Source organism: Elephas maximus, chromosome 19 (genome assembly GCF_024166365.1).
Source record: "Elephas maximus indicus isolate mEleMax1 chromosome 19, mEleMax1 primary haplotype, whole genome shotgun sequence".
Classification (NCBI taxonomy): domain Eukaryota; kingdom Metazoa; phylum Chordata; class Mammalia; order Proboscidea; family Elephantidae; genus Elephas; species Elephas maximus.
The window spans coordinates 26,552,013-26,781,916 of record NC_064837.1 but is presented as its reverse complement, the minus strand read 5'-3'; the positions used below and the strand labels follow the sequence as shown (position 1 = coordinate 26,781,916).

Here is a 229,904-nt window from a genome sequence, read left to right as displayed (position 1 = left end):
CAACTGACCTGTCCATATCCCCAGTTCAACACACACACAGCAGCATAGCATCATAGAATGAATATAGGAACTGGCTTTGAATTTTGGCTCCATCACATCTAGCTGTGTGGCCTTGGGAAAGTTCCTTCACTTCTCTGAGCCCTAGCCTCCTCATTTGTGAAATGTAGATTGCAAGACCCACTTAATACGGTCATTGAGATGTGACAGGCACAGTATCTGGCGCAAAAACACCTCAAAAAAGGTGGCTCTCTCATGCATTGATGGTGGGTAAAATGGTGTAGCCACAGTTTGGCGGTTCCTCAAAAAGTTAAACATAGAATTACCATATGATCCAGCAATTCCATTCTGTGGTATATACCCAAGAGACTTGGATACAGGAACTCAAACAGATAAAAAAAACAAAAACCCAGTGCTGGTTTTTTTTTTTTTATCTGTTTGAGTTCCTGTATCCAAGTGTGTACCCCAATTCACAGCAGCCAAAAGGTGGAAACAACCCAACTGTCCATCGGCAGATGAAAGGATAAACAAAATGTGGTATATACCTAGAACATTATTCAGCCATAAAAAGGAATGAAATTCTGATATATGCTACAACACGGATGAACTTTGAAAATGTGATGCTGAGTGAAATCAGCCAGACACAGAAGGACAAATATTGTATGACCCCATTTATATGAATATTTAGAACAAGTCAATACCTAGACAAAGAGTTTATCAGTGGTTACCAGGGCAGAAGGGCAGCGGGAGAGAGGGAGTTATCGTTGATAGGGTACTGAATTTCTGTTTGCGGTGGGGAATGTAAAACTTCTGAAAATGGTTAGTGGCGATGGTAGCACAACACAGGGATTATAATTTATGTCACTAAATGGTTTTAAAACATTTAAATTTTAAAATTTAAATTAACATCCAAAAATGGTTAGAATGCAAACTTTTTGTATTTTACCGTAAGAAAATGAAAACAAACACACACACAAAACGCAGTAACTTCCTTGCTTCTCCAGCCTCTCTGATCAGCTTCGTGGGACCATCATTTGGAATGGTGTGTGTCACTTCCCATCTTCTCCAGGGTGGAGGAGGTCAAGCTGCCAGGCCTGGGGCAGGGGGACATTACCAAGAATAACTAGCCATGAGGGGTCTTGACTGTGGGGGGTGAGTGAGGCCTAGCCTGGGAGCAGCCGCAGAGGAAGCAGAGAGAGAGAGCCCAGCAGGGGTCAGAGGGCTGTTTACTAAACAGGCTGAAAGATAATTCGTTTCCGCTGCTTTAGATGAAAGAGGAGACAGAAATAAATCTCCCAGGAGAAAGATGGGAAAGGCAACCTAAGGCATGATGGGAGTGAGGTAGGAAAGAAGAGGGGACAGGACACGGACATACTTTCTCCTCTGCCCAGTGTGGGGAAAATTGTGATAATGGAGGTAGTTGTTGGCCCATCCTTCCCCAGTCTATGCTCCTTGGTTCCTTGAGCGGCTCTCCTTGGGCACCCAGAGACTCACTCTCAGCTCCCTGGAGGTCCCACAGGGAAACATAGCATCTCACTCACTCTAGGGAGCCAGAGCGTGAGAGTTTTCCTTACTTTCTCCTCTTCTCTCCCTTCCTTCTGGAGGTTTCCATTTCAACAGGGATTCAAGTCTTAAGGTGCAATTTTACACAACCTTAGGGAGGAAAATGGTGTCACGGTATTTCGTTTGTGCTGTTTTTTTTCTTTCTTTTCCTTTTGGGGGGTTATCTAATGGCTTGTACATTGTTGTTGTTAGGTGCCATTGATTCCATTCCCACTCACAGTGACCCTATGTACAACAGAACAAAACACTGCCTGGTCCTGTGCCATGCTCATAATCGTTGCTATGTTTGAGCCCATTGTTGCAGACACTGTGTCAGTTCATCTTGCCAAGGTTCTTCCTCCTTTTCACTGACCCTCTACTTTATCAAGTATGATATCCTTATCCAGGGACTGGTTCCTCCTGATAACATGTCCAAAGTACGTGAGACAAAGTCTCACCATCCTCATTTCAAAGCAGCATTCTGGCTATACTTCTTCCAAGACAGGTTTGTTCATTCTTCGGGAAGTCCATAGTATATTCAATACTCTTCACCAACACCATAATTCAAATGCATCAGTTCTTCAGTCTTCCTTATTCATTGTCCAGCTTTCTTATGCATAGGAGGCGATTGAAAACACCATGGCTTAGGTCGGGCGCACCTCAGTCTTCAGGGTGACATCTTTGCTTTTCAACACTTTAAAGATGTCTTTTGCAGCAGATTTGCCCAATGTAATGCATCTTTTGATTTCTTAACTCCGTGGATGTTGATTGCGGATCCAAATAAGATGAAATCCTTGACACCTTCAGTCTTTTCTCCGTTTGTCATGATGTTGTTTATTGGTCCAGTTGTGAGGATTTTGGTTTTCTTTATGTTGAGGTGTAATTCATACTGAAGGCTGTGGCCTTCGATCTTCCTCAGTAAGTGCTTCAAGTCCTCTTCACTTTCAGCAAGCAAGGTTGTGTCATCTGCATGTCACTAGTTGTTAAAGAGTCTTCCTCCAATCTTGATGCCTTGTTCTTCATATAGTCCAGCTTCTCAGGTTATTTGCTCAGCATACAGATTGAGTAAGTATGGTGAAAAGATACAACCCTGATGTACATCTTTCCTGATTTTAAACCACGAAGTATCCCCTTGTTCTGTTCAAATGACTGCCTCTTGGTCTATGTACAGGTTCCACATGACCACAATTAAGTGTTCTGGAATTCCCATTCTTTGCAATGTTATCCATAATTTCTTATGATCCACACAGTCAAATGCCTTTGCATAGGTAACCATCTTTCTGGTATTCTCTGCTTTCAGCCAGGATCCATCTGACATCAGCAATGATATCCCTGGTTCCACGTCCTCTTCTGAAATCTGGCTTGAACTTCTGGCAGTTCTCTTTCAACGTACTGCTGCAACCATTTTTGAATGATCTTCAGCAAAATTTTACTTGCATGTGATATTAGTGATATTGTTCCATAATTTCTGCATTCTGTTGGATCACCTTTCTTTGAAATGGGCACTAATATAGATCTCTTCCAGTCGGTTGGCCAGGTAGCTGTCTTCCAAATTTCTTGGCATAGACGAGTGAGTGCTTCTGCATTGCATCTGTTTGTTGAAACATCTTTATTCGTATTCTGTCAATTCCTGGAGCCTTGTTTTTTGCCAATGCCTTCAGTGTAGCTTGGGCTTCTTCATTCAATACCATCAGTTCTTGATCATATGCTACTTCCTGAAGTGGTTGAATGTACCAATCCTTTTTGGTACAGTGACTGTGTATTCCTGGCATCTTCTTTTGATGATTTCCTTTGAGTTCAATATTTTGCCCACAGAATCCTTCAAAATTGCACATCGAGGTGTGATTTTTTTTTCAGTTCTTTCAGCTTGAGAAATGTGGAGCATGTTCTTCTCTTTTGGTTTTCTAACTTCAAGTCTTTGCACATTTCATTATAATACTTCGTCTTCTAGAGCCACCCTTTGAAATCTTCTATTCAACTCTTTTACTTCATCATTTCTTCTGTAAGCTTTAGATAGTCTGTATTTAAGAGGAAGTTTCAGAGTCTCTTGTGACATCCATTTTGGTCTTTTCTTTCTTTCCTATCTTTTTATGGCCTTTTGCTTCCTTCAGGTATGATGTCCTTGATGTCATCCTACAACTCATCTTGTCTTCAGTCATTGGTGTTCAGTGGGTCAAATCTACTTTTGAGATGGTCTCTAAACTCAGGTGGGATATACTCATGGTTGTACTTTGGTTCTCGTGGACTTGTTTTAATTTTCTGCAGCTTCAACTTGATCTTGTAGATGAGCAATTGATGATCTATTCTGCAACTGGCCCCCGGTCTTGTTCTGACTTACTCAGTTTCAGACTGCAGAACTTGGTAAACATCTTCAGTTTCTTCATCATTGGCATCAGTAATTGGTGCATAAATTTGAGTAAGAGTCATATTAACTGGTCTTCCTTGTAGGAGTATGGATGTTATACTATGACTGACAGCATTGTACTTCAGGACAGATACTGAAATGTTCTTTTTGAGGATGAATATGATGCCATTCCTCTTCAAATTGTCATTCCCAGAACAGTAGACCATATGATTTTCCAACTCAAAATGGCCAATACCAGTCTATTTCAGCTCACCAATGCCTAGGATATTGATATTTATGCATTCCATTTCATTTTTTACAATCTCTAATCCCCTAGATTCATACTTGGTACATTTCACAGTCTGATTATTAATGGGTGTTCCCATCTGTTTCTTCTCATTTTGAGTTGTGCCACATCAGCAAATCAAGGTCCCAAAAGCTTTACTCCATCCGTATCATTAAGGTCCATTCTACTTTGAGGAGGCAGTTCTTCCCCAGTCATATTTTGAGTGCCTTCCAACCTGAGGGGCTTATCTTCCTCCACTATACCAGACAATTTTCCACTGTTATTCATAAAGTTTTCACTGGTCAGTTTTTTCAGAAGTACATCACCAGGTCCTTCTTCCTCATCTATCTTAGTGTGGAGGCTCCACTGAAACCTGTCCACCATGGGTGACCCTGCTGGTATTTGAGAAATGCCAGTGGCATAGCTTCTAGCATCACGGCAACATGCGAGCCACCACAGTGAAACAAACTGACAGATGAGTGGGGGAATGGGTTAAATAATGTCTCCTAGAGAATTCATGTCTACCTGGAACCTCAGACTGTGATCTTATTTGGAAATATGGTCTTTGCAGATGTAATTAAGACAAGGATTGAGATGAGATTATGCTGGATTTCAGTGAGCCCTAAATCTAATGTCAGTGTCTTTATGAGAGACAGATAACGACACACAGAGTCACAGAGAAGACAATGATGTGACGATGGAGGCAGATATTGGAGTTATGCTGCCACAAATCTATGAATGCCTGGGGCCACCAGAAGCCTGAAGAGGCAAAGCAGGATTCTCCTCTAGAGCCTGTGGCGGGAACATGGCCCTGTTGACAGGCCTCTTGCCTTCAGAACTGTGAGACAATAAATTTCTGTTGTTTTAAGCCACCCAGTTTGTGGTACTGTGTTATGGCAGCCCTTGGGAACCAATACAGGGACTAATAATTATTTAGTGGTTTTATGGAGGGCTTTCACACATTTGATGTCAGCCGTCTGAGGGCTGTATCTTATCATGCCATTTTTTTGTGTATATGAATATTTGTAACAGCAAAAAACTGTGAATAACCCAAATATCCATTAACAATTGAGTAGGTAAACAAAAAGGAATGAAGGGTGGGTTTAACTTTAGAAACCCACCATATTAATGTAATGTGTATGTAATTCACCATATTAATGATTAAGAGGGAAAAAAATTATCATCATGAATTAATGCAGGAAAAGCATCTATTAAAATTCAGCATCAATCTAAGCATTTTTTAAAAAAGTAACAAACTAGGGAAGAGAAAGACACTACCTCAATCTGACAAATGGTATCTTCAAACAAAAACCTACAGCAAACAGAACTTAAGAATGAGAAGTCAGAGTGTTATCCTTTCAAGTCAGAAATAAGCCAAGACTGCCAACCACTACTTCTATTGGACATTGAACTAAAAGGCTAGCCAATTCAATAAAAAATAAAATGTATTTTTAGTTAGCAGCTGAGAACTTTAACCACCGTGCCGCCGGGGCTCCTATTGGGAAGGAAAAAATAATTTTTATTATTCATGTTGTTGTGTGCCGTGAAATCAATTCTGACTCATAGTGACCTTATATGACAGGTTAGAACTGCCCCATAGGGTTTCCTAGGCTGTAATCTTCAGGGAAGCAGCTTGCCAGGTCTGTTTTCCCCTATCATGCCATTTTGCAGTACAGAAAACTGAGCCTCAGAGGAGTTAAATTACCCAAGGTCATGGAACCAAAGAGGGAGCAGAGCAAGGGCCTAAATCCAGGTCTCCTATCATGGTGTCAGGCAGTCCCAGGCTATTTCATGGGACCCTACAGGACAGTGTTACCTCCAGACACAGGTCAGGCCTGCTCTCCTTTAGTCCTCTCAGGCAGTCCCAGGCTATTTCACGGGACCCCCACAGGACGGTGTTACCTCCAGACACAGGTCAGGCCTGCTCTCCTTTAGTCCTCTCAGGTAGTCCCAGGCTATTTCACGGGACCCCACAGGATGGTACGGGACCCCACGGGACGGTGTCACCTCCAGACACAGGTCAGGCCTGCTCTCCTTTAGTCCTCTCATTCTTGGGTATTTGAGATGACAAACGTTGAGCTCACCTTCCGTGCTTGGGAACCAGAAACTTCTCCTAGAGGAAAAGTGCTATGTCAAAGGCTGTCGTGACTGAGGCGGATGCTGAGCACTGTTTTCAGGGCGACGGGGGTCTGAGAGGTAGCCCATACAGCAGCTGCTGGGGTGAGAGATATAAAATTGTATGAAAAATATAGTCCCAATCATACTACAATATGCATAAAAGACCAGAAGGAAATTCACGAAGATGTTAATGACGGTTGGTGGTGGAATTATTAAAAGCATAGTACTAGACTGAACTCACAACATGGCTTTTTTTTAAATCATCAGCTTCATATGGTTCAGTGTAATATCCTGGGGAAAGGGGCCCAAGATAAACCTGCATTTGAATCCCAGCTACAGTACTAAGTATGCATCATTTCAATTGTCAATTCTTGGACAAGTTTACTTAACCTTTCTCTGGGCCCTGGGACAATCTGGGCCCTGGGATAGAGCGTCCTCTGTAAATAAAGTTCCCAGGATCCTTCAGAATGCAAACATTCAGTGGTGCTCTCAGGAACACCATCTCTTGCCAGCTGGCTAAGTCACTGCAGGGCTGGAAGGAAGCCTCTAACCACATTCCCAGGGACAGGATCAAGGTCCCCAGGGAATAGACTACAACCCTTTAAAAAATGTAATTAATTATGTTTATTAGTTTCAGGATAGAAAAAAAAAAGGCAATTATAGGACATTTGGAAAAGTATAGTAAAGAAGGAAGAAACAATCACCCACAATTATGGCCACCATGTATCATGGATTCCTGTGTGTCAGATTCCTCACATGCATTATTTCATTTAATGGTCACCACAACCCTGAAGTACAGACTGAAGAAACTGAGGTCCAGAGAGAGGTTAAGTAAACTTGTCCAAGATTTGACAACACAGATGATGCATACTTAGTATCAGAGCTGGGATTCAGACTCAAATCTAAGTTTATCTTGAGCCCCATTACATTAAACCATATGAAGTTGATTGAAAAAAAAAATAAGCCATGTTGTACAGTTCAACCAAGTACTATGCTTTTAAAAGTCCCACTACCAATCATCATTAATATATTTGTGGATTTTCTCCTGATCTTTTATTTATATTGTAATATGATTGGGACTATATTTCTCATACAATTTTACATCTCTTTTTTATTTTCTTTACCTAAGCCTTTTAACATATTATTATAGATGCTTCGTGACATCATTTTAATGATTATGTAATATTTCACAGAATATGCAGATTTCCTTGTTGTTGGACATATAAATTGTGGCTGATTTTTGCTGTTGTATATAATGCTGTAACGAGTATCTACGGTGTACTGAATTGCCTGAATACAGCCCTTCTAGCCATCGTCTTGTGACTACCAGGAAACGATTGGGTGGGACTATGGAAATAGAAGCCCTAGTGGCACAGTGATTAAGCACTCAGTTGCTAACTGAAAGACTGGCGGTTCAAACTTACCAGTCACTCCACCAGAAAAAAATGTGGTGGTCTGCTTCTGTAAGGATTTACAGGCTCGGAAATTCTGTTGGCCAGTTCTATTCCCTCCTGAGGGTTGCTATGAGTTGGAATCGACTCCACGGCAATGAGTATGCAAATAAGGTGCTTGTGGCTCACCAAGGGGATTGGACAGCTTGCTAATAATGCAAATAAAGTGCACCCCTTTTGGGGGTGTGGTTATGCAAATACAGTACATGGAATCCTTGTAGGGGATTGGTCAGTTTTGCCAGAAAGCTTCTTGCTTAAGGGAACTTACTACCATCAAGAAGAGCCTGGAGTGGAGTGTATCCTCTGGATCCAGGGTCCCTGTGCTGAGAACCTCCTAGACTCAGGAGAGAGACAGCAGTACTGGTGTAGGCAGCAGCGGTGTGAGACAGCAGGAACCAGGTGGCAGCTGCCAGATGGCACGGTGGGCTTCCCAGCCCACAGAGCAAGAAAGCTGAGTACCTTCAGGCAGGAGGCTTCCTGGAGGAGTGAGGTGCTTCCAGGCACTTATCTGAGGAGCTAAACAACTTTGAAACACTTGCCTGAGCAGGGCAAAAGCCAGGGCTGAGAGAAGCCTTTACTAAGGGGGCGTGCACAGCAGAGAGAAGGGTCTGCTTGCTTGCATAGCCAGGAGTAGCTGTGAGAGCTGTCCTGCACTGAAGAAGGCAGGGATGTGCTCTCCATGTCAAGGGAGGCTTCCAGACTTTGCATGCTTCCTGATTCTGACCCTGACTTGTAGCCTGTTGATCCCGATCCCGAGTTATATCTGTTACTTCCCTAATAAGCCTCATAACTGTGGGTATAGTCTGTGAGTTCTGTGTGGCCATTGCAACAATAACTCAGCAAAGAAGCAGAGAATGCCGTGGGAGGGACAGCTAATGTCATAATTGGTAAAAGAGTTCGAGAGAAGAGGTACATCTGACCTCCATCTCATAGGAGCCAGCTATGGGCTGATGCTGACCTTGACTCTCCTTTCCCCTCCTGAATTTAGAGGAGGTCGGATGCCACACCATTTTTATAGTATGTATCTTTGTGCCTAAAGCTTTGTCCATCTTTGAAACTGCATTTTCAAGCATCACACCCATTGCCGTTGAGTCGATTCTGACTCATAGTGGTACTATAGTCAGGGTAGAACTGTCCCACAGGGTTTCCAAGGCTGCAAATCTTTACGAAAGCAGACTACCACGTCTTTCTCCTATGGAGTGGCTGGTGAGTTTGAACTGCCGACCTTTGGGTTAGCAGTGAGCACTTAACCACTGCACCGCCAGGGTCTGGTCAGTGTGTTCACCAGCTCCTCACCTAGTACCTACCATGTAGTGGGGATTCAGTACATATTTGTTAAGTAAATGAAGAAATGTCAGTAAAAAATAATCAACAAAGTGGGACGACTTGGGGGAAAGAAATAACAGGTAGGCATGTGAAATAGCTGAAAATCAAGAAGAATCTGATCAGGTTTACTCTCTGTATTTCTATATTCAGTATCACTTTGCCTTCAACAGCAGGAACCAGCTCAGAGCCCACAGGGACTGCCCATTACAATACTGTCAAAGTATTCATTCATTAAGTATTAATAGGCCCCATTACGTGCCAAGAAGTTCCTGGGTGGTGCAAATTGTTAAGCACTTGGCTACTAACTGAAAGGTTGGCAGTTCTAACCCACCCAGAGGCACCTTCGAAGAAAACCCTGACAATATACTGCGGAAAGGTCACAGCCTTGAAAACCCTATGGAATGCAGTTCAACTCTGCACACATGGGGTTGCCATGAGTCAGAACGGACTTGATGGCAACTGGTTTTGTTTTATATCATTTTGCTATGTGCCAGGCGCTCTTACAGTCACTGGGAATATGGCTATACACAAAAGTTTCTGCCTTCATGGAGCTTACTTCAATGGCTAGAGAGATACTATAAACAGAGAAGCAAATATACATACATATGGTATGGTGCCAGACAGTGGTCAGTGCCGTAAAGAAAAATAAACAGAGTAAAGGGATACAGAGGGATGGAAGATACTATTTTAGACAGAGAGAGAAGGCAAGAAAGCTCTCTCTGAAGAGATGACATTTAAGCAAGGATCTGAATGAAGCTTCGAGTCACCCTTCGCTTATCTGAGAGCAGGGTGTCCCGGGGAATAGAACAGAGAGCACAAAGTGGCCCTGGAAGGGTAACGTGCTTGCTATGGGCTTTGTCCACCACCTTTGAGCACAGAGCCATCCAACTCCATGCCTTCATGCCTTGTCATGCAGCTCCCTTTGCTACTCCAACTCCCCTTCTCTATCTTGCCCACCTGCTTAGCCCCCAGGAGCCTAGCCAACTCCTGCTTCTATGCCTAAATTCAGATCTCACTTCTTCTAGCTAGCTCTCACTGCTCTCATCTATGTTCCCACAAAGCTCATGTTTCTATTACAATAATGATCACATTGTACTAGAGTCGTTTTTTGACCTGTGTTTGTCCTAGGCGACAGTGAGCTCATTACGAACAAATTGTCTTAATCATCTTTGAACCCTTGGTGCCTAGCAAGCGCTGGCTCAGACACACAGTAGGTGCTCGGAAAATGTTGGTTGATCTACTTACATGAAATACCCAGAACAGGCGAATCCATACGGACAGAACACAGATTAGTGGTCACCAGGGGCTGGAGGGATGGGGAAAGAGAAAATGACTGCTTCCTGGGTACAGAGTTTCCTTTGGGGTGATGAAAGTGTTCTGCAACTAGATGGTGGTGATGGTTTCACAACACTGTGAGTGTCCTAAATGGTACTGAATTGTACACTTTAAAATGGTGAATGGAAGGTAAATTTTACCACACACACAAAAAGTTGGTTGAATCGAACAGAGTTGAAAGCTTATGGGAGCTTGCGTTCCAAATAAACTATGACAGCCCAACAGAGATTCAGACCAGTTGTGAAATCCGAAGAGCCACAAAATAAATTCTGAATAGACACAGGATAATTGAGACTGTTTCCATCTTATATCATTGCCTGGAGCAAGGAGAAGTTAGTCACTGAAGCTGAGTCACAGCTACAAGTGAAGGGATTAGGGTGACATCTATTGGAAATTTGATTTGAAGACTGGGGCTCTTCCCTATTGGACAGTTTTAAAATCCCGAACTTCTTTCAGACTAAGATTAGTAGGACCAGTTATCTTTCCTCCACAAAATATCACCGAGGGTGGGAGGCGGGGCAGTCAAAGAGATGTCAGTGTGCTCCCTGCCCTGAATGGTCTACCTAGGAATCAGTAGCCCTTTCTTGAGAATCCTGGCTGCATTGAGGAAGTGAATCATCTTAGGGACTAAATTAAGTAGATTATATCACTAAATAAGCATTTGAACCTTATAGGATGCATATCTAATTTACTCAAAAATAATTTGGAGAATTAAACATTTAAATAAACTTTTATTGAAGTTTAATACCATACATACAGAAACATGCACAGATCCCAAGAGCATAGCTCGATGAATTTTTACAAAGTGAACACAAGTGTTTACCTAGCATCCAGATGTTAAAAATAAATAGATAAATAAATAAAGCATAACTAGCATCCCCAGAGGCCTCCCATCTGTCCTCCGGTTACTCACTCCCAGAAAGAACCGCTATCTGGTTTCTTATCGCTACAGATTAGTTCTGTCTGTTTTTGTACTTTATAAAAGTGTCTGGCTTCTTTCACTCGACATTATGCTTTGCGATTCATCCACATTGCTATGTGTAGTTAAAGCTTTGTTTAACAAACATAACCACAACCCTTTTGAGAGACATTTAAGATATTCCAGGCTTTGGCTAATGCAAACAGTGCTGCTATGAATATGCTTATATTAGGTTGAACCATATGAAAATGCCATTTTTGTAAATCAGCACCAGTCAATATTAATTTTATATAAATAGTTCAGTGAACATAAGTTTGCAGGAGTGGGACTGCTGGGTAATAAGTATACATACGATCAGCTTTAGCAGATACTGCCTGTGATAGTTAAGGTTGTGGGTCAACTTGGCTGGGCCATGATTCCTAAAGGTTTGGCAGTTATGTAATGATGTAGTTTGGCAATTATATGATGATGTAGTTTGGCACTTATATGATGATGTAGTTATCCTCCATTTTGTGATATCCTCCACGATGTGATCCGATGTGATCAGACAATCAGTTTGTAAGGAGTGTTTCCTCCGTAGTGTGGCCTGCATCCAATATACATGGACTTTTTGGCAAAGTTCCATGGCTTTTGCTTGCTCTGGATCCTGCATCCAGCTTGTCATCATCTGACCTCTGGTTCTTGAGACTTGAGCCAGCAGCCAGCTGTATTGCCTGCCGATCTTGGGATCTGTTGGCCTCAGCAGCCTGTGAGCCAGCAAGCTGCTGTCTGACCTGCCAAACTTGGGTTCATCAGCCCCTGCTGCTATGTGAGTTGCCAGCCTCTAAAACCACATGAGCCATTTCCTTGAGATTAATCTGTCTGTCTATTAATATATATATGTGTGTGTATATATTTATACATATATATATAGAGAGAGAGAGAGAGAGAGAGAGCCCTGATGGTGCAGTGGTTGACAGCTCGGCCGCTAACCAAAAGACCAGCAGTTTGAATCCACTAGCTGCTCCTTGGGAACCCTATGAGGCATTCTACTCTGTTTTATAGGGTTGCTATGAGTTGGAATCAACTGGATGGCAGTGGGGTTTATATACATTGTTGTTGTTGTTAGGTGCTGTCGAGCCGGTTCCGACTCATAGCGACCCTATGCACAACAGAACGAAACACGGGCCAGTCCTATGCCACCCTTACAATCGTTAGGCTTGAGCTCATTGTTGCAGCCACTGTGTCAATCCACCTCGTTGAGGGTCTTCCTCTTCTCCGCTGACCCTGTACTCTGCCAAGCATGATGTCCTTCTCCAGGGACTGATCCCTCCTGACAACGTGTCCAAAGTATGTAAGACACAGTCTCGCCATCCTTGCCTCTAAGGAGCATTCTGGTTGTACTTCTTCCAAGACAGATTTGTTCCTTCTTTTGGCAGTCCATGGTATATTCAATATTCTTCGCCAACACCACAATTCAAAGGCGTCAACTCTTCTTCGGTCTTCCTTATTCATTGTCCAGCTTTCACATGCATATGATGTGATTGAAAATAGCATGGCTTGGGTCAGGCGCACCTTAGTCTTCAGGGTGACATCTTTGCTCTTCAACACTTTAAAGAGGTCCTCTGCAGCAGTTTTGCCCAATGCAATGCGTCTTTTGATTTCTTGACTGCTGCTTCCATGGCTGTTGATTGCGTGTCCAAGTAAAATGAAATCCTGGACAACTTTAATCTTTTCTCCATTGATCACGTTGTTGCTCATTGGTCCAGTTGTGAGGATTTTTGTTTTCTTTATGTTGAGGTGTAATCCGTACTGAAGGCTGTGGTCTTTGAACTTCATTAGTAAGTGCTTCAAGTCCTCTTCACTTTCAGCAAGCAAGGTTGTGTCATCTGCATAGCGCAGGTTGTTAATGTGTCTTCCTCCAATCCTGATGCCCCATTCTTCTTCATATAGTCCAGCTTCTTGGGTTATTTGTTCAGCATATAGATTAAATAGGTATGGTGAAAGAATACAACCCTGACGTACACCTTTCCTGACTTTAAACCAATCAGTATCCCCTTGTTCTGTCTGAAAAACTGCCTCTTGATCTATGTAAAGGTTCCTTATGAGCACGATTAAGTGTTCTGGAATTCCCATTCTTCGCAGTGTTATCCATAGTTTGTTATGATCCACACAGTCGAATGCCTTTGCATAGTCAATGAAACCCAGGTAAACATCCTTCTGGTATTCTCTGCTTTCAGCCAGGATCCATCTGACATCAGCAATGATATCCCTGGTTCCACGTTCTCTTCTGAAACCAGCCTGAATTTCTGGCAGTTCCCTGTCCATATACTGCTACAGCTGTTTTTGCATGATCTTCAGCAAAATTTTGCTTGCGTGTGATATTAATGATATTGTTCTATAATTTCCACGTTCGGTTGGATCATCTTTCTTGGGAATAGGCATAAATATGGATCTCTTCCAGTCAGTTGGCCAGGAAGCTGTCCTCCATATTTCTTGGCATAGACGAGTGAGCACCTCTAGCGTTGCATCTGTTTGTTGAAACACCTCAACTGATATTCCATCAATTCCTGGAGCCTTGTTTTTCGCCAATGCCTTCAGAGCAGCTTGGACTTCTTCCTTCAGTACCATCGGTTCCTGATCATATGCCACCTCTTGAAATGGTTGAATATCGACTAATTCTTTCTGGTATAATGACTCTGTGTATTTCTTCCATCTTCTTTTGATGCTTCCTGGGTCGTTTAATATTTTCCCCATGGAATCCTTCACTATTGCAACTCGAGGCTTGAATTTTTTCTTCAGTTCTTTCAGCTTGAGAAACACCGAGCGTGTTGTTTCCTTTTGGTTTTCCATCTCCAGCTCTTTGCACGTGTCATTATAATACTTTACTTTGGTTCTCGAGAGGCCCTTTGAAATCTTCTGTTCAGTTCTTTTACTTCATCAATTATGTTTTCCCAGACATAATGAACTTTTTAGATGTTTTATGTGATCATTTTTTTTCAACAAACACTTAATGAATCCTGATATGTGTCAGGCATTTTGCTGGGGATTGTAGGGAATGTAATTATGGTCTGGGTTCTGCTTCCACTCTAGAGGGATCTGAAGAGGCTCAGAGAGGTGAAAATAGCTTGGCCCAGTTCACACTGTTAGTAAACCAGGATTGGAACACAGGTTTGAAACACAGGATTGACTGACCCTTGAGCTCCAGGAGGCATGTTGAGACATGCAGAGTGGATTTTTATATAGTCTGGTTGGTAGCTTCCAGATCACCTTGGGAAAATAGAATCAAATAAAGAGGAAGAGACATGGTAATCAGAAGCAAAACAAAACAAAACAAAACCCCTACATTTAAGACAGTGCTTGAAATGAGAGAGAGGATACTTCTGGCTTGGAAGACAGGGAAGCTTCCCGGGCTTTTAAAAGGTGTCAGCCCTTAAAAGGTGAGCAGAATTCAGTCCATTTGGGAGAAACAGCACTCCAGAGAAAGGGACCAGCACATGAAAGGCACAGAGGCGAGACAGCATAGAATGTGTGTGGGGACATCAAATCCCTAGATTGTCTCCTGACTGTGTATATTAATTAGCAAGTTATCAGCAACAAGTTCCAGAATACTGAGCTAAAAGTGGCTTAAACAATAACGACGGTTATTCTCTCACTAAACCGAAAAAAAAAAAAAAAAAGTTCAGAGAGATTGAAAAAGAACTAGAATAGAGACTCTCAGGGTACATCACATGTAAAAACACAAGTATTGTTTTATGAAGCTGTTGCCTCACATATACATACGTCACATCAAGTGACCACGGGTCACAGTCAGAAAAGTTTTAAAGAGAGGGAAACTAGGTGAGAGGCTAGACATAGTGAAGCAAGGAACTGAAGGAACCTGGGACATCTACATCTGGGTGACAAAAATAGGGAAGTCAAAATGGGCTAGTTTCTGGGGGGAAGACAACAACTTTCATTTTGAACACAGCATCTGGTTTACAGTGAGTCATGCATCATGATTGCCTCTGGTCAAAGTATAATTCTGAATGAATGCTCCGGGGGCTGTGAGTTTCCCCACAAGGTCGTTAATAATTAGCTCCCAAGAAGAGGTGAAGCTTTAATGGGGGAACTGATATTTATTGGGACCTGGGGGGTGCAAATTGAGCCCTGGTGACATAGTGGTTAAGAGCTACGGCTGCTAACCAAAGGGTTGGCAGTTCGAATCCACCAGCCGCTCCTTGGAAATCCTATGGAGCAGTTCTACTCTGTCCTATAGGGTCACTATAAGTTGGAATCGAGTCCACAGGAACCAGTTTTGGGTGGTACAAATGGTTACTGTGCTTGGCTGCTAACTAAAAGGTTGGAGGTTCAAGTCCACTCAGGGGCATCTTGGAAAAAAGGCCTGGTGATCCACTTCCGAAAAAATCAGCCATTGAAAACCCTATGGAGCACAATCCTGCTTTGACACATATGGCGTCACTTGAGTCAGAATCAACCTGATGGCAACTGATTTTTGAAGGCAAGGTGAGATCAGATGTTTCTGCCTCCATTCACTCTGGCCTTTCAGAGGTTGGCTGAGCTCTGAGCAGTGGCGCCACCTGTCTGTTGATGGCTTTGGGTGGGAACATTTATCGACCCCTTATTGTGTAACAAAAAAAAAAGAAAAAAAATTTTTTTGTTTGTTATTGTGTGCCCTAGTGGCACAGTGGTTAAGAGCTCGGCTGCTAATCAAAAGGTCAGCAGTCTGAATTCACCAGCTGCTCCTTGGAAACTCTATGGGACAGTTCTGCTCTGTCCTGTATGGTCGCTGAGTCCGAATCCACTCAACGGCAACTTTTTTTTTTTTTTTTAAATATTGTGCCAAAGGAGCCCTGATGGCGCAATGGTTAAAGCAATGGACTGCCAAGCAAAAGGTCGAAACCACCAGCGGCTCCGCGGGAGAAAGACGCGGCAGTCTCCTTCCATAGAGATTTACAGCCTTGGAAACCCTATGGGGTTGCTATGAGTCGGAATCCAGTCCAGGCCGTGGGTTTGGTTTGAGTATTATGTGCTGAGCTCTCTGCATCCAGTTTCTCATTAACCCTGCCAGCAGTTCTGCGAAGCAGGTATCATTATGTCCCTTTCACAAATGAGGAAGAGGACATTCAGAGAGGATGAGTAACTCCCCAAGGTTGCGCAGTTAGTAAGTGATAAGTTGCGTTTCTTGCCAGCTAACCACATCTCTGACAGCACCGTCAGGGCTCCGTATGGCCTCATTAAATTGAATAAGCTTTGGCTTTAAAAGGAAATTATTTCCTCCGCATTTTGAGGATTTTGCACAAAAAGTTGACTTAATTTCGGGTTTGGTTCCTAAGTTTCCCAGAAACTGCCAAGATTCCTAGAATTCCCAAGAGTAACTTATGATTCCCCACTCTGGCTCTTCCTCGTGGACAACACCTGCTCCGACGATCCACCCACTCCCGTCTCATATAAACCCAAACTCATCACCTTTCCTTTCCAAAGCCACTCTCTCCTGAGTCCCCTGATTCTCACAAAGCCAGATAAAGCCTCTGCGTTTTTCAGAACGAATCCCTTTCTTTCCACTCTCCTTCCACCTTCCAGGTTCATTTCTTCACCACTGCCTCTCCCTTGGAACAGGACGCTAGCTTTCCTCTCCTCTCCTTGCTCCCAGGCTCTTCACCTCCAACCCAGCCTTATATTGCTTTATGGCTACTTTCTAGAAGCACACCTTCAGTCTTACCCTCTAACTCGAAAGTCTCGGTGGCTTCGGGCTACCTGGTGAAGTTATTCAACTGCTCCAAATTTGGATTACCCAAAGCTCCACCCAAATTTGGTGCCAGCCTCATCTCCCTTCATCCCTTCCAAATGAAGTGCTGCTCCGACCTTCCAGGCCCAGCGCCAAAGCCACATCTTCCTACGCTGGCCTGCCTGGCCTGCACGCTGTTTCCCTGCTGAGCTCCTGAAACACTTCGCACCCTTCCCACCTATTCCATCCTACCCAGTGATAGGATTATTTGTGTACTTGTCTCCGCTCTTCCACCAGACCCCACTCTTTGCGCCCCAGCCCGGGCCCCAAAAGGAGCTCATCAATCTGTGTGCCTGTTATAAACCCAGAGTATCCCCAAGGAGCCGAGCCTTGCGAACTACGTTCCCAAAGACTCGGGCGAAGCGCTCCCACCCCCACCCCCACCCGCCCAGCTACTGTCAGGGGCCGGTCGGGGCGAGCATTTTTCTCGATGCAGGGGAACAAGCCCGGGGTTCGGGACCCGAGGCGGCTAGTGGAGCCACGGCAGACCCGCTTCCAACCGGCCCGGGAACGCGATTTCCGCCGGAACCTTTCCGCCGGTTCCCGCCCGAGCCCTTTTGAGCGGCTCCCAGGGACCGGAAGTCAGCGCGGAGCAAGGTCCGCGGGATCTTCCTGGTTTAACTCGGAAGATGCCGTTTCCTAGTCTTCTCTTGGCGGGAGGTAGGGTTCCGTGAATGCCGGTTCGTTCTCCGTCTGCCCTTGGCCCCTGGTTCTAGGCTGCTTTCCCCCTGCGGACCCCCGGCCCACGTTGCCCTCCTGAAGGCCTAGCTGAGCTGACCGGGCGGCTTCGGTCCCCGAGCCTCGCAGAGGTGCGCTCGCCTGGGCAGTGGCTCCGCGGACGGCTGCCTCCCGGGCGGCCGGGCGGGCGGACGGAGGCTTCGGATCCTCCCCGCCGTTTGCTTACCTCGCGCTGCGCTGCCTTCCTGTGACTGAGGTGTCGGAGCGACTTCTCCTTAGTTTGAGAAAATAACTGCTTCTATGGCTTCTCTTTTTGCAAAAAACATATGCACGGTAGAAATTTTGAAAAGTGTTCCGAAGAAATTAAGGACCGCCCTTAAATATACCACGCATTAACATTCTAGACATTCCTTAAGAAGGGGGTAGAACTGCCCCGTAAGGTTCCCAAGGCTGTGCGTCTGTAAAGGAAGCAGACGGCCACATCTTTCTCCCGCGGAGTGGGCTGGTGAGTTTGAACCGCCAACCTTCCAGTTAGCAGCTGAGCGCTGTAACCACTGCGCCACCAGGGCCGCGTTTTATAAATGAATAAACTTTAATTGTATTTGGTCCCACCAGATGAGGGAAAAGCTATAGTGAGAAATGAAGTGAAGATAAATACTCTTAACGAGAGAGTAATTACAAAAAGATCCCTCTAAAGTCAAAAATGTTATAAAAAATGCTAAGCTGTTGAAATCATTTTTTTTTTTAAACGACATGCTTCTAAATGGTCATAAGATACAATTTCTAGGTAGTAAGATTTAGGACTGATCCATAAAAATCAGAAAACACCTCTAGCGACTGAACAAAAAACCCCTATTTTAAAGATACAGTTTTAAAACTAAACCTATTTCCAGAATTTAATATAGCCTGCTAATTCTTAAACTATGGGACAGTCTATGTCACCTTGCAAAGTCTACAACTAATACCAAAAGGAATTAGGATGTCTGAACTTGTATTTTGCTACATTCTTCTTTTAGTGAGGTGGAGATGCTGTCCAGTTCCATCGAGGTCATCCCTATTCCAGGCCCTACGTAATTCCTGCTGTCGGGAAAAATCAGCTGCTCCTATGAAAATTATTCCCAACGTTGCTTTTTGTGGTGAAACTACAAAGGAGTCTGGAAATGCACTTGACAAGCTCTTTTCTTTGGAACAGCAGGCTTCCGTCTTGCATGTGCTGAACACAGCATCGAATAAAGAACTTGAAGCTTTCAAATTGCTTCGTGGAAGAAAGTCCACCAATATTATAGAGCACAGAGAAAAATTTGGGCCATTTCAGAATGTGGAGAGTTTAATGAATGTGCCCTTGTTCCAGTATAAAACTGTCATTCAAGTTTGTTATTCCATTCTTTGTCCAGAGACTAAAAAGAAAAAAAAAAAATTAAAGGACAACGGGCTCTTGGGAAAGCTCATCAAACCCGATGTAGGAAGAGAAAGACTTAAGGTATACTGTTTTTCTTAATATCTGTTACATTGGCTAAATATTTGAGAACTTACTCAGCAAAGGACTATTCTGGGCATTGGGTTGGGGAGTTACCAAGATAGGGTTCTTCTGGCAGCTTATAGTTTAGTTGGTGGGTCCAGACATGCACGTATAAATAAGGAACCTATTATACATCTATCATATTAGCTAAATACCAAAAAAAAACCCCAAACCGGTTGCTGTTGAGTCTATTCCAACTCATAATGACACAGTAGAACTGCCCCGTAGGGTTTCCAAGGAGCAGCTGGTAGATTTAAACTCTGGCTTTTTGACTAGCAGCCTAGCTCCTTAACTACTGTGCCACCAGGGCTCCATTAGGTAAATAAGCTATATAACCTATGGAGTCTTGGTGGTGTAGTGGTTAAGAACTTAGCTGCTAACCAAAAGGTTGGCAGTCTGAATCCGCCAGCCATTCCTTGGAAATCCTATGGGGCAGCTCTGCTCTGATCAATATGAGTCAGAATCATCTCGAAGGCAACAGGTATATAACCTGTGATCACTACTAATAATGAGATGTAAGAGCAGTAAATTATCTTAGAGGATAGAGGACTGCGGGCTATGATGGTTAGAAAGGCATACTGGAAGAAGTTAACTTGAATGTTGAAGAAGAGAATTAGGCTAATTGGAAGAGGACATTCTAGGTAGAAAGAACAGTTGGTATCCAGAAGTAGGTCTGTGCAAAAGGTTTATTTAAGAGGAATGTTGAGGAGATGCCTGGCTGTATTTGAGGGTTATGTTGGGGAGAAATGAGACATTAAGAAATTATAGCCAAGAAGTTTGGATTTTATCTATGAATAGACAATATGTTAAATCATAAATGATTATGAACAATTTATAACAACTCAAAAAAATTTTTTAAGAGTCTTAAAACATTATAAACCTTTCCAGCAGGATTTAAAATTATTTTATGACATCCCTTCCTCCTTTCAAAAAAAGTTATAAAAACAAATCTTTTTTTCAGTGTTGTCTGAAAAAACTAAATATTAAAATTAGTGGGCTCATCAGTCAAGCATTAAACCTTGCAGGAACTTAAGTCCTGTGTAGCATTACTTGATAAAATATTCTCTTATACTAAGCGCCATTTTTGAAGGGTAAGACAGTACACAGTACTGGGGAAGCCAGCACAACTTGACCAAGGCAAGGTCATAGAAGCTTTGTAGACACCTCCAAACTCCCTGATGGACCAAATTACTGGGCTGAGGGCCGCGGGGACCATGGTCTCCAGAATCATCTAGCTCAATTGGCATAACATAGTTTATAAAGAAAATGTTCTCTATCCTAATTTGGTGAGTAGCGTCTGGGATCTTAAAAGCTTATGAGCAGCCATCTAAGATACTCCGCTGGCCCCACCCTGTCTGGAGCAGGGGAGAATGAAGAAAACCAAAGGCACAAGGGAAAGATCAGTCCAAAGGACTCAGGGACCACAACTACCACAGCCTCCACCAGACTGAGTCCAGCACAACTACGTGGTACCCAGCTACCACCACTGACTGCTCTGACAGGGATCACAATAGAGGGTCCCAGACAGAGTTAGACAAAAATTCCAACCCACAAAAAAAGACCAGACTTAGTGATGTCACAGAGACTGGAGAAACCCTGAGAGTATGGCCCCTGGACATCCTTTTAGCTCAGTAATGAAGTCACTCCTGGGGTTCACCCAAAGATTCAGCCTAAGATTAGACAGGCCCACTGAACAAAATGAGATTAAATGGGCACACCAACTCAGGGGCAAGGACAAGAAGGCAGGAGGGGACATGAAAACTGGTAACGAGGAACCCAAGGTCGAGAAGGGGAGTGTTGACATGTCATAAGGTTGGCAACCAATGTCACAAAACAATACGTGTATAATTGTTTAATGAGACACTCATTTGCTCTGTAAAGCTTCCTCTAACGCACATTAAAATAATGATAAGCACCATTTTTTTTCTGGACCAGTGATTTTCTGGATTAGTAGCTTTTGGAAAATACAGATATTTTTAAGAACCTTATGAAAGCTATGGATGCTCTTCCCAGAAAAAAAGATTTGTAGCACATACGCAGAATTTTGCGTGTACTTTCAGAGGACTCATGTATTTCTTTACATCCATCCATGGACTCTGGATGGGACTCCTGCTGTAGTTGATCTGGGACATACTTGAACCAAAATTTCCAGGAATGATTTTCATCCCAACTCATGGCTAACATCAGTACTTACACTCAGAGTATAGTAAAGCTGCATCTTATTTAGGGGGTTAGGTTCTAAAATCCGTCTATTGCCCACGAGGTACTGGGTACATGGTTTTGTGGACAACCTGTTACAGTAATTCCGATGCACACTAAAGCTTGAGAATCATTAAGCTAAAGAAAGGAACCAAAAGGCTTGTATTTCGTAGATGTCTGGGCATCCAAACTATTCTGCCTTTAAGATACTTATCCAATCCTTAGCAGCGAAAGGGATATGCGTATACAATTATAAAATGTTTGTTTCACTCTGTATCTACAGAACATATTAGTACTTTATTTGTTGATGTAACTAAGTGAGCCATGTGGGAATGAGTTGATGCCACTGTACTATGCCTCCATCCCTGAGTTCCCACTGAGATGGAGCCACATACCTGGTTATCTGTTACACATCTTCCTTTAGTCCTATAAAACCAACAACCAAACCCATTGCTGTGGAGTTAATTCTGACTCATGGCAACTGCATGTGTTAGAGTGGAACTGCCCTTAGGGTTTTCTTGGCTGTAATCTTTATAGAAGCAGATTGCCAGGCCTTTCTTCCGTGGTGCCACCGGCTGGGTTCAAACCACAAACCTGTTGATTTATAGTTGAGCACAAACTGCTTGCACCATCCAGGGACCTAGGAGCCCTATAGGCGACCTGAACCCAACACATTTAAAAACAGCTTATCTCCCCCCACCTTCCCAAGTTGACCTACCTCTTATCATCTTAATTATGCCATCCCATCATGGAAATCAAACTAGTTATCCTAGGTGCCTCCTTCACCCCCCGATACCACTTCTGCTTCCATTATCTGTTTCTTTCCTTCATCGCTGTCACTGTCTTAGGTTTTTAATACTTTGTCATATGTTACAGCAGGTGTCTAACACAGATGCCCAGCTCTAGTTGAGCTCCTTCCACACAGAGCTGTCAGTGATCTTTCTGAAATGTAAATCTTCTTACTACCCAATGTTACATGCCTTGTAGGTCTGAGGATAAAGAAAGTTACTTAACTTGGCAGAAATCTGCCTACCTCTCTGCCGTTTCCCAGTTGCAGCTTTTAGTGCCTGTGAGGTGTCAATCAGCCTATATCTTTGCCGACATCTGGGTAAAATAACCTGTTTACCATTTTACTCATTCTCCTAATCCTCCAGTGAGTCTTGCCTGACCTCCCCCTCTCTACAGTAACTATTGTATGATAGCATTTCTTGTATGGTTATGTTTCTTGTTTCCCATTATCTAGGCAACACTTGAATATTTGAATGCCTGCTTTGGGCTAGGTGCTGACAATGAGTAAGGGTTCTTTGTCCATAAACTGGATTCTCCTGGTTACCTTTTAGTAATAATTACTCCTGCATTTGTAAAAAAAACAATTCTCAGTTCAATCATAAATGGCAAATCTGTTTATATTACATAAATTAGGCATTCTTAGATTGTGGCTTAAACTTTGTTAAAATGTTTACACTCCTAATTAAACCAGCCTTTTTGTTTTAGGCAGTTAATAGTATCGTATCTATTGTTTATGGTACTCGAAGAATTGCCTGGGCTCACCTTGATCGTAAAATGACAGTGCTGGACTGGCAGCAAGATGAAAGCTGCAGAATGATGAAAGGGACATACCTGTCATCTGTCTATTTAGAAGAGGTAAGGCCCTTGCACCTCCAAGTTCCTGTCTTCTAGAGCTCCTTGTGTAGTTTAATCTTCTAGTCCCAAAAGGAATGTAGACAGGTAGTAAGGATGGATTTTCTCTTGGTACTTACTACTCACCGGTCACTTGTCATCTTTTTAAATCGGGTCTTTCTTCCCTTCGTTCTGTGGTGAAGAATACTATTCTGAATGTTTTAGGATATCATCACTACCTTATATTTATAAAAGCTTAATTTTTCAAAATGCTGTCATGTTTATTCTCATTTGAGTCTTCAGAACCTTAGGAAACGGGCAGGAGTTACCATCCTGATTATACATGTGCAAACTGTGGTTCAGTCAGACTGTGGACATGATCGATCAGTGGTTCAGTCAGACTGCGGACATGATCGATCAGTGGTTCAGTCAGACTGCGGACATGATCGATCAGTGGTTCAGTCAGCCCTGCGGACATGATCGATCAGTGGTTCAGTCAGCCCTGCGGACGTGATCGATCAGTGGTTCAGTCAGCCCTGCGGACGTGATCGATCAGTGGTTCAGTCAGCCCTGCGGACGTGATCGATCAGTGGTTCAGTCAGCCCTGCGGACGTGATCGATCAGTGGTTCAGTCAGCCTTGCGGACGTGATCGATCAGTGGTTCAGTCAGACTGCGGACGTGATCGATCAGTGGTTCAGTCAGCCCTGCGGACATGATCGATCAGTGGTTCAGTCAGACTGCGGACATGATCGATCAGTGGTTCAGTCAGACTGCGGACGTGATCGATCAGTGGTTCAGTCAGCCCTGCGGACGTGATCGATCAGTGGTTCAGTCAGCCCTGCGGACGTGATCGATCAGTGGTTCAGTCAGCCCTGCGGACGTGATCGATCAGTGGTTCAGTCAGCCTTGCGGACGTGATCGATCAGCGGTTCAGTCAGACTGCGGACGTGATCGATCAGCGGTTCAGTCAGCCCTGCGGACGTGATCGATCAGCGGTTCAGTCAGACTGCGGACGTGATCGATCAGCGGTTCAGTCAGACTGCGGACGTGATCGATCAGCGGTTCAGTCAGACTGCGGACGTGATCGATCAGCGGTTCAGTCAGACTGCGGACATGATCGATCAGCGGTTCAGTCAGCCCTGCGGACATGATCGATCAGCGGTTCAGTCAGCCCTGCGGACATGATCGATCAGCGGTTCAGTCAGACTGCGGACATGATCGATCAGCGGTTCAGTCAGACTGCGGACATGATCGATCAGCGGTTCAGTCAGACTGCGGACATGATCGATCAGCGGTTCAGTCAGACTGCGGACATGATCGATCAGCGGTTCAGTCAGACTGCGGACAAGATCGATCAGCGGTTCAGTCAGACTGCGGACATGATCGATCAGCGGTTCAGTCAGACTGCGGACATGATCGATCAGCGGTTCAGTCAGCCCTGCGGACATGATCGATCAGTGGTTCAGTCAGACTGCAGACATGATCGATCAGCTGTAGGGATGATTGACTCTATGCTAGTTATTCTAACCCTATGCTAAGAATTCTTAAAAGACTAATGAATAAGTTTTAAGTTATCTAATCCCAAAGCCAAATGGGTTTTAGAAATTATTAAGCCTGTTTTACAGGTGAAGACATGTTGCTTAGGGGGACTGAACGGCTTACCTGAGCTCAGCTTGTTTCTGATAGAACCATGACCAGAAGTTGGTCTCCTGACTCCTCCATACAGTGTTTTTTCAGTTATTCCAATACAGTCAATAGCAATATAAATCACATAATTTATAATATTTCTAAATAGAGGGGGACCCCAACATTAAAACTTCATGAATTATTTCTGCTCATTTATTTCCTTTTTTTTTCCGCTAAAGATGTCTTCAGTCGTTTCAAAGATGCCTACAGCCGATTTCTATATCCTGGAGAAAACAGGACTTCCACTTCAGAACCCCTCGCTGTTTCCGATACTGCTGCATTTTCATATGGTGGAAGCCATGCTGTATACCTTGTTAAACACAACATTCGCCCAGGACCGCCGGCACCAGGTGCTGAGCGTGAACAGAAACGCAGTCGGGAAGCACTTTAAACTAATGGTCGGCGACACGAGGACTAGCGGAAAAGAACTGGTGGAGCAGTTTCTCTCAGAATCTGTACTGAAGGCAGAGCCTCGAGTATTCTTCCCGTTGGATAAAGTAGTCCAGTACAGACAGATGTTTTCATCTACTGAACAAAACAGAGTCGAAGAGTTATATGATTCATTATTACAAGCTGTCGCCTTCTATGAATTAGCAGTTTTTGACACTGAGCCTTAAAATTCTGAGGTTAATGTATCATCTGCTTTAATGTTAGTTTCTATTTCTTACCTCTAAAGCTGTAAAAACAGATTGTTTTTGAACATCTATGTTAATGCATGAGAAAACAAGTTTGAGTGTATTTTAGATGTTTAAAGTCAGACTTTAGGCTACTGAATGGCATATACAATAATTCTAAGTCAAGGCCAAGTCAATAAAATAACTATTTTTCGAGATTCTATGCCTTTTAGGTTTAAGTGTTAAACAATAAAATGCTCCCCAAACAGCCAAAACAAGAAACAAAGTTCTCACCTCTTAAAAGCAAATACCATCTATACTGAAGAGTTACATCATTAATAATATATTGTTAAAATAGGGAATAGTGACTTTTCTAGGTGGCACTCCTTATAGGAATAAACACTAAAGGTAATTGGTAACCTGACTTGTGGAATCATCTTCAAAAGATGATTTTCATCAGCTCAGTCTATCAATGAAGAAGTTGTTGCTCTTGCAGAATTCTGTCATGCTATCTCCGGCATCGTTTCTGTCACCAAGGCCTTATTTTCTAACCACTGATCCTTCTTTGTTTCCATCTTTTGCATTCCAATCACCAGTAATTATCAATGCATCCTGATTGTGTGTTTGATCAATTTCAGACTGCAGAAGTTGGTAAAAAGCTTCAGTTTCTTCATCTTTGGCCTTAGTGGTTGGTGCTTAAATTTAAATAATGGCTGTGTTAACTGGTCTTCCTCATAGGCATATGGATATTATCCTATCACTGACAGCGTTGTACTTGAGGACAGATCTTGAAATGTTCTTTTTGATGGTGAATGCAATGCCATTCCTCTTCCAGTTCTTATTACTAGTGTAGCAGACCTTAGAATGACCAATACTAGTCCATTTCAGCTCACTAATGCCTAGGGTATCGATGTTTATGCATTCCATTTCATTTTTGAGGCTTTCCAATTTTCCTAGATTCATACATCATACATTCCAGGTTCCAATTATTAACGGATGTTTGCAGCTGTTTCTTCTTCTTTTGAGTCATGCCATATCAGCAAATGAAGGTCCCAAAAGCTTGACTTCACCCACATCATTAAGGTCAACTCTACTTCAAGGAGGCAGCTCTTCCCCAGTTGTATTTTGAGTGTCTTCCAACCTGAGGGGCTCATCTTCCAGCACTATATCAAATAATGTTATGCTGCTGTTCATAAAGTTTTTCCTGCCTAATTCTTTTCAGATGTAGACTGCCAGGTCCTTCTTCCTAGTCTGTCTTAGTATTGCACTGGGCAAATCTGCTGCAAAAGACCTCTTTAAAGTATTAAAGATTTCACCTTGAAGACTATGGTACACCTGACCTAAGCAATGGTATTTTCAATTGCCTCATATGCATGTGAAAGCCGGATGATGAATAAGGAAGACCCAAGAAGAACCAACGCCTTTGAGTTATGGTATCGGCTAAGAATATTGAATATACCATGGCCTGCCAAAAGAACGAACAAATCTGTCTTAGAAGAAGTACAGCCAGAATGCTCTTTATAAGCAAGGATGGCGGGACTACATCTTTACATACTTTGGACGTGTTATCAGGAGGGATCAGTCCCTGGAGAAGAACATCACACTTGGTAAAGCAGAGGGTCAGTGAAAAAGAGGAAAACCCTCAGTGACACAGTGGCTGCAACAGTGGTCTCAAGCATAATCATTGTGAGGATGGCGCAGGACTGGGCAGTGTTTCATTCTGTTGTACACATGGCTGCTATGAGTTGGAACTGACTCGATGGCACCTAACAACAACAAGTCTATGAAACCCAGAAAAAAGTTTGTCTAATTGGTTCATTTTTTACTTTGAAATATCTTATTTGACAGACGATCGTTTGACAAAAGTAGCACTTAATTTTTTTCCACACTTCTCCATTTTCCACTATGTCTGCCTTAGTTCAGGCCCTTATTTTCTCTCATGTGTTCTGTTGGGGTATTCTCCTAAGTGGTCTCCCAGCATCCATTTTCACTCCTTCAGCCAATATACAGTTACAAAAGTAAAAATCTGGTATCAGTCCACTGTTAAAACCCTTCTAGGGCTTAGAACATTATGTTACACTATGCTGTAAGGATGGGACCAGGTTATTTCCTCTCATGATAGCAATGGTAATATAACAATAACAATTAATATAGCTAATTACATGCCAAGTACTTCCATGTATTATGACATCACCTCTTTTTTATATATGAGGTTTCACAGCAGTTTAGAGATTGCAGCTGAAAAGCAACAGAGCTAGAAATGGAGCCCAAATCTCTTTAATTGCCAAAGCATCAAAATTTTTTTTTTTTAGTTCAAAAGTAAAATATGCTTGTTAGGAGTAATTCAAATAATCAGAAGTATATAAAGTAAGAATTGGAGTTCTGGTGGCACAGTGATTTAAGAGATCGACTGCTAACCAAAAGGTTGACAGTTCAAATCCACCAGGCACTCCTTGGAAACCCTATGGGGCAGTTCTACTCTGTCCTGCGGGGTCGCTGTGAGTCGGAATCAATTTGACAGCAGTGGGTATAAGGTAAGAAGTAGAGTTCCTCCTTTCACTAGCACCTCTATCCCCTGGGAGTTTGACAGAACTTGAGAGTCGTGCTCATGTAAATCTGTACAATGCACATACATAAACATCTTCACTTGAATATGTATGTCTGAAAAGGAAATCATCTTCTCTCCCTCCAAAACCACCTCCCTTGCCATTATTTTCTATTGTGGTAAAGAGGTTCACCAACCATCCAGTTGTCCATGCTAGAAATGTGGCATTCTATCTCCCATATATTTCTGGAAAGAGCTGTAAATGAAAATTGGTCAGCTGTAGGCATTTACAGGATAAAATATGAAATACTAGGGCATCAAGATTTGGTTACTTTTATCATAAAAGTGAATTTAAATCTTACAGGAATTTGTCACCTTTAAGAATGATACCCCCCCCATTATACTAAACCTAAAAAATAATTAAGTGTGTCCCGTTAGTGAGGAAAATACCTCCATTATTTCTTGATTTTTGATAGTTTAGATATTAATTCTATAGAGTTACTTTACTTTGGCTCCTCCGTTACTGAGGATAATCAGAAATTTCTAATAATAAAAGACCAAGTTACCAGTTAAGTGGTCTACAGGTGGAGGAACTCTTACATTCAGTAGAAAAAGACGAGTCAGTATACTTGAAAAAACAGGCTTCAAAAGATCTTACTTCTCCTGTACAGGAATGAAGCCTATGAGCTAGAGCCCATATTCAGACCTAAAAAGTACACACATTTACCCAGATGACTACAGCAGAGCTCCTATTTAAATACTGTGTAAAGCCTTTTTAGCTTTTACCATTAATTAGATCAATATACTAACTAATTCAAAAGGTAGGGTGAACAAATAAGATAAAAACATCTTCAAACATTTGAAAACAGGTAAGACTGTATTTTTCAAAAGTATACAAAATTAGGATCCTTACCTTTTGAGTTAAATATATAATTCACCAGATAACATATCTGAATATTAAGCTAATATATAATATAGACACTTGAAATCGGGAATTATTTTAACATATCCTGATCATCTGACTGTAAAATAATTTTAAGTGAAAAGTGACATTTTAAAATCTTGTAATTAAAAACATATTTTTCAAAAACAGTCTTAAGTGGAAATGGCAGTTATGTAGAAATCCTATAGTAGAATCCTCTTTTTTTTAGTTTTAATGAATAGCAGTTTGAACACGATAGATATATTAACATCATTAATATCTTAAGTGAAATAAAATATTGGTGATATGAAAATACAAGAAAATGTACAAGGCAAATTATTTGAGTTGGCGAAATACACAAGATATCACATGTATGGTTGCTAAAAAAATTTATGAAAATTATAATTTCATAATCTTGATTTCACTTTGTCAACATTCAGTGATTCAATGGTATATGCTAGAGGAGTACACCTCAAAAATTTATCAGGAAGATCTTTTTGAAAAACGAGCATGATTTTCTTCACAGAAGTTTCCTTATGTATTACGTACGTAATTTTGGATTTTGTAAACTTAAGGTCGTCATCTAGGTGATTCATATTTACAATTCAACACAGCACCAATACTTGGAGAGGAATATGTAAAAGAAAATTAGTTTAGCACTGAAATATCTTAGTGAACTCTAACTTCTAGAAACAGCTCATTCACATATAAAAATACTCCAAAAAAGTTAAATCAAATAATACAAAAAATTCCAAAAAGAAAATACCACCACAATCATACATGCAATAAGTAACTCAATTTTTTTCATTTTAAATGTTTGCACACTAATAAAGAAATATACAAAATAGTCTGTTATAAATGTACATTACAGAGACACGGCTCTTCCACAAAAATCAACGTAATATAAAAATGTATATTAAGGACCACATAATAATCTGTACAAGGCATCATTAACATGGAATATTAAGGGAAGTCGGCTGCCAAAGTGTTCATAGTCTTTTTAGGAATGTCAAGATGAATTCCTTCAAAATAATGCAGGAACCTATCAAAATAACAAGGAAAAATACAATTTAATTTTAATATTTTCATCTCATGACATTAATCTTGAAACAGCTCTCTAAAACATTTTTAATGGAAACTTTACCTTCTTTTACTTTTTCCTTGTTCTTTTAGCTTCTCAGTCCTACAAATGTTTCGAAGAGTTGGCAAGTATTCAATTATACTAGCTTGTCTATTACCCAGGTTCAGAAGAGATCGACTAGAGAATACGCTTTTAATGACTGCTATCCTCTTCCGCGCATCACTGTAAATTAAGAAAAATCCAATACTTTATTTTAAAACGTGAAATCCTAAAAAACAACCAGTCTCCCTGCCTCTGGTCTAGACTGGACAGCACTTCCAGATTAATCTCTTTTATCATTTTTAACACATCACTCACTCTCATACTAAAAAATCTTCAATGACTACCCACTGTCTGCCACAGCAAGTCCAAACCTCCCTCCCTATCATTCAACAGTCTCCAAAATCTAGCCCACCCTGATCTCATTATTTCTCTTCCCAGCTGCCAGGCTAGTCTCCTTGCTGTCTCACTAGAAGTTACATTATTAATACTAAGGGCTTACCAAGATCAATAAAGGCCAGCATTTCAAAATTAGTAGAAATGAAAGAAACTCTAAATCATTTCCCTGTTACTATTTATTATTGAAAAATAATAAAGAGGAGACTTACTCTAAATTAGCCACTGATTGACTAAAGTATACGTTGTTACGCTGTTGTGAAACATAAAAAGTAAGGTCTTTAGTTGGATCTCTTCCAAATTTCTTGCAAGAATTTAAAGAGGTTTCCAATGCTTTCGACATAGCAGAAGAGCACTTAGTAAAGCTAAGAGCTTCTACAACTGCCTTTAATTCTCCAGAGCGTTGAGAAGGCCAACCATCACTACTTTCAAGACTAAACTCATCACAAAGTCCATTTTTAACCTTTCCGTTTGTCCAAGTAAAGTCATTTTTACCAAATTCCTTTACATCAGTTAAAAGAGCATCTAAGAAGGACATGTTATCCATGAACTCAGTGAGGGAATTTAAACAGTGAGAAACAAGGCCAGAACATTTTTTTTCAGCTGGTGTTTTAGGAGGATGAGGAACAGAATCAATGTTAGATTCTAAGCATTTGTTTGGTTTCTTTGTCTCCGGTATGCTTTCTTCTTCTCTGGCTTTGCTTTCTTCTGAACTTGAAAAACAGGCAGAGGATTGGCTAATAAATTCATGAGAAAAGTCCAATTCGGTGTCAAATAAGTCACTATCATCTAGTGTGACTATCTTTTTCTTATATTTCTTTCTTTGTGACTTTTTTGATGGCTGCTCTCCTTCTGAATGGTTCCTAGCAAGATATCTCATACTTGTCATTGCTGGACTGGCACCCACAGTTACTGACAAGCCACAGAGATTTTTTGTTTCTGGAATGGTATCAACTGGTAATGGTAGAATAAACTCAAGATTACTATATAAAAAATCCACATTTCGTGTTTGGAATTCTGTAAGAAGCTGGATGAGTTTATGCCATTCTTCCTTTGTTGTGATTTTGTGCTGAAAAATAATTTTGAGTAAAAATGTTATAATAGTACATAAGACTGATCATTTTTCTGTCAATATGAATAAGGATCCTTATTCTATCTTCAAAATAGTTGGTCACTTCCCCTCATAATTTTATTAACATATACTCCTTTACACATCAAAGTAGTAAAGCTTATCTTTAAAAATTAATTTATACTGTTAGTTTGAAGAATTAAAATTCCCTAAGACTTAAGATGGCACGGGACTGGGCAACTGGGTGATGAGTCAGAGCCAACTCAGTGGCCTTGAACGACAACATTCAGCATAGGATGACATCCAATAATGAGAAGCTCATTTTTTTTTTTAATTATTTTTCTGAAATTGTCTTTTTTATCTGAAATGTTCCTAAATTCTATTCTAAATCCAGTAACATGCATTTAGAGCAATGTCTATGCATCATTTCTCAAAGTAGTAGAATATGTTAAAATTAGAAATTTAAAGCCTATAAAAATTATAGGCAAATTTAAGCTAACCTTATGATCTAAAAGACAGAAGTGAGTGTTGAGAAGCCAAAAAAAGAACATAAATTTAACATTCCAAACAGGACATTAAAAATACCTTTAAAAAAGAAAATACGTCTTCAGATGGGGAAAAAATGTTCTTGAGGCCAAACAAAGTCTCAGCACAGCCAGTATCACATTTGGGAAGATCTGTAGGATTCTTTTTAGTATTTTTAGGCTTCTTCTTAGACTCAGGGCCATTTTCAGAGCAAACTAGTTGAACATTCCTGCTATTTCCTCCTATAAAATTAACAAAGGAAAATCTTAGCTATACATACTTTAACAAATCACAGAAAACAATTATAGATAATCCCTGACTTACGACATGGTTCCGTTCCAAAGGCGCCATTCTAAGTCGGTTCTGCCGGAAGTTGAATACCTCATTTTTTTTTTTTTTTTTTTGGTTTTAATTATTATTGCCTTTCATTATCATTATCTTTATAAATCTGATCTTTATTTGTCTTTGGGTGTTGGCATGAGAATGATAACATCAGCAAATTACACACTGCAACACTGTATTAATACATATTACTAATGATAAGATGCACACACACAAAAAGGACAGTCTTAAGTGCAGGTTCGTCGTAACTCAAATATGTCATAAATCGGGGACTACTTGTATTTAAAATATGAGATCCTTTGACATCTTTTTGACCTATATCCCCCCTTTTGTTCTTTTCCATATATGTATTAAATTCATGAAGAGTACAATAAAGGCATTATTCCTAAAGTACATAAAAAATTGTCTAAATAAACTAAGTAAACTCATAAAAAATGTGCAATTTCACTAGTGATCATGGAAATGCAAATAAGATACTGTTCATTTTTCACTTTTAAATTGGTAAAATAAAAAAAACCTGACAATCCAGTTGTCAAAGGTACACAGAAGAGAGCCATCATATACTATTAGCGGAAGCATAAATTATTATAATTGTCTTTGGGATACTATCTGGCAATGCCTATCAAAATGTATAGTGTATATGGCCTCTGAATCAACAACCACACTTCCAGAACTCTCTCTGACACAACAACTCACAGCCATGTTCGAAGATATAAGTATAAAGATACGTACTGCACTTTTCTTTACTAGACAGAAAAACTAAAGATAATTTAAATGGCCATAAATAAATGGCTAATTAAATCATGGTACATACATTCTATATTCTGGGATAGCACGTAGCTGTTGAAAAAATATGGTAGATCTGTACATGGTGCCAATAGAAAAAAAAAATTGTCAGACAACTTATATGAGTTAATTTTTATAAATAACTATGGAGCATTATTTGTATGTACATAAAAAAAGGACTAACAGTAGCTTCCTTTAATGAGTAGGGGAAGATCTTTCACTTTATGTACTTCTATATTGTTTGAATATTCAACAAGTGTGTACTCTATATTTCTTAAAAAGACAAGACTGTAACGCCTATAAAATTATAAGACCTTCAAGAAGAGAAACTATACAGTAAATTTAGTTTGTTTTGTAACATCTTGGTTTAGCACCCAATAATATGGCAATAAATAGCTATTAACTCATTTGTTTTTATAAAAAAAAATCAGGACATTTTCTACATCTCATTTATCATATTTACATCTCAAAAACAGTTAAAGCCACCAGCTTACGCTGCATTAAATATATGTCTACTTGAACTCTGACTATGGGACATGGAGACCACAAATTACAACTTCTTCAGAGACGGAATCATGTCTCCCTCATATAAACACAAAGCCTGACATGGAGAAAGTGCTCAATAAATTGTCTGCGGCTCGAATATGGTAACGATGACTGGGGATCAGTAAGAAAAAAAATAAAGCACTTCTGAAATTATAAAGTTCTTAGAAAAAGAATTATAGGCTACTGAAGAAGCTAAAGGGACCTTAATTACTATACAGTCATATTAAAAGAATGAGATACAGCTAAATATACTGACATGGAAAAATGACCAATATGTTTTTAGTAAGTGCAAAAGGAAGTTGCTGAATAATATATACAGTTCTATTTGTTTTCTAAGAAACTAAATGCTTATAAGTGTATAAGTAACAGCTTGGAAATTTTTAACAGCCATACCTTTGCGGAGGAAAGGCAAGGAGGTAAGAGGTTCATTTTTTACAATGCGGTCGTGCTACTTTTATAAGTTTAAAAGAACAACTACAAAACGAAAGGTAATTTACAGATTATTTAGTTCAACCCTTTCATTTTTGAGATGAAGAAATAGGCTCAAATAAACTAAATTTTAGAGGTTGCATGTTAAAAAGCAGCACAGACAGAAGAACGTTTCTAGGCTCAGTTCAACTAATTCTGTTTACCCGCTTTTAATGTTTAAAAAACTTTTCATGAAAATATCTCTATCCAATCCTACCCAAAGTGATCAACAAATATAATGCAATCCCTATCCAAATACCAAAAGCATTCTTTAACAAGATGGAAAAACTAATCATTAGCTTTATATGGAAAGGAATGATGAGGCCCCAGGTAAGTAAAGCATTACTGAAGAAGAACAAAGTAAGAGGCCTTGCACACTACCTGACCTCAGAACCTACTATACATCTACAGTAGTCAAAACAGCCTGGTGCTGGTACAACAGACACACTGATTAGTGGAACAGAATCGAGAACCCAGATGTAAATCCATCCACCTAGTGTCACCTGATCTTTGACAAATGCTCAAAGTCCATTAAGTAGAGAAAAGATAGTCTTTTTAACAAACGGTTCTGGCAAAACTAGATGTCCACCTGTAAAACAATGAAAATAGGGAACATACCTCACAACATACACAAAAACTAACTGAAAATGGATCAAAGACCTAAATATAAAACCAAAAACTATAAAGATCATGGAAGAAAAAATAGAGTCAAAGCTAGGGGCCCTAATATATGGCACAAATAGGATAAAAACCATAGGTAACAATACACAAACACCAGAAGATAAGCTAGACAACTGGGATCTTCTAAAAATCAAACACTTATGCTCATGAAAAGACTTCACCAAGAGTAAAAAGAGAACCTATGGACCAGGAAAAAATTTGGCTATGACACATCTGAGAAAGATCTAATCTCTAAAATCTATACGAAAATTTAACACTACTATAACAAAAAGACAATTCATTTAAAAAATGGACAAAAGATATGAATAGACACTTTACCAAAGATGACGTTCAGACAGCTAACAGACACATAAGGAAATGCTGGGGATCACTAGCCATTAGAGAAATGCAAATCGAAACTACAATGAGATAGCATCTCATCCTGACATTACTGGTACTAATCAGAAAAAAACAAAAAACACAGAAAATAACAAATGTTAGAGAGGTTGCGGGGAGAGATTGGAACTCTTAGGCACTGCTGGTAGGAATGTAAAATGGTAAAACCGTTTTGGAAAATAACATAATTCCTTAAATAATTGTAATAATGATTTATATAATTATTTAATTATATATAGTTATTATAATTATATATTTGCAATTATAATAATACCCACACCCAACCCAGTGCCGTCGAGTTGATTCCAACTCATAGTGACCCTATGGGAGAGAGTAGAACTGCCCCATAGAGTTTCCAAGGAGCACCTGGCTGATTCGAACTGCCGACCCTTTGGTTAGTAGCCGTAGCACTTAACCACTACGCCACCAGGGTCTCCAATTAAAATAAGATAATTAATAATATAATAATTACAATAATATAATTCCTTAAAAAGCTAGAAATAGAAATACCATATGATCCAGCAATCCCACTCCTAGGAATACATCCTAGAGAAATAAGAGCCGTCACACGAACAGACATACACACACCCATGTTCACTGCAGCACTATTCATAATAGCAAAAAGAAACAACCCAAGTGCCGATCATTAAGTGAATGGATAAACAAACTATGGTACCTACATACAATGGAGTACTCTGCAACAATAAAGAACAACGATAAATCTGTGAAATGCCTCACAACACAGATAAATCTGGAGAGGATTATGGCTGAGTGAAATAAGTCAATCACAGAAGGGCAAATACTGAATGAGACCACTATTACAAAAACTCAAGAAAAGGTGTCTACAAAAAGAAACAATCTTTGATAGTTACGAGTACGGAAGCAAAAACACTGATTAATTTTCTAATGTTGAACCATCCTTGCATACCTGGTATGAATCCTACTTGGTCATGATGTATTATTTTTTTGATATGATGCTGATTTCTATTAGCTAAAATTTTGTTGAGGATTTTTGCATCTATCTTCATGAATAGATACATGTTCACCCATGTTCACTGCAGCACTGTTCACAATAGCAAAAAGATGGAAACAACCTAGATGCCCATCAACAGATGAATGGATAAACAAACTGGTATGTATGCACAATGGAGTATTACACAACGATAAAGGACAATGATGAATCTGTGAAGCATCTCATGACATGGATGCATCTGGAAGATATTATGCTGAGTGAAATAACCAATCACAAAAGGACAAATACTGTACGAGACCACTACTGGAAAAACTCATGAAAAGGTTTACATACAAGAAGAAACAATATTTGATGGTTACAGGGGAGGGGAGGGGTGGGGATGGAAAAACACTTAATAGACAATAGACAAGTGGTAACTTCGGTGAAGGGTAAGACAGTACACAATACTGGGGAAGCCAGCACAACCTGTACAAGGCAAGGCCATGGTAGCCCCATAGACACATCCAAACTCTCTGACGGACCGAGTTGCTGGGCTGTGGGGACCACGGTCTCAGGGAACATCTAGCTCAATTGGCGTAACAGAGTTTATAAAGAAAATGGTCTACATTCTACTTCGGTGAGTAGTGTCTGGGGTCTTAAAAGCCTGTGAGTGGTGATCCAGGATACTCTACTGGTCTCACCCCTTAGGGAGCAAGGAAGAATGAAGAAAACTAAGGATACAAGGGAAAGATTGGTCTAAAGGACTAATGGACCACATCTACCACGGCCTCCGCCAGACTGAGTCCAATACAACTAGATGGTGCCCGGCTACCACCTCTGTCTACTCTGACAGAGATCACAACAGAGGGTCCTGGACAGAGCTGGAGAAAAATGTAGAACAAAAGTCTAACTCAAAAAGAAAGACCAAACTTGCTGGCCCGACAGAGACTGGAGAAACCCTGAGACTATGGCCCCTGGGAACCCTTTCAACCCAGTAATGAGGTCACTCCTGAGGTTCACCCTTCAGCTAAAGATTGAACAGGCCCATGGAACAAAACAAGACTAAATGGGTACACCAGCCCTGGTGTAGGGACTGGAAGGAAGGAGGGAACAGGAAAGCTGGTAATAGGGAACCCAGTATTGAGAAGCAAGAGTGTTGACATGTCACGGGGTTGGTTAACCAATGTCATACAACAATGTGTGTACTAACTGTCTGATGAGAAACTAGTTTGTTCTGTAAACCTTCACCTCAAGTTCAATTAAAAAACACAAAAAACAAAACACTGATTAGATAGTAGACAAGTGGTAACTTTGGTGAAGGGTAAGATAGTACATAATACTGGGGATGTTAGCACAACTTGACCAAAGCAGTCATACAAGCTTTACAGACACATCCAAACTCCCTGAGGGACCGAGTTACTGGACTGAGGGCTGGGGATCATGGTCTCAGGGGACATGCAGCTCAACTGGCATAACATAGTTTATTGTAAAAATGTCCTTCATCCAACTGTGGTGAGTAGTGTCTGGGGTCTTCAAAGCCTATGAGTGGCCATCTAGGATACATCTACTGGTCCCATCCTATCTGTAGCAAATGAGAATGAAAAAAACCAAGGATACAAGGGATGGTACCCAGAACAATTAGATGGTACCTGGCTACAACCACTGACTGCTCTGACAGGGATCACAATAGAGGGTCCCAGACATAGTGGGAGAAAAATATAGAACAAAATTCAAATTTACAAAAAAGGACCAGACTTACTGGTCTGACAGTGACTGGAGAAACTTCGAGAGTATGGCCCCCACACACCCTTTTAACTCAGTACTGTAGTCACTCCTGAAGTTTACCCTTCAGCCAAAGATTAGACAGGTCTATAAAACAAACACTAACACACGTGAGAAATGTACTTCATAGTTCAGTCATGTAGAGGAGACTAAATGGGCACACCAGGCCAAAAGCAAAGACAAGAAGGCAGGAAAGGACAGGAAAATTGGACAAATGGAAATGGGGAACTAGGGGTGAAGAAAGGCAGAGTGTTGACACATTGTGGGGTTGACAACCAAAGTCACGAAACAATTTGTGTATTAATTGTTGAATGAAAAACTAATTTGCCCTGTAAACCTTCACCTAAAGTACAAAAAAAAAAAAACCTATTCGAAGTTGACGTATGTACATTGATTTTGAATATTAATGTGACAAATGGATGCTTGAGTTTATGATTTCTCAAATATTTTGGTACAGCATAAATTTTAAGATAATGCCCCATTATCGAAATTTATTTTACAGCAGATTAACCTACCACAAAGGGATAACGGCCTTTCTTCTAAATATCCACCTCCACTTTTAATCCAGAACTGTAAATAAAGAATACTTTTTCTGATATCACAAGTATTTGCAGTTAGAAAGGTGGCAAAGTCTTTTATATCAGTTCTAAAATTCTCAGTCAAGCAGATCATCTGTAGGTAGCTGGCAACGTTAAGCTTTAAAAAAAGAGAGAAACGTGGTTAGCTGCAGAGTTAATGGAAACGCAGCAATAATGCACGTGAACAATATCTAAAACTGAAACAAATTTTGCTAAAATTCACAATATCTTACAGCTCTTCATGAGAAAGACACTGCTTTAAGGAAATATAACAAAATATGCCAACAAATTAAAAGCATTTATATAGATTTCTTTTACTAATTGTATATAGTCTAAAACAGCAAGAAATTTTTATAAAAGATTCTCCAACTTGAACATCAGAGGCAGTTTTATAAACCTTGAGAAAATTCCTTAAGATTAAGTTATGGTACAGTTTGATGGAATATTTTACAGTCATTAAAATTATAAATATGAGTATTATAATAAATATACTTATTATGGAGCCCTGGTGGCACACTGGTTAAGAGCTATGGCTGCTAACTAAAAGGCTGGCAGTTCAAATCAACCAGCTGCTCCTTGGAAACCGTACGGGGCAGTTCTACTCTGTCTTATATGGTTGCCATGAGTTGGAATTGACTTGACAGCAACAGGTTTGATTTTTATATGCTTTTAAAAAAAGCAGTTAAAACTATATCAATAAACCGCTGCTGTCAAGTTGATTCCAACTCATAGTGACCCTATATGACAGAATAGAACTGCCCCATATGGTTTCCAAGGAGCTGGTAGATTTGAACTGCCAACCTTTTGGTTAGCAGCTGTAGCCCTTAACCACTACACTACCAGGATTTCAATTATATCAATACATGCATAAAACTACATATGTATATAAATGAGAAATAGAAGGAAGAAAAAACATTTGATTTGATAAAGGTAACAGTGAATTTTTTTTTCATTTTATTTAGTGTTCCATTAATACTGCCATATTACCTATATACCAACAAGACATCTTTAGATCCCTAAGTAAATGGTAAATCTGCGTAATTATACAATTGCCTGCCCATTGTTGTTTACAGAAAGTTTTTTATCTTGAGAAAATAAAACTGTATTTACATTTCACAAGAGTACCAGGATTTCTATTTTATAGTAAACAAGGCAATAAAAATTTTCCCCTATGAAATGTCTGGTTTATTCTATAGGTAGATATACATTAGTCCTACGCACTTCTGTTCCAAACCAGAATTCTATTTCTGATAACATAGGAGTAGCTCCTATTGGACAAACCCTCCCAATGATAATTACTATGAGCTCTGTAATCAACCTAAAAAAAAATAACCACCTGAAGGCACCTAAAAAAAAATAACCACCTGAAGGCACCAGAGAGTGACCAAAAGCAGACTAAAACTGGAGGGAAATCAACACTGTGGAGAAAGGGAATGGCACTGGGTAAATACCACCTCCCTCTTTTTTTAAATTGCTTTTTGACTGAGGACAGGCTGCAGCAGAGGTAGCTAAAACTCAGAAACTCACAGCGTTACTGGCTTGAAGAACCAGAGGACAAGGGTTTGGGATGACTGCAGCAGCTGGAAAGTGAGAGGACAAATCCCAGAAAAGGAAGACAGAGATTCTATCAATAAAGGTATAACAATGACCCCTGAATTTTGCATGCATAGGCCTCTCTCTAAGCAGGCTAGCTAAAGCTAAAAGAACTGAGCAGAAATTTTAGCTGCTACCCATGGCAGGAGAACACTGTTTCAGAGAAACATAACAGAATTAAGAATCTCTACAATGCATCATTCACAATGCCCACAATAAAAATCTAAGCCATACAAAGAAAAAGGAAAAAGAAACAATACTTCAAAGACTGATCACAAGATGATGAAGATGGTGGAATTAGCAGACAAGGAGTTTAAAAGCAGCTTAAGGAAAACATGCTCATAATGAATGAACAAACAGAAAATCTCAGCAGAGAAACAGAAACTATAAAAAAGAACTAAACTACATACAGCTAATATCACACTCAATAATAAAATACTAGATGCTTTCCCTCTAAGATTAGGCACAAGCTAAGGACTCTTAGCACTCATACTGCTTCTATTTAACATTGTACTGGAGGTCCTAGACAACGAAAAAAAGGCAGGAAAATCAAAGGGAAAAAACAAAACTCTCTATTTGCAGTTCACATGATCGTGTAGGTAGAAAACTCTAAGACACCAACAAAGCAAAAACTAAAATAAGAGAATTTAGCAAGAATGAAAGAAACTTAGTCTATTGGCATAACAAAGATAATGTTCTATATCCTAGTTTGGTGAGGAGCGTCTGAGGTCGTACAAGCTTGTGAGTGGCCATCTAACATACAACTATTGGTATGGAGCAAAAGAGAATGAAGGAAATCAAAAGCTCAGAGAAGAAACTAGTCCGTGGGACTAATAACCCACACAAACCACACAACCTCTTCTAACCTGAGACAAGAAGAACCATATGGTTCCCAGCTACTACTACCAACCTTTCTGACCAGGGACACAACAGAAGGTCTCAGCTAGAATGGGAGAAAAATGTAGCACAAAACTCAAATTCCTAAAAAAGGCCAGACCTACTGGACTGACAGAGGCTAGAGAAATCCCCACGACTATCACCCTAAGATAACCTTTGAACTGAGAATTGAAGCTATTTCCTCAGGTCACCTTTCAGCCATATAAAAAATTGGCTTATAAAATAAACAATATTACCTGTGAATAATATGCTCCCTTAAATAGCTAACTATATGAGACCAAGCAGCATTCACCCAATGGCAAAGATGAGAAGGCAAGGAAGGAGAGGGAAGTTAGATCAATGGCAACAGACAAACAAAATGGAAATGAGAATGCTGACACACAGTAAAAATTGTACCAATGGCGTGGGACAATTTGTATAAAAATTGTTAAAGGGGAACTTAATTTGCTGTGTAAACTTTCACCTAAAACACAGTAAAATATTACTAAAAAAAAAAAAAGAATGAAGAAGATCTAGAGTCTAGGGCAGTGGTGTTTAATGAAAATAAAATACAAGCCAAAAATGCAAGCTGCGTATGTAATTCAATTTTTTTAGGAGCCATACTAAAAAATGAAAAGAAACAGATGAAATTAATTTTAATTAGGTTATTTAATCCAATAGATCCAAAATATTATTTTAAGATGTAATCAATATAAAACATTATCAGTGGGATATTTTAGTCTTTTTTTGTACTAAGTCTTCCATCTTGTGTTTATATTATACCTTAGCACAACTCAATCCAGACTAGTCATATTTTTAAAAAATATAATAGATGTGGAAACCTTGGTGGCATAGTGGTTAAGAGCTATGACTGCTGACCAAAAGGCTGACAGTTCGAATCCACCAGGTGCTCCTTGGAAATCCTATGGGGCAGTTCTACTCTATCTTACAGGATCACTAGGAGTCGGAATCAACTTGACAGCAACGAGTTTGATTTTGCTTTTTGGTTTATAATGGGTGTATTGAGATAAAATTTATATACTATACATTTTGCCAACTTAAAGTGCATATATCAATGGTTTTACAGTTGTGCAACCATTACCACTCTCGAATTCCAGAACATTTTCACCATTCCAAAAAAGAAACTCCATGCTGATAAGCAGTCACTCCCCATTTCTCCTTATTTCCTACAAACCTAGGTAACCACTGACAGAAAAGCATAGATAAAACTAAAAAACACTATGTGGATCAAAGAAGCCAGGCACACAAAAAAAGGGCACATAATATCTGTGTCCTATTATACGAAATTTCAGAAACAGATGAAGCTAATCTATGTGATACACATTGGAACAGTGGGGGGCGTTTGCTGACTGAAAAGGGGCCCAAGGGAGCTTTTGGAGGTGGTGGAAATGTACCGTATTTTCACCTGGGTGATGATTACATGGGTGTTTACATACGTTAGCACATAATGCACTAACTTAAGATTAGTGCACTTAATCTATAAGTCAATTTTACCTCAATAAAGTACGTTACTATGAAAACCCCTAATGAACACTGATTGGAGTCTAGTAAAAACTTAGTTTGATTTTGAAAAAAATCTTTTTTAAAGCAAAAAAGAAAATATAATAATCAAAAAGTTGCCCAAAGTAAAAAATATTAACATATCACTTAGTAGCTACATTTTAAAATTATAACTGAAAGCATAATAAACTATCTTTTATATTATTGTGATACGTAACTTATGATCATCAAAATTCAGAACTTACTAGGGAAGGTGTATTAAATTTGATTTCTTCAAAGCATCCATCAAACATTAAACTAAATGTTGGATCTATAGAAAAAAAAAAAACATTTTTTTTTTTTACATTAAAACCACTGAAATCACTTTTCCCAGTTATACTTTTTCTATGGGAATATTCTATATTTCATTGTTAATGAAAATTCAGTATCATGGAAATTATAAATACTTAAGAAATTGACTTTCAAACGAAAGTAGATGTTCACAAAAAGACTTCGACAAGAATGGTCATGACACCTCGGGACACCCTTTGAACTCAGTACTGACGTCACTCCTGAGGTTCAACCTTCAGCCAAATATTAGGCAGGCCCATAAAACAAACAATAATACACATAGCTCAACCATGTATATGAGACTAAATGGGCACACCAGCCCAGGGGCAAGGAAGAGAAGGCAGGAAGGGACAGGAAAGCTGGACAAATGGAAATGGGAAACCCAAGGTTGAGAAGGGGAGAGTACTGTCACCTTGCAGGATTGGTAACCAATATCACAAAAGAATATGTATATTAGTTGTTTAATGAGAAACTAATTTGCTCTGTAAACTTTCACCTAAAACCAAAAAAAAAAAGCACAATAAAAAAAAATTGACTTTCTACTTTAAAATAACTCTGATCTTTTAAATAAGCTACCACCAGACTTATAATTAGTAAGATTTTTATCACTATTTTAAAGTACAATCACTAAGTGTGAAATGGGCTATTAATGTGTAAGTAGAGTCTACTACAAACACATTTTTCTATAGAAACCCATAGCAGAGATATCCTATTGAATATCTGTAATGAAAAATATTTAGTGAACAATATTACAATATAATCTCTGTAATGAACAAAATTAAATTGTATGGGTTTTTGAAATTAAACACTGAATGCTAATTTTTGGGGAGGTGGACCAATTGTATTAGGCTGATGATGGTTTACTTTTAGCTAATACATGCAACAATCCATATGGAAGTGCTAACAGGAGCAAAGCAACAACTAAGGAGGAAGTTCAGTATTAAGGAACTATGGAAAGATTGTGCTCCATAAAAAATTTTGACCAAAACTGCAAATGGTGGCATAGTAGTAGAGAAGGTTTGGTCTAATTGTAGGTGTGAGGAAACAGCAAGGAGAAGAATCTGATACGTTATCTATGAAAATTGGCTAGTCCATAAATCTCCATCTGCATTCTAGGTCATTCTCAGCATCCTAAATCTCTTAACGCCCAACACAGTGAGCCACAGTAGTACTCATTTTTAAAACCATTTTGATACTAGCAAGATAATATATTAACTTTTTAAGTACTCAAAGATGAAAATCGAATGCAAATTTGAATTTTTAGTTTAAAAAATGATCTAGGAGTCTCCTAATTTTAAAAGGGCAAAGAAAATTTAATTACTGACTTCCAAATGAACATTTCTAATTGAAATGAAATATTTTTCCAAAATATTTTAATTAAAAGTAACTAAAATTAATTAAAAGTAAAAAAAAAAAGTAACTAATTGTATTAAAATCATTGTTACCTACCACTTGTAGTAAGGATTACAGGTCTTTTAGTTGTTGCCATGAATGTTTTGATTGCATTCAAAAACCCAGCATCTTCATCGAAAATTACATCAACCTACAAACCGTTTGTAAGAATATTAACGTACTGTGTTACAACAGACTTACTGGGTATCAGTTACGTACACATAGAAGATAGACTAACATGTCCGTTAGAGACAAAATTAATGAACAGTGTGAGTGTGAATTCAGCCCATGCTGAAAGCTCACCATGTCTAACACTATAAAAAAAAGTTAATAACCTATCAAACATTAAACCAAAGAAATGCACCCACCTTTAACTGGATATAAGGAGCCCTGGGGGCGCAGCGGTTAAGCACTTGGCTGCAAACTGAAAGGTTGGCAGTTTGAACCCACCAGCCACTCCACGGAAGAAAGATGTGGCAGTCTGCTTCCGTAAAGAAAGCCTTGGAAACCCTATGAGACAGTTCTACTTTGTCCTATAGTGTTGCTAAGAGTCAGAATTCAACTTGATGGCAAAGGGTTTAATGTGTTTAACTGGATAGGTATGGGCCAGAATAATTTACATAATCACTGAACAATAATAAAAACCTACCCACTGCTGTTGAGTCAATTCCGACTCATAGCGACCCTATAGGACAGAGTAGAACTGTCCCATAGTTTCCAAGGAGCGCCTGGTGAATGTGAACTACTGACCTTTTGGTTAGCAGCCATAGCACTTAACCACTATGCCACCAGGGTTTCCGAACAATAATTAACCCATTGCCGTCGAGTCAATTCTGACTCATAGTGACCCTATTAGTAAACTCAAATTGCATTTGTCTTCTTCCTGAAAAAAATTCTTCTACGGTTGTCAGTTTCAGTTGCTTTAATTTCAAATAGAAATATTCCTGACTTTCTTAACTATTTTATAATCCTTTGTAGGAAAACATTACTCGTAATCTTTAAAATAAGCTTTATCATGAAATATCTATAAGCTTACCTCCTCAAAAAGAATAAGAGAAGTTGCATTTTTCCTGTTGGATTCCTCCACTCCAAATTCTTTGTTTGAATTAACTGTATTTGCAGATTTAGGCTGAGTAATTTGTTTCTGTTCAAAAGAACTTTTGATTCCTACATAAACAGAATATTAATATTTTTGGTAAAATCAACTGTTAATAGAACACTGGATATTTTTACAGATTAAGCTCAAACTGAAATCACTTATCAAAACTGAAACAAAGTAGCAGGACTCCTCTGTAGCTAAGGTTTAATAAATAGCAAGAGGACTTCATGAAATATATTCATATTTTTATATATCAGGGTCACCAAAATAAAAAAACATATCAAATTCATTCTGTCAACGTAGTATCTTACCTTTATTATTTTCCTGAAGTGTTCCTATTTCTTCATTATTTTTTGGCTTAGAAGACACTTTAAAATAATTTGCCAAAGTTTTAGGAGGGAGTGCTCGCTTTGGTCCACTACTTTTTGGCGAGGGCGGAGGAATTTTTCCTGGTGATGTAACAACTTTCCTAGGGGAGCTTAATTTTTCTGCCAAAAACAAATTAAAGATAAATATTTAAAAAATTAAACAGATATCAAAATAGAGCTATCCACATTCTACATTTCTACTGTTACCAGTTAAAGATACAGAAATTTCTGTCATCCTTATACTCAAATGCTCTTAACATACTACTATATTGCTGTATTTATTCTACCAGTACAGAAGGGAAAACCACTCGTTTTGAAAAGACATTCTTTTCCAAAGCAATGCATGTTCTTGAAGCAAATAATGTTGACAGTCCTTCCATTGACTTTCTCTGCCTGAGGTCAAGAGAGGATGAAGGAAAATCAGTAACAGTGCAGACTGAGCACGTTACAGAACTTAGTTATTCAACTTAGCAGCACAGTAAATTGACATTGCAAATAAATGTTTTTCAAGAGATACTATGGAGAATGGATACAAAGTTGAAAAACAAATGGCTGATCTCTACCCTCCAGAAGCCCCATGGTCCAGGGCATATGCCTTTCTTTCCCCGCAGTCCCTGATTCAGTCCTAATGTCTTATTATTATCATATGGCCTCAGAAAAGGATCTTCCTCACATACCACCCTATGTATACAATTCCATGATTGTGTCCTAATCTTTTTCTGTATCTCCCATTCCCATAGATTCTATCATAACTCTTGGATATTATAGGTGCTCAACAGGTTTACTGAAAAATTTTCATCCCTGTGCCTCTGTTCCCACTGATCTCGTCTGTAACTCCGTATTTCCTTTACTTTTGCATCTTCCTGAAGTGCAAAACATTTTATTCTAATATGTATTTTTATCAAAGTAATATATGTAATTCTTATTATTTTAAAATAAGAGACACAGAATGAAAAACTGTAACCCCTTAATCTACTCATTTCTATACTCCACTTCCCAGAGACAACCACTATCAACTCAAAATATTTTTGAATGCCCAAAGCAAGTCCCAACCCCATGCTGCCTTCTTTGAAAACTTTAACCCTTTTCTGAAATCTGTAAAACGTATACTCAGTAGCATATAAATCAGTGCTTATTTTTCCTAGTTTCAAGTGTATTTATTATCTTAACTGTCAATTTATTGAAGGTAAAAGGCAAGTCATACTCAATACATTTACTCCTCATTTATCAACTATCCTGTTATCCAACATTTTGCATTTACGACAATAGTAAAAAACCTATTATCCAACTGTTTTGCGCATTAATGACCTATGTCCAGCAGTAATAAATGCCAAGGTTTGAGGCAAGAATAATGCTGGCTATGATGGTTAAGATTATATGTCAATGTGGCTGGGCCATGGCCTCAGTGGTTTTGGCAGTAACGTAATGATGTAATTTGGCAGTTATGTAATGATGTAATGATTTAGTCATCTTCCATTTCGTGATCATCTCCCACGTTCACCCAATGCCGATTTTCGCATAATGACCTGGTCTTTGGAACCTACCCATGTCAATATTTGAGGAGTGGGTGTGCATACATTAGGGTGACACTGTGCAAATTACAAAAGCCTTTTACTTTTCTTTTGGTTCTTAGACTTGCTAGAGCATTAGAATCTCTAAAAACATATTTGGGAAATGATGCAGGGTTGTCTATTTTGATAAAAGAATACCTTTTGAAAAAGTTATAATAGATATAACCATCATTTCATAAAAACAGGACATTTCAACACCACAAAGTAAAAGGGACATAATCTTAATACAAAAGGTATTTCTTTATATTTGATGAATTCCAATTTATGAAAAAAATCTCTATTTCGTCCTACTGACATAGACCAAGAATTGTTTAATCAGTGACTGGCATCAGTCAAAAGACTGGTTTTAGAAAAGACATGCCAAATTTTACTTTGAGATAGTAAGTACCTGGTTAAATTTTACTGAAATATTCTATTTAAAGAATTTTCCACCAAAAGAATCAGTTCGTTAGAGAAATCATTAACTGCAGATCTGAGGCAAGAAATGAATAAGATGGGTCTGGGACATCTTGACACACCAGGAAGAAAATATTAACAACTACTGGGGCTATATCCAAAGGACATGAGCCAATTAAATGGGACAATATGAAAACCACATATACACACAAAAAATGGATTTTGCTTCTGGCCAAGATACAGTAACTAGGACTGGATTTATCCTCCCATCTGAAATAACAAAAAAACCAAAACACAACCTCAACATAATACGTGAAACAATGCTGTTTTAGACTTTGGACATCATACAAAAAGGACAGGGATCCCTGACAGACAAGAAACTAACAAAGTGGACCCTAGGACACCCCAGCTTATTGCCTTGAGTTTCCAGGCCACAATGGGGAGGGGGAACATAGGAGGAGGCTGGAGGCTGGAGGTCTCCCTGAGTTGAGGAGACGAAACTAGGAGTCTGTGGAGACCAAGTCTGCTAGAATTCACAAACAGAGCACAGAAAAGAAGAGGGTTGCACGGAGAGAGCTCTGAAAATCTGCAAGAGGGTCTCCGCCAAGTCTTCAACTAAATACTGATCAGCAAAGAATTAGAAGAAACAATTTCTGGGGCTTACAGATAGCTGGGAATATTCTTCCCACCAGTCAGAGCGAAAAGCTTCATCATTCACGGGCACTGGATAGAGTAGTCGGAAGGGTTTTCCTCAGTACTGGCACAAAATTCGGTCTAGACTAAATACTGCTCTAGTCTTGCCTACCACAGCTTAAAAGCAATACCTGAAAAGAGCACACTGTTTCCAGTGTGATCCCAGAACAAAGCTCAAAAGCAATTACAGAAATATAGAGACATACAGGACCCAACAAGGTAAATTTCACAAAGTCTGACATCTAATAAAAAAATTATCTAAAGAAAGTATTTGACATTCAATCAAAAAAGGTATTCGAAGAAGCTGGAATATGTTAAATACCCTGAGGACACCATTAGCCAAAGGCAGGATGTGAGAAATTCTATGACAGATGACCCAAGTTCTTCAACAAATAAATGACATGAAAAGAAAGGGTAAGAGAATTTTTACAAAGATAAAAAGAAACTTAAGAAACATGAATCAAATATAAAACACAGATATTGTTTGGATCTTGATTTGAATAAGCCATTTGAAATAAGAGAAAACTGAAATCAGACTGAATATTAGATGATATTAAGGGATAGAGTTAATTTTGTTAGGTCTGATAATGATATTGTAGTTACGTTTTTAGAAAAGTCCTTAGCAGTTAGAGATAAATATTGAAGTATTTATGGGTAAAACGGTATGATGGTCTTGAGAGTTATTTTAAAATAGAAAAAAAAAAAAAGGGTATGTGTAGAAGATAAAATATGAATGGCAAAATACTGATAATTACAATTTTTTTATTAGACTTTTTTTCCCCAAAAAGTTATAGCTTAGGAAAATAGTTTACTTACTTGGTGACTTGCCTATGTTGTAGTTATTAAAAAAACAAGGTTTTTGTGAGTTCACACCTTGCTTATCTACTTGATGGGATTGAGTGGCTTCCTTTAGTTGAGATAAAATTTGTCTACCACTGCGCTGGGAAGAGGCATTCACTTCAAATATCTAAAAGAACAATATTTGAAAAAAGGGAGAATGGTTTATGTTTTATTTTAATTCATGAATACTCTCCACCGTAGCTATTACTAACCTTAAATCCAAGCTCCTGAGCACAGGCGTACACAGCAGCAGTTTTCCCCACTCCAGTTGGCCCTGTTATGAGAACAGTATTGCAAAGACGACTCTCTTCATCATCTGAACTTTCTTTAAAATCTATGTTGTCCGATGGATCTGAAAAATTATTCAAATGCACATAAAATGATAATTCTACCTCACAAAATCAAATCACACAAACTTCTTGCCAATAAATGATGGCAATTTTATTTACAAAAACCAGAAAACCAAATATGAAATACCAATTAGGAAAGTTTATAGAACTTCATCGCTAATCTAATTCTGAAAATATTTGGTGAAATGGAGGAAAAATGACTCAAAATACCTTCCTGTTTCTCATCCTTTCTTCCCTTCAAATTCTGTCTTTCTTCTACCTCAGCTCTTCTTTTCCAGTCTTTCAGCCAACTGTCATAAGAAAATGTGTGTTAATAAAAACAATTCACGGAACATAAATATCTCTTAGGCTATGTATCAAAATTATTGCTGTTGGAAGTTATGGCCTATCACTAGTTTTTAAGCTCTCCACAGTGCTTCTGAATCAACTAAATAAAATATTTTTCCATGGGCGTGAATATTTTAAAATGAAGTAATTTTTGCCTAAATATAAGATTATAAGTACAAAGATATTTACTGCACCATTGTTCATATTAGCTCCTAAAAGGAAAACCTAGAAGTACATCAGTAGGGGAAAAGATAAATCATTGAACACTTGTATTAGAAAGGAGTCCCTGGGTGGTGCCAACGGTTAATACACTTGACTGCTCATCAAAAGGTTGGAGGTTCAAGCCCACCCAGAGATGCCCTAGAAGAAAAACATGGCAACCTACTTCTGGAAAATCAGCCACTGACAACGCTATACGCAGCACAGCTCTACCCTGACACCCATGAGGTCGTGAGTCAGAGCTGACTCTACAGCAGCTAATGAGAAGCCAGGTTGAGCTTTAAAATTCAGACTTTTTCAGGTATTAGAAAGGCACACATACCACACATTGCATATGCCCACACTGGGGTCCGGGGCAGTACCTCCAAAATCACTTAATGGTTCTGTTTTAAAAAATATATGAATTCCTACGAAGTGGGATAGGTAAAGACCCTAACAAACTTTAAACTTCCAGTTTTCAGAACTTTTTGTATTTGGGAATTGTAGACGGGGGACTGTGGACTCTTATTAGTACTGACATGACCCCATTTGTCAAGAAGGAAGAAGCTAAAATATGCATAAAATTTCTTATAGAAGGTTTTGTGGGAAACTTTTAATAGCAGTTGCCTCTATTCACTTAGAATCCTTCTGTGTTTTTAAAGAAGATTTTACCACATAATGTAATGCTTCATAATTTTTAAATTTTAATGAAAATAAAAAAAACAAATAGTAAAGCTACTTCCATAAACTATTTCTCAATTCCTTTACAAATTTTACAAACCTATGTAACTTTTTTATGGCTGGCTCATTGCCTATGAGTTCACTGGAATTCTGAGGTTGATACTTTTCCGTCCAAAGCATGTCTTCAATTCCAGAATCTAAAGCAAAAAATATGTATTAAGATATCCTTTCCTTGACATAAACATATATTCATAATTTATATTTATAATATTATTACAATATAACCACAGGTATTTGTATGAATATTTATATCAACAAAACGCCAAGCAAATTAAAAACTTTACATTTAAAATCCTTCACACCAAAACACATCCCTCTTAAAAAAACTAAGCACCATAAAGGGGCATGAAAGTGAGGTTTAAAAGCAAACATTTAAATGTTTAATAACCACTCAAGAAATAAGAAACATGAAAAATAATTTGTAGCATAAGAAAAAATAGTCTAAAGAGCAAAGGCGCATAACCTTTAGTGGAGCTTACTTTTGACCACCGACAAGAAAACTGATTAAAACATCCTACGAAGTTAAGCTGGGTAAATGGAGGGACATGCTACCCTCCACACTGCGAAGACTGGATATTGTGAAGCTGCCAGTCCACTCCAAATGAATCTACAAGCTAACGCAAAATCAAAATCCCAACAGGATTTCGGGAGGTGGGCAAGTGTACCCGCTCATTTAGTAGAGTAAAGCATGAAAATAGTTTTTTTTTTTTTTTTTTAATGATTAAATAAGGATGTAAAAGGCTTATGGACTGAAAACTACAAAACGCTGCTAAAAGAAATTAAAGACGACCTAAATAAATGGAAAGACATCGTGCGTTTATAGATTTGAAGACTAATATCATCAAGATGTCAATACTACCCAGAGCAACCTACAGATTCAATGCAATTCCTATCGAAATTCCAACAGCCTTTTTTTCAGAAATGGAAAAGCCAATCCTCAAATTTATATGGAATTGCAAGTGGCTCTGAATAGCCAAAAATTCCTGAAAAAGCATGAGTTGGAGGACTCACACTTCCTGATCTCAAAATTTACTACAAAGCTACAGTAATCAAAATGGTATCGCATAAGGATAGAAATATGGACAACAAAATGGAATTGAGAGTCCTGAAATAAACCCATACATCTATGGCTAATTGATTTCAACAAGGATGCCAAGACTACTTAATGAGGAAAGAACAGTCTCTTTAACAAATGGTACTGAGACAAGAAGATTTCCACATGCAAAAGAATGGAGTCGGCCCCCTACCTCACATCGCTTATGTGAAATATCTAGAACAGACAAATTCACAGACAGAAAGCACGTTAGAGGTTACCCAGGGCTAGGGAAATGGGGGAATGAAGAGTTATTGTTTAATGGGTACAGAGTGCTATTTGGGGTGATGAAAAATTTTGGACACAATTATGATTGCAAAATATTGTGAATGTGATAAATTCCATTGTGTTGTACACTTAGAAATGCTTCAAATGGCAAGTTTTGTTATATATATTTTGCCACAATAAAATACATAATGATAGGAGATTTGCGTTACTAAATGTCAACACATACGAAAAAGCTACATAAATGGGTGAATTAATTCAATGCGAAAACTTCAGAAAAGGTATACAAACTAAATAGAAACATGTCAGAGTTAAGTAAAACAGGGTGTGGCATAATATGTATAGTATGTACCCAGGTTTAAAAAGTGTATACATATTTATAGAAACAGAGAAAAATCAAAGACTAAATACCAATCTGTTAACTGTGCTTATCTCTGACTAGCAAGGCTTTTATATCTTATGTTACACACATATTGTTAGAATATTGCAATGACCATATATATATTAAAAGAGAGAGGAAAAAATGAGAGGTTAAAAAATAGAAGAATTTTAGGTCCAAAGGGAGAAAATCTAATTTACCAGGAATAGAAGATACTGCTGGTGTAGATTCTTTGTCATCATCTATTATTAGAATATCAAAATCTTCTACTCCTTCTGTTTCCACTTTACATGTTATACTTAAAACGGTCTGTTTCTTCCTGGATGTTTTAGAAAATATACCTTTGGAAGAATCTAACTTTATCCCAGAGGAGTTGTTTCTTCTCTCAAGTTCTTCAAGTTTCCCATTTGTCTTTTTTGGACTTTCTGAATATTCATTTGGTTTCTTTCTTTTAGACTTATAATTTTCAGTTTCCACTCGTTTCCTTTTAGTTTCTTTTTGATTAACATCGGGTTCTAGTTGTGGGTTTTCTATTTTGAGAATTACAGATAGGCATGTACTTACTAATCAACAAAAAACAATTTTAATACCCTAGAATCTTAATAAAATGGTGCAGTGGTTAAATCACTTAGTTGCTAACCAAATGTTCGGCGGTTCAAAGCCACAGGCCACTCTGCGGGAGAAAGATGTGGTAGTCTGCCTCTGTAAAAATTACAGCCTTGGAAGCCCTGTGGGGCAGTTCTACTCTGTCCTATAGGGTCACTATGAGTCAGAATCGACTTTGATGGCAATGGATTTGGTTTTTTCGTATAATCTTAATATTAGAATCCCTGGATAAAGCAAATGGTTAAGCACTTGACTACCAGCTGAAAGGCTGGCGGTTCTAAACCACCCAGAGGGCCTCAGAAGACAGGCCTGGCAATCTGCTTTGAAAAGTCACGGCACTGAAAACCCTATGGAGCACTTCTACTTTGCAAACATGGAGCCCTCCTAGGATGGAATTGACTCAACGGTAACAACAATCTTAGTATCATTTCAAAACATCCAGTATAAAATATAAAGCCAACAATCAAATGTGACATACTGAAATCAAGCTGGCAATGTTATTTAGGCTGTTTTTTGTACAAGTTAAAGTTATAATTATCTCATCCAGGGCTTTCCTTAAATGAATTATTAATATTTTAATATAATTAAAGCTGTGTTTGGGTTGGCATCTCTGGAAGCTGGCAGAAGCCAGCACTGAATGGCACAAGATGCTTTTATTTTAGTTGTACAATTCTCCCTGCCAGCTGTAAGCAACGTTCTGTTCGTGGCAACTACTTCCAAGAATCAATGGCTAAGTCTTAATGTTTCCAAAACTGAAATGTTAACATAAACAATAATAATCACCACTAACCTTGGTTACCAAGACATTCAGTAAGTACCAGGTGCTCAGTTCGTTTTCTCAGAAGCAAAGGGAAATAATTTTTCAAAGAAAATTCAGGATTTGACCACCTAATCTCCTCCAGCAAAAGGTTCCTTACTTTTTCAGTAAAATCTTTCCTTGTTCCCATAAACTGCAATACAGATAAAATACTTAATAAAAGGCCCAGATCGTCTATTAATGTTAGTTACAATACAACCAGCCACTTGCTATTATAAGTCATTACTAATGTAGGAGTAGCTTTAGTCAGTAAATACAACCTTGATAGCAAAGCTGTATTTGCACAGCTTTTGAAGGACTGAATTCATATTTTTGTTGTTCTCTCTTTCAGCTTATTGTACTTTACACATTAGATTACAATGCTGACCATAAATGTGATATATAATATTCCTCTGAAACTGGCAACCATTAATTCTTAAAATGTTTTTAAAGCTCTATGGATATTTAAAAGCTATATATACTGTAATTTGTATTTATTCTTAAATTAGACTTGGAAAAATGAACTCTAGACTATAATAGTAGGTACCCATTTTCTTTTTCTGTGAAAGAAACACTACTACGATGGTTAAGCTCTCTAATACTTACCACAACAGCAGAATTGTTGCTTTTTGAATTTGAATTCAATGTTGAAAATTCACCAAGGGCAATAGCACGCTTTGAGACATCTATTACTTTAGTATTTGGTTCTTTAAATTTAGTTAAGAGAGGACAAGAGGGTAGTGTCAAATGCCACAAACGGCACCCTAAAGGAAAACAGAAAATTTATCTTAACTTCATTTACATACTATCCATTTAGTGAATGTTAAATATGTAAACATTAAAGGACCTGACAACAATTACATAAATTCAGAAAAGTACCAAAAGCCAAATGACAACACAGGGAACAAAATCCTCACTTTCAATAAATACAATTAATAAAAATTACCTAGTCCTCTCTCCCAGTTGTTAAAAGTAAGCAAATATTAGCAAATTTTCTTTTCTTTTTAGTTCAACCTTGATATTCAAGGTAAAAATTTTAGGGGCAGATAGCACCCTGGTTAAAGTTTGAACTTTGAAGTCAGGTGGACCTGGATTCAAATCCGGTCTCTGCCACTTACTGCCTGTGTAATCATGAACAAGATTCGAAACCTTCGTTTCCTCATCTGTAAAGTGGGGGTGACAATTAAAATACTCAACCGCCTGGAGTTGTTACGGGATTAAACTAGGCATGTACGTGAAGTGCTCAGCAGAGTTACAGACGATAGCAAGTGTTCAATAACTCTAAAGGCACTAAAAAAAAGTCTCCTCTGTGCTTCCATCATCTGCTCATATGTAAGTAGATATGCTAAGTTTTACAGTGACACTCCTATGAAAACGGGCTTATCAATTTTCTGGAAGAAAAGCATGACTAATTTCTGTAGTTGAATACACTATTAGAAAATGGTATATAAAACTGGGCTAGTAGAGACAGCAAGAAAGGATTAATCAACTGAATGGCCATTAGCTGAATGGGAAATAAAACAGAAGAGACTACTAGAAAGATTTGCTGAACAAAACTCAAAAGGAAAAGAACAGAGAACAGTACAGAATTTCATGGCCAGAGGGAGTGTACTGAACCAAACCGCAAAGCCAGCTGAGGCGAATATAACGGTTTCTGTACTGACAAGAATAGCTCTAGGTAGGAGCCATGACCAATTAAAGATACAGGCTTCGTACATTATCAGTGATGATATGCTATAACTAAGACTGCGGCTGCTATATTATTTGGATCCAAACAGAACTAGATTATGATCAGGCTAATACCACTGTACAGGAGACTTGTGCAAACAGCCCACTCTTGCATAGGATGCATGTCATGGATTGAATTGTGTCCCCCCAAAATATGTGTCAACTTGGCTGGGCCATGATTCCCAGTATTGTGTGGTTGTCCTCCATTTTGTGATTGTAATTTTATGTTAAAGAGGATTAGAGTAGGATTGTAACACCCTTACTAAGGTCACATTCCTGATCCAATGTAAAGGGAGTTCCCTGGAGCGTGGCCTGCACCACCTTATATCTTACAAGAGATAAAAGGAAAGGGAAGCAAGCAGAGAGGGCGGACCTCATACCACCAAGAAATCAGTGCCAGGAGCACAGCGAATGCTTTGGACCCAGGGTCCCTGCGTGGAGAAAATCCTATTCCAGGGGAAGACTGATGACAATGACCTTCCTCCAGAGCGGAAAGAAAAAGATTTCCTCTGGAGCTGACCCCCTGAATCTGGACTTCTAACCTCCTAAAAAATCATTTTTTTTTTTCCTAGACTGTGAGAATAAATTTCTCCTTCTTAAAGCTATCCACTTCCAGTATTTCTCTTACAACAGCGCTAGACGACTAAGACAGTGCATGTGAGAAAGGACTGAACGAGGGCAACGAAACACTGCTAACTTGTTGCCTGTGTATTCCAGAAAACATTATATGGTACTAAACAGCAAAAGCTCTTCTGAAAGGAAGGCAAACAGACTTCCTGTGACCACTTAACAGTAGACAGATCAAGGACTAGAGCTCCTCTGTGCTTGGTGATGGGTTCTGATTTCAGAAAGGAACCACTTCCTTTTAGAACACAGTGCCCCTCTGGTCCCCCACGTTTTCCTGTTATCTCTGGAAGAAAGGGTAAGGATTCCTTTGGTCTCATTACCCATCCCACCAGTAAAATGAGTCCTAGGTTGAAGAAGAGGATGAAACATACACTTGAAATGCCCACTAAAAGCACCATTATATTTCAACCTTAGCCTTCTCTTTAACCACCAACTCATGTAGTTTCATATTACCTCTAACATTTGAAGAATAAATATTCAAAAGCAATAAACAAGCTCACCATCATCTTTTTGTTGAATATGAACAACTCTCGGGAAACTGGTACTCGCTGCATTGTATGCATCCAGAGCAGCCGATTTCTTTGCAATCTGTCGTTTCAACAAATCTGGCAAACCACTCATTAGAAATTCACGCTTTGCTTTAAACTGCACGTCACAGTTCTGAGATCTTTCAGATGTATCTTGACTTTTAAGAAATGATTTGAAAAAGGGAAGCTAAGGTCACAAAATACTTAAAGGAATATACTATCAAGAAAATACATTTTAATTGGGAAAAATCCAGTCAATTTCCTGAATGTTAGCTGGCCAAATTCTTCTTGCTTATCACAAACATAAGTCTGTCAGTATTAAGAAATTAAATAAAAATAGATATATATAGAAAAAAAGACTGGAAGGTCATCCACCAAAATGTTAACTGTGGCTACCTTTAGGTGGTAGCTGAGTTTTTTTGCTCTTATCTTTTCTGCTTTTCAGTTTTTTAAAGTAAGTGCCACATTTAAAAAATATTTAATATAAGACTCTCTACTATAATATTGTTTCTAATATAAAGCAAGGAAATTAGAGCCCTTATTATTGATATGCTACTTCCACCTGACACGGTTTTATCTGGCTTATCATCCGACTGCCAATCATAGGAATCTTGACTACAGTGGCAGGTGGGAGAAAGGGGGAAGGGGACGCAGGGGGAGGGTGGGGAGTTGGAGTGGTAGAGGGTATAGCCTACCATATCAGTGTGAGAATTGTAATATTCTCTACAGACAGAAATTTCAGTTGGTAATTAAAGCAGCTACAAAAACTATGATTTCTGTTCTTCTTTCTTATTTGGGAGAAATGAAATCCAAGGCCAGATTGAAAGGATTCATTTTAGAAAAGAGAAGGCATTTTCCTACTGTTAATAGGAGGGAAGGAGGAAGGGTGGGTAAATAAAATTGTAGCTAAATCTGTATGAACATATAGCAGAAAGTAAACTTTAAGGAGATAGGTACAATTTACCAGAGCAGATGGTGAGGTATAACGGTTAAAAAAAAATCTTGAGAGACTGTCACATTGAGCAAATAAGCAAACTGATTGAACAAATTAAACATAATGGCAGTCAAGTTTCTCCCTGATAGAGAAAGTGAGGAAAGGAAAAGCTAGAAAGGATCCTGAGTTGCTGGACTGAAACTGGAAGTATAGGTATGAACTCATGGCTTCAAAACATATCACACATAGATAGAGAAATAGTTTAAGATGTGTGTGTGTGTGCATGTGTGCGTGTGCATATACATACATACATTTCCCAGCTTTATCTGCTGAGAAAGCCTAGAAGCAATGATACTTCAGGAGCAATGAGCTACTAGATCCTGGTTCCTAAATACCATCCTCCACTAAAAGGGCGCATAAGAGAAATAGCTGACTCCAGCACAGGGCAGGGCAAGTACAAGGTGAACTTGAACTACCTTACTGTTCCAGAAAGCAAGGAAATGTTCAGTGAATGATGGGGATGTGACAAAGGGATCTAGAAGTCAACCTGAGGGGCTCCCACTGCCCAAAGTAAAAATAATTTGAGCATCAAAATAAATAATCATAGTAACAGACTACAATTCACTGAATAAAACAGAAATCCATGAGTCTATACTAAGATAAGTAAATGAATCAGTAGTAAATGAAAGAAGTGAAAACCCTCTCTTAGAGCAGCTAACTAATGAATATAGAAGGAGTGACTGCAATAGAGAATCACCATTTGGCAACCACTGGAGGAAAAGTGGTCAATTCAGGTGGTAGGTCTTCACTGTTAAGGCTAATAACTGAAGGTTTGATGATGAACAGGACATTAGTGTTATCTCAGAATACCTTCCCACAAAACACTGCTCTATATCAAAAGGGAAAAGGTAAATTTACCGTGGAGAAATCAGGCAGATATCAACATGTCCAGGTGATCACAGTTAACATCACCAGTGGTGGGGTGGGTCAACATGGGCCTCCTTATGTGATGATGCACTTAGAAGAGCAGAGTATGGTTTCCGTGGGAATCCTGACAAGACTGGAAGACCTGAGTCTGGTTGTGAGGAAATAGAGGGTCATCCTCTAGCATGTAAAGTCTGCATTTTTAATAAAAATGGTCAAGGGCATGAAAGATAAGGAAAAACTGGGCAATCTGGGTGGAGAAAATACGGGAGTTCTTTGCAGTATTTTGGAAACATAAAATTAAAAAAAAAAAAAGATTTATTTTTTAAAAATCTTTCATGGAAAGGCAATTATAAAACTCCCCCCTCCCCCCCCAAAAAGCCCTGGCCCTGATGGCTTCACTGGAGAATTCTACCAAACTTTCAGAGAAGAGTTAAACCACTACTACTAAAGGTATTTCAGAGCATAGAAAAGGACGGAATACTCCCAAACTCATTCTATGGGGCCAGCATAACCCTGATACCAAAACCAGGTAAAAAACCAAACCCAGGTAAAGACACCATAAAAAAAGAAAATTACAGAACAATATCCCTCATCAACTTAGACGAGAAAATCCTCAACAAAATTCTAGCCAATAAAATTCAACAACATATCAAAAAAATAATTGACCATGACCCTGTGGGATTCATACCAGGTATGCAGGAATGCTTCAACATTAGAAAAACAATCAATGTAACCCACCACATAAACAAAACAAAAGATAAGAACCACAAAATCTTAACTGATACAGCAGCTCGAGAAAAACATAAAGTTACACATCGAGGACAAACAATAAGACTAAGCTCTGATTATTCGGCAGAAACCGTGCAGGCAAGAAGGTAATGGGATAACGTATATAAAACCTTGAAAGAAACAAATCGCCAACCAAGAATAATATATCCTGCAAACCTTTTATTCAAGTATGATGGTGAAATTAAGACATTTCCAGAAACATGGAAATTAAGGGAATATGTAAAAACCAAACCAAACTTACAAGAATTATTAAAGGGAGTAAGTCCTTCAGTCTGAGAACAAACAACAGCAGACCACAGCCTGAATCTAGGAGGCAAGATTGTACCAGCCAGATACCCACCTAGGAAATGAACTCGCAAGGACTATCCAAAAAGAAAACAGTTGCAACAAGGAACCTGTGAGGTGAATCTGTAATTGACAACGGTGTCAGAACAACAAAAGAGGGAATAAACGGTATAGGTATAGAACTTTCTAATGGAGAGGAAGGCAAGGCAATACCGAGTAATAATACACTGGTTCAAACCTAGGAAGGTAAGGGTAAATTTCAAGATAACCACAAAGAAAGTTAACAAACCTGCTCATCAAAATAAAGAAACTAAAAGAGACCTACATAACTGGAAAAACATACCTTGGTCATGGATACGAAGACTCAACATTGTGAAAATGTCCATTCTACCCAAAGTGATCTACAGATGCAATGCAATTCTGATCCAAATTCCAATGGCATTTTTTAATGAGATGGAAAAACAAATCACAAACTTCATATGCAAAGGGAAGAGGCCCTGGATAAGTAAAGCATTACTAAAATGAAGGATAAAGTAGGGGGCCTCACACTACCTGATTTTAGAAACTACTATACCGCCACAGTAGTCAGAACAGGCTGGTATTGGTACAACAGATACATAGACCAATGGAACAGAACTGAGAATCCAGACATAAATCCATCCACATATGAGCAGCTGATATTTGACAAAGGCCCAAAGTCTGTTAAATGGGGAAAGGACAGTCTCTTTAACAAGTGGCGCTGGCATAACTGGATATCCATTTGCAAAAAAAATGAAACAAGACCCATACCTCACACCATGCACAAAAACTAAGTGAAAATGGATCAAAGACCTAAATATAAAATCTAAAATGATAAAGCTTATGGAATAAAAAAATAGGGACAATGCTAGGAATCCTTATACATGGCATAAACCGTATACGAAGCATTACTAACAATGCAAAAACACCAGAAGACAAACTAGATAACTGGGAGCTCCTAAAAATCAAATACTTATGCTCATCCAAAGACTTCACCAAAAGAGTAAAAAGACAACCTACAGACTGGGAAAAAATTTTTGGCTACGACAAATCCTATCAGTGTCTAATCTCTAAAATCTACAAGATACTGCAAAACCTCAACAAAAAGACAACCCAGTTCAAAACTGGGAGAAGGATATGAATAGGTACTTCACCAAAGAAGACATTCAGGCAGATAACAGATACATGAGGAAATACTCAGGATCATTAGCCATTAGAGAAATGCAAATCAAAACTACAATGAGATACCATCTCACCCCAACAAGGCTGGCATTAATCCAAAAAACACAAACTAATAAACGTTGGAAAGGTTGTGGAGAGACTGGAACAGTTACACACTGCTGGTGGGAATATAAAATGGTACAACCACTTTGGAAATCGATTTGGCACTACCTTAAAAAGCTAGAAATAGAAGTACCATGCGATCCAGCAATCCCACTCCTTGGCATATATACTAGAAAAATAAGAACCTTCACACGAATAGATATATGCACACCCATGTTCACTGTGGCACTGTTTACAATAGCAAAAAGATGCAAACAACTAAGGTGTCCATTAATGGATGAATGGATAAACAAATTATGGTATACTCACACAATGGAATACTATGCAATGATAAACAACAACGATGAATTTGTGAAACATCTCATAATATGCAGGAATCTGGAGGGCATTATGCTGAGTGAAATTAGTCACAAAAAGGACATATATTAAATCCATCCACATATGAGCAGCTGATATTTCACAAAGGCCCAGTGTCAGTTAATTGGGGAAAAGATAGTCTTTTTAACAAATGGTGCTGGCATAACTGGATATCCATTTGCAAAAAAATGAAACAGGACTCATACCTCACACCATGCACAAAAACTAACTCCAAGTGGATCGAAAACCTAAACATAAAGACTAAAACGATAAAGATCATGGAAGAAAAAATAGGGACGACCTTAGGAGCCCTAATACAAGGCATAAACAGAATACAAAACACCACCAAAAATGACGAAGAGAAACCAGATAACTGGGAGCTCCCAAAAATCAAACACCTATGCTCATCTAAAGACTTCACCAAAAGAGTAAAAAGACCACCTACAGACTGGGAAAGAATTTTCAGCTATGACATCTCCGACCAGCGCCTGATCTCTAAAATCTATATGATTCTGTCAAAACTCAACCACAAAAAGACAAACAACCCAATCAAGAAGTGGGCAAAGGATATGAACACACTTCACTAAAGAAGATATTCAGGCAGCTCACAGACGCATGAGAAAATGCTCTCGATCATTAGCCATTGGAGAAATGCAAATTAAAACTACGATGAGATTCCATCTCACTCCAACAAGGCTGGCATTAATCCAAAAAACACAAAATAATAAATGTTGGAGAGGCTGCGGAGAGATTGGAACTCTTATACACTGCTGGTGGGAATGTAAAATGGTACAACCATTTTGGAAATCTATCTGGCATTATCTTAAACAGTTAGAAATAGAACTACCATACAACCCAGAAATCCCACTCCTCGGAATATACCCTAGAGAAACAAGAGCCTTCACACAAACAGATATATGCACACCCATGTTTACTGCAGCTCTGTTTACAATAGCAAAAAGCTGGAAGCAACCAAGGTGTCCATCAATGGACGAATGGTTAAATAAATTGTGGTACATTCACACAATGGAATACTACGCATCGATAAAGAACAGCGACGAATCTGTCAAACATTTCATAACATGGAGGAACCTGGAAGGCATTATGCTGAGCGAAATTAGTCAGAGGCAAAAGCACAAATATTGTATAAGACCACTATTATAAGATCTTGAGAAATAGTATAAACTGAGAAGAACACATACTTTTGTGGTTACGAGGGGGGAGGGAGGGAGGGTAGGAGAGGGTTTTTACTGATTAATTAGTAGATAAGAACTGCTTTAGGTGAAGGGAAGGACAATACTCAATAAATGGAAGGTCAGCTCAACTGGACTGGACCAAAAGCAAAGAAGTTTCCGGGATAAAATGAATGCTTCAAAGGTCAGCGGAGCAAGGGCAGGGGTTTGGGGACCATGGTTTAAGGGGACTTCTAAGTCAACTGGCAAAATAATTCTATTATGAAAACATTCTGCATCCCACTTTGAAATGTGGCGTCTGGGGTCTTAAATGCTAACAAGCGGCCATCTAAGATGCATCAATTGGTCTCAACCCACCTGGATCAAAGGAGAATGAAGAACACCAAGGTCACACGATAACTAAGAGCCCAAGAGACAGAAAGGGCCACATGAACCAGAGACCTACATCATCCTGAGAACAGAAGAACTAGTTGGTGCCCGGCCACAATCGATGACTGCCCTGACAGGGAGCACAACAGAGAACCCCTGAGGGAGCAGGAGACCATGGGATGCAGACCCCAAATTCTCACAAAAAGACCATACTTAATGGTCTGACTGAGACTAGAGGAATCCCGGCGGTCATGGTCCCCAAACCTTCTGTTGGCCCAGGACAGGAACCATTCCCAAAGACAACTCATCAGACATGAAAGGGACTGGACAGTGGGTAGGAGAGAGATGCTGATGAAGAGTGAGCTAATTATATCAGGTGGACACTTGAGAGTGTGTTGGCATCTCCTGTCTGGAGGGGGGATGGGAGGATAGAGAGAGTTGGAAGCTGGCAAAATTGTCACAAAAGGAGAGACTGGAAGGGCTGACTCATTAGGGGGAGAGCAAGTGGGAGTACGGAATAAGGTGTCTATAAACATATATGTGACAGTCTGACTTGATTTGTAAACGTTCACTTGAAGCTCAATAAAAGTTAAGTGAAAAAAAAAAAGGACATATATTATATAAGACCACTATTATAAAAACTCAAGAAAAGGTTTAAACGCAGAAGAAAACATTCTTTGATGGTAACAAGAGTGGGGAGGGAGGGAAGGAGAGGGGTATTCACGAATTATATAGTAGACGAGAATTATTTTAGGTGAAGGGAAGGATAACATACAACTCAGGGGAAGTCAGCACAACTGGACTAATCCAAAATCTAAGAAGTTTCCTGAGTACAACCAACCACTTCGAGGCACAGAGTAGCTGGGGTGGGGGTTGGGACCTGTGGTTTCAGGGGACATCTAGGTCAATTAGCATAACGAAGTATATTAAGAAAATGTTCTGTACCCCACTTTGGTGAGTGGCATCTGGGGTCTTAAAAGCTAGCAAGCTGCCATCTAAGATGCATCAATTGGTCTCAACCCACCTGGAGCAAAAGAGAATGAAAAACACCAAAGACACAAGGAAAATATGAACCCAGAAGAAGGAAAGGGAAACATAAACCAGAGATTCCATCAGCCTGAGACCAGAAGAACTAGATGGTACCTGGCTACCACCAATGACTGCCCTGACAGGGAACACAACAAAGAATCCCTGATGGAACAGGAGAAAAGTAGGATGGAGGTCTCAAATTCTAGTAAAAAGACCAGACTTAATGATCTGAGACTGGAGGAACCCCAGAGGTCATGGCCCCCAGACTCTGTTAGCCCCAAACTAAAACCATTCCCAAAGCCAACTCTTCAGACAAAGATTAAACTGGACTATAAGATATAAAGAAATGCTGGTGGTGTAGTGGTTAAGTACTATGGCTCTTAACCAAAGGGTTGGCAGTTCGAATCCGCCAGGCGCTCCTTGGAAACTCTATGGGGCAGCTCTACTCTGTCCTATACGGTCGCTATGAGTCGGAATCGACTCAACGGCACTGTGTTTGGTTTGGTTTTTTTTTGATAAGACATAAAATGATACTGGTGAGGAGTGGGCTTCTTCGCTGAAGTAGACACATGAGACTGTGGGCAGCTCCTGTCTGTGAAGGTGAGATGAGAAGGCAGAGGGGGACAGGAGTTGATTGAATAGACACGGGACATAGAGGTTGGAGAGAAAGAGTCTGCTGTCACATTGTAGGGAGAACAACTAGGGTCATATAACAATGTGTATATAAGTTTTTGTATGAGAAACTGACTTGAATTATAAACTTTCACTTAAAGCACAATAAAAATAAATAAATAAAATCTTTCATGGTACACAGATTTAGGAACCTAAGAACAATTCTAAGAATTATAAACATAAATCATAATTTAAGAATTACAATAGTTCAAAATTAGCAAATTTATTTCTTAAAACAATTCTGCTAGGTAAAGTAAACACAGATAACAGTGTAACCAAGCAGAACGTTCCCCATTTCAGGTTGGCATTCAGCAACATGAGTATTACAATGTTTTATTACTTTTTTTAAAGTATGGAATTCAAGCTACTAAGAAAGTAAAACAGGCTACAAAGGCTGATATGTAATTTTTCCACTGCCAAGGTCTTCAACCTCCTTAGGACTGCTAATCCTCTAATATCTCTATCTTCTTGTATCCATCAACACTTTCCTTTATTAACTTCCCTCCTTACTCAGCTTAGATTCTATACTCCATCATTAAATAACACTCTTGACAATCTACTTAACTATCTTGATTTGCTTTTTGTGGCACTTGCCTGTCAAAAATCATCAACATTCTAATTTCTTTGCACATGCACAAGAGCAGCTAAAGACAACTGGGCACATTGGTTCAGTATCAGTTCAAATGGACCCTCAACACTGTCAACAATCCTGCATTTTTCTGTTCAACTCACTCTTCTACTCTCAAGACTATTTCAAACCTCCTTCATTTTTTTCAAACTGCAGACCTTGCCCACTCCTGCCTCCTCACCTATAACAGATGACCTCAAATCTTACATTACAGAGAAAAGGCTATCAGATGGGAATTTCCTCAACTTTCTTACACAAAAATACACAAATCTATTACTTCACCATTCTGTCCTTCTTTCTTTCCTCTTAAGATAGAGAAGCTGCACTTTGTCCGATAAAGACTTGTTGTTGTTGTTGTAGGTTCTGTCAACTCAGCTCTGACTCATGGTGACCTTATGTATAACAGAACAAAATGCTGCCCAGTCCTGTGCCACCTTCATGATCATTGGTATGTTTGAGTCCATCTCTTTGAGGGTTTCCCTCGTTTTTGCTGACCTTCTACTTTACCAGACATAATGACCTTTTCTAGAGATTGGTCATTCCTGATGATGGGTCCAAAGTAAGGAGCTGAGGTCTTGACATTCTTGCTTCTAAGGAGCATTTTGGTTGTTTCTTCTAAGACTATTTGTTCGTTCTTCTGGCAGTTCAAGGTATATTTGATATTCTTTGCCAACAACACAATTTGAATGCATTAATCCTTCTGTCTTCCTTTTTTCATTGTCCAGCTTTCATGTGTATATGAGGCGATTGAAAAGACCATGGCTTGGATCAGACGCACCTTCGTCATCAAAGTAACATCTTTGCTTTTTTTTTTTTTTTTTTACAACTTTAAAGAGGTCTTTTGGAGCAGACTTGCCTAATGTAATACGTCATTTGATTTCTTGACTGCTGCTTCCATGGGTGTTGACCATAAAGACTAATTTCCCCAAAAATAATTTTGGAACTCAGCCCATGTAACCTTCCCACAAAGCTTGAAGCCATCAATCATTCTTTCTCTCATGTATTCAACTCCTCAGTCCTTCTCTGTGACTTTTAAACATGATCAAGTCTCTCTCATTAACTTAAAAAAATCCTGATTTGATGTTCACGTGTTTCTAGTGACCACTGTTTCTTCTCTTCAGAACTAACATTTTCAAAGACGTCTACTCTGACTTCTAGATATTTACCCAACAGAAATAAAAATATATATTTAGACAAAAACTTATACACGAATGCTCCTAACAGCTTTATTCATAATAGCTTAAAATTGGAAACAAACCAAATGTCTATCAACAGATTAATGTATAGACAAAATGTGGTATATCCATATAGTGAAATACTACTCGCCAAAAAAAAAAGAATGAACTACTGATACACTTGACAACATGAATAAGTCTCAAAATCATCATGCTGAGTGGTAGAAGCCAGACACAAAAGAGTAAATACTGTATATTCCATTCATGTGAAGTTCTAGAACAGAACTAACAAATCTAAAACAAAACTAAATCAGAATAGTGCTAGTCTCTTGGTGTGATGGTGGTGAAGGAGAGTAACAGAAAAGAAGCACAAGTAAACTTTCTGGGGTAAAATATTAATTTTATATCTTAATGTAAGCTCACTTGTCAAAACTGGACACTTAGGATCTACGCATTTAACAAAATATAATTGTATGCTCAATAAAGTGAAAACAGAAAAAAAAAAAAAAAACAACCTTGAACTCATGATGATGTCCCTATCTAGCCTTGTACTGTGCCATCCAGTTACATAAAGTAGAAATTCTGGTACTATCCTAATACCCTCCTCTTCCTCACCACCCCCTCACCCCATCTAATTAATCACCAAGAGTTTTTTAATTATCTCCTGAATATCTTTACCTTATCTCCAACACCCTACTCTACACCTCCATTGTCCCATGACTGGACTCCTACATCCATTTGAACCTCTCCTCCAATCCACTCTTTATACGACAACCAGACTCATCCAATGGCCAGATTAAATTTTCAAAATCCAAACCTGTTTATGTTCATACTCATGTTTAAAGCACTTTGACAGCTTCTCACTGCTCTTAGCTTAATGACAAAATTCTTTAAAAGGTCCTATGTTGTCTGACACCCACCTCTCCAGCTTAACCTCACATTCCATTCATCCTTGCTCTCTCCACTCAAGTCACACTGGCATTCTTTCAGTCTTTTGTATTTACTATGCTCCTCCTACCTATACAGGGTCTTTGCCCCCTCTAGCTGCAACACTTTCCTCCCCCGGTTAACTCCTGCTCATCCTACAGATTTTACTTCAAGTCTCAGGGAAGCTTTCCTTGATCAGACAAAATCTCCTTAATATAAACTCTTACAGATCTTTATACTTTTCTTTAGCAATTCTTCATTTGTTGGCCTGATTAATATTCATGTATTGTTGTCCCGCTCTAGACTATAAGCCCTATGAGGACAGGCAATACGTCTTATTTTGTTCTCCATAATATTCCCTATATAAAAAAACAGTGCTTTAGAGCATAGTAGGTGTTTAAATAATTATTGAGTGAATAAAATTCATAATCAGCTCTTTGAGTTTTGTTTGTTTTTTGGTTTGTTTACTATTCGGCTCTTTTGTCTAGAGATGGGCACAATTTTGCAGAAAAACAAGACCTTCAAATAGCAGTTGTAACATTGTCAACACTATCATCTTCTGAACTTATTAAAGCTTCAAATGGTAATTACCAGCTTGCTCATCAAAGTAAACAAATAAATACAAAATACACTCCAGGAAATATTTTGGTTATTTAAAATTTGTATTGGACTGACCTGCTTTCATCAAATCCAAGGACAGGATCAGCTGTTTTTTGAGGTTTTCTGGCAAGAAATAAAGGCGCGACTTTCATTTTTCCTTAGAAAGATGAATTCTTAGGTTAGTATCAATGTTTTAATGTCCACTTGCCTCCAGCTACTTTCAAAATTATCTCTCTCTCTCTCAGTTTTTTAAATTAATGTTCTCATTTTTTTTTTAACTAATTATTTTTTACATAACAATCTCGTTCTTCAATCCAGCAATATCAGAATCTCCTGAGGAATGTTTTTTTTTACAACTACAGAATCCCACAACACACCTCTGGAGATTCTTATTCAAGATGTCTGGGGAAGGACCTACAGATATAAAACCTTACAATTTACTCAGATGACTGTGGTGATCAGACACATTGGGAAACCACTAATTCAGTCATGCAAAATGGGAACATGGAAATGAAATGTTAGTTGCCCTTTTTAAGAAACTCTTCACTACACTACAACTTATTAAAACAGAAATACTGTGTAATATAATTAAAATTTTTTATTTTCTAAGGCAAGAGATTAAATTTCTATCACCAAAGCATCTAGAACAATATAATCTCCCCCCCCCCAAAACATTCACATTTCTGTCATAAATGTTATTAAATCTGATTACCAGGTACGTTTTTGGATGACTGGTTAAAGTTTTTTCCCAGCACATCATTCAAACACTTAAGCTTCTTCTGATTTTTCTCAGGCTGCTTTAAAGAAGTGGGGCTTGAATCTATTATTATTACAGAGTCCTAAGATAAAATAAGAGAAAAATTTAAAAAGTATGTTACACACTTAATGTCATAAGATATACAGTTATCATTAAATTAGCAACTCCACACATCTCCCCACGAGACATTATCTGATTGAAAGAGAAAACACACAATGCAAAAGGTAGTCTATACTTAAATCATACAAGTTTATGTGCTGTTGGTTTATTATAACTGTGAGCTTTCTTTTTCAAAGAATTAATTAGTAGACTATAGGGTCGCTATCAGTTGGAATCAACTCAACGGCAATGGGTTTGGTTTTTTGTTTATATTCCAGATAAAATTATTAACATAACCAAACTATAGAATTTCTATATAGAAACCTGTCTCAGGGAAGAAGTACAGCCAGAATGCTCCTTAGAAGCAAGGATGGTGAGACTTTGTCTCACGTACTTCAGACATGTTATCAGGTGGGATCAGTCCCTGGAGAAGGTCATCATGCTTGGTAGAGGGTCAGCGAAAAAAGAGGAAGACTGCCAATGAGATGGACTGACACAGTGGCTGCAACATGGGGTCAAGCATGACAATGATTGTGAGATTGGCGCAGGACCAGGCAGTGTTTCGTTCTGTTGTACACAGGGCTGCTATGAGTCAGAAGCGACTCAATGGCACTTGACAGCAACATAGAAATTCAGATTATCTTCCTTTTAGAACTAACTATAAAAAACAAAACTGGTTGCTGCCAAGTTGATTCCGACTCACAGCAACCCTACAGAACAGGGCAGAACTGCCCCATAGGGTTTCCAAAGAATGGCTGGTAGATTTGAATGGCTGACCTTTTGGTTAGCAGCTGAGCTCTTAGTCACTGTGCCACCAGGGCTCCAGAACTAACTAACTATACAGCCTAAAAATGGATTAGATGATGTCTGCTGTTTTCACATGGTCAGCATACATTTATTGAACACCTATCATGTATTACGCAATACAGCAGGTGCTGGGAATACACGGACAAGTAAAACTCGAGAGCTGGCTTCAAGGTTACTCCAGAATTTGGGGAACCCAGAAAGGGCTAGCTAGTCCATAAGTGGATGGTCTAACTAGTTATAACACAGTATGGTGAGAGCAGTTCTGACTAAAGGACAAAAAAACATTAAAGTACATATAGGGAAGGAAACTTTGGTCTAAAGGCATCAGCACAGCTTTCAAGAGGAGGGGATGGCACTTAAAAAAAACCAGTTGCCATCAAGACAATTCTGACTCATGGTGACCCCATGTGTGTCATCAGAGTAGAACTGTGCTCCACAGAGTTTTCAAAGGCCGATTTTTCAGAAATAGACCGCCAGGCCTTTCTTCCAAGATGCCTCTCACTATATTAACCATTTCCACTACCCAGGGACTTACTAGAATCTTAAAGGTTGGGGAGCAAATTCCTCAGGTAGAAGAAAGTACCCAGAATGGATATTTCAAACTGAGACTACAAAGCGAAAATCACATAATTTAGGGAGAAATGCATAATTTAGTGTGACTATAGCAAAGAGTGTGTGTATGGATAAGGGCACTGTTTCCAAGAGAGGGAAGGATTCAGCCCATGAAGAATCTTAAATGACTTGATAAGGATTTGAACTGTACTGCGCAGGCAATAAAGGAGCCAAAGGCTTTTAAGGCAGAACTATGACATTCTTTTCTACCACCTTAAGGCTACCTTACGTAACATTACAATGGTTTCCTTCTCTCTCTCCAAACAGGAGAATAGGAAAGAACTCAAACCAATAAATGTGTGTAATACTTACTTCTGCTTCTGACAATTTCTTCCTTTCAGTAAGCGCCTGACGTCTAGAGGAACGCCTTAAAGGTGTTGGTATTTCATCGGTAGCCTTTGACCTACTAATGTGTATAGCTTTTGCTTTTTCAATCAATCGTTTTGCTTTTGATATGTTTTTTGAAGCATTACTTGCCTAGACAAAAATTCAAAATATTAATTTAGATCATTGGTAAACACATAAATCACATTAAATAAAAGACAAAAAAATGATTATTTAAGACTTATCAGGGAAATTTAATTAAAATGTGTCCAGTTATACTTGGTTTGCTTTTATTTCTTAGTTGAAATTCATCCAGATAGATATAATTACACATGTGGAAAACACTTAGAAGTATGTCTGTAGAAGCACTATATTAAAATTTTTGGATATTTTTCTACCATCACCATGGCATCTAATCTTTGGTTTTAGTCACCAAATTTATGTAAAGTGCTTTCTAAATATGAATAAACAATCTACTATGTCCAAGACTCTGATTTAGACACTGTTAAAAAAAAAAAAAAAACCAACAATCTTATATATGTGGATCTTGACCTCAAGGACCTATATAAGGGAAGAAAGGCTAAGAGCAGATAGGTGTAGTAAAATTATATGGTATACATTATTATTGTGTGTATATATGTGAGATCACACCATAGAAATTTAGGCTAGAGAGAAAGTACCTTAGGCTGCATCTGTTGTCGGGAGGTTGACAAGGTAGTCTGTGTGGTATGGAAAAGAGCACTAGATAAGCATAAAAACGGCCTTGAGGCCTGGCTCTCACACTGATGTACCATGTGACCTAATGTATTTAAATATTAGTTTTCAGAGCTTCCATATTAAGTTCTACAGGTTTTCCTGATAGGATTAAAAACACACATACAAGCAAGTTGCAGAACAACTTACATTACATGGCCCCTTTTTAAAACATTGATAAAGAAGCCCTGAGTACTGTTTATGGCAATGGAAAACTTGGCAAAGGACACTGGTGATAGCTGCACAACGTGATTAATATAATTGAAGTACCTGAATCATTCATGTAAAAAATGCTGAACTACCAGATGTGTTATACACGTTATTTACAACAATAAAAATATCTATCTGTCTATCTAAGCATAGAAAACAGCCTGGAAGGATAAACTACTAAAAGTGGGTTACCCGGGCAGAATAGTGCTGAGCAGATGAAAACTTCTGTCATTTTTCATTTCACACACTTCTTCTGTTTGTTTTCCAAACAAATGTTTAATATTTTTAAAACCATTAAAAAGAAAAGGCATGGATACTCAAAGCATACCTAAGAAGGGTAAGAATGTCAAGGAGATGGTAGAGCGAGATTTTTTGTTGTTCTGGTAGCAAAACTTTCGGCAGGCTAATGAATCTAACACCAAGTTAGTATTCAAAAAGATCCACCTAAACTTAGACTAACAATTCAATCATTGAAACAAACTTATATAAGGAGATTTGTGTTTCCATCCTCACATTCATTGCTATACTTGAGTCCAATGCTTGTAAAAGAAAAAAAAAAAAAAAAAAGAATTTGGCAAGTAATTCTGCTATTAAAACCTGTTTTGTTTTTTTTTAATAGCCTTTTTTCTGATAAGTTTTTTGTAATTTCATTTTTATAGAAAGTCAGAACATAGAAAAATAAAGAAAATCAAAATCATCCATAACTCCACCACCTCTAAGGCAGTAATTTCCGACACCCTCCTTCCTGACCTACAGCCCATTCTCCCACCTCTTGCTTTGTGAATCCTGAAAACATCTGTTGACTTCACCAGAAACTTCAGTTCTGACAGCTCTCTACTTTCTCCCTACTTATCAGCCTCTGTCTTTCCCTACCCAACTTAAAGCCTACTGTCCATCACTTTAACCACTCTTAAAAACATTCTGAACTCCCTTGGCCCCATTCCCCTTCTGCCACACCTACCTGGGAAAACCCCAACTCTGGGTCAATCGAATTGTCCTCCTTGCCTAAACATAGGCAAACAATCTCACTTGTGCACCCACAACTCAACTGAAGTGCACTTGTCAAGGTGGCCAAAAATCAAGACACTTTTCAATTCTTATCTTACTGGGTCTCTCTGTATGAGGTCATCATTCGACTCCATGACAGCTATCAACAACGACAACATTGGCCGCTCCCTCCGTGAAATGCTGGCATGATACCACATTCTCTAAGGGTTCTATCAGTCCAGTCACTCTTCCCATGTCCTCTTTTTCTGCTCATACCTTAAAGGCTGTGGAGTTCCTCCAGGGTTATCCTTGAGTAGCTTCTCTTTTGACCAAACCACACTTTCTCTGCATGATTTCATTAATTCACGTAGCTTCAATTGCCATCAATATGCTGATGACCCTTCAGCTTTATCTCTGGCTCAAATTTGGCTGAAAGATTTAGGACCATGGCTCCACCTCTAATTAGATGGTTCCAACTGAATATCCCATAAAGAAATAAAAACCCAAACCCGTTGCTGTCAAGTCAATTCCAACAAACAGTGACCCTATAAAACAGAGAAGTGCCCCATAGGGTTCCAAAGAGCAACTGGTGGATTCGAACTGCCAACCTTTTGGTCAGCAGCCATAGCTCACCACAGCTCTTAACTACTGTACCACCAGGGCAGCCCACTGATACCTCAAATCCAACTTGTCCAAAACCAAATTCCTCATCTTTTCCCCAAACCAGCCTTCTTCCTATCTTAGTGAAAGGCACCATTCACACAAAAACCTAAGCCAGAAACCCAGGTATCATGCCTGACTTCTCTCCCTCACTTTCCCATCAAGTCTATCATCAAGGCTCCTCAATTCTACCTCCTAAATAACCACCGGCCACCTCTTACTACTCTCCTTCAGAACACAATCACATCTTACGTGAGTTACACTGAAAGCCTCCTAACTAGTCTCCTAGCCTCATAGTAATATTTCAAAAACTCGTGTCTAATCACGTTATGTCTCCTACTTAAAATGGCTTGTCCCTGCTCTTAGAATGAAGTCCAAAATCCTAACAATCTAGACTCTAAAAAAGACTTAACTAAAATGAAAATGCTCTCCATTGCTCTCAAGGCCTTTGCACACACTGTTCCCTCTGCTTGGGAGCTCTTTCTACCCTTTCAGTTCATAGCTTACCATCTTTGGGAAGTGAGGTATCCCGCTTACGTGCTCTCAGGAGTACTCAGTGCTTACTTTATTATAGGTTTTATTACATATATTATAATTGCCTGTTTATTTGCCTGCATTCTCTTTAAGAATATAAGCTCTAAGAGAATAGAGACCATGTGTATCTTGTTCACAGCTATATCCCCAATTCCTAGCACAAAGCATTGCACTTAATATTTATTGCATAAAAGAGTGAACTGAGAGCCATTCTGAAAACCATTCTATAAGTATCTCTGTTGCAAGAGCTGTTACAAATATGGGGCTCTTAAGAAAATTAGTCTACCCCCTCATTCTCATGGAAACATGAAAAACTCAGAAAATTACTAAGGTTCTCTGCTAGAGCTAGTAAACAAGCATAGATAAGGCTTCGAATAATAAGGGTGCCGTGGTAAGTGGTCCACAGACTAATAGTATGAGATAAACTAACTGATCTAAGTAAGTTTGGTTAAGGGTCCAATATGGATACGTTTAATTTTGAGATTTATCTTGCTGGGAAACTTATTACTGAGTTATAATTCTAAGGGCAAACCAAGGCATAATTTCTAAAATTAAAGTTGAAGAATACTTCAGAATTCAATTAAATAAAATATATGGGATAAAGTTCACCTCAGAGATTTTAACTTTTAGCTGTGGTACAACCAGCTGGATTCTGAGTGTTTTCCAACAGACTAAGAGTCATCTTTCCAACTGCTTACTCTTCTGTGACTCTGGGAAAGCCACTTCCCACAGTCAGACACAAACTGCATGCGTCCTCATACCACGAATTGCAGTTTCTACATCTGTAAAGCAGACTAAACAATCTACTTTATGAGATTAATGATGTAAGTACTAAGCACAGTATTTGGAACACAGTAAGCAGTTTAAAAAAAAAAAAAAAGATGGCTGTTAAATAAAAATGACAAGAGATATCAACTTTCTGTGGCCCTAGTTTTCATCCAAGGATTATATTACAATCGCCTAGGTAGCTTTTTCAAAACAGACATACCTGTACCTACCTGCCTACCCTAGAGAGAATCTGATCCTCCCATGGTGGTAACAAGTAGCTTACTTTGAAAAAGCATCTAAATTATTCTTATATATCACACCTCTTCCTCTAGAGAAGCAGGTTTCAACCAGAGGGGTTTTAGTTGGGGACATTTGGCAATGTCTGCAGATATTTTTGACTGTCATAACTGGGGGTAGAGGCCAGAGTTGCTAAACACCCTACAATGCGCAGAACAGCCCCAGCCCCTCACAACAAAGAATTATACAGCCCAAAATGTCAACAGTGCCAAGGCTGAACCTCTAATCTATAGAAATAAACCAAAAATCCGATCATGACCTGTAGGCAGCCTCAGGGAAAAACGACTGCAATGTAATTCTAAGAAAGCTTTTTCTAAGATTACATTCTGACCTTATCAATTGCTTTCATCTTACAATAACTTGACATTTTAATAAAAAAACTAACTAGAGGAATGGAATAATAGTGAAAAAATAATTTAAGACTGTGGTTAACATAATCAATGAAGTATGTGAATCTTTTGGCTTATTACTTCCAAACAGTAGCTTTTTGTTGATGCTATTTAAAGAAAATAAAATACTACTTATAGGACTAATATTTCAATTACCTTTCTGGTCTGAGAAGTGAAATCTCCATCAGTTGCTTCAGATTTCTGAGATCTTTTCTTACCTCTTTTCTTAGATTTTTTCTTAGATTTTTTGGGAGTAGTAATTCTGGTGAATTTCATTCTGAAAAAAGAAAAGGTATTCAGGAACATTTTCATGATTATAAAATATAAGAATCTCAAATACAGGAAAGAATCAACTAGATCTTCCATTTCAGGGCTGTTCTAAAACATTAAAAACTCCAGTTTCAAACACCAAACTTAATGTGAAACTCTTGGAAAATATAAAATGTTTCCTTTAAAATTAAGTTTTACATCCTTAATGGAGCAAGAGATAAAGCATGGTGCAGACTCAATGGTCTGAGACTAAAGGAACCCCAGAAGGCCTGGCCCCTGGATACTTTCTGTTAACCCAGAACTAAAGCCATTCCCAAAGCCAACTCTTCAGACAAGGATTAGACTGAACTATAAAACATAATACTCACGGAGAGCATGCTTCCTAGTTCAAGTGATACATGAGACTAAATGGGCGGCTCCTGTCCAGAGGCGGGATGAGAAAGCAGAAAAGGATAGGAGCTGGTTGAACAGACACGGGTGGAAAGGAGGGTGTGCATCATAGGGATGGCAACTAGGGTCAGAATATGTGTATAAATTTTTGTATGAGAAATTAACTTGAGCTGTAAACTTTTACCTAAAGCACAATAAAAAAAAGCAAAAAAAAAAAAAAAGCTTTACAGAAAATTAGCCCCCAAGATGACTCTTCTATTAGAGCCAGCAAGCAATAATACACCACATAGTGTTATGGGCCAGTTCACCCAAGAAATAAATTTCTGATTTATTTTCACACTCATGCGCATTATATACACAGAACTCATATCTGAAGGATATTTCTCCAGGAATTAGCAATTACATGAAGAGTTTACTAAAATATATCTAGAACGCTTCTGAAATTATGCCCGATGCAGAAAACAGCAGCATTTTTGAAACCCTGTTCTTTTTCTTACAAAATAAATCAGTTACGTTCTAGAAAAAATACTAGTCTCTGATGCTTGAAATATTTTCCTTCCCTGCTAATATTACATGCAACATACTAGAACTTACATAGAATCGTTGAATTTTAAAATAAAAACAAAACTTTACCTAATAGGACTCTCCGAATCAAAGGGTACTGTTATTAATTCCGCTGTATATAAATTACGCTTTCCTGAAAAGCTGGCTGCTTTTGGAGTGGAAGCCTTTATTGGACTATTATCTTCCGAATCTTCAAAATCAGAACCCCTGATGATTATTGCGGTAGGTGTGCTGCTCCTTCTCACAGACCTTCTGGTTGGTTTGGGTGTGGAAACATTTACCAAGCTGTCTTCAGGCTCAGCTTTAGAATGTCTAACTTGGACATCCTTAACTGGAAGACTGGTTTTTCTTGATGACTTACTGTTGTTATGTAGAGAGGAAATCTCTAAAGGGTCAGCCTTTGCTATATCGTCACAAACAAGACTTTTACTTTTAAATAATGTGCTGCTTTTGAAAACTTCTGTTTTCTTACGCCTTAAACTCATTGTAACTCTATTTTGACTTTGCTTATCTTTTAAAGAGGTTGTTTCTTTCTTTTGGGTATTTCCTTCTCTAGTCTCACCTAGTACAACCCCAGTATCTAATGTTTTCTTACTCTTTTGCTTTAGTTTCTTACTTTTCTCCTTAGGAAAACTTCCTTTATCAGTGTGTGACTGTGAAGTGTCGTTATTTGAAATCATTTGGATATTAGCATTTTCCAGGATGTTTTTAGAACTACTGTCTCTTTCTTCCTCAAGTAAAGCTTTTTCATTAAGGTCTTTGTGTTTATCAGAAGACTTCTTCACTCCGTTTTTAAGTGCATCTGATGCTGGCTGCCTAAATGCTTTCATAAACTGCTGTCTTTCTTCTAGAGTGCACTTTGGCTTCACAGCTTCAGAACTTCCAGCTTCCAACACTGCCAATTCTAGTTCTTCCTCCTGTATAACAACATTAGATTTTCTTTTCTGAACTGTCTGTTCACTTTCAGGATCAGAGAGACTATTTTCCATTTCAATTTGCTTTTGTTTCAAGAAAATTGAGGGTATTTTCCCTGCCTTTTTAGGGGGTACAGGGTGAACTTGTGCAAGAACAGTCATTGTCTTAAAGTGTACCTGCTGAGAATTTTCACAGGTTTCTGTATCACTTATATAACCACTTTTGACTATCTCTCCAACAGTTTCAGAGGGGACACAAATTGACACTGACGTTGTAGAGTCTGGTAGCTGTTCCACTTTGTTTTCCTTGTGACTTTTTAAAAATTCCTCATATGGAACAGTTATTGTGTTATCATTTAACTCAGCGATTTTAGATACATTATCTCCAGGGTTTGCATCATGCGCAGTACTCTCTATTTCATCAGTTAGGGAAGATATTATCTGTTGATTATCTTTACCATCTTTTTTAAGATTTAGTTCCTTTGCCAAGGATAAACTTTCGGAGAGATCTACTACATCTCTGTGCTTCCTTTTTCTTATTTTCTTGCAATCATTTTTTGTGGTGCCTTGTTTAGGGTTTACTTTCTTAGAATTCTGTTTGCGGGTCATATTGCTTGACTGGTTTTTGAAATCTTGAATACTTTCTGCAGGTACCTCTACATGTTTCTGGTGGAGTAAAACAGAAGGACTGCTTTCTTCAAAGTCATTATTTAAACTAGAGTCTTCTTTGCTATCATCACTACTTATTTCAATTGGAGATTCATGTCCAGTTTTAACATTATTTAGTTGACGTGATAAATTAACTCTCTTTCCTCTCTTCTTAAACTGTACATTTGAGAACGGTTCCAAAGGCGTTTTATAATCTTTGCCACTGTCCACAGGCAATGGTGCAGATGACTTTATCTTACACTCTTTCGTTGATTGAGTCCTCTCATTTGTAGGTGAAGTTTTTCTAAAATAATCCAGAATATTATTGGATTTTGGTGGAGAGAAAACTCTAACTCCAGTCTTCTCTATTGGTGATAAATATTTCGTAATTGTTTTAAAGGAAGATCCATCATCATCTTTCCTTCGCTTTTTGCATGGCTGTAGATTTAAAAGAAGGAAAAGAGGCACTTATTTCAAGAAAAATAATACAAAATATAAATTTAAGACACGGATCTAATATTTAAAGTAATCGGATAAAGAAAGGAAGGCTCCTTTATGTGACGAGCATGATATACTGGAAAGAATATGAACTTTAAAATTAAATCTATATTGAAATCTCAATGTCCCAATGATTTACCTTAAAACTTGTGTGCTTTACTGTATATATATAATTATAAACAAAAAACCAAGCAAGATACCATCAAGTTGATTCTGACTCACGAAGACTTCATGTGTTGCACAGTGGAAGTGTGCTCTATAGAGTTTCCAAGGCTATGACATTTTGGAAGCAGATCGCCAGGCCTCTCTTTCAAGCTGCCTCTGGGTGGGTTCGAAACTCCAATCTTTCAGTTAGTAGTCAAGCGCTTGGCCATTTGCACTGCCCAGGGACTCCTTATATATATTTGTTTACATTAAAAAATTGTTCACATTAAAAAAAATCCAAGCCTACTATACTTATGAGCAAATTCCTAATTCTTCTCAGTCTCTGTTTACTCTATAAACTTTAGATAGCACCTTCCACCTTAAAAATTGTACTGAACACATTACACAAAAATATGTAGTCTGACGATGGTAGGAACTCTACACATATTATATTCCCTTTTTATTATTTTTAGTTAAAAATAAGCACATTACCCTAACTATTGCTAAGAAACAGGGACATAGTCATCAAGCCTAGGATCCCAAAATTTACTAATCAAGTAGAAATTACAGTGCAAGTTCACCAAAAGAACACTTACAAGTCTAGTGTTTTAATTTGCTGTTAAAACCGTTGCTGCCTTTCTTTTACGTTAGTTATTACCTTTACAATATCAAGATGACTATAATGCTAGGCATGTTTAAATTTTTATTGGTTATAAGTCAGTAATTTACATAATAGAAAATAAATATTACCTTATTGGTTACAAAAAGCACCATCAGTCTTTCTTTTTTTTTAATTTTAACTTCCCTCAGTTCATTAGTTAGAATAAATTTAATAAAATAACAACGAAATCCTTTAAAAGGTAAGTAATGAATAGAGGAGTTAGGCTTCTAGAAAATTAAAATTATATAAAGCTATCATGATTTAAAGTGTAGTGCTGGAGCAGGAATAGGTAGGCAGGTCAATGGAATTGATTAGAACACCTGAAATAGACACAAGTATATATTTAAGAACTTAGAAAATAAAGTAGTGACAAAAGAAGGAGTATTTAATAAATGGTATTGAGACAACTTCTAACCATTTGGATAAATACGAGGCAAAATAAATTACGGAGGGATTAAATCTGTATATGTTAAAAAGAAATCATAAACATTTTAGAAGAAAATACTGATGAGTATTTACATAACCCTGAGATGGTATAAGAGGCACTATACTATATGCTCTGGAGTCAGGCAGATCTAAGTTTGAGTGCTGGCTCTGACATCTTCTAATGTGAGACCTTAAACAAACTAAACTTTTAAATCTTCTTCTCTCATCTGTAGAATAGAAATAATAATATTTCATTACAGGGTTGACGTTAAGCAAAATAATGTTTATAAAGCCTTTCCCTTTACCATACTTAACAGTGAATATCACTATTACGAAATAGGCTCTCTAAGCAGGCCACCAAGAGCAGAAACCATAACCCGAAGACTGATAAAAGTGACCACACAAAAAGCCAAGAACTGTGTAATTCAAGTATCAGAAGACCTTCTTCATACCTAGATAATCTGAGTAACTGCCTTGACCTAGCAAACAAGTATCCCCCTTAAATGAGTGTACATCTGGGTTCATTCAAGACACCAGAGCACATACTTCAGTTTGAATGCTAACACGAGATGAAAAGTTGTAAAGATGTAATGTCTGTCTTAAAATGCTGGCCTGCTACTTTCTGGTATTAGAATCTTCTTTCAAAATATGCTTGGAGCTCTGGTGCTGCATTGGTTAAGAGCTAGGCTGCTAATCAAAAGGTCGGCAGTTGGAATTCACCAGCGGCTTCTTGGAAACCCTATGGGGCAGTTCTACTCTGTCCTATAGGGTCACTATGAGTTGGGATCGACTAGACGGCAACAGGTTTGGTTTATAAAGAATGCTTAGAGTATTTCACTGAAACTTGACGAACAAACATCAGCACGGCACACTGGGTCTTCCAACTGCAGTATATTAAGATCTAGAGCCATGGGTAATAGATTTACCCTGCTTGATTCTGGCAGTGACACTGTAAGTGGCATTCCCAGAACAGGGAGGATAAAATAGGTGGACTTAAAGCTCTTTTTCAACTCAAATTCTAGGATTCCATATCATGAACCCAGAACCTGACCATGGGATCCTCCGTGACATCTCACAAGTCCAAAACATCACAGTCCACCAATATTTCAGAATCTGGGCACTGGCCATGGTATCTTAAGTCCTAACTTACTGCAATTCTCTAAACATCTCACAATACCAGGGTTTGTCGGAATTCATCACGACTCTAAGAACGACACACTCCAGCAACTGTTCCACACGATGTCATTCCTGGGGGGCCTCTCCGTGTTCCTCCTTTCCCCTCTGAGATGCAAAGTCGGGATTACCACCACCCGTTTTCCAACAGCCGGAGAACTCGACAGACACTCGATCTCACCTCAATCTCGTAGTCCTTGACTGGAGGGGGAGCAGCCGCCGCCGCCATGGCAAGGACCCCTACCATGTTCGCCGCTTCCCGGTGCCCCTGCTCCTAGGACCTTGCGCGGACCGGGTCGGCCAGCGTCTCGGCCATGGAGGCGGCCCGCTCCTGGAGGAGCGCGAAGTTGGGCCGCGGGGTCCGTCTCGGATTCCCCTGCGCCCACCGGCCCGGAGCGGGCTCGGAGGCCGGGCCCAGCTCAGCCAAGTCGAACGCGGGAAGGAGCGCTGAGAAAGCGCGGGCGGCGAGGCACTCGGGGCGCGGCCGGTAGGCGCGGGGTGACCCCTCCGGGCGGACGACCCAGGCCGAGTGCTCGGGACCGGAGCCGGGGCAGGGAAAGCAGACCGAACGCAGACCGGACCGGAGGGCTTCCCAAGAAGTTCTCGTCGATTGGGTTTTCGCGCCGTCCTGAGCGGAGGGGGCGGAGCTTAGGGTTGCTCTGGAAGCCTGCGCGGACGGTGAGCTGAATGGGCCAAAACACTGTCGTCGGCGAGTCGGCGGGAGGCAGGGTCATTGTATCACGGAATGTAAAGCCAGTGGGGAGTGTGCAAATTCTTCCTTCTGGTGTCCAGTAGCCCGGCTTCAGATGAGAATGTGGTTGAACGAAGGTACCTAGTCAGTTGGTGGCAGAATTAAAACCCTGAACTCTTGACCCGGACTAGCCCCTTCTTTAAATTGGAAATTTGAAAATTACAGAAAAAAAAAATTGATTATATTCCTACTACTCAGATAAAATGTTAATATTTTGGTATGCGTCCCACATCAGATATACTATTCTGGGCCCGACATTTCGACTTTATACCCCTAATTTGAAGAGGCGTTTCTTTCTGTGGATTTCGTCCTCGTGAGCAGTCCAGGAGCCCGAGCTCACCGCCTCAACTGGTTGACGTGTGTTCAGTGCTCGCAGGTACCAGTAGTTTGCTGGTTTGTAGTGATGGTAACCTAGTGCGTCATTTGCATTGTTTTCATGGACTTGTTTAGCCTTTACTTTTCTGTTATGTTAATGTTGAAGTGCCTACACATAGTGTATGTTCTACTCCGTCCTATGGGTCGCTATGAGTCGGAATGGACTCGAGGGCACTGGGTTGGGTTAGTGTATGTTTATTTCTTTTGAGAGGATAGTTTTAACTGCAAAATAAGTAAGAGCGGATACAAAGCAGGTAAAGGGACTTAACTAATAATGGGAAGCCACCTTGTTAGATCGGGTTATGCAAAGTGATTTTAAATACTGAAGTAATTGTACCCATCTTTATGGTTTTTGGTGCTGTCTTAGAGTGAGTTAGGAACCCTGGTGGCTGAGCCCACCAGTTGCTCAGCAGGAGAAAGATGTAGCACTCTGTTTCTGTAAAGATTTACAACCTTGGAAACCCTATGGGGGCGATTCTACTCTGTCTTGTAGGGTGGCTGTGAATTGAAATCCACTCCACAGCGGTGAGCTACAAACAAAGAAAACAAACTTGTTGCCCTCTACTCAATTCCGACTCATAGTGACCCTATAGGATGGAGTAGTATTGCCCCACAGTGTTTCCGAAGAGCAGCTGGTCGATTCAAACTACCATCCTTTTGGCTAGCATCCAGATGCTTAACCACTGCACCACCAGAGTTCCTACTTATAAGCACATATGCATTTTCCCCAATAAAATTAGTAAGAATTACTTTTCCCTTGAATATTAGTACCAAATAAGGTTTGTCAGGAGGGGAAGATTGTACTACTTTCAGTCTTCTGAGAATATACCGTTTTGTTGTTGTTTTTTTTTCTAATAACTCACGTAGTATAGATACATTGCCCTGAAAAAGGAGGAGGAGAAGAAGGAGAAAATGTGGAAGAGGAAGAAAAAGAAGACACACAAAAAAATTACAGAGCAAACTATAAATCTCTTTTGACTTGCACTCCCCAACTCGATCTCCTCCCCAGAGGTAATCACTCCTAGCTATTTGGTATGTAGCAATGTAATATTTTTTTTAATACTTACGTACAGGTATCCATAGGAAATCTTTAGCATGGTTTTTATTTATATAAATAGTATCACTGTAAATATTCCTCGGCAATTTGTTTTTTTCACACACCATTGTTTGAGAGCTATCTATGATGCATGTAGATCTAATTCATCTCCTTTCATTCGTAAGTATGCCATCCAATTATACACTACATTTTATCTGTTTCCTTAGTGATGAATATTTAGGTTGTGTCCAGTTTTCTGTTATTCAAACATTCTTGCCCATGTCTCCTTGAGTACGTGTAATGATTCTCTAGGATAGACATCTAGAAGTGAAGTTGGTGGGGTATAAAGTATGGGAATGGGAATTCCAGAACACTTAATTGTGCTCATGAGGAACCTTTACAGAGATCAAGAGGCAGTTGTTTGGACAGAACAAGGAGATACTGATTGGTTTAAAGTCAGGCAAGGTGTGCATCAGGGCTGTATTCTTTCACCATACCTATTCGATCTGTATGCTGAGCAAATAATACAAGAAACTGGACTATATGAAGAAGAATGGGGCATCAGGATTGGAGGAAGCCTCATTAACAACCTGCGTTATGCAGATGACACAATCTTCCTTGCTGAAAGTGAAGAGGACTTGAAGCACTTACTAATGAAGATCAAAGACCACAGCCTTCAGTATGGATTGCACCTCAACATAAAGAAAACAAAAATCCTCACAACTGGACCAATGAGCAACATCATGATAAACGGAGAAAAGATTGAAGTTGTCAGGGATTTCATTTTACTTGGATCTACAGTCAACAGCCATGGAAGCAGCAGTCAAGAAATCAAAAGACACATTGCATTGGGCAAATCTGCTGCAAAGGACCTCTGTAAAGTGTTGAAGAGCAAAGATGTCACCCTGAAGACTAAGGTGCGCCTGACCCAACCCATGGTATTTTCAATTGCATCATATGCATGTGAAAGCTGGACAGTGAATAAGGAAGACTGAAGAAGAGTTGACGCCTTTGAATTGTGGTGTTGGCAAAGAATATCGAATATATCAAGGACTGCCAAAAGAATGAACAAATCTGTCTTGGAAGAAGTACAACCAGAATGCTCATTAGAGGCAAGGATGGCGAGACTGTGTCTTCCATACTTTGGACATGTTGTCAGGAGGGATCAGTCCCTGGAGAATGACGTCATGCTTGGCAGAGTACAGGGTCAGCAGAAAACAGGAAGACCCTCAACGAGGTGGATTGACACAGTGGCTGCAACAATGAGCTCAAGCATAACAACAATTATAAGGATGGCTCAGGATGGGGCAGTGTTTTGTTCTGTTGTGCATAGGGTTGCTATGAGTCAGAACGAACTCGATGGCACCTAACAACAACAACAAGGTATGTCTCTAGTGCTTTTTTTTTTAATAATTTATTTTATTTTTGGTTCTTTGAGAATATTCATAGCAAAACATACACTTACTCAACAGTTTCTATATGTACAATTCAGTGACGTTGATTACATTCTTTCAGCTGTGCAACCGCTCTCATCCTCCTTTTCTGAGTTTTTCTTCCCCCATTAACACAAACTCATTGCCCCCTAATCTTCCTATCTGACCTTTCCAATTGCTGTTGTCAATTTGATCCCATATAGCTAGATCTGAAAAGAGCACAACGCTCAAGCAGACATTCTTTATTATTTAAGGTAAACTTCTGTTTGGTTTTTAGGGGCTAGTTTTGGTTTCGGTTTATGTTTCAAAGATTATCTCAGGACAATAGTTTCAGGGATTCATCCAGCCTCCGTGGCTCCAGAAAGTATGGATTCCATGAGAATTTGAAATTCTGTTCTACATTTCCCTCCTCTTGATCAGGAATCTTCTAAAGAACCTTTGATCAAGATGTTTAGTAATGGTAACCAGGCACCATCCAGTTCTTCTGGTTTCATGGCAGAGATGGCAGTTGTTCATTGAGGCAGTTAGCCACACATCCATTTCCTCCTTCTATTCCTGACTCTCCTTCTTCCTCTGTTGCTCCGTGCAAATAGAAAGCAACTGTGCCTTGGATCTCTGGCACTTTTTATTCTTCTGAATTATGAAGCATTTATACTGAGTTTATTTTTATAAATGTGGTTATTATTTTACATAACCCTTAATTAGGAGCTCCTGGCATTTATTAATTTTAAATTAAATGAATTGTCATGTTTCTATAGTCATTTAGAGTTTATAATATACTTAGAACATCTTCTCCATCCGGCTAACCCTTACTTTTTTCAATATTGCTTGTGTTTTTTATTAAAGTAATGCTTGCATTTGATTAAAAAGCATCACAATTTTTTATTATTAAAAAAAAAAGCAGCTCGGCTCTGTTTCATACCCTAGGTCTGTTTCCTGGAGGCAGCCCATTTTCAACTTTTTTTTAGCAGTATATCTCTTTATTTTTATACTGTAATGTTTGCATAGCTCTTAGTTAATGTAACACTTGTAAACAGTATTCATTAATGTCCTGTTATAGCGGTTGAGGATTTACTATAATACTACCCTCCACACTTCCTCTTCTTCCACCCTCCAATATTGTTATCTCACCATGTTTTGTTAAATTATTAATGTTACATTTTTATGACTGTGTAAATATTGTTTACTACTGAACCAATGGCTTACTTTCACTTCCAATTTTGTTGCTTTTCCTGGAATTAATGCTTGCTTCTTTTTTTCTTTTTTCTGTTTACTTCGTTTCTGTGTACCTCTTATCAATTGCCAAGGGTGAAAACAGTTGACAATAGGTAGGTCAGAGCACCAAAGAATCTGTGATCATTAAGGTTGTGTGTCAACTTAGGTGGGCCATGATTCTCAGTGGTTTGGATGTTATGATGTAGTTTGACAGCCATATAATGATGTGGTCACCTCCATGATGAGATCTGATATAATGTGATCACCTCCATGATGGGATCTGCTGTGAGTAGCCAATCAGTTGAAAGGGAGCTTCCTTTGGGGTGTGGCTTGATCCAGTACATGTGGACTTTCTGACAAGGCTTGTGGACTATTGCCCACTCTAGATCCTGCAACTGACTCCTGTTCATCTGACCTCTGGTTCTTGGGATTTGAACTAGAAGCTTGCCTGCCGTCTTGCCAGCTAATCTCGGGATTCTTTGGTCTTCGCAGCCTATGAGCCAGAGCCCTGCTGTCTGACTTGCCGATCTTGGTTTTTCCTGCTCCTGCAGCTACGTGAATCAAGAAAAGCCTCCAATCTGACCCATGGACTGAGGACATTTCAACCTCTATAACCACAGGAGCCATTTCCTTAATATAAATCTCTTTCTGAATGTATTTATACACATTACTGGTTTTACTTCCCTAAAGAACCCAGCATAAGAATCAAAATAAGTTCTGGCACTTAGGGCTAGAATAAGATCTAGAGGCCCCCTGCTATGACAGACATTAACCCAGTAGTTTCTGGATCCTGGGTAGGCTGTGGGTCTGGGAGAATGTGTCAGGGGGCTCAAATCATGACTACTTACCAACTAACCAGTATATCATACGTACTGAGTATCTACCCATCCTGTTATTAATTCTTTTTTTTAACAAATGTTTAAAGAAATTTGTCAGATGCCTAGCAAAAGTTTTCAGATGTTCAACACTCCACCCAACAGCAGCCAAGTATACTTTCTTTTCCAATGCACATGGAACATTCTCCAGAAAAGACCACATATTAGGGCATAAAGCAAGCATTAACAGGTTCCAAAACATTAAAATATTCCAAAGCATCTTTTCTACACATAAAGCAATAAAAGTAGAAATCAATAACAGAAAAAGCAAGGGAAAAAAGTCATGGAAACTGAACAACACCTCGCTCAAAAACTTTTGGGTTATAGAAGAAGTTAAGGACAGAATAAAGAAATTCATAGAATCAAATGAGAATGAAAACACTTCCTACCAGAACCTTTGGGACACAGCAAAAGCAGTGCTCAGAGGTCAATTTATAGTAATAAATGCACACATCCAAAAAGAAGAAAGGGCCAAAATAAAGAATTAACCCTACAACTTGAACAAATAGTAAGACAACATCAAAAGAAGGCCTTGGGCACCAGAAAATAGCAAATAATAAAAATTAGAGCAGAATTAAATGAAATAGAGAATAGAAAAACAGTCGAAACAGTTAAGACCAAAAGCTCGTTCTTTGAAAAGATCAATAAAATTGATAAACCATTGGCAAAACAATGGAGAGGAAGCAAATAAACTAAATAAGAAATGAAATGGGCAATATCACAACAGACCCAACTGAAATTAAAAGAATCATAACAGAATACTATGAAAAACTGTATTCTAACAAATTTGAAAACCTAGAGGAAATAGACAAATTTCTAGAAACACACTACCTACCTAACTGATACAAACAGAGGTAGAACAACTAAATAAACCTATAACAAAAGAAGAGATTGAAAAGGTAATTTAAAAACTCCCAACAAAAAAAGCCCTGGTGCTGACGGCTTCACTGGAGATTCCAAGCAAACTTTCAGAGAAGAGTTAATACCACTACGTCTAAAGGTATTTCAGAGCATAAAAGGGGATGGTGTACTCACAAACTCGTTCTATGAGGTCAGCACAACCCTGATACCAACACCAATAAAGACACAACAAAAAAAGAAAGTTACAGACCAGTATCCCTCATGAATGCAAAAATCCTCAACAAAATTCTAGGCCATAGAATTCAGCAACATATCAAGAAAATAATTCACTGTGACTAAGTGGGATTTATACTGGGTATGCAGGGATGGTTCAACATTAAAAAAACAATCAATGTAATCCACCATATAAATAAAACAGAAGACAAGAACCACATGATCTTATCAATTGATGCAGAAAAGGTATTTGACAAAGTCCAACACCCATTCATGATAAAAACTCTCAGCAAAATAGGAATAGAAGGGAAATTCCTCTACATGATAAAGGACATTTATAAAAAGCCAACAGCCAACATCATCCTAAATGGAGAGCCTCTGAAAGCATTCCCCTTGGCAACGGGAAGCAAACAAGGATGCCCTTTATCACCACTTTTATTCAACATTGTACTCAGGTCCTAGCCAGAGCAATTAGGCTAGAAAAAGAAATAAAGGGCACCCAAATTGGTAAGGAAGAAATAAAGGTATCTCTATTTGTAAATGATATGATCTTATACACAGAAAACCCTAAGGAATCCATGAGAAAACTACTGGAACTAATAGAAGATTTCAGCATATATCAGGATACAAGATAAACATACAAAAATCAGTTGGATTGCTCTACACCAACAAAGAGAATGTCGAGGAAATCACCAAATCAATACCATTACAATAGCCTCCAAGAAGATAAAATACTTGGGAATAAATCTAACCAGAGACATAAAAGATTTATACAAAGAAAACTAAAAGACACTACTGCAGGAAACCAAAAGACACCTACATAATTGGAAAAACATACCTTGCTCATAGATAGGAAGACTCAACATTGTGAAATTGTCTATTCTACCCAAAGCGATCTACAAATACAATGCTATCCCGATCCAAATTCCAATGGCATTTTTTAAGGAGATGGAGAAACAAATTACCAACTTTATATGGAAAGGGAAGAGGCGCCGAATAAGTAAAGCATTACTGAAAAAGAACAAAGTAGGAGTCCTCACACTACCTGATTTTAGAAACTATTATACCACCACAATAGTCAAAACTGCCTGGTACTTGTACAACAACAGATACATAGACCAGGGGAACAGCATTGAGAATCCAGACATAAATTCATCCACATATGAGCAGCTGATATTTGACAAAGGCCTAAAGTCTGATAAATGATAAAAAAAAAAAAAAAAAGACAGTTTCTTTAACAAATGGTGCTGGCATAACTGGATATTCATCTGCAAAAAAATGATACAAGACCCATACCTCACACCATGCACAAAAACTAACTCAAAATGGACCAAAGACCTGAATATAAAATCTAAAACGATAAAGATCATGGAGGAAAAAATAGGGACAATGCTAGGCGCCCTAATAAATGGCATAAACTGTATACAAAACATTACTAACAATACACAAATACCAGAAGACAAACTAGATAAAAATCAAACACTTATGCTCATCCAAAGACTTCACCAAAAGAGCAAAAAGACAACCTACAGACTGGGAAAATACTTTTGGCTACGACAAATCCCATCAGCATCTAATCTCTCAAATCTGCAAGATACTGCAAAACCTCAACAACAAAAAGACAAAATGACCCAATTGAAAAATGGGCAAAGGATATGAATAGGCACTTCACCAAAGAAGACATTCAGGCAGCTAACAGATACATGAGGAAATGCTCACGATCATTAGCCATTAGAGAAATGCAAACCAAAACTACAATGGGATGCCATCTCACCCCAACAAGGCTGGCATTAATCCAAAAAGCACAAAATAATACGTCTTGGAGAGGTTGTTAGTGCGACTGGAACACTTATACACTGCTGGTGGGAATGTAAAATGGTAGAACCACTTTGGAAATCAATTTGGCACTTTTTTTCTTTAAAAGCTAGATGTCTGCCATATAATCCAGCAGTCCCACTCCTTGGAATATATCTTAGAGAAATAAGAGCCCTCACACGAACAGATGTATGCACACCATGTTCATTGCAGGACTGTTTACAATAGCAAAAAGATGGAAACAGCCAAGGTGCCCATCAACGGATGAATGGATAAACAAATTATGGTATATTCACACAGTGGAATAGTATGCAATGATAAAGAACAACCATGAATCCGTGAGACATTTCATAACATGGAGGCCTCTGGAAGGCATTAGGCTGAGTACAACTAGTCAGTGGCAAAAGGACAAATATTGTATGAGACCACTATTATAAGAACCCAAGAAAAGGTTTAAACACAGAAGAAAACATTCTTTGATGGTTACGAGGGTGGGGAGGGAGGGAGGGAGAGAGGGAGAAGGGTATTCACTAATTAGATAGTAGACAAGAATTATTTTAAGGGAAGGACAAAACACAATGCAAGGGAAGTCAGCACAACCGGATTAATCCAAGAGCTAAGAAGTTCCCTGAATACAGCCAGACACTGCGAAGGACAGAATGGCAGGGGCAGGGGTCTGGGGACCCTGGTTTCAAGGGACGTCTAGATCAGTTGGCATAACAAAGTGTATTAAGAAAACGTTCAGTATCCCACTTTGATGAGTGGCATCTGGGGTCTTAAAAGCTAGCAAGCAGCCATTTAAGCTGCATCAATTGGTCTTAACCCACCTAGGAGCAAAGGAGAATGAAGAACGCCAAAGACACAAGGAAAAGATGTGCCCAGGAGAAAGAAAGGGCTACATAAACCAGAGACTCCATCAGTCTCAGACCAGGAGAACTAGAGGGTGCCTGGCTACCACCAATGGCTACCCTGACAGGGAACACAACAGAGACTCCCTGATGGAGCAGGAGAAAAGTGGGATGCAGAACTCAAATTCTAGTAAAAAGACCAAACTTAATGGTCTGACTGAGACTGGAGGGACCCCAGAGGTCATGGCCCCCGGGCTCTCTGTTAGCCCAAAACTAAAGCCATTCCCGAAGTCAACTCTTCAGACAAAGATTAGTCTGGACTATAAGATATAAAATGATTCTGGTTAGGAGTGTGCTTCTTAGCTCAAGTAGACATATGAGACTATGTGGACAACTTCTGTCTGGAGGCAAGATGAGAAGGCAGAGGAGGACAGGAGCTGGTTGATTGGACACAGGAAATACAGGATGGAGAGGAGTGTGCTGTCCCATTGTAGGGAGAGTAACTACGGTCACATGACAACGTGTATGTAAGTTTTTGTATGAGAAACTGACTTGAATTGTAAACTTTCATTTAAAGCAGAATAAAAAAAAAAAGTTTTCAGATGTTCAAATACATCAGATAATCCTTCACTTCTGTTTTTTCTTGGAGAATTTCATCTTTCTGCCTCCTCCTCTTCCAGTCTGGACTAGTTAATCTCTGCATTTGCAGCCAAGAGCTTATTCAGGAAACTTCACCTATATTTGCGTAGCTCATATCTTCTTTCTTCTTGATTTATTCCTTAATTTTGGTGAAGCTTTTCCTCCAGTAACTTTATAAGAAAGACTAAACCCATTGCCTTGGAGTTGATTCCGACTCATAGTGAGCGACCCTAAAGGTCCCATAGAGTTTCCAAGGCTGTAAATCTTTACAGAAGTAGTCTGCCACATCTTTCTCCCAAAGAGTGGCTGGTGGGTTTGAACTGCCAACCTTTCAGTTAGCAGATGAGCTGCTTAACCACTGCGCCACGAGGTCTCCTTAAGAAAGAAGAAGTGAAGGCAAAGTTTTGAGTCCTTGCATATCTGAGAATGTCTCTCCATTCTAGCTGGCTAGTTTGCTTAGGTGAATGTCTGCTCCACACTTCTCTTGTAACTGGTATTGGTCTTGACAAGTCGTAGTCCATTGCAACAGTCCATTCTTTGATGAAATCTTTACGATCTTCTCTCCATCCTTGGTGTTCTGAAAGTTCACTTTCCTGTGTTTTGTTATATGTCCTTTTTGACTAGAATGACCGAAGAATTCTGGACTGAATCCATTGTTACCAATGAACTCCCTTGATTTTCCAGCTGTTGTGATTTGCTCAGCAATTATATTCTTATTGTAAATGAATAAGTGGGCAAGTTGCATATACCTCTGTTTATTTGTGAGTGTTTTCATTTGTTTGTTTGCCTTTTCTTGACTTTTTATTTCAACGAGGTCATACAATATATGTCCTTTTGTGAATGACTTATTTCACTTAGCTAATGTCTTTAAGCTCCATCCATATTCTGGTATGTATCAAGACTTCATTTCTCTTACTGGCTGAGTTGTATTCCATTGTATGTATGTACCACATTTTGTTTATCCCTTCATCTGTTGATGGGCATGTAGATTGTTTCCACCTGTTGGCTATTGTGAATAGTGTTGCAGTGAACATTGATGTACAAGCCTCTGTTTGTGTCTCTGCTTTCAAGTCTTTTGGATGTATACTAGGAGAGGAACTGCTGGGTCATATAATAGTTCTGTTTTTAGTTTTTTGAGTAGCCACCATATTGTTTTCCACAGTGGCTGTACCATTTTGCATTCCTACCAGCAATGGATAAGGGTCCGTGAATCTGCCAACATCCTTGCCAACATTTGTTATTTTCTGTTCTTTGTGAGTGTTATTAGCATGAGTCTGCCCCCCTTCAATGCAGTGAACATGGGTGTGCATATATCTGTTCATGTAAAGGCTCTTATTTCTCTAAGATATATTCTGAGGAGTGGGATTGCTGGATCGTATGGTAGTTCTATTTCTAGCTTTTTAAGGAAGCGCCAAATCGATTTCCAAAGTGAATGTACCATTTGACATTCCCACCAGCAGTGTTTAAGTGTTCCAATCTCTCCACAGCCTCTCCAACATTTATTATTTTGTGTTTTTTGGATTAATGCGAGCTTTGTTGGAGTGAGATGAAATCTTATTGTAGTTTTGATCTGCATTTCTGTAATGGCTAATGATCGTGAACATTTCCTCATATATCTGTTAGCTACCTGCATGTCTTCTTTGGTGAAGTGTCTATTCATATCTTTTGCCCATTTTTTAATTGGGTTATTTGTCTTTTTGCAGTTGAGTTCTTGCAGTATCATGTAGATTTTAGAGATCAGGTACTGATCAGAAATGTCATAGCTAAAAACTTTTTCCCAGTCTGTAGGTAATCTTTTTACACTTTTGGTGAAGTCTTTGGATGAGCATAGGTGTTTGATTTTTAGGAGCTCCCAGTTATCCTGTTTTTCTTCTACATTCTTTATAATGTTTTGTATACTGTTTATGCCATGTATTAGGGCTCCTAACATTGTCCCTATTTTTTCTTCCATGATCTTTATCGTTTTAGATTTTATATTTTGAGTTAGTTTTTGTGCTTGGAGTGAGGTATGGGTCTTGTTTCATTTTTTGCAGATGGGTATCCAGTTATGCCAGCACCATTTGTTAAAAAGACTGCCTTTTCCCCATTTAACTGTTTTGGGGCCTTTGTCAAATATCAACTGCTCATATGTATATGGATTTATGTCTAGATTCTCAATTCTGTTCCATTGGTCCATGTATCTGTTGTTGTACCAGTACCAGGCTGTTTTGACTACTGTGGCGGTATAATAAGTTCTAAAATCAGGTAAAGAAAGGCTTCCCACTTTGTTCTTCTTTTTCGGTAATGCCTTATTTCTAAGGATAGTTTTTATGCAAGTTTTCCTTTTAATTTTTTTCCCCACATAGTATCACTTCTTGGCCCTTTGGCTAAGATCCAGTGTACTATCTCACATAGTCAGGCTCTCAGGGGTGGGGTCTAATTCTGTTCAATTAGCCTTATAGAGTACACAGAACATACTGTGTTCGAGAACATTCAATAAATTCTATTTTAAACTATTTTATTCATATTGTGCCTCTGCTCTCCTATTCCCTTGAACCATTTGGCTATCTTTTCTCCTTTTTTTACTGTCAAACCTCTGTAAGAAAGGCCACTGTCCTAATTCAAGCCTCCATCATATCACACCAGGACTAATGCCATATGATTTTTCCCTAACTGTCCCTCCTCCCACCCCCTAAAACATATCCTACATATATTCATTTCACTGAACAAATATTTTTTGAGGATTTACTATCTTCCAAGCTCTACCTTAAGACAAACCCAAGTCCTGCCTCTCCATCATTTATCTTCTTAAAACATTATTTTGCAAATAAGACTGCACATGCAAAAATCTTGGGTGATTTCCTCTTCGATATTCTATTCTCTTGTTGGTATAGATGAATCCAACTGATTTTTGTTTGTTTGTCTTATGTACTGATGCTTTGCTGTATTCTTCTATTAGTTCCAGCAGTTGTGTTGTAGATTCTTTAGGGTTTTCTGTGTATGAGATCATATCATTTACAAATAGAGATACTTTTACCTCTTCCTTACCAATTTGGATACCCTTTATTTCTTTTTCTAGCCTAATTGCTCTGGCTAGGATCTCCAGCAGGATATTGAATAAAAGTGGTGACAAAGGGCATCCTTGTCTGGTTCTCGTTCCCAAGGGGAATGCTTTCAGACTCTCTCCATTTAGGATGATGTTGGCTGTTGGCTTTGTATAAATGCCCTTTGTTATGTTGAGGAATTTCCCTTCTATTCCTATTTTGCTGAGAGGTTTTTTTTTTTTTTATCATGAATGGGTGTTGGACTCTGTCAAATGCTTTTTCTGCATCAATTGATAAGATCATGTGGTTTTTGTCTTTTGTTTTATTTATGTGATGGATCGTATTGATTGTTTTCCTAATGTTGAACCATCCCTGCCTACCTGGTATGAATCCCACTTGGTCATGGTGAATTATTTTTTGATATGTTATTGAATTCTATTGACTAGAATTTTGTTGGGGATTTTTGTGTTTAAGTTCATGAGGGATATTGGTCTGTAATTTTCTTTTTTTGTGGTGTTTTTTCATGGTTTTGGTATCAGGGTCATGCTGGCTTCATAGAATGAGTTTGGGAATATTCCATCCTTTTCTAAGCTCTGAAATACCTTTAGTAGTAGTGGTATTAACTCTTCTCTGAAAGTTTGCTAGAACTCTGCAGTGAGCCGTCTGGGCCAGGGCTTTTCTTTTTTGGGAGTTTTTTAATTACCTCTTCTTTTGTTATAGGTTTATTTAGTTGTTCTAAACAAAAATCTTTTAATGTCTACTCATTAAGGTTAAAAAATTTTAACCTGAACTCCATGGCCCTTCTCTCTTAAGTTCATCTCCTAGTTCAGTTCTCCCTTTCCAGCCAAACTGGTGCCCTCTGTCTTTCTCAAACTACTCATATTTCCATCTTCAGGTCCTTATACCCTTACTCAATTCATGTTTTCCTACCTGGGGTGCCTTTCCCCATTTTTACTAGTTATTAATACTTCAATTAATACCTACAGATACTTGTTGAGTACCTAAGTGCCAGGGTACCTTATCTTAAGGATAAAGCTAATGTCCACTTTCTCTAGAAACACTTCCCTGTCGAAAACTTTTCTATTTGCAAGTGTTGGGGTCATTTACTTAATAGAACCTTAGCCTGACCCAGAAAAACTGGAATCTAGCCTATAGTACAAATTCACTGAATAATCTTGAGCAAATCGAGTTTTGTCTCTGGTCCTGACTGAGGCAACTGTCAGTTCTGACATCTTAGTCCTGGGGTGGGCAAACTATGGCCCACAGGCAAATCCAGCCCACTACCTGTTTTTGTGCGGCCTGTGGACTAAGAATTTTTTTTTCTTTTTAAATAGTTGGAACAAAAATGAAAAGAGTATTTGCCATAGGTGAGGGTTACAGGAAATTCAGATTTCAGAGTTCATAAATCAAGTTTTGTTTACACATGGCCATGCCCATTTGTTCATTGTGGCTGCTTTCCTGCTACAACAGAGTTGAGTAGTTGCCACAGAGACCTTATGACCCTCAAAGTCCGAAATATTTATTGTCTAGCTCTTACAGAAAAAGTCTACAGACCAATGTCTTAGATTTATGCCAGTACTACTGTATTTTTGGTCTTCAGTTTGACTTGGCTTTCTCATTAGTCTGTGAGCTTCTGGGTGATGGGGTCCTTGTCTGGTGTGTGTCTGGTTCATAATAACCTCAGAAAATGCCTGCCTCTGGTAGGATGCTCATTTATTGTTAGTGGCTGTAGAGCAGTTCAGACTCACGGAGACCACATGTGTGCAGAGTGGAACCGCTTCATAGTGTTTTCCAGACTCTGACCTTTTGGAAGTAGATGGCCAGGTCTTACTTACCTCCCAGGCGCCTCTGGGTAGGTTTGCATCAGAGACCTTGACTTTAGTGGTCCAGTGCTTACCCATTTGCGCCAACCAGGGACTCCTGCTCATTTACTAGGGGGGTAGTATAATGACGAATTAAGAGCCAGGGCGCTGGAGTCAGATTTGAATTTAAATCCTGGGGACTTGGGAAAGTTGATTCACCTCTTTGTCCCTCAGCTTCTTTGCTGTGAAATGGAGATACAAATAGGATTGTTAGTGAGGCCAGACTGAGACTAGAGGAGGAAAGCACTCAGGCAGTGTTAGTTATTAATCTTCGCACGCCGCCACGTACTTCCCGAGGAAGCACAGCGCGCGGGGCTCTGCTGGGAGCCCGCTCGCGGCGGACGCCGACTCTGCCCGCGACGCCCCTGTGGCTGGAAGCCCTGCGCGCCGGGCGTCAATCAAGGCCGTCAATCAAGGCCGCCGCGGGGCGGGGCGTGGCGGCGCTTCCGCCTGCGAGAGGCCGCGCCGGGCGGCTCGGCAGCGGCCGGGACAGTCAGGAGCCCGCGCCCGGAGCCGCCGGCCGTGCGGCAGGACGAGGCGGGCCATGGAGCTGGAGCCCGAGCTGCTGCTGCAGGAGGCCCGTGAGAACGTGGAGGCGGCGCAGAGCTACCGGCGCGAGCTGGGCCAGAGGCTGCAGGGGCTGCGGGAGGCGCGGAGGCAGGTCGGCGGGCCGCGCCCCAAGGGGCGCTGCGGGCCCGGGCGAAGGCGTGGGGTGCGGAGAGGGTGGGCGAGGGAGTGAGGACCTCGAGGGGCGGGAGTGTCCAAAGACTCTGAGGGGTGCAGGAAAGGGGCCCTAAAGGTGAGAGGAGACCTGGTAGGTCTGGGAGCAGGGGTAGGTGGGTGCTGCGGGGGTCTTAGGGGAAGGGGCATGTTTGGGGGTCGAAGGGACGCGTGAGGGGCGTTCCCTATGCTGTGTGGAGCGATGATGGACGACACAGGGGTGGGGTCCGCGGTTGGGGAGAGCTAGGGGTGTGAGACCCGAGCAAAATCCTAGGAGCTCCCGGAGGGCAGTGATGAATGAAGAGAGTTGGGGGAGGTGGACCTTATTTAGGAAAACCTGCCTTGGGGATGGGAGTTGATTTTAGAGAGCCTGAGGAAAATGTGGGGCAGGCATGTGACTTAGGGAGAGCTAAAGCTGGAGACAGAATGGGTATTGGAAGGGGAAGTCTAAAGAGCGGGAGAGGTAGGGGTTGAGAAACAATGTTAACGCTAAATGAATGGGGTTAGTGTCTGAAAGTAGTACCTAGTAATATCTCACATGATCTTGAATGCATTGTTTGAAAAAAATTAGAATAATCCCATTCGAGATGATTTAGAATTCAAAGTGAAGGTGAAAACTGTGTTGGAAGAGCAGAAGAAGAAAAATGAAATGTTTGATGGAGCAAATACAGAGGTGCAGGAATACGGAAAAACAGATTGAAAGAGACCAGTGCTGAAAGGGGACGCTAAATATACTTTCAAGTGGCACAGTTATCTTTTCCAGTGGGGACAGGGTTATCAAAGATAAAGGAAAGCCACATGGTCTCTTGACGCCCTTAAACATTTACAGAAAAAGATTACAACCTACCGCCAGTGTGTGATAGGACAGGTTACTGTTGACATAGGTGCTTAATAAATACTTTCTGAGTAAGATTCCATCTGAATTTCTCTAGGTCACGTTTGATATTAATCGATACTGTCATCCTAGTAACTTCCATGTTACATTGAATTTGAAAAGTACAGTTGGTAGAATAGTGTTGTAATGATTGGCTTTGCATGCTCCCATTATTAGGGACACTCACCATGCTTTCTTTGGCTTTTATATATTTAAAAAAAAAAACAAAAACCTGTCATCCATCCTTGTAGAGCTGGTGTAGGCCATACATCATTCATATTGTAGTAGCAAAACTGGGGACAGAATCTAGGTATGGTTCTCCTGATTTGGTGAATGCTTTTCAGGCCTTAAAATGCACTCATATTGATTTTCATTTGAAAACATCTGCATTATTCCTTCTGCTATTACAGAAGAAAGGTTCTAAATCTAGGATGTTGTTCAAAAGAGAGAGCTTAAAATACGTCTTACTATATGACTAAGGTTTAAGCCAGTTAAGATATAGGAACCCTGGTGGTATAGTGGTTAAGAGCTTGGCTGCTAACCAAGAGGTGGGCAGTTCGAATCTACCAGCCAATCTTTGGAAATCCTATGGGGGCAGTTCTGCTCTGTCCTGTAGGGTCGCTATGAGTCAGAATCGACTCGATGGCAAAAGGTTTTTCTTATTTTTTATATGACTAATGTTTAAGCCAATTAAGTTATCTTATATATGAGCATGGCTGTTGTTTAAGTCTGCAGTTACACAGCAGTGGAGTTGACACCGAATGGATGAGGTTAATACCTGGGGGTAGTGCTTATTAATTTCTTGCGTGATATTGAAGGCATCTTTTAAAAAATTTAGTGTGATCTCTTCGTAGATGATGCAGCATTTGATTTCCATACCCATATTCTTTTAAATTTTATATCCAATAATTTAAATACAGGGTGTACTTTTCTGTAATTTAATGTAGTTTAGTATAGGTTATTTTTTGTTATTGTTTGTTTTTGAGGCCCGTTGTCTTCTTGGACTTGAGACAGAAAACACTAGGAGACCATCCATCACACTTAGGTTCGTGATGACATTGCCTTCTAACTAGACTGAATAATAAAAGTTCTTTTTTGTGAACTGAAATGTGTGCCGGTGCCAGTTACAACAGTGTCTCCTCAAAGCTAATTCTAGTGGATTGTACACTTCTGAGTTTGTAGAATAAGCCCTCTGTCAACTTGCATTTTAAGGAAGGTCTGTGTTACAAAAGTGTTATCAAAATAAGCAGCTGCTTTTGTCTAGTGGTTAGGATATTTTTAGAGTTCCAGTCCTTTTCAGAATAACTACATAAATGTTACGGCTTTTTGGTCAAAGATTTCGCCTGGGAGAAGAGTGAGAAGACCAGAGAGGGAGGGATGCTTCACATTTGTGCATATTTTTTCCTAGCTGATTTTATTTCCTTATGTCATTTTTTGTGTTGAGGTATGATTCACATAGCATAAAATTCATGCTTTAAAATACACAGTTCAGTGGGTTTTTGTGTATTTGTAAAGCTATGCAACCATTACCTCTATCTAATTCCAGAACAGTTTCATCATCCCAAAAAGAAACCCCTTCCCATTAGCAGTCACCCCTCCCAGCGACCACTAACCTGATTTTTGTCTCTATAATATATTTGCCTATTCTGGTCATTTCATGTAAATGGAATCATGTAGTATGTGGTTTTTTGTGTCTCACTCCTTTCATCTAGCATGATATTTCAAGGTTCATCCATGTCATAGCATGTATCAGTACTTCATTCCTTTTTATGTTTGAGTAGTATTCCGTTATATGGCTCTACCACATTTTATCGATCCATTCATCAGTTGATGGACGTTTGGATTGTTTATACTTTTTGGCCATTATGAATAATGCTGCCATGAACATTCATGTACAGGTTTTTGTGTAGACATCTGTTTGCAGTTCTCTTGGGGTACGTACAGGTAGTCCCTGACTTACAAGGTATTCAAATTATGATGAACCGTACTTATGACCATCTGTTTGTTTTTTTTGTACATCTTATTGTTAGTAATGTGTACTACATACAACGTTGCAGTGTGTAATTTGCTATGTTATCATTCTTAGATATTCAAAGACAAATAAAGATCGGATTTATAAAGCTACAGATTTTTAAAAAGGCAGTAATTATGAAAACTAAAAAAAAAAAAGGCATTTGACTTAACATCAGAACCAACTTATGTCAGAATAGAACCCCATCATAAGTCCGAAACTACCTGTACCAAGGCGAGGAATTGCTGGGTCATATGGTAACTCTGTATTTAGCCTTTTGGAGAACTCTCGGCGTGTTTTCTATCTTTACTTTTGTTTCTGACCGTTTAAAAAGCTCTCATGAGGTTTATTTTATGTTAAATTAGGTCTAGTGGTGATAGTTTGCCCAGCATGGTGAATATACTTAATGCCACTGAATTGTGCATGTAAAAATGTTTAAAATGGCAAATGTTTTGTGATATGTATTTTTACCACAATTAAAAAAAAGTCATGTCTATGAAAGTGTAAAAAGGAAGAAGAATACAAATTTTCTAAATTCTGTCAAAAACAACTACCAGCATGTAGCAGTTTCTAGTCTTGTGGTTAAGGCCCTACCCTCTGTTTTTAGAGAAAAGGAAGTTCTGTGTAGGAATGCAAGAGTAGACTGTAAACTCTGACTGTTTGAATAAGCTAAAGGCTGAGAGACATGTTCGTTGTCTTCAGGAAATCAAATGTTTACAGCCTGCCTGGCCTGACCAGTGTTGAAATCATAAAGAATAGTTTTCTATAGCTCTGTGGAATCCTTGATACTAAGATGTAAATACCAAAGAAATTAACTCCCACTCTCTGTCAGTACTCATTTGTTCATGCACTCAAATATTTACTGGGTGCCTGTGGGTCAGAGGTACTTCTGGGCCCTAGGGTGGGGCGCTAGGGTGCTGTGATCAGGAAAACAGACCACTACCCTCATGGATTTACCATGCTTTTGGTGGCTGATCATTAGGTTATTATCCCTAAGAACAAAACAAATAAAACCTAAGTTCTGGTATATTTATTTTGAGATTTCACTTCCCTTGTGTCTTATTATCTAGTGCTGCTAAACTTGTCTTTGTTATCTATTACTGCAATAGCAGAAATACCACAAATGGGGGGCTTTAACAAACAAATTTCTTTTCTCACAGTTTAGAAGGCCAGAAGTCTGAATTTAGGGTGCTGGCTCTAGGGGAACGCTTTTTCTCACTGTTGGCTCTGGAGGAAGGTCCTTGTTTCTTTTGAGCTTCTGCTCCTGGTTGATCTTCCTGTAGCTTGGCACCTCTCCCACCCCTTCCTAGCTTGCTTGTTTGATCTCTTTTATATCTCAAAACAGATTGACTCAAGATACACCCCACACTAATTCTGCCCATTTAGATAACAAAGACGACCCATTCCCAAGTGGGATTATAACCATAGGCATAGAAGTGAGGATTTACAACACATATTTTGGGGGGACACAGTTCAATCCGTAACACTTGTGTTTTTCAACACTTGCACTATTTCTACAGGGTTGACTTTCTGCTTGTTCTAAGTCGAGATAGCTGATCAAGATGTCACACACTTAGTGATGTCGGCTGGTCACTTAGTTTCACAGAGTGGCATTACCTTGATGGCACTGCCACAATCCAGGGTCTGGTCCCTAAGCTTTGCAAGCCCAGAATCTCCATCTTTGTACTGCATCAAAGGGGGGTTAGCTTAAGGTACTGGGGGTGAAATGCTACAAGGAGAAACGCTAGTGCCCTAGTCTATGGGCAGTTGTATTTCATTCTATAAAATGAATATGTTAGAGTGACTCAGTGTCTCTCGTGGTATTGACAAAAGCAAGTCTCTGCTCTTTCGTATTTAATGACCACATCCTGGTGCCTAATGAAGATGCCCTGCTCAGCTCTAGCCAGTGGTGTCCCTTCAATCCTTGCTACTGTAACTCTGGCCCATGACTCATGACACAGCAGTGGCATTACCTGGGAGCTTGTTAGGAATGTGGAATCTTAGGCCCCACCCCAGAGCAACTGAATAGGAATCTGTAGTTAACAAGATCGCCTGGTGAAATGTATGCACATGAAAGATTGAGGCTCACTGCCTTAGGGTACACCATTACCACTTCATCATCTGTCTGCCAATTTCTGTAGTTAAATCTGAACTAAATGTCTCTTCATAAAATATGGTGGTTTATCCTAAAGATTGAAGACTTGTTTGAAGTATAACACATTTGTTTGTTAGAGAACTATACAAAGATATAAAAATGAGTAATCCCGAGTTGTAAGCCCATGAGAAGATGTTTAATTATAGCTTGCCCTAGCATGTCCTAACATCTGTGATGTTTGATGAGCAAGTCTTTTATATTGTTTTGTTTCCATTTTTTAATAGCTGATTTCAGATAACTTTTTGAAGATTTAACTGGTAATGTTGATATTCCTACCAGGTTTTCTTTAGATTGTTACTCCTACAGGATTTGAAGTCACGTAGAATACTAGTTATAGGTTGGGACAGATACAGAGCTCATGAGGGGAGGAAGTAAATTATTTTCAGAAAACCAGGGCAGGAAGCCTCAGCAGCTCAGCAAAGAAAAGAACGCTACTATTGCTCCTTTTATCTTCCACTTCCCCTTCTGTTACCCGTTTTCAAAACAGTGCAAAAATCTGTTTGAATGTAATTTGTTACCACAGTAGTACTTAAAATGTCCCTATTATAGTATCCTAAAAAAAAAAAAAAAAAATTTTTTTTTTTATAGTATCCTAAGAAAAGGTTAAATGTAGAGCTAGGAAATATCAAGAACAGATGAAACAGTTTAAAAATAACCGGTGATTCTACCACTTAGGGATAATCATTATTAACATTTTCATGTATCTTTCTATACGTACTGTTTTACAAAGTTGACAGTATACTGCTATATATGCAACTTGATATCCTTTGTTTGATTGTTTTGGTTAGCATTATATCAGGTATTTATCATGAGCATTTTCCCACGGGCAGCCTAATTTTTAATGAAGAGGTGAACAGAGCCTGTTTTAGAAACACAGAGCATTTGTTGCTGGTAGGCTGAAAATGCATTGATTCAAGTACTCCAAAACACTGGAAACAAAGCTCTGGAAGCAAAACTAAATAATTAACTTACAGATTGAATTATGTCCCCCCCCAAAATACATGTTATTAATCCTAACATTTATACCCGTGGTTATAATCCCATTTGGGAATGGATGTCCTTGTTATGTTAATGAGGCGAAATTAGTGCAGGGTGTATCTTGAATCAGTTTCTTTTGAGATGTAAAAGAGATTAAACAATCAAGCTGAAAAGAGATGGGATAAGATGGATGTCAGGACACATGGAGATCTCCAAGGAACCAGGAGCTGAATAGACAAAGACCATCCTTCAGAGCCAACAGAGAGAGAAAGCCTTTGCATACAGCCAGCATGCTGAATTTGCACCTCTGGCCTCCTAAACTGTGAGAAAATAAATTTCTGTTTGTTAAACCCACCCGCTTGTGTTATTTCTGTTATAGTAGCACTAGATAACTAAGGCAGAATTTGGTACCAGGAGTGTAGGGCACTGCTGTAACAGATACCTAAAATGTGGAAGCTGTTTTGGAATTGGGTAATGGATAGAGGCTGGAAGAGTTGTTTTTTTGTTTTTTTTTTTCCGTAATATATGTATTTTTTAAATTGTGCTTTAAGTGAAAGTTTACAGTTCAAGTTAGTTTCTCATAAAGAAATTTATACACACATTGTTATGTGACCCTAGTTGCTCTCCTGATAATGTGACAGTACACTCCTCCTCTCTACCCTGGATTTCCCGTGTCCATTCAGCCAGCTCTTGTCCCTTTCTGCCTTTTCATCTCACCTCTGAACAGAAGCTGCCCATTCAGTCTCATGTGTCTACTTGAGCCAAGAAGCACGCTCTTCACGAGGCTGGAAGAGTTTTAAGTGCCTTATAGTAAAAGCCTACGTTGCCTTGAAGAGGCTGTTGGTGGAATTATAGATGTCAAAGGCAGTTCTGGTGAGGGCTCCGAAGGAAGTGAGGGGGGCTATAGAGAAAGTTTCTATCATCTTAGAGAATACGTATGGTGCCAGCAACAGAATTTTGCTAGAAATGTGGACATTAATGTGCTTCTGGTGAGACTTTAAAAGAACATGATAAACATGATTAGACAATGGAGGAAGGGAGATGTTTTTTATGCAGTGGCAAAGAACTTGTCTGAATTATGTTCAAATGTTTGGTAGAAGGTGAAACTTGTAAGTGGTGAACTTGGATATCTGGCTGATGAGATTTCTAAGCAGTATCTTAAAAGGGGCCACGTGGTTTCTCCTCGCCGCTTATACTAAACTACGAGATGAAAGTAATGGATTTAAAAATGAACTATGCAAAATGAAAACAGAACTTAAAGATTTGGAAAATTCTGTTGTATAAACTAAGGATATATGTCCTAGAATTTTCACCAAGGACATGGCTGCACAGTCTTTTGTTAAAGAGCTGAAGCCTGTGACTGATGAATCTAACCAACTACCACAGCAGGAAACCCATCAGCTTAGACTGAAGAGGACAGAGAAAGAATGAAAAGACAGAACACTTTCGGCCTCTTGGAATTCTACAGGTAAGAAGCAGGCAAAAGGAGGTACATCTATTGTCCTCTAAAGGACCATCACTGGAGCAGCTCAGAGATCAGCAAAACTGTTGGAAGAAGCACAGGAAGCAGGGCTACATCTGTTTTAACGGCTGGAGTCATGGCCTTTTAGGTTTAAAAGAGTCAGACCTTCGCTGACTCCAGAGTGTGGGGCTGCTGTTAACATGTGGCAGGGGGATGAGACTACCATGCCCAAGGAGCAGAAGAATGGGATCTGCCGGGGGCTGAGGAGCTGGGATTGCCACTGAGATGGACCAAGAGAATGGGGCCGCCAAAGCAGAGGGAGCAGAGTTGTCATCCAAGAGGGCCTGGAAGGTGGAGCTGAAGTCCAGCGCTGAGGGGCCTCCACCCAGATACTGGAGGGCAGGGCCATTGCCCAGGTGGTCTCAGAGAAGAGAGAATTATTTTTAAGCCTTGAGAAAACAAAAAAACCCAACCCATTGCCATCAAGTTGATTCCAACTCGTAGACACCCTACTGGACAAAGTAGAACTGTTCCATAGGTTTCCAAGGAGCAGTTGATGGATTCAAACTGCTGACCTTTTTGGTTAGTAGCCAAGCTCTTAACCATTGTACCACCAGGGCTCCCAAGCCTTGAGAGCTAATTTAGTTTGTTCTGCTGGGTTTTGGCCTTGCCTGGTGCCTATTATCCCTTCTTTCCCTCCAGTTTCTCCCATTTGCCATGGAAATGTCTGCCTTGTGCCTGGTCCACCATTGTACTTTGAAAACAGGTAACTTGTATTCAAGATTTCACAGGTTCACAGATGAAGAGGAATTTTTCCCTGGGGTAGAATGCTTAAAGCTTCACTCATATCTGATTTAGATGATTCAAAGATGAAATTTTGGACTTGAAGTTAAGACTTTTTGGATGATGTGCTGGGGAGAATGTGTTTTGCATGTGGCAAGAACATGAATTTGGGGGAGGCCAAAGGGTGGCATGTTATAGATTGAATTATGCCCCCCAAAAAATATGTGTTCTAAGTCCTAACCTCTGTGCCTGTCATTTATGATCAAGAACCAATGGTACTGAAGGACGAAGTCCAAGCTGCACTAAGGGCATTGGCAAAAAACAAGGCTCCGGGAATTAACCGAATACCAATTGAGATGTTTCAACAAATAGGTGCAGCACTGGAAGTGCTCACTCACCTATGCGAAGAAATTGAAAGACAGCTACCTGGCCAGCTGACTGAAAGAGATCCATATTTGTGCCCATTCCAAAGAAAGGTGATCCAGCAGAATGTGGAAATTATCGAATAATACCATTAATAATCACACACAAGCAAAATTCTGCTGAAGGTAATTCAAAAACAGTGGCAACAGTGCATCGACAGGGATCTGCCAGAAATTCAAGCCGGATTCAGAAGACGTGGAATGAGGGATATCACTGCTTATGTTAGATGGCTCTTGGCTGAAAAAAGAGAATACCAGAAAGATGTTTACCTGTGTTTTATTGACTATGCAAAGGCATTTGACTGTGTGGATCATAACAGATTATGGGTAGCTTTACAAAGAATGGGACTCCAGAACACTTAATTGTGCTCGCGTAGAACCTGTACATAGACTAAGAGGCAATCATGTGAACAGAGCAAGGGGGTACTGAGTCGTTTAAAATCAGGAAAGGTGTGAGGGTTGTATTCTCTTACCATATTTATTAAATCTGTATGCTGAGCAAATAATCCGAGAAGCTGGGCTGTATGAAGAAGAATGGGGCATAAGGATTGGAGGAAGACTCCTTAACCTGCAATATGCAGGTAACATAACCTTGCTTGTTGAAAGGGAAGAGGACTTGAAGCACTTAATGACGAAGGTCAAAGACCACGGCCTTCGGGATGAATTACATCTCAACAGAAAGAAAATAAAAATCCTCACAACTGGACCAATGAGCAACATCGTACAAACAGAGAAAAGATTGAAGTTGTCAAGGATTTTATTTTACTTGGATCCATAAACAACACCTGTGGAAGCAGCAGTCAGGAAATCAAATGATGTATTGCATTGGGCAGATCCGCTGCAAAAAACCTCTATAAACTGTTCAAAAACAAAGATGTCACTTTGAGGATTAAGATGCGTCTGACCCAAGCCATGGTATTTTCAGTCGCTTTGCATGCATACAAAAGCTGGACAGTGAATAAGGAAGACCAAAGAAGAATCGATGCCTGAATTATGGTGTTAGTGAAGAATATTGAATATACTGTGGACTGTCAGAAGAACAAAGAGGTCTGTCTTGGAAAAGTGCAACCAGAATGTCCTTTGGAAGCGAGGGTGGCGAGACTTTGTCTCACATACTTTGGACATGTCAAGGAGGGACCAGTTCCTGGAGAGGGACATCATGCTGGGTAAAGTAGAGGGTCAGGGAAAAAGAGGAAGACCCTCAATGAGAAGGGTTGACACAGTGGCTGCAACAGTGGACTCAAACATAGCAACAGTTGTGAGGATGGTGCAGGACCAGGCAGTGTTTCATTCAGTTGTACATAGGATTGCTGTGATTCAGAAGCCAACTTGATGGCACCTGACAACAGCAATGGACAGATAAAATGGTTTGTAATGACAAACAGGCGCTACTTTGCGCCACGCATCAAAATATTATTATTACTGTATTATTCTATTAAAGATGTTTTTAGTGTATCTGGATGTGTTTCTTTAATGTTTTTTAAGCATAGTAAGGTAAAGTACATATCATATACTAAAATAAACATTTGACTAGCTGACGTTAGGTACAAACCATACTGTGTTCCAGTTTATGTACAGATTCGACTTAAAGACAAATTTAGGAAGGAAACTCATTTGTAATTTGGGGATTGCCTGTAGTGGGCTTTACAGGGGTTGGTTCATAACTACAAGGCTGTAATCTTAAGGAGGAGCCCTGATGGTGTAGTGGTTAAGAGCTTGGCTGCTAACCAAAAGGTTGGCAGTTCCAATCCATCAGCTGCTCCTTGGAAACCGTGTGGGGCAGTTCTCCTCTGCCCCGTAGGGTCACCATGAGTTGAAATTGACTCGATGGCAATGGATTAATCTTAAGGAAGCAGATTCCCACGTATTTCTCTCACACAGCAGCTGGTGGGTTCGAACTGCCAACATTTCCATTAGCAGCCCAGTGCTTAACCACTTTGCCACCAGTGTTCCTATGCTAAAGCTTAGTGACTTAAAAAGCAACCATTTTATTAGCTTACAATTCTGGGGGTTGACTGGGGTTGGGTAGTTCATCTCTTAGTTTTGCTTGGCAACTCATGTGGTTGCATTCAGATGGCAGCTGAGGCTGGAATGTCCAAGAAAGCCTTGGTGGTGGCAAGACTGGAATGCTAGCACAGCTGGGTCATCTCTGTCCTTCTCTTCCATCTCCCCCTCTTCTCCCTTCACCCCTCCCTACTTCCACGTGGTATCTCCCACAGGATAGCTCAACTTCCAGGGTGGATGAGGACCCCCCAGAGCACAAAAGCAGAAGTTGCTGCAGCTAGCACAGCATCAGTTCCACTGCATTGGAATGGATTATAGCTAGTCACAGAGCCAGTCCAGATTCAAGGGAGAGGGCTACACAAGAGCATAAATACCAGGAGGTGTGGTTCAATCAGCTACCAAATGATACAGATTTTCTTTTTGGAGGTTTTCAAGTAAGCATAAAAAAAAAGTCTTAACTCTAAGAGACAAGAGGGACAGCATAGCAGTGCTTATGAGCGCCAACTTGAATCAGGCTGAACATGAATTCCAGCTCGGTCACTTCACTAGCTTTTACTAGACATGTTAATCGCCCTGAGCCCCCGTGTGTTAGTCACCGACAGATGCTTCCTTCATGGGATCATGGTGGAGTTTGAGAACATGGGTGAGTACCTGGTCTCATACCAGCAGGTACTTTGTAGATGATAGCTGCTGCAGTGTGGTTGTCCTTAGTGCCGTTATTTTATTAACTGCTGTCCTGGTGTCAGTGCAAAGACAAATAGCCAATGTAGTACATTTCATATGAACTGAGAAGAAATATTTTGGTTAGCTTCTTAAATTTCAGTTGATGTTTATATCTTTACCTTGACTTTTATGTTTTTGATCTATATATTCTTGTTGGGGAATGGTTTTTACAGTCAGTCTCTAATTTTAAATTAGTTTTAGTTTCCTATTAGCAAAGAAAGTGGGAAAATTAATTCTTAGATTAAATTTAGAGGATGAAATCCTTTTCTTCTTTGCTAAAGTCATAAAAATGCATGTTTTAGAGGAGTTAGTGGTATATACCAGTTACTTAATTTCCTGAAATACACAGAGTACTATGTTAATATTAAAAAAAAAAAAAAATGAAACCCATTGCCATCGAGTTCATCCCCACTCTTGGCAACCTTATAGGACAGAGTAGAACCGTCGCATAGGGTTTCCAAGGCTGTAAATCTTTACAGAAGCAGACTGCCACATCTTTCTCCTATGGAGCGGCTGGCTGGTAGGTTCAAACCACTATCTTTTGGTTCACAGCCAAGTGCTTAACCACTGTGCCACCAAACCAAACTCACTGCTGTCGAGTCGATTCCGACTCATAGCAACCCTATAGAACAGAGTAGGACTGCCGCATGAGATTACCAAAGAGCGGCTGGTAGATTTGAACCGTCGACCTTTTGGTTAGCAGCCAAATGCTTAACCCCTGCGCCACCACGGCCCCACTCTGCCACCAGGGCTCCTTAGTATAACAGCCAGTATGTTGCCATTTAAGACCAGAGGTGTCTTAAATCAGGTTCTGTGTCTTCATGGTAACTAAGCTCTGGAGGAAAATGTTATCAGTCACTGTCGTCTTGGGTGGCCATGAAGTGTATATATTCCTCAGGCTTTTGTGTGGTTTAGTATTGAAGTATAAACCTGATGACTTTGGCATTTTGTGAAGTCATACTCATGTTAAAACTTTTTTTTTTTAATTCTATTTGTGCTGGGATTAGATTAAGCTGCAGTGGAGATTTTGTAAATGAGTTTTAATGGTCTGTTACAGGAGAGATTTTGGGGAGAAATTGGTTCAGAACATTGTTAACCAACATAAACAATGTATATTACAGTTTCTTTCCTGAGACCTTAAGTTGTCTATTGGTTGTATACTTCTTTACTTTGTTAAAAGCCACTCCTGTTGTTTTTGACCCTAGATGGATAGATAGCATTTGGGGCTGATTGGTTTTCTTCTACACAATTCTTTATGCAGAAGCAAGACATATGTTAAGGAGCCCTGGTGGCTCAATGGTTAAGCGCTCAGCTGCTAACTGCAAGGGGGTTGAAACCTACCAGCGGCTTCGTGGAAGAAAAGACTTGGCAATCTGCTCCTGTAAAGATTACAGTCTAGAAAATCCTATGGGGCAGTTTTACTCTGTCCTGCAGGGTCACTACGAGTCAAAAATGACTTGATGACACACAACAAGAAGGTATATGTTATACAGCAGGAAGTGTTTTCAGCCTGATTCACTCAGCAGTGAAATCACATTTTTAAATGAGTTTTCATAAAGCCAAAGCAAATGAACTTGATTAGACACGTGACTGGATGAAAAGTGGCAGAGGCTTTAACTTATGAACTATTTCAGGGAGAAGAAAACAATTTCAAGATAGTATCAAATTTGAAACAGAAATGCTTGGGATTCTAGGGACCAGATATACTGCGAGAGCCCAGGAGGTGGGCTTAGAAATGGATTCCCCCTTCCCTAGCCCTCTCACTGCTTTGTGTTCATATACTTCCTTTTTTTTTTTTTTCTGAGATTCTGAAGCAAAAACAAAACATAGGTTCTGCAGCAGCTGAAGGAGCTTTTGAATTCTTTCTAAAGAGGAAACCGACTTTACCTAACCAGTCTACTTCTGCGTGTGCCGTATCCGTTAAAGAGCCAGTGGGGATGTTGTGCTCAGCTGCAGAATTTCCCCTTAGCGGTGGGGTGCTGAGTGCCTTACAGTGCCCTTATGTGAAGTCTTCATTCTTCTGAGCTCTTAAGTCAGTGCTTCTTACAGTTAGAGCCCAATTCTTGAGGGTGTAGAGAGAAGAACCAAATTAAGTACAACTGAGTTTACGCCTTTTTTGTTTGTTTTCATTTTCACTTGGGTTTATTTCACAGAAGTTTTCTAGTAATTTTACAGAGATAAATTAACAAATAAATTAGGGTTTCCCTTTTTCTTTATGATTTAAGGAATTATTTTATCTCTTGCACAAACACCATTGCAACTACACTAATGTCAAATGGAGAAAAAATTGTTTCTGTGATCCGTCCGTCCCAGCAAATCAAACTGTTTTTTGTTGTTGTTTTTCTTTTTTTCTGTGCTTCTTTGTAGTACTTGGCCATGGGCATCTTTTGTTGTTCCATGGTTGTGAACATTGCTGGAAAGCAATTTTATAGTCTGCTTTTAAATTTTAGTATTAGAGAGTATATAGAAAGCTTTCTCGGTTTCTCTATTAATTGAAAATTATTGAAGTATTTATCCCTTATCCATATTTTCTTTTTTTTTCATATTTTCATATGTTCTTCTTTCTTGGTGGACTTTTCTTGTACTCAAACTTTTGCTCAGATAAAGTTAGCGAAAGGGTTAGGTTGGTAAACATAATATTTCAGATGAAACTGTTACCTGTAAAGCAAAGCGTGTGTTTACTGTAATTCAGCTGAGGAGTTGGCTCATAGTTAGAATGTCCCTGTTAAGTGAGAGAAAATGAATTGTGTGTTACATGTGTTTTTTGTTTTTTAAATCTCGAGTCCACACAGATAGCCAAGTTGTTTTCAAAATATGTGTGAGATGTTAAGATTTTCCTATCATATCCCCTTGAATAAGAATTCTTAATCTGAAGGTCTGTGGACCCCGGGCAGTGTTTCTCAAAATACAGGCTACAGAATCACAGGTGTGCTTGGCAAAAACGAGAAACATCCATACACTCCTCCAGTCCCACCCACTTCCAAGATTCTGGCTTTGAAGGTCTGGAACGGAGCCCTGCAGTCTTCATTTTTAACAAGCAGCGGAGGTGATTTCTTTGCAAATCAAGTTTCAGAGCTATTGCTCTAGGTCAGCTATGGTTGGGATCTGAAGGAGTTTGTAAAGCCTCTGAAATTGAATAAATTTCTTTACGGTATGGATTATTCATTTTTCCAAGAAAAGGGTCTGTAAACCCTCATCAAGATTCTCAGAGAGAACCATGACTCAAAAAAGATTGTCATTGTCCCAGAGGTTTAGATTTCATGAACATTCTCTGCCTTCTTTGAGCCTCTTTGAATTTTAAATAAATTCTTAGTTTTCTTTTTAGCACAATGAGGGCATTTTATCTATGAAGGGTTTTTTTTTTTTTTCTTGTATTGTGGCTTTCTAACCTGTCATTTCTTCTTTGTAATAAAATGAATTTTAATCACCTCCTAATTTAAAATGTTTTGTAATGAAACATGTTCTTGCCAAGAGCTACTACTCTGTGCAAATAATAATAAGAATTTTTAACATTTATTTATTAAGAACAGTGTGCCAGACATTGTACCAAGTGCAGTACATAGATTATTTTACTTAATCTTCACAACTCCATGAGGTGAGCATTATTATGCCCATTTTACAAATAGGGAAACTGAGGCATGGAGTGCTTCATTAACTTGACTAAAGTGATACAGTTTGTGAATGATGGAACCAGGATTTGAGCTCTTTCTGTTTGACCTGAAGGCTAGTTCTGTACAATTCTGCCAGTTTGTACAAATAATCACAAATCGTTTATTGATGAATAAAGATGATGGTTCTGTAGTGTCTTAAGGTTATTATGGGTGATGCCTATAGATTAGCCTTTTCTAGAGATTCTGATCCTGAGCTTTTATGTTATTTCTTTTCAGATTAAAGAAAGTGCATCACAGACAAGGGATGTCCTCAAACAGCATTTTAATGATTTAAAAGGAACCCTTGAGAAGCTCCTGGATGAGCGATTGGTGACCCTTTTGCAGGAGGTGGACACCATTGAACAGGAGACCATTAAGCCGCTAGATGACTGTCAGAAGCTCATAGAGCATGGAGTTAACACTGCAGAGGACTTAGTCCGAGAAGGTGGGAGTCCAGGGAGCCTATTAAGTGTGGTTCTTTCAGATAACATGTTGGTGATTTCTCAGGATACCAGCAGGCCTCTTGCCATCTGTGGGGTGCTTGGGATGTTCTTATCTTGGGACAGTTTGTAATATGGGATGACAGATATACAGTGAGGTATCCCAGGGTAAGTGAAATTAAAGTGTTACTTACAATCGTTTACAAAGTATGGAGTAAATGATTTTTCTCAAATGGTTCTATAATAATAATCACCGTTACCACAGCTATTTTTAAGGTCATTGTGGGTCTGTTAGAATTTTTTTTCAGAGCGTTCACGCTTAATAGAATTTAATTCCCATGTTCTTTTTAGAAGGTTTGAAAACATGTGATTGGTGTTTACCCCTGAACTTGTAGTTGTTGTATTTCCTATCTTTAGCCAATTATTTTGATTAAGTCATGCCTAGATCTTGCCTTGCTGCCTTCTTTCCTTTATACCAGTTTCCTTACTTCAACATAGATCTTTTGTCAGGTAAATAACAATTCTGCCTTTAGGGGTTCATAGCCCAGAGGGAGAGACATACATGCAGAAAGATATCTAAGACCTTATGGGACACGAAACGGAAGTGCTTAACTGTCTGGAAGAGTCAAGGATAACTCCTCTAGGAGGAGTTCATCAAACAGTCAAAGGGAGAAGAGGAGGTGTCATCATGAACAGAAGACAATGGCATATTCACTTATTGAAGTATTTTCAGCAGCAGAGTTATACAGTCAGATGTGCTTTTGTTGTTGTTGTTGATAATGACATTGCCGGTGGTTTGGAGCCTATATTAAAGACTGGAGACAAAAGAGACAGATTAGAAAATTGTGGCATTAACCCAGGTGACAAATGGTAAAGGCAGTGACAGGTGAAAGTGAGGCAGGGCTGCTTTTAAGAAATTTTGGGAAGATAGAATTACTGATGATTTTATTGATCAGTGATCACTCATTTTTGATAATTGCATGGATATAGGAGGGAAGGAAGAGGGAAGGATTTAGGATGACTGGGTGAATGGTTGTGTTGCTTCCTGAGAGGAAACAGAGGAGGAGAGGTGGGCTTCAGTGGGTTCATTCGGTTTTGGGCCTGTTGAGTTTGAGGCGCTGAAGATGCCAGGAGGTCGTTGGGAATATGGGTATGATGCCTAGGAGAAAGATTGTACCTGAAGATGTCGCTATGGTAGTAAATAGCATACACATCAAATGTGAACCCATGGGAATAAGTAAGATTATGAAGAGAGAGTGTGTACCATGAGAAAAGAAGGCACAGAGGTTAGAACTCTGAGGGATGCCTACATTTAAAGGGCAGCTGCAGAGAAAGATCGAGGGAAGGAGCCTGAATACCACCAGCCATTCTGCAGATCGAGTGCTGTGGGTGGCATAAGATAAAAAGTGTGGCTAGGTCACAAGTCTGTCAGTCCAGCTGAAAAATAATCTCCTTTTTTGTCCCACTTAAAATATAGTACTAAAATTATCTCTACGTGCTAATTACATTTTTGTCTTATCTTCTTTGAAAAGTGTTTATTTGCTGCTGACCATTAACATTGCCTTTGAGAAATTTCTTTTTAGCAAGACCGCAGAGTGTCTTCCCCTAAAAAGACTTGGAATTCAGAAACAAATCCAAAAACCGGTCAGCACAGGTCAGGAGCCTACACCCATCTCCCTGAAGACTGAGAAGCATTTTCCTTTTTGAAAATAAATCCTTTCAGGCACATACAGCTTGTTATTATTTTTGTACTTCAGAAGTACTTTTAATTTCAAACTCTTTTTTCCCCCGAGGGATAAAAACTTACTTACGGAATTTTGAGGATTTTGAGCCACTGTTGAGTATGTGTCTACTTTCCTTTTGGTGAGGGAGAAAGTCTTATGATTTCAAGTTACTTGAGTAACTCCAGGGTACATTCAGAGGGAAGAGTCCTGCCAGTGCGCTCCAGGGCTGTGGAAGGACATAGAAGTTGCTCATTTTTGTAGGCCTGTATGTAGCATTTCCTTTTATTGTTCCGTTGAATAATTTCTAATCTAAGGTATAGAATTCTTTCAAGGAAACATAGCTGTATCATTTGACTTTGTAAAACCCTGTGCCTTGTTGCCCATGTCAGGGTAATACTTCGTACCGATTGCTATTCAAGTTGATAGATTCTGTAGGAGGGATTGGAAAGAGGCCCCTAGGCCTTCTGTTTTGCATAAAAGTGGCTGACAAACCAGGTTTCAATTGAATAGAGCAGAATCTTCTGTCTGACAGAATTTTGCTATTCTGTGCCCCATTCTTCTTGGCCTTAACCTTAGAATCACTTCTGAAATAATGTCCACTTTTACGTTTTAGAAATTTGACTGTGGCAGCACTTAAGACTTGTTTGCAAGAAAATCAGAGATTCAGCTAGACCCGGTTGTGTTGACTATAATCTGCCCATTTTTTACCGTACTAGTTCTCTTATTCCTGATTGTAGGTGAGATCGCCATTCTTGGTGGTGTAGGAGAACAGAATGAGAAACTGTGGAGCTTTACCAAAAAGGCCTCCCACATTCAGTTGGACAGGTAAAGAGTTAGTGCCTTTTGGGCTTACTTTTAAGCATTTAAACTATGTCTGCTTCCCCCCCCCCCACCTCGCCCCCATTAAAGATTCTGATAAAGGAGATAGAGAATATATTTTTCAAGGTTTCACTGCCCATTAGCAGTATTACTAGTCTGAAATAGTTCTGATTGTAATCTTTGGTATAGTTTTACTGCATATTTTCTTCAATTCCGATGTGTAAGAGAATTGTTAAATTAAAAAAATTCTGAACATGTCACTGAAACTGAGTCACATTTCAGTAAACCAGAGCTTTTGGCATAAACTTGATATTTGTGATCCTATCAGTTTTCTGTTTATGTTCATTTGGGAAGAGACTCTTTATGTAACATCTTGCAAAGCCTCCGTTACCATGAGCATTATTTACTGAGGGCTTCAGCATCCTTACAGTGTGTCACTGATCTAAAATATAGTCCTTGTATTGTTAACTGTCAGTTAAAAGGCACACAAATACATGAGCTTTATTTTCTCAGCTTACCAGAAGTGCCTTTACTGGTTGACGTACCTTGTTTATCTGCTCAGTTGGATGACTCAATTCTTAACATAGTGAAAGACCACATTTTCAAGCATGGAACCGTAGCGTCTCGCCCACCAGTACAGATTGAAGAGCTAATAGAGAAACCTGGAGGCATCATAGTACGATGGTGTAAGGTATGTAACTCAGATTTGCAGAAGTGGCTTCAATGTTACAGATTTGAGAACATTGGGGGCCTTTCAAAAAATTCTTGTTAATGATCTTTGAATATTTTCTTCTTTTCCTAAAACAAAAAATGTCCTTTACTTTGCAATTAAGATAAAGTCACAGGGAGCTTGAACTGAGGAAGCTCCTCCAGTTTGAGGTAAACAGTTTTGAAGGTAGTTTTGTTTTTAAATCTCTGTATCCAGCTTTGGATTCCATTATATATTCCAGTCTTAACTCTTCAGTGAGTTGGTGATCTTTCCCATTTCTGTTTATTAGAAAAGTAAAAACAAAAATTAGTGAATATTGACTAATATTTTCTGTTCAACACTGATATAAAAAAATGTATCTCTAAAATAAGATTTTTAAAGTATGATTTCTCCATATTTGATATTGCGAAGAGTTTTGTATATTAAATCATACTATTAGATAGAAACCACGTGCAAACGAGTCATCATGCAGAAGTGGGTGTTCAGTTTGTGTGAAGTATTATCTTAAATGTATTCTTTTAATTGAAAATTTTTTATTGTAAAAATACATATACATTTGCTGATGGAACATTTTTCAGGCATACAATTTAGTGATATAAATTATGTTAGTCATGTGCAACTAAGGAACTTTACTTTCTTTTTTGAAATAGGGTTTTTTTTTTTTGTACTGTAGGTGAAGGTTCACAGAACAAACTAGCTTCTCATTAAACAGTACACATACTGTTTTGTGACATTGGTTGCGAACCCAATGACATGTCAACACTCTCCCTTTCTTGGCCTTGAGTTCCCTATTATCAGCTTTCCTGTCCCCTCCTGCCTTCCAGTCCTTGACCCTGGGCCGGTGTGCCCCTTTAGTCTCGTTTTGTTTTATGGGCCTACGTAATCTTTAACTGAAGGGTGAACCTCAGGAATGACTTAACTTCTGAGGTAAAAGGGTATCCAGGGGCCATACTCTCGGGGTTTCTCCAGTCTCTGTTAGACCAGTCTGTTTTTTTCCTTTTATTGTGAGTTAGAGTTTTGTTCTACATTTTTCTCCTGCTCTGTCTGGGACCCTCTATTGTGATCCCTGTCAGAGCAATCAGTGGTGGTAGCCAGGCACCATCTAGTTGTGTTGGGCTCAGTCTGGTGGAGGCTGTAGTACTTGTGGTCCATTAGTCATTTGGGCTAATCTTTCCCTTGTGTATTTGGTTTCCTTCATTCTCCCTTGCTCCAGACTGGTGAGTCCAGTGGAGTTATCTTAGATGGCTGCTCACAGGCTTTTAAGACCTCAGACACTACTCAACCAAAGTAGAATATAGAACGTTTTCTTTATAAATTATGCCAGTTGAGCTAGGTGTTCCCTGAGTGTTCTGTTTTTAATGACGCCGTATAGAAAGAAGAGTAGAGATTTTTGTCGTAGCTGTTGTTCAAAACAAATGGAATAACAAAAGTGTTATTCCATTTTTATTCTTTTGCCTCTCAGTAGGCTTGGGTTATCTGTAGTTTTTATAATAAGCATTCCTATTCATGGTTCCTTGTAAGGTTTTTTTTTTTTTTTTGCTAAGGTATATACTTAGCCATAGAATTATGAGGTCTTAACAGTATTGCATCTATACTAGGTAATAACAAACTCTTTTCCAAAGTGATTGTACCTCTTTAGAGGCCTTGTATCAGCAGTATATGAGTTCCTACTCCCCACCGTTACCAATACTTGGCATCGTCAGACTTCGTATTTTGGCCAATACGATATCTCCTTGTGGCTTTAGATTGTATTTTCTGTATTACACATCAGGTTGAATATCTTTTACATATATTTTCGGCTGTTTGATGGCACTAGTTTTTTATTTCTTATAGAATGCTTATTCATGTCTTTTGCTCATTTTTCTATTGGCTGGGTTGTCTTCTGTTAATTTTTAGGAATCCTTTATATAATCTGGATATAATTCTCTCTTGGTTAGATGAGTGATGTGATTGTGGGATACTTATTGAATTATGAATGTTTTATCTTAAGCATTATTGTCTGGAAAACATGCCGCTTCTTCAAAGGAGGCAGAATTTTTCATATTAGACTGGGAAGCGTAAAACATGGCTTAATAAAGAAAAGAAGGGGACTCGTGGTGGCATATTTCCTTTGGCCATCCCAAGAATAGCCCATCTTCAGCATGTGAGCCTGAATGCTGGACCTAAAGTGCTCCTGTTTAAGGTTTTCAAGCAGCGATGCTGAAAGAAGTTATTCTCTGGTTGTTTAGCTAACGTAAAGCTTTTGTCCTTAGGTTGATGACGACTTTACAGCCCAAGATTACAGACTCCAGTTCCGTAAATGTACTTCAAATCACTTCGAGGATGTGTATGTAGGCTCTGAAACCGAATTCATAGTTTTGCACATAGACCCCAATGTTGATTATCAGTTTAGAGTCTGCGCCCGAGGAGATGGCCGGCAGGAGTGGAGTCCTTGGAGTGTCCCCCAGACAGGTCATTCCACGTTGGTGCCTCATGGTATGTTGTTGCTTTCTCACTCCTAAAGCTTAACTATAGATGAGAACACTTGTGTTCTGTGCTCAGGGCAGTGCACGGACAACCCCCACACCCCTCCCCCCTTTTTTTTACTGTGCTTTTTTTTTTTTTTTTAGGTAAAAGTTTACAGAGCAGGTTAGTTTCTCATTAAACAGTTTCTACACAGATTGTTTTATGACATTGGTTACAGTCCCTGCTATGTGTCAGCACTCTCCGCTTCCACACCCCAATTCCGCGTTCCCATCCGTTCATTTTTCCTGCCTTCTTGTCATTGCTTTTGGGCAGGTGTTGCCCTTTTGGCCTCGCATACATGACTGAACTAAGAAGCACGTTCCTCACGTGCGCTGTGGTTTGTTTTATAGACCTGTCTAATGTTTGCCTGAAGGGTGAACTTTGGGAGTGGCTTCAGTTCTGAGTTAAAAGAGTATCCAGGGCCATAGTCTCAGAGGTTCTTCCAGTCTCTGTCAGACCAGTAAGTCTGGTCTTTTTTTGTGTGTGTGTGTGAATTTGATTTTTATTCTACATTTATTTTCCTGCTCTGTTCGGGACTCTGTATTGTGATCCCTGTCAGAGCATTTGACAACCCTTTTTTCTAAGGTTAAATCCTGAATTGATGAGAGCAACATGGAACCTGTCTTTTACTTCCTGCTCAAAATATTTTATATGAATTTGGAGAACTTTTCATCAGTTCTTACGTCCAGAGTCCAAAAACAATGCCAGGCAGGAGAACAAGCATCACCTAAAACCAAAGATTCTAAATATCGCAAAGGCTTTTTCTTTAACGTCTTATAATTTGAAACTGATCTCTCCCCTGCATTACTATCTTAAAAGACTTTGATTTGTTTATTAATTAGTTCTTAGGTTGAAAGATAAACTTATTTGATTTTTCATGACAGAATTGTGCGGGAGTAGACTGAAATCTTTTTTGTAATTTGTGGCGCTGACCATGATAGTCTTTCACTGAGTCTTATCTCATTGAACATGCCCATGGCTCCTAAGAGATCTCTTTTACTTCCAAGCTTTAATTAACGCATCCGTATTGAAGATACTCCTCAGAATATTCTAATAACTTTTCATGTCTTTGCTTTTAAAAAGAGTGGACAGCTGGCTTTGAGGGGTACAGCCTGAGCAGTCGAAGAAATATAGCACTCCGAAATGATGCCGAATCATCGGGCGTTCTCTACTCCAGCGCTCCAACTTACTTCTGCGGGCAGACACTAACGTTCAGGCAAGTAGATGCTAAAACGCCTGTCGTGCCTCAGATGTGTACAGTGAAGTGCGTAAAGCACGCGTGGACTTTGGATTTGGGATAGTCCTGAGTTTATTCCATCATTTATAAGCACTGTTACTTTGAGGAATTTTTTATTTCTCTCTGTTTCTGTCTTGTCTTGTGTTCATACGGTTATTATAAAGATTAACTGAGATAATGTATGGAAAATGCTTTGCTTATGCCTGATCCATAGTAGGCACTCAGTATGTTTATATCTCTTGTGACGTTGGTTGCCAGCCCCACGATGTGTCAGCACTCTCTGCTTCTTGATCTCAGGTTCCCCGTTTCTGTTCTTCCAGTTTTCCTATCCCTTCCTGCCTTCTTGTCTTTGCTTTTGGACTTGTGTGCCCCTTTAGTCTCATATATGTGTTGAACTACATATGTTATTATTTGTTTTATAGGCCTAATGTTTTGCTGAAGGGTGAACTTCAGGAGTGACTTCAGTACTGAGTTAAAAGGGTGTCCAGGGGCCATAATCTCGCGGTCTTTTATGAATTTGAATTTTGTTCTACATTTTTCTCCAGCTCTGTCTGGGACCCTCTGTTGTGATCCGCGTCAGAGCAGTCAGTGGTGGTAGCTGGGCACCTTCTAGTTGTGCTGGACTCAGTCTGGTGGAGGCTGTGGGTAGTTGTGGTCCATTGGTCTTTGGACTAATCTTTCTCTTGTGCCTTTGGTTTTCTTCATTCTCCCTTGCTCCAGACAGGGTGTGAGCAGTAGACATACCTTAGATGGCCACTCACAAGCTTTTAAGACCCAGGCTCCACTCACCAAAGTAGGATGTAGAACATTTGCTTTATAAATTGTGTTATGCCAGTTTAGCAAGATGTCTCCTGAGACCATGGTCCACAGCCTCAGCTCAGTAACTCCATCCGTCAGAGAGTTTGGATGTATCTATGAAGCATCTATGACTTTGCCTTGGTCAAGTTGTGCTGACTTCCCCAGTATTGTGTACTGTCATATCCTTCACCAGAGTTGTCACTTGCTTATTGTCTGGTTAGCATTTTTCCCTCCCCCTGCCAACCCTCTTAACCATCAAAGATTTCTTCTTTCTGTGTGTAAACGTTTTCGAGTTTTTGTAATAGCGGTCTCATATAGTATTTGTCCTTTTGTGATCGGCTTACTTCATTCAGCATAATGCCCTCCAGGTTCAGCCATGTTGTGAGAGGTTTTGCTGTTTCGTCATTATCCTGTATCGTTGGGTAATATTCCATTGTGTGTATGTACCATAGTTTATCCATTTATCTGTCGATGATCAGTTAGGTTGTTTTCATCCTTTTACTATTATGAATAATGCTGCCGTGTGCATTTGTCTATTCATGTGATGGCACTTATTTCTCTAGGTTGTATTCCTAGGAGTGGGATTGCTATTTCTAGCTTTTTAAGGAGACGCCATATTCTTTTCCATAGTGGTTGTACCATTTTACATTCCCACCAGCAGTGCATATGAGTTCCAATCTCCCCATAACCTCTCAAAATTTATTTTCTGTTTTTTTTTATTAGTGCCAATATTGTTGGGGTGGTATGGTATGTCATAGTACTTTTGATTTGCTTTTCTCTAATGGCTAATAATCAAGAGCATTTCCTCATGTGTCTGTTAGTTGCCTGAATGTGTTCCTTGGTGAACTGTCTGTTCATATCCTTTGTACATTTTTTAATTGGATTATTTGTCTTTTTGTTGAGGTGTTGAAGTATTTTGTAGATTTTAAAGATTAGACCCTTGTCAGATATGTTATAGCCGAAGGTTTTTTCCCAGGCTGTAGGCTCTCTTATAATTCTTTTGGTGAAGTCTTTTGATAAGCATCAGTATGTAATTTTTAGGAGCTCCCAGTTACCAAGCTTCTCTTCTGATGTTTGCTCATTGTTGGTTATGGTTTATATCATATTTATGCCATGTATTAGAGTCCCTAGCATTGTCCCTATTTTTTCGTCCATGATTTTTATCGTTTTAGGTTTTATGTTTAGGTCTTTGAGTCATTTAAAATTAATTTTTATGTGTGGTGTGAGGTATGGATCCTGTTCCATTTTTTTACAGATAGACATCTGGTTATGCCAGCACCATTTGTTAAAAAGACTGTCTTTTCCCCCATTTAATGGACTTTGGGCCTCTGTCAAAGTTCAGGTGACCATAGGTGGGTGGATTTGCATCTGGGTTCTCAATTCTGTTCTCTCGGTCAATGTGTCTGTCATTGTACCAGTACCAGCCTGTTTTGACTACCATGGCTGCATACTAGGTTATGAGGGTTTGTTTTGTTTTTCTTTTGTGAATCAATAAGAGTGAGTCTTTGTGAGAGACAGTCTATCAGTATAAACATAACGTGTGTATGTGTTTGTATGATTTTATGTAAAATCAAACTGAAAGCAGATCTCTTCTACCACCAATTAATATTTTATTTCTTTATCTTTTTCTTTTTGTATAAGAAAATTTTCCTTTCTCCTCTTCTCAGGTTATCTGAGATGCATGCTCCAATGGCCGTGTTTTGAAATAGCTCTTTCTAGAAACAAAAGCTCAGTTTTGATTTGGAAAAGTAAGACTTATATGATTTTCACCACATTCAGCTCAGTGTCACAAACTCTCCTCTAAGTTTTCAGTCTTGAGATAATAGGATTTCATTGTGAATATTTGCACTAAATTTCTCTTATTCTCTGTCCCTTGTTGTATAACGCCTGGAGAGTGTCTGAAAGTTTTACCTAAGCCATTGTTGCTATGTTCCCTTCAGCCAAATCATTTGAACTGTCAATAGTTATCAGAATGCACTAGTTTATGACTTGTTTTGACACCTCCTCTCACCCCTTATACTGTGAAGAAAGAATGACTTATTAACTAGTAAAATACCAACAAAGGGAGAAATAAGGAGTCTAATGCCCAAAGTCTATTTAATTATTCCCTAAGTAATTATAAGTTTTCCACACTAACATACCCTTTGTCTGCTTACAGCCTTGTTTACAGAAACGCTTCCATTAGTGAGTCTCCTGGGAGGAAGGCTCTTCTGTACAACAGCAGAGCTTCTTGAATTGTTTGATTCAGGCTAGATATCTTAGAACATAATTATCATCACCATTGTGATAGTAGTGATAATTGCAGTTAGTATTTAAATAGCATTTACCACATGTCAGGCATTGTTCTGAGCACTTTACTTGTATTAACTCACTCAGTTCTCACTAATCCAATGAGATAGGTGTATTTCTCCATTTTAGGGATGAGAAAACTGAGGCACAGAGAAGTTAAGTCACTTTCCCAGTGTCACAGAACTAGTAACAGTAGAGCTAAAATTTATACCCAGGCAGTGTGACTCTGGAGTCTGTACTCTTAACCACTGGTCGATTTTGCTTTTTCTTTATCTTTTTCATGTGAAAATAAACACGGTTCTATGAAGTACTGGAATTTTTCTGCTCCTGTATCCTCAGCCGTTTTGCTTTTCCAGTGGTGACTCCTGCCTCTTGTGATGCTCTCCTACTTTTTAAGTTCATGCTCTTACAGGGCAGGGTCTGACAGATGACATATGTGTTTCTTAAATCATTCGGTAAATATTTAATGAACAAGAATTTAGAAATTACACAACTTGGTTTGAATCCACTTCTTGTGGACCATGGCCTGATACTTAGTAGGTCTCAGTAAACTGTTAGTTCCTATCTCCCACACCCAACCCTTCCAGGCTTTGAGACATCTGCAGAAATGCAAGAGTGTGCCTCACTTGGCAGGGTGGGCCTTACTTGGCAGGACAATTAACCGAAACTCAGTTAAGCTCAGTGTTCTTAGCCAGACTTTTGTGTTTTTGTCTTTTTTTTTTTTGAACATGGAATGAAAATGTTCTCTTCCTTTTATTAAAGAAATTTCACATTTATACAAAGCCAATAGCCATCCGTATCCTAAATGGAGAGAGTCTGAGAGCATTCCCCTTGAGACTGGCAACCAGACAAGGATGCCTTTTATCACCACTCTTACTCAACATTGCACAGGAGGTCCTAGCCAGAGCAGTTAGGCTAGATAGAGAAATAAAGGTCATTCAGATTGGTAAGGAAGAAGTAAAAGTATTTCTGTTTGGGGATGACGTGATTTTATACACAGAAAACCCCAGAGAATCCTCACCTCAAGAAAACTACTGAAACTAATAGAAAAGTTCAGCAGAGTATCAGGATACAATATAAGCATGCAAAAATCATTTGGGATTCCTCTGTACCAACAAAAAGAACATTGAAGAGGAAATCACCAAATCAATACCATTTATAGTAGCCCTCAAGACGATAAAATACTTAGGAATAAATCTTAACCAGAAATGTAAAAGACCTGTACAAAGAAAACTACAAGACACTACTACAAGAAACCAAAAGAGACCTACATAAGTGGAAAAACATACCTTGCTCGTGCATAGGAAGACTTAATATTGTAAAAACGTCTGTTCAACCAAAACCGATACGTAGGTACAATGCAATTCCGATCCAAATTCCAAGGACATTTTTTAATGAGATAGAGAAACAAATCACCAACTTCATATGGAAAGAAAAGAGGCCCTGGGTAAGAAAAGCATTACTGAAAAAGAAGAACAAAGTGGGAGGCCTCACACTACCTGATTTTAGAACCTGTTGTACTGCCACAGTAGTCAAAACAGCTTGGTACTGATCCAACAGCACATACATAGACCAATGGAACAGAATTGAGAACACATGCATAAAATCATCCACCTATGAGCAGCTGATATTTGACAAAGGCCCAAAGTTGGTTAAATGGGGAAAAGACAGTGTCTTTAACAAATGATGCTGGGCATAACTAGATATCCATCTGCATAAAAATGATACAAGACCCATACCTCACACCATGCACAAAAACTAACTCAAAGTGGATCAAAGATCTAAATATAAAATCTAAAACGATAAAGATCATGGAAGGAAAAATAGGGACAACACCAGGAGCCCTAATACATGGCATAAACAGTATATAGAACATTACTAACAATGCACAAACAGCAGAAGAGAAACTGGATAACTGGAAGCCCCTAAAAATCAAACACCTATGCTCATCCAAAGACTTCACCAAAAGAGTAAAAAGATTACCTACAGACTGGGAAAAAGTTTTTAGCTATGACATTTCTGATAAGCGCCTGACCTCCAAAATCTACATGATACTGTAGAAACTCAACTACAAAAAGACAACCCAATATAAAATGGGCAAAGGATATGAACAGGCACTTCACTAAAGAAGACATTCAGGTAGCTAACAGATACATGAGGAAATGCTCACGATCAATAGCCATTAGAGAAATGCAGATCAAAACTACAATGAGATTCCATCTCACTCCAGCGAGGCTGGCATTAAAACAAAAAACACAAAATAATAAATGTTGGAGAGGTTTTGGAAAGACTGGAACAATTATACACTGCCGGTGGGAATGTAAAATGGTACAACCACTTTGGAAATCGATTTGGCGCTTCCTTAAAAGGCTAGAAATAGAACTACCATATGATCCAGCAGTCCCATTCCTTGGAATAGATCCTGGAGAAATAAGAGCCTTTACACGAACAGATATATGCACACCCATGTTCATTGCAGCACTGTTTACAATAGCAAAAAGATGGAAAACAACCAAGGTGCTCATCAGTGGATGAATGGAGAAATAAATTATGGTATATTCACACAGTGGAATTCTACGCATTGGTAAAGAATAGTGATGAATCTGTGAAACATTTCATAACATGGAGGAATCTGGAAAGCATTATGCTGAGTGATACTAGTTGCAAAGCGACAAATATCGTATGAGACCAATATTATAACAACTCAAGAAGTAGTCTAAACAGAGAAGAAAATATTCTTTGATGGTTACGAGAGAGGGAAGAGAGGGGTATTCACTAATTAGATAGTAGACAAGAACTATTTTAGGTGAAGGGAAAGGACACACAATACAGGAGAGGTCAGCACAACTGGACTAAACCAAAAGCAAAGAAGTATCCTGAATAAACTGAACACTTCGAAGGCCAGCGTAGCAGGGGCAGGAGTTTGGGGACCATAGTTTTCAGGGGACATCTAAGTCAATTGGCATAATAAAATCTATTAAGAAAACATTCTGCACCCCACTTTGGAGAGTGGCATCTAGGGTCTTAAACGCTAGCAACTGGCCATCTAAGATGCATCAATTGGCCTCAGTCCACCTGGAGCAAAGGAGAATGAAGAACACTAAAGACACAAGGTAATTGTGAGCCCAGGAGACAGAAAGGCCCAGATAAACCAAAGACTACATCAGTCTGAGACCAGAAGAACTAGATGGTGCCTGGCTACAGCCGATGACTGCCCTAACAGGGAACACAACAGAGAAGCCCTGAGGGAGCAGGAGAGCAGTGGGATGCAGACCTCAAATTCTCATGAAAAGACCAGACTTAATGGTCTGACTGTGACTAGAAGGACCCCAGAGGACATGGTCTGCAGACCTTCTTTTTAGCCCAAGACAGGAACCATTCCCAAAGACAACTCTTCAGACAGGGATTGGACTGGACTATGGGATAGAAAATGATACTGGTGAGGAATGGGCTTCTTGGATCTAGTAGACACATGAGACTATGTGGACAGCTCCTGTCTGGAGGGGAGATGAGAGAGCAGAGGGGGTCAGAAGCTGGCTGAATGGACATGAAAAGAGAGAGTGGAGGGAAGGAGTGTGCTGTCTCATTAGGGGGAGAGCAACTATGAGTATGTAGCAAGGTGTATATAAATTTTTATATGAGAGACTGACTTTATTTATAAACTTTCACTTAAAGCACAATAAAAATTAAAAAAAAAAATTCAGGCATCAGCAATTACATCAAAAGATGTGAAGGGAGGGCTTGCCGATGCCTAAAGGAGGGGCAGATGGGCACGCTTGCATAAAGGTAAACTACATTCAGTTTATGAGGGTGCTTGAGGGCCTAATAGTTAGAACCAGCAACCAACCAACCAGTTGCCATCGAGCAGAAGCTGCCCTGTTGCTCAGCCCAGTCTCATTCTGAAGTTTCTGAAACTTGTAACTGCTGAAGCTGAGAAAGTGGTGTCACCTTGGCTGTTTCCAGCCTCTAGAGCCCACTTTCATTTGGTGCCCAGGTTGGCTAGCAACCCCTTCCTTCTAGGCCTCTCCATGATTTCCTGTCTGAGCATTCTTGTTGTACCTCTCCTTGCTTTTAAGGTTTCCTGATATTATTATTTTTTAACCATATTTTTACTTTCTCCTCTCTTCCACCTCCATTCTTTAAAACAGCTTCTTTTCTTCTTGGTGCTAGCAGCTTCCCGTAATCCTAACATCCTAGGAAGTAGGCTTTTATTATCTTCCTTTTACAAATATAAAAACAGAGGCACAGAGAGACTAACTTGTCAGGATTCAGTGAACTTTTCCCTTCAAAGAACATAAAAAACTGATGTTCCAGTTTCCTATGGTAATGTAACAAACTACACCAAAGCTTAGAGGCATAAAACAATGGTCATTGTTTTGCTTATGAAACTGCATTTTGGACAGGGCTTGGCAAGGACAACTTGTCTTGGCTCCATGCAATGCCAGCTAGAGTAGCTCAGCTAGCAGCAGTGGATCTGCTTCCAAGATGGTTCACTCATATGCCTAACAAATTGGTTGTGATACTTGGTTCCTCTCCGTGAGCTGCTTAAGGCTTCCGCACAGCATGATGGCTAGGTTCTAAGAACCAAGGAAATGGATTCCAGGATAGGAAGTAGAAGTGGCCTACAAACTGGTGAGCCAGTCACAGAGCCCAGATCAAAGGGAAGGGACATAAACCCCACTTTTTTTTTTATTTTTAGTTTGTTGTCATTGTTGAGAATATACAGGGTAGAACGTATACCAATTCAGCAGTTCGTACATGTACCATTTAGTGACATTGATGACATTCTTTGAATTGTGCAACCATTCTCACATTCCTTTTCTGCGTTGTTCCTCCCATATTAACATAACCTCACTGCCCCCTAAGGTTCCTATGTTATTCAAGTTGCTGTTTTCAATTTGATCCCATATAGATAGTTCTTAAAACAGTATAATGCTCAAGGCGGACCTTTTTTACTAGTTAAGCTAAACTGTTGTTGATTTTAAAAAGGCCTCAGTGGATATTTTTGGTTTAAGGTTTAAAGATAATTTCAAGGCAATAGTTTCAGGGGTTCATTCAACCTTCATGGCTTCAGGAAGTCTGGAGTCAATGAAAATTTGAAATTCTGTTCTGTGTTTTCCCCCTTTTGATCAGTGTTCTTCTATGGAATCTTTTATCAAAATGTTTAATAATGGGGGCTGGGCACTGTCCAGTTCTTCTGTAGACCCCACTTCATGAGGGAAGGGGTATCAAAGAATTTTAAGGCTATATGTCTTAGAACTGCCAGAGTGATATCTTTTTTTTTTTTTAATTGTTCTTTAGATGGAAATTTACAGAGCAAATTAGTTCCCCAGTAAACAGCGAATATACATATTGTTTTATGACATTGGTTACCAACCCTGTGATGTGTCAACACCTTCCCCTTCTTGACCCCAAGTTCCTCATTTCCATTCATCTAGTTTTTCTGTCCCTCCCTGCCTTCTTGTCTGTGCCCATTTAATCTCATATACGTGGCTGAACTACTTGTGTTATTGTTTGTTTGAGTATGATACCTTTTAGAAAGGGGCTGCTTGGGATATGCAAATTTATTTTAATATTTACCTTTGGTTAAGCATTAGCACCTTTTCTCAATGAATTTAAGCTTGAGATCTTTGAGTTTTTGCGCAGGGCTGGTATCTACCATTACAAGGTATATTTTTAATATTAATTGTTAACTCCTCACATTAAAAAAAAAAATTCTAGTCTAATGTAATCGTTTCTGGAAAATCCCAAAGGGTCATGGTCCAACTCTCCTTGGACTCTACAAAGATTAAGGAGTTAATTTGTTTTTAACTAGAGTCTTTGAAATCTTGGCAGTGCCTCCATTTTTTCAGACAGATTACACAGTCCCAGGGAGAATACAACTTTGCTGAGGTTTCATATTTTGCCCAAGTGATCCCCTGTAGAGAGGTGGTGTATAGTCCTTTCAGGTTGAAGCTTGGCTCTTGTTACATTCATGGGAAATGTTGAACAGAAGAGTTTTCCCCAGACCCTTTGTTAGACTTGGGTTAGATAAGCCAGCTGGTTTCCTAAGTAGCTCCCTGTTATGATTCTATACCCTAGCTTGAGATTGCTTGTGGAGAGAACATTACATGAAATCATGAAGGCAGTTCTGCTTTGGGGTTTTCACATGTAATAACTATTCTTCCCAGATAATCTGTAAAGACTGTTTATTACACCTTTTTCCTACTTATGTTCTTCCTGTCTTAAACCAAAGTGTAAGGACAGTTCTCCTGATTAACTCCAGTCTTTTGTCTTTCAATGGGGCTGATCATTTCATTCAACCCTTATATCACTTAGATGATATTTACAGTATTAAGTATATAGGGAATGCAAAGTTAAAGAAAAAAACAGAACCTTCGGTTCAACATAGAGTAGGCAGTTTATAAAGTAGTATAAGAAAGATCCAGATACTCCTTGGAACATAGAGGAAGAAGACATTCCTTCTAGATGAGGGACTGGTAAAGGCTTCATCTCTAGTAGAGCTGGAAAGGGCAGTTTAGGTGGAGCAAGCAAAGCAAGAACCAAAGATGCAGAGGTAGAAAAAATACACAGAGCAGCAAGTTACAAGACTGGTTGGGGTTTATAGGGATAGGGATACAGTCAGAGAGAATCCCAGAAAAGTAGGATATTCTTTTGGACAGGCTGCATATATCTTTTCTTTAATTCCTGAAAGAAATTCTCCTTTAGGAGCTCACCTGAAGACATTTGATACTGCACAGGTTGTGGGGTTTTTTTTTCCCCCCCTACAAAAGGATTTATAGCTTTACCAGGTAAAACCAAACCAGGTTTAGATTTCATAATGCTCTGCATTTGACTTCTCATGAATTCCCAAGTTGAATTAGACCATACAAAATAACGATAGCTGGCTAACGTTTGTTAGACCCAACTCAGCTAGTTCCAAGCACTTAAATGATTAAATGTATGTAAAGTCTCGTTACATCCTCATGAGGTAGACACATTTTGTAGTTGAAGGAACAGACATAAAAAGAGTAAGCGTCCTGCTTGTTTTTACACAGATAATTTAACAGTGGAGCTAAGATTCAGTTCCTGGGAGCCTGGCTGCAAAGTCTATACCCTTAACCATCGTACTGTGCTTCACGGATCATGTTGAGCCTCGTAGGACTCTGCTTTTACTCTGAGTGAGATGGGAGGCCAGTGGGGGATGTTGAGCTAATGGATGACATGATCTGGCTTATCTTTTAAAAGTCATTTTGGCTTACCAAAAACACAATAAAGTATTATTTTTTAAAAAAAGCCATTTCAGCTTAGGTCCACCCCCCGTCTCCTTATTACTCCATTAGTTTTCCCGAAGTGGAAGAACTCAGAATGAAGGTGCTACCATGTACCTACTGGTCCTAGAAGTTCCCATTTTCTCTTTTGAACGCACTGTAATAAAGCCTTCACCCCCACTACTTCCTGAAACTGCTTACATTGGGTTCACTAATGATCTTCACATTGCAGACCCAGAGGTCAGCTCTTAGTCTTTTCCTACTTGATCTGTCAGCAACATTTGACACAGGTGATCACTACCTCATTTTTGAGACACTTCCTTTGCTTGGCTTCAAAGACACTACGTTCTCCTGCTTTTCCTTTCTATCTTACTTGATATTCCTCTTCAGAATCCTCTGTTGGTTCGTTCTTTTCTCCTCAGCTGCGTAATGTTAGAGTTCTTCAATGTCCTCTGTCTGTCCTCATTCTGTGGTCAATCTCATCTAGTCTCATGGCTTTAAATACTCTCTAGATGCTGACAACTTTCTAATTAATATCTCCAGTCTGGTCTTCTCCACTGAACTCCAGATGTATATATCCTACTGCCTATCCCACATCTTCACTTAGATGTCTAATAAGGAACTCATTTAATTTGTCAAAGAACAAACTGATATTCTCCACAAATCTGCTCCTCCTGCAGCCTTCCGTACCTCAGTAAATGGCATTTCTGTTTTTTCAGTTACTTAGTCCAAAACCGTGGGGTCTTCCTGGACTCTTTTCTTTCTCACATCCATAACCAGTCAGTCAGTAAACCATGTCATCTCTTCTTGCACAATATATCCAGGTTCTGACCACTTATCATCACCTCCACTACTCCATCCTGACCCCAAGACACCATCAGTTCTCACCAAAATTATCATAATAACCAACAATGACACACATGAGGAATGTGCTTCTTAGATTAAGTTTAAGTATACATTTTTCAATGAGAAGGTAATTTCCTCTATGAACTTTAACCTGGAGCACAATAAATTAAAAAAAGATTTTATACGCAAATTGCTTTGTGACATTGGTTGCAATTGCCGCAATGTGTCAGCACTCTCCCCCTTTCCACCCTGGATTCCTTGTGTCCATTCCGCCATTTTTCCTGTCTCTTCCTGCCTTCTCGTCTTGCCTTTGGGCAGGATTTGCCCATTTGGTCTCATATACTTGTTTGAACTAAGAAGCGCATTCCTCACATGTGCTACCATTTGTTTTATAGGCCTGTCTAATCTTTGTCTGAAAAGTGGGGTTCAGGAGTGGCTTCACTTCCGAGTTAGCAGGGTGTCCAGGGGCCATAGTCTTAGGGATCCATTTAGTCTCTGTCAGGCTAGTAAGTCTGGTCTTTTTTTGTGAATTCGAATTTTGGTCTGCATTTATCTCCTGCTCTTTCTGGGACCCTCTATTGTGATCCCTGTCAGAGTAGTAGGTGGTGGTAGCTGGGCACCATCTAGTTCTTCTGGGTTCAGGTTGGTAGAGTCTGTGGTTCATGTAGTCCTTCACTCCTTTGGGCTAATATCTTCCTTGTGTCTTTGGTTTTCTTCATTCTCCTTCGCATCGGACAGGATGGGATCAATAGACGTATCTTAGATGGCCGCTCACAAGCTTTTAAGACACCAGATACTACTCATCAAAGCAGGATATAGGACATTTTCTTTAAGAATTTTGTTATGCCAGTTGACCTAGATGTCTCCCGAGACCATGATCTTCAGCCCTCAGCCCCAGCAACTCAGTCCTTTGTGGTGTTTGGATGTGTTTAGGAAGCTTCTGACTTTGCCTTGGTCAAGTTATGCTGACTTTGCATATATTGTATGTTATCTTTCCCTTCACCAAAGTTGACATTTGTCTACTATCTAGTTAGTGATTTTCCCTCCCCACTGCTCCCCTCCCTTGTAACCATCAGAGTCTTTTTTTTTTTTTTTCTGTGTGTAAACCTTTTTTTTAGTTTTTATAATCATGGTCTGAAACAATATTTGTCTTTTTGTGATTGACTTAATTTCACTTAGCATAATGCCCTCCAGATTCATTCATGTTTTGCGGATTCGTCGTTGTTCTTTGCTATTCGGTAATATTCCGTTGTGTGTATGTACCATAGTTTGTTTATCCAAGCATCTGTTGATGGGCTTGTTTTCATCTTTTTGCTATTGTAAATAATGCTTCAATGAACCCCACTTGGCCATGTATTATTCATTATATATATTGTTAAATTTGGTTTTTAATATTTTGTTGAGGATTTTTATGTCTCTTCATGAGAGGAATATTTGTTGGTTTTCTTTTCTTGGCAATGCCTTTGTCTGGTCTTGGTATCACAGTAATGCTGGCCTCAGAAAATGAGGTGAGTACTGCTTCTTCATCTTTTATATTCCAGAAGAGTTCGTATAGAATTGTTATTAGTTCTTCCTTAGATGTTTGGTAGGATTCACCAGTGGCCTTGCCATCCTAGAGTTTTCTTTGTTGAAAGATTTTCAATTTTTTTAATAGATATAGGACTATTCAAGTTATCTGCTTCATTTTGAGAGAGAATAAATTATATTTTAGGATTAATGTAGTAAATAAAAGGATGTAGTCCTGTATCAAAAGTCCTTTTTTGCCATGACTTGATAAGGCATTTCTCTCTCTCTCCCTTACTCTGACAAGTCAAGCTGTGTCATGGCCCTGTTTGTTGCCATAGGGCATATTCTCTCATCCTTGGGGTAGTTTCCTGTCAGTGACATGCAGACTAGCCGGCTGCATCCCTGGAAGCATTTACAGTCTTCCCAGCAGTGCATAGTGATATCACTGCATCCTTGTCAACACACTGTTTTTTCTCAATCTGTAACTGATAGGCCAAAATAAAATTCTTGTTTTAATGTCCGTTTCTTATATTTACTATGAAGTTGAAATTTTTCTGTGTGTTCATTAGCTGTTTAGCTGAATTTTTGTATGTCTGCTCCAGGTATTCATTGTGGGAAGAAGGCAGTTTGGGATGGTGTGACAGTGAGGCTGTCCCACTTACATCCAATTAAAGTTAGCCAAAGTGCGGGGTCAAAGGAATGGATTAGCTCTCTTGTTGACATCGACGTTGCTCCTTTATTTGGACCATGCGTTTTCTCAGATTATTTTTCCTTTGAGAAAAATTACCAGCTAGAACCTTCTGCTTTACTCTCTGCAATAGCTGCATTCCTTCTAACTTGGGCATAAGTCGATTTTTTGTTAATCGTATCTCAATTTTAAATGCGTCAGCGAAAGTGTGCTGTACTTCTTTAGACTGCTGAGTAAGGTGTGAAATGACTTCAGAAACTGACTCACTTATTTGCTGTGATCATGCATGTTTGCCACTTTACAACAAATGGCATCTGGGGACCACAATGAATATGAATAATAAAACCTGCCCGTGGAAAAGCCACATCCTGTTCCACACCAGTTTTTCTTTTTCTGTCCTTGTGAGGTCTGGTTTTTGGAATGGAGGGAAAGATGAGTCTTGTAATAGGGATATTTATTTACCTTTATACCTAAGCTTCCCACTCTAGAGTACCTGAGGAATGATGTGTGGCAGATTTGAAACTACAACGCAAAAGGTGTAAATTTTCTACATATGAATTTCTCCAAGCAGAATAGTGTGTTCATAACCATAATCTTTTTTCTTAGAAGTGTAATGTCTGTTTTTAAAGGCTTTGAACGCTTGATAAACAGTAATGAAATCATTGCATAGACTTTCATATTGAAGGTTTAGGTGATGGCAGTAATAGTCACATTCATTATAATGGCATATATGACAAATTTTCTGATCTGGAGCCAGCATATAGAATAGAAATGTGCCTACCATTGTAGCTGTAAGTGGTTAAGGATGTAGACTCTGGAGTGAGAATGCCTGGGTTCAAGTCCTGAAACTACCACTCATCAGCCAGGCAATCATCATCAGATTATTTAACAGTTTTTAAAACTGTTCTTCCTTTTATACTTCAGTTTCCTCATCTATAAAATGAGCATGATGATAATAGCACCTATATCCTAGATTGTTACGAGAATTAAATGAGAGAGAGAAAAATTTTAGAACAGTGCCTGGAATATAGTAAGTGCTCAGTCATTATTAATTGTTTATTATTTAGAAAAGAACAATGGTGATGAGATTGTTCTTTTTAAGTTTAGTAGCTGTTAGGTACCATGTTTAAAAAAGTGAAGATTAAATGACCTTTCGCTCATTTACAGAGTTGAAACTGTGGGACAACCGGACAGAAGGGACAGTATAGGAGTGTGTGCAGAAAAACAGAATGGATATGACTCTCTGCAGCGGGATCAAGCAGTGTGCATTAGTACAAATGGTAAGAGATGAGTAACTGTCATTCTCCTTGAAATGTAGGTATTACTATAGTAAGGTATTAATCTGTTCCAATATCATGCATTTATAGCAAGAGATGAGAAGGTTTAGGTCTTTTGACATATTTGTATGGTACCAGGCAGGCAACATCCTCAATCCTTCACAAATACCATGTTTTTACCCAAATAACGTGTGCCTTCTACGTTTGTTTGCTAACCATGCCCTCCCCCTGCAAGGTATTTTTGTAAGCACTGCTATACCAATTTTTTTTTTAACATGTTGCTATTAAGAAAAAAAACGTTATGAAAATACCTCGTGGGAGGGCTTGGTTGGCAAACAAACATAAAAGCCCCATGTTATTTGTGTAAAAATATAATAAATCTTTGAACCTTCTGACAACTCTTTGAAGTATTAGTTTTTTATTAGTATTACACCCATTTTATAGATGATGAAAACTGAGATACAAAGAGGTTAAGTAACTGACTTAAACTCACAGTGCTAGGAAGTGACTGTGCTGAGATTTGAACCAAGCAGTTTGCCTCTGAAGAACCCTGGTGGCACAATGGTTACACGCTTGCTTGCTAACAGAAAGGTTGGTGGTTCGAACCCACCCAGCAGCTCCATGAGAGAAAGACCTGGCAGTCTGCTCCAATAAAGATTACAGCCTAGAAAACACTATGAGGCAGTTCTACTCTGTCACATGTGGTAGTTATGAGTTGAAAATTGACTTGACGGCCCCCAACAACAGTCTCCCTCTGAATCCTGTGTGTCTTTGTGTGAGGGTTGTCTAAGTTCAGTGTACTCATAGGTTAGGGAACTTGGTAGAACATTTGCTTGTTACATATCTCTGTTTTTCTTTGGTTATTTGCTCCCCAGTAATCACAGTTTTAAAAATCATAGCCAAGAAGTATTAATGTTTTGGCGTGGGGTCAGGCATTAGATAGAACAAGATCATTTTTTATTCCACATGAAACAATCTTGCTGTTGTATGAAAATTTGTAAGGGAGTCAGATTTCTTCTCTTGCCATCCATATTGGAAAAGAGTAGAACCCTGAACTCTAAAATGTGATTAAGGCTCTAACTTTTTCTGCTGCCATGGGGATGGGGGGTTAATTAACATATGGAAATACATTATCTACGACCAGTTGGCATTATAAACTGTTTTATCTGAATTAAGAAATCAGCTGTGTTATGTAACCAGTGTCACTGAGCATTGTGTGTAGAAGTTGTTGAATGGGAGTGGGTTTTGCTGTGTGTATTTTCACCAAAAACACAATAAAACATTAAAAAAATAATAAAATTAGCTGTGCTACCACTAATCTGGAGCCCTGGTGGTGCAGTGGTTAAGAGCTCGGGCTGCTAACCAGAAGGACGGCAGTTCATATCCACAAGTCGCTCCTTGGAAACCCTGTGGGACAGCTCTACTCTGCCCTATAGGGTCACTTTGAGTCAGAATTGACTCGAAGGGAACAGGCTTGGTTTTGGTTTACCAGTCATCTAGAAATTGTTTCAATTCTCTTACAGTTATTGCTCATATGTAATGACTGTTTACCTTAACATTTTAGGTGCAGTTTTTGTAAATGGAAAAGAAATGACTAATCAGTTACCCGCAGTTACTTCTGGGTCCACTGTCACATTTGACATTGAAGCTGTGACTCTAGGAACCACAACCAATAATAACGAAGGCGGAAACTTCAAGCTTCGAGTAACTATTAGCTCCAATAATAGAGAAGTGGTTTTTGATTGGTTGCTTGATCAATCATGTGGTTCTCTTTACTTTGGATGTTCATTTTTCTATCCTGGCTGGAAAGTGTTAGTGTTTTAGGTTTTTGGCTGATTGGCTTTGGTTTGCAGGATTTTTATGTAGCTGTTCTCAGCCCAGTTAAGTTGTAACTGATAAAAATAGTTGGATTCATCTCTCAATTAGGCAGTTGGAAATGAAAAAGTGTTTACTAAATTCGTTTTGGAATATTTTAGCAATAAGATACTTGAAATTTGTGGACAAAACCATGATGCAGTCAATTTTATTTTCAGCATATTATTAATTGAAATATTACATCACAATAAAAATCAAACTGGCCTTAAAAATATGGATGGCTATAGCAAGGTTTGTATGCCTTTGCTGTCTTTTTTTTTTTTTTTTTTAAGTTGGTTACTAGAACAGAAAAGCTTAATGTAACATTTTGTTAAATCTTCGTCTTTAAAAGATGTAAAGGCTGTGTAAGACTAGAATTAAACAACAGGAATAAACTGGCTAGAAGGCAAAGTTCTTGTAATATGTGTTCACTCTTGTGCTGTCTGCATAAATGTGTTGAGTATGCTGTCCATGTTCAGGTATTTTGTAAGCAATGTTGACTTTTATTTCATGTTTAGTAATCTCTTTAAGACCCAAAAGCGTTATAATTTTTTGTTTTTTCTACTATAGTTGAAGTATTTTCTTTTGCTCTTTCTTTGCAGTTCAACTCAAGGCAGGTTAGAGGATTTTTACAGGGTAAAGCTACTTTTGGAAGTAGTATGCACAGCGGTGTTAACAATTTCCCGCGTATGTAACATGCACGTGTGCGTATCCAGCCTCAGCGATAGGGCGTGTACTATTTGTAGCGTATCATCTGTAGTTCAGTTTAATAAATGGTCTTTTAGTTGACCAAGCAAACATAGGGTAAATACTTGACCTATTTTTTTTTTAAACTTAAATTTGTGTGAAATATTTATTTGAAAGACTTACTTAGGTTGTAAAAATGATGCTCATAACTTGCTGTACCAGCCTACAGATTTTTTTAAAATGTGAATTTTTTTTTTTTAAATTTTTTACCAGCAGAAAAGTGTTTGGAAAAGCAAGTTTGATATTTTTGTAAGATAATTTATTTGGGAATTCAAATTCCCTGTTAGACAATCGTGACCTTTTCCTTTGCCTTTTATATATAAGTAAGTAGCCTTTCACTTTGGTTAGTGACTGTTAAGAAGATATGCTAGAAGAATATAGATGCCTTGTCCAGCTGTCTGAAACAAAATAAAAAGCTAAATGTTACATGTGTGTATTTTTTTCTTCCTGAAAGTTACATGTGTGAATTTTTTTTTTCTTCCATGAGAGTTGATGAATTCATTTTAAGTCTACTTTTTATATACTGTATTTAACTACACGTTGTGCAGTGGAGGAGGAAAGGGGTTTCTTGTGGCTCTAGTCATTTTAATCATTTTAATTCAGACTTCCTTGTAACTGGTGAGAGAATAGCTGTGCTTTCTCATGTTCTTTGTATCTGATGACAAGCATAGTGCCTGACACATAACATCTACACAGTAAATACTGTATTGAATGAATGAATGACCTTCTCTAGAACAGATTCATCTCATTCCCTTTTTCAGCAAGTATTTATTGAACGTCTTTGTTCCTTTTTTCCTAAAGGAGAATGGCATCTTAAATTTATGTCTATAGAATCTACCTTTTCAGAAAAGTGACAAACCTACCTTAATTCTAGAGAGGAGTGGATTGTAATATTTTGAATTCTGAAACTAATTTCAGTATTGATTTTTTTTTTTCCTTGAAATACGAACTGGAGGCTTTTTTAAGGCCAACTCATTCTGCTCAAATAGGTAAAGGAACCTGGTATTCCAAAGCTATTTGTGCGCGAATACTGAATGCCTACTTTGTACTTGAACTGTGGTTAGAAGGAAGAGAGAATTTGGGTGATGATAATGATAATAAGAGTTGATACTTATTGAGCCCCTGCTGTTTGCCAGGTACAGTGCTGAATTTTCAGGATACATTTATTATTATCGTTTAATCTATACAGCATACTTATGATATGGGTTTTACGATTACTTTCAATTTATAGATGAGGAAACTGAGGCTCAAGAGATGTGAACTTACTTGTCATGGCTAGGGACTACGTAGACTGTCCAGGACGCTAGCCCTGACCTGTTTCACTACAGAGCCCCAGTTCTTAACCATAATGCTCTTGGGAAGGATAGAGACTAAGGGGAAAGCCTCAGATATAGATAATTACCTACATTGACACGTTGTTGTTAGGTGCCGTCAATTCGGTTCTAATTCATAGCATCCCTGTTTACAACAGAACAAATACCATCAGGTCCTGTGTCATCCTTATAATCATTACTATGTTTGAGCCCACGGTTGCAGCCACTGAGTCAGTCCATCTCATTGAGGGTCTTCCTCTTTTTCAGACCCTCTACTCTTCCAAGCAAGAAGTCCCTCTCCAGGGACTGGTTCCTCCTGATAACATGTCCAAAGTATGTGAGATGAAGTCTCACTATCCTCACTTCTTGGGAACATTCTAGCTGTACTTCTTCCAAGACAAATGTATTTGTTCTTCTGGCAGTCTGTGATATATTCAGTATTCTTCACCAGCGCACCATAATTCAAAGGCATCAGTTCTTCTTTGGTCTTCCTTTTTCATTGTCCCACTTTCACATGCATACAAGGCAGTTGAAAATACCATGGCTTGCTTGAGAAGCAGCTTAGTCCTCAAGCTGACATCTTTGCTTTTTAACACTTAAAGAGGTCTTTTGCAGCAGATTGCTACATTGATACAAGTGGTAGAAATTGATGGAATAACACTTAGGAAGGACTGGCTGAATCTGCCCAGAGATCTCAGGAAGTTACTCTTTGAGTTGGATCTTAAAATATGAGTAGAAATTTGATAAGTTCAGAAGAACTGGCATCTGTTGCAGAAGGGAAAGAATTTCCAAAGTCATGGTGGATGGAAGAACAGAATGTGTTTGGGTATCCACCAAAACCATGGTGGTAGTAATGGCATGTGAGACGGGATTAAAGGTGTGAGGGGTGCAGTGGCAAGAGAAGTCTGGGAGGATGACTGAGGTTCAATTACAAGGCCTTGTATATGAAGTTAAAGAATTGGTACTTAATCCTGTAAGTACAAAGTTTATTTGCAAAAAATGAATTGGACTGAGAGAGAACAGTGAGTAGGCTGTCATCCTTGAAAGAAATGAAGCTGTGAAATGAGCCAGTGGTGTTAAGGATGTATATCCAATAGGTATTTTAAGTAGATGTGAAAGGATTGATGTGAGGGTAAGAATAAAGGAAGAGTTAAACTGGATTTGTATCCTGACATCCATAATTAGTGAAGTAATAGCTCTGCCCTCTTTTCACTGGAATAGAGTGTTGAGTATAGTTTGGTGTTGTATTCTTTGAGGAGAACATGGATAAAATACAATTTGTTTAGAGTTGTTAATGTCTGATAAGTTGTCTCTGTGCTGTAATAGATGTGCCACTATGAACAGAATTTTCTGTGTTCGCTATTTTCTGTCTGCCCCCTAAACATTCTGGAAAACTGTGAAGTTTACTCTTAAGTAATCTTCCAAGTGACAGAAGATTACCATGCAAGGCCACACAGGGTTGTACCTGGGGATAGAGTAATAGCAACCTCGAGCTGTTGTAGGCAGCTCCAGAAGGGGAACTGACCAGGGCCTCAAAACTGGATTAAGAGAGCACTTGGGAAATGTTATGTTACAGAGGTAAATTGACATCTTTACTGTCTTGAGTCTTCTAATCCGTGAATATGGTTATGTCCCTCCATTAATTTAGATTAGATCCTTGATTTCTTTCATCACCGCTTTGTTTTCAGCATAAGCCCTGTATATGTTAGATTTATATCTCTTAAGTGTTTAGAAGCGTGTTGTTCAGTGTTTGGAGATCTTGCTGTTATGTTTCTGTTACTGATTTCTAGTTTGATTACATTGTGGTGGGAGAGCACACTCAGTCTATTTTATTTTTTTATTCATTTATTTTTAGTCCAGTCTGCTAAAATCTATCTTTTAATTGGTGTATTTACACCGTTTACATTTAATTTAATTATTGATATGTTAGAGTTTAAGTGTGCCATTTTATTTTTTTCCGTTTGTTTTTGTTTCTCCATTTAATATATGTTTATTATAGGCATTTTGGAAAATGCAGAAGAATTGAAGACAAGAAAATAACATTGGCTATCTCATGACCCAAAGGCAACCCCTATTAACATTTCCAGACACGTTTCTGTGGATATTTTGTTGGTTTACGTACTTGTGATTTTTTAATAAAAATTTTATTGTTGTAAAAATCTATTTTTTCGTTTCTCTTGCCTTTTTGTGGGTTGCCTGAACATTTTTTAGAATTGCATTTTGTTTTATCTATAGTGGGTTGTTTTCTTTTCTTTTTTTGTGCTTTAAGTGAAAGTTTACAATTCAAGTCAGTCTCTCATACAAAAACTTACACACATTGCTGTGTTTCCGTAGCCGCTCTCCCATAATCTGACAGCACACTCCACCTCTCCACCCTGTATTCCGCGGGTCCAGTCAGCTAGCCCCTGTCCCCCTCTGCCTTCTCATCTCACCTCTAGACAAGAGCTGCCCACGTAGTCTCATGTGTTTACTTGAGCCAAGAAGCAGACTCCTCACCAGTATCATTTTCTGTCTTATAGTCCAGTCTGATCTTTGTGTGAAGAGTTGGCTTCAGCAATGGTTTTAGTTTTGGGCCAACAGAAGGTCTAGGGGCCATGACCTCTGGGGTCCCTCCAGTCTCAGTTAGACCATTAAATCTGGTCTTTTTACTAGAATTTGAGGTCTGCATCCCACTGTTCTCTTGTTCCATCAGGGATTCTCTGTTGTGTTCCCTGTCAGGGCAGTCATCAGTTGTAGCTGGGCACCATCTAGCTCTTTTGGTCTCAGGCTGATGGAGTCTCTGGTTTATGTGGCCCTTTCTGTCTCCTAGGCTCATATTTTCCTGGTACCTTTGGTGTTCTTCATTATCCTTTGCTCCAGGTGGGTTGAGACCAATTGATGCATTTTAGATGGCCGCTTGCCAGCTTTTGCAACCCCGGATGTGACTCATCGAAGTGGGATGCACAATGTTTTCTTAATACATTTTGTTATGCCAGTTGACCTAGATGCCCCCTGAAACCATGGTCCCCAGACCCCCAGTCCTGCTACTCTGGCCCTTAAAGTGTTCGGCTGTATTCAAGGAACTTCTTAGCTTTTGGGTTAATCCAGCTGTGCTGACTTTCCCTGTATTGTCTGTTGTCTTTCCCTTTACCTGAAATAATTCTTGTCTCCTACCTAATTAGTAAATACCCCTCTCCTTCCCTCCCCAGTCTCATAACCATCAAAGAATGTTTTCTTCTGTGTTTAAACATTTTCTTGAGTTCTTATAATAGTGGTCTTATACAATATTTGTCCTTTTGGGACATTAATTTCCCTCAGCATAATGCCTTCCCAGTTCCACCATGTTATGAGATGTTTCACAAATTCATTCTTCTTTGTTGTTGCATAGTATTCCATTGTGTGAGTATACCGTAATTTGTTTATCCGTTCATCCATTGATGGGCACCTTGGTTGCTTTGATATTTTTGCTATTGTAAATGGTGCTGCAGTGGACATGGGTGTGTATGTACCTATTCATGAGGGCTCTTATTTCTCTAGGATATATTACAAGGAGTGGGATTGCTGGATTGTATGGTAGTCCTATTTCTAGCTTTTTAAGGAAGTGCCAACTCGATTTCCAAAGTGATTATACCATTTTACATTCTCACCAGCGGTGTTAAGCGTTCCAGTCTCTCTACAACCTCTCCAAGATTTATTATTTTGTGTTTTTTGGATTAATACCTACAATGGTATCTCATTATAGTTTCGATTTGCATTTCGCTAATGGCTAATTATCATGAGCATTTCCTCATGTATCTGTTAGCCGCCTGAATGTCTTCTTTGGTGAAGTGCCTGTTTATATCCTTTACTCGTTTTTCAATTGGGTTATTTGTCTTTTTGCTGTTGAGGTTTAAGCATCTTGTAGATTTTAGAGATGAGACGATGATGGTATTCCTCGTAGCCAAAAAATTTTTCTCAATCGGCGGGTTGTCTTTTTACTGTTTTGGTGAAGTCTTTGGATGAGCATAAGTGATTTTTAGGAGCTCCCAGTTATCCAGTTTGTCTTCTGGTCTTTGTACATTGTTAGTAACTTTTTGTATACCGTTTATGCCATGTATTAGGGCTCCTAGCGTTGTCCCTATTTTTTCTTCCATGATCTGTTTTGTTTTATATTTTATATTTAGATCTTTGATCCATTTTGAGTTCGTTTTTGTGCATGGTGTCGGGTATGGGTCTTTTTTCATTTTTTTGCAGGTGGATATCCAGTTGTGCCAGCACCGTTTGTTAAAGAGACTATCTTTTCCCCATTTAACAGACTTTGGGCCTTTGTTAAATATCAGTCGCTCATAGGTGGATGCGCTTATGTCTGGATTCTCAATTCTGTTCAGTTTGTCTCAAGTATTTTTGAGTGTATCTCTTTGTATAACTTCTTTAGTAATTGCTGCTGTTGTTGTTAGATGCTGTTGAGTTGGTTCCAATTCATAGTGACCCCGTTGGGTTTCCAAGACTCTAAATTTCTACAGAAGCAGACTGCCACATCTTTCTCCTGCAGAGCCACTGGTGGTTTTGAACTGCCAGCCTTCCAGTTAGCAGTTGACTGCTTTAACCACCATGCCACCAGAACTCCTTATATTTATCATATAGATGTCTTTTCTCTACATACATTTAAAACCATTTAAGATAACATAATTTATGCTTCAAATGTCAAACATAATTTATAAAACTCAGTAAAAGAAGGAAAGCCTATTGTATTTACCCATACCTTTGCTTAAGGAGCCCTGGTAGCACAGTGGTTAAGCACTCAGCTACTGAGAGGTTGGTGGTTTGAACCCACCAGCCTTTCTGTGGGAGAAAGATGTGGCAGTCTGCTTCCATAAAGGTTACAGCCTTAGAAACCCTATGGGGCAGTTGTACTCGTCCTATAGGGTCACTTTGGGTTGGAATTGACTCAATGGGAATGGGTATATTTTGTTTTCTGTGTTCTTTCTTCCTTTGTGATGTTCCAAGTTTTCTTCATTTATTATTTCCTTTCTGTTTAGAGAACTACCTTTTGCCATTCTTCTAGGGCTGGTCTTCTGATAAATTCTTTTAGTTTTCCTTTGTATGAGAGTGTCCTGATTTTTCCTTCAATCCTGAAGGCTATTTTCACTGGGTGTAAAATTCTGGGTAAATTGTTTTCTTTCCATTCTTGAAAACTATTTTGTCACTTCCTTCTGGCTTCCATGGTTACCCATGAAAAATCCTGTTATTCTAGTTGTTTTTTCCCTGTAAAGTGTCATTTTCCTCTGGGTATTTTCAAGATTACTTTCTTTGTCTTTAGAGAAGTTTAATTATATGTCCTGGCATGTGTTTGGGTTTATCCTGTTTGGGATTCTCACCTTTTTGAATCTGTAGCTTTATGTCTTTTGTCAAATTTACAAAGTTTTCAGCCATTATTTCTTCAGGTATATTTTCAGTACTGCCCTCTTTCCTCTCCTCCTGGGACTCCAGTGACACAGATTTTAGATCTTTTGTTATAGTCCAGCAGGTTCCTGAGGTTCTGTTCTTTTTTTTTCCCCCCAGTCTATTTTCTTTTTGTTGTAAGATTGATTTTTTGTTTGTTTACCTTATATTCTGTAAACTTACTGAGCTCACTTTTAAGTTTTTTTTTATTCTTTCCTCCAGTTTACTGGTTCTTTACTCTGTCTTCTCTATTCTACTGTTGAGTCCATTTTCACTGAGCTTTTTCTTTCGGTAATTATATCTTTCAGTTCTAAAATGTTATTTTTTATATCTTCTATTTCTTTGCTGAGGCTGTTTTTTCCCATTTATTTCAAGTGTGATCATAATTGCCCACTGACGCATTTTTATCATTGCTGCTTTAAAATCTTTGTCAGGTAATTCTGACATCTCTGTTGTCTTGGTGTTGGCATCTATTATCTCTTTTTCGTTAAATTTGAGATCTTCCTGATTCTTGGTTTGGTTTGACAAGGGATTTTCAGTTGAAACTTGGACATTTATACGTTAAGAGACTATGGGTTTTAGTTAAACCTTCTTGTTAGCTGGCTTTTTTTTTTTTTTTTTTTTCCATTACTCCAGAAGGAGGAGATCCGGGGTGGTGAGGGGGGTGCTTCATTACTGCCAGGTGGAGGTACAGGTGTAGTTTCCCCACTCAACCTCCATTGACAGCCACAGGGTCCCCTCATTACTGCTGGGAGAGTGTTGGTGTTCTTATTACTGCTGAAAGATGGTGAAAGCCCTGACTCTCCACTAGGCTGCTTCTGAACCACTGTAGCAGGAAGGGGAAGAGGTGCCTCATTACCTCTGGGTGGGGATAGAATTCCAGGTTCCCCACATAGTCTTTACTGACATTGTGGGGGTAGGGAAACTTCATTACTGACTAGTGGGGATGAAAATATCAACTCCCTACCTGGCCTTCTCTGACCTCACTCTGATAGAGATGTAAGGGCATCTCCTTAAAACCTCATGAGTAGCCTTCCCATTCAGCCTTTGCCGGCACAGTTGGGGGTGAGGACACAATTTTTTCTGTAGTTGTTTTAGTTTCCTAAGAATGCTGTAACAACTTATTATAAACTTGGTGGCTTAAAACAACAGAAATTTATCCTTCTGGAGGCCGAAGTCCAAAATCAAGGTGACAGCAGGACCGCACTCTCTCTGAAAGCTCTCGGGGGGCATTCTTCCTTGCCTCTTCCAGCTTCTGGCGGGTGACTCCAGGCATTCCTTGGCTTGTTACTGCATACTTCCAGTCTCTGCCTTCATCTTCACATGGTCTTTTCCTTCTGTAGTTTATAAGGACATGTGTCATTGGATTCTGAGCTGACCCACATAATCCAGGATGTTTTCATTACTTGTAACTTAATTATATCTGCAAAGACTCTTTTTTCAAATTTTCCTTCTGTATTTTATAAGAACTTGTGTCATTGGATGCTGAGCTGACCCATGTAATCCAGGATGATTTCTTCTCATTACTCTTAATCACATCTGCAAAGACCCTTTTTCCAAATGAGGTCACATTTACAGGTTTTGGGAAGTGGCTGTATCTTTTGGTGCCTGACTATTCAACTGACTACAGTAGACTTTGACGGGAGTAAGGCAATTGTTGTGTAAAAATTTTCTGTCTTGCTAGACTGCTCCTTTTCTGATCCTTTGGGTAGAGAGAGTAGACTTTTGTTGTAGCCTTTTTTCTTTTCTTTTTTTGGTCTGTCCAGGCTGTAGACTTTTTCAGCCCCAAGGTTAGGGTATTGAAGGCAAAAAGAAAATCTAGAGAACTCACTACTATGTTCTTGGGTTCCGAGGTCCCTAGCCAGTCAGCCATATTTTCTCCACCCTTCAGAGTCATCTTATGTTTATTTTACATACAGTGTCTAGGGTTTTAGTTGTACCTAGCAGGAGGAATAGGAGAACGCACGTGTCAGAAGTCAAAGTTCTGAAGTTATACGTTGGGTTTTAATATCAAAACATAAAGAAAAGAAAAAGTAAATGCAACTCTTCTGAGGTGTTTCCCTTTGGACTAAAGTAAGCATTAAAGGTCTCCAATTAAATATTTATTAAATATGAAGGAATTACTTCAAGATCAGTAAGTGGGATTTAGTTAATTATTGACATTTTTTTTAATAATTTTTTTTAATAACTTTTATTAAGCTTCAAGTGAACGTTTACAAATCCAATCAGTCACATATAAGCTTATATACCCCTTACTCCATACTCCCACTTACTCTCCCCCTAATGAGTCAGCCCTTCCAGTCTCTCCTTTCATGACAATTTTGCCAGCTTCCAACCCTCTCTACCCTCCCATCCCCCCTCCAGACAGGAGATGCCAACACAGTCTCAAGTGTCCACCTGATACAAATAGCTCACTCTTCATCAGCATCTCTCTCCTACCCACTGTCCAGTCCCTTCCATGTCTGATGAGTTGTCTTCGGGGATGGTTCCTGTCCTGGGCCAACAGAAGGTTTGGGGACCATGACCGCCAGGATTCCTCTAGTCTCAGTCAGACCATTAAGTCTGGTCTTTTTATGAGAATTTGGGGTCTGCATCCCACTGATCTCCTGCTCCCTCAGGGGTTCTCTGTTGTGCTCCCTGTCAGGGCAGTCATCGATTGTGGCCGGGCACCAACTAGTTCTTCTGGTCTCAGGATGATGTAAGTCTCTGGTTCCTGTGGCCCTTTCTGTCTCTTGGGCTCATAGTTATCATGTGACCTTGGTGTTCTTCATTCTCCTTTGATCCAGGTGGGTTGAGACCAATTGATGCATCTTAGATGGCCACTTGTTAGCATTTAAGACCCCAGACGCCACATTTCAAAGTGGGATGCAGAATGTTTTCATAGTAGAATTATTTTGCCAATTGACTTAGAAGTCCCCTTAAGCCATAGTCCCTGAACCCCCGGCCTTGCTCCGCTGACCTTTGAAGCATTCATTTTATCCCGGAAACTTCTTTGCTTTTGGTCCAGTCCAGTTGAGCTGACCTTCCATGTATTGAGTATTGTCCTTCCCTTCACCTAAAGTAGTTATCTACTAACTAATCAGTAAATAACCCTCTCCCACCCTGCCTCCTTCCCCACCTCGTAACCACAAAAGTATGTGTTCTTCTCAGTTTATACTATTTCTCAAGATCTTATAATAGTGGTCTTATACAATATTTGTCCTTTTGCCTCTGACTAATTTCGCTCAGTGTAGTGCCTTCCAGGTTCCTCCATGTTATGAAATATTTCACAGATTCGTCACTTTCTTTATCGATGCGTAGTATTCCATTGTGTGAATATACCACAATTTATTTAACCATTCATCCATTGATGGACACCTTGGTTGCTTCCAGCTTTTTGCTATTGTAAACAGAGCTGCAGTAAACATGGGTGTGCATATATCTGTTCTTGTGAAGGCTCTTATTTCTCTAGAGTAGATTCCGAGGAGTGGGATTTCTGGGTTGTATGGTAGTTCTATTTCTAACTTTTTAAGAAAACACCTGATAGATTTCCAAAGTGGTTATTTACATTCCCACCAGCAGTGTATAAGAGTTCCAATCTCTCCGCAGCCTCTCCAACATTTATTATTTTGTGTTTTTTGGATTAATGCCAGCCTTGTTGGAGTGAGATGGAATCTCATCGTAGTTTTAATTTGCATTTCTCTAATGGCTAATGATCGAGAGCATTTTCTCATGTATCTGTTAGCTGCCTGAATATCTTCTTTCGTGAAGTGCATGTTCATCTCCTTTGCCCACTTCTTGATTGGGTTGTTTGTCTTTTTGTGGTTGAGTTTTAACAGAATCATATAGATTTTAGAGATCAGCTGCTGGTAAGAGGTGTCATAGCTGAAAATTCTTTCCCAGTCTGTAGGTGGTCTTTTTACTCTTTTGGTGAAGTCTTTAGATGAGCATAGGTGTTTGATTTTTAGGAGCTCCCGGTTATCTGGTTTCTCTTTGTCATTTGTGGTAATGTTTTGAATTCTGTTTATGCCTTGTATTAGGGCTCCTAACGTCCATATTTTTTCTTCCATGATCTTTATTGACAACAACAAACATTTAATAGAGGTGAAATTCACTTAACATAAACTCAACCGTTTTAAGGTGAACGATTCAGTGGCATTGAGTACATTCAGTGTTGTGCAACTGCCACTATCTGGTTCCAGAGCATTTTTATCTCCTTAAAACTCCATACCCATTAAGCGGTAACTCCCTGTTCCGCCTTCCCCCAGCCGGTGGCAGCCACTAACCAGATTTACATATCCTGGATGTTTCATATGAATGGAATCATACAATGTGTGACTTTTGTGTCTGGCTTACTTTACTTCCTAAGCACAAAAAGGCTGTGATATGTGAAAGTATATGTGTTAGATAAGCTTCATTCAGGCAAGAGTTATAGTGCTGTTAGCCATGAGTTCAATGTTATTGAATTAACAGTATATATTGAATAAGGGTGTCTTTGAACAGAAACACACATAAAACAAGGTTATATGCTGATTGACAAAAATGGCTCACAAGATCCTAACCTGGTATTTCTTCTAGGAGTAGTGGTTCAGTATTTGCTAATTCAGTGTTCATGGCGACTTCAGAGAACATAAGGACCGTGAATGAGAATCAGTTGTACATGATTTGCAAATATTTCTTTTCCATTCTGTAGATTGTCTTTTCACTTGATAATGTCCTTTGATGAACACAAATTTTTAATTTTTATGTAGTCCAGTTTATATATTTTTCTTTTGTTCATGATTTTGATGTCATTTAATAACCCATTGCCAACTTCAAGGTCATGAAGATTTACCCCTACAGTTTCTTCTTCTAAGAGTTTTATAGTTTTAGCTTTTATATTTAGGTCATGGATTCATTTTGAGTTAAATTCTTATGTGGTGTGAGGTAGGGTTCTGACTTCATTTTTTTTTGCATGTGGATACCCAGTTGTCCCAGCACCATTTGTCAAAGAGACTGTTCTTTCCTCCATTGAATGGTCTTGATACCCTTGTCAAAAATCAGTTGGCCCACTGGAGAGTGTGTAGGCAACTCTTGACTGGAGGGGGGATGGGAAGATAGAGAGAGAGGGAAGATGGCAAAATTGGCACGAAACGAGAGACTGAAAGGGCTGACTCAATAGGGGGAGAGCAAGTGGGAGAAGGGAGTAAGATGTATGTAAACCTACATGTGACAGACTGATTGGAATGGTAAATGTTCACTTGAAGCTTAATAAAAATTAATTAAAAAAAAAATCAGTTGGCCATAGATGTATGGGTTTATTTCTAGACTCTCAGTTTTATTCTTTATGTTTATCCTTATGCCGTTGTGTATATTTATCCTTAAGCCAGTACCACACTGCTTTGATAACTGTAGCTTTGTAATACGTTTGCAGTTGGGAAGCACGACTCCCAACTTTTTCAGTATTGTTTTAGTTGTTCGGGCAATTCCATATGAATTTTGAGGATTGACTTTCGCATTTCTGCAAAAAAGGCTGTTGGAATTTTGGCTCTCATTTTTTTTTTTTTTAACAATATTAAGTCTTCATATCCATAAACGCAGGATGCCTTCCCATTTATTTAAGCCATTTTTAATTTCTTTCAGCAATGTTTTGTAGTTTTACCCCTTGGTTAAGTTTATTAAAGTTCCCTTCTGTTTCTAGCTTTCTGAGTGTTTTTATCATAAAAGCTAGAAATTGTCAAATTCTTTTTCTGCTCTATTGAAATGATCTTTTGTTTTACCCCCCTTCATTCTATTAATGTTGTGTATTACATTTATTTTCTAATGTTGAACCACCCTTGTATTCCTGGGAGAAAATTGCTCATGGTGCATAATCCTTTTAATATCCTATTGGATTTGTTTGGTTTGCTAGTATCTTGAGGATCAACAAACTATTTTGACAACTATTATTGACAGCAACACACTCATTTAGTTATGCCCTAAACTGGTCCAGACCTACCCACATGTATAGTATTCCATGGCTTCCCCTTTCTTGGATTATTCCCTTATTTTTCGTGGAGCACTTCCTCCACTTCTGGGAAGGGTGCCCCCAAGAGTTAAATATTTTGAGAACTGGAAGGTCTGAAAGATCTTTGTATTCTATCCTATGCTCGCTTGATAGTGGCTTGTTCAGAATTGTGTTGGAGAGAATTTTCCCTTACAATACGTTGGTTCATTGTCTTCTAGCTTCTGGTGTTGAAAAGTCTGATGCCATTCTGATTCTGGTTCTCTTGTATTCCCCCCCCCCCTCCTTTTTCAGTCTTCCTAAATTGGTATAACACTCAGCTGGTTAACTCACTGAACTAGGTGTTTGAGCTTGTGACATATCCTTTAAACCCACTAAGATTATACATTCCTTGAGGTTTTGTATCCTAGCTGCACACAGATCACCTGGAGAGTTTTAGAAAATATCAAAGGTTCTGGTTTAATTGGTCTTAGGATGGCGCAGGACCAGGCAGTGTTTTCTTCCATTGTACATAGGGTCACTATGAGTCAGAACCGACTTGAGGGCACCTAACAAGAAGTAAAGCTCAGGTTTTGTTTTAAAGAAACTAGATGATTCTATTGTGCAAGCAAAACAACTAAAAGTGGTCTCCATAGTGGTTTTTTTTGTTGTTGTAAATTTTAATTTGTTTAAATGACTAGTGTCCTTTAAAATTATCCTCCTTGCCTTTTTGTTGTTGTTGTTCTGTCCTTTTATAAAAATGAAAGTGACAGTAGATAGTAGCTTTGCTTGTTTCGTTTGTAAAAGTCCTTATATGACAAAATAAGCCAAAAAAATTTTTTTAGTAGATTACTGGTATGTGAAATCCCAAAGTTGTCAACATTTCCTGATATTTGGACATTTAATAAATTATTTTGAACTAAGACTTTTCTTGTTAAAAAACAAAAAAATATTTAGTAAAATAAAACTAATCCCTCTCACTAAAGATTTTGTCCCATATTTAATGCTGACTAAAACAGTATTGGCCTTTCTGTGCCCCTTCTATGCATTAATCTTACGTACATAAAGCAGTGTTAAAACAGTTGTAGTTTTGTGGGAGAATGAGACTATTAATCCCAAAAGATTTCTGTGAATTTAATCCTTAGAAAGACTTTACTGAGGGAGGTATTTTAATCCCATTTTGCAGTGAGGACACAAATTCAGTATAGTTAAATAACTTCCTAACAGTTATAAAGCCACAAAATCACCAAAGTTGGGGTTCAAATCCAAGCCTGTCAGCTCCAAAGCCCATTAATTCTCCTACCACACAGCCCTAAATTTCAGGACCCTAGTTTGAGATTAGATACTTTGAAACATGGTTTACTAAAACGCAAGTGAATGTCTCTCTAAAAATTAAGATTCACAAGGACAGGTACAACGTCTGGTTTATTCATCATTGTATCCCTGGTGGCTACCTAATGTGTAGGCCATAGTAGGTGCTCAGTATTGAATAGAAATAAGGCTTTGGTTGCTTACTCACATGGCAACCACCGTCCTTCTGCTGCAAGACCTCACAGAAGACTCAGCCCCCCAAATAAGAGAAATAAGGATAATTTAGAACTCAGAAGAAAATCCTAGTTGGATTAGTAACAACAAAAAAACCCATTACCGTTCAGTTGATTCCAACTCAGAGCAACCCTATAGGACAGGGTAGAGCTGCCCCATAGGGTTTCCAGGGAGTGCCTGGTGGATCTGAACCGCGGACCTTTTGGTTAGCAGGCAAGTTCTTAACCACTGAGCCACGAGGGCTCCAAGAATTAGTAAAGGAGCTAAGATTTATTGGGTCCCTGTTACATTCTGGGTACTGTGCTAAGTGATTCATAAATCTAAATGTCAAATTATAAAAAGCTTTTAGGATTTCTGATACATGTATAGCCTCACCTTTTCCCTGGAATAATAAGCAATAACTTACCACAGGGATATGTTTCTTTAAGGACAAGAGGAAGAATAAATAAAGTGCAGTTTTGATCTGAGTTCTGGGAGAATCTGAGTCTTAGGTGAATTCCCAGTCCCAGTGCTTGGCACAAGTGCTGCCACAGAGATATTCAATTGCTGTGAAAGAATGGCTGCTAGTGGTAGCATGCTAGAAAAGCAGGAAGAAAGCTATCTAGGTTCTGAAGAAAGTACAGAATAACTTGGACACAAATATGATTCCAGGAGACGGAGCACCTGCAGGTGGCCATTGGTTGAAGCCCTGCCATGTGGATAGGATGGTAGAAATGTGAAAGTACTTCACAGATGCAGTAGCGTAGCCCAAGGATAACAACCTTGTTCTCTAGAACCAGCTTTATAAAGTGGCTCATCCCACTGGGCCTTTAATTAACAATCTTACTCCTAAGAAATTTACTTAAATTTTTATCCCTATATAAAAATATTGCACTTGTAGGTAGTAGTACATGGAAACATGATGCTCCAGAAATTAGGTCTTAGGCTACCTCGTGAGAACATCAGAGCGTGGTGTGCCCTGGTGATCCACTTGGTTGGAGGGGAGACTGCATACACAGTGAGAGAGACTGGAAAGATAGACAAGGTCGATGAGGGGCAGAGGACCATGATCTTTACTGTCAACCAAAGGGCACCATTAAAGATAAGTGCTCTGCTTTAATATGGTAGTCAGGGTAATAAATCCTCACATATTTCTATTTGTGTCAGAGCAAGGTACCTTTAGGCTACTTAGCAAATAGAAAATTTAAGCTGAATGTTTTAGGAACTCTTTTTGGCAGTGAGCTTCTTCAGTCACACTGAAGTCAGTACAATTTTCCTAAGTTCCTACATGTTCCAAATTCTGTGCTAGGCACTTACCCATCCTAACAGGATCGCAGTGGGAAAGCAATCCCCTTCTTAAATATCGGAAATACAAAAATAATAGGCAGTACATTCAGATGTTTCAAAAATGGCAGTGAAAAGTCTACTTCCCACACCTGTCCCTTAATCCAGCTGTCTTCCCTGAAAAAAACTGTTCGTGTATCATTTTAGGGATATTCTACAAAAGCTCGAGCATTTTTTTTTTTTTTTTTTTTTTACAAATGGTAGCCAACTGTAAACTATATTATCTCCTCCCCTCTGTCAGCCTACAGTCATGTTCAAGCTTCCCATTTAGGAATCCCCTGCATTCTTCCACTGACCTGTCTGCCTCTTGCTGTGGCCTCATCTTTCACACACTCTTGATGACAACCTTCTCTAACTCCTCACTTGCCACTTATTATCACACAAAATACTAGTTGCAATTGATGTTACTAGAATTGAAAGCATGATTTCATATTAATGTTTTCCTCCATTTCTTACTAGCTGGGATCCATTATTTTGTGTACTTTTTTCTGGATCCTGATTCTGCTAGCCAAGTATGGAATGCACGCATTAACAATGCATAACAAAACAAAGACAGAATACAGCTTTTATATTATTGAACTTTATGTACAAAATCATTTGATTTCAAATAAACATTTAATGTAAAAACAAATGTTCTTTTAAACTGAATTTTTTTTTTACATCTATTGTACCATTCAAATGTTTTATCATCTTACATGATTTCTTCAAAATCTCTTATCAAGGGTACATATAGAAAAGCATTTTTTTATAAATAGAAACAAAGGGTTTTTTCCAGGTTTTATTATAAGATGACATAAAAAGTTTACTCAGCAAAAGTAATTTCATTACTATTTGGGGGAGGGAATCACCAACTTTTTGTGCAAACAATGCTAGCCTTCTTTTAAGCATTAAGAGCATAACTGCTTAAGAAATGACATAAGCAATAATTCTACACCTACATCTCCCCTAAAATAATCTATTTTTGTTTTTTTACAATATGTGCACAGCTTTAGCAAATTAAAGCCCGAGAGCAATGCGTGAGATCCACTCTCCGGAGGCATCATCAGAGTTTGCTGTAACTCATCATTCGGAGAGCTTACCAAACACCAAGGAGTCTGTAATGAAAACTGCAGTTTCCCTCTTCCCTATTCTTTAACACAGAAATCAATGACTAAGAACTTAATACTGGATGACAAATCACATCCACATTATTAGTTAAATAGTCTCACAGTTAAACACATCTTAAACACCAATCAGTATTTACATTTTATAAATTTCTGAAGACACCATTAGAAAGCTTATATATCCCTTCATTAAACAAAATAGGGAACTGCATCTGATGGTGGTGGAATGAAATTAAAAAATTAAAAATACCTGTATTTACAGCAGCATTGATCCTTTATAAATAAAGAATATGAAAATGCAATATCTTTAAGGATAATAAAAAATTGAGGTGATGTTACTCAACCACAGTGCTTGGAGTTGGAATAAAAACCTATTGGTGCTTGTTAATGTGCCAGTAGTGAAACCACTTTCTGTTGGAAAAAATCCAACTGCAAATATGTGCATAAAACACATATAACACAGGGCAAAATTGCTCAAAACGATTCAAGTCAGCTTACCTGTATTGGATATTCTAATCATGAAATACATTACAAAGACACCTTCGCCAAAAAGGGGGGCGGGGGAGGGCATAACAGTCCCCCTTGAAAGTGGCATCTTAAAAATCCCAAACTCACTCTTCCCTTGGTTTACGTCCTAATGAAAAGATGTGGACAGCCGAGTTTACCATGGGATCACCTAATTGAAAAAGGAAAACCAGGAACGGCAAAATGTTCAAGTTTAAAAGAATATACTGGGTGAGCAAAACACTAAAATTATCCACATAAAAACAAATGGTCAGTAACTATATAAACCAATATGGCATTTCACTGTCAACAATGTGAAAAATTAACATCTCAAACAGGCTTAAGACGAAGAAGTGCTATTTTAAAATTGTAAAATGAGCTTATTTAATGTAAAATAATATTTTAATTTTTCATTCCAAATTGTTAAATGATTTCAAAATCAAGGATCAAGGTTTGATTGCAAATAGTAATCCAACATAATTTCATAAAAATTTTCAATTTTTTAAAAAGGGAATTGCATTCAATTTTCTTTCCCCAAGAAAATGTCTCACAATTACGAAGTAGAAAAACAGCCAGTCACAAATGCAAAGAACATTATAATAATTTATATGAGATAATTTCTAATTATCAATTCAATATTTCATAAGACAAGTGTCGGAAGTTAAAAAAAAGCTTTCTTTCAAGTATTGCTTTCCATGCTCAAACCAGAGAATGTTGTAATGACATGAATAAAACTGATAGACACATAATGCTTGCATAATGAAGTGAAGAAGAACCCTGATAGAAATATCCTTGTTGAAATCATTTACTTCGTCTACAGTGCCTGTTTGGAACCTATGATTAAAAACAAAACAAAACAAAAACCCTCTTCCTAGAGGCTGAATTCCCTAGAATGCAACTTCAGTGTTTGTCCATAATATGGGGTCGGGCTTTTTCAGAGTTTTTGTTTCTTGCTCTGTTTTAAAACCCCTGAGACACCATCTGTTTCCAGAGCTTTCTCTCTTGAGTTAATTTCACTAAAGCCATTTGCTGTCCCATTTTGTTCTTCACTAATTTCTTCATTTGCAGGGGAAGCAGATTCTCCTTTTTCTAATTTTTGCTGCATTTCACGGAGCTTGGTAACAGCTTTATCTATTGACATTATGCTAATAAGATTAAAGTCATGCATGCTGACTAGATGAAGCATGAAGTTTCGACATAAATTCTTCTTAATTATTTTCTGTCCATAATTTTCTACAAACAGCATACAGGCATGATTCATTTGATTGTCAGCAATAAACCTATTTAACAAAAAAAAAAACAAAAACACACAAAATAACAGTGATGCAAAGTATTTTTGTCAAATGCAACAGTGATAAGCATTACAGAACAGTAAGACTACACCCAAATCTAGCAAGTGCTGATTTAACCAGTAGCAAAACTATAGTGCAGTGGAGATTCTATCACCTGAACGAGCTTACCATTTTAGAAATTTAAAGAGATTTAATCTAACCAGAGCTTAGCCAAGTACCATTAGAATGTTGCTGCTGGGTACCTTCGAGTTGACTCCGACTCACACTGACCCCCTGTGACAAAATAAGGTTCTAAATAAAGAAGGCAGGTAGAAAACAAAAATATGTATATTCACACAGGGAAAGAGTCACAAAGGCATGAAAAACTGTAAGAATGGTTCTACCTTGAAATGGTGACAAATGAGAAATCAGGAAGGCCATTTATATTTTATTCTGGATAATTAAGCAATTCTTAAAAAACTGTGGTGGTAACTGTGATAAGTAATTTTCAGGATTTCCAGGCATGTAACACACAGCAATGAGTAAAAGGAAAAATGGATAATTTAAAAAAATGTGGGGGGAGTATTTTAATCTAATGAGCTTTTAGAAGGTGTGCTGCCTTTACATTTTTAAGTCACAATAAGTGAAAACGTTAAATTCAATTCAACTGATGGTTAACGTTAAAGCTTTTTAATGTAAATATTAAAAGAAAAAAACTTGAGGACTGTTTTAGAGAAATTAAAAAATAATCTCCTGTTAGGTGGAATGATACACATTCTTTGAACATCACCATCTTCCTACATGCAGTTATAATACTTTGGACTATGATGAGATTTGGGACATATATCTAAATTAATGGAATTTTTAATAAGATTCTAACAGATTTATAGAATGTGAAGCAGCAAGAGTATAAGGTAAACAGAATATTTAATTTAGAAATACCCTACCCATGCTTCATGACATGGAGATTCCATAATTTCATCACTTCTTTCTCTCCTTCATTAACGTCAGAAAATTCTTCAATTTGCTAAAAAGAAAAAAAAAACCTACTAAATACAGGATGAATATAATCGGTATTTCTAAGAAACAATTTGTGAGAATGTAAAAAATAGAATATTCTGCAACTAAAAATATAACTTCTTTATATAAAAGGCAATATTTCTTAAACTAAGCTATGAAATAGTTTCTATACATATTACACATGAAAATACCCAACACAAAGTCACACTAGGAAAACCTGTCTTCCCTTTAGTTGGTGACCTTCTTAAATGGCACAATTCTAAAAGTATAGATCCCCAAGTTCCTTAGTTTAGCAAAACTTCCTTTACTGAGTCAAAAGTCTAATTCATATTAAACTGCTAACAGTTTTCAAAATTCATTTAACCATAAAATTCTAAAGATCACTACTAATAATGATAATAATAATTACTGTAATGGTTTTTTCTCTTAGCCATTCAGGATCTTTTTCATCTTCACTATCTACTTCCATTTCTTGTGGACGGAGAGGTAAGCAGGTATCACTATGGAAATACAGGCGATTGTGTCCACTACTGTACGTTCGTTGCTGTTCCACTTCTCCATCTTCAGATTCAAGAAATTCAGACATGCTTGCTTTTGTTCGTTTTGGCCTAAAGAAATAAAGAAACACTGATACAATATAGTATCTACATCATGTAATTACATGACTTTGACTTGAGAGCTGCAAAAATTTGACAATATTACCATTTTACAAAACTGACCACAAATCAACTCTATTTGAGGCAATCCCTGAAAAAAAATCTATAATAAAGATTATTTTCTTCCTGTATATAACATGAAGCAGACCTATTATATATCAATTTAAATACCAAAATATTAAAGATAAACTTGTCTTTCTGGGTTTGAAAAATCTAGAAAAAAGAGAAACATGATTAAAGGGAAAAAGAGCTAGTTAGAGAAAAAGAAGCTGAGAATATGCACATAAAGTCCTACATATGTCCCAAATGTGTATCCTAACACATTTAGGTATATTCACAAAGCAGAAAAACCACAGCACTGATTATACAGTGTTATTACAGATTATTACACAGCCATTTGAGGATTTTTTTTTTAACTGGTTTTACAAAAATAAAAAATTCCTTTTGATAACTTTAATCTCAGTAGTCAATCAGCTGCCATGAATGTACCAAGGTGATTATAAGGCCGAACAAGGAAAACCAGCCCCAGATACTGGCTAGCTGGGTACTATCACGCAGAATACTAAGTGACAGTAAGTAGCAGGCTTCTTTGTATTTCACCCAGCATCTTCACTGGGAGGAGGCTTTAATGCCACTAACCAATGCAGCCGTGTGACATTAACAGCTAAAACACAGGGAAAAGCTTTAAGGAAGACATAAAAAAGCCCCTTGGGAAATTAAAGCTGGGGAGGGTTACAAAGGATTAAACCACCCCCAGACTATGTTGCACTGGTGATTTCCACCTGAACAGCAAGCAGCCACTCTTTTCTGATTCCTCCAACATCATCAAGGAGTCAGGGAATGAACTTTTTGTTATACAGCCTTTTTTTTTTTTTTTTTAACCTACCTGCACACAAGTATGTGTGTGATAGGAGTTCTCTTTACTGGTCCATTTCGACTAAAGGCAAATCCAGGTTGGCGATGAATATCCTGAGGATTTCCTGCATAGGAGCCATCATAACACTCGTTGATAGAAACATCTATCCTAGCACCTTTTGGATGATACTGTAACAAAAATGGCAAGGTGTTTAGGAAAGAAAAAATTATCCTACCCTAAATACCTAGTCTCCAATTTAGTTAATAAAAAAGTATTTGTGGGTTCTTGAATTTTGAAGCCTAAAACAGGCCAGGCACATCAGCATAGAGAACAGAAAGTGACAGACCTAGAATCAAAAGACGTGTTTGAAATCCGGGCTTGATGACTTTGCACAAATTATTTCTTGCCTGACCAAGAGTGAGGAAAATACCACCTAATTCAAAAATAATTCTGTGAGGATAATGTGAGTCAATACATGTACAATATACAAATATTAATTATTGTTCCAAATGTATGTAAAATGAATCATTCGTTGTAATCCATGTATATAGCCATCCTTCAATAGCAAACATTTTGGTACTTATTCACAAACGGTAACTTTTTAAACTCAGGTTTTCTTACATTTATTGTACTTTATTTTACTGGTAAGAAAAAAAGCGAAAAGTTACTTACAACATAATTGAAGATAAATCTGCTATGGCAGAGTTTAAGATGCTTGAGTAAACTATAAAGTTTGCGGCAGTTCAGAGTGCACCAAGGGCAATGCAGGTCATCTCTTGCTTCAGTCTGCTGTCTTGTATTGTTATTATAAAGGAACTGGGAAAAAAAACAACAAACTCCCAACTTTCACATCTCAAAATATGTTTCAATTTCATCTGTAAACATAATTTAAAAGAGAAACAATCTAAAAGGAAACTTAAGTTAAAGACATTCTTTTTATTTAATGTACCAAAATACTTCAGCTGTTAACATCAAAACATTTTCACTATTACTTAAAAAAGAAGGGTGAGCTATGTTTACCTGGTAAAATATTCTTAATTTTTGTCGGTTTTCATTTGAAGTATCTTTTTCTTTTCTTGTTTGTAGATCTGTAGTCAGTGATTCTTTAACAGCTGAAAATATATGCTTTTATATTTAATGAAAATATTTGCTTTTATAAGTAATATATCTTACCAAAATGATTAAAACACTAAAGGTTTCACAGAATTCTAACTATGGTATTTAACACAATTACTGTTCTTACCTCAACTGATGATCATAGATGAACCAGCACCCCTAATTAGATGCTAAACCTTTATTGGCAGGACCCATTTTTCCCCTTAAAAACCACCTCCTTTTGTCCTAATCCATTATAAAAGTAACCCACGTAATTATACATGGTCACTATAGTAAGTTTTAAGCACTCTGAAGGTCAGTGTGTGGTTTTAATTGGTCTCCATATTCCCAGTGCCCAAGTTTGCAGGCACCCACTAAGTGTTAGTCTAACAGAAACTAAATAAAAACTGATTGTATAAAAATCACTCCAAATCCAAAAGATAATCACAGAAAATAGTTTTGGAATATTTCCTTTTAGACTTAAGAAAAAAAGAATATTTTTGCTGACATAAGTATTCCACATATGCAATTTTGTACCAAACTTTTTTTAGCATGTATCGTAAGTCATTTTTTACATTGTAACAATTCTTTTATCCATTTAAGTGGCTGCAGAGTATTTTGAGACGTGCCCATATTATAATTTACTTGGGAAATCTTCTCCCTGATGTGGGCCGTGTCTTGTATCTCTTTAATCTGACCATTATAGTGACCTGCATAAAATGAATGGACATGAGTGGTCAATGTCAAAGACAGCTGTCTTAAGATTTCTGCCTTCTTTAAACAGACTTCGAGAAAAACAATTCAGATGCTCTCAGGTCAAGGACCGTGCTCCTTATCAGGCAGACACAAAATGACAGAACACTGCAACTTGGGTCTTTACTCAGGAGAGCGTGTTCCTCTTCAAAAACATAGTATTTACTGTAAAACTTAACCTCATAAAATCCAGATGACAATGACTCTCTCCTAGCCCCCAAATTTGAAAAATATTCTGTAATACTGAATTCAGTGCTACAACATATACAGCTTTTTACATGAATTATAAAAAGTATAGTTCCAAACCCCTTAAATTTGCAATTCCAAAATATAAAAAAAGCTCTTAAAACCAAGAGATTTTTCATGAGTTTCTGGCAAATTTATTTAGTAGAAAAACTTGTCCTAAATTAATATGAAGCTATCTATAGACCCTACTTGGAGGTGTTATATATGGCATATATACTATACAGCAGGTTATATTTCTAAAGAAAATTAGATATTGCCACACACATTTAGCACAAGGGTTTTAGAATAAGGGATCATCAATCAGGGCTTCAACACAAAACTTAACATTTAATATAGAAGAACCCTAATTTATTCATAATCTAATAAATCAAATACTATTTTCTGGATAATAATTACATGAAGAAAAAGAATGACGTTAAGTCCTAACTCTACAAAACCTTTACTTTGATAGAAAGATGTTTACTTACCAATAGTTTGAGTAGGTTTTACTGAACCAGGCTTGTTTTCTTGATGGAGACTTTCCGAATTTCTAGTGGCAAGAGGCTTGGCAATAGGAGCTGTAGATTTATCATTGGTCTCTCCTGTCCAACGAAGAGTGAACTGCAACGTAGGTCCCTGAGAAAATGTTTCAAATGGAGGCAGCCTCTAAAGAGGAGAAAAACATGAGAAGAGTGAAGATTCAAACAATAAACTGAAATTATAGGAATTAAAGAGCAACTATTTATTTTAAGTCAAATCAAAGAGACACTCATTGAAAATTCAAACGCCTACAGTGACAGCCAGGGAAGTAAAGTAAACATATGAAGAAGACCCCAGAGGACAGGAGAACTCAGGCTGTCTAAAAGGGGCAGCCGCTCGTTAGCAACAGCTGGATTGTTGCCATGTGTAAATATTGGCCCAGTACAGGCAGATATTCACGTTTTTTCAAAAGAAGCCAGAACTCCAAGTTTACTTAGGAAATCTTCCCATTTTTGAACATGGGTAACCAATTCAAGGAGGAGCCCTGGTGGTGCAGTGGTTAAAGCATTCAGCTGTTAACCAGAGGTCAGTGGTTTGAACCTACCAGCTGTTCCGCGGGAGAAAGATGTGGCAGTCTGCTTCCGTAAAGATTTACAGCCTTGAAAATCCTATGGGGGGCAGTTCTACTCTGTCATATAGGGTCACCATGAGTTGGAATTGGCTCGATGGCAGTGGTTTGGAAACCAATTCAAAAAGTCTTTTAAAAACCTGTGGTACTCAAAAGCCTGCCAGTTTTCAACCTCTGCTCTTAAGCGACCAATTACTTTTCCTTTTGTAAATTGAATAGCTTTGGCAATGACTGATTTTCCTCGACTTCCCTCAGCTGCATTAACAATGCCTATTCTTCCTTCTCTGGTTTCGGCACATTGAACCATCTTTTGCTTTCCTTGTCCACCCCTAATTATTTATAAGACAACTCTTCTCTTGGTCTCAATTCCTAAGCTAACTTTTAGCTCTATGCCCCAATCTCTCATTCATCCTCAACGTTCTATCCTGCGATGATCATCACAAATTGGTCCTCCATTCCTATCTTTATACTTGAGCTCTAAACCCGTATCTTCAATTGTTTCTTGGATATTGTCACTTGGACCCAAATATGTTTAGAAGTAAATCCATTATCTTCTAAAATAAATTTTCCTTCCTGGGTACAATTATTGTTTTTAGCATTATCCTACTAGTAATCCTAAACTCGAAAAATTGGAATCACATTTGACCCCTATTTTTTTTCTCATCACCAAGTCCCTGCTGAAATGTCTATCATTTCTTCCTCTCCTTTCAATAATCACAGCAATGGTATAGATCCTTATTGCCTTATTACAGTATCTCAGCTACTCTTCCTGCTTTTTTTCACTTTTACTTCCCAATCCATATATGGGAGTCCAAATAACCTTTTCATAGACTTCTTTCATGTCATTCTCTTTCACAGGAACCTTCAGTAAGTTCCTATTTCTTTTTGAACTGCCATAACAAGACTAAACTGCTACATCTTTATTACAAACAATCCTTTTAAAATTATAATTTTAGACTGGAACAAGCTAAATATGTGATCATATAAACTGGTTTTGACACAGCAAAATCATATTCAGGAGCCTAGCTTATAAAAATATTCACAATGCAGAAAAGCACACATACAAGTATATTTACTACAGCATTTCTACAAATGTAAAAAATTAAAATAACCTAACTATCCATTAAAATGGGGTTGGTTTAGTAAACTATGGGACACTTTCTTAAAAGAATACCACAGGGCTTTTAGAAAGAGGTAAATCTGTATGTCCTGAGTTGGAAGGATGTCCATTTTATTTGGCTGCAAACAATTTATTTTAAAATCTCATATATATATATATATAATTCTTATGTTCTCGTGTATAAACTTGACATATTTTAAGTAAGAAACTTAAAGCAAAAAGATCTACAAAAAATAAATGCCTGTAGATTATGAAAACACTATAGGTAAGTATGAAGAAATAAAAATTAATTGAAATCCCATCACCTAGAGAGATATTATCATATTAATTTACTAAAAATGAGATGATGCACACTACTACTAAAATTTAAATATCATGGAAATGTTCTTTTCCACATTGTAATCATACTTTTTAAGGGCTGTTTAGATTTAAGTTTCCAATTTTTCACTATTTAAAAAATGCTGAGAAGAGCTACTACCTACATCTTCACTTAACCTGTTACTCCTTTTTGACAAAATTATCTGACTTACTGTTAAAACTACATACAGAATTTTAATTTTTCTACGTACTGTTCATCTTCCCTCCAGTAAGACTGTACCAACTTTTCTTACATCAAAGCATTATTTTAGCGTAATGGATCCTTACACCCCCAACAGCGCCAGAAACTGTCAATTCTTTTAATCTTCATCACACTAGTAGTCAAAAACATCACATCTGATTTTTTTTTTTTTTTTTTGCATGTTTCTGAATACTAATAAGGATGAACATCTTTTAAAATTTTTACTAGGCATCTACATTTGTTCTTAAGAACCGCCTGGTCGTCCTTCATCCATTTTTCCTACTGGATTACTTCTTTTTTTTTATTACTCATTTATAAAACTGTGTATTCATATTAGCCTTTTGTGCATTGCAAATATTTTCTCCCAGTTCATCATTTCTCTTTTTACCTTTAGATTTTTTGCAATACAGAAATGATTTAATTCGTCAATTTTTTACGTTACGCATTTAGCTTTTGTATAATTAGAAGGGCCTTCCTCACCACAAGGGTATGTTAATACTCATCTACATTTTTTCTACAGTTAGGTTGTGTTAATTTTAACATTTGTTTCTAAGCCTACTGGAATTTATTAGGTTTATTTCCAGATGGCTAGAGAACAGCTCTGCCAGAATTATTAAGGAACAGTCCATCATTCCCACATACAGATCTACAGCACCACATTCATCATAAACCAAATTCCAAATACACAGGCAACTATTTCAGGACGATACATCAGTGATCTGCTTGTTCATTCCTATGCTCGTAACAGAGTTTGAATTCTTTTAGCTAACAGTATATTCTACTACCTGGAAAGTCAAGGCTCTCCTCAGTACACATCTCTATAACTCTGTATCGTTACATACTTATTCTTCTAGGTTAACTTGAGACTAATTTTAATGCTCAAAAAAATCTTTTAGGAATTTCGTTTTGTGTGCATTGACCTGGTAAATTTAGAAGTAACTGACATTTTTATTTTGTTAAGTGTTCCTAGCCAAGAAAATATATGTTTGCCTATTTTTTTTCTTTTCTGTCTCTTAAAAGAGTTATTTTAAGTATGCTTCATCTAAGTTCTGCTGATTACTAGTCATCACATTACCTGATGCTACTGTCACTAGGACTTAAAATAACAGCAGTTAACATTTATTGAGCACTTATCTTATGCCAGGCATGGTGCTAAGCACATTTTATTATCTCATTTAACCCATCAATTCTACGCCTCATTTTAAAGATGAGAAAAAATGAGACCAAGTCAGTAACTTGCCAAACGCCACATAACTAGCAAGTGATGGAACTGAGACATGAACTCAGGTAGTCCGGCTCCAAAGATGAGGCCTTCCATTAAATGCTCTGACTAGATCATTTTTACTTACACTTTTCAAAGTATAGACATGAAAGACTTTACCTCCACATAAATTTGCATTTGGGGAAGAAAACATCAAAAAGGAGAGTTCGTAATTATAACATGCTCAACCTTCTAAGTAGTCCATACCTTCCCATCAAGAATAGTTTCCCATGTTGCTCTTTTCTTGCTTATAGGACATTCTTCCATTTCCTGCATGGCTACTTCATATTCCCCATCTAAAAGCTGTAAGCGCCTGTTAGACAAACACATACACTTTAGAGTAACCTGTATGTTATTTTATGTACACAAATTCTACATCTCTAGTTTTATACTAAAAAGTCTTTGTTAAACTTGTAAACTAATTTACACATCCAACAAGATTTTAAAATATGCCTATACTCCAGTGCTGACAATAGCAATTTTACTGATTTACTACAGAATTACTTCATTACTATAGTTACTCAGAAAACTTTATACATTTTAACTATAATATGCCTAAAGTCTCAAAACCTGGTTGTCTTGAATGTTAATTATAAAGCGTGTGTAGGCTTTATACTTCAAAAAATGGCAGAAGAGTGTTACACCACTTGCCTTAGGAAACCACTAAGAATTACGCCTGTTAACTATTGTAAATGCTTGAACTAGAATTCTTTACTGCTTATACTTGACCAGTAAACTAATTGACGATAATAATGACTGTGATAACTGTAAGATTATATAAGGGCCCCTGGCACATATAGGTGCTCAATAAATATTTCAGGAATGAATAAATTAAATACCGGGCCAATCAATTAATTTACATCCATACTCACAGTAGTTATAATGTATGTGTACATATTTGTGTGTATATACAGTCATGTGTCACTTAACGTCCACAGTTCTCAGAAATAGGATGTTATGTGATCTGGACGCTGTACAAACATGCCCAAATTGCGAGCAGTAATATTCAGTGATTTTCCACCTTCATGTTGTTTAATAACCTTGTTTCACTTCCAAATTGATACTTCTTCTTTGCCTCTTGCAGCTGCTATCACGAGTGCTGGTTTTGCTGTGTTTGGGAGCCATGATGCATATCACAGTAATATTTTCAAAAGAAAATTAAACAGAGATAACGCTACAACATTCAAGAGACTCGTGATACATGAGATTGGATGCTGCTGCCTATGAGTCAAAGCATACACTGTTATAGGATAAACTTTTTACTTGTTAAGTAGGGAAAGTTCATGTTAAAATAACTACAGAAAGTACAGTACAGTACGTATAAGGGCCAATAACACGGTGTTTATTATGACTATCAAGACACAGTATTGTAGGTTTTTATATGTACTGTACCATTATATGCCTGGCAGTGGAATCGCTTTGTATACAAGATACATGAGACACATGTGTTATGTGCAGGAAGCTATTATGTTTACTATATCCAGTTACGTCTGCTATGTTCTGTTCTCTGATCAGGGTGTCTGAACTTTTATAACTGTTACGGAACCACAGACGTATATGTGGTAGAATGTTACCCAAACAGATGTTATGCGGCACATGACTGTATATAGTTTATGTAATTCTTTCTATGCCTTAATACTGGTAACCTCATGGTTACGAGAGGGGGGAGTGAGGGAGGGTGGGAGAGGGGAATTCACTAATTAGATAGTAGATAAGAACTACTTTAGGTGATGGGAAGGACAACACACAATACAGGAGAGGTCAGCACAACTAGACTAAACCAAAAGCAAAGTTTCCTGAATAAACTGAATGTTTCAAAGGCCAGCATAGCAGGGGTGGGGGTTTGGGTACCACAGTTTCAGGGGACATCTAAGTCAATTGGCATAATAAAATCTATTAAGACAACACTGTACATCCCACTTTGGAGAGTGGCACCTGGGGTCTTAAACACTAGCAAGTGGCCATCTAAGATTCATCAACTGGTATCAACCCACCTGGATCAAAGGATAATGAAGAACACCAAGGACACAAGGTAATTACGAGCCCAAGGGACAGAAAGGGCCACATAAACCAGAGACTACATCAGCCTGAGACCAGAAGAAACAGATGGTGCCTGGCTACAACCAATGATTGCCCTGACAGGGAACACAACAGAGAACCCCTGAGGGAGCAGGAGAGCAGTGGGATGCAGACCTCAAATTCTCATAAAAAGACCAGACTTAATGGTCTGACTGAGACTAGAAGGACCCTGGCGGTATGGCCCCCAGACCTTCTGTTGGCCCAGGACAGGAACCGTTCCCAAAACTAACTCTTCAGACATGGATTGGACTGGACAACGGGTTGGAGAGGGATGCTGGTGAGGAGCTTCTTGGATCAGGTGGACACTTGAGACTATGTTGGCATCTCCTGCCCAGAGGGGAGATGAGAGGGTAGAGGGGGTTAGAAGCTGGCGAAATGGACATGAAAAGAGAGAATGGAGGGACGGAGCAGCCTGTCTCAACAGGGGAAGAGTAATTAGGAATATGTGGCAAAGTGTATATAAGTTTTTGTGCGAGAGACTGACTTGATTTGTAAACTTTCACTTAAAACACAATTATAAAAAAAAAAAAGCGCTGGTAACCACTACCACCCAAAATACCATTCTTCAACCATGCTCAATAATTAATCACTAAGCTTCTTTTCACCAGTTGTAAGAGAAATTCTGTTAGGTAGTAATATAATAGCTAACATTTATTGTTTATTATGTGCCAGGCACTATTCTAAACACTTCGCAGTTCATTTAATCTTCTAACAACTCCATAAACTAGGTGCTATTTTTCAGAGAAGGAAACTGAGGCACAGAGGTGTTCAGTAACTTGCTTTATTATCACAGTAAACAGCCAAAACTAGCAACTGAATCCAGGCAGTCTGTTTCAAAGTCTGATTCTTAACACCAAATGATTATGAGACTTAAGAATTTTTGTCTTTGTTCTATGTTGTTCTACTTGAATTTAGTCTACTACCATAGTATATTCAGCAAAGCCATTCAACTTTCAAAAATCTAATCTGAGTTTTATCTGAATAAGTAATACATTCATATGCTTCTAAGTTAAAAAGTAGCTTCTCTCATTTTTTTACATGGCTATGTAATTTTTTTTTTTTTATGTAATATTCCATTTTATGGCTGTACATTTGACAGCTACAGTCCAACTTACTCTACCTATAATGTACGAGGACTTTTTCCCCACAGCCTCATCAACAGTGCTTTATCAAGCTTTTTGATCTCTGCCAATCTGATAAGTGAAAAAATGGTATCTCAGTGGACTTTAATTCAGATGCCTTGTTTATTTTTGTTTAAGAAGCATATATACTTTCTTTTCTTGTATAAACTTTCTATGTATATCCTTTATCCATTCTTCTATTGGGTTGCCGCCTTTACCTTTTTAATTGGTATGATTTCTTTATATTAGAGGATAAGACATCTGTCTATAACAGGAATTGAAATAATTTCCTCCTGACTTGTCATTTTTATTTTGACTTTCTTTATGATGGCTTTTGCTTTTTGAAAGTTTTTTTTTTTTTTGCTAAAGATTTAATACTTTCCTATATGGCTTTTGAATTTTGATCATTCTTTACGAAGACTTTTAACTTCTTTGAGAATATAGATAACAGTTTTCATACATCTAGTCTCAAGATCTTGACTTATAAATACCATCTACCTACTAAAAGGAAGGAGGATTCCTTGAAGAAATGGCCAATTGCAGAGCAGAGGTAGGAAAAGGTAAGCCTAGAATATTTTACTATTTCAGAAAATAAGGAAATACTTAAAAAAAAAAAAATCAAAAGGACATAAGAGCCTCCTTAGAGGGCTCCTCCTGACCAAATTTAGGACAACTTGTGCCTCAAAATGAATAACATAAAATGGATTACAACAGAATGAATAAACAAACTTCATTAATCCATGCTGATGCTAAAAAAAAAAGTTGAGGAAAGAAAAGCTCTTCTTTAATAAATGTGAAAGAAATGACAGAAGTTACCAGTTGGCAAATGCCGTAATAATGATTTATTCAAGCAAGAAACTTCAATGGATTCTATAACCATTAGGTGAAAGACTACTGGGGAAAAAAGAAATTTGCCCAATTTCAGGTATTACCAAATTTACATACTAATCACAAAGGGAAAAAAGTACCTTTACAATGGAGAAATGTGGTGAACGCCAATTTAACCAAGTAATCAAACCTTGTGTCTGTAGTGATGTGCACAGAGTTTCCCGCCAAAAATGTTTAACCTGAATCTAATCATGAGGAAACAATGATACAAGTCCAAACTGAAAGCCATTCTGCAAAACTAATTATCTGTTCTAAAAATAAGTATCACAAAGGGTAAAAAAAAAAAGTCTGGATAATTGTTTCAAATTGAAGGAATCCGGACAGATACATGACAACTAGCTACAGTTCTCAATCACGGATGGGGAGTAGGAGAAAGAGCTTATAAAAGACATTATTACGGTCAATTGGGGGGACAGTATTTTATCTGTTGTATTATGTTCAGTTGCCTGAATACAACAAGTGTACTGTGGTTTATGCAGGGGAATGTCTTTGTTCTTGGAAGATATGTGCTAACGTGTTTAGGAGTGAAGAAAACTTAACTTTCAAACGGTTTGAGGAAAAAAAAAAAAACTCGCTCATACATACACACACAAAAAGCACACAAAAAACCAAATGTGGCAAAATGTTAACAACTGATCAATCTAGGTTATGCTTGTTTGCCATGTTCACTGTATTATTCTTTAAACGTATTTATAGGTTTGGAAATTTTAAAAATAAAAAGATGGGGAAAAAGTCTCCCATGGTTTCTAGGTATTTTTTTTCATTAACTAAAAAGCAGTATTTCATATGTACAAGGAATGTTAACATATCTGGAAAAAAAAAATTTTTAAATAACATAATGTACTCCCATCTTGCCTAAAACAGAACATATACCAATATTGATGGATCCCAGTGTGCCACATCCCAACTACCTTCCGTACTGACCACTGTCTTGTATTACTTTATCATTCTGTTGGTTTACGTTCAAATCTTTGATCCACATTCAAATTTCTGACTTTAAAAGACAAACTCTATACTGGTTTCTACCAGTAACATTAAGTGTTGTTGTTAGGTGCCATCGAGTTGGTTCCAACTCACAGCAACTCTATAAGACAGAGTAGAAGTGCCCCATAGGGTTTCCAAGAAACGGCTGGTGGATTTGAACTGGTGACCCTTTGGTTGGCAGCCGCACTCTTAACCATTATGCCACCAGGGCTCCAACATTAAGTGATATACTCTAATTCACGACATGGTAGATTAAGTCCATGTCATTATTTCTAATCATCTTTGCTTTCTTGTTAATAGCCTTGCACCCTTCTTTACCTGGTGGCTAATAAGTGATTACATTAAACGTCTAATACTTTATAAAGAATAAATAGGAGGTATGCCCTATTTGTTTTTCTTGGCTCTTTCTCCCATACCTGGTTGACACTGAACTATGCTGACAGTCAGTGGGCACCCTGTGACAAGAAACCACTGGATGCCACAGGTTTAATCTCCACCCCCCCGCAATCCTGCCAAAAAAGAAGAGAGCAGTTGCTTCCTAGAATTTGTTTTACTGGTCCTAAGACACTTCGTTATCAAATAGAAACTGCAGAGAGATGATTCTAAACCCAAAGGTTCTCTGCTACCCTCTGCCAAGTGCACACGTAGCCACACAATTATGATTACACCCAATATTCTTCCTTAACTTTAGTAAATACATAACTCCAAGATCTGCATGGGACCCACTTAATTCAAGTCTCTGCTCAACTATTACCCTCTCTTAGGGGCTTTCTCTACATAAAACTGTAACCAGTTACGCTCTTTTTCTTCACTGCACTCACCACTAAGTTGTTACAATATTTTGGGAGTGGTGTTTATTTCCACTAAATTGATATAATTCTTTTGGGGTGGTGTCTGTTTCCTCCACTAGAATTTAAGCTTCACGAAGGCAGGGACTTTGTTGCCTTCTCACTGTCTAAGAACAGTGTCTGGGGAAGACCTAACACTCAGAAACACTTGCTGAATAAACAGTCTGAACTGAGCCATTCATGTATTGCTCTTTATGTGATAAAGAGAAAAGTCCAGGATTTACAAAGTCGTTTTTTCACCCATAAACTAAAGAGAAACAAAGGCAGAGAAATATTTAATATCACCAATAGTCTGCTTCAGAATTAAAATCTTTCTAGAACATTATGAGAACCACACTTGTCCAACATTACCTGTTTTTATCAAATACTGTCATTTGCGCAACAAACGTCTTTTCCCCATCTTCACGATTTCGTTTTCGTCTAGCTGGAAGTTCTTCGTTGACATCTGAATTTGACAAACATTTCTTATAAATCAAATATTCATGCAAAAATTTCATTTATGCTATATGGTCCCTTAACAAAAAACATGCTACATTTATTCCAAATGAGACACAGATTATACTAAAGTTGAAATATTCAGACTATACTCTTTTCAATTTTTGTATTTTTACCATATGTATATATCCTTAGGAAAAAAAAAGGATTTTTTTTCCTTTTTTTTAATATATCCTTACTTTTTGAGATTCTTTGATATTTACCCCACATTTTTGCAAATGCTATTTTCTGTCTAGAATAATCTTCTTTGCTAGGCAAACCCCTCCTCGCTCAAGGACTTCAAAGGATGCTTCAAGACTCAAAGCTTATTTTTTCCATGATGCCTTCATGGAATCAGGTGCTTCTCCACTGAACTTATACCTCAATTATACTACTCATCATTTTGCTGCAATTATTTACTTCATGCCTATCTCTCTATGCTAGACTGTGAGCCCTTGGAGGATAAGACTGCTGTTTAATCATCTCTGTATTCCTGGTACAGTACCTATACGTTTGGTGAATGATTACCTCAAAGATGAATTCAGAATTGCTGAAAGAACAAAAGAATGGATAAAGGGATAGATATGTGGTAAATATGTATAATAAAATGTTAACTGTAACTGCTGGTAGGAATGTAAAATGGCACAAGCACTTTGGAAATCGATCGGTGCTTCCTTAAGAAGCTAGAAGTAGAACTACCATACGATTCAGCAATCCCCCTCCTTGGAATATATCCTCGAGAAATCAGAGCCTTTACACGAACAGATATATATGCACATCCACGTTCACTGCAGCACTGTTTACAATAGCAAAAAGATGGAAGCAACCAAGGTGCCCATCAATGGATGAATGGATAAATAAATTATGGTATATTCACACAATGGAATACCACGCATCGATAAAGAACAGTGAGGAATCTGTGAAACATTTCATAACATGGAGGAATCTGGAAAGCATTATGCTGAGTGAAATTACTCAGTTGCAAAAGGACAAATATTGTATAAGACTACAATTGTAAGAACTTGAGAAACAGTTTAAACAGAGAAGAAAATATTCTTTGATGGTTACGAGACGGGGGAGGGAGGGACGGTGGGAGAGGAGTATTCGATAATTAAACAGTAGGTGAGAACTACTTTAGGTGACAGGAAAGACAACACACAATACAGGGGAGGTCAGCATAACCGGATTAAACCAAAAGCAAAGAAGTTTCCTGAATAAACTGAACACTTCGAAGGCCAGCGTGGCAGGGGCAGGGTCTTGGGGATCACGGTCAGGGGACATCTAAGTCAATTGGCATAATAAAATCTATTAAGAAAACATTCTGCATCCCACTTTGGAGAGTGGCGTTTGGGGTCTTAAAGGCAAGCAAGCGGCCATCTAAGATGCATCAATTGGTCTCAACACACCTGGATTAAAAGAGAACGATGAACACCAAAGACACAAGGTAATTATGAACCCGAGAGACAGAAAGAGCCACATAAACCACAGACTACATCAGCCTGAGACCAGAAGAACTAGATGGTCCCTGGCTACAACCGATAACTGCCCGGACAGGGAACACAACAGAGAACCCCTGAGGGAACAGGAGAGCAGTGGGATGCAGACCCCAAATTCTCATAAAAAGACCAGGCTTAATGGTCTGACTGAGGCTGGAAGGACCCTGGTGGTCATGGCCCCCAGACCTTCTGTTGGCCCAGGACAGGAACCATTCCCAAAGCCAACTCTTCAGACATGGACTGAACTGGACAATGGGCTGGAGAGGGATGCTGGTGAGGAGTGAGCTTCTTGGATCAGGGGGACACTTGAGACTATGTTGGCATCTCCTGCCTGGAGGGGAGATGAGAGGGTGGTGGAGGTTAGAAGCTGGTGAAATGGACACAAAAAGAGAGTGGAGGGAGGGAGTGGGCTGTCTCATTAGGGGAAGAACAATTGGGAGTATGTAGCAAGGTGTATATAAGTTTTTGTGTGAGAGACTGACTTGATTTGAAAATTTTCATTTAAAGCACAACAAAAAGTTTTAAAAAAATGTTAAGTGTAGAATCTAAGTGGTGGATATGTAGGTGTTCACTATAAAATTATTTCAAATTTTCTGTATGTTTGAAATTTTTCACAATAAAATGTTCGGGAGGGTTAAGATAAATTGTTTGCTAAGAGATGTACTTGAAAGATGTCTTTTCCATTCAATAGTCAATATATTTTTATGACATGAAATGTAAGTTTCATCATACAACAATGAGAACCTTACAAATTAAATATCCAAAACAGTGTAACAGCCAATAGTCTAAGGAGCAGGGCAATCTGCCATAAAATTATTATCTTATTAGACTATAAGAGATTTGCAAATAAAGGCCATGGTATCAGAATGTAAACAGTGTATTTCTAGCGCTTTACCATTTTCTTCTGTAGATAGGAAGGTTTTTAAGTAACTCAAAAAGAAATACTGATTCAATCCATTTTTATCAACCTTAATCTCTGATGACAAAATCTAGTAAAAATTAAAATTACCAATATTTTCATTGGTTTCTCCATTAATCATTCCATTAAACTCTCTTCTTCCCGGACGAGTCACTCTAAATAGCAATGAGTAAGACTTCACCATGTGGCTGTTACTAGGTTCAAATTCATTACTGGAAACTGCAAGGGACGGGAAATTTCCAGGTTTTGTTTGATTGAGGTCAGGATTCAAAGGCACCTGCTTTTTACCTGTGGGAACTTGCCTTATTGGACAACTTACATCCTGCAAAGGTAAAGATTATTAAATTACATTTATTTGTATGCCTGCAATTTTAAGAATTAAAAATAAAACTTCTGATCATAGCTATAAGAAACGTGGTATAGACCATAATTACTAAATAGAATGTCCATATCCTAGTAATAGTTCTAAAAAGTGTAATAAATAACTACATGAAGCAAAAAGAAAATTTGGTACAACTATATTCCAAACATTAAAGCAATTGAGCTTTCTCCCAATATAATGAAAATAATGACACCACATATCCAGTATTAAACTGATGGTCATTTGAAATAGTTTTATAATACTAAAAATATTTACAACTATGCTTAAAATGTTAATCTCATGTAAATTCGTGTTTTCCCTTAAATTTTCTATTTTAACAATAACTGATGGGACTATTAAAAATGAAAAACTGTTGGAATAACCCCACTGTTGACTACACTATAAAACAGTAAATTCACATATTTAAACATGTTTAACAGAAGGGATATCAATCATCTCACGAAAAATATTTTATCATGTAACCAGAGTTACACTGAAAGAGCACAGTAGAAGAACTGAAGATGCAGAAGACTTATAATAAGAGAATATAGTTCATAGCTCATGGTAGCTTTTTTTAAAAAAAATAACGTATACAGAAAAGAATGCATGCTTATTTTTTTGTTGTTGTTTTTTTAATCTACTCTCCAAAAAAGTACAGAAAAAGAAGTATAAGTCTCACTCATCTTATAGGTCTTTCACTCCACAGATTACTACAAACAGTTGTGTACGTTCTTCCAAGCAAATGTTTATGCCTATATTATTTTTTACTTGGAAACCCTAGTGGTACAGTGGTTAAGTGCTATGGCTGCTAACCAAAGGGTCGGAAGTTTGAATGCGCCAGGCGCTCCTTGGAAATTCTATGGGGCAGTTCTACTCTGTCCTATAGGGTTGCTATGAGTCGGAATCTGCTCGACAACACTGGGTAGATTATTTTTTAAAACATAAAAAGGATCATACTGTATTTAGTTTATGTATTTTTTCTACATAATAATGTATCTTGAAGGGTATGGGAGTTGGGTGGGAATGGGCCATATTTCCTGACTTCTTTTTAATGTATAGCTATTTTTTATACTGCTGCCTCCTATTACTGCAGCCCACTCCCTCCCTATCAATGCTCCAGCAATTTTCACCCCGAATCACCTTATTATGACTTGGGAAGAACATCACCAATAGGAGCCTCCATACACACCAGTTCCTACTCCTTCTAAAAGACCCAAGGACTTGGGACTACTGAAAGTATTGTATCTGTTGGCTTTGATGGATTGTCTAGGAAACTTAACCATTTTAACACCTGTTTCTATGGGAAAATGATTTAATCTTATAAATAAAATTTTTGAAGCAACGCATTAGTAAGTTAATAGCTAATAATGCTGGCAACAAATTTTTTGGGAAAAACTCTTTTATCCCTTATCTAAAACTTTAATGGATAGTAGCTAAGGAAAAAGCTAAGAGACTAAACTGTTAGGGAAGCAGCCTAATTCATGCGTAAGATGCTAAAATATAGCTTCTTCCCTTCATTGCCAGACAGCCATATGAGAACATTTTGTTCAAAGACCTAGCCAGACTAGGAAAAAAGTGAAGATATTGGGGGTTGGCAAAAGCGGTTATCAGTTTCATGATTCAACTATCAACATAATTCTTAAGCTTTAAAGTTTTTAAAATTGGCTTTGAAATGTAATAAATATATATGCATCAGCACATTCAACTATTTAGAAAATATTACACTTAACATATTACAATCATTTTATACATTACCTTTCTTTTTTTGTGGCAAACTTTTACAAGCAGAACTTCGAGGGTAACAGAATTTTGTTCATTTTCTGAGTTTTGTGATGGCTTATCTAAACAGAAAATCAATACTTTAAAATAATTACTTTTAAAAGTATAAATGCAGTACTCATTTTCATATGACTGGGAATTCCAAATAATAAAAACTGTAAGGACTTCCTATAATGAAGCCTTCTCAAAAGTTTACTGCTTCCTTTTTTTCCCAAATCGGTGCCAAACTTTCAGCAAACTCTTTAAACTAAAATAAATGCCTTTATATATAAAATCATTTAAATAAAACTGTCACAAGACAAATATAGCTACCTTCCTACTTACTGTGATTTTCTTTTGACTAAAATAAGAGGCTCAATTATTTTAATTCATTTTTTTTTCACCCCCAAAATATTTACTGATTACTTCTGGTTTCAACATTTAATATTTATGGTAAAATAATATAATAAACATCTAGTCAGAAGTAATTTTCACAAACACAATGAAAAATTCTTGGTAGGAAGCACCAATGAAATAATTTAGGAGGGCCAACCACACACAAAATAAAGCATCTAGAATATTTTTTTCTTCTCCTGAAATCTAGTATTAGAAAACCTTAGTTTAAGATACATTTAAATTGAACTCATTGCTATTACTCATGCTTCATTTTGAATGAATAAAGGCATCAAACTAATGTCTTTGATTTAACCAGGACTTTGATTTAACCGTAGGGATAAATATCATTTGACCATGAGTTTCAAAGAACATTAAGCATTATAACAAGGAAAAAGACAGCTAGTTTACCTTTAAAAAGGAAAAAAACTACAAATATACCATGAAGAGATAAAAATCTACTTCTTTACAACTTCTACAAATTTCAAAGTTATAATGAAAAATTATTTTCCGGTAACAGAAATCTCAACAGTTTACTTTCTCATCATATACGTCAAAAACATTAAGAAAAAAATTGGGGTGAATTAGAGCAATTTTTGATTTTTACATATTTTGTCCACGTAAAAAAAAAAAAAGTAAGTTTAACCAAACTACTTTCCAAAGGTATATAGTTTTAGTAAGGGATAGTTTGTATCATGTTTTCTAAAAAGTTCCTGGGAACAAAGAGCTAAAGAACCTACAGAATTCAAATTATAAACTTCAAAGTGTTAGAGTCCATGCACTTGAGAAGTTCTACAGAAAACCAATCAACCTGATAAATAACTACACATAAGGACTCTATAAGACAATTAAAAATATTGTAGAGAAAACAAAAAAGTGCTACTCAGGTTACTTTTATATAAAAATAAATCAAATCTATAGTAGCACTAGAAGTTACGTTAGCTGCTAATACAGACATATTTGTATTTCAAAGTTCTTACTTTAAAAAACTGATCAGTGATGAAACTGTTCCAATATTCCCACTTCTTTCTTATTAAGGCTTTATTCCATTGCATAATAAAGACATATACAAAAAGTTAGGATGGACAGCTGAGAAGCATTCTATTTTCAAACTTTTCCCAGAATGCTTTCAGCTCTTTTAAAATACGATTATACAATTTTCTTTGTATAATAGCTAAGATATTGCTATATCCCATTGATAGTTGTTATTGTTTTACTACTGGTTTTTAAAAATATGATGCAATAACAGAAGACTCTTCACCTATTCTAGGTTCTAAGGCAGTTAAAAGTTTTCATCATTAACCGACTGCTCAACCAGCGATCACAACACAGGGTCCCAGAAAGAGCTGGAAAAAAATGTAGAAAAAATTCTAACTCACAAAAAAGACCAGACTTACTGGTCTGAGAGATACTGGACAAACTCTGAGAGTACGGTCCCCAGATGTCCGTTTAGCTCAGTACTGAAGTCACTCCTGAGGTTCACCCTTCAGCCAAAGGTTAGACAGGCCCATAACACAAACAATACTATACGTAGCTCAATCATATGTATGAGAATAAATGAGCACACCAACCCAGCGGCAAGGATGAGAAGGCAGGAGGGGACAGGAAAGCTGGACAAATGGAAATGGGGAACCCAAGGTCGAGAAGAGGAGAGTGCTGACATGTCATCAGGTCAGCAACCAATGTCACGAAACAATATCTGTGTTGTTTAATGAGAAACTAATTTGCTCTGTAAACCTTCACCTAAAGCACAATTTAAAAAAATAAAATTTTCATCATTAGCCTTTATAACTTAGAAGTTCAAAAAAAAAGTGGAAACCAAACTGGTACAATCTAAGAAATCTGATTGTTATGAAAACATTTTTTCTATTTTCAACTTATTTAGGTTCTCTTGAAAATGCTGGCTCTGAGCAAGGTAAGATAACATTACACAGCTTTTTCCCTAATAATAGAGCACTACAAAAAGTAGGGTTTAGAGATAAAAGCTAGAGTCTGATCTATTTAGATATAAGCCAGATGAAGCTAACATTTACCTTCAAGAATGATCACACATAGCACTGATGACTATCTTTGGTATACCAACTTCTAAATCTACATAAAACTTAACAGATAGCAGGAAAGTAACAAGGAAACTGGGCTACGAACAACAGCTTACGTATAAAGTCTACCTGCAACTTTTAAAAGCCTTTAAAAGCAGAGTTCCTTAAAATTTGTTCCTCAGACAACCAGCTTCTGAGTTACCTTGGGTTCTGGATTAAAACACAAGCTCCAAAGCTCCAATAAATCTGCTAAATCTGAGATTTTGTAGGGTCCAGGAATATGTATTTTAAACAAACTCTCAAAATGTTTCTATAAACACTAAAATTCAAGAACCACTACATTTTTTTGTGTGTGCGTGTGCGCGTGCACGCGCAATACCGTCTAAGCCACCATTCTCTCTCCCCTGGATCACTGCATTTGCCTGCCAACTACTAGAGCTCTCTGGGTTGATTTTTGCCTCTCTACAATGTATGGCCATCACAGTGATCTTTTAAAATGTCAACCAGGTCATGTCACTTCCCAGCTCAAAATCTTCTAAGTTTAAAAAGTTGCAAGTTACATGCCCCACATCCTACCATCGACCACAGAAAGTAGTACCTGAAACTGCTGGAGAGGCCAACTAAAGAAAAATTAAATTATCAGAATGAACATCTTTTCCACTGAATACAATTTTATAAATTTACACCAGGAAAAAATGTTTTGGTTTTTGTTTTTTATATCCACACAGGTATTTCGCTGTTAGAATGGTGATGTATTTACTTTTATTATTATTATTTTTGTGGTGAAAAGATACAACAAAACCTTCACCAATTCTACAATTTCCACACGTACAATTCAGTGACTGATATAATTTTAAAGTACATACCATTTTTGTGGAAGAAGCCAGTAAATGTAAGCTGCAGATGAGCTGACAAGCTAAACAAAACAAACAAAAGTATCAATTTAATGTTCTGTAATAAAACAGCCTGGACTTTAAAAGTATAACATTGAAATAAAAATTACTTCAGCTAATTTATATTTGATTTTCTCATTCTTGACTACTGTTTAGGCCCACAACTCCATGTTTTTCTTATTAAGTTTGACAACCAAAAGACAATGTCTATACACCTAAAAATACATATAACCCACAAAATAAAAACAAAATACAGAAACATCAGGAGTAAAACAGAAAAAAACAGATTAACAATTAATGAATGAGAGGCAAGATAATTTACTGTGCTTTAGTGTCTTGCCTATGAAATAGGGATAGGTTTCCCTTACCACCTCTCAAAAGGAAATTTTTATAAGGGCAGCTGAATCCATGCAAATGTGTTTGAAATGTTTCAATATTTTAAATCTATGGAAATTCAATCTTCCTAACAAATGATACAAAACCTTTACCTTATACTTAAATTAGGGATGAAATACATAATTACTAATCTGGTGTATATTTGTAATTTAGCTACTCAATGTGTCATTTACACTTTTAGTTTTAATAATTATGCAAAAGGAACCAACACATGAACTACAATGATCCTTTCGATTTGAATAACACCTACTAACACTGAAAAAACTATTAAGATGGAACAGAATAAACAAATATCAACAGGCTTTTATAGTGTCTTTACACTGCAAGAGAGCAAGGTATGTGTTGATCAGCAGCCATTCATAACTTTCCTAGACACAGTGTCTGTGGTGTGATACAGGCCAGATTATTGTCTGCTACAGAGAACAGAAGGAGTCCCTGGGTGGTGTAAACGGTTAATGTGCTCAGCTGCTAACAGAAAGGCTGGAGGTTTGAGTCCACCCAAAGGAGCCTCGAGAGAAAAGCCTGGTGATCTACTTCTGTAAAATTAGCCACTGAAAACTCTATGGAACACAGTTCTACTGACATACATACGGTCACCATGAGCTAGAAATGACAGCAACTGGTTTTACAGAGAAGAGATGGTGAGGAAATGGGGAACAGTAATGATCTCTTACTCAAAAATTTTACTACTCAAAAGAAGGAATGGTTAAAGCACAATAAGGATCAGTAAAGGGAATGTTTGCTTTTTATTTTTAGGTGATAGTGACAATTCAGATATTTTTATAATCAGAGGGAAAGATGAGGCAAGAGAGTGTTAGGATCAAGAAGTGATTGGAAATGAGGACATATTATAAAGAAGTTAGGCATGTAACTTAACCCAGGGCGCCTCTTTTTCTATGATAGAGAAATAAAAAGCAAGTGGTTTTTCCATCAGGATTGGAGGAAGACTCATTAACAACCTGCCTTATGCAGCTGACACAACCTTGCTTGCTGAAAGCTAAGAGAAACCTGAAGCACTTCCTGATAAAGATCAAAGACCACAGCCTTCAGTATGGGTTACACCTCAACATAAAGAAAACAAAAGTCCTCACAACTGGACTGGTAAGCAACATCCAGATAAACAGTGAAGACTGAAGTTGTCCAGGATTTCATTTTACTTGGATCCACAATCAACACCCATGGACGCAGCAGTCAAGAAATCAAAAGATGCATTGCATTGGGCAAATCTGCTGCAAAAGACCTCCTTAGAGTGTTGAAAAGCAAAGATATCACCTTGAAGACTAAGGTGTGCCTGACCCAAGCCTCGGTGCTTTCAATCACCTCCTATGCATGTGAAAGCTGGATGATGAATAAAGAAGACCAAAGAATCATCGACGCCTTTGAATCGTGCTGGAGAAGAATACTGAATATACCGTGGACTGCCAAAAGAACAAATCTGTCTTGGAAGAAGTACAACCAGGATGCTCCTTAGAATCAAGGATGGCGAGACTACGTCTCACATACTTTGGACACGTTGTCAGGAGGGATCAGTCCCTGGAGAAGGACATCATGCTTGGTAAAGGAGAGGGTCAATGAAAAAGAGGAAGACCCCCAGTGAGATGGATTGACACAGTGGCTGCAACAATGGGCTTAAACATAACAATGTCTGTGAGGATGGCGCGGGACCTAGCAGTGTTGCGTTCTGTCGTACACAGGGTCGCTATGAGTCAGAACTGACTAACTGGCACTGAACAACAACATCAAGAAAAATAAAAATACCATGCAATGGGATTCCTAAAAACAGGTAATTCATATAGTATAAATGATTTTACATTACTTTCTGATATGAATCAAATTCATTTTAAAAGTATATCAAGAATAGGAGGAAGGAAGGGCTGACTTATATAAATGGGGCACAAGTTAATTCAGGGGTTCTTTACCTTGACCGCAGTGGTGGTTACCTGATTGTATGTGTTTTGAAAACTCAGAACCGTACACCAAAAAGAATGAATCTGACCATATGTAAATCATACTCTAATCTTTAAAAAGTACGTTAGGAGGACTGACTGCAAAGGAGCACAAAGGAAATTTTCAAGGTGAAGGAAATGTTCTCGACTGTGGTGACAGTTACAAGTGCATACGTTTGTCAAAACTCAAATTATATAATTAAGATGGGTGCATTTTATTGTATGTTAGTTATACTCAAAGTTGATTTTTAAAAAGCACATCAGCCATCTGAAAAATTTATATGCCATTTTACTAAAAAGACTGCTAGCATTTTCCTATAAAAATAGTTTCGTAAATGTCACCTTACAAATCAAAATCAGCTAAACTCCAAAACGTAAAAGGAAGACAGAGAGGAATATTCTAAAATTTCCACGTTAGAACATAATCCATTAGTCACCACCAATCTATACTATTATTAGTTGCTCTAACTAAACACCATTTGGTATGTATCATCTCATCCCTTTCTCCAAATTTTCTAGGAGTCCCCACTGTCAAATGTTTGTCTAGTCATCTACAATATTTTTATCTCCACTAAATTCTTACGTAGAAAAATAGAATTCTGGCTCCAGTTATTAGCTGTGACCTGATACTATAAAATTAGAATATTACCTCTCTCAAGATTGTGAGGCTTGCATAAAATAACATAGTATTCAGCAAAGTACTCTCTCCAGCTTCTACAAAAACGCCACCTCCAATCACCCAAAGGCTTACTAGATCACCTCTTAACTTTATAAACACTTAAATTTACCACTTCTTTGGCACTATTTTTTCATACACATTCTTTCTCAAAGATAAGGTAAAAACCCGTATGTAGCCAAAACTACTACATTACTGTTCCTAGCAGTGTCTTACAGAAAGGCAAAAACGCTTTTCATAAGGATAATGACGTCCTCCTAGAGTAATAAACTCTTTAAGGGCAAGGATCATAGCCCATTATACAGGTAGTCCTCAATTTACAATGAGCTACGATGAACTGCACTTAAAACCGCCTGCTTTTTTTTTTGGACATCATTAGTAATACATACTACATACAATGTTGCAGTGCGTAATTTGCTGATGTCATGTTTTTAAGTTTATATGTAATGTTTCCAACCCCCAAAGACCAGGTGCATAAAGACACTGATAATGTAAGGCAGTACTTAATGTTAGAACTGACTTGTGACAAAGTCATCGGACTGGAAGCCCATAAGTCAGGGACTACCTGTACTGTAGTACTAATAGATTATTTACTCTGCTTTTATGGGAAATTTGATTCTAAACTCCAACTCTGAAAGGTCACAAACATTACCTTGCATTCATCTACTCCAGAAAATATTTTAAAGCAATGTTACTCAAAACGTGGTCTGCAGACTGATGTCATTAGGCAAACTGTTACCATTCCACAAAATAAATAAAAAGTAAAAATTGAGAATACGACTTTAAAAAACTTTTATAGTAACTGAACAGCGCCATATATCCAATCATATGATAAGTGTATTTACAAAAGTATCACTCTGAAAAACACTGGAAATGAAAAACAAATTTAAAAAAAGAAAACAATCCCTTCAACACGGACAGCCTGAGACACTGGTTTAAATGGTTATGTCATGTGTTAAAATAGATAGCCCGCACATTCAACCAACATTACAACATTGTTTCCTTTAAAAATGGAACTATAAATTTTCAATTAACAAACTTAAAAACTAACTTTGGGAATGCTGCTTGCTATGAGCAACCTCTATTGCCCCACTAAAAGTAAACACTCTGATATGCACCCAGAATATTTTGAAATGAGGTTCAGGTGAATCCTTCCTTGGGCAACTTCATCTGAGCAAAGAGGGCAAAGTTTTCTTTCCCTTCCTGATTCACTCTCTTCCCTCTCTTATGGCTATTGTGTCCACATTTTAATTGGTTAAGCTGGATCAGAGGAAGGGAAAGAAAATAAACATGTAAAGTTGGTCAGGCCTATTTGTCTTAGGCTGCACAGGATCCAGCTTACATGATCAGGTAAGATATAAGGATTTGGTTCACCTACCTGTCCCCTCTTCATATCTCCTCAGGAAACAAGCAATATGGCAACAGGAAACTAGATGGGGAATTTGAAATTCTGGGACACTAGATTCTAAGCACAAACATCTGACAGGTCTGAAGCAGTCCATACAGTGAGGTTAAGTTCATAAGGGACTAACATTTTGAAACAAGATTCATGTAGGAACCCCAAATTTTAAGGATAACCAGATTCTATAAAGAGACCAAAATTTTTATGCTAGAAAGAGACCAAGATTAGTGCCTCTAATTTATACACATTAACCTGATAGCTGCAGGTGTTTTAAGATTTCATTTCTAGGGTCATGGCTATAATCAAAACAGGACAAGTCTATTTTTATGTTATTTGGCATTTGCACTACTAAGATGCTAGCTACTCAACTTTTCTTACATATTTAATCCTGAGAAGTATAAAGCTGAGCAATCATTGACTACATCAAGTCCATTATTTGGCATCCAGGGTCTCAAAAATACGGGGTTCAGACATAAATATGGGAACACTTGGTAGTGAGAAGATAAACTTGAATTGGTATGCACGTGTATGGGAGGATAGGGTACTTTTTTTTCTTTTTATTGTGCTCTGGGTCAAAGTTCACAGCTCAAGTTAATTTCTCATACACAAATTTATACATATATTGTTATATAACATTACTTGTAATCCTTATAATGTGACAGCACACTCCCCGCTTTCCGTCCCGGGTTTCCTACATCCATTCAACCAGCTCCCTTCCCTTTTTGCCTTCTCATCTTGCCTCCGGATAGGAGCTGCCCATTTAGTCTCATGTGGGTCCATTACTTCTAAATGAATCACCTTCCATAAGTACAGTAAACAAAGGGATTATTACAAATCTAGAGATTGTATAAGAAGGAAAGAATTTTTTTTAAGTTTGTTTTGGAACACTCTGCTTTGATAATCAGATATGCTCAGTGGCAACTGACAAGGCAGCTTCAGGAACAGATATATAAAATGAAATTTATGTACTACACAACTCTAAATAATAAGGAGCCCACAAAACATCTTATAACATAGATAAATCTGGAGGACATTATATTGAATAAAACAAGTCAATCACAAAAGACAAATATTTTATGGTCCCACTATTATAAAAAATCAAGAATAGGTATATACACAGAAAGTTCTTTGATGGTTACCAGGGATGGGAGAGAGAAGGAGGGGGAATCACTTTCTAGATAGGAGACACTTGTTACTTTTAATGATCAGAAAGGCAATCCCAAATATGGGCGAAGTCAGCATAACATGACCAAGGTAAACAAAGACACAAAGAAGTACACAAGAAAAAGTGGAAATTTTAGTAAATGCTATAACATATATAATTTTGCAACAGTAAAAACCACCAAAAAACATCTGTGTTGTCTTAATGGTCTGACTCAGACTAGAAGGACCCCAGTGGTCATGGCCCCCAGACCTTCTGTTAGCCCAATACAGGAACCATTCCCAAAGCCAACTCTTCAGACAGGGATTGGACTGGACAATGGGACAGAAAGACGCTGGTGAAGAATGAGCTTCTTAGAACAAGTGGACACTTGAGACTATGTTGGCATCTCCTATCTGGAGGGGAAATGAGAGGGCAGAGGCGGTCAGAAGCTGGCGGAACAGACACGAAAAGAGAGAGTGGAGGGAAGGAGTGGGCTGTCTCATTAAGGGGAGAGCAATTGGGAGTATACAGCAAGGTGTATATAGATTTTTGCATGAGAGCCTGACTTGATTTGTAAACTTTCACTTAAAGCACAATAAAAAAAAAAAAAAACTGTGTGTTGTTATGCAGGTAGATATGGATGGATGCATGTATACAGGAAGGCATATGTGAGTATACACATGCATGTATAGGTGTACCTGTAGGCATATGTATACGTGAGCTTGTATGCAGTGCATATATATCCACATGTAAAACAAACCACATAGGGGCCCAGTTATGGAGACTTCCTAGATATATCCGAAGAACTCGTGGGACTGGCGTACCGGGTCAAAAGGCTTGCGGCCATGGTCTCAGGGGAAAACATAGTTCATAAAGATAATCTTCTACATCCTAGTTTGATAAGCATCTGGGGTCTTAAAAGCTTGCAAGCGGTCATCTAAGATATAACTATTGGTCTCTAAACAATATTGCCTGTGATAAATGTGCTTCCTTAAACAATTAACCAAACGGTCAACAATTACCCAAAAGCAAAGATGAGAAGGCAAGGAAGGCAAGGGAAGCCAGATCAGTGGAAAATGAACAATCAGAATGGAAATAATGACAATGCTGGTGACACGGTGTAAAAATTATAATCAATGGCATGGAACCATCTGTATAAAAATTGCTAAAAAGAAACCTAATTTACTACATAAACTTTCACCTAAAACACAGTATTAAGAAGAAAAAAAAATTTATGGCCCAGGTTCTGAAAAAACAACTAAAATTTAAAAGTGAAAATACGCCACTTTGGAAATAATTTCAAACTTATAGTCAAGACGGAAAGTTGAAAAAAAGGATGACACTCAGATCTCACTAAGATGGAAAAGAAATATGACCAACTTAAGTTGCCTGAAGTTTTAGAAATGCGCTCAATCTATAAAAGAGAAGGGCAGGGGAAAACCTTTAATGCAATGCTTCTATTTAAAATAATTTAATGGCTTTCTTAGAATAAAGACCGACATCTTGACATAGCCTACAATGCCTGCAGTTTTCTCTGGTGAGAGCCTTATGCTCCAGCCTCATCTCATGTCACTCTCCTCACTCTAGCCAGCCATTCAAACCTCTTTTGAGTTCCTCAAATGACTCATTATACTCCCTTTACCTAGAATCATCTGCCGGCTCACCCTCCCTCCAGTGGCATCCCTAGGGTTGGTGTCATCCAGTGCAGTAACTTATGGTGTCACCCCCTCCAGTCCCTCAGGGTAGGCAGGGCTGGATGGCAAAACCCCCACCCCAGGTGGGCAGAGTGGCCTGGCCCAGCTCCCATCCGGGTCCAGAGCTGTACCCGTGGCCCTGCCCCTTCCAGCGGCTCACCGCAGCTCTTCCCCTCTCTCAGTGGCCAAGGCAGAGACCTTCCTCTCCACCCAGTGTTGGGAACCACAGCCCAGTCACCAGCACCCTGACTGGCAGGTGATGAGGGAGGTTAAGAGAGGTGTGTGTGTGAAGCAGGTGGTGGTGAGGAGTTACTGCACTGGGTGACAACAACCCTAGTGACTGGCAGGTGGTGGAGGAGTGATGGTGACAAGTGACCGCACTGGATGACGGGTGACATCAATCCTGATGATGCCTTGGCAGCCCCTCCCCCAGCAGCACCTTGGCTGCTAGCAAGAAACCTGGAGACATTTTGGTGTCATCCCCACTCTGACAGTGTCAGCAGGTACGGTCCACGCCCCCTGCACCCCTCTAGTGATGCCACTACTTCCCTCCCCATTTTACTTCAATATTCATCTTTCAAATCTCAGGTCATTTTTTCAGGGAACCCTTGCCTGACCTATCCCTGTTCCCAAATCCAACGCCTTCAACAGGAGTTGGTTCTCCTGCTTTGTACACACATAGGTCTCCTATATTTTCTTTAAGAACCTATTTTATAATTATATTTAGTATATGGTTATGTCCCCTCCCCCCAGATACTAAGCTCCGTAAAAGCAGAGTCTTCATCCATTCTGCTCACCATTACATCTCCTAAGACTTAGTAGAGTGCCTAGGACATGACACGCAAAGGAAATCGGAATTTCAGAAAAAAAAGTAGATTCAGGTCTCATTATAGTACAAAAAGATGTTTACAACCCCGTAAAAACCCCATTGTTTACAAAGGGGGATGTTTAAAAAAGACAGATTACTAACGCCTAAGAAATTCAAAAGCTTACGTTGTAATGTGGAAAAACAAGTCATGAAAGGTACTTTGCCTGGTCAACCTGCTAAGAGCAAAGGCTTTAACATTTATCCTAGTAAAAGTTCCAGTTCAGGTATCTTTTGAAGGGACTTCTCCAGCTACTAACAGTGGGCCATAAATGGGGGAATAAGAGAGGAGACATTCTGCTTCTCATTTGGCCCTGAGAAACACTTTTGGTGGCAACTCCAATTTGGAAATCTTTTCATGATGCCTTTCAGCCAGTGCAGATGCCCTTAGAAGTCGGGAGTTATGACAACAGAGTTCCAAAATTGGTAGGATTGATAGCCCACAAAACACTTGGGATCTTGCTAGGTTGAAAAACTAAAAAAAGGCGAGAAATTTATTCTATAAGCCATAGTCCTTAGTCAGAACCCACAATAAATTCTAAATTGGAGTACCAGAAACAAAAGCTTAAAAGGATTTAAGGCATTTTATCAGACATTCTAAAAAGAAAACAAAGATGTTTTAAATATATATAACCACACCAAAAAGGCAAGAATAGACAGACATCAGGCAGGAAAAACCCAGAGACCAAAAGTGCCACCACTACGAATTTCTAAAATTTGGTAATTGCTCTGCAGTTTTCAGAAGGCACTCTGCAAAAAAAGAAAAAGAAATAATGTGCATAGATGGTAGGCTTTATTCTGGAATTTTAAGGTTACAAATGACAATTCTGGTCTATTGTCATGAATTAACTCATATCTTAGAGAAATAAAAACAATGTAATGTCCTGTTTTTCCCTTTTTTCTATCAGCTGCTTCCCCTAATTAAATGTCTACAATTACCTGTGACGAGTAAGACAACTGTAGATCTTGATTATGAAAGACATAAAAGATCCTGGAATATCAGCTTCTTTTGCACAAGTAATGCTGTGAATTTGACTTTGTAAGTCAATACAAATGTCATAATTAGTTCTGGCATTTGGTTGTTCTCATTTTGGGGCTTAAGCACTATTATTTTGTTTTATATCTTGGTATTGTCCCTACAACTCTGGGGAATGAAATACACTGGGCTTTGGAATGGAGATACTACAATTTTGAAAGTGCTAAAAGAGTCTCTCCAACTACAACCGCTGAACAGGTCCAGGATCCAATCAAACTGAATGAGATCTCTATGTTTGAGATGCTACAGAAAAAGAATGGAAGAAAGATATCTTTGTACACGATTTAAGGTTTTAACTTCAACTAATGTCTTACAACAACAAAGATTTAGTTTATTTTCTCTTAAAGAATTTGACACCAGAATTTACAAGCAAAGTTTTATACTGCTGGCATTATATATTGGTCTTTAGGGTACTTTCTGACAGCCCTGTGTGATTATTTTAGAACAACGCCCAGTTGGAGAAATACACTGTAGTAACTTAATAAAATAAAGGGTCTTGGAGTAAACTTCAAATGAAGCGATTTCCCAATTCATTTTGGTGCCTCTGGGAGCAACACACTGAAGCATACATAGAAGATCTTGGGGTACTGAAATGGTCAACTCACTGATCCCAAGTAGACCTAAGGATCAAAAAAATTGCCTTGCAAAATTACAAGCAGGAATTTTACATAACCGTCTGATGTTTCTGTGAGTTAGTTAACAACATCCCTGTTATAGTACTGGCCTAGCTATTAAGCCCACTGGTTTAAAAGGAACAAAATATATTAGGAGAGTGCTTGTCGAGAGAAATGGCCAATATAATCTACCTCCCTCACAACACACACTCTAAGGTATGTGTAATATTTATCAAAGTCAGTTGTCACCATGAGACAGTAATAGGGTTTAGCAGCAATGAAGGTAGAGCTCTGATGGAGAAGATGAAGAAAAGGGTCAAGTTTTCTTCTCCGTTCAGTTTTTTCTTCTCATTTGGGCCTTGAAAAGGATGGAGGGCAAACTAGTAAGGTTGTCAGGAAAAAAAAAAGGAGGGAGGTTAAAGCAGGATGACTATACTTTATACCTTAAGTAAAAAGGCCCTGAGGACCCCAACAGCTCTGTCTGGGGAGGTAACCAGACAAGGATTTAGAATAAAAATTTAAGCCAAAAACAGAATGTATATCCACTGGGAGTATACTCAATCTTCTCTTTTAAGGTACTTCTTGGGCAGTAGTAGGTAGACTAAATAAAGATTTGGAATCTTAGCTTTTAGCTTATTAGTTGAGGACCACCTAGATATGGAAATACAAATTACACTTTGGTCCTACAAGATCGCAAAACGTAAAAACAGTGATTTCCAATTTAAAAAAAAATCACCTAATTCAAAAGCCATACTTAAAATATAAATGACTGTAAAAATATATTCTTATACCAGTCACTGAAACAATGAGAAAGCATAAACGAAGTGTCATTAATCCAGTATTTATCCTAATCTAAATTGGCAAAATGTGATTAAAAACTTAAAGGGAAATCCATCTTGGCTATTTTTCCAACTCCATTTTAAAATCTAGTGTTTAGTTGTGGATTCACTCTAAAAGTAGTCAATGAATGAACAAAAAACCATCCAAGTTCCTGTTTTTCTTTAGAACAGCCCTCAACTTTCTTTAGTACATATATATTTATCAAAGAACAAATGGAAGCGCATAGTGTCTAGATTAGACAGATATTAGGCTAACTGGAAGATTTAGAGATTAGCTCTGTGTATATTTCAAAACAGACAGTAAGCTGAATCTGTCCAAAAGGGTCAAGTTTCTAAACTTCATGTAAGGAAGCATTTTTCAACTATAAAATCAAGTTGAGAATATTTTACTTAAAAGATTTAAACGAGAAGAAGGACAAACACATAAAAAGACAGTCTCTCTCTTGTGAAGGTGATTACTTAGGAAAGATGTGATGCTGTGAAGCACCTGCCACAGCACCTAGCACATGGTAAGTACACCATAAACGTGAGTCTTCATTTCTGCAGTAGGATAAGACCAACTGCAGAGTTACAACGACAGACTTTGATTCAAGATGCAAGGAACTGGTAATGAAAGGCAAGTTCCCTGACATCAGAGGTATTCAAGCTGAGGCTTAAGGACTCTGCCAGGGATGATGCAGAAGGAAATCCTGATCTGTGTAGAGGTTTGGACCAACTGAGTTCTAGGGTTCATTCTAACTCCTTATAATATCAAGGTGATCACTAGGGAAATGATCACTGTTATTTTTCCTCTTTCCTCAATTATATCACTTAATGTAAACTGATAGGTTATCTTACCTATGAGATTCTTGCTCTCCTTTCATTTTCTCTACTTTTGATAACATATCATCAACTTTAAATGTTTTCCTGGAAAAAACAGATAAACAAAAATAATCACTTCTCAACTGGGAAAAGCAAACAAATTATACTTTATTGTCACTATAGTAGGCAAGATGGAAAACTGATTTTGATTATTTTTAGTGAGAAAAATTATGGGCAGTTAGCTATAACAATGAATACTTTTGAGAAAGTGTACGTTAAAGTAAAGCAGCTAAGCCTTCAAACTCCAAAGGTTTCCACGAAACCTTCTCTAATTATTCCCAACCCCGAGTGATTTCTCCTCATACGTGGCACTTGGTTCATATTTGTCATTTAGTCTCCTACATATGAAACTTGTATAAATATTTTATTTCTCCTACTAGATGATAAGCTCCTGAAGGGCAGAGATTGCTTTTCTTCAAAGAAAACTATGCAGTGCTTGGCATGGTGCCTTGTACTTGGTAGGTATTCAAGCATCTGTTAAACTGAGTCAAACAAATGCAAATTGTGTATATTTTAAAACATTCATACGCTATAAAGTAACCTGACAAATATGTACTGGAACCATCACATAAAAATGGATTTCTATAAAACATATATGAAGTTCATAAGGCATTCTCAAAAACTATTAGCAAAGCCTAAAGTTAAATGATGGGTCATACTGAAGAGACAGTTGTAACTACCATGAAAAGATTCTCAAGTTAGGGGACATGCCCATTAGATAATAAAATTATTAGCTTTTAAACTTGACAAGTGTAAGAAAAAGAATTATTCGTTAATTGGAAACAAATGTTTTCCTTTATACCAATATGCTCTCTTTAAATTTAGGACTTTAAAACCTTAATATATTCCACATTAACTTACTACTTTATAAAACTTGAATACAGATACTAGAAATTACCATTTGCTCCTTCCTCAAAAACAGCTATTGTAAATCAACCCCTATAATTAAAACTATCAGCAAGAAATGTTAATGTAAATACACTGCAGTACAATACTGATAGGAAGAGCAGAATTGATACAATCTAGGTTTCAGGTGAATGGGAACAGCTTCTGTTAACATGAGACCTTTTTTTAAAAAAGCTTCTCTCTTTACCTTTAGAGTTACTAAAAACGTCAATATTAAAATTTCATCCAACAGAGCATAGTAGGAAGTACTTTATGAAGGATGGCAATGCATTTCCAATCTCCACAGATAAGAGAGAAGAAAGAAGCAAAACGCAGGATTCTTCTAGGCTATTTACAAAGAACTTTTCAGTATAAACATGAAAAGTACTATAAAGGAGGGCTGTGAAGTTACTGGAAACTTCTAAGAATAATGTTGATATTTTTATAATGATTAAGAAGAAATTCTATTTGTAGAAAGAAAGACAAGACTATAAATTCCACCATTATGAAGCTGTGCATAAAAGTACATAGGAGAATTGAATATTAACAATCATCTGAAATAGATGAGATCATAAAGGCAACCCAGCCTTCCTTAGGGAAAAACAAATACCATAAGCAACTACACAAACACAGGCCCTCTCCTAACACCAAGTATTTCTTTTCTTTAGAAAAGTACTGCTATTCTCTGATTTAACAAGGGAAACATTTATCATCAAACTCTTTCCTGTCGAGTTGATTCTGACCCATTGCGATCCTGCAGGACAGAGTAGAACTGGCCCACAGGGCTTCCAGGGCTGTAAATTTTATGGACTGCCACATCTTTCTCCCGCGGAACAGCTGGCGGGTTTGAACTACCAACCTTCAGGTTGGCAGTCCAGTGCTTAACCACTGCAAAACATCATCAAAAAGGAGAATGTTTTAAAAATTCAAGCAATTTTAGGAAATTTTCTTGGGAGGGTTCATGAACAGCTCACACAAAATCTAGTAAAATGGGTTCAATAAAAGACGCCCTTCTCACCTGTTACTTCTACTGTGTCAGTGTTGTGTTAGCCCACAGAATTCTAATACCTCTGTGAAGTGAGACTAGAGTATAAGGTGAGTTTAACAATATACCAAATTATTATATACAACTGAGTATATGACTTCAAGTTTATTCCAACAATGGATAATACTGTTGTAATACTAAAAAGGAGTTCCAAAACCATTTTAAATAAAAGGCGCAATCACTGGGCTAAATGTGCCACCTTCCCAAGTCACCCATTTGAAGATAAAAGTTGTTGTATAATTTGTTAAAAATTAGTCTTATACCATATAGGCCAGCCAGATAACAAAAGAATTAACTGATTGTTTTGCATTTTTGTACAGACATAATCTAAGTGGGATTTATATATTTCTTGGCTAGTAAACTGCTTCAAAACTCCCCAAAGCTAAAATTACCTGAAGGGCAATAATTAAGAAAATCAGTTTCTACTACCAAGGTTTAAAAATGCCTCTGCGCATTGGCGGACAATAGAAATATATTCCACAATGATACAAATAGCCTAATAAACATGACAAGAAAATGATGAACTTAGATTTTAAGTAGTAGTTTTTTCAATCCAATTATAGATCAACTCAAACCTATTTTAAAATAACTTTTAAAATTAAAATCATGCAGCATCACAAATAACAACTCAACTATCTTTCATACTGAAAACACTTTCTAATGAAAGAAAAACGTTAACTACTAAGTCAAATTATTATTATTATAGATCAGGGATCTGAACACTATGGCCCAGGGTCCAAATCTGGCCTACCACCTGTTCTTGTACCGCTCACGAGCTAAGAATGATTTTTACAGATTAACATTTGCAATCCGATTCATTAAAGAAAAAAAACCAAACCCGCTGCTGTCAAGCTGAATGCAACTCATAGCGACCCTACAGGGCAGAACAGAACTGCCCCATGGTATTTCCAAGGAGGAGCTGATGGATTTGAACTGCTGACCTTTTCGTTAGCAGCTGAGCTCTTAACCATAGGGCAACCAAGGATCCCCATTAGATGACAGGAAACACTAAATTTAAAACCCAGCTAAGGAAAATGTTGTCTCTCTTCCACCCATCATGCAAAAAAAAAAAAAGGAATCCCATACCTCCTACTAGTAGGTCTGTATCACAAAAAATCGTACTCACTTATTACTATATTTAGAATTTCGTCAATAAAAAATGTGTGGACATTTGTCTTCTCTCTTTTTTTATTTAAGTACCTACATAAAACACTCAATTTTGCCTCCTACCCCACAAAGCCTAAAATATTTTTACTATCTGGTCCTTTATACAGATCTATGCTGATCCTTGGCATAGTTCAAATAATGGAGTACGCAGGTAAAGAGCTGACGAATTTAATTCTCGTGCCTAATTCATCGCCTCTTTCCTAGTTATTTAGGTGCTTGGCAAGTTTCACTCATTAGTAAATGCAGTGCTCTTTCTCTAGATTCAGAAAGGGTGTCGGAAGTTTTAACGTCTCAACCCTTCAAAATACACCTAGGTACATCTACAAAGCTCAACTATGTCTTGCTATAGAAAAAGTGATGCCTACTTAATAACCAATAGGAATTCCCAAAGTAGTTTAGTTTTAGTCTACGAGATACCTTAATGGTTTTACCACGACTAAAATAACATCAAAACTGAATAGAAAAAGCTCGTTCCTTTAAATTTAAACTTGTTCATTTGATATGCTCAATAAATATAATCTTGCATCTAGGACAAGAAACTGGCATTCCATATTATTACATATAATTAAGTGGTAAAAGTTACATAGCAAAATATAAGCTCTAACCAATACCTTCAGACTCCACTTTAAGACCAGATGATTAAGTCTTTTTTAAGAACATTCATCCTAGTGACTTTGAAAGTATTTCCCCTTCAGTAAACCATCATCAAAAATTAGACTTTCTCAACCTATCATTACAAGAGCTAATTCTTCATTTTTAGACATACAAGATGCTGTTAAATACTCGCAGCATAAGAAAAAAACATTAATTTCATTCATTTCACTACTGAAATTTCTAGTAGGAAAAAATTTTGGTAATAAACTGGGATTTACAAAAACAGTAGCATCAAAAATCCCTTTGCAACTAATTCAACCAGTCACTCTTCCACCTCAGTTTTCATATTTAATCTTTAATTAGAAATAGTACTTAAAAACTTTAACATTCTTTGATCAGTTTGAAATAAGATTCATAAAATGTACCTTTTGATGTTTGTTCTGGAGTTTCGATGAGACATGTAAGTAAGAGTTCTGTGCAAAAATATTGGCTATAAAAAAAGTTTTAAAAATATTAAAATTAAACAACAATGAAGTTCTAAGAAAAAAAAAATTATACGGGTGAATTTGGTTGATTACTTACCGCTATGAGATTTCGAGTTCGAAGAAATCTATAGATCTGTGTTGGTTCTAGGTAACAGGGAACAAAAGCCAAACATTATCTAAATTTACTTATCACTTAACTTGTCAGGAAAATACCAACCCATCCTGTGTTATCACTAATATAAACCGTTCCCCTGTTATGGAAATCATGTGCTAAATATCACACCCAGAAAATTAATATGTACAATAAGATCAAAATACATACCATTTTTGACATACATTCAGAATATTTACCTCCATTTATTTTAAATACAAGGTTCTGTACAACCTTGCTCTTAAACCTTGCATTTCTAAGGTACCTATTGTTCAAACTAGTCCATGTGCGGAATTGAAGAACAGCAGCAGTTAAGTTTAACTAATTTAAGCTATTTATAACCATCTCCTTCCAAAAAGCAGCTGAAATGAGATAGTCAGGAGACAAACTATTTACTTGATGCCAAACAGGATACAAATTTCACTTTTTATGTCCTGATTTTAAGAATTTGAGTAAGAACCAGCCAAAATGGGATGAAACTTTTCCTAGATATGCTATTACAGATATGTTAAAAGCCAATATTAAAGACATTTAGAGAGACAACTTGACTGTAGCTAAAGCCCTCAATGAGTGTTTTAACTACAGTTTCAATCTTTATCTGTTTTGTTCATGTATTACCTCAATACATATTTTTAAAACAACTGACAGATTCTCAATCTTTTAATGCTGAGTAGTTAAAACTTAATTTGCTAGAACGGACTTTGGGTTTGGCAGGAGAATACTGTATATACATATACCATAGTACCAGTCACATTAATGAACTCTTAGTATCACATTCCTCTAAATAAAGGAGTATCAGAATGAACTAAATGAGTAGCTATATCGGTAACTAAGCATTTAAATGTCCCAGAAACTAAGATCAATATTAGAGAAGAATTAAGTTTGTAACCAGATTTAGTTCTTAGTGACAGTTAAGGTGCATTCATCAGAAAGCAAACAGTTAAAACTTTCCTGGAGGATGTCTTCTCACAACATTTAGAAAGAATTTTCAAAATTCCCACCTAGTCTTCAATTAGTTTTAATTTCTAATTAAACTAAAAGGAGGCGGAGTCTTTCAGAAAGGATTAGAAGTATGTATGTTTATTGTCACAGTTCTCCACCATATTTCCAATTAACGCATCTCAATATTTGTGAAAGTAAATTAATAATAAGAATGTGTATCTCTCTCTCAAGGAGGTTCAATATTCACTTCAATAAAAACTGAAATTCCCTCTATAAAATTCCAAGTAGAATTTCATGAAGCACTAACCAGAGAGAAGGAAAGAAGGGTAGCAGACAATGTAATCCGTCTTTCAAGCACAGCTGATACCATGCCTTTAACATATGCCATGGGAAAATTGTAAATAAAGACATTCAGTGCTAGGGCCGGGTGTATTCAAGTTTCTAAACGATATTTAGCTATTAAAGACCACCCAAACTATAACATCCGCTCAAAAGTACCAAAGGAAAACAATGAGAATATAACATTCATTAAAGAGCAGTTAGGATTTATTTACAGTCATGATGTTTTTTATAAGTTCCATTGTTTGTTTCACAGACACCGTGCTCCCCTTTCCAACTAAGTCAGTTTCGCTCCCGAAACAGACCTTAAAAACCGAAATTGACAAAAGAAAACGGTCCGGAATTAAGACAAGTAAAGGGGCTGATTCCGGAGTTGTCTCCAGAGAAGGCGTTTAAACGATCCCCGTCTCAGTTTCGGTACCCGTAAAATGGGCTGATAAATCTGAAAGACCTAAAGCATCGGAAGGTGTCACTTTAATATGCGGCACCAAGTTAGTGCGAAGGCATTTCAAACTAATGACAATTTGGCAGGCTTTACTGCACTGATCCCTTCACAGGCTTAATTGTGCTTCTGAAAACCTACAACCGAAACCCTTGCACTTCTAGAGCAGGAAAAAAAACAAGAACTAGTCTTTGGGATCTCCCTGCATCCTCTGTTCCAACTGAAACCTCACCTAACAGCCGCCTGCTCGGAACGTGGGGCCACTTTGCCTGACCTCCCGTGTAGACCTTCGGGGAGTCAGGAACCTGCCCCGGACCCCCTATTTCACCTCCCCCGAAGGCCCTAGACTTCAAGTCTCCTTAAGGCGCAAACCCTGAAGGGGGGAATACACCCGCCTCGATTTCTCCGTCCACTCCCACATCAAGTGGGCTCCCAGTGAGGAAGGGGGGCCCAAAAGGAGTGTCCCGTCCCCCCAATGCTGGAAGAGGCGGAGATCCCTGCCCTCCAAGCCCCGTACACACTCACTCTCAAAGGCCTGAAGGAAAAGCTCGTGGTCTGCCTGGACGTGCTCCATTTTCGGCTTCTTCACCGGTAACACCGCGGCCCCAGCCGCTGCCGCCGCGGAGGAGGACGAGGAGGCCGAGTAACTGCCACCGCCTCCACAGCCCCCGCCGCCGGATTTGCCGCCCGAAGCCGTCGCCGCCGCCACCGCCGCCGAACCCCCGAAGCCGCCTCCCCCGGTCCCCGCGCTGGGCCCCGAGCCACCCCCTCCCCCACCGCCGTGCTTCTGAGGCGCCATCGCGGTTCCTGCCTCCTCCCCCCGCCAGCTACCCGCCGGACGGCCCCGGAGAGTAAGCGCCTGCAATACCAACCGCTCGCCCCAGCAGGCTCCGGCGGACCGAGGGGGGAAGGAGGAGAGAGGGGAGGAGAGGGGAAGGGAAGGGAGGAGGAGAGGAGGGAAGGAGGGAGGTTAAAAAAAAAAAAAAAAAAAAAAAGTGTCTCCTCCTCACAGCCCCGCTCGGCTCCGGAGGCCGCTCACCCTACCCTGGCCTCGCTCCGCCCACTTCCCCGGCCCGGCGCTCTGATTGGACGGCGGGAGCGCGCGCCGCCCGGCCGCCCAGCCCGTTGGCCCGCGGATTCCCCCGTCAGTCACGCGGAGGCGCTTCTCCAGGAGGCCCGGCTTGGTTGGCCCGTGCGCGCTGCCGATCGCGGGCCCGGCCGCCTCTTTGAACTGAATTCGCGGGAAAATTAGGGGTCGGAGCGGCCTTCCTGCTGGCCCCGGTGCATTGTGGGGAGAGAGGGACCCAGAGAGCGGCTTAGAGAGCCGTTTCTAGCCCTCTGAGCGTTGTCAGTCACCGCCTCCGTGGGGGTACAGGACCCCTGAAGAGAGGCGGGTCTCTGAGGACCTGGGGGCGAGAGGCCTGTTAAATGAGCTGAGAGATTCTTTACAGCTCATCGAGTCTCTCACTTCACCGGCAGGGTCCTTCGTGCGGGTTGGTGTGACCACGTCGGGGTCCCTTATCTGAGGCGATCCCAGGGCAGAGGTCGCGTTCCCTGTCCCCTCGTCACCACGTGCCTAACGCCACTCATAGCCAAATCCCACCCAGCAAAGCCCTTGAGAGGACAGAAGGCAGCCAGCGAGCTGGGGCTGCCGCTCTCGGACGCGACTGGGCTTCACCAAAGGGATCGATTTATATTGTAGCAGGCATTTCCGATAGAAGTGAGGAAAACTATTTTCTGTAGGTGCTGTGAAGCTTCTGGATCGTTGCTGGGATGGTGGCGTCTCAACATGTTGGAAGCAAAGCCTAAATATTTTATTTTTCCCCCAGACAGCATAAGAGTGGCTAGAGGGATGAATTGGGTGATTTCCTAAAAGTACGGTCATCCTTCTTGAGAACCTATTTTTTTCGTCTCAAAAACTTAGGGAATCTCCTGTTTTGCAGATCTCCCTTAAAAGTAAGATAGGTGCATATAAGGCCCCATTCCATCTTCTGATACAGGCATGGTTTGGAATTAAGCTAAGACTTAAAAAGATTTGAATTTCAGGTTGAACAAGATGGTCTCTAAGGGTGTCCTTCCAATTCAAATCCTGTGACCTTGTATCAAAATGAAACATCTGCATAAATCCTAATCTATAAACAGAACTGTTTGATACTTTCAATAGCATTTTTATGGTTAAATGCAAGACACTATTTACAAAACAAGGATCTTTGGAATGGTTATTCAAATTGTTTTCAAAACAAGTATCTTCAGAATGGCTATTGAAATAACTGAAGTACTGTATCAAAGCATTTGCTATGATAATTAAGAACAAATGGTTCATTTAGCATAAAATTTGGCATTTCAGGAATACCTGTTGTATACCTGTTGCTGGTTTTTAACTAGAGCCTGTATTTTACATTCAGATAAATGATTCCACAGACAAAAAATTCAGAATGCTTTCTTGCTATACTATTCTCTGTACTCCGTATATTTTTTTAATTTCAACCCACAAAAAGATTTTTTTTTTCTTTTTTAGGTTTCTGAAATGAGCCTGCTCTCGTTAATGCCACCCCACAGAGGCTTGTGGGTGTTAAACCTTAGTAAACTGCTGATCTTCGACTTTACAGGGTTAGAAAAAGTTTTCATCAATTCAGGCAGGGATACCAACCGGGTCTAGATAACTAAATAAAATTACTCTAGGCAAATCATAAAATATCAAGTTATAAACCAGAAGGCTATTTTATTAATTAACGGACAAAATGACCTATCTTCGTCGTTTGTACAGAGCTCTCCATTTTGGAGGGGTGAGAGTGGGTGGGGCAAAGAAAAAGACTAATCCTAGATTATCATAAATCCTTGAACAGAGAAATGGAATTTAGGGAGTTGGAATGTTCTTAAGGGGTATTTCCTATAAAAACACCCTGGGTAGCATTCTCCTCTTGGGCGTGGGCATAGGCGTGGCCTATGTACAGTAGCTATCCAGTAATGGTCATGAAAATGAGAGCCAACCATGCTGTGGGTGGGATATACTTGATACAAAGTCTCATTTTTTTGGATTCTCATTTTTTTAATGGTCTACATACATTCTGGACATGTATGTAGACCATTAAAAAAAATTTTACTTTCTCAGACAGGATTAAAGTAGTTAAGGGGTTATTTTAGTTACATTATAGTCTTCTTAATCAGAGTTTATTCTATAGGTAAAACTTTTACAGATAATTTCAGGGTTGTTCCCTTGTGGTATTACTAAATTAGGGGGTGACAGCTATTGAAGCATCTAGCTCTAATTTACTGACAATGATAAGTGTATGTTTATTCCCCTATGTCACACTGAACGTAAATTGCTCTCTAGAGGGTTTTGTTTGTTTGTTTTTGTGTTCATGCTATACGTGGAATTGAACTGCAACTCCTAAAAAGCAAGGCCATCATCCATTTATTTTTCCTGGCCCAGGCCTAGATATGTTCACAAGGAAAGAAGAATAACAATCATTTTAATACTTTACGGTTATCAGTATGCTTTTATGTACATTATCTCATTTTTCGTAATGATATTATGATGCTGGTGTTATTCCCATTTTACAACTGAGAAAATAGGTTTACAGGTTAAGTGAATTGTTCGTTTAGTAGCAGAGGTATAACTTGAGCTCAGGTTTTCTAACTCCGATTTCTGTGCTGTTTTGCAGTCAGAATACAGTTATCCTCAAGCTGTTTTTAAGTTTGTCTGATTGTTTTTAAAAATGAGAGCATCTACCTTCCCTTACCACAAATAAATAAATAAATTTGTATTCCTCCCTCTTCCTCACCATTGTCTACTCCTTTATTCATGCCTCCATTTTGTCTTATACAGACTTCTGTGCTGGTATTTAAAACCTTTTTTGTACAATGGACTCCTTTGGCAGTCTAGTGAAACCTATTGACCCTTTATTTTAAATGCGTAAATATAAAATACGTTGGATTATAAAGGAAACCAATTACGGTAAAATGCCATTATCAAAATAGTAAGAGAAGTTGTAATGTACTAACAGAGGCGTTTCTTTATGAACGTACTAAACAAGATCTAACGGCAGGTCAGTCTGATAACTATCTAATTTCAAAGTAGTGATGAGGGTAAGTAATATTTTGAGATACCTGCAAGAACTGTAATGTGATATGGAAATATCTGTGATTTCTCTTGGCAACAAAGCCACAGGCACTGCAAATAAAACTGTGGTTTATTGCCTATTATTAGTAGTTGAAGAAAATGCTAAATTTCATTTAGAGGTTAGTGAAAATAAAGATGTCATTTTTTTCTCATCCAAGTTCATGGGCCCCCTGAATCCTAATAAAGTTAAGAGCCATTATGTCATAGCAGCAAGTCTTTTTATTTCTACTCCTCTGAAAACCCCTGGGGGCAGAGACGATAGATGATTTATCTTAGTAATTGTGGTGTCTATCACTGTGCCTACCATAGAATAAGTGCTCATCCAGTGAGTCCTGATGAATGAGGACGGGCACCAGTGCAGAAATATAAATTATAATAATAATGACTGAGTGTTTGCTTTGTCCCAGGAAATATTTTAAATTTTTAATATTTTTAGCTCATTCAAAGCTCATACCAATTCTGTGAAGAAGATACTGTTGCTATCCCCATTTCAGAGATGACAGTCTGTCTCTAGGGCTCTCACTTTTTACCATCATGCCATGAAACTAGATAGTTTTAGCAATATGAGATATATTGCACATGTCATTTCTAGGTCAAGAAAGATCAGTATTTGTAAATATCACCTCTGGTATACTGGAACAAATAATCGTTAGTATTGAATACATTTGCCGAAAAAAAAAAAAAAACCTAGATATCAGTTCTCCTTTTTATTTATGTAGTATCTTTCTAGCCCTTACCCACTTTTATCACTTTAAAATTGAGGGCCAAGACTATAAAAATAAGACAAAGAATACATATCAGAAAAAATATGTTCAAGTCTTGCTTTGAGGAAACTAAAAAGTAGTATTTGCTGATAAGCTCTGTTCAAAATATAATCAACTTTGATTATAAAAAAGAATGGTCTCCAAAGTAAAAATAGTAATGATCTTCCTAATAAAAGAATAGTGTGAAAGAATAGTTTCAGCAGTCCTATTTGAAATTTAACTTCAAATAGTTTCAGCAGTCCTATTTGAAGGCTAAAGACCATAGTCCAGGGAGACATCTAGGTTAATTGGCATAACATAGTTCATAAAGAAAACTTCCTACATCCTACTTTGGTGAGTAGTGTCTGGGGTCTTCCAAACTTTTGAGCAGCCATCTAAGATACAACTGTTGGTCTCTTTCCACCTGGAGCAAAAGAGAGTAAAGAAAACCAAAGACTCAAGGAAAAAATTCATCCAAAGGACTAATGGATCACAGGAACCACAGCCTCCACCAGCCTGAGACCAGACCTAGATGGTACTCAGCTACCACTACCCACCACTCCTACCAGGATCACAATAAAAGGTCCCAGTTGGAGTGTGGGGGGGGGGGAATTAGAACAGAATTCAAATTCATAAAAAAGATCAATTTACTGGTGTCAGAGAGACTAGAAGAACCCCCAAAACTATAGCCGTTAGACACCCTTCTAACTTGAAACTGAAGCCATTCCCAGAGATTACCTTTCAGCCAAATATAGACAGGCCTATAAATAACTTTGCCTTTGTTGTTTGGGTCTCCAAGCTTGTCATAAATATAATCATTTTACTTGATTTTTCGGGTGTTTGTTGTAAGAGGGTTCACCAGAAGCATCTGACTAGTCTGCCATCTTGGCCCCGCCTCCAGCTATAAATCTTTACACAAGCAGTTAAACCAAAAAAAAAAAAACCTGTTACCATTGGGCTTGATTCCGACTCGTAGCGACCCTATAGGACAGAGTAGAACTGACCCACAGAGTTTCTGCGGAGCACCTGGTGGATTTGAACTGCCAACCTTTTGGTTAGCAGCTGTAGCACTTAGCCACTACACTACCAGAAGCAGATACCTGGGGCTTTTCTCACACAGAGCCACTGGGTGGGTTCAAACCTCAGGCATTTAGGCTAGCAGCCAAGTGCTTAAAAATTGCTTTACCAGGGCTCCTTTATTACACGTTATTTCATCTCAATTTTATATTTACGAGAGAATAAGCATAGATACAAGTTATAATACTTATTCCAATATCCAGAGAGCCTGTACCCACCTTTGGAAACCACTAGGTATGCAATAACACACGTGAGGGAAGTGCTCCTTAGAACAATCACCTACATGAGACCAAAAGGACAGCATATGCCCCAAAACAAAGATAAGAAGACAGGAAAACCAGGTGAATGGAAATAGAGAACTCAGGGTGGCAATGAGGTGAGTGCTGACACATGGTGGGGAGTGCAACCCATGTCATGGAACAATTTGTGTATAAACTCTTGAATGGGAAACTAATTTGCTCTACAAACCTTCACCTGAAGCACAATGGAAAAAAAGAAAGTCCAAACGTTATACTCATTTTTTATTCCTTTGTCTAGGAAAGAAAAACATTAGAACCATGGAAGATTCACTGTCTATTATGGAGTTTTCATAATAAACCACTGACTTGTATGTGTGTTTATCTGGAGTTAACTACATATAATAAGGATGGTAGTGAGATATAGTTAGAAGAACCCCTGGGATGAAAAGAAACCTGACACTAATAACCTGAGGAAGGAAAAAACCACCTGAGCCAAATGGGAAATACCTAAATCTGAATCTTGGGAGCACTACATCTGGAGACAGTTATTATGCTCATTTTTAAAACTGCCAGACAAGTTTTATGTTTAATTTTAAACATACTGGAAGTGAATTGCTGTTTATTGAGCATCCTGTCCCTACAACAATCATGTTAGTTTCTATTGTCAACCCCTCTTTCGCACATGTAAACTGAGGCTCAAAAAGATGAGATAACTCTCCCACTGTGCCACAGTTTATAATGAAGAGCTGGGATTTGAATCTGGGTACAGAAGACTCAGAACCCTGTGTGTGTTTTCCAGTACAACATAGGTATTCAAGCTATTTTCCTGGAAGCCCCAGCATTTCAGGAAGCTATCTCAGGGAGAGAATGAGGCTGCAACATGGTGGGCTCCATATCTGCCACTTATTTCAATCAGAGTTGTTTTGCTTTTATCTGGTTTATAATTTGTTTGAAGATAAAGGCTCTATTTGTTTAAAAAAAATTTTTTTTTAAACAACCCCATTATACTGTGTTGCCTTCCCAGGTCTGATAATGTATTGTTGTTGGGTGCCCTCAAGTCAGTTCCTACTCTTTGTGAACCCATGTGACAGAGTAGAACTGCTGCATAGGGTTTTCTTGGCCTTAACCTTTAATGAAGCAGATCGCTTGGTCTTTCTCCCATGGAGCCACTAGATGGGTTCGAACTGCCAATCTTTTCGTTAGCAGCCAAGCGTTTAACCCTTGTGCCACCAACCAAACGAAAGAAAACCCACTGCCATCGAGTCCATTCCGACTCATAGTGACCCTATAGGACAGAATGGAACTGTCGCATAGAGTTTCCAAGGCTGTAAACATTTAGGAAGCTGACTGCCACATCTTTCTACTACGGAGCAGCTGCTGGGTTCAGACTGCTGACCTTTCAGTTAGCAGCGGAGGTTGCCCCGCCAGGACTCACTTATTCTAGGCTTTACGAAACTCAAAATTAGACAACATTATAAACAAACCTATGCTGAGAGTAATTAAGATTACTTTGTTTTGTGGTAATGAAATCTAGACATAAGAAATCAGTCTGTGTATATCTCGTGCATGTCCTGATCAGAAAAAAAAAAAAAAAAGTCTTGATGTTGTTACTTACCTTTGTGTGATTTATTGTCTCCAAAATAAATGATCTCATTTTCTGGGGAAAAAAGAGTGTTGCTATGTGTCTCTCCTTTATTAACCATGTTAGCATAACCAGGTATTATAACCACTTCTATAGGAGTTATTTCCATTTAAAGTTTATAAATTCGGCTTCATTTCACAATTGCTATTTCACTGCTATTGATCAGAACAAATTAAGAGACACAGGCCTTTGTTTTTAGCCTAGTTGTTACTGTTAAAAAAAACACTGCTCTTATTTCCATGAGGTGATTTTTGTTTGACGGGTATATTTACCAACTACTGTTTAGAAATTAATTTGTTATATGGAAAAAAAAGTCATAGTTAAAGGACACTTAGATAGTATCTAGCCTGAGCCTCTCTTCATACACCTGAGGAAACTGAGTCCCAGAATTTAAAGTAATTTGCCAACATCACTCAGGAGGTTAAGTATATGTTCAGAACCTGTAGGGTTGACAGTATATGGAAGAGCTATCTCTTTATCTCTTAGCTTTCAAATTTAATGTTCTTTAGGACGTTTCATGTATTTCATGCAAAAAAAGGAAATCCTCATCCACCTACTCCATTCAGGATTTTATTCCTACTCGCCCATTATTCAGTAGCACTCGTTCCTGGAGAAAAATTGTTATTAACTTACTCTGTGTCAGACTACTTCTTTTCTTCATACTCCTTGCTTCCTATCTCTTAATTTTAATCTATGGAGGGATTTTCCCTCTAATTCTGTATCAACTTGAAATTTAAAAGGCATTTAAAATTCATATTCCCCGCAGTTGTTAACACTCCGACTTAATTTTCGACATGGAAAATTCTAACAATAACCTATTCATGTGACTAGCGTGAGCAAGTCGTCACCTCCATGGGTGAGCTGAACAAGAGAGGTATTCTGAGGAGACCACAGAAAAATTTAGCAGTAGTTTTTGATAGGACAACACAGGGCTTACATGTTGCCACCGGGATAGTTTGTACTCTATGTGCCTGGGAAAAGTTTCTTGAGATTATAAAAGTATTTAACAATAGAATTTCAGAATTCTGTTACCATTTTCTATCACAGAGGCACTGCAAAAAGAGAGAATGATTGGAGGAGCAGGACTTCTCCTTTATATCAAGATAAATTAAGTTTCTGTACTTTTAATGTATCAGGATCAAATTAATCCACCTAGGCCAAAGAATTTTAATTTGGTTGGCTTTGTTCAGATAGCACTCTTTGAAGAGAGTTTTTTTTTTTTTAGGAGAGAAATGCTTCTGGTCCTATTTCTGTTTTAAAGATCTATTTTTTTCCTCAAGTTCAACTTTGCAACAAACTTAGGGGAAAGAACATTGGACTATGAATCAAGACTTGACTCGATCATTAATTCACAGTGTAATTTTGAAAAATGTATTTAACTTCTCTATGTTTTAGTTTTTGCATATATAAAATGGAAGTTTGATTTAGACCCGTGATTCTTGACCGTAATAGAATCCCTGAAAGTTGAAGGTGGATCATGTGTAATTTGGAAGAACATATTTAACATTATAATTTCATTTTTGGAAAGTAAAACAAAATAAAACCAAGCCTATAGTTTTTACACTACAATCACTGAAAATAAAGCTCTTCATTGGTGGATTTATGAACAAGATAGACTTTTCCATATATCAGTGTTCTTAAGCTGTATCCCCCCCTAGAGAGAGGGATAAGAATTTCAGGGGTAGTGAAGCAGGAATTTTTAATTTTTTTTTAATTGTGCTTTAGGTGAAAGTTTACAGCTCAATCTAATTTCTCATACGAAAATGTCTACACTGTTGTTATGTGACCCTAGTTGCAATTCCTATAATGTGACAGCACACTCCCCCTTTCTACCCAGGATTTCCTATGTTCCTTCAACCAGCTCCCATCCCTTTCTGCCTTCTTATCTCACCTCTAGACAGGAGCTGCCCATTTAGTCTCATGTATCTACCTGAACAAAGAAGCACACTCTTCATGAGTATTATTTTATGTTTTATAGTCCAGTCTAATCTTTGAAGAATTAGCTTCGGGAATGGTTTTAATTCTGGGTTAACATAGAGTCCGGGGGCCGTGTCTTCTGAGGTTCCTCTAGCCTCAATCAGACCATTAAGTCTGGTCTTTTTGTACGAATTTGAGTTCTGCACCCCACTTTTATCCTGCTCTGTCAGGGACTGTCTGTTGTGTTCTCTGTCAGGGCTGTTATGGGTTGTAGCTGGGCATCATCTAGTTCTTCTGGTCTCAGACTGATAAGAGTCTCTGGTTTATGTGGCCCTTTTGCCTCTTGGGCTAATATTTTCCTTGTGTCTTTGGTGTCCTTAATTCTCCCTTGCTCCTGGTGGGTTGAGACCAATTGATGCACCTTAGACAGCCGCTCACAAGGTTTTAAGACCCCAAACGCCACTCACCAAAGTGGGATGCAGAACACTTCCTTAATAAACTTTGTTATGCCAATTGACCTAGATGTCCCCCAAAACCATGGTCCCCAAACCCCTGCCCCAGCTACTCAGTCTCTTGAAGAATCTGGTTGTGTGCAGAAAACATCATAGCTTTCGTAGCTTTTGGTTTAGCCCAATTGTGCTAATTTCCCCTGCATTGTGTGTTTTCTTTCCCTTCACCTAAGATAATTCTTGTTTTCTTCTGTGTTTAAACCTTTTCTTGAGTTCTTATAATAGTGGTCTCATACAATATTTGTCCTTTTGTGACTGACTAATTTCACTCAGCATAATGCCTTCCAGATTCCTCCTTGTTGTGAGATGTTTCATGAATTCATCACTGATCTTTCTCATTGCGTAGTATTTCACTGTGTGAATATACCGTAATTTGTTTATCCACTTGTCTGTTGATAGGCACCTAGGTTGTTTCCATCTTTTTGCTATTGTGAACAGTCTTGCAATGAACATGGGTGTGCATATATCTATTTGTGTGACAGCTCTTATTTCTCTAGGATATATTCCAAGGACTGGGATTGCTGGATCGTATGTCACTTCTATATCTAGTTTTTTAAGGAAGCGCCAAATTGATTTCCAAAGTGGTTGTACCATTTTGCATTCCCACCAGCATTGTATAAGTGTTCCAGTCTCTCCACACCTCTCCAACATTTACTATTTTGTGATTTTTCAATTAGTGCTAGCCTTTTTGGGGTGAGAGTGTTAATAATCATGAGCATTTCCTCATGTATCTGTTAGCTGCTTGAATGTTTTCTTTGGTCAAGTGCCTGCTCATATCCTTTGCCCATTTTTTAATTGGGTTATTTGTCTTTTTGTTGTTGAAGTTTTGCAGTATCTTGTAGATTTTAGAGATTAGGCCCTAATCAGATAGATTGTAGCCAAAACTTTTTCACTGCCTGTAGGTTCTCTTTTTACTGTTCTGGTGAAGTCTTTTCATAAACATAAGTGTTTGATTTTTAGGAACTCCCAGTTACCTAGTTTCTCTTCTGGTGTTTGTGCATTGTCAGTTATGGTTTATATTCTGTTTATGCCATGTATTGGGGCTCCTAGCATTGTCCCTATTTTTTTGTTCCATGATCTTTATTGTTTTAGATTTTATATTCAGGTCTTTGATCCATTTTGAGTTTGTTTTTGCACATGGTGTGAGGTATGGGTCTTGTTTCATTTTTTTGCAGATGGATATCCGGTTATACCAGTACCATTTGTTAAAGCAACTTTTTCCCTTTGAGTGGACTTTGGGCCTTTGTCAAATATCAGCGGGTCATAGGTGGACGAATTTACATCTGGATTCTCAATTCTGTTCCATTGGTCTGTGTTTCTGTTGTTGTGGCAATACCGGGCTGTTTTGACCACAGTGGTGGTATAACAGGTTCTAAAATCAGGTAGTGTGAGGCCTCCCACTTTGTTCTTCTTCTTCAGTAATGCTTTATTTATCCAGGCCTCTTCCTTTTCTATATGAGGCTGGTGATTTGTCCATCTCGTTAAAAAATATTGTTGGAATTTGGATCGGGACTACATTGTACCTGTAGATCGCTTTGGGTAGAATTGACATTTTTACAATGTTGAGTTTTCCTATCCATGAGCAAGGTGTATTTTTCCACTTACGTAGGTCTCTTTGGTTTCTTGCAGTAGTGCCTTGTAGTTTTCTTTGCATATACCTTTCACATCTCTGTTTAGATTTCTTCGTAAGTATTTTATCTTCTTGGTGACTATTGTAAATGGTATCGATTTGGTGATTTCCTCTTCAACTTTCTTGTTTTTGGTGTAGAGGAATCCAACTGATTTTTGCATGTTTAGCTTGTATCCTGATACCTTGCTGAAATCTTCTTTTAGTTCCAGTAGTTTTCTTGTGGAATTTTTGGGGTTTTCTGAGCATAAGATCATATCATCTGCAAATAGGGATACGTTTACTTCTTCTTTACCAATTTGGATGCTCTTTATTTCTTTTTCTTGCCTTCTTGCTCTGGCTAAGACCTCCAGCACAATGTTGAATAAGACTGGTGATAAAGGGCATCCTTGTCTGGTTCCTGATTTCAAGGGGAATGCTTTCAGGCTCTCTCCACCTAGGATGATGTTGGCTGTTGGCTTTGCATAAATGCCCTTTATTATGTTGAGGAATTTCACTTCTATTCCTATTCTGCTGAGAGTTTTTATCATGAATGGGTGTTGGACTTTGTCAAATGCCTTTTCTGCATTAATTGATAAGATCCAGTCGTTCTTATCTTTTGTTTTATTTATGTGATGGATTACATTGATTGTTTTTCTAATGTTGAACCATCCCTGCATACCTGGTATGATCTGACTTGATCATGGTGAATTACTTTTTTGATATGTTGTTGAATTCTATTGGCTAGAATTTTGTTGAGGATTGCATCTATGTTCATGAGGGATATTGGTCTGTAATTTCCTTTTCTTTTGGTGGTATCTTCACCTGGTTTTGGTGTCAGTGTTACGCTGTCTTCATAGAATGAGTTCTGGGGTATTCCATCCTTTTCTATACTCTGAAATACCTTTAGTAGTACTGCTGTTATCTCTTCTCTGAAAATTTGTTAGAATTCTCCAGCGAAGCCATCAGGGCTAGGGCTTTTTTTTTTGATGGGAGTTTTTAAATTACCTCTTCAAGCTCTTCTTTTGTTATAGGTTTATTTAGTTGTTCTACCTCCATTTGTGTTAGTTTAGGTAGGCAATGTGTTTCTAGAAATTTGTCCATTTCCTCTAAGTTGTCAGATTTGTGGTAGTACAGTTTTCATGGTATTCTGTTATGATTCTTTTAATTTCAATTGGGTCTGTTCTGACATTACCCATCTCATTTCTTATTTGGGTTATTTGCCTCCTTCCTGGTATTCTTTTATCAGTTTGGCCAGTGGCTTATCAATTTTGTTGATCTTTTCAAAGAACCAGCTTTTGGTCTTGCTAACTCTTTCAATTGTTTTTCTATTCTCTATATCACTTTATTTCTGCTCTAATTTTTATTATTTCCTTTCTTCTGGTGCCCGTGGGCTCCTTTTACTGCTCTCTTTCTATATATTTGAGTTATAGGGTTAATATTTTGATTTTGGCTCTTTCTTATTTTTGGCTGTGTGCATTTATTGCTATAATTGACCTCTGAGCGTGGCTTTTGCTGTGTCCCAAAGCTTCTGGTAGGATGTGTTTTCATTCTCATTTGATTCTGTGAATTTCTTTATTCCATCCTTGACTTCTTCTGTAACACAGTAGTTTTTTAGCAAGATATTCAGTTTCCATGTATTTGATTTTTTTTTTTCCTTGCTTTTTCTGTTATTGACTTCTACTTTTACGGCTTTATGGTCAGAAAAGATGTTTTGTCATATTTTGATGTTTTGGATTCTGTTAAGGCTGGCTTTGTGGCCTAATATGTGGTCTATTCTGGAGAAAGAAAGTATACTTGGCTGCTGTTGGGTGGAGTGTTCTGTATTTGTCCATGAGATCAAGTTGATTCTGTGTCCTTGTTGAGCTTCTTTCTGGATGTTCTGTCCTTCATCAAAAGTGGGGTATTGAAGTCTAAGTAGGAATTTTTTTTAATTAAAATTAGATATAGAGAAAAAAAAATCAAGTAAAGCTGGTCTAGGTTATTATTAAACCCATCCCAGGTCTTTAATTCTAAGAAATCACCTTCGAGTATACTAAACCAAAATTAAACTCAGGTTCAATTTTGGATTCCAGAATGATCAACAAATGAAAGGCAAATGGAATTATCTTTCTTCCTATGGGGCAGAAAACAGTTACAAATTCAGCTCAAAACACATCAAATGATGTAGAAGAGCGCCCAACAAGAAAGTGAACTGCACGATACCTTGAATGGGGAATGTATACATATGTAAGAAAGGAAATAAAGTTAAAAAGATCACATTGCACTTACTATACAAGAAACTAAAAATTCTCTTTCACAAACCAGGACAGAAATATCTGGAAAATACTAAAAGTACAAAAAAATCTGCCCGCAAACAGACACTTCAAAAAAAGAAACTTGAGGCTTTTTATTATTATTTTTTAGATTTTTTTTCAAGTTCTTTGAACATAATTTAATGAGGAAAGCACTTTGACATTAAGAGGCAAATTTTGCATTTAAAAGGCTAGATCATAACATATTATAGCACTTTAAGGATGTTGGCAACTCATACCAAGAGTAACTGATTTTTTTTTAAGTTGTATTTTGGTGCATATATACATAACATATGCATAACAAAACATTTGCCATTGTAACCATTTTTATGTGTACAAGTCAGTGATATTAATTATATTCACCCTCTTGTGCAAGCGTCACCAGTATCCATTTCCTTTTTTTTTTTTTTTTATCTCCCTTAATAAAAACTCCATACTCTTTAAGTAATACCAGTTCCCCCATTTACCTCTTTCACTTGCTCCTGTTAAACAATAGAAAACTTTGGTCTCTATGCTAGGTTATTTTTTTTAATGTTCCATAATTTATTCAACTAGTCTCTTATTAATTCAGTAGTATTACACTACGGTAAGGGGGGAAAGAAAAGACCTGTATAATTTCTGTTTTTGAGAATTTGTTTGTTTGTGTGTTTTTAGGGTCTAAAACCCGTCAATTATTTTTAATGCTTCATGGGTGTTTAAATAGTTGGTATATTTTCTGTTGGGTACAAAGCTTTCTATATCTGTCTACCTATCTATGCATCTATCATCCAGTATGCAACATCACATTTGGTTCTCCTGTCTTCTTAGCTTCCTCTGGTTGGCGACAGATTTTCAGACTTTGTTTTTCATGATCTTGACAGTTTTGAGGAGTACTGGTCAGATGTTTTGTAGAATGTCCCTCACTTTGGTTTTGTCTGATGTTTTTCACATGGCTAGAGTGGGGTTATGGGTGTTTGGGAGGAAGACCCCAGAGGTAAAGTGCCATTTTCATCACACAAATCACATCAAGGGAACATGCTATCAGCACGATTTGTCATTAATGATGTTAACCTTAATCACTTGTTTGTCAGGTTGCTCGACTGTAAAGTTACTTTTTTCCTCTTTCTATGAGCTACTCTTTCAAAACAAGTTCCCAAATGCAGCCCACACTCAAGAGTTAGAGTGAGGGTAGGGTGGTGAATTGAACTCCACCTTTTTATGGAGAAGTATCTACGTAAATTATTTGGAATTCTTCGGTATGAGAAATAAGTCTTTTCTCCCTCATTTACATATTTAGTCAATTATTTTTATCAGTATGGACTCACGGTTATTTATTTTATACTTTGGGCTATAATCCAATGTTACATTATTTATTTTGTTGCTCAAATTATTCCAGCTTTGGCCACTGGGAGCTCTTTCAGGTTGACTCCTGTGTTCCTTTGACATGACCACATTCTTTTGCTTTTTTGACACTTCCTTACTTCCTAGTGGAAACTCTGGTGATGGAGTGGTTAAGTGCAACGGCTGCTAACCAAAAGGTCGGCAGTGTGAATCCACGAGGTGCTCCTCGGAAACTTTATGGGGCAGTTCTACTCTGTCCTATAGGGTCGCTATGAGTCAGTATTGACGCCAAGGTAATGGGTTTGGTTTTTTTTTTTTTTTTTTTTCCTTTCTAGCACTACAAATGTTCCAGGCTCATCTTGTACATTCCCTAACCCAGACTTAGATCAACTATTTCTCCAAGAAGCTCTGGTGCATTTATTGGACAATGATATGGAAACCAAGATCATCGCTATTGGGGTGTCATTGCTTTTAGGCCTTCTCAGTGGACAGAACTAGGAAATATACATATATATATATATAAACACACGTACCTAAAAAATATGGCCTTAGAAAAGTCACTTCACCTTTCTGGGCCAATTTTTCTCACAAAATCCGAGGATTTTACTAGATCAATTATCCTCAATCTGAAATAGGATCATAGCCTCAAATACTTTAGGTCAGAAAATTCTTTATGATCCCCTGATAATATGATTTCTAATCCTATTAAGGAAACCGTGGTGGCGTACTGGTTAAGTGCTACAGCTGCTAACCAAAAGGTTGCCAGTTCGAATCCACCAGGCACTCCTTGGAAACTCTATGGGGCAGTTCTACTCTGTCCTATAGAGTTGCTATGAGTCGAAATTGACTTAATGGCAAAGGGTTTGGTTTTTTGTTTTTTAGTTTAATCCTGTTAAATCCTATATATTTGCTTTCTGGGAAGCTCAGTTGCAACTTTCAAATATATTTTATCCACTGCCATATACTCTGTTACTTCATTTATGTTTTACATTATTTCCATGACATCTTTTCTATTTATGGTTATAAATACGCTCCAGAAACTTAGCAGCACACACTTTAATATTCCTACCTTTCCCATACATTAATAGCATAAAGAAATGCTTCCTGTTAGTTCATTATAAAACTTTAGCAGCTTTTCCTGAGGATATCTCTGATAGATTAAAATAATAATAATAAGATTAGCAGTATTCAAAATGAATACTACACTTTACCTTTAGGGCTTGTGATGAGAAAAGTATATAATGTTTAATAAAACAAAAAAACCAAACCACTAGTAGACCTAAAAGACAAGGAAAGACATGCTGAGTTTTTCCTTGGCAGATCCGTCAGGCCAAATTAGTCTTTTGCTAGGTGTTCCTGTAGTACTTTGTGCATACTTTTTTTTTAATGCTACTTTTCACATTTAATAGTAAGTATTTAAGTTTCTGTTTCTCCTACTACACTGTGAGTGCCTCAGAGAAAGGAGATACATAGTACTCATCCTTGTACGATCAGCACCTTCCTTAAGACCTTGGCCCACAGCAGATAAATAATCAATATTTGTTTGATGAACAAATAGAAAGGTGGAACGCGAATTGAGCTTGAGTTGCTGAGCAGGGTTTGAGTAGGCAGAGAAGCAATAAAGAGTTTCACTCAGGGGAGTGGCGTGATTAGAGCTGCATTTGAAAGAGTCCTCTGATTTCATTTTATTATGTTAGAGACTGGGATTATTCATTTTGAAGCAGTAGCTTGCAAGAGCCAATTGTTCGATTTTTCAGGAATTTTGCAAGCCACTTGTTAAATACAGCTATTACTAAAAATCAGATTATATAACCAGTTAAATAAATTATAAACAAAGGTACTACATACTCAAAACTCATCACTTCTTATTTTCCTGCATTTCATTACCTATGCTTATTTACATCTATTGTATCTGTATGGTGAACTGTATACAACTACATACGATGAGGTACCCCTGTGCATCTGTGCACCTCAGCTCTGTGCATCTGAATATGAAAAAATTCATGCTTTTATGATTCCATACTTATAAATACAAATCATATTTTTATGATTTTTATATTGGTAGCTTGAAATTGACCATGGTGGAAATAGTTACACTATGGATATCGGCAAATGCTACAAATCAAGGCTTTTTTTTCCTAAGAGTTGGTTGTTAGACATTTACTAGCACACAATTGTTTAGGAGGCAAAACTGACACAAAAGCAATGGCAGGGTTGAAACTAGAGTTGACGAAATTTCCAGACTAGCAAATTTAAAGAACAAAAAGAAGATGAGACATGGAAGAGAAAAGTTGAAAGGATTACAAGATGATTTGGAGATTCAAATAAATGGCTAACAGAAATTTGAGAAAGTAGGAACGGAGAAATGGGTAGGGGTGAGGCGAGGTACGTGTGTGTGAAGAGGGATAACTAAAAAATAACACAAGAAAATTCCCAAAACTGAATGGTTAGAGTTTCTAAATTGAAAGGGCCCTCTCAGTGTCTAGCGTAACGAATGAAGAAAGATGCACATCACAGCATATCATTGCGCATTTTCAAAACATCAAGGATAAAAACAAGATCCTCAAAGCTCCTAGAAATAATGAAAATGGAGTCACACCTTAAGGTAGATGCATCATATACAAAAGTTAAATGTCCTTAGACTTCTCAGCAATAACAATGGAGGCTAGGAGACAAGTCACTAGTCTAAGAAAAAATGAATTCCAACCTAGAATTACATACCCATACAAGTTGTTCATGGATTGAATTGTGTCCCTCCAAAAATGTGTGCATCAATTTGCCTGGGCCATGATTTCCAGTACTGTGTGGTTGTCCTCCATTTTGTGACTGTAATTTCATGTTAAAGAGGATTAGGGTGGGATTCTAATACCCTTACCTAGGTCACATTCCTGATCCAGTGTAAAGGGAATTTCCCTGGGGTATGGCCTGCACAGCCTTTTTTTTTTTTTTTTTTTTTTAATTTTCATTGTGCTTTAAGGGAAAGTTTACAAATCAAGTCAGTCTCTCATATAAAAATTTATATACACCTTGCTATATACTTCTAGTTGTTCTCCCCCTAATGAGACAGTATGCTCCTTCCCACTACTCTTCTATTTTTATGTCCATTTGGCCATAAAATGGCCCCCTCTGCCCTCTGCTCTCTCATCTCCCATCCATACAGGAACTGCCCACATAGTCTCATGTGTCTGCTTGATCCAAGAAGCTCACTCTTCACCAGTATCATTTTCTACCCCATAGTACAGTCCAACCCCTGCCTGAAGAGTTGGCTTTGGGAATGGTTCCTGTCTTGGGCTAACAGAAGGTCTGGGGACCACGACCCCCAGGGTCCTTCTAGTCTCAGTCAGACCATTAAGCCTGGTCTTTTTACAAGAATTTGAGGTCTGCATCCCACTGCTCTCCTGCTCCCTCAGGGGTTCTCTGTTGTGTTCCTTGTCAGGGCACTCATCAGTTGTAGCCAGGCACCACCTAGTTCTTCTGGTCTCAGGCTGATGTAGTCTCTGGTTTATGTGGCCCCTTCTATCTCTTGGGCTCATAATTACCTTGTGTCTTTAGTGTTGTTCATTCCCCTTTGCTCCAGGTGGGTTGAGACCAACTGATGCATCTTAGATGGCCAGTTGCTAGTGTTTAAGACCCCAGATGCCACCCTCCAAAGTGGGATGCAGAATGTTTTCTAAATAGATTTTATTATGATAATTGACTTAGACGTCCCCTGAAATCATGGTCCCCAAACCCCTGCCCTTGCTACGCTGGCCTTCGAAGTGTTCAGTTTATTCAGGAAACTGCTTTTGGTTTAGTCTGGTTGTGCTGACCTCTCCTGTATTGTGTGTTGTCTTTCCCTTCACCTAAAATAGTTCTTATCTACTATCTGTTTGGTGAAAACCCCACTCCCTCCCTCCCTCCCTCCCCCAACTCATAACCATCAAAGAACATTTTCTACTCTGTCTAAACTATTTTTTGAGTTCTTTTAATAGTGGTCTCATACAATATTTATCCTTTTGCAACTGACTAATTTTACTCAGCATAATGCCTTCCAGATTCCTCCATGTTATGAAATGTTTCACGAATTCATCATTGTTCTTTATCAATGTATAGCATTCCATTGTGTGACTATACCATAATTTATTTTTCCGTTCATCCATTGATGGGCACCTTGGTTGCTTCCATCTTTTTGCTATTGTAAACAGTGCTACAATAAACATGGGTGTGCATATATCTGTTCTTGTAAAGGCCCTTATTTCTCTAGGATATATTCTAAGGAGTGGGATTGCTGGATAGTGTGGTAGTTCTATTTCTAGTTTTTTAAGGAACTGCCAAATCAATTTCCAAAATGGTTGTATAATTTTACATTTCCACCAGCAGTGTATAAGTGTTCCAGTCTCTCCCCAACCTCTCCAACATTTATTATTTTGTGTTTTTTGGATTAATTTTTTGTATTAATGCCAGCCTCAAAAAAAAAAGAAAAAAAATTTTTTTTTTCATTGGAGTGAGATGGAATCTCACTGCAGTTTTGATTTGCATTTCTCTAATGGCTAATAATCATGAGCATTTCCTCATCTATCTGTTAGCTACCTGAATGTCTTCTTTAGTGAAGTGCCTGTTCATATCCTTTGCCAGTTTTTTAATGGGGTTATTTTTCTTTCTGTAGTTGAGTTTTTGCAGTATCATGTAGATTTTAGAGATCAGATGCTGATAGGAAATGTCATAGCTGAAAACTTTTTCCCAGTCTGTAGGTAATCTTTTTATTCTTTTGGTGAAGTCTTCGGATGAGCATAGGGGTTTGATTTTTAGGAGCTCCCAGTTATCTAGTTTCTCTTCTGCATTGTTAGTAATGTTTTATATACTCTTTATGCCATGTATTAGGGCTCCTGGCATTCTCCCTATTTTTTCTTCCATGATCTTTATCGTTTTAGATTTTATATTTAAGCCTTTGATCAACTTTGAGTTAGTTTTTGTGGATGGTGTGAGGTATGGGTCTTGTTTCATTTTTTTTGCAGATGGAGATCCAGTTATGCCAGCACCATTTGTTAAAGAGACTGTCTTTTCCCCATTTAACTGACTTTGGGCCTTCGTCAAATATCAGCTGCTCACATGTGGGTGGATTTAGGTCTGGATTCTCAATTCTTTCCATTGGTCTGTGTATCTGTTGTTGTACCAGTACCAGGCTGTTTTGACTACTGTGGCAGTATAATAGGTTCTAAAATCAGGTAGAGTGAGGCCTCCCACTTTGTTCTTTTTCAGTAATGCTTTACTTATCCGGGGCCTCTTTTCCTTCCATATGAAGTTGGTGATTTGTTTCTCCACCTCATTAAAAAATGACGTTGGGATTTGGGTTGGCATTACATTGTATCTGCAGATTGCTTTTGGTAGAATAGACATTTTTACAATGTTAAGTCTTCCTATCCATAAGCAAGGTATATTTTTCCACTTATATAGGTCTCTTTTGGTTTCTTGCAGAAGTGTCTTGTAGTTTTCATTGTATAGGTCTTTTTTGTCTCTGTTAAGATTTATTCCTAAGTATTTTATTTTGTTGGGGGTTACTGCACATGGTATTGATTTGGTGATTTCCTCTTGGATGTTCTTTTTGTTGGTGTAGAGGAATCCAATTGATTTTTATATGCTTATCTTGTATCCTGATACTCTGCTGAACTTTTCTATTAGTTTCAGTAGTTTTCCTGAGGATTCTTTAGGGTTTTCTGTGTATAAGATCATGTCATCCGCAAATAGAGATACTTTTACTTCTTCCTTGCCAATCTGAATGCCCTTTATTTCTTTATGTAGCATAATTGCTCTGGCTAGGACCTCCAGCAAGATGTTGAATAAGAGTAGTGATAAAGGATATCCTTTTCAGGTTCCTGATCTCTAGGGGAATGCTTTCAGACTCTCCTTGTGTAGGATGATGTTGGCTTTGTATAAGTGCCCTTTATTAGGTTGAGGAATTTCCCTTCTATATCTATTTCACTGAGAGTTTTTATTATGAATGGGTGTTGGACTTTGTCGAATTCCTTTTCTGCATCAATTGATAAGATCATGTGGTTCTTGTCTTTTATTTTATTCATACGATGGATTACATTGATTGTTTTTCTAATGTTGAACCATCCCTGCATACCTGGTATAAATCCCACTTGAATTATTTTTTTGATATGTTGTTGAATTCTATTGGCTAGAATTTTGTTGAGGATTTTTGCATCTAAGTTCATGAGAGATATAGGTCTGTAATTTTCTTTTTTTGTGGTGTCTTTTCCTGGTTTTGGTATCAGGGATATGATGGCTTCATAGAATGAGTTTGGGAGTATTCCATCCTTTTCTATGCTCTGAAATACCTTTAGTAGTAGTGGTGTTAACTCTTCTCTGAAAGTTTGGTAGAACTCTGCAGTGAAGCCGTCAGGGCCAGGGTTTTTTTTTGTTGGGAGTTTTTTGATTACCTTTTCAATCTCTTCTTTTGTTATGGGTTTATTTAGTTGTTCTACCTCTGTTTGTGTCAGTTTACGTAGGTAGTATGTTTCTAGAAATTCATCCATTTCTTCTAGGTTTTCGAATTTGTTAGTGTACAGTTTTTTTCATAGTAATCTGATAAAATTCTTTTAATTTCAGTTGGGTCTGTTGTGATACCACCCATGTCATTTCTTATTTGGGTTATTTGCTTCCTCTCCTGTTTTTCTTTTGTCAGTTTGGCCAGTGGTTTATCAATTTTGTTAATTTTTTCAAAGAACCAGCTTTTGGTCTTGTTAACTCTTTCAATTGTTTTTCTGTTCCTTATTTCATTTAATTCTGTTCTAATTTTTATTATTTGCTTTCTTCTGCTGATGGCCTGTACCACCTTTTATCTCTCAAGAGATAAAAAGGAAAAAGAAAGAAGCAGAGAGTTGGGGACCTCACACCACCAAGAAAGCAGCACCAGGAACAGAGTGTGTCCTTTGGACCTTTGGACCTGGGGTCCCTGTGCCTGGGAAGCTCCTCAACCAGGGGAAGATTGATGACAAAGACCTTTCTCCAGAGCTGACAGATAGAGAAAGCTGTCCCCTGGAGCTGACCCCTGAATTTTGACTTGTAAACTGCTAGCCTGTGAGAGAATAAATTTCTCTTTATTAAAGCCATCCACTTGTAGTATTTCTGTTATAGCAGCACTAGATGACCAGGACACAAGTGATGACATCAATCAAGTGAGGAGATCCCATAAGGATATTTTCAAGCATGCAAAGATCTCAAAATTTTTTTTTTACCTCCTTTACACCCTTTCTCAGGAAGCTATTAGAAGATATACTCTACCAAAACAAGGGAGAAAAACAAGAAAGACATGGAATCCAAGACACAGGGTCTTCACACAAAGAAAAAGTAGAAAAAAAAATTTTTCCCAGAATGATGTTGAAGCGAAGTTCAAGGAGAATAGCTGTGCAGATGGCCTAGCAAGCAACAGTTAAGACTGGAAATGAGAGGGGTATTTCAAAGAAAAAACAAAATAGACATATTTCCTGATGAGTTTGAATGACTCAAGAGGAGATTTACAGTACTGACAGAGCATCTGTTTGTTTTGTTAAAATTGAGACAATGATTAGCCCCAGGGAAAAGAAAAAAATCTGATAAGAAAGGAAATCTAATCACAGGATATTGCATTGATCAACTGTGAAAACTATTTTCGAACTCATAATAATGTAAATGAAAAATTGAATTAACCCACGGTTGTAATAACAGTATTGGGATGAGTGTGTGTTTGTGTGTGTGTGTGTACGGGATAGGAGCAGTGTATAGGGGACCCAGTTGGTGAGAGGCCAATAAGAGGGTGCCACAGTTAGTGGAAACCTACACTTCTCCCCATATGAAGATGAACAAAGGAAATTTCCCTCAGAAACTGCTCACCAAGTCTTGGACCCCTCAGCCCAATGAAAAACCATAGAAGGGGGGTCAGAAAGAAGAATGGAGGGGATGGTGGAGCAGTTTCTTAGCAGCACGGATACCCCCGGGACTCAGGAGGGGGCTTTGAACCGTGTTGCCTGAGCTGGGAAACGGGGAGCTCTGCAGCCCGGCCCACGCCAGAGAAAGCCCGAGGCCGGCTGCTAACCGGGCCTGCCTCCCACCGGGAATGCAGGCCAGGCCGGGCAGGCCGACTCGATGTCCGGGGGCAGGAGCTGCAGGCGCGGCGAGGGTGGCGGGGTGGGACGGCCCAGCGGGCCAGGCAGGGGCGCGGGGACGAGGATGGAGGGAGCTGCTGCCGCCCTACTGAGGGAACCGCGACTGCCCTGGGGGCAGCGTCCGCTTTCATCCTCCGCAGCCCCAGAGCCGCGCCGCTTGCTAAACGAGGCGGGCCTCAGGCTCCAGCCCCTCGGCCTTCTCAACGCCGCTCCGGCCCGGCCCAGACCCTGGCCCCACCTCGGCCCTCGCCCCTGGCCCCGACCCTCGCTCTCAGCCTCCCACCCCGGACCCCGACCGGGACCGCTAGTCTGCGAGGGGTCTGGGGCGAGGGGCGGGAGCCGAGGCCGGGACTGGAGGAGGCCTCCCGCTCACCCGGTCTTGGGTTCTGATGGTGTCTCAGCCCTGGGCTGCTCTACACTCCATACCTAAAGAGAAGGGGTCCCACAGGGCTTTCAGCCCGGGCAGGGAGGGTGACCTGTGAATGAAATATAAAAGGAGAATTAACGTAGAAGGGCGTTTTGGTTACATCATGAAATCTGTGCAACACGTTGGTTATACGTGTTATTTAGAAATACAGCGGAAAACTAGTAGAAATAGTGAAAAATTTCCACGCGGTTGCATAGGAGTGTTGCAATTCCAGAGAAGGGAAGGGGTGGGGTAGGGAAATGCTGTTGTTCTTTACAAGTCTTAAAGTACTATTAACTTTTAAAACTAGTTAATTAAAAAAATTTTTAATGTGACCTCTAGTAACCCCAGTGGAGCCCTGGTGGCGCAGTGGTTAAGAGCTACTACCGCTGCTAACCAAGCAGGTCGGCAGTGCAAATCCACCAGCCGCTCCTTGGAAACCCTGTGCGGCACTTCTACTCTCTCCTGTAGAGTCCCTATGTGTCCGAATCCACTCGCCCACAACGGGCTTGGTTTGGTTTTTTTTTGTTTAGTAACCCTAAAGCACTTACACTAGTTGTGAGATCTTGGGCAGCACACTTCATTCTTTGAAGCCTTGGTTTGCTCACCTGATAAATGAAGCTAGTAACACCCATCCACAGAATTGCTGTAAGGATTAAAAACGAAGTAGGCAGAAGTACTTTGTCAAGGCCTGTAATGGCCACAAACTAGTTGTTCAATGAACCTTATGAATAAAGTTATTTTAAATGAGTAAAGGAATTTGTGGCCAAAAGCGGTCTCTTGCCCACAATACCTGTGTGCTGACGGGCTGGAGTGGATGCGATCCAATTTCAATGTGGGTTTTTGAGCAGACCAAGCCTGTAAAGAGGAGAGCAATAATAGAGCTGCCTGTGTGAACAACTTGAGGCCTTTTTACATGTTAATTTGTACCTGGACACCTCCCAGGTTGTGGAGGGTTGGGGTGTGATGGGGAAAAAGGGGGACAGAATTTGAGAGAGAGAATATGCTGTATTTATTATGAGTATCTTATTAGCAGACAAGGAGCCCTGGTGGTGCAGTGGTTAAGCACTTGGCTGTTAACAGAAAGGTGGGTAGTTCAAACCCACCAGCCGCTTGTGTAGAAAGATGTGGCAGTCTGCTTCCATAAAGTTTACAGCCTTGGAAACCCTATGGGGCAGTTCTCCTCTGTCCTACAGTGTCGCTATGAGTCGGAGTAGACTCGATCACAATGGTTATTAGCAAACAGATAGATTAAGGAGTGAAATTATTCACCTTACAAAAAGTGTTCCTCATGTGAAAAACGGATCCCAAATGCCTTAAGGCAAATCTTCTCTGGTGTTTGAAAACAACACCATAGAAAATAAAGCAGAGATATTTCAAGTAATTGATGTGAAATGCAAACATATGTTAAACCAAAACCTGGTGCCACTGAGGTGATTCCAAATCATAGTGACCCTGTAGGACAGAGTAGAACTGCCCCATAGGGTTTCCAAGGAATGGCTAGTGGATTGAAACTGTTGACGTTCTGGTAAGCAGCCAAGCCCTTAACCACTGCACCACCAGGGCTTCAAACATACATTAAGGTAAAGCAGATTTTCATCTTACAGTTGGATACCTATTAACCCTAAAGAGGTCATGGAGCTGGGATTTGAACCAGAGTTTGATCCCAAAGCCTCTTCTTCCACTTTCCTTTTATGTAAGTAAAAAATTACAAAAACAATATGCCTTAGTTGTATTACTCAGCAATGCGGCAAGGTATAAAGTCCCCATTCCACATCCCAGAGGCAAACAACGTGAATGGTTTGGTGAACAATCCCCCAAGCTTTTCTTTGCTCATACATACACACTCATTACAGTAACTACTGTTAGGAAACTTGCCTTTTTTTCATTTAACAATGTATAATAGGCCTATTTCTACCTCATTATATACACACACACACCTCATTCTCTTTAATAGTTGAGTATTATACCATTGTATAGATGTAATTTATTTAACCACTTTTCTGATAAACAACTTTAAAAAAACAAAACAAAACCCATTGCCATTGAGTGGATTCTGACTCATAGCAACCCTATAGGATAGAGTAGAACTGCCCCATAAGGTTTCTAAGGACTGCCTGGTGGATTCAAACTGCTGACCTTTTGGTTAGTAACTGTAGCTCTTAACCACTATACCACCAAGGTTTCCTGACAAACAACTTAGGTTCTTTCAAATTTTTTGCTGTTACAAGCATTACTTACTTCAGTGTCCATCCTTATACATAAATGTTCGTGCACTTTTGTTAGTATTTCTGTAGGACACATTTGTAGATGTGGAAATTGGTGGGCTTTAGGGTAGGGCATGCATGTTTAAAATTTTGTTAGATACTCCTCAACTGTACTCCAAAATAAAACTGGTGGCCTTAGCTGTCAAGCCCCACTGCCCTTCCAGCAAAGCAGTGAATACATTTTTAAATAGTTGGCTTCCTCTGCCATAGTGGCAGCTGTGTGTGGACCCATAGGGGAAGGCTATGGATGGACAAGGAAAAGGGGGAAAGATTGTGCCCAAGTCTTTGAAGTAGAAAGCCCTGTTTCCTTAGGTGCTTTGTGTTTATCCAAGCCTGTTTTTTAAAGTATTTATTGACACTTTATTGACACTTAGCAGGGGAACTTTGGATTCGTGGCTCTCTTGAGGTTCGTAAATCTTTACTATTAAAAAGAATATATCATTTGAATTTTTAACAGTATATTACTTTTGTAATAAAAAATAAACAAAAGATTGTTAAAAGTGACTCAATAATAACGTGTGGTTGTAAATCCAGAGTTTCAAATTTGTTTAAAGCAAGGCACATTCACACTGGAAGCAGATTTTCACCTGACATAAGAGTGAGATGTTAAAGAGAAACCAAATGGCTCCAGAGAGAACATTCCTCCCTGGCTTTCTAATAAATGTTCAAAGCACCAAGGTCAATCACCCAAGGCTTTGAAGAACATCTCGAATGTATCATTTGGCAGAAAATATGAAAATGAAATACCTTCATTCTTCCACATGTGACAGCAACTATATACACCAAGAATGGTATCTTAAGGCTAGAGGGTTGTAAAGACCAGAGACACCCCCTTAAGGCACCTCAAGCAATTGACGTTATTGTAAGCTGACAGAAACCAACAAGTGGCAGAGCTTCAAGAGAACTGGATTCATTCTGTCTGGAGGTGAGATAAAAAGGCAGAGGGGGACAGGAGCTTGTTGAATGGACGTGGGAAATACAGTGTGAAGAGGAATGTGCTGTCACATTGTAGGGGTAGCAACTCAGGTTACATAAAAATGTGTGTATATGCTTTTGTATGAGAAACTGACTTTAACTGTAAACTTTCACTTAAAGCACAGTTAAAAGAAAAAGAAAGAGAGAGAGAGAAGGGCCTTCTTCCAGAGCTGACACAGAGAAAGCCTACCCCTAGAGCCGGCAACCTGAATTTGGACTTCTAGTCTCCTAACTGTGAGAAAATAAGTTTCTGTTCATTAAAGCCAAAAAAAGAGAGAGAGAGAGAGAACTGGATTCAGAACAGCTCCAGGGACCTTAACTATAGGAGTTTGTGAATTCTTTCTCTAGATTTCTTTTATAAATGGGATTCAGTGACCTTCCATTTTCTTTTAAGGTCTGTGTTACTTTTTCTTTCCTTTTACTTGATGCATCTTTACTATATTTTATAGTTCCTGCTTCCTTACAGCTTTGGCTTGCAAACTCTTACCTTTACCTCATGGATTTTGTTGTTATTTTTGTTTTAATTCACTTGTCTCAATCACCTAATTCTCTTTTTTCCTTCTGAATTGAGTCCAATGAGGGAGAATTAGATTAGCTCAGTTCATCTTTTCATGCCAGAGTACATTACGGCTTTTCAGCAAGCCAATGATTGGTTGCCTTTCAGTCAGGAGCTCACTTGTGGTCCATTCAGTGGGGTAGCAAAGCAAAGTAAGTAGGGTCAAATGGTAAGAAAAAAGTTGTCTTGGGTAAAAGGGGTTTGGAGCTTATTAGATACTGTGAGTCACAATAGGTAGTATGTACAATCTAGTTTCTTTGAAATGAATGTTTATTGAGTACCTAATGTTTCCAAGGAAATCCTGGTGGCGTAGTGGTTAAGTGTGATGGCTGCTAACCAAAAGGTCGGCCGTTCGAATCCACCAGGAGCTCCTTGGAAACTCTATGGGGCAGTTCTACTCTGTCCTGTAGGGTTGCTATGAGACGGAATAGACTCGACAGCAGTGGGTTAATGTTTCCAAGCATTGTGCTAGTCTCTGGAGAATTCAGAGATAACTAAAATATTAGCCCTCTTTCTCTCATGGAAATCATAGTAGCATGAGGGGTAGATATAGATTAAAGAAACAAATTACAATACAAACTGATAAGTTCTACAACTATATAAATATTCTTTCATTCATTCAACAAATAGGTAAAGAGCATTTATTTGTGCTTACCTGTGTAGAGTGAGCAGCAACCCAAAACCCCCACTGCCCATTGAGTCTGATTCCAAATCATAGCAACCCTATAGGACATAGTAGAACCGTCCCATAAGGTTACCAACGCTATAAATCTTTATGGAAATCGACTGCCACATCTTTCTCCTGTGGAGCAGCTGGTAGGTTTGACCTTTCGGTTAGCAGCTGAGCAGTTTAACCGCTGCACAACCAGAGCTCCCCCTTTAACCACAAACTGTAAAAAAAAAAATTAGCTTTCATGAAGCTTATGTTTTACTGTGTTTATATAATAAACATTACGTAGTATTTTAGGAGCCCTGATGGTACAGCGGTTAAGAGCTCGGCTGGTAACCAAAAAGTCGGCAGCTTGAATCCACCAGCCACTCTTTGGAAGCCTTATGGGACACTTCTGCTTTGTCCTATAGGGTAACTATGTGTCAGAATTGGAATCAACTCAACAGGAATGAGTTTTGGTTTTGGTTTTTATTGGTTAAGTGCTGGGTTGTTAACCCCAAAGTTGACAGTTAGAACCCACCAGGCACTTACATCGTGGGAGAAAGATGTGGCAGTCTGCTTCCGTAAAGATTATAGCCTTGGAAACCCTATGGGGCAGGTCTACTCTGTCCTATAGGGTTGCTATGAGTTGGAATCGACTTGACAGCAACTAACAACAACAACAGCAGTATTTCAACTACTTAATAGCCACATGTGGCTAGTGGCTACTGTATTGAACAGTGTAGATACAGAGCATTTTCATCATCACAGAAAGTTCTATTGGACAGCACTGATATAGTTGATACTTGAGGTCACAGACCCCCATGTGATCATCTTGAGAATTAGTGAGAAAGAGAATTAAGGACCGAGGACTTTATATAAATATGTATAAGTACACAAATGCGTGGTGATGGTGGGGTGTTAAGGGCAGGCTTCCTTTCTTTCTTATAAACTAAGTTTGCCAGCTGTATAAGGTGGCCAAAGACACTCCAGGCACAGGCAATAGCTCATGTTAATAGAAGTGTAAAATAGCGATGGTATGGTTGGAGACTAAAAGAAAGCTGGCATTTTTGGAGCAAGGCCATATTATTTAGTAAAGAAAACAAACAAACAAAAAACCCTCAAACTTCCTGCTTAAACGATTTGGGACTGAGCTTGTAACATTGAGGCTAACCAGTCCGGGTCTAATTGGAGGGCAGAATGAGAAGGAAAAAAAGAATTTTCCCCGTCACTTGTAAGGTGTAAATGAGAATAGGAGTAAGAATTAAATCTTGAGAAATGGATACTGCTTCCCAGCATGTTTCCTTCAAAGATAAAAATTAAATGTGATATCCATTTTTGACTTTTGAAGCTGGCTTCAAAAAAAAGAGACCGGCAAGTTATTTAAGATGGAACTGGTTTTCTACTTGGATGGGGGCAAACTGAAAAAAAGTTGATATAGCTAATTAGCTATGGCTTTGATGAAATGCATTCACCTACAAGCAATGGCCAGGCCCCATCCTGGAAACCAATCATTTCGGAACATGTTTTTTGAAAATATAAATTTAATAGTAGGTGGCTATCCACGAGCTACCATATTCTTGGTTTGCTTTCTGTATTCTTTTGTGTTTGCCAAAAGCAATCACTTAGGCCACAGTGGGGAAAAAAATATAAAATCGCTCTTAACCAATTAAAAGAAACCCTTTCCAGCTACATGTGTTTTGAACTGGAATAACCTAAAAAATAAATAAATAAAAACAAAATAAAAGTTCCATTAAAATAAAATAAAACAACAACAAAAACTTAAAAAAAGTAGAATCTCTTGGAGTCTCACGTTGTCATTCTGTGCTCCTGCAGTTAAAGACCATGCCATTATTTCCATTATACTTACCTCCTAATTTTCAGGGCTTATTAGCCCGGCTGTAAAAACTTGCTCCAGATGAAATTTGGCAAGCTGACAAGACTACGTGCCAGAAGTAATTTACTACCCAGAGCAGTTCCTAAGTAAAAGAAGCTATAAATAATAGAAAAAGAAATGAAGAGTTACTGGTTCCAAATATTTTAATGTGTGTCACCTCAAACTTTTCAGCTTTTGTTGTCAGAAACGTGAGATAACATGAAAGGTTTGAGAGGTACAGATGCTTTACATTCGCGTCAAACCGAGAGCTCCGACGTCCTTAAGCATCAAAGACCCATCTGTGTCTATCACTCCTGCTCTGACTTTGAAGTCTAGGGAGAGTGGTCTGTGTGGAAGAAGCAGGCAGGGGATTTCAAACAAGGGAGGGGGATGGGATCCCAGGTGCCTCCTCTCTTATTATCGCTGAACTTAAGTACTTCCTTTTGCCAAATATTAATACTCTGCTGTTTTTAACCACTGAGTTGTCCGCGAACTCAGAATCTTTAGAAGTGACAGTGTGAATATTCGACAGAAAAGTTCAAGTTTACTTTGAAGACATAAGTGCTTTGGAGGCAAGAATAGAAGTTTCAACTTGATTTCCAAACATCTGGCTACTGTACGTCTGGCTGACTCCTTGAGATTGTCTTTCGACCCTAACTGAAACCCTCCTTCCTTGTTTTTCAAACTGGCTCATGAGTACCGGTAATGGGGTCAAGGGTTTCTCCAAGCCATGGAGGTGAACAGGGTACATCGTTCTGGGATCAATCTTACTTGACAATCTGGGAAAAACCCACGGTAATTTGTATTTAAAAATACTAATACATTGTTTTTTCATACAGTCCAGCTTTTCGTATAAGCTGGACTGTATGAAGAAGAACAGGCCATCAGGATTGGAGGAAAACACATTAACAAGCTGCCATATGACATAGTCTTGCTTGCTAAAATTGAAAAGAACTTGAAGCACTTGCAGCTGAAGATCAAAGACCATAGCCTTCAGTATGGATTACACCTCAACATAAAGAAAACAAAAATCCTCACAACTGGACCAATAAGCAGCATCATGATAAATGGAGAAAATATTGAATTTGAAAAGAATTTTATTTTATTTGAATTCACAATCAACATCCATGGAAGCAGCAGTCAAGAAATCAAAAGACACATTGCATTGGGCAAATCTGCTGCAAAAGACCTCTTTAAAGTGTTAAAAAGCAAAGAGGTAACTTTAAGGACTAAGGTACCTGACCCAAGCCATGGTGTTTTCAATCACCTCATATGCATGTGAAAGCTGGATAATCAACAAGGAAGACTGAGGAGGAACTAGTGCCTTTGAATTATGGTGCTGGCGAAGAATATTGAATATACCATGGACTGTCAAAGAATGAACAAATCTGTCTTGGAAGAAGTACAGCCAGAATGCTCATTAGAAGCAAGGATGGCGAAACTTCATCTCACATATTTTGGACAGGTTATCAGTAAGAATCAGTCCCTGCAGAAGGGCACCATGGTTGGTAAAGTAGAGAGTCAGCGAAAAGAGTAAGACCCTCAAGGAGATGGATTAGCACGGTGGCTGTAACAACGTGCTCAAGCATAACTATTGTGAGGATGATGTGGGACCGGCCAGTGTTTCATCCTGTTGTACATAAGGTCGCTTTGAGTAGGCACCGACTCTGTGGCACCTAATAAGAACAATAGAATGCAAAATTCACACAGGCTCTTTTGGAGATGGAAAAGGCTTTGGTCATTTGTGTTTCAGTATTTCCGGTCCGGTTGAATGTCTTGAAGAGATCAATATCTTCAAAGAGAGAGTATGGTGATTACATTTTTCTTTTGAATTAAAGTATAATTTCCGTAAAGTACGCAAATCTTAAGTGTACACTTTGATGAATATTTACATATGCATACACCCATGTACTGACTATCCAGATCAAGTATTTCCAGTACCCAGAATGCTCCCTGTGCCTTCCCAGTCGGTACTTACTCACTAATTTGACCTCTGTGTTAAATTTTAAAGATAAAATACAAAACTAAAAGAAATATCAAGCTTTTTGAGGGGTACTTTCAAGCGACAGACTCCTAGAGCAATTTTTTTCTGTTCTTAAGGATCCTTCACTAGCAAGGTGTGCTCAGCTAAGGCTTCTGAGACCTAGTGGGACCTATGTAAAGACAATTTCTTCTGCAGTATTGTGCTTTCTTTAGTAGGTGCTTTTGACTTATTGAAGAGCTATTTTTTGGGTTGGTATTTTAAATTATTTATGTAATGTGTTTGAGTTACTATATAAAGCACTTAGAACAGGACACATAGTAGCTGGATACATATAAGCCCTAGGTAAGTGATAGCTATTATTGTGAGGTATACAAGTGACAAAAGAAGTTTTGTCATTTCCATTTTAATAATTCTTAGAGCAAGATAAAAATGGAAGCTAAATTTCAGAATAAGGGGAAGAGTATTTACAGTTGAAATGATGAAGTAAAAGAGCTTAACAGATTTCAAAGGGTGGCTTGAGAAGACAAAGTAAATAAAATGGCATGTTCAAAGACCTGGAGTTAGAAAACCAAAAGGGAAGAACATGCTTGGCATTTCTTAAGCTGAAAGAGCTGAAGAAAAAATTCAAGCCTGAAGTTGCAATACTGAAGGATTCTACAGGGAAGATATTAAATGATGCAGGAAGCATCAAAAGAAGATGGAAGGAATACAAAGAGTCACTATACCAAAAAAAATTGGTTGAAGTGCAACCATTTCAGGAGGTAGCATATGATCAGGAACCAATGGTACTGAAGGAAGAGGTCCAAGACGCACTGAAGGCATTGGTGAAAAACAAGGCTGCAGGAATTGATGGAATACTGTCATGGATTGAATTGTATCCCCCCAAAATATCTGTCAACTGGGCTAGGTCCATGATTCCCAGCCTTGTATGATTGTCTCCTGTGATTTCCCTATGTGTTGGAAACCCTACCACTATGATGGAGCAAGCTGGATTAGCGGCAGTTATATTGATGAGATCTACAAGATTTGATAGTGCCTTATCTCTTTTGAGATATAAAGGAGAGAAACAAGCAGAGAGACATAGGGACCTCGTACCACCATGAAAGCAGTGCCGGGAGTAGAGCATGTCCTTTGGACCTGGCATACCTGTGCAGAAATTCCTAATCTGGGGGAAGGTTGATGAGAGTGCTGACAGAGAGAGACAGCCTACCCCTGGAGCTGATGCCCTGAATTTGGACTTCTAGCCTACTAGACTGTGAGAGAATAAATTTCTCTTTGTTGAAGCCATCCACTTGTGGTATTTCTGTTATAGCAGCACTAGATAACTAAGACAAATACCAATTGAGATGTTTCAACAAACGGATGCAGTGCTGGAAGTACTCACTCATCTATGCCAAGAAATTTGGAAGACAGCTGCCTGGCCAACCAACTGGAAGAGATCCATATTCATACCTATTCCAAAGAAAGGTGATTCAACCAAATGAGAAAATTATTGAACAATATCTATTAATATCACACACAAGTAAAATTTTGCTGAAGATCATTCAAAAGCAGTTGCAGCAGTACATCAATAGAGAACTGCCAGAAGTTCAAGCCGGATTCAGAAGAGGACGTGGAACCAGGGATATCATTGCTGATGTCAGATGGGTCCTGGCTGAAAGCAGAGAATACCAGAAAGATGTTTACCTGTGTTTTATTGACTATGCAAAGGCATTTGACTATGTAGGTTCTAACAAATTATCTATAACATTGTTAAGAATGGGAATCCTAGAACACTTAATTGTGCTTATGAATAACCTGTACATAGATTAAGAGGCAGTCATTAAAACAGAACAGGGGGATAGTACATGGTTTAAAATCAGGAAAGGTGTGTGTCAGGGTTGTATCCTTTCACCATACTTACTCATATGCTGAGCAAATAATCCAAGAAACTGGTCTATACGAAGAACTCAGCTTCAGGGCTGGAGCAAGGCTTATTAACAGCCTGCGTTGTGCAGATGACAAAACTTCACTTTGCCGAAAGTGAAGAGGACTTGAAGCACTTACGGATGGAGATCAAAGACCACAGCCTTCAGTATGGATTACACCTCAACATAAGGAAAATAAAAATCCTCACAACTGGACCAATAAGCAACATCATGATAAATGGTGAAAAGATTGAAGTTGTCAAGGATTTCATTTTACTTGGATCCAAAATCAACACCCATGGAATCAGCAGTCAAGAAATCAGATGAGGGGACCTAACAACAACATTTACAGTTGATTTAAAAATTGTCATTATCTTGGCAAGGTCTCTATCAAATTTGCCTTGAAATGAAAAATCATGATCTGTTAGTACTTCCTGACTTCCTTATAAAGAAATGAGCAAATGTCTTTTCTTATTCTGTCATACATTTATTTAGTGAGCACCTGTTGTATACTAAAAAACCAAACCAGCTGCCTTCCAGTTGATTCCTACTAATGCTGGTGAACAAGACGGGAAAAAAAATCCCTGTGCAAAAGCTTCGTATCT

At 38.5% G+C, this 229,904-nt stretch overlaps 4 protein-coding genes and 1 long non-coding RNA gene across 8 annotated transcripts; 3 read left to right on the top strand and 2 right to left on the bottom strand.

Moving 5' to 3' along the window:
- The first annotated feature begins 17,658 nt into the window (after window positions 1-17,658).
- Window positions 17,659-28,194, top strand: TEFM (transcription elongation factor, mitochondrial). Of its 2 annotated transcripts, none has more exons than XM_049859026.1 (4): window positions 17,659-17,745; window positions 18,780-19,243; window positions 22,976-23,125; window positions 24,968-28,194. In XM_049859026.1, the coding sequence occupies exons 1-4, from the start codon at window positions 17,715-17,717 to the stop codon at window positions 25,403-25,405; spliced, it is 1,083 nt and encodes a 360-aa protein (XP_049714983.1). In that variant the 5' UTR covers window positions 17,659-17,714; the 3' UTR covers window positions 25,406-28,194. The 2 variants fall into 2 exon arrangements, with proteins under 2 accessions (XP_049714983.1, XP_049714984.1); XM_049859027.1 differs by lacking the exon at window positions 17,659-17,745 and adding an exon at window positions 17,752-17,894.
- Window positions 28,195-29,082: 888 nt separating this feature from the next.
- On the bottom strand, window positions 29,083-81,103 carry ATAD5 (ATPase family AAA domain containing 5). Of its 2 annotated transcripts, none has more exons than XM_049859018.1 (23): window positions 81,019-81,103; window positions 76,443-78,373; window positions 75,306-75,426; window positions 70,540-70,704; window positions 68,665-68,791; window positions 68,028-68,109; window positions 56,739-56,923; window positions 54,490-54,647; window positions 53,878-54,037; window positions 52,823-53,011; window positions 50,825-50,921; window positions 49,729-49,808; window positions 49,381-49,520; window positions 49,145-49,295; window positions 45,612-45,788; window positions 45,238-45,368; window positions 44,259-44,352; window positions 42,725-42,789; window positions 38,427-38,607; window positions 32,040-32,221; window positions 30,598-31,454; window positions 30,014-30,172; window positions 29,083-29,911 (listed from the first exon to the last, which is right to left on the bottom strand). In XM_049859018.1, the coding sequence occupies exons 1-23, from the start codon at window positions 81,082-81,084 to the stop codon at window positions 29,833-29,835; spliced, it is 5,577 nt and encodes a 1,858-aa protein (XP_049714975.1). In that variant the 5' UTR covers window positions 81,085-81,103; the 3' UTR covers window positions 29,083-29,832. The 2 variants fall into 2 exon arrangements, with proteins under 2 accessions (XP_049714975.1, XP_049714974.1); XM_049859017.1 differs by having other exon boundaries at window positions 29,084-29,911; window positions 52,682-53,011.
- A 476-nt stretch (window positions 81,104-81,579) lies between these two features.
- Window positions 81,580-82,968, top strand: LOC126062915 (uncharacterized). Its single transcript, XR_007514170.1, has 3 exons — window positions 81,580-81,665; window positions 81,824-81,964; window positions 82,831-82,968. It is a non-coding gene; the product is annotated as an uncharacterized LOC126062915 (long non-coding RNA).
- A 13,257-nt stretch (window positions 82,969-96,225) lies between these two features.
- CRLF3 (cytokine receptor like factor 3) lies at window positions 96,226-139,551 on the top strand. Its single transcript, XM_049859670.1, has 8 exons — window positions 96,226-96,444; window positions 111,803-112,010; window positions 114,467-114,554; window positions 115,062-115,239; window positions 117,510-117,732; window positions 118,846-118,978; window positions 133,544-133,656; window positions 135,218-139,551. The coding sequence occupies exons 1-8, from the start codon at window positions 96,328-96,330 to the stop codon at window positions 135,475-135,477; spliced, it is 1,320 nt and encodes a 439-aa protein (XP_049715627.1). The 5' UTR covers window positions 96,226-96,327; the 3' UTR covers window positions 135,478-139,551.
- A 12,870-nt stretch (window positions 139,552-152,421) lies between these two features.
- Window positions 152,422-196,126, bottom strand: SUZ12 (SUZ12 polycomb repressive complex 2 subunit). 2 transcript variants are annotated; one of them, XM_049859660.1, is made up of 16 exons: window positions 195,609-196,126; window positions 193,307-193,353; window positions 193,150-193,214; window positions 189,010-189,078; window positions 177,534-177,583; window positions 174,233-174,318; window positions 172,207-172,438; window positions 169,579-169,672; window positions 163,515-163,620; window positions 159,748-159,925; window positions 158,207-158,298; window positions 157,859-158,002; window positions 157,217-157,374; window positions 156,084-156,282; window positions 155,602-155,681; window positions 152,422-154,663 (listed from the first exon to the last, which is right to left on the bottom strand). In XM_049859660.1, exons 1-16 carry the CDS (start codon window positions 195,880-195,882, stop codon window positions 154,318-154,320), a joined length of 2,220 nt encoding a protein of 739 aa, XP_049715617.1. In that variant the 5' UTR covers window positions 195,883-196,126; the 3' UTR covers window positions 152,422-154,317. The 2 variants fall into 2 exon arrangements, with proteins under 2 accessions (XP_049715617.1, XP_049715618.1); XM_049859661.1 differs by lacking the exon at window positions 189,010-189,078.
- Window positions 196,127-229,904: the final 33,778 nt, after the last annotated feature.

What these genes read in the sequence shown, in the direction of transcription:
- ATAD5 (XM_049859017.1), bottom strand. Translation starts at nt 81,084, where the DNA reads ATGGTAGGGGTCCTTGCCATGGCGGCGGCGGCTGCTCCCCCTCCAGTC. An exon ending in TGAATGTCTTGGTAACCAAG is followed by an intron (nt 53,012 to 53,877) that starts GTTAGTGGTGAT and finishes TTCTCAAAATAG; the next exon opens with AAAACCCACAACTAGAACCC. An exon ending in AGCAGTATCTTCTATTCCTG is followed by an intron (nt 50,922 to 52,681) that starts GTAAATTAGATT and finishes TTTTTGCTTTAG; the next exon opens with ATTCTGGAATTGAAGACATG.
- SUZ12 (XM_049859660.1), bottom strand. Translation starts at nt 195,882, where the DNA reads ATGGCGCCTCAGAAGCACGGCGGTGGGGGAGGGGGTGGCTCGGGGCCC. An exon ending in TTTCCTTCAGGCCTTTGAGA is followed by an intron (nt 193,354 to 195,608) that starts GTGAGTGTGTAC and finishes CCTGTTACCTAG; the next exon opens with AACCAACACAGATCTATAGA. An exon ending in GAACTCGAAATCTCATAGCG is followed by an intron (nt 193,215 to 193,306) that starts GTAAGTAATCAA and finishes CTTTTTTTATAG; the next exon opens with CCAATATTTTTGCACAGAAC.
- CRLF3 (XM_049859670.1), top strand. Translation starts at nt 96,328, where the DNA reads ATGGAGCTGGAGCCCGAGCTGCTGCTGCAGGAGGCCCGTGAGAACGTG. An exon ending in TGCGGGAGGCGCGGAGGCAG is followed by an intron (nt 96,445 to 111,802) that starts GTCGGCGGGCCG and finishes ATTTCTTTTCAG; the next exon opens with ATTAAAGAAAGTGCATCACA. An exon ending in TCCCACATTCAGTTGGACAG is followed by an intron (nt 114,555 to 115,061) that starts GTAAAGAGTTAG and finishes TTATTTTCTCAG; the next exon opens with CTTACCAGAAGTGCCTTTAC.
- TEFM (XM_049859026.1), top strand. Translation starts at nt 17,715, where the DNA reads ATGCCGTTTCCTAGTCTTCTCTTGGCGGGAG. An exon ending in TAGTCTTCTCTTGGCGGGAG is followed by an intron (nt 17,746 to 18,779) that starts GTAGGGTTCCGT and finishes TTCTTCTTTTAG; the next exon opens with TGAGGTGGAGATGCTGTCCA. An exon ending in TAGGAAGAGAAAGACTTAAG is followed by an intron (nt 19,244 to 22,975) that starts GTATACTGTTTT and finishes TTTTTGTTTTAG; the next exon opens with GCAGTTAATAGTATCGTATC.